Source organism: Homo sapiens, chromosome 10, assembly GCF_000001405.40.
Source record: "Homo sapiens chromosome 10, GRCh38.p14 Primary Assembly".
Classification (NCBI taxonomy): Eukaryota; Metazoa; Chordata; class Mammalia; order Primates; family Hominidae; genus Homo; species Homo sapiens.
Genome location: NC_000010.11, coordinates 99547769 through 99768816, shown reverse-complemented (window position 1 = coordinate 99768816; position 221048 = coordinate 99547769). Strand labels below are relative to the sequence as shown.

General features: G+C 42.0%; 4 protein-coding genes, 2 long non-coding RNA genes, 1 other non-coding gene and 1 pseudogene across 30 annotated transcripts, besides 14 other annotated features; 3 read left to right on the top strand and 5 right to left on the bottom strand.

Annotated features, from left to right (window-relative positions):
- Window positions 2249-2298: a silencer, noted in NCBI's record as "silent region_2698". NCBI's record gives its function as "represses an Ori minimal core promoter by ATAC-STARR-seq in GM12878 lymphoblastoid cells {active_cell/tissue: GM12878}" and the evidence as "EXISTENCE:reporter gene assay evidence [ECO:0000049][PMID:35858748]".
- Window positions 7418-7618: a silencer, noted in NCBI's record as "peak1067 fragment used in MPRA reporter construct". NCBI's record gives its function as "represses an SCP1 promoter by STARR-seq MPRAs in K562 erythroleukemia cells {active_cell/tissue: K562}" and the evidence as "EXISTENCE:reporter gene assay evidence [ECO:0000049][PMID:32103011]".
- CUTC (cutC copper transporter) lies at window positions 12683-36583 on the bottom strand. The gene is made up of 9 exons (NM_015960.3): window positions 36408-36583; window positions 32500-32571; window positions 29048-29107; window positions 25455-25664; window positions 24745-24780; window positions 21427-21560; window positions 18421-18448; window positions 14183-14288; window positions 12683-13192 (listed from the first exon to the last, which is right to left on the bottom strand). The coding sequence occupies exons 1-9, from the start codon at window positions 36466-36468 to the stop codon at window positions 13078-13080; spliced, it is 822 nt and encodes a 273-aa protein (NP_057044.2). The 5' UTR covers window positions 36469-36583; the 3' UTR covers window positions 12683-13077.
- On the top strand, window positions 36690-74524 carry COX15 (cytochrome c oxidase assembly factor COX15). Of its 12 annotated transcripts, none has more exons than NM_001320974.2 (9): window positions 36690-36857; window positions 39083-39264; window positions 41254-41376; window positions 41663-41849; window positions 44694-44861; window positions 47749-47830; window positions 50317-50471; window positions 52356-52469; window positions 72276-74524. In NM_001320974.2, the coding sequence occupies exons 1-9, from the start codon at window positions 36768-36770 to the stop codon at window positions 72339-72341; spliced, it is 1167 nt and encodes a 388-aa protein (NP_001307903.1). In that variant the 5' UTR covers window positions 36690-36767; the 3' UTR covers window positions 72342-74524. The 12 variants fall into 12 exon arrangements, 11 of the variants coding, with proteins under 11 accessions (NP_001307903.1, NP_001307905.1, NP_001358955.1 ...); NM_001320976.2 differs by lacking the exon at window positions 72276-74524 and adding an exon at window positions 54099-57949 and having other exon boundaries at window positions 41746-41849; NM_001372026.1 differs by lacking the exon at window positions 72276-74524 and adding an exon at window positions 54099-57949 and having other exon boundaries at window positions 47749-47803.
- Window positions 36769-36988: an enhancer, noted in NCBI's record as "active region_3872". NCBI's record gives its function as "activates an Ori minimal core promoter by ATAC-STARR-seq in GM12878 lymphoblastoid cells {active_cell/tissue: GM12878}" and the evidence as "EXISTENCE:reporter gene assay evidence [ECO:0000049][PMID:35858748]".
- ENTPD7 (ectonucleoside triphosphate diphosphohydrolase 7) lies at window positions 57576-109308 on the bottom strand. Of its 3 annotated transcripts, NM_001349962.2 has the most exons (14): window positions 109229-109308; window positions 108853-108955; window positions 108335-108517; window positions 107189-107371; window positions 89351-89556; window positions 88942-89092; window positions 82922-83025; window positions 80067-80123; window positions 77299-77432; window positions 72695-72861; window positions 69959-70283; window positions 67759-67844; window positions 66144-66305; window positions 57576-64365 (listed from the first exon to the last, which is right to left on the bottom strand). In NM_001349962.2, exons 3-14 carry the CDS (start codon window positions 108346-108348, stop codon window positions 64134-64136), a joined length of 1821 nt encoding a protein of 606 aa, NP_001336891.1. In that variant the 5' UTR covers window positions 108349-108517; window positions 108853-108955; window positions 109229-109308; the 3' UTR covers window positions 57576-64133. The 3 variants fall into 3 exon arrangements, with proteins under 3 accessions (NP_001336891.1, NP_065087.1, NP_001336892.1); NM_020354.5 differs by lacking the exon at window positions 108335-108517; NM_001349963.2 differs by lacking the exons at window positions 108335-108517; window positions 109229-109308 and adding an exon at window positions 109090-109188.
- Window positions 70868-71478, top strand: EBAG9P1 (EBAG9 pseudogene 1; annotated as a pseudogene).
- Window positions 109080-109299: a silencer, noted in NCBI's record as "silent region_2697". NCBI's record gives its function as "represses an Ori minimal core promoter by ATAC-STARR-seq in GM12878 lymphoblastoid cells {active_cell/tissue: GM12878}" and the evidence as "EXISTENCE:reporter gene assay evidence [ECO:0000049][PMID:35858748]".
- Window positions 109420-109629: a silencer, noted in NCBI's record as "silent region_2696". NCBI's record gives its function as "represses an Ori minimal core promoter by ATAC-STARR-seq in GM12878 lymphoblastoid cells {active_cell/tissue: GM12878}" and the evidence as "EXISTENCE:reporter gene assay evidence [ECO:0000049][PMID:35858748]".
- On the top strand, window positions 109531-158295 carry SLC25A28 (solute carrier family 25 member 28). 10 transcript variants are annotated; one of them, XM_024448223.2, is made up of 5 exons: window positions 109531-109571; window positions 114912-114992; window positions 154893-155121; window positions 156218-156274; window positions 157451-158295. In XM_024448223.2, exons 3-5 carry the CDS (start codon window positions 154899-154901, stop codon window positions 157966-157968), a joined length of 798 nt encoding a protein of 265 aa, XP_024303991.1. In that variant the 5' UTR covers window positions 109531-109571; window positions 114912-114992; window positions 154893-154898; the 3' UTR covers window positions 157969-158295. The 10 variants fall into 10 exon arrangements, with proteins under 10 accessions (XP_024303991.1, XP_024303990.1, XP_006718068.1 ...); XM_024448222.2 differs by having other exon boundaries at window positions 109531-109672; XM_047425809.1 differs by lacking the exons at window positions 109531-109571; window positions 114912-114992 and adding exons at window positions 147937-148284; window positions 153304-153364.
- LOC105378450 (uncharacterized) lies at window positions 115195-144035 on the bottom strand. 2 transcript variants are annotated; one of them, XR_007062264.1, is made up of 5 exons: window positions 143798-144035; window positions 137260-137334; window positions 116482-116642; window positions 115749-115957; window positions 115195-115562 (listed from the first exon to the last, which is right to left on the bottom strand). It is a non-coding gene; the product is annotated as an uncharacterized LOC105378450 (long non-coding RNA). The 2 variants fall into 2 exon arrangements; XR_007062265.1 differs by lacking the exon at window positions 116482-116642 and having other exon boundaries at window positions 115327-115562.
- Window positions 120651-120945: an enhancer, noted in NCBI's record as "tiled region #10719; K562 Activating non-DNase unmatched - State 24:Quies". NCBI's record gives its function as "activates a minimal TATA promoter and a strong SV40 promoter by Sharpr-MPRA in K562 cells {active_cell/tissue: K562}" and the evidence as "EXISTENCE:reporter gene assay evidence [ECO:0000049][PMID:27701403]".
- Window positions 146822-147403: an enhancer, noted in NCBI's record as "H3K27ac hESC enhancer chr10:101381171-101381752 (GRCh37/hg19 assembly coordinates)". NCBI's record gives its function as "activates a minimal SCP1, AML or CMV promoter by ChIP-STARR-seq in naive and primed H9 embryonic stem cells {active_cell/tissue: H9 hESC(naive and primed)}" and the evidence as "EXISTENCE:reporter gene assay evidence [ECO:0000049][PMID:30033119]".
- On the bottom strand, window positions 146899-147972 carry SLC25A28-DT (SLC25A28 divergent transcript). Its single transcript, NR_186534.1, has one exon. It is a non-coding gene; the product is annotated as an SLC25A28 divergent transcript (long non-coding RNA).
- Window positions 147404-147986: an enhancer, noted in NCBI's record as "H3K27ac hESC enhancer chr10:101380588-101381170 (GRCh37/hg19 assembly coordinates)". NCBI's record gives its function as "activates a minimal SCP1, AML or CMV promoter by ChIP-STARR-seq in naive H9 embryonic stem cells {active_cell/tissue: H9 hESC(naive)}" and the evidence as "EXISTENCE:reporter gene assay evidence [ECO:0000049][PMID:30033119]".
- Window positions 147638-147797: a silencer, noted in NCBI's record as "silent region_2695". NCBI's record gives its function as "represses an Ori minimal core promoter by ATAC-STARR-seq in GM12878 lymphoblastoid cells {active_cell/tissue: GM12878}" and the evidence as "EXISTENCE:reporter gene assay evidence [ECO:0000049][PMID:35858748]".
- Window positions 148528-148687: a silencer, noted in NCBI's record as "silent region_2694". NCBI's record gives its function as "represses an Ori minimal core promoter by ATAC-STARR-seq in GM12878 lymphoblastoid cells {active_cell/tissue: GM12878}" and the evidence as "EXISTENCE:reporter gene assay evidence [ECO:0000049][PMID:35858748]".
- Window positions 148528-149152: a biological region, named in NCBI's record as "H3K27ac hESC enhancer GRCh37_chr10:101379422-101380004".
- Window positions 148570-149152: an enhancer, noted in NCBI's record as "H3K27ac hESC enhancer chr10:101379422-101380004 (GRCh37/hg19 assembly coordinates)". NCBI's record gives its function as "activates a minimal SCP1, AML or CMV promoter by ChIP-STARR-seq in naive H9 embryonic stem cells {active_cell/tissue: H9 hESC(naive)}" and the evidence as "EXISTENCE:reporter gene assay evidence [ECO:0000049][PMID:30033119]".
- Window positions 158296-166936: 8641 nt separating the features above from the next.
- Window positions 166937-167037, bottom strand: LOC124902589 (small nucleolar RNA U13). Its single transcript, XR_007062422.1, has one exon. It is a non-coding gene; the product is annotated as a small nucleolar RNA U13 (small nucleolar RNA).
- Window positions 172551-173051: an enhancer, noted in NCBI's record as "H3K27ac hESC enhancer chr10:101355523-101356023 (GRCh37/hg19 assembly coordinates)". NCBI's record gives its function as "activates a minimal SCP1, AML or CMV promoter by ChIP-STARR-seq in naive and primed H9 embryonic stem cells {active_cell/tissue: H9 hESC(naive and primed)}" and the evidence as "EXISTENCE:reporter gene assay evidence [ECO:0000049][PMID:30033119]".
- Window positions 212475-212634: an enhancer, noted in NCBI's record as "active region_3871". NCBI's record gives its function as "activates an Ori minimal core promoter by ATAC-STARR-seq in GM12878 lymphoblastoid cells {active_cell/tissue: GM12878}" and the evidence as "EXISTENCE:reporter gene assay evidence [ECO:0000049][PMID:35858748]".

The following is a 221048-nucleotide window of genomic DNA, read 5'->3' as shown; positions in this document are numbered from 1 at the left end:
TGATTAACAGTCGCACCAGGAAAGCATCATTATTCAGGGGCAGCTTCAGAAAGGAAAAGAGCTAGGCAGACAAAAAAAAAAATGTCTTTATAATGATATAATTCCATATACAAACCAATTGTTCAGAAGCCCAGCTACTCCTCAGGCTAACACTTAAGAAAAACATTCTCTTCTAGGGCTCCAATGACACACCTATATAAATATTTTATACAGCTGTTTCTAATTTTTTTTTTTGAGATAGTGTTGCTCTATTGTCCAGGCTGGAGTGCAGTGGTGTGATCTCAGCTCACTGCAACCTCCAGCTCACTGCAACCTCCATCTCTAGGGCTTACGCGATTCTCCCACCTCAGCCTCCCCAGTAGCTGGGACTACAAGTGCGCACCACCATGACCAGCTAATTTTTGTATTTTTTTGTAGAGATGGGGTTTTGCCATGTTGCCCAGGCTCATCTCAAACTGCTGAGCTCAAGCGATCCACCTGCTTCAGCCTCCCAAGGAGCTGGGATTACAGGCATGAGCCACTGTGCCTGGCCTCGAATACATTTTCAGTATAGACTAGTGGCATAATGCCAATGTGGTCTGATATTTTTTAAAAAAATTCTGTGAGGAACCAGAGCAATACAATCCAAATACACAACATTGTGATTTTAAAGGATAAAATTTTTCATCTGCACAGGAATGGGTGGATTGAATATTTTCGTCACAACTCTTGGTTGTAGGGGAAAAAATATCCAATCAAACCAGTGTAGCCAGTTTACCGAAAGACGTAAACTAGAGAACAAATAAGAAATAGTATTTTGCTCCCACCTGTGTCTTCAACTGTGCCATGTGAAACTCTCTTCCCTTGTCTTTTTTTTTTTTTTTTTTTTTGAGATGAAGTCTCGCTCTGCTGCCCAAGCTGGAGTGCAGTGGTACAATCTCAGCTTGTGGCAACCTCTGCCTCCTGGGTTCAAGCGATTCTCCTGCCTCAGTCTCCCGAGGAGCTGGGATTACAGGCACGCGGCACCACGCCCAGCTAACTTTTTTTTTCTTTTTTTTTGAGACAGGGTCTCGCTCTATCATCCAGGCTGGAGTGCAGTGGCGCGATCTCGGCTCACTGCAACCTCCGCCTCCTGGGTTCAAGCGATTCTCCTGCCTCAACCTCCCGAGTAGCTGAGACTACAGGCGCGTGCCACTATGCCTGGCTAATTTTTTGTCTTTTTAGTAGAGACGGGGTTTCACTATGTTAGCCAGGATGGTCTTGATCTCCTGACCTCGTGATCCGCCTGCCTCAGCCTCCCAAAGTGCTGGGATTACAGGCGTGAGCCACACGGCTAATTTTTGTATTTTTAGTAGAGACGGGGTTTCACCATGTTGGCTAGGCTGGTCTTGAACTCCTGACCTCAGGTGATCCGCCAGCCTCGGCCTCCCAAAGTGCTGGGATTACAGGCGTGAGCCACAGCGCCCAGCCCCTTCCCTTGTCTTGACCACATCTCAAGGCAGATCCTACAGCTTTTTGGTCTCTCTCAGGTATAAAAAGGTCCAGGCTAATCTAATCTGAAACTTCTTTCTCACATCCATTTTTAAACAGCCTTATTAAGATGAAATTACATGCAATTCAACCGCTTGAAGTGTACAAGTCAATGGTTTTTAGCATATTCACAGAGTTGTGCAACCACTGCCACAACCAATTTGGGAACATTTTTATTACCCACCAAAAACATCGACAACAACAACAACAACAACAAAGCCAACATCCAATTTAAAGCTTCTCTCCTGTTCGAGAACAGCCTGGCCAGCACGGTGAAGACCCATCTCTACTAAAATCACAAAATTTGCTGGGTGTGGTGGCACGTGCCTGTAGTCCCAGCTACTCAGGAGGCTGGGGCAGGGGAATCGCTTGAACCCGGGAGGCAGAGGTGGCAGTAAGCCGAGATTGTGCCATTGCACTCCAGCCTGGGTGACAGAGTGACTTTGTCTCAAAAAAAAAAAAAAGGAAAAATAGTAGAGTAGAGATGTTCTTAAACTGCCTAAAATGTCGCTGAGGCTGCATATGCTTTATTTATATTTATTTGTTTATGTATTTATTTGTAGAGATGGGACCTTGCTATGTTTCTCAGGCTGGTCTGGAAGTCCTGGCCTCAGGAGATCCTCCCACCTTAGCCTCCCAAGTCACTGGGACTGCAGGCTCGTGCCACCATGCCTAGCACTGTTTTAGTTTTTAGATGCCATACACGTTTGTTTTTGTGGTAATTCTTAGCAAGAACTTTTTTAAAAGATGGGTCGCAGTCCTGTATGAAACCCACACAATCGTTCAGTGCTAACCGCTGGCAAGTTAGTTAACACCTCTAGACCACAACCACATGGCTGTGTAGTAGAGTGGTCACATGCATGTCGTGGACTCTGGATCTAGCTACCTGGGTGCACAGGACTTAAGTGCTCCGTCCCTCAGTTTCCCCATCTGTGAAATGGGGATGACTGAGCTAATACCACCTGCCTCACAGTTTGCAGCAGGGATTCGATGAGTGAACACTTGGACGGTGCCTGGAATAGTGCCTGGTTCCTAGGCAGCGTCCTGTGAGTGTTAAATAAAATATCTTTTCATGCTGATTTTCCTTTCTGCTTTGACATGCTGAGATTCTGTTTTAGCTGCAGGATGGTTTGAGTATGGCTTTGGTTTTCTATTAAAGCTTCTTTGATCTCTTAGCTCAACCATTTCAACAAAGCATATGGTCTCTGCTTGCAGGGGATCTTGTGTGGGTGCATTTTCTGGTGCTCTTTGATAAGGAGTGGGGTATGAACATTTGGTTTGGGCATGACAGCTTAATGACTTTCCACAATAACTTCTTATATCAAAGATTATTTCCCTTAAGCCTGGGAGTTGAAACAATATATTTTGCTAGAAAATAAATAAGCTTGGAAGGAGGAAATGAGAATTTCATTATGACTTGCGATGCTTTTGCCTTTTAAAATTTCATGACATGTGCTTTCATTAAGTAAAAATATCCCTCCTTCAAAAAAAAAAAAAAAAGCTTCTCTCCTTTATTGGCTCAGGGACCAGTTACTTCTGGGGAACAAAGTCTCATTACTTTTTATCATTTTTCCTTGTTATTCAATTCCTCCTTCCCTAATTCCAGGATTCGAGCAGGGAGGTGAGAACCTGGAGAAGGGGTACAAAAGTAATTTTGCTGGCTCAGGGACCAATGATGAATTTTTCAGTATGTGGGACTTCCAATGCAAAAACCGGAAAAGTTCCAAGCAAACAAGGATGGCTGGCCACCTTATGAACTGGTGCTGTTTGTAAATCACTCTTGCTTGATCAAAGGCTAACCATAAACGTTTTCAATGGGCCAGGTGCGGTGGCTCACGCCTGTAATCCCAGCACTTTGGGAAGCTGAGGCGGGTGGATCACGAGGTCAGGAGTTTGAGACCAGCCTGCCCAACATGGTGAAACCCCGTCTCTACTAAAAATACAAAAATTAGCTGGGTGTGGTGGCGTGCGCTTGTAATCCCAGCTACTCTGGAGACTGAGGCAGGAGAATCATTTAAACCCGGGAGGCAGAGGTTGCAGTGAGCCGAGATCACGCCACTGCACTCCAGCCTGGGCGACAGAGCAAGACTCTGTCTTGGAAAAAAAAAAAAAGAGTTTTCAATATTTCAGCTGCTTTCCAAGTGGTCCAACCTGTATTCTGTCCTTCAGCAGTATAATTTCCCACTAGTAATGTTAAGTTTGATTACTGGGTTAAGGTGAAAACAACCAGATAGTCAATTATGACATTTTCTATTTTTATGACTAGCAAGTAACCTATAGGGTGATATTTTGGCACTGTGGATATTCAGCTCCCATTCAACATTTACCAAACGGTTTTAGCATTGGTAATCTTTGACTGATTTATTTCATTTGGAGTTAGTTACAAAACTGTTTTCTAATTCTAAGAGATAAATAATGTTGCTATGAACATTCATGTACCAAGTTTTCGTGAGGACATATGTTTTCAATTCTCTGGGAGTACATACCTAGGAGTGGAATTGCTGGGTCATATGGCAACTCTGTGTTGAACATTTTGAGTAATTCCCAGACTGTTTTACCAAGGAGTGGCACCATTTTACATTCCCATCAGTGGCATATGAAGGTTACAGTTCCTTCACATTCTATCCAACACTTGATATGGTCAGACTTTTGGCTTACAGTAATCCTAGCGGGTATGAAGTGGTATCTCATTGTGGTTTTGATTTGCATTTCCCTAATGACTAATGATGTGCATTTTTTTTTTTTTTGAGATGGAGTCTTGCTCTGTTGCCCAGGCTGTAGTGCAGTGGCGCAATCTCGGCTCACTGCAAGCTCCGCCTCCCGAATGATGTGCATTTTTTCATGTACTTGTTGGTCAGTTGTATACCTTCTTTGGAGAAATGGTTATTTTCTTTTTTTTTTTTTTTTTTTGAGACAGGGTCTCGCTCTGTCGCCCGGGCTGGAATGCAGTGGCACGATCTCGGCTCACTGTAAGCTCCGCCTCCCACGTTCACGCCATTCTCCTGCCTCAGCCTCCGGAGTAGCTGGGACCACAGGCGCCCGCCACCACGCCCGGCTAATTTTTTGTATTTTTAGTAGAGACGGGGTTTCACCATGTTAGCCAGGATGGGAAATGGTTATTGTTTATTGTTGAGTTGTAAGTGTTCTTTGCATATTCTAGATACAAGACCCCATTGTATATATGATTCGCAGATTTTCTTCCATTCTGAGGGTTGTCTTTTCACTTTATTGATGCCACTTTGAAGCATAAAAGTTTCCAACTTTGATAAAATCCAATTTATCCAATTTTTTTCTTTTGTCATTCATGCTTTTGATGTTATGTCTAAGAAGGCTTTGCCTAACCCAAAGGTCACAAAGATTTACCCGTTTTCTTCTAAAAGGTTTTTTAGTTCTTAAATTTAGGTTATGACCCTTTGAGTTAATTTTTGCATTTGGTGTAAGGTAAGGGTCCAACTTTATTCTTTTGCATGTGGATATCCAGTTGTCTAAGCATCATTTGTTAAAAAGACCATTCTTTCCCCCACTGAATTGTCTTGGAATCCTAGTCAAAAATCAATGGACTATAATGTAAGTGCTTATTTCTGGACTTTCAATTGTATCCTATTGAGCTATATAATTATCTTTATGCCAGTACTACATGGCCTTGATTACCATAGCTTTGTAGTAAGTTTTGAAATCAGGAAGTATGTCATCAAATGTTGTTCTTCTTTTTCAAGATTTTCTGGCTATCCTGGGGCATTTGCGTTTCCAGATGGATTTTAGGATCAATTTGTCAACTTTTACACAAAAAGGCAGTTGGAATTCTGCTAGCAATTACATTGACTCCGTAGATCAATTGAAGAGTGTTGGAATCTTAAAAGTAGTAAGTTTACCAATCTATGAACATGGGATGTCTTTCCATTTATTTCTTCATTGTTAAGTCTTTTAAAATTTCTTTCAACAATGTTTTGTAGTTTTCAGTATACTGTCTTACACTTTTTTTTTTTTTTTTTGAGACTGAGCCTTGCTCTGTTGCCTGGGCTGGAGTGCAGTGGTGCGATCTTGGCTCACTGCAACCTCTGCCTCCCAGGTTCAAGTGATTCTCTTTTCTTAGCCTCCCAAGTAGCTGGGATTACAGGTGCCCACCACCACACCTGGCTAATTTTTGTATTTTTAATACAGACAGAGTTTCACCATGTTGGCCAGACTGGTCTGGAACTCCTGACCTCACATCATCCACCCGTCGCGGCCTCCCAGAGTGCTGGGGTTACAGGTGTGAGCCACTGCATCTGGCCTGTCTTACGCTTCTTTGATTACATTTATTCCTAAGCATTTTATCTTTTTGATGCTATTATAAACTGAACTTTTATTAACTGCATTTTAGGATTGTTTGTTGCTAGTGTAAAGCAATACAATTTATTTCATATACTGATCTTTCCGAGAGTAGGAAAACTCAAAGTGTTTTTTCTATTCTCACAACAATCAACACAGAGGACTTTTATGACCAAATGTGGGGAGTGAGGGTCTCCCTGACACACACCAAGCAAGCAATCACTTCTGCAGCAGACACCAGCTCGGTGTACTCTAATTCAATCTCAACATTATCTACCTGAAGATAGCATCAGATCCCACAGGTTGAGGGCTCAGTCCCCAAGACTGTCCCCCAACTTCCCACTCCTCACCAGCCAACTTCCAACATCAATTGCAAGCCCCAGATTATTTTGCCTGTGCTTGTCACCGACCAACTATAAATCTGAATTCCCACAACCCCCTCCTCAGGTTTGATTGATTTGTTGGAGTAGCTAACGGAACTCAGGGAAACATGTTTAATACAATAAACATGTTTATTATAGTTTTTTTTTTTTTTTTTTTTTTGATACAGAGTCACTCCATCACCCAGGCTGGAGTGCAATGGCGCGATCTCAGCTTTCTGCAACCTCCACCTCCCAGGTTCAAACTATTCTCCTATCTCAGCCTCCTGAGTGGCTGTGATTATAGGTGCGTGCCACCACACTTGGCTAATTTTTTTTACTTTTTAAATTTTTACTAGAGACGGGGTTTTGCCATGTTAGCCAGGCTGGTCTTGAACTCCTGATCTCAAGTGATCCACCCGCCTTGGCCTCCCAAAGTGCTGGGATTGCAGGCATGAGCCACCATGCCCAGCCTACAGGGGCTTTTTTTTTTCTTTTCAACTTGTACTCTTCAGGGGATACATGTGCAGATTTGTTACAAAGATATATTGCAAGACGCTGAGGTTTGGAGTATCACTAAACCCATCACCCAGGTAGTTGGCATAGTACCCAATAGGTAGTTTTTCAGCCCTTCCCTCTTTCCTTCTCTCCCCACTCTAGTAGTCCTCAGTGTCTATTGCTCCCGTCTTTGTCCATATGTAGCCAATGTTTCGCTCCCACTTATAAGTGAGAACATGGGGTATTTGGTTTTCTGTCTGCATCAGTTTGCCACAAAAAAATGCCACAAAACACATTTATCAGTAAGGAAAAAATGCCACAAAACACATTAGTAAGGAAGAGAATCGAGCATCAAGATTTAAGGCAGAAAGGGAAAAGCTAACTCTACTGTTTTGTGCAAATGCAGTCAGGTTTATTATTAGGACAGCCCTTGTCTATATAGCAGCTAACCCCTGAGCCTTCAAAGGAAAAGATAAACACCAGCTGCCAGTCTTTTGACTGTACAAGAGGGCCTGGACAATCAGAACCCTTTTTCTGGATTGGTCCAATCAATGATGTTGTGGTTAGGATATACTGGCACCAGGCTTCTTGTACAGGCTGCAGAACTGTGAGCCAAATAAAATTTCTTTTCAAGTTACAAAGCCTCAGGCATTTATAGCAACACAAATGAACTAAGGAAGACAACTGGTACCAAGGAGAGGGTGGTTGCTATAAAGATACTTGAAAATGTGGAAGTGGCTTTGGAACTGGGTAATGGGCAAAAGTTGGAAGAGTTTAGAAGGCTCAGAAGAAAACAGGAAGATAAGGGAAAGTTTGGGATTTATTAGACTGTGTGAGCGGTTGTGGCCAAAGTGCTGACAGAAATACAGACAGTAAAGGCCACGCCTTTCTAAGCAGCAAAGCGTTCAATAAGTGGTGAGGCCAGGCATGGTGGCTCATGCCTGTAATCCCAGCACTTTGGGAGGCTGAGGCAGGAGGATCATTTGAGCCCAGGAGTTTGAGACCAGCCTAGGCAACACAGTGAGTCCTCCAACTTTACATTTTTTTTTCTTTAATTAGCTGGGTGTGGTGGTATGTGCCTGTAGTTCCAGCTACTGGGAGGCTGAGGTGGGAGGATCATTTCATCCCAGGAGATCAAGGCTGCAGTGAGTCATAATCCTGCCACTGCTCCAGCCTGGGTGACAGAGCAAGACCCTGTCTCCAAAAAAAACAAAGTGTGGCTGCTTCTAACAACCTACAATCAAATATGTGAACAAAGGAATGACCTAAAGTCAGAACTTAAAAGCAGAGAATAAAAATTTAGCGAATTTGAAGCCTGGCCGTGTGGTAGAGAAGGAAAGGGCATTTTCAGGAGAGGAATCCAAGAATATTGGATTAGCCGAGTCCAATCACTTGCTAGAGAGATTAGCAATGATAAAAGGGAGCCAGGTGTCAGAACAATGAGAAAAAGGCTATGAAGCCATTTCAGAAATCTTCAAGGCTACCCCTCTTATCAAAGGCCTAGAGGCCTAGGAGGATGGAATAGTTTGAGGGACAATCCCAGGTGCTGCTGCTGTGTGGCTCCTGCCTCAGGATGCTGCTCCCTGCATCCCAGCTCTTCTGGCTCCAGCCTCTCTGGAGGATGTAGGCTATAAGCCTTGGTAACTTCCGTGTTAAGTCTGCAGGCACACAGAATGCAAGTCATGGCTTGCCAGCTTCCACTTAGATTTCAGAGGAGTATTAGAAAGCCTGAGTGCCCAGGTAAAAGCCTGCCACAGGGGCAGTCCCCACAGAGACTCTACTAAGGCAATGCAAAGCAGAAATGTGGGGTTGGAACCCCTGCAGAGTCCCCACTGGGGAACTTCCTAATGGAGTTGTGGGAACATGGCCACTGCCCTCCAGACCTTGGATGGTAGAACCATCAACAGCACGCACCCTCAGCCTGGAAAAGTCACAGGCATTCAACTCTAACCCATGAGAGCAGCTCACTTGAGCCATGCCCAGAAAAGCTGCGGGGACAGAACTGCATAAGGCTTTGGAGCCCACTCCTTACACCAGTGTGTTCAGGTTGTAGGATGTGAAGTTAAAGTAGATTTTAGAGCTTTAAGGTTTAATGTCTGTCCTGCTGGGGTTCAGATTTGCACGGGGCCTATTGCCCCCTTTCTTTGATTTCTCCTTTTTGGAACAGGAATGTTTACTCAGTGCCTGTACCACCACTGTATCTTGGAAGCAAATAATATGTTTCATTTCATAGGCTCACAGCTGTAAGGAACTTACCTTGAGTCTCAGATGAGGCTTTGGACTTTTGAATTGATGCTAGAACAAGTTAAGACTTTGGGGATGGGAAGATTATATTTTGTAATGTGAGAAGGACATGGGATTGGGGGGTCAGGGGCAGAATACTATGCTTTGGATACGGTTTGTTTGGCCCCCACCAAGTCTCATGTTGAAATCTGATCCCTAATGTTAGAGGTGGGAGCCTAATGGGAGATGCTTGGGTCAAGGCAGCATGTTCTTCATGCATGTCTTGGTGCTGTCCTATTGTCCTATTAGTTCTCACCCTATTAGTTTCCCCAGACTGATTGCTAAAAAGAGCCTGGCACCTCCTCCCCCTTCTCTTGTTTTTGTTCATGCCATGTAATCTGTACATTCTGGCTCCCCTTTGCTTTCTGCCATGAATGGAAGCTTCCTGAGGCCCTCATCAGAAGCAGATGCTGGTGCCATGCTTCTTGAACAGTGTGGAGACAGAAGTGACTTTATTTTAAATGCTAATCCACCTGGCTAACCCTGAGTCCAGGAATGCCTCCAAAATGTTTAGTTGATGTATTACTCTTTATGTAGAAACACCTATTCGTTACAAGTTTCCTCCAAAACAATCCCTGTTGGTGCAGAAATCATACGCTGCAATTCCTGTAGCCACCTATACATTCTTACCAGACCACCTATACTTTTTCCTAAGATATAATCCCTGGGTCTGGGGGGTTATGGGGCAGAGTTCTCTACCTGTCTTGCAGCCACCCAAGACCATGCTTCTGTCTGTAAATTCCCTCAATAAACCATACAATACTGACAAATTGGATTTGTCTGCCTCGTTTGTTTTCTCAACTCCTTCTGGCTTTGAATATATATGGCCCTTTCATGGAACATGTAGCTTGCAGAACTGTAAGCCAAATAAAACCTCTTTTCTTTATAAATTATCCAGCCACGGATATTCCTTTATAGCAACACAAATGGACTCAGACAGACACTTTGTCCCTTAAGTCAGAAGGACCTTGCCAATAAGGGACTGTCTTTTAAAGTTCTTTTGATATTGAACAATGCCCCTGGCCATGCAGAACCCCAAGAGTTCAACCCTGAAAGCATCAAAGTGGTCTACATGCCCCCAAACACAATGTCTCTAATTTAGCCTCGAGATCAAGGGATCATAAGGACCTTTAAGGATCATTACACATGGTCCTCTATGAAAAGGACTGTCAACACTATGGAAGAGAACCCTGATTCAACATTACGAAAATCTGAAGGTATTACATTACTGAAGATGTCACTATTGTTAACAGAAAAACCCATGAAAGCCATCAAGATAAAAACAAATTCCTGTTAGAGAAAACTGTCCAGATGTTGTGCATGACTTCACAGGATTTAACTTAAGTTTTGGGGGAGTCAAAAGTTCTATGTAAGTTTTAGACTGTATGAGGGGGTCAACACTCCTAATGCCTTCATTGTTTGGGGATTAGCTGTACTTCCCAGTGCTATGTTGTAATCTTAACTGGTATTTCTCCAAAGACAGAAGAATATATTTCCTCTTAGTTGTTGTAATAGATACAATTATCCAGGGACAGATTAACTGATTTTTGATTTACCAAGATTAAACAAAAAAGATAGTGAATGCATGTAAATTAGGATTTAAGGCTGATATAAATGAGGTTTCCTGGCAGAGAACAGAAAGACAAATAGTGATGGAGAACAGCTGGCTAGTAAAATATAAGATCAAGCATAATGCTCTGCTTAAACTGTTGGTAGGGGTATTTAGAAAAAATGGTTTGCAAAGTAATAAGCCCACGTTACATGGGCTTTTTCTACTATTTGGGGGAAAAACAGCTTATCTAAGAAACAAAACAAAAACATTACTTTAGAAAAAAATCTTTAGCTCTATTTAGAGATCTCTGCAACGTTCTTTTAATTTCTAAATTATTGCTTTTATACAATGGAATAAATACATATTCATGTTTGTTTTTCAACAGTGTCACACTCCAAAATTTTTGCAAATACTACAAAATTCTATTATTTTGAAGAGATGGCAAATAGGCAATTATAACATCTGATAATGTCAACCGAAAAGAAACCTTCTTTAAAACTTCCTTGCCATTCTCTTCAAAGTTCTCGTATCACTGAATCTCCTTTCTTTTTCCTAAAAGATCTCAGGCTATTTGAGCTCACCTGTGGTTACTTCCCAGCCCCTATTGCTCCTAGATCTCTTCTCTTCCTCCTGAGGTAACTCTATGCCCTTTTCATATAAATCGTGTAGCCTCTCTAGGCTTCTTCCAATTTTCCTCTCTCCAGCCACTGTCCTCATTATACCAAAAAAGTCCAAAGATTAATAAATATTTAATATAAATAATTCTTTGTAAGACAGGAAAAGATGTGAATACCATCCTATTTCAGTATTTGGATTTCTTAAAACATCTGCATTATTTTTGTACTTCTGGATAATGTTCATATGATGTATTCCTTAATAGGACACATTTTAAGCAAAATAAGTTCACATTAAATCCATTTTATATCACATTTTTACTGCTTTCGCTTTAACTATGACTATGCCTTTAACCATGACTTTCTCCCTTGTCAGTACCTTATCCTAGTTCAGTGTTTCTTGACTATCATGTCTAAGGAGATTTTTTGGTCACTCCTTTTCCCTAAACACTCCTCTCTCCTGAAATTTTAATACCATAAATACACTGTATATTTGTTATGGACTGTATGTATATCTTGCTTTATACATAAAGAGGGGTTTGGATCATAATCCCCAAAGACACAATCCTGAATGCTATAATCCTGAATGTTGAAATCCTGAAAGATCAAAGTCCCTAAAATCTAGGCTGGGTGTGGTGGTTCAAGCCTGTAATCCCAGCGCTTTGGGAGGCTGAGCCAGGTAGATCATGAGGCCAGGAGTTCCAGATCAGCCTGGCCAACATGGCGAAACCCCATCTCTACTAAAAATATAAAAAATTAGTAGGGCATGGTGGCACACACCTGTAATCCCAGCTACTCAGGAGGTTGAGGCAGGAGAATCACTTGAACCCGGGAGGTGGAGGTTGCAGTGAGCCAAGATTGTGCCACTGCACTCCAACCTGGATGACAGAGTGAGACTCTGTCTCAAAAATAAATAAATAATAAATAAAGGCAAGACTCTTCATATAAACATTCATTAGTACACAATCTGTGCATGTTATTCAGAGGCTTCCTGGCCAAGGGGAAGCTCTTTATGCTTCAGTTACTCTCCTAAGATAGGAACAACAGTTCTATTATCAGTGTGTTGTTTGTGTAAAATGAGATTATAAATATGAAAGTGACAGACACAGGTAGTGATGAACTTTACCATTGGGACCTGGTCATAGGAAAAATATTTCATTACTAGAATCCATCTTTCCCATCTGTGACTTCAGTAGAAAGAAACTGCTGCTTTGATAACTTTCCTAACCCCCCTCTAGTTTTTACTATAGGTCTTTGAAAATTGTCAGATGGATCTTAGAGTTAAGCCATTTCTTTCCACTTGCAGGATAAGTAACCTGTTGAATGCCAGAGTTCACATCTGTCTTCGTAAGTCTAGGAACTTTGATATTCTGTTTCCAAGTCTGGGAATTTTCACACTGCACCATTTTACTCTGTACCCTTAGCATCTTGCCCAAAGCAGCATATCCAATCAGCACATAATAAAAAGAGAAAGTGTGGAACCAAATAAGACAACACTTTTCCTTTCATACTTGTAGGCTACAGGCTGTATTTAGTGCAAGAATAAGAGACTATACTGTAATAGTGGAAATTTTTATTTTACAAATGAAAAGTCAAAATACTGCTTTGAATTGACCCTTAAGTCACACTCTGAATTCATACCATGCAGTTAAAATTTTCCCAGTTCATCAATTAATTCCACTGAAAACAGACTAAGCTTCTGTCTATGGAAGAAGCACAGACCAGCTTTAACCATGATGACAATCACTGGTAAGACTAAGCAAAGGAAGTGACTGTATCTCTGTTTCAAATTCTTTTTCTTCTTGGGCACATTCTCCATGGCCATGTGAAACTTAAAACAAAGATTGCGACTGTCCTGGCCAGAGAAGAAGGTTAAAGCTGTGTCATAGAGAATTGCAGATTATAGTTCTACCTTCATCCTGTGATATCCATGTCTCTCAGAGAGGTCTGGCTACACCAGGATGTTCTTTGCGATAGCATTCAAAGTCCTTACTTTGGTCACATCTGTTACCTTTAGGGAATATTCTGAGCAAGAAAGTGAGGCTCCCATGGCAACAGATGAATTTCTGTAACAGAAATAATAAAGGAACAGATAATTATGTTATTAAATGGGCCCTCCTACTGCCGCTTCATTTTATAGACTATTTCATGATACAAGGGTAGGTCAAGTATGCTGGACTAGTATATTCCATAATTTTCATCAATTAATTACTTGAAACATCCAGCAGCTGAATCCACTGGACAGTATACTTGATTTTATATCTGGAATTGTAAGTTCTAAGGCTCTTGCTTCCTTTTTTTTTTTTTTTTCCTTTTTAAATTACAGGCATGTATCACCACGCCCAGCTAATTTTTTTGTACTTTTAGTAGAGATGGGGTGTCACCATGTTGGCCAGACTGGTCTCGAACTCCTGACCTCAAGTGATCCACCTGCCTTGGCCTCCCAAAGCGCTGGGATTACAGGTGTGAGCCACCTCACCCAGCCAGCCATCTTGCTTCTTTTACATTGTGTTTTTCCCAATTTATAAACAGAAATATTCAACTACTATTAAATTGTAAGAGTCTTCTTAAGTATTTAAAAAACCCCATATAATACTCACAATTTCTTAATGGTAATATAATTTCAAAATAACTGAAAACAGAGAACAAATGTGAGGGAAGACTAAGTACTAAAGGTAGGAGGGAGAAAAATGACTGACTCTTCCATCCTTACACCATAGTTATTAACTTTGCTACAGGAAATCATAGGCGAATGGGCACATGTGCATATCTGACTCATTTGAAGCTCAACTGCAGAATTTGTTTACTATTAACTGGTCTAAGTTCAGCAATGCCTTTACAAGGCAAGGTTCACCTATGTTCAAAGAGCCTGTTTATTTAAGACAGGACAAGAACCATTTTAGAAATGTTTTTCAACTACAAAAACAACTACAATACTTATGTAGTAGTCACAATATTCCATTGATTAATCATGCCCCCATCCAAAGTTTTTCTATTTGGGAGAAAGTAAAAATTAATCTCATCCTTCTTATTTGAATCGAAGAATACATTTTTACCGAAACTTCATTCCCGAGTCTCTAGTAGACCGAGCAGAACAGTGGAATTCTGTAGCACCTGAACCCTCAAGGATCCTTTGTAGATTTCTGTCTGTTATACCACCTCCTGTTGCAAAGAATAAGTAACACATTAAGTAAAATAGAATTTTGCATAAAATTTAAGGAATAGTAACGACTGCTTACTTTACTTGGAATCCCCAAACTGAATTTCTCATTGATTCAAAAATTAGTCTCTCCCTACCCAGCTAGAATGAGATTAGAGAAGTGATAAAAGATATATAGGCTACAGACTCTGGGGAAGTACCATTAAGTTTATAGAACATGTATGATAGAATCTTATCTGTCCATTGGCTAATATAACAATGCTATCCCTGCTTGTCCCTCAATTAAAGCAAAATCAAATTAAAAAGAAAGGTAAGGATAGGTTTGAGGAAAAAAATCTACAAAAGCACAACCTCAGAGATGTGTCTGAAAGAGAACCTCTGTTCTGTCTCTAGCCCCAGATGTAAAGACTACACTGACTTCATTGGAAACAGGAATAATGCAAGGTATTATACAGGTTATTAGTTACGATATCAGCTTTATACTTCATTTCACAGAAGAATCTGATTCTACTTTATTAAAACTGTACCACCAAATATTTTATGACATTTGTTTTGATGAACAATCTTTTAAATATTTATATATAAAGAATCATATTCTGAACTGATACTAGTGTATCATAAATATGAAATTAGTTTATTCATCTTTATATCCTTATCTCCCTATAGGATGTACTCAATATTTTAAAACTATGTACTTTGTATCTCAAGCCATTAAAGATGCTGAAATAACCTATTTTTACACACTCTTTCAGACTCATTAACTTGTCTTTTTTTCCTTAGTAGTACAGTAATATCACTGAGCCTTAAGAAATAGAAAAAAGGCTGAGTGTGGTGGCTCCCACCTGTAATTCCAACACTTTGGGAGGCCAAGGCAGGAGTATCACTTGAGCTCAAGAGTTTGAGACCAGCCTGGGCAACATGGTGAAACCCCGTCTCTACAAAAACATACAAAAATTAGCTGGATGTGGTGGTGGGTGCCTGTAGACCCACCTATTCAAGAGGCTGAGGTAAGAGGATCACTTGAGCCTAGGAGGCAGAGGCTGCAGTAAGCTGAGACTGCACCACTGCACCATAGCCTGGGCGACACAGTGAGACCCTGTCTCAGAAAAAAAGAAAGAAATAGAAAAAATACAGGCTGAGTAGATTTAGACTGAAATCCTGGCTTTATCACTGTAGCTCTTCACAGCTATGTGATCTTAGATAAATTATTTAAATCCACTGACCTCAACTTTTTTGCCAATAAAAGAGGGATAATACTGGCTACCTCACAAGCTTATTGTAAGGATTAAGAGACAAATATATTATTTCCTTCTATTCCTTCTAACAAATAACAAAACATCTGGCCACTGAAACACATGTTGCTAAGTTATCAGCAACTTAAGTACATAGGTAATACATCTTTCCAGACTCAGACTAACACAGCTCTATGGTTAAAAAGGATCCCACAGAACTAGTTTAATATTCTTCTCTTTATAGATGAAGAAACCAGAGCCTAAATATGTTGTAGGTTTCATTATGAAAGTTCCTAGAGGGCAACTACCTCTTTATATTTCTCAATGATGAATACTTATTAGGCATTCAGAATGACTTACCTAGGAGTTTTTACTTGCTGGTACTTATTCATATGAAATTGTAATACATTTGTGTTTATAAGTCTATTCTGTGAGCTCCTCAAGTAGGATTACTTTATTTCTGTTTTCATATCTATCACACAATTAGCATAAAATATACATAATTGTCACACAATTAACATTTACCTGATAAGGTTTGTTAAAGAAATTAATCACAAATATTTTTGTATGTAACATCTTTTGACCTGAGTCAGCTTCTTGAGAACGTAGTTTCTTGTGTAGCTTTGCATCCCAAGTAATGCCTTGCACACAGCTGATAACAATTGCATATTAAACAAAGGTACTCTTAATGTCAACAATTGTCTAAGTATTACTTGTCAAAACTATATATATTTAGTGCTAAATGGAAAAGCATCACACTCAGAGTCTCTTTAACATTCCTTGATTAACCAAAAAGGACCACAATTTGACAGATAATATATACTTTCTCTCTGCTTATGTTTCAAGGGCTTGTTATAGGTCAAAGCCTTCCTAAATATCTGACAATACCCCTTATATGGCCTTTTTTTTTTTTTCTTTTGACACAGGGTCTCACTCTGTTGCCCAGGCTGCAGTGCAGTGGTGCGATCATAGCTCACTGCAGCCTTGACCTCGGGCTCAAGAAATCCTCCCACCTCAGCCTCTAGAGTAGCTGGGACGTCAGGAGCACGCCACCATGCCCAACTAATTTTTTTACGTTTTGGTAAAGATGGTGTCTTACTATATTGCCCAGGTTCACGGCCTCTTTTTAAAAGTTACTCTTTATCTAGGTGTCACTATTTTGAACGCTGGTCAGTCTTGACATCACTAGTAGTGAGATGACCAGAGACTGAATACCTTCTGATGTGATGTCATATGATGTAAGTATGCAGAATCACCCATGAAGTATTCTGACCAAAAATATTTAAGCAGAGTCTATTCAAACCTCATGATTTAACTATTAGTTTATAGGATATACAGAGGCACGAGGAACAAGCTAAACAATATCATGAGGAAATAATCTGATAAATCCAGAAAGTAGGACATTTTACAGGGTAAGTGATCCAAACTTTTATTTTATTTTGAGACGGAGTCTTGCTGTGTCACCCAGGCTGGAGTGCAGTGGTGCAATCTCAGCACACTGCAACCTCCGCCTCCTTGGTTCAAGTGATGCTCATGCCTCAGCCTCCCAAGTAGCTGGGATTACAGGCACATGCCACCATGGCCGGCTAATTTTTGTATTTTTAGTAGAGACAGGATTTCACCATGTTGGCCAGGCTGGTCTCGAACTCTTGACCTCAGGTGATCTGGCTGCCTCAGACTCCCAAAGTGCTGGGATTACAGGCGTGAGCCACTGGGCCCAGCCCAAACTTAATAATGTAACTTTTTTTTAAAGCAAGAAAAATAAAAGGAAAAACATCTATATTAAAGATATTTTAAAAGATAATAGAACTGGGCATGGCAGCGTGCAACTGTAGTCCCAGCTACTTGGGTGGCTGAGGCAGGAGGATCGCTTGAGGCTAAGAGTTCAAGTCCAGCCTGGCCAATATAGCAAGACCTCATCTCTAAAAACAAACAAACAAACAAAAGATAACCAAAAATGTAATGCTTGTTCCTTGACTGGATCCTAGTTTGAACATATCAGCTATAAAAACCATTGTGGGGACAATTGGAGAAAGTTGAGTATTAAATGTTTATTGTGATAGATGTGATAATGGAATTGTCATTATGGTAACATCCCACCCTTTTTAGAGATAAATAAAGATAAAATGCCATGATGCTTTCAATTTAACTTTAATAAAATACCTCAGGATAGAAAAAAGATGAGACAAATTTGGCAAAATGTTAAATCTAGGGAATGAGCATATGAGTATTCATTATGCTATTTTCTACTTTTTTATATGTTTGAGAAACTTAATTAAAAAAATTAAGATTGTCTTTACATTTGTCTCACTCTTCTATGTTGTATTATCTAATTCTTTAAAAACTGCTCCAACTGTTCATTTCTAGTTAGCCATTATGAACTTAACTGATCTTATGGTTATCATCAGGATCATATGATTAAATTCTGGTTACAAGAAATAATTTGGCAATCAGAGATTTTCAGGAACTGAGACAGTATTATATTTTACCCAAGGATGTTGCCTAAACCTTTGCTTAAACCCTGTTTATTAGGACATTTGTCCTAAACAAAATATGATTAGCATCAAATTTGATGTGCCTCACCAGAGATGAACATCTGAATTCATAAAGTTCTATATAATGGGAGAGCAAATATGGAGAAACCTCAATCTCTATCTGCTTCCTTATTTGCTCCTCTTTGAGCTAATGCCTATTACAATATTTTCCTTCTTATCTAAACTTTTAAATTCTAGCACAGATCTCCCAGTTTTAAACATTTTAATCAAACTATATATTCTTCTCTTTAAAGATCATGTACTAATATGTAATGTACTAATACTCTCTCTCACATTTTCCTGCCTCCTTTGCTCTTCCTCCACTATAGTTCAGTGTTATGCTAGTGAATTGATAGATAAATAAATACCTGGCATTACCACAATCCTGCCTTTTGCCTGAAAAAAGAAAAAAAAAAACAAGTGAATTTTAATATCTTTCTCTTGAATGGGATAATAAGGCAGTGAGAATAGAAACATAAGTCAGAATATATTAAATTTTAAAAATTACTATTAATGTTTAATTTTTACTAGATCTTCTCTATTTCTTTGGGATCTTGGACAAGTAAGATGTCCAGCATAGTAAATTTGTCTCTAGAAAATTATCTTTCCAAAAAGTCATTTTCCCCCCCAATAAGTGCCATTTTCTCCTTCCCCTTCACCTATTAAGATGGTATATAAGCCCCCAATTCTAAGTCATATTTCTTTGTGAACTTCTGTATGTACTTACATATATATGTACTTATGTGATAAAATCTCTTTTTACTCCTGCTAATCTGTCTTTAGTCAGTTTAATTTGCAGGCCCCCAATAACAAACCCTGAGGATAGAAGAAAAGTTTTTCCTCCCTGACATGGTGAGTAAGAGAAAGTTCCTGCTCTCATGGAGCTTACACATTCAAGAAAGACGAGACAATGCACAGGGATATTTATACAATAAAATTCCAGGTAGCAATAAGTATAACAAAGAAAAAATAAAGCAAGTGAATAAATAAAGCAAAAAATAAAGTTAACAAGAGAGTGAAAGAGGGGAGTGGCTATTTCAAATAATTTAAAAATTGTTAGGGAAATAAATGGAACAAGGATGCTTCATATTCTCAAATGGCCTGAACAAAGCATCCATAAAACAAAACATTGACTATCTAAAAAGCTGAAATCACTTCAGAATGGAAAAAAGTCATATTTGCCTGTTTCTTCCAAATCAAGGCTTTCCAAAACATAGAGAAATAATATTTTTAAAGAAATGAATTCTACCATTTCTTTTCGCCTTCCATACAAGATTATTTAGAAGTATATGCTTATCTAAGGCTATCAAAGTGATTTAATAATATAGAGCAGTCACTAAATGTCAGATTTAATAATATAGAACAATTACTAAGTGCTATAACCTGAAGAAATCCCTCACAACTATTCTAGGAGGTAGGTGCTATTATTATCCTAACTTTGCAGAAGAGCAAAGCTGAGGTTTAGGATGGCTAGGTAATGTATCCATGGTCACTATTAGTAAGGGTCAAAGCCAGGGTTTAAACACAGACCTGTCCAATCACAAAGCCTATGCTTTAACTAGTATGTTACACTACTAGGTAGTTACTTCAGTGAAGTTAATGTATGAGAATATTTGAGTAGCTCTTCCTACTAACCAATAGATTAACATACAAATAACAGACATACACACACACATACACATTTTGAAATGCAATACATTACTATGGCGGTTATATCTTATTTGCTACTCCTTACTGAGTAACCTTTTAAAACTGGAAACCTGACTCATCAACTCTTCTATTTTAAAACACTTTAGGCCTCCCCGCTGCACCATGAAAATAAATACTTTAATAAGGTTTTCAAGGCTCTGGATATCATTCTGTCCACATTCAATATTCTGGCCATTCCTCAGTGTTTTAAGTTATGCTTGCTTTTGTTTATAGCCCTTGCTTATACTATTTGTTTTGTATGGAACAATTCCACCAACATCCCCTTCACCCTCACTCCCACTGCCCCCAACTTTTACACAGATAACTCCCAAACATCCTTCAAATGAGTAAAACACTGCAGTCTGGATGTCTTTTCTTCTGGGAAGCTTCCTCTAATTATTGCCAACCTTCATTTCCCCAAATTTGGGGTTAATTCCTCTCCAATGTACTCCTATAGTACCTTTTAAAAATAGAGCTCTATTAAAATTGCCTGCTCTATTAGAAGTGCCTGTTCTGCACTAAATTGTAAGGATAGTGACTACACACAGACACTTAGCCCTTGGTTACCCCCACAGTACAAATGTCCTGCATCTAATATATATTTAATAAATGTCTGTGAAACCATTACATCCCAGAATAGCAAAGTCACATCAGATCTTTAGGAGAAATTTCTGAAAATTATTTTCATGGCTATAGAAAAGTGAAAATAAGCAGATGTCTACACAGGAACATTAGTATTATTAATAATAGCAGTAATAACAGAACCTAACATTATTAAGACCTAGTATATGCCAACCACTGTGCTAAGCCTCTAACACATCCCATCTTTAGCAATCTTCTGAGAAACTCTAAAATAAGTATTAAACTCATCTCAGTTTCACACAGGGGGAAAGAGAGGCTTAAAGACTATTAACCTGCTCAACATCACATAGCAAGTATCAAACCCGAGTCTCAAACGCTCAACTCTCTCATCTCAAAGTCTGTACTCACTAACTTATAATGCCTCTGGACTGACATCAGAAAAATACACATACTATTAATTACAAAGTCACCTTCTGAGTGCTCTACAAATGATGCTAGCTCACCAGGAAAACTCATAAAATAGAAAAATATATTTCCTCTTATATTGACAGATGAGAAGAAATAAGATTATAATTTTAGTTTTGGAATTTACCTCCAGATGATAATTTTATATGGGATCCCCTGAATATACATGGGCTGACAATGAAAAGATGTGGCTTAAAACTGCAATGCTGGCTGGGCGCAGTGCCTCATGCCTGTAATCCCAGCACTCTGGGAGGGCAAGGAAGGCAGATGGCTTGAGCCCAAGAGTTCGAGACCAGCCTGGGCAACACAGCAAGACCTTATATCTAAACTAAAAAATAAAAATAAAAAGTAAAAAAAACTGCAATGCCCATGGCAGAGAAAAGGTAAAATTTGCTGTGCTTATCCAAGTTAGATCAGATCTTTAGGCACTATCTATATGTAATTTGATCTTGAAAGCCTTGGTTATTAAAAAGGCTTGTGTGAAAGAAATAAGAATTATATACATTATTGCCTGCTTGCTTTTCCTACAGAGTAACCACAAAGTCAGTAATATATAGTCTCACAAACTGGCTAAACAGCAGAATGTCAGGAGTAACCACAACAGAGTCTTAGGGGAAAAAAAGATAAAGTCCACGTACCTGCTCAATGAGTCGCTTTATTAGGGGTAGCCCTTCTAATGCTGAACTGTCACATCCACTGGTCAACACGCGTTCAAATCCCAAGGTTAAGAGGGTCTCCAGAGCTGCCATTGGATCATGAACCATGTCAAAGGCTGAAATAAATAAAACTGATGTGAATTTTGAACAGGTATCTCTAACGCAGAGTTTCCCAAAATGTAGTATACATGCAGTGGCATGCTGGACCTAGCTTGTACTGGCTTACAAAGGCCAATTATTAAACACTCAAGAATTCTGCAAGTCAGATTGTTAATCCACTGGCAGCCTGAAATTAGTGAAGGTAGGGCCAGGTGCAGTGGCTCGTGCCTATAATCTTGGCATTTTGGGAGGCCGAGGTGGGGAGATCACTTGAGCGCAGGAGTTTGAGACCAGCCTGGGCAATGTGGCAAGACCCCATATCTACAATACAAAAATTATCTGGGCATGGTGGTGTGCACCTATAGTCCCAGCTACTCGAGAGGCTGAGATGGGAGGATCACCTGAGCCTAAGGGGTCGAGACTGCAGTGAGCCAATTGCACCATTGTGCCCTAGCCTGGACGACAGAGCAAGACTTGTCTCAAAAGAAAAATAAAAATTTAATTAATAATAATAAAAAAATTCAGTGAAGGTAGAGTATTTAAACCACAGAAATTTAAAAATGCTACAAATCAGGGCTCTTTTTTCTAGGAGCCAGTTCATCAGCACACCACAGTCTACATACCACTGTGCATAATCATTTTAATAATGGTACACATTTAAATAGTATATTTACTTAAATGCAGATAAGAAATGAAAAGTTTTCAATATAAAGTAATTATAAAAGTTTCTATTTAAAATAAATTTACTTTTTTTTAACTTTTTTTTAAGTTCAGGGGTACAAGTGCAGGTTTGTTATACAGATAAACCCGTGTCTTGGGAGTTTGTTGTGCAGATTATTTCATCACCAAGGTATTAAGCCTAGTACTCATAGTTATTTTTCCTGATCCTCTCTGTCCTCCCACCCTCCACCCTCGGAAAGGCCCCAGTGTGTGTTGTTCCCCTCTATGTGTCTATGTGTTCTCATCATTTAGCTCCCACTTATGAGTGAGAACATGTGGTATTTGGTTTTCTGTTCTTATGTTAGTTTGCTAAGGATAATGGTCTCCAGCTCCATCCATGCCTCTGCAAAGGACATGATCTTGTTCTTTTTTATGGGTGCATACTTAAGATTTTATTTAAAGAAAATGATTAAATAAAAATGTGCACAGGTAGCACTCATATATGGTAAAATTTTAAATGTGATAGGCAGGTGAGTCAAATTTGGGAAACTGTTCTAAGGCTTCAGAAATATTGGACTAGGTAGAATGAAACACTGTACTCACCAGTTCTAGAAAAAGCCTTGGCTCACATTCTCATTACTGACTAATATTTTGGATTAATCTATTAACCCCACATACTCAAGGTTCATAGCATAAGGGTAGTTGTTTTCAACAGACTATATGAAGTTTCACTTCCAACCTACTTTTTTTTGTTTGTGAGATGCAGTCTTGCTCTGTCGCCCAGGCTGGAGTGCAGTGGCACGGTCTCGGCTCACTGCAACCTCTGACTCCCTGATTCAAGTGATTCTCCTGCCTCAGCCTCCCGAGTAGCTGGGATTACAGGCATGCGCCACCACGCCCAGCTAATTTTTGTATTTTTAGTACAGACGGGGTTTCACCATGTTGGCCAGGATGGTCTCAATCTCCTAACCTTGTGATCCACCCACCTCGGTCTCCCAAAGTGGTAGGATTATAGGGGTAAGCCACTGTGCCCAGCCCCATCCTACTTTCTAAGAGATTTCTCCCCTCCTCAGAGCCCTCAAAGAGTAAAGTGGTATCAGGAAACTGAAAACAGAAAATCTACTTCTGCTTTGGTTCTCATACTGCTACATGACATTGAAGCTCTAGCCTGCAGTGGATTAGGTGGTAGTGGTCCTCTGGGACAGGCCCCTTCATTTCACCCTTTAGTGTATGTAGGCAACTAAATCTACCACAGAGGATTTCCCTATTTTGGTGGCAGCACCTTCTCACCACTAAAACTATATTATGATATCTCATTAAATACATTAGTGAGAAAAATGTGGAACCCAAAAATTCTACAAATTTTGAAAATATGAAAATATTTTTGTTAAACCTATTGGAATAAAGAACAGAACAGAAATTTGAAGTAAAAAAATTTTTTTTGACTGTAGACTTCTTTTCATGTGCAATGGCAGTGCTCTCTGAAGGCAAAATAGATACTTGTTCTTCCATTTTACCAAGGTGTAGCCTAAGAGTATAGAAATTATAACTACCTGATTTTTTGGCCAGGGGTGGTGGCTCACGCCTGTAATCCCAGCACTTTGGGAGACCAAGGCGGGTGGATCACGAGGTCAGGAGTTAAAGACCAGCCTGGCCAAGATGGTGAAACCCTGTTTCTACTAAAAATCCAAAAATTAGCTGGGCATGGTGGCAGGCGCCTGTAATCCCAGCTACTCGGGAGGCTGAGGCAGAGAACTGCTTGAACCCGGGAGGCAGAGGTTGTAGTGAGCCGGATCGTGCGACTGCACTCCAGCCTAGGCGACAGAGCGAGACTCCGTCTCAAACAAACAAACAAAAAAAATTATATCTACCTGATTTTTTACAGGAAATATTTCTTTACAAGAAAGTATCACATTAAAAAATCACTGTGGTGCAGACAAGCTATAATGAAAAATAATTTTGTATACTATTGTGGACATCTGTTCATTGACTAGATAGTCAACACTAGATTGCATCTGTTTCTCCTTTCTCCCTTCCTAATAAGACCCAATTCTTCTCCAGATACCCAACTTTCTCTCCCCTTAAGAAGTCTCTATCTGTGAAACCCCACCTCACTGCTAGCCCCAGGGATGGTTTTGCCTGGCTTAAGATAGACAGTACCTTTCATTTCACCAGCCACAACAATTTATTCTTTTGGGGTTGCACATGACCTAATACAGTCTCAGTTAAAATGAGTCTCAGGATTCTTGCTTGGAATGCTATGATAGGTACACACACTTGAAGGCAATACTTGCTCTCTCCCTCGCTCTCTTATATCCCACCACCACCTACACCCACTTTTAACAACTTTTCATAACTAAGGCTTCAAATTTTCTAGAAATTGCACATCTCTACTTTTATAACTTTTAGTCCTAGGATCTAAAAAACCAATTGGTAACCTTGGAACACTACAGAATTGTGTTCCATAAAAAGGTGGTGGCAGTTGTTGAAATTAGAAAACTAACACTGTTCAATAGAACTTTTAAAATGAAAATGACTCACCTCGGTGGAAAGTGACTGGCAGAGGGCGGCAAATAGCTATAAAAAGAAAGTCATATAACAACATGAATGAAGATGTCATCACTGATTACTATATATAGAATTCTCCATGTTAGCTGAAACTTTTTAATACTTTCTTCGCCTAACAAGACAGTAAACTGACATAATAATAAAATGGCAGCCTTACAAATTCAAAAGTCTTATCTTTCCACAAATCTCTGATTTTTATACAAAAAAATGGTCGTGGCTTATCACCAAATGAAAACCATTTAATCTGACAACTATAAGGGCAGCATTACATCTAATACTTGTCCCTCTGAGGTCATTCAATAAGTACTTTGGTTTAGTAACATAGGTAGTTTGCTTCTGTCCTCTTTGCATCTTCCAACTTGGTGGTCCATCCTCACCAACTATAATACTTTTGAAGTTCTTGGTGCAGTGGTTAAAGGAACCATGGTAAATTTCCCTTAAATTTCTATTCTATGGGAACAGTAGCGGAGCCTAATCTATAGCAATTGAGGAGAGTTAAGAAGGCTTTGCCACACATACACCCCACCCCAAACATCTAAATAACTACTATTTGAAATACTTAGGTTAGTATAAGTGTCTGTAGCTATGACCGCAAAGTCAGTTTTGTGATGTTGTTTTTCTATATTGTGAGCATAAATACAATTATCATTAGAGGCTTTTACGTCTTAGATACAAATTCTTACCCATAAGGGACATACACAGCTCTTTGTCAATGTGTCCATCTTCAGTCAATGCCCCAAAAACCAAACCATCAGCACCATAAAGCTTGGCAAGACGAATGTCAGCCTTCATCACCTCAATTTCACGATCTGAATACAAAAAATCACCTCCCCGTGGCCGAATCATCACAAAAACTGGGATCTGAACACTCTGCTTCACTACTTGAAGGACACCTACAAGAAAAGAAAGCAGATTAAAATTCAAATGTGAGCTAAAAGCCAATGATATATTATTGGTCATTTACCAGACAAAGATGGCTCTAAAAGGTAGGACAGACACTGAGAAGAAAAATGTATATATGGTAGAAGGTAAGTAATAGCAAAGGGTTAAATAGAACGATTTAGAAAACAGAAGATGCTACAATTTAAAAGCACTTGTCAGTTGACTCAACAAAAATCCTTATGACTCAGAACCCTTTTATTGGTAGGTGACATTTGAAAGTGCAATAACTACCAGGCTCGATGTTCTGCCAGTACATTATTCCCCAAGATCCAATTTCTTCTTTCTAATTCATTACAGCTCTATTTAAAACCTACTGGAGAGATGGTTAAATAGCTTCAAAGTTCATATTCCTTTAATGGGCAAAGACATTTAGCAAAACCTTTTTTTTTTTTTTTTAAACAAGATACGTGAAAGGGAGCAAAGTTCTACTTATTTGTGATTTTATGCAGAGATCTATGCATAAAAGTACCTAAATATGCCATAATAAGTGGCTAGCTCATAAACCATCAATAGTATAAGGCTGTGACAGGCCCCATCAGTTGTTTACCCAGTATGAATTTCTTTCTTTTTTCTTGCTAAAAGAACTCCAATTTTGCATAGGATAGCAGTTGTCCAATACTAAGCAATGAATCATAATTGGTGTTACAAAAACAGACTGTACTCAAATTTACAGACATGCTCTAGGGATTTTAGAATGGCCAGGAATGCCCTCTTTTCATGTGAAGATTCCAAAGGGCTGTTGTGTATACAAACTTTTTACATTAAATAATGCTATTATCAACCTCAGAGTAGCATAACTTAGGAGACCACAATTCATACACAGACTTCTGCTTTTGGCCAAGACAGGGTAACAGTGACTGGATTTACCCTCCCACCTATAATAATAATAATAATAAAAAAACAGACAAAATATATGAAACAGTGGTTTGCAAGACACTGGACATTAAGCAGTGAAGGGCAATGATCCTTGAAAATGGTAAACAATGAAGTTAGTAAGTCAATTCTGATTGACCCAATTTACTGCCTTGAGAGTTTCTAGGCCAAAGCACAGGGATGGGGGACCCACATGGAGCCAAAACAATTCCCTGAGTTAAGGAGACAAAGCTTAGAGTTCAGGAAGACTGAAGTAGCTAGAGTTTATAGGAGACAGTACAGGGAGGACAGAAAGATAACACTGGAGTAGCAAAGACTATCTCAATGGTTTAAAAAAAGGATTTTTTTTAAAAAAGATAGGCTTGGTACGGTGGCTCATGCCTGTAATCCCAGTGCTTTGGGAGGCTGAGATGGGTGGATTGCCTGAGGCAAGGAGTTCAAGACCAGTCTGGGTAAAATGGTGAGACTCCATCTCTACCAAACAAACAAACAAACAAATGTAGCTGGACATGGTGGCATATGCCTGTAATCCTAGCTACTTGAGAGGCTGAGGCAGGACAATTGCTTGAGCCCAGGAGTTTGAGGCTGTAGGGAGCTATGGTCACACCACTTCAGTCAAGCCTGGACAACAGGTGAGACCCTGTCAAAAGAAAAAAAGGAAGGAAGGAAAGCAAAGAGAGAGAAAAGGAGAAGGAAAGAAAAGAAAGGAAAGGAAGGAATGAAAGAAGAAAGGAAGACAGATAACTCTGGAGGTCTGCAGAGAACCTCCTTTAATATTCAGCTGAGTACTGACCGGTGCATGCATGCAAAGAAACTACGCAAGGCCTGGGACAGAACCAATAAAAAGGATTAGAAATAATGTGCCTGTCATTCATACCAAGCTGTGAATAATGCCTATTCCACCAGCCAGACAGGAAAATTTCAAAATTCATGGTCACAGGGTAGAGTTCACAGAAGAATCCTGACTCAGTAGTAAGGAATAATTAGCTCTGTATTAACCACTGCTCCAGACTTGCCCAGCAAATCTTAAAAGCAAGACCCAAAAGGACCAAACTGTTTTGGAACATTTGTAGGAATTCAAAAATGTCTAGTAACCAATAAAGTAAAATTCACAATGTCTTGCATCCAATAAAAAATTACAAGGCAGGAAAATAAGATATATTATTAGATGATAAATCAAATGAAACAAACCCAGAACTGATATAGATGTTAGAATTCGCAGACAAGGTCATTATAACAGCTATCATAACTTTATTCCACATGTTCAAAAAAGTTAAGAGACATCAGAGACATAAAAAGACTCAAATTTCTACAGATGAAGACTACAATGTATGAGATGAAAACATACCAGGAGAGACTAATAGCAGATTAGATAGTGCAGAAGAAAAGGTCAGTAAGCTCAAGGACAAAACAATAGCAACTATGCAAAATGAAAACACAGAAAGGAGATTTTCTTTTAAATAGAGAAGTTCATCAGTGACTTTTGGGACAATTTCAAGTAGTCTAATGTAAGAATAGCTTAAGTCTCTAAAGGAGGGAGTGGAGAACAAGCTGCAAGCTGAAAATTTTCCAAATGTGATGAGAAGTATAAATGCACAGGTCCAAGAAACATGAAAAAACTATACTCAGGTACACCATAAGAAAATTGTTCAAAACCAATAATAAAAAAATCTTAAAAGTAGGTAGAAAAAAGAGACATATTACATAGAGAAAAACAAAGATATGGATGATAGCTTTTTGTCAGAAACAATACAAGCAAGACGACAATGGAAAAACATCTTCAAAGAAAAAAAAAACCTGTCAACCTAGAATTCTATACCCAGCAAAAATACCTTTCAAAAATGAAGGAAAAAGCTATTTTAGACATATAAAAGCTGAAGGAATGAATCACTAGCATACTTTTTAACAAAAAAAGTTAAAGAAAGTACTTCAGGCAGAATGAAAATGAAACCAGACAGAAATACGGGATCTACACAAAGGAATAAAGAACACCAGAAATGGTAGTTGCATGTGGGTAAATATATGATTTTTTTCTTATTATTTAAATCTCTTATTTAACAAAAGATAATTGACTCTTCAAACAAAACTAACAATACAGCATGGAGTTTTTGATATATGTATGAGTAAAATATATGACAACAATAGCACAAAGACCAGGAGGGGATTTCAATATACTAAGGATGCCAGCATGGAAAGATTTTATAAAAGCCTAATCCTTGATGTTACTACAGAGCAGCTGAACCGGTATTAACAATTACCTACCTACCTTTCAACTTTTTGATGTGAGAAAGAAATATGTTTGATCAAATCTTTGATTTTTTTACAATCATAAACATTTCTGATACAACATCCATAACATAGTTAACATGACATTAGTAAAGGACCCCAACGAAACTGATTATCAGTTGCTTCCAGGCTCTATGAACTCCAATCAGAAAACCTGGGAAAAATGGACACTTACCCATGCTGGGTGTAGTTCCCCCCTCTGATAAACCAGAACATAATTCAATCCGATCAGCACCTGTAATATAAAAGCATTGCTCAACACATTTTTAAAAAATAAGCTGTTATTAAACAGCAACCTGTTTATATATATTTTTTCCAAATATAGAACAGTCTTAGAAATCATCTCAGAGAAATCAAATTATAAAGCTAGAGTAAAACTCTGTTTTTAACTCAGCTATACTCTGCAGCCCACATTGTGTTACTCATACTCAAATTTAAAAATTAATTAAAGTTAAGCTAGTTCTCTTAAATTTTTGTATTATAGGGTTGCCTCTCTATGTACAGGAAAGTAACATAGAATAAAGATGTTTCTTAAAACTGACTATAGTGGAATACTGAGTCTTTGTTGATAAGAAAATAACATAATATTTCCCAAAAGGGTCTTTATTATTCTAAGCTTTAAAAAACACAAAGCTACTTTTGAGTAGCTAAACCAAGATAATTTCAAGAATAAGAAAATGCTGAAACCAAAAGAATTATTAGGCTACCAAGGTCACATCAAAAGATCTCAGGAACCAGTTTGAAGAAGCTCTCACTAGCCAAAGATAGAACATTTTGTTCATCAATAAGCAGAATAACTACAATGGATTAAAACACACAAAATATATCTAAATCTACATTCATAATGACAAAACAATTCAAGGGAAGACAGAGAACAAATTCATTATTCTAAAAAGTATTATAATAAATAAGGGAAAATAAGCAAGCATTTATTCTGCCTTTCTTATACAAACCATACTTCAGCATAACCAAACAGAGGATGAGGGAAAGTTCTTTACAGAACTATTCTAGTTCATAAGTGAAAAATAAATGTCACCATTTTGCAACCCCTACTAAAATATGGGTTGCTAAATTTATTAGGTGAAAAGCTGACAGAAAACCTTAAGGATAGATTAGGCTGGCAATACCTGAACTCCCTGTTCAATCTTAATATCACAAAAACAGAAAAAAACCAACATGTTATGTCCTCCTGATGTGATGCAACAGGAAGTATATAATGTTATCTATAAATAAATTTTGTCAAAACTGAAATCTGAATCTGATTAGGCCTCTGGGCTAACTACCTTTATAGGAAATACAGTGGTCAGAGGACTATGTTAAACGATATCACACATATAATTAGCAAAATTGAGAGTATGGGATACTCTAAAAGATGAATATCACAGTTGCTTAACAAATAAATCTTAAGAAAGTAAACAAAGAATTAAAGAAAAAAGCAGGAGAAACTTACAGATTTAAAGAGACTTAAGAGGCATATAAAACAAATGAAATGTTTGGCTCTTGATTCAAAGAACTGTACACACACACACACACACACACACACACACACACACACCCTGTATGAGTCAACTGGAGAAATCTGAAAACTGGGTTATTTGACGATATTAAGAAATGATTTTTTTAAAGGTGTGTTAGTGACATTGTGGTGTTTTGTTCTTTAAAAGGGACCTTATCTTAAACAATATACATTAATAATTCCACATTATTTATGGATTTCTTATATATGTATGCATACTAGGCCTTTGAAAACAATAAAGAACTTAAACAACAAAAAAAGAGTCCTTATTTTTTTTTTTTTTGAGACGGAGTTTTGCTCTTATTGCCCAGGCTGGAGTGCAATGGCGTGATCTCGGCTCACGCAACCTCCGCCTCCCAGGTTCAAGCAATTCTCCTGCCTCAGCTTCCCGAGTAGCTGGGATTACAGGCATGCACTACCACGCCCAGCTAATTTTGTATTTTTTAGTAGAGACGGGGTTTCTCCATGTTGAGGCTGGTCTCGAACTCCCGACCTCAGGTGATCCGCCCGCCTCGGCCTCCCAAAGTGCTGGGATTACAGGTGTGAGCCACCGCGCCCGGCAAGAGTCTTTATTTTTTAGAGACACACACTGAAATATTTAAAATTAACATGATGTCTGGGATTTGCTTCAAAGTAATCTGAGGTTGGGAGAGGAAGGTAGGACTATAAATCAGGGGTCAGCAAACCATGGCATGTGGGCTATGGGCACATAGCTTGTTTTGGCTATGGCCTGCAAACTAAGAATGTTTTTGTATTCTTTTTGAAAAACAACAGCTTTATGGACATATAATTCACTAATACAATTCACCCATTTAAAAGTGTACAATTCAGTACTCTTTAGTATATACACAGAGTTTTGCAACCATCTCCACAAGTAATTTTAGAACATTTTCATCATCCCCAAAACAACCCTACACCCTTTAGCAGTCACCTACCCTTCTCATGCCTCTCAGCCCTAAGCAACTATTAATCTACTTTCTGTCTACATAAACTTACCTATTTTGGATATATATAAATGGAATCATATGTTGTATTTTCTTCCACTGGTTTCTTTCACTTAGAATAATATTTCAAGATTCATCTATATTATAGCATGTATCAGTACTTCATTCTTTTCTATTGCCAAAGTAAGAAGGATTTTTTTAACTTTTTTTTTTTTTTTAGACAAGATCTGGCTGTGTCACCCAGGCTAGAGTGCAGTGGTGTGACTGGCTCACTTCAGCCTCTGCCTCCTGGACTCAAGTGATCCTCCCACCTTAGCCTCCCAAGTAGCTGGGACTACAGGTGCTCACCACCACGCTTGGCTAATTTTTCTATTTTTTGTTGAGACAGGGTTTTGCCATGTTGCCTGGGCTGGTGTCGAACTCATGAGCTCAAGTGATCTGGCAGCCTCAGCCTCTCCAATTACTGGGATTACAGGTGTAAGCCACTGCACCCGGCTGATGTTTACATTTTCAAAAGATTTAAAAATAAAATAAGTGATAAAGATCAAATGTGTCCAGCAAGGCTGAAAATATATATACTATGCAGCTCTTCACAGAAAAAGTTTATTGACCCCTGAAATAAATGAAAAACTGGCCATGTGTTGAAAATGGGTGAAGATGAGTGATGCATACATGGGGCTTCATTATCCTATTTGCTCTACTTTTGTATATGTTTATTTTTCCATAATAAAATTTTTTTTTAATTTTTCTGAACCTGAGATGATGGAAATGTCTGTGCTTCCCATTAAAACAGGTTCAGAGTACAACAGAAACTTTGAGGGAAAAATAGATAATGTTCAAAAGTAAAAAAGATAAAATTCCTCATGATGAAGTCTCTGAAGTCATCTTTAAGTTAATGGTTTAAAAAAATTAAAATTTTGCTAAGTTCAATAAAAAATCAAGTCATTGAGTAAGTACTATTGTCGACACTTGACTTAAAATGTGACCCACTTGGGGAGAGGGAGAGACTAGATCATAATTTTCCAGTAGGGTTTCTAATTGGTTGTTTCTGAAAGCATTATGAGGGATGCTTAGAGATCACAAGGGCTTCTGAGATAAGCACACAGGATTAATTTTCAGACTCTTAAAAGGGTAGCCAACGGTCATTCACTATCTGATTTCTCTTACCTCCTCTTTCTGCATTCACAGCTGATTCCACTGAATCAACACAAACTTCCATGAGAAATCCATTTGCTGCTCCTAAAATACATGGAGAATGGTAAGAGTTCATAAAGGTTCTATCCATCCAGACCAATTTACCACAAAGGGTTTACATTCTGCTGCCAAAATGCAAATGTCCAATAACAGGTAATAGATAAGTACACTAGGGCCCATGAATGCAATAAAATATCACATTAATTATTGAATTGATGCCTATAGACTGAAATAGGTACACAGACAGATGTATAAAAAATTATACTGAGGAAAATGTCTATCGAATGCCAAATTAATCTTCCTAAAACATAGACCTCATCATCACATTCCAGCTGAGATTCTTACAATGCTTCTCAATGCCTGCAGAATATATTTAAACTTCTTTATAAGGAATATAGGTTTAAAAGCAGGACAGACTTCAAATCCATGTCCCACCAACTATTTAGTGTGAGATCCTAGATTAGTTACTTAAGTTTTCTATAAAACAAGGTAGATTTTAGTATGTACCTCAGAGTAGTGAGGATTAAATTAGATAATTCATGTAAAGTATATAGTCTCAAGAATCAAAAAGTATTAGTTATCTGGCCGGGTGTGATGGCTCATGCCTGTAATCCCAGCACTTTGGGAGGCCGAGGTGGGTGGATCACATGAGGTCAGGAATTGGAGATCAGCCTGGCCAACATGGTAAAACCCTGTCTCTACTAAAAATACAAAAATTAGCCAGGCATCGTGGCATGCGCCTGTAATCCCAGCTACTTGGGAGGCTGAGGCATGAGAATCGCTTGAACCCAGGAGGTGGAGGTTGCAGTGAGCCAAGATTGTGCTACTGCACTCCAGCCTGGGTGACAGAGTGATACTCTGTCTCATTCCTTCTTATGCTTCCAGATCTCTCCAGTCCCTACCGCTGGCTCCCCAATGCCTTCTCCTCAACCCAGAGTTCCTTCTGGCTTCATCTCTGAATAAAATTTTTCAAGGAACATTTCCATGATTTTTTCTGTCTCCCAAAGTAGAAAATTTTATGTCCCTCTTTTGAACTCATTTAACTCTTCATGAGTTATGAAACCCCAATTGTTCCTTCTTAAAATATGAATTACTTTCTACCTTTTATTATTTATGCAGATAAATATCTGATCACTTCTACTTGACTTAGAGTTCCTAAGTTTGTTTTTTTTTTTTTTTTTTTTTTTTTGATACAGAGTCTTGCTCTGTCGCCCAGGCTAGAGTGCAGTGGCATGATCTCGGCTCACTGCAACCTCCGCCTCCCAGGCTCAAGCAATTCTTGTGCCTCAGCCTCCTCAGTAGCTGGGACTACAGGTATGTGCCACAACACCTGGTTAATTTTGTATTTTTTGTAGAGATGGGGTTTCGCCATGTTGCCCATGCTGGTCTCAAACTCCTGCACTCAAGCGATCTGCCAGCCTCGGCCTCCCAAAGTGCTGGGATTATAGGCATGAGCCACCACGTCTGGCCTCCTAAGTAAGGTCTTTATGTGAGAAATCTTTATCATCACCCACACCAAGCACAGTATCTACCATGGTACACAATAATCAAATATTTACTAAAAGCTGAATAATTACAACAAAATTAATGTATTTATATTACAAAGTGTGATGTAAACAGAGTTTTGAGTTTTTTTCCGGGAGCACATAATTTAAAAAAATGAACGAAACAATGCACACTTCATGTAATGACACTTACTAGAATGTTCCTCACATACTGGTAATGGTCACTTCTGGTGGGGTGTGATTTGAAATTATTTTTATTTTCTTCTTTTTACTTTTCTTTATTGCTTTATTTTTTCTACCCAATATTGCTTTTATAATTTAAAAAAGCAATTTTTACTTTGAAAAACAAATAAAACAAAAACCTATCATCTGCTAACATCAAACTGCAATTGCCTTACTTATTTAAGACTATCAGTCCCTGTCCGGCGCGGTGGCTCACGCCTGTAATCCCAGTACTTTGGGAGGCCAAGGTGGGCGGATCTGAGGTCAGGATTTTGAGACCAGCCTGGCCAACATGGCGAAACCCCATCTCTACTAAAAGTATATAAATTAGCCGGGCGTGGTGGCGGGCGCCTGTAATCCCAGCTATTCAGGAGGCTGAGGCAGGAGAATTGCTTGAACCTGGGAGGTGGAGGTTGCAGTGAGCTGAGATCAGGCCACTGCACTCCAGCCTGGGCGACAAGAGCCAGACTCCGTCTCAAAAAAAAAAAAAAAAAAAAAATACTATCAGTCCCAAACTGTGAAAGGGTTAAGTGTCAATCTATGCTCTTAACCAACAGCTCTGCATTATTAACTCCATGAGTTTCCTGGTAGCTACCAGACCAGCTGTCAGATCAGTGGCACTGGCCGATGCTGATGCTGCCGGGGGACTATTTGCCTCACACAAGAAAGGACCCTAGGCAGGAGAAGATGGAGAGATGTATAAAAAAGGCTATGACAGAAGGCAGAGCAAGGCAGTTGTCCCAAGCAACAAAGTTATAGGATCAAAGGAGAAGCAGCAGCAGTTCTCAAAGTGTAGTAGTCCAGAGAGCTTTGGGAGCCTCTGAGACTTTTCAGAGTCTGCAGGGCTACAACCGTTTTCTTAATAATTCTAACACTTTATTTGACTTTTTCACTTTAATTCTCTCACAAGTGAGAGGCGTTTTCTTTTTTGAGGCAGAGTCTCACTCTGTCACCCAAGATGGAGTGCATTGGCGCGATCTCGGCTTACTGCAACCTCCGTGAAGAGGCGTTTTCAAGAGGCTACTTGACATGTTAGACTGAATGAAGCAGCGGGCATGAGAATCCAGCTGTCTTCCATTAAGATATACTGAAGAAACTTGCAAAAATATATTTCCACTCTTTTGCTTTTTTTGTTGTTGTTGTTTAGGAATATTTCTTTTTCAAAAAAATATTATGTCAATATGTAATGGGTTTACTATGGTTATTTTCTAATCAATATTTTAAAATTTTGTTTTAATTTTATTTTTATTTTTTTGAGACGGAGTCTCGCTCTGTCGCCCAGGGTGGAGTGCAGTGGCGCGATCTCGGCTTACTGCAACCTCCGCCTCCCGGGTTCAAGTGATTCTCCTGCCTCAGCCTCCCGAGTAACTGGTATTACAGGCGCCTGCCACCATGCCCAGCTAATTTTTGTATTTTTAGTAGAGACGGGGTTTCACCATGCTGGCCAGGCTGGTCTCGAACTCCTGAGCTCAGATGATCTGTCCCCCTCGGCCTCCCAAAAAAAAATTTGTTTTAATTTCTAATACAGTCAAAATAGATAGATGTAATCCACATAAAGAAAAAATCTTTGAGGATTCTTGATAACTTTTAGGAAGGTTCCTCTTCACGGAGGAAGAGGGACTTGCCAAATTCTCTGGCACCTGCCATGCCATGCTACCCTGGCACTCAGGAAGAACTCGGGTCTTGGAGCAGCCACAAGCTCGGCCACTTGGTAGCTGCGTGACTTTGGGGACCAAGCCCCGTCCCCGCCGTGGCAGCTACAGGTAACTGCAGGTTAGGAACTGGGCTCCGCGCTCGACAATTAACTATCCCAGCGGAGTACTGGCTGCTGGTGCGGGCGGTACTGGCATCCTCGTGTGGCGACGGAAAAAACGTGAAGCTGAAGTTAACCAACTTGCACAAGGTCGCAGGGCCGTTATGAGGGGACCCCGGGACTCGAACCTTGGCTCCACAGCTGAGCCATTCTCGCTACCTGCCCCTCGTCACGCCCTCCGTTTCCACACCTTTAACGCCTCAAAGATAGAAGGTGCCGCCCAAGGGGCTGGAAGGAGCTGAGGAAACGACTCCAGAAGAAATCACCACTGACTACGACTCCCGCCGGCCCGCCCCGGGGAGCCTTCGGCCGACCGTCCCCTCCCCCGCCACCTTCCGCACCGGCCTTCCCGGACGGTATCCGCGCTCGTTTTCGCTCAGAGGAGGCCCCCTGCCTTTTCATGCTCCACGCGTTCCTCCCTCGTGCGCCTGCAGTTTCCACTTGGAATTTGGGCTCCGGCGCGCACCAGCTAAGAAGCGCGTCAACAGCTGCGCGCGCCCGTGCGCGCGTCCCCGACACCTACGCCCCAGCAGCCCCCGCGAAAGCGGAGTCGCAACGCAGGCGCACTTCTGTTCGCTCCGGTCCCCAGAGAAGGCGGGGCTCCCGCTGCCCGACCCGGAAGTGCTTCTCTTTTCCTTGGCGGAGGAGGGAGACCACAGAGCCCTGGGTTGTGGAAGAGGTGGCTGTTCCCTGTCATCAGTATGCAGCGATTGCTCTTTCCGCCGTTGAGGGCCTTGAAGGGGAGGCAGTATCTGCCGCTCCTGGCTCCTAGGGCAGCGCCTAGAGCACAGGTACCGCACTGCAGCGGACTCCGAGTCGCGGGAGCGGGGATGGAGTGAAAGGGCCGGGATAAAGATAATGTAGAGCCCCACATCACGTTTCCGGAGCTCCTTACAGTGCACTCACAACGCATAGGTTCAGATCAGAGCCCCTAGGTTCAGATCTGGAACATTGACCTGCTGTGTGGTATTGGCCAAGTTAATTAAACTTTCTGTTCTTCAGTTTCCTTATCTGTAAAATGGGGATAACAATACCTACTTTAAGGTTTGTTATGAGGATTACATTCTTTAATATACATCAGGCCTTTAGCACATGGTAAAAGCTGAGTAATTTTTACCCATATAGTTTATTTTTGCTTAAAAAGTTCCAAGTAGTCAGATGAGGAAGTATTACTGCATCCTACAGAGAAGGAAATTGAGGCTTAAAGTTACTTTTCTAAAGGTGACTCAGTTAATCAGAAATAGGAAACCGAGCATGGATCTTTGGACTCACAGGGATATAGTAAGAAGAGGGCATGCATTTGCTTAACTAGTAATTATTGAGTGGTTATTATATATTAGGAACTGGAAAAAGAAAGATAAATATTACAAGACTCCTGCCCTGGAGGAAGTCAGTTTATTCATTTGCGAAATCCTTATCATGGTCTCATTATATAAAGGAACAGTGTTAGAAACAAAGCTAGCAGAAGGGAGAGAGCAAGACTGACCGGACACTGCCACCCCAAAGCTCATAGTTTAGTGGGAGATACAAACAGATGAACCTGAAGGTAGAGTGATGTGCTGCATAACAACATTTTGGTCAACAACAGGCCACAGATACAGTCATGGTCCCATAAGATTATAATGGAGCTGCCTTTCCAAGTGTACCTTTTTTTTAAAAAAAAATCTTTTTCTCTAAATTTCTTTTTTAGAGACAGCGTTTTACTTTGTCACCCAGGCTGGAGTGCTGTGGCATGATTATAACTCACTGCAGCCTCCAGCTTGGAAATCCTGGCCTCAAGCATCCTCTTACCTCAGTCACTTAAGTAGCTAAGACTACAAGTGTGTGCCACTGTGCCTAATTTTTGAAAAAATAGAGATAGGGGGTCTCGCTACATTGCCCAGGCTGGTCTCGAACTACTGGCCTCAAGTGATCCTCTCACCTTGGCCTCCCAAAGCCTTGGGATTATAGGCTTGAGCCGTTGCACCTGGCCCCATTTTTAAATCTTTTATACCATATTTTTACTGTAATTTTTCTATGTTTAGATAAACAAATACCATTGTGTTACAGTATTCGGTACATAATATGCCATACAGATTTATAGCCTAAGAGCAATAAGTCATACCATATAGCTCAGGGGTGTAGTAGGCGATACCATCTAGATTTCTGTAAGTACTTTTTTTTTTGAGAGATGGAGTCTCACTTCATCGCCTAGGCTGGAGTGCAGTGGTGAGACCTTGGCTCACTGCAACCTCTGCCTCCCAGGTTCAAGTGATCCTGCCACCTCAGCCTCTCAAATAGCTGGGATTACAAGCATACACCACCATGCCCAGCTAATTTTTGTATTTTTGGTAAAGATGGGGTTTCACCATTTTGGCCAGGCTGGTCTTGAATTCCTGACCCAAGTGATCTCCCTGCCTCTGCCTCCCAAAGTGCTGGGATTACAGGTGTGAATCACTACACCCAGCCTTTAGATTTGTGTAAGTACATTCTATGAGGTTCACACAATGATGAAATTGCTTAAGAATGCATTTCACAGAACATGTGCCCCTGTTGTTAAGTGATGCTTGACTGTACATTACAGTGTATTAAGGGCTTTCCAGTGTGCTGTGGGAGTGACCTATTGCAGACCTTGAAGAGCCTGGGAATACATCCCAGAGGAGGTGACATGTAAGCGGAGATCTGCAGTAGGTATTATTAATCAGGGGAAAGGAAGTGTACAAGCCAGAGAGAAATGTTGAAAGACCTAGAGGTGAAAGAAAATATTCCATATCTGTAAGTAGAGTGAAGTCTGAGGGAAGTATTCAGAGATGAGAAGATTCATGTAGTTGGGGATAGGTTTGAGTGAGGCTAGATTTGAAAACCAATTGGAAAACCAGTTGGAAGGCTGATGCAGTAATCCAGATAAGAGATGATGACTTAACAAGACATGGCTGTGGGGATGCTATGGTACTTCGCGCTAATCAGAATGGGGTTGAGTGTGGGTAGCAGCCATTCCCTGTTTCTCCAGTTGTAATTTGTCTATCTTGATCTTTAGTGTGATTGCATCAGGCGCCCTTTGAGGCCAGGGCAATACAGCACCATCTCTGAAGTAGCTTTGCAATCTGGAAGGGGTACAGTGTCCCTTCCCTCAAAGGCTGCTGAGCGGGTGGTGGGCCGATGGCTCCTGGTCTGCAGTGGAACAGTGGCTGGAGCAGTTATTCTTGGTGGAGTAACTAGGTAAGTAATTTGCTCGTAGTGAGTCAGGTATTTGGATCATCAGTAGAAGCACAGGTTGACTGAGGAGAAAGGATTTTTTTTTTTTTTTTTTTTGAGACAGAGTCTTGCTCTGTTGGCCAGGCTGGAGTGCAGTGGTGTGATCTCGGCTGACTGCAACCTCCGTCTCCTGAGTTCAAGCGATTCTCCTGCCTCAGCCTCCCAAGTAGCTGGGACTAGGCGCGTGCCACCATATCTGGCTAATTTTTTGTATTTTTAGTAGAGACAGGGTTTCACCATGTTGGCCAGGCTGATCCAAACTCCTCACCTCAGGTGATCTGCCCACCTCGGCCTCCCAAAGTGCCAGGATTACAGGCATGAGCCACCATGCCCAGCTGGAGAAAGGAATTTTACAGAGCATCTAGTCTAGCTCCCTCATTGTATAGATGGAGAAACCGAGGCCTTAAAGAAGGAACATGTCTGATGGCTTGCCCTGCCATAGAACAGTTGAGTGTTTTATTAGTAGGAGCCTTCTATAAAGACTGGTTTATGTCTTAACTGGTACCTGTGCATTGTTTATGTATCTTTTCTCTTTCAATCAGAGTCCAAGTTTGTCTCAAAACTTTTTTTACAGTTTGTTTGAATTAAACCCAAAGAAGTTCTGTACATCACAATTGGTTCATGTTTCTTAGGTTTGTTTAAATCTATCAAGAGACTATAGATTTAGACACTCCTCCCTTTCCCCCTCTTCTAGTTGCTGAGGAAACTCTAGTCATTTGTCCTATGGTTATGCACAGTTTAGATTTTGCTGACTGCATAACTGTGTGATATTTAACATGTTCCTTTGTCCCGTCTATTTCCTGTGAATGAGTAGTTGGTTGATCAGATTCAAATTAGGGATGAGGGAGCAAAATACTTCAGTAGGTGAATAGAACATTCGTGAATATCTGGTGTCTATTATAGATGTTAACAGCCATTAATTACCATTGCCTAGATCCATTATTTCATTAGCGTAGCAAAATTATAATATTTTATTAGCTCAACTCTAAAAAGCTTTCCCTCATCATCAGTTTGGATATCCCAAGGTATAGTTTGTATAGGAAAGGCAGGATACATACTTGATTCTTCTTTCCCTTTATTTACCAATTTTCAAAATAATAAATTGGTCCCCCAAATCCTCCAAAGGCAACAAATAAAGGATTTGAATTTTTAAGGCTCATTATGAGATCATAGGTTCAAACACACTCGATAATGTTTCGGTCCGTTGTGATGATGGTGTTAGTGATTTGCTCAGATTGTCCCATCTTTAGTCAGTGGGCATCTCCTGAAATTGGCTCTAGTGACTTTTTGGCAGGGCCCTAATTACCTTTGATAGTTTCCTTACTTTCTAGTATGACAAGATGTTCCGAGCTCATCTTGTGCATTTCTTGCCTCAGGCCTAAAATCAGGCTTTTACTCTAGGAATCCTAATTCCTTTTGGTAAAAAAGTTTCTAGTTTTAATCAAATGTGTCTTCCTCAAATTCTCTTCACATTCCACGTCCCTTATTTCAAAATACCTTATGTGTTATATAGGTTGTTATGAGCAAGTGAAACAAATTTGAATTTTATTGTCTTTAAATTCACCCAAGAATCTAAACCTGTATACATGTAACAGGTCTCTTTTCCCTGGGTAAGGAATGTTGGTTATGCATTTAGAACACATTTCTTTGGCTGTAGGGGTTGATTTTACCTGTTGAGGAATGCTAGTGAAAGGAAGAATTGGGAAAAAAAAAAGAATTGGGGAGAGTTGAATAAAAGGATTGAGAGAATATAAGGGTAAATAAATTTGTACCTGATGGCAGCTGTTTCTGACAAAATTCCAAGCAGTAACAGAGAAATGTCTCAAAAGAGGAAACAAGGAAACAATGTGTTTACCTTTAACAAGGTTAAGTTCAGATCCACTTGTTGCTATAAACCTTTTGTGAGTAATCCAGCCTCACGCATACACCCCAAAATTTCTTTCCTATCCTAAGGTTGACAGAGTCTGGCCTCTCGATGGTAGATTGGCATTTAATAAAGGAGATGAAGCCACCTACAAGCCAAGAGGAATGGGAAGCAGAATTCCAAAGATACCAGCAATTTCCAGAATTTAAAATGTAAGTATTAGAGAAAATTAGGTAAACATCCCAGTAGGCCCATTTGATCTTTTGGACTTAAACCCTTCAGAATGGTTAGATTATTTCATGAACTTCGGTTCAGTTATGTTTAGTCAGCTTGTCTTCTAAGCCCCCAAATCCAAAGTCATCCTGAGGTCGTTGATGAGGAAGAGGGCAGACCTACCAAGTTGCAGGACTGAGAAAGAAAGGTTTTGCATTCCGTAAGAAAATAAAAATCAGAAGGATGTTTCCTCCTCCTCCTTTTTTGACTTTCCATTTCACCCAGCTTGAATCATGATATGACACTGACAGAATTCAAGTTCATCTGGTACATGGAGTACTCACACCGAATGTGGGGTCGCCTTGTAGGCCTTGTGTACATCCTGCCTGCTGCCTACTTTTGGAGAAAGGGCTGGCTCAGCCGTGGCATGAAAGGACGTGTTCTTGCCCTCTGTGGCCTCGTCTGCTTCCAGGTAAGATTTATTCAAGGTTGAGAAACCAGAAATGCTCCCAGGAGCTTCCTAGTTGGCATTGTTTTTTTTTTTTTTTTTTTGAGACGGAGTCTCGCTGTGTCGCCCAGGCTGGAGTGCAGTGGCGCGTGATCTCGGCTCACTGCAAGCTCCGCCTCCCAGGTTCATACCATTCTCCTGCCTCAGCCTCTCGGTAGCTGGGACTGCAGGCACCTGCCACTATGCCTGGCTAATTTTTTGTATTTTTAGTAGAGACGGGGTTTCACCATGTTAGCCAGGATGGTCTCGATCTCCTGACCTCGTGATCTGCCTGCCTTGGCCTCCCAAAGTGCTGGGATTACAGGTGTGAGCCACTGCGCCCGGCCCCTAGTTGGCATTCTTTTTAAGGAAATAATCTCTGAGGCACTTTAATAGAATAGGTAAGAGCATGCATTTTAGTGTCACAGGCCTAGCTTCAAGCCCCAGCTCTGACACTTAGGGTAAATTACCTAACCTCTGAAAGCTATGATTTCTTTACCTGTAAATGGGGATAATAACAGTGCCACCATGTACAGTCGTGTAAATATTAAATGAGATAATCCATATTTAAAGTACTTAGCTTAGTGCCTGGAATCAGTAAAGCACTCAGTAGTATATTTTCATGTGCTGCAAGATGTAGTTTGTTTCCCATCATGGGTGTCTCCCTAGGTTCTTGTCTCTCCTCTTTTTCTAACTTGTCTGCTATAGGAAAGAGGGATCCCTGTGCTAGAATGCCACAGAAGCATACAGGAAAATTCCAAAAGAGAGAAACACTTTGTGGGATGAAGGATTGTAGAATACCCATGTAGCTGAGAGATATTCAGATATAAATGGCAATTAAAATCACGTAAGTTGAGCGCCTCTTAAGGAAAGACTCCCACAGTTAACAGGTTAGTACTGCTAGAATGATGAAAAAAAAAAAGTTGGGTGAAACTGAGCAACAAATTAAAAGAGAAGACACATAGGAGTATTTGGGTCAAGGTTTAGAGATCCTAAAGGAGATTATCAGGGCATCAAAGAAACATCAAAATTTAATCAGGAGGAAGCTAATTGGTTAATTTAACTCAGAAGTGGTAAGAAAATGAGTCAGTTAGAAGGGATTAAGGCCGGGTGCAGTGGCTCACACCTGTAATCCCAACACTTTCGGAAGCCAAGGTGGGGGATCAGGAGTTCCAGACCAGCCTGGCCAACATGGTAAAACCCTGTCTCTACCTAAAATACCAAAATTAGCTGGGCATGCTGGCGTGGGCCTGTAGTCCCAGCTATTTCGGAGGCTGAGGCAGAAGAATTGATTGAACCGGGGAGGCGGAGGTTGCAGCGAGCTGAGAGGTTGCACCACTGCACTCCAGCCTGGGCAACAGAGCAAGACTCTGGCTCAAAAAAAATAAATAAAGAAAGAAGGGATTAAGGAGGGAGATGAGAGAGAAGAAATAGAGGCAGCAGAAACAATAATCAAAGTCTAATAGTAACCAGAGAAAGGCATGTAGAACAAAATGAAAGTTAACATTTTAGAATTAGAAAAACAAGCCAACACTGAAAACACTATTAGGGAGGCAGAAATTAAAGATGTCAGATAAGGTATGGGAGAAGAAAGTGGGCTAGTGAATCAACTGTGTACGTCTTCATCTTTCAATGTCTCTTGCAGATGAAATCAAGGTAATTAGAATATCCAGGGTAATCTTGAAAGGGGAGAGAAATGCCCAAAAAGATTTCCTGAAGAGTATATATTTAGAAGTGGCAGAGTCCACCTCTTTGACCTGATTCTACTGGCAAGTGGGAGTGAAAGGGCTGTCTTATTTCATATGATTGGAACTAACAATTGTTTGGTTAATTGAAAAAGCCAGTTAAAGCAGAGAATCATAGAATATGATACATAACATAAACTTTTAAACTTAAATCTGTACGTTCATTACCAACTTTTACAAAATCAAGGCCTTTTCTTTGACTATGCGTCCCCAGATTGGCATTCAACTGCAGGTTTCTTATATCCCCATAAACTGTGGTTTTGCTTAAAGCGGAGTGGGAACTTAGATATTTGCAAAGCGATCTGCATGCAAAACCTTATTGATTTTTATGATTTTCCCCTGAAACTTTTATAATTGTCTTATTCCAACCTAACTTGACAGTAGATGTTTTTAAGCATTTACCTTTATTAAGTTTCTCCAAAACATTCAATCTAGTTTTATGAGATATATCCATGGACCTTTTTTTTTTTTTAAAGCTCATCAGCTACTGTTAGTGTTAGTGTATTTTATGCATGGCCCAAGACAATTCTTCCAGTGTGGCCCAGGGAAGCCAAAAGATCAGACACTTCTGATCTAAATAGTAGTTAAGTATTAATGGTGATATGTGAAGAACTGTGGATAAATCATGAATCTTGGGACACTGCGTATTGGGGAGGGTATGGAAAGAGGAGGGGTGGGGTAGAGAGTACTCCTGATAGCTCATTTCCTCAGTAAAGTTGAACAGATCAGGCCGGGTGTGGTGGCTTACGCCTGTAATACCAGCACTTTGGTAGGCTGAGGTGGGCGGATCACGAGGTCAAGAGATTGACACCATCTGGCCAACATGGTGAAACCCCATCTCTACTAAAAATACAAAAATTAGCCAGGCGTGGTGATGCGCAACTGTAGTCCCAGCCACTTGGGAGGCTGAGGCAGGAGAATCACTTGAACCTGGGAGGCGGAGATTGCAGTGAGCCAAGATCCCGCCACTGCACTCCAGCCTGGTGACAGAGTGAGACTCTGTCTCAAAAAAACAACAAAAAAAAGAAAGTTGAACAGATCATTTTAACCTTGTTTTGTTTGCTTCATCTCTTGGGGGTTCTAGGGTCTGTTGGGATGGTATATGGTGAAAAGTGGACTAGAAGAAAAATCAGACTCCCATGACATCCCTCGGGTCAGTCAGTACCGCCTTGCTGCCCACCTGGGATCAGCCCTGGTTCTTTATTGTGCCAGCTTGTGGACCTCACTGTCACTGCTACTCCCTCCGCACAAGGTAAGAGTTGTGTGCAAATATCTGTGTTCAAGACCCCGCTTTTGGTTCTTTTGGATATATATCTAGAAGTAGAATTGCTGGATCATATAGGAGTTGAATATTTTGCCAACATTTTCTATTGGCAAAGGTGAAACAAATTGAAAAATAGAGTGGGAGGGAGTACCAACAACAAGAAATATCCCAGTCGCTTTACCTCTGACTCCTAGAAGGGATGGTGGATGGCAAAGTGAGAAAGATCAGAACAGAGGTGTTTCTGAACTTCTGGTGTGGACAAGAGCTATATTGTTCGTTAAATGGGGACCTGCCAGTTAAGTCTAATAGTAAACCTTAGTGATTTTGTCTGAAGTATTTTTCTGTCTGCTGATTAAAGCAAAGTACTAGTTTTTCATTTTATGCTTTGATTTAAAAGCAAGGTATAACATTTTTTTGAGGCCTTCATTAATAATAGAGGTTCCAAGACACCACACCCTTATAGGACATTTTTTTCCCTAGAATTTTTTTTTAAATGAGTCTTGGCCAGGCGCGGTGGCTCACGCCTGTAATCCCAGCACTTTGGGAGGCAGAGGCAGGCAGATCACCTGAGGTTGGGAGTTTGAGACCAGCCTGACCAACCTGGAGAAACCCCATCTCTACTAAAAATATAAAATTAGCCAGCCATGGTGGCACATGCCTGTAATCCCAGCTACTCGAGAGGCTGAGGCAGGAGAATTGCTTGAATCCGGGAGGCAGAGGTTGCAGTGAGCTGAGATGGCACCATTGCAGTCTAGCCTGGGCAACAAGAGCGAAATTCCATCTCCAAAAAAAAAAAAAGAGTCTTATATTAGGTATTGAAATCATGGGTTGACCTGAGTAAGCTGTTCCTGGAGAAAAGTTTGAGATGACAGCAGGACTCTTAAGTCGAATCATCCATTAGGTACTTGGAGCTAGTAGCTAGATCCCAGTAAGGACTGGACGTGTTGTCTTGGCAGTCATTCCCACAGAGAAGCCAAATTGGGTTGAAATATTGATACAGTAGACAACCACTGAATAATTCCACATCTGAAAAATAAGGAATTATTTGAAAGTCTCCTGACTTTCAAAGCCAAACTTCATTTATTTACTTATGTATTTATTTATTTATTTGAGATGGAGTCTTGCTCTGTTGCCCAGGCTGGAGTGCAGTGGTGTGACCTTGGCTCACTGCAACCTCCACCTCCCGGGTTCAAGCAATTCTTCAGCCTCAGCCTCCCGAGTAGCTGGGACTACAGGCGCACACCACCATGCTCGGCTAATTTTCTGTATTTTTAGTAGAGACAGGGTTTCACCATGTTGGCCAGGCTGCTCTTAAACTCCTGACCTCAGGTGATCCACCCGCCTCGGCCTCCCAAAGTTCTGGGATTACAGGTGTGAGCCACCGTGCCCATCAAAGCCAAACTTCTAAAATGAATTCATTTTAATTCAGACTTCTAAAATGAATTCATCTTAATGAATTCATTTTGCCTGCATCTATAGCTGCTGCTTCCTGACAATCTATTCCTTCTTTTCAGTCCCTGTAATTATCTTCCTCACCCAACCCAATACATACACACTCACACATTTACCCACACTTACACATAAACCCACACACTCTTGCTACTGAAATTGTACTCTTAAAGGTTACTGATGACTTTATCAATTGTTTTTCTCTGTTAGTTTAGATTCACCTAATTACAAAAAGGATTTGAGATGCTACCCAATGAGCCATATAGTGCTATGCTGTCCAACACAGTAGCTACTAGCTACATATGGCTATTTAAATTTTAACTAATTAAGGCTGGGCACGGTGGCTCACACCTGTAATCCCAGCACTTTGGGAGGCTGAGGCGGGTGGATCATTTGAGGTCAGGAGTTTGAGACCAGCCTGGCCAACATAGTGAAACCCCCATCTCTACTAAAAGTTAAAAAATTAGCTGGGCAATAGTGGCGCGCACCTGTAATCCCAGCTACTTGGGAGGCTGAGGCAGGAGAATCGCTTGAGCCTGGGAGGTGGAGGTTGCAGTGAGCCAAGATTGTGCCACTGCACTCCAGTCTGGGCGACAAAGTGAGAAAAAAAATTTTTTTAATTAAATAAAATTTATTTACATAAGCTTTTTGTTTATTTAAACTTTATATTTAAATAAAATTAATTTTTTATTTAATTTTCAGTCATACTAGCCACATGTTTCAAGCTCTCCTTAGGTAGATGATAGAACTTTTCCATCACAGAAAGTTCTATTGGACAGTGCTGATATACTGTCCTATAATATGTTAGTAATGATACCTAACTTTTCATATAGTAGAGTGTAAGCCATTTGAGGGTGGCATAGTCACCTGTTTATAAAGTTCTTATTCATATTTGATGATTCACTTATTAGTATTAGAAGTTGGTAATAAGAATAAAAACAAATTTTGATTTTATCAAAAACACTAAATGGAGGAATCTCTAAGCACTTTATGCAATTTTGATTCTGACTATATTTGCTAAACACTAATATCACACACATGAAAATCCAGTCCTGATCTTAAGCTACATCCTTTCAACCGTGATGAAGCATTGTTTCCTGAATAATGGAAATCATTCAGTTTTTGAACAGATGCGTAATGAGTACCTATGTGCCAATCACTAGGCTAAGATTGCTCTAGTAAAAAAGATGGCAGTTCCTGCCTTCACAAAACTTATGGGGTAGAAGGGAAAACAGATAGTAATCTATAATTATAATAAAATACAGTACATGTTGGAACAGAATATCTGCCAGGAGTACTTAACCTAGTCTAGGGGTCAGAGAAGATCTGATCTTAATTTGTCACTTGGGTTTGGCCTTAGAGATCTTTGCTGCCTCTCATTGTTCCTGCAACACAGTTTAACTGAATGATTTTTTTTCATATTTAGTTGCCTGAAACCCACCAACTCCTACAGTTGAGACGATTTGCTCATGGAACAGCAGGTCTGGTGTTCCTTACGGCCCTCTCAGGTAGGACTCAGCTCATCAAAGATGACCTGTTTGCATTGCACTCTAAGCTGGGACCTCTTGCCTAATGCTTTGCCCCTTCCTCCTGCATCTTTATATTTCCTTTTCACATCTGTTTCTCTCATTCCCCCATCTTCACCCTGTTTCCTGTTCCTTTCTCTCTTCCAAAAATTCTACTTTACTGTCAATTGAACAAAAATATTGAACATCTACCTAGATCCAGATGGCCTAGGTTCAAATCCTGGCTTCACTACCTGTGAACTATATGACCTTTGCAAGCTCTGTAACCTCTCTGGGCCTTAGAGACCTTATCTATAAAATGGAGATTACGACAACAGTATGACTGCTAAATGTGAAATGTGTAGCATCGTTGTTGGCATGTAGCAAAGGCTACATAAGTGTTAGCTGTTACTATATATAAACATTGTTATCATCACATTACATCAACATGGGTCAGAGAAAAGGCTTGCCCTCAGAGATGGTTGCAGGTGGAGAGTTCATTGGCACAGAGAGACCAACACAGGATTTTTTCATTCTTTTTTTTGAGACTGAGTCTCACTCTGTTGCCCAGGCTGGAGTGCAGTGGCATGATCTCAGCTCACTGCAACCTCTGCCTCCCTAAATCCAAGCGATTCTCGTGCCTCAGCCTCCCGAGTAGCTAAGACTACAGGTGCACACCACCACGCCCAGCTGATTTTTGTATTTTTAGTAGAGATGGGGTTTCACCATGTTGGCCAGGCTGGCCTCGAACTTCTGACCTCAGGTGATCCACCCGCCTTAGCCTCCCAAAGTGCTGGGATTACAGGCATGAGCTACCATGCCTGGCCGTTTTCATTCTTTAACCCACACTTCCACCACTGCTGCTCTCATTCTAGAACTGCACTATCCAGTAGAGGAGCCTGTAGCCTCATGTGGATATTTAAACTTAAATTAATTAAGGTTAAATAAAATTTAAAATTTAGTTCTTCAGTCACACTAGCAACATTTCAGATGCTCCACAGGCACATGTGGCTAGGGGCTAGTATATTGGTTGGCACAAATATAGAATACTTCCACTCTCACAGAAAGTTCTATTGATAGTACTGCTCTGGACTAAAAATAATATTGATTCAAACCAATGAGCCACTCAACACTTTTATTTTTGGCATAAGAGCATGAATTTTTACTTCATAAGGGACATTTAAAAAAAATATGGAGTGGGTTGGGCATGGTGGCTCACACCTGTAATTCCAGCACTTTGGGATGCTGAGGCAGGTAGATTGCTTGAGCCAGGGAGTTCAAGACCAGCCTGGGCAACATGGTGAAACCTCGTCTCTACAAAAAATACAAAAATTAGCCATGTGTGGTGGTATTCACCTGTAGTCTCAGCTACTCAGGGGGCTGAGGCGGGAGGATTGCTTGAGCCCAGGAGGTCGAGGCTGCAGTGAGCGGAGATTGCGCTGCTGCACTCCAGCCTGGGTGACAGAGCAAGACCCTGACTCAAAAAAAGAAAAAAAGGCCAGGCATGGTGGCTTATGCCTGTAATCCCAGCACTTTGGGAGGCCGAGGCAGGCGGATCACCTGAGGTTGGGAGTTCGAGACCAGCCTGGTCAACGTGGTGAAACCTCGTCTCTACCAAAGGGCGCACCTATAGTCCCAGCTACTCGGGAGGCTGAGGCAGAAGAATTGCATGAACCCTGGAGGCAGAGGTTGCAGTGAGCCGAGATCATGCCACTGCACTCCAGCCTGGGGGACAGAGCCAGACTGCGTCTCAAAAAAAAAAAGAAAGAAAAAAGCGAGTGTGACCCAAACATTTCTGGATTTTCTTTGATAATAAATAATGGATCAGACATCCATTAATTCATGAATACCCTCTTTATTTGTTTATCCAGGATTTAGTTTATAAGTTTTGGGATTTTTCTCACTTCCGTATTCAGTCAACAAACATTTATTGAGCATTTGGGGAAGACAGATAACGCACAATAGAAACATAATGTGCTAGATGATATTTAGTGCCATGAAGAAAAATAAATTAGGGTCAGGAGACAGAAAGTGGGCTAGGATCATCAAGCGAAATCTCTTTGGTAAGGTGACATCTGAGTGGAAGCTGAGGAAATAAGGGAGTCAGTCATGCAGACATCTGTGGGAGAGCATTTCTAAAATAAATCAGTAGCACTCAGTGGCGGGGTGAGGAGGGCATCAAAATCACTAAGGGAATTTTTCTAAGCTAATAAGCCTCTCCCCCTCCCCCCACACCACAGCCTCTACTCCACTTCTCTAGAGGAAGCAGAATCTTGGGGTGGGAGCAGGTAAGGATGCAGAGATTTGAAGTTTCCTTGGTGATTGTGATGTATCTTCTCTGTTGGAGAACTCCTGTTGCAGATATGTCTATTATTCTCTGACTGTTCCCTTAGTTTAACTCTGGGATAACAGACTTTTTCTATATCAGAACTAGTATTTGGTCTCTTCTTCCTCTCATTTTAATAAATACCATTTACCTTGGAATACAGGGGCTTTTGTGGCAGGGCTAGATGCTGGGCTTGTTTATAACTCCTTTCCCAAAATGGGAGAATCCTGGATCCCGGAGGACCTCTTTACCTTCTCCCCCATCCTGAGGAATGTTTTTGAGAATCCCACCATGGTGCAGTTTGATCACCGGATTCTGGTAAGTGTAGTTGGTGGTTACCTGCCAGAGAGCACAGGAGCCTATCATAGGCTTTGGGGTGTCAGTGAAGCACTGATGGCAACACTGAGAGGGTAGAGCAGGAACTATATTTCCTGCTCTCTTTGGAAGAAATTTTAGGACCATTTCTCTAATCTAATGTCTTTGTCCTCATTATTCACCCCTGTCCCCCTACCCCAACCCCAGCCAAATTCTAGCTTTCAGGACGTTGCCAGCTTCTTAAAAGTTCAAATGTGCCTTTTACCACTTGGCAAGTGATAACCTCCCTCAATTCTGCACGTACCTAGAAAGTCATTTCAGCAGAAATGTGGTTGAGTAGAGAAGCGAATGCGGAGACCATAGCTGCTAAGCACGTAGCTCTCGGAGCTAAACCAGAAGCTCAAGGAGCCAGGAGCTTCACCAGTACTTTTCATTCTATTTAAGCGAATATGTTTTGAGGGTCTGCTATGGGCCATTCAAAGATTGGCTTGGAGGCCTGTGTGTGATGAATTGGAGCGGGGAAAGATGAGCAGTAAGGAGACTGTGAGAAGCATAGTGCTGCTGCGTAATGCCAGGGAGAGTGATGGAGATGGGGCCTACATGGTGGGAGTGGGACTTGAGAAGAATGATGCATTTGAGAGAGAATTTAAAGGAATAGAGAGGCTGGGCATGGTGGCTCACACCTATAATCCTAGCACTTTGGGAGGCTGAGGCGAGAGGATTGTTTGAGCAGGAGTTTGAGGCTGCAGTAAGCTGTGATCACGTTACTGCATTCTAGCCTGGGAGACAGAGTGAGAGCCTGTCTCTTAAAAAATTAAATTTAATTTAAAAATAAGAGCACTGGGCGCAATGGCTCATGCCTGTAATCCCAGCACTTTGGGAGGCTAAGGCAAGAGGATCGCTTGAGCCCAAGAGTTCAAGACCAGCCTGGGCAACACAGGGAGACCTCATCTCTACGATAAATAAATAAATAAAGGAAAAGAGTTAATAAGATTGGCTGTCAGGAATAAAGGTGAAGAAAGATCAAGTGAAATCCCAAAGTTTCTTCTACAGCATGCTTGAAACATGACCTACAGGGATGGGACCCTCAGAATGAGTGTGGAGCTAGAGGTGGGAGGATGTCATCAGATGGAGGTATGTTGAGTGTGAGATGAGAGCAGCACGTCCAGAGAGAGGGGGCCAGAGGGCTCAGCTGTCCAACGGGGGCTGGGCTGAGGCATGTTACCTGGTGTGGGCTGAGTCCCCACCTGCGCACAGTATTTTAGCATAAGTAAAGCCTGGTTGAAATTGTCATTGTGGACAGCACTGAAAAGGAAATGAAGTGAAATAAATGTAGAAATATGATAGAAAACATTCTCCCTGATACCGTGGAAGAGGAAGGAGACCATTATTGCCAGTCCTGGACCCTTGTTCTGAAGAGATAGGAATGAAAATGAGACTTTAGGTCTTTTTTAGCACCAGCTGGCAGCACCAGCACTTTCTCCACTCACAGCCCAGGAAAATAATAACCCTCATGTGCTGGGGTCAGCCCTGCTTTAAGAATATAGGATTAGAGATATGGTTAGGGATAAGGATGCAAAGAATTAAAAATGAGGGGGACACCCACATTGGAAGGTGGATGAGATCACTGGGAGTGAGGGTGTATAAAGTACATACAGAATCTTAGGTGGAGCCTGGGTGATACCGACGTTTAAGTGGCAAGCAGAAGAGGATGGTGGAAGAGACAGCCTGTGGAGGAGTGATCAGGCTGGGACTGCAGGGAGGTTCTCTGTGACTGGTACAGGAAAGTACTTCATGGTTGCTGAGTGGTTCTAGAGGAGATACATGTAAGGTGAGTTAGAAACCTGGCACTTCTATCTAATGTGATAGACTCTTTCTTCCCTGCAGGGAATCACTTCAGTCACTGCCATTACAGTGCTCTACTTCCTCTCTCGGAGAATTCCCCTTCCTAGAAGGACCAAGATGGCAGCAGTGACTCTGCTGGCTTTGGCGTATACACAGGTATAAACCACTTCTTTTTGTTCTGACAGTATCCCCAATACAAAGTTAAAAAAGGGGCCGGGCACAGTGGCTCATGGCTGTAATCCCAGCACTTTGGGAGGCCTAGGTGGGCAGATCACTTGAGCCAGGAATTCAAGACTAGCCTGGGCAACATGGCAAAACCCCATCTCTACAAAAAAAATACAAAAATTAGATGGGCATGTTGGTGTGTGCCTGTAGTCCAAACTACTTGGGAGGCTGAGATGGGAGGATCACCTGAGCCAGGGAGGTTGAGGCTGCAGTGAGTCAAGATCGCACCGCTGCACCCCAGCCTAGACAACAGAGTGAGACCCTGTCTGTTTAAAAAAAAAAAAAAAAAAAAGGAAAGGTGACAGACTAGGAGAAAATATTTTCCATATTTATAATAAATTAAAAGATTAATAACCGGAAAATAAGTAAAGGACATCAATACACAATTACCACAAAAACAATGATTAATGGCCAGTAAACATGAAAAGCTGTTCAGCTTCACTTATAATCAGAGAGGAGCAAATTTAAAAAATAAGTACCATTTTGTGCCTATCAAATTGGAAAAAAGTGAAAAAAAAGATAATCAGGTATTGCCATGGGCATAGGAAAATGGATACTTTCAAATATTCCTGGTGAGAGCATGAGTCAGTACAGTTTTTTCCAGAAGGCAATTTGGCAATATCTTTTTTTTTTTTTTTTAGAGATGGAGTCTCACTCTGTCACCCAGGCTGGCAATATCTTTTAAAAGTTAAATGGGTAATTCTTTGGCCCAGCAAATGAACTTATTAGTGTCAGTCCTAGAAACAGTCCAATGCAACAAAGACCTTTTGTATGAGAAAATTCATCATAGAATTGTGATAGTGAAAAATTGGAAACAACCTAAATAGTTAAAAAACTATGGGCCGGGCACAGTGGCTCACGCCTGTAATCCCAGCACTTTGGGAGGCCGAGGTGGGCGGATTACCTGAGGTCAGGAGTTCAAGACCAGCCTGGCCAACATGATGAAACTCTGTCTCTACTAAAAAATACAAAAATTAGCCAGGCGGGGTGGCACACGCCTGTAATCCCAGCTACTTGGGAGGCTGAGGCAGGAGAATTGCTTGAGCCCTGGAAGTGGAGGTTGCAGTGAGCCAAGATCATGCCATTGCACTCCAGCCTGGCAGACAGAGTGAAACTCTGTCTCAAAACAAAACAAAACAAAAAAAACTATGGTATATCCATACTGTGCGATACTGCACAGCAGTTTAATAAGATCTCAATACATAGTGTATATTGCTAAGTGAAAAAAAGCAAGTGACAGAACAATATGTTTTTTAAAAGCACAAAACTATATATTTATTTCTCTATAAACATACTAAAGTACAAGTATGCAGAAACTGGTAACAGTGACTACTCTGGGGAACTGGGATGGATTGAAGAATAAGGGGAATTTTAGGTTTATCAATTTTGTTCGAATTTCTTTCATTGTAAGCATATTTGCTTGTGAAATTAAAAATGTGTGTATTTTAAGTGCTCTGATAGGAGGATGTGGAGGTTTGTGTGTGGTTATCCACGCCTGGCCATTTTCAATGTGAACTTTGGGTTACTGCCTTTCCTATTGCCTTCTTTCCTTTGTGACAGGTGGGCTTGGGCATCAGCACGCTGCTGATGTATGTCCCAACTCCTCTGGCCGCCACTCACCAGTCAGGCTCCTTGGCTTTGCTCACTGGTGCTCTTTGGCTGATGAATGAACTCCGAAGAGTCCCAAAATGATTCTTAGAGGACCAGCCTCCTGGGACTGTGACTGCTTTTGAGAGCTCTTCAGAGATCATAAGAACTTGGGCTTTTCTACGAGATGACCTTGACATACCAAGTGGTTTCCAAATGGTCAACTTACTTAAAAATCTTTTCCTGTTTTGAGATAGTCACTGGATCAAGAATGCATTAAGTGTGGTTACCCTAAATGTTCCCTTTTAAATCTGCTTTTCATGTTGAAAATCAGTTTTAATGTAGAGAAAGAAATGTCTGCCATTTGCTGCTTAACAGGCTTTGTGTCAGGTTTTTCAGTGTTGGCAAGCTCTTGGTTCTACGTGGATGATTTCTACGTGGATGTTCTCCTGAGTCCTTAATTCTGCCTAAATAGAATTTCTTTATGATCTTAACTTCACTTCCATTAGGTGAAGATTGAAAGGATAGGATTGACATACCCAAAGTAGCCAGCTGGTCTTCAGCAAAAAAAAAAAAGCTAATGTCTTCTAATATCCTGATTTTCAGAAATGGGGAAATTGCAGATTTTGACAAGCTTAATGTGTATATGTAGCAAAATGGTTTTTAAGTACTTGGAAAAGGAGGTAATCGCCAAATAGTTCCATTTTTTTTTTTTTTTTTGAGACAGAGTTTCACTCTTGTTGCCCAGGCTGGAGTACAATGGCGTGATCTCAGCTCACTCTGCAACCTCCACTTCCCAGGTTCAAGCGATTCTCATGCCTCAGCCTCCCGAGTAGCTGGGACTACAGGCACAAGTCACCATGCCTGGCTAATTTTGTATTTTTAGTAGAGAAGGGGTTTCACCACATTGGCCGGGCTGGTCTTGAACTCCTGACCTCAGGTAATCCGCCCATCTCGGCTTCCCAAAGTGCTGAGATTACAGGCATGGGCCACCACGCCCAGCTAGTTCCTCTTTTGATAAGGCTGTTAACATTACAAGGTCAGAGAGAGGAATGGAATCGACAGTATAAATTGGTTCCTGAGAGGGTTTCCTAACAGCTTTGTAATAAGAAAAATATGGCCTTGATGGTGTAGTGCATGGACATCTACCCAGATAAACAAATTGTTGACTGCTGAATTAATGTGATTTTGGTCTCTATTGATATTTCATAGGGCCCTGTCTTATTCAACTTTACTTTTAAAATCAGTGATTTGGATGAAGGCATCAGAAACATCTGATTTGAGGATGGAGCAACCCAATATTGCTAATATAATAGATGACAGTGGCAACTGAAAACAGTCCCAGAATGACCCCATCGAGATGAAATTAAACAGATTAGAAATGTAACATACTCATTTAAATTAAATAAGTTGTATAAGTTTGGGCTGAAGAAACCTGGCCTTATATCATTTCATATAAAAAAGACGGGATTTTAGTTGTCCTCAGGTTCAATATGAACCAAGTAGTATTCATGTTGTTATTATATGATAACAGAAAAATTAGTGGTACTTCAGGTTTTATCAGTAGAAGTGTCACAGCCATAGTCAAAATACCCCTAACATACTGCATTTCACTCTGGGTACCAAATTTAAGCAAGATATTGATGGCCACTAAGTGTGTATCCAGAAGAAGAGATCAGAATGATGAGTCCAGAACCCCTGTCACACAGGGAATAGGTGAAGGAACTAGGGATATTTAACTGGAGCAGAGAACATCTGGAGAGAGAGCAAGATTCCTGTCCTTGAGAAGTTGAAGCCGTCTCATGCAGAAGAGGGAATGAGCTTCCATTATGCTGCAGAGCTGGCAGCAATGGATGAAAGTTGCAGGAAGTTAGTTTTAGTTCTGTAGAAGGCAAGAGTAGGGTAGACCAAATCAAATGCTCACTGGGGTCAGGCTGATGGAGACAGTAACACTGGCGAGCAGGTGCCCCAGCTCGGACTATACTGCTGAGTTCTGGTCTGTTGCTGCCACTCTACAGGTCCAGGGTTGTTAGATCTTCTGGGTTTTTGTTTTGCTTTTTGAAATAAGGAAAATAAGCTTATCTTAAGTTTATTTTTCCTTGGATATACCTAGATTCCATACAGTGACAATACAAATACAAAGGAAGAACATCTGGATTTCATCCTTGACCTCATTTACAAAGCAAAAAGAGATGCTGGATTCAGATATAAATGTTTAATTTTGCAGTGTTTAAGTCAGCAAATCTTCTGTTTTTTAAAAATAAGCCACATATCTAGATTTTTCTGTGAAAGCTCTCAATTAAGTGTTGGGAACTAATTTCAAGATTTTAAAAAATGTTATGCAGGCTTAACGTGTCTGAGAGCCATAAATGACCTAACGTTTCCCGTTAGTCTCTGAACTAGGTGATCTCAGTTCTCTTTCAACTCCAGTACTCTGTAAGTTTCTGTGACCTGTAGTGTACCATTCTCAGGTGGTGATATGGTTTGGATGTTTTGTCCCCTCCAAATCTCATGTTCAAAGTGTGACATTCAGTGTTAGAGGTGGGCCTAGTAGGAGGTATTTGGGTCATGGGGGCGGATCCCTTATGTATGACTTTGTGCCATCCCCATAGTAATGAGTGAGTTCTCACTCTGGTTGTTTATGCAAGAGCTGGTTGTTTAAAAGAGCCTGGAACTTCCTCCTCTCTCGCTTGCTCTCTCTCACCATGTGACACACTGGCTCCCCTTCACCTTCTGCCATGATTGTAAGCTTCGTGAGGCCCTCACCAGAAGCAGATGCCAGCGCCATGCTTCCTATACAGTTCTATGCAGAACAGTGAGCCAAATAAACCTCTTTTCTTTCTAAAAATTGTCAGTATTTCCTTATAGCAATGCAAGCCGACTAACACAGGTGATTCTTAGCAAAACAGTTTGTCAATTTTTCATAAATGCTGGACCCTGGCTGGGCTTATGCTATTGCCTAGAAGAGATTCCCAACTTCTCTCTTATTTGAATCTTAGAAAAATCCCAAAGCCCAAGCCTCATCTAAGACCAATTAAGTCACAATCCCTGGAGGAAGTAAAAGGCATATTTTTAAAGTTCCCCAGGTGATTCCAATGTGCAGACAAGTCTAGGGACCACTGGCTTAGGTCCTAATAGCCTAGTTACCTTAGAAAGTTCTGACTAGCTTATTCCCATTCCCTTCTAATTTCCACCCCACCTTATCATTTGATCTGCTATGTTGCTCCTATTAGTATGTTAGTAGGATATGGTCTCTTCTGGATAGAATCCTTCAAAGAAAGGGAACTGTAGTTCCTGAGGCAGGTTCCCACACCATCCTCTCCTGATCCTCAAACCCAGGTTGTCCTTAGTTAGTAACTGAGTCAGCAGAGGGCAGTATGACCCAACCCAAAGAACCATATATTAATGCTTCTACAGTTGCCTCCAAGGAAGTAGCAACTCATGAGTAAGTTAAGGTTTCAGATGTTTTACTTCATTTTTCTTTTATTACAGATGATGAGTACATTTGGAAAAACAACTGGTTGCATTTAGCTATATAACTGTATTATATCTATGAGCTTCTGGTGAATGATTATCTTAGGGTTTTTTTTGTATTTATGTTATTCCCAGCACTCCCAGACACATATCAAATATTGAATTAGTGAATGCATGAATGGAAAATGGATAATTACAGATTGATGTTCCAAATACCTTTTTCCAAAAAAACAAGTCATCACATACCTATAGGATTAAATAGATTTCCCTTAATATTTTCAAAGGTCTCTCTGCACTTACGTCCATTGTTTTTAAAACATGAAGGAAATTAAAACACATGGCTTTCTTAATCAGTCAACCTAGAATTTTTTGTCTGTAACTTAGACTGACAAATACTATCTATTGTAGCAGGGGTAATGACTAGCAACTCCCTAAAGCAATGTTGGTTGCAGAGATCAACACTGATAATCATGATTTTAGGATAACCAGTTTATCTACAGCTACCCTTGTGGTCCTGGGATGAATGGTGGGTTATATATCAGCATATGTAACACATATACCCATGTCCCTGCATAAGGGAGAATGCATCACCTCTCTAACATGCATCACACATTTTCCTCAACACTGACCTAAAATGTTTGTCAGTGAGAATTTTAAGAATTCAAAATTCAACAAAATTATTGTTTAATGTGAAGCAGTAGAAAAAACAGAGTCTTAACAACTCCCCAAAGCAATGTAATACAGGCAGCCTTTGGTTTTTTAAAGTGTAGATCATAATAAAAAGATGTCTTTCACTACACTCCGCAGAGGCCATTGATCAAGGTAGAAATAAAGGGGGAGTACATGGCATGTACTTCAGGACTTCAACTAAAGGGTAATTGTGGAATGAGAATTTCAAATACAACATAGTAACTGAAACACTAGAAACCAAAGTATGTGTCTGGGATCCCTGCTTGCAGAAAAACATTTATGAAGCTAGTAAGGGGCGTCTTCACCAGCAGCAGGCCAAATGCCGGCAAGTGCTCTGTAGGAGGGGCCACTTAGGAAAGTACCAGGGCTGCCTTGGAGTGGAGAAGGAGGAGTGGCCACCAGAGGGTATACAAGTGGTTGCCCTTTAAAAGAAGAGGCTCAGGAGCAGACATGTCTTTATGCTAGCCTGAAGTCATGCATGTGTGGCTATACATAGCCTGTGATTCAGAAGACTTTTCAACTTTGGTTTTCATAAAAATGGCAAGCAATGATGGATTACATTTTAAAAGTGAAAGCCCTTGTAGTATGAGTAATGATTCAGTTTTACTAATAAAAGGATCTCCGTATTGCTCAGATTTTCAGAGAAACAAAATGGTCAACTGGTGTGTTATTCCTTCCTCGTCCCTCTGATAACGGTACTGACAAACTGGAAAATAATGAAATATTAGAGCAAAAGAGAAATGTGTAATAACACAAGAGAAGTCTATTAGGATATAAGGAAGATAAGTAGACAGAGCAGGCTTAAAATGAAGCTTGAACAAGCCATCTGCAGAAACAGAAAACAGGGTAGATGGGACACCCAAACAGGGTGCCACAGCTTTCCAACTTAGATCCAGGTTATGAGAGAATGAGCCAAGAACACAACCTAAAAGTTTTCAATTTGAGGTATATTCACTGTTGCTATTCTATAGTATTAATCAAAATATTATTGACTAATAATCCTGTTATTATTAATCACAACTTTTGGTTTTGAGTCTTAGTTTTTTAACAGCAATATTTTTTGTAACACCAGGAAAATCCTCACAAGTTATTGCCCCAGGGGCTGGAATCTGGAGCTAGCGTCCCTAAGAGACTAATATGGGAGAATTTGAAACATCTGCTATTTCTACCATAATTCTTATTCCCAATCAACATTACACCACATACCACAGCAAAAAGGACAATTAGATACTAGTTTTGAATTAATTTGAAAAGTTTAAAGACAACAAAAAGAAACAGCCCTCTGTTTCTGTAACAGAGTCTGGAAACTGCCCAAGAATTACAACGAAGTTCTTTAATGAGGTAGATGTAATAGGCATTTATACCTTCATCTAGGCTGTAGTCATCTAATGAATTGCTTGGATGTTGTAGTAAAGGAAATTGTATAAAATTGTTTTAAAAAGATGTATAAAATTTAAAAGTACGAAAAGAAATACAGGAACAAGAATAGATGTAGTGAAAACTTGGCACTATTTCTGACAAAGTATTTTTTTCAAAGTTTATTCCTAAATGTGAGCAAAGCAGTCATAAATGAATGTCAGAAGCAGTTGTAAAGATGGGGCATGGTTAGTTGTGGCCAGCTGTTTTATAAAAAATAGATTCTGTTTATACTTGCAGAAAGATTCTGTTAATGAGCATTTCATTGTAGCTGACAAAGTAGTTGGGCTAGGAGGCCAGTCACTATGACTTTGCACATATTACAACTGCTCTAGGCCTCAGTTTTATCACCCATATAAATCAAGGGGGTTGACCAGAAGCTTTAAAACTCTTCTGAAATTTATTATGATTACTATTAGAAACTCTGTTCCCACCAACCTTATCATCAGGGGTTATGGATAAAATAGGAGGCTCTTTTGGGCAGCCTGGTCTTCTAAACCAAAGGACAAAATGCTCTTCCCAAAATCATATGATTTTTCTACCTTGTCTTCTGCCTTTAGTTTCTAATCTTGTCTAGCCTCTTTGTTTGATAGATGAGAACCGAACCAGAGATGGTAAGTGACTGGCCTGGGGTACCAGAGCTAGTAAATGACAAAGCCAGAACTAGAATCCAGGTCTGCTATTCGTTAAGCCTACTGTTCTTTCCCTTAAGTGATACCACTCACTTGTCTTTCATCCCTGACAAAAAACAAAACATAAAACTGTGAGAAGCATCTGTTTAGATGATATCAGTGAGAAGTATAAATTATTTCAAAAATATAAATATGGATGTGATAATAAATGTTAATGCCTAAAAACACTAGCTTAGCAAGTGCATGGCAGACATTTTTCAGCAATCACTGGATATGATCTTGAAGTTAAAGGAATCTCTTAGGATGAGGAGGGGGTGGGGCAGGATACTTTGGAAGACATTTGGAGAATAAATAGAAGATTGGTGGAAAGTGATGAAAATTTCCCAGACCAGAATAGACACTGTGGACTACTAGAGCAGGGAGGGAGAGAGGAGGGCATGGATTAAAGAACTATCTGTTAGGTACTATGCTCACCACCTGGTGATGGGATCTGTACCCCAAACCTCAGCATCACTCAATATACTCATGTAACAAACCTGCACTTGTACCCCCTGAATTTGTTCCTTGGTGTGGGAACAAAAGTTTCCCAGATTAAGGAAATTCAAGGAGCTAAAGTACAGAGAGAAAAAATGGTATAATTTGGCTTAGAGTTAACTGCAACTTAAGTGAATGAAATGCCACATAAATGGGTATTTTACATATTTTTCATTATGTTCTATGACAAGAATTTTGGGGAAAGTGATGGATTGTGCTATCACAAGACTAAAAAGCATCACTACAAGCCACGGACTCCTATTTTGATGTTTGTGACCTGTCTCAGTAATAACAAGAGTCCTAAAACAGTTCAGGTTCATTGTCTCTGTTAACAAGAGTGGTTGGTAAGATTCAAAGGAACCAGTGGAATGTGAATTTTATGACACCATAATTATCTTCATGGGAGAACCACCAAAGTGCAGAAATGCAAATAGAAGAGAAATCTTTAAAAACCAAAGGGTATGGCAAGATAGATTTCTGCTCCTAGAAGCAAATTATTTTATTATAAGGAAGAAATATATTTAAGTAATTGGCTCTCAGCAAGGAGTAAGTGGCTTTTGTTTCTAGCTAATAAGATTTCATTTAAAATCTATTAATTGGGAGAAGAGAATAAACAAAGGAGCCCATACCAATAATAAATATTCAGTTCTTCTGAGGGATATGACAAAATTTTCCTTCAGTACTGTGGAACTCCTGGAGACCTTGCTCATGGTAATAAAGACAAGCCTAGATACCATAATATTAAAGTAATGAACAGGAAATAACACATTAAACACTCCAAGACAAAATAAGAATAAGAAATACATATATATTGAAAAAGTGATAAATGTAGGTATCCTGAGATTCTCAACTATAAAAAGAACAGTAATAGCAATTTGAATAATACACATAAAATCCTTAAGAGTGTCTGCTACATAACAAAGGCATAACAAATAATGGCTATTATTACAGCCAGGATGAAGAATACTAATAAGAGCTTTCAAACTGGACCAACCACTACTTCCGTGTTTCAAGTTCATTTTTAGCACATGAACATGATCACTGTTAGCCAGTGAAGTAGCTTCTGACTAGATCATTGATTAGATCTCACAAAAAACCAAAAATAGTATATGGAAACCAAGATGAGAGCAAAAGAAAACGTTACCTGAGTAGGCAGCTAAAACATATTTTGACATTATTTTTAAGCAGCATTCATAAGGTTCACGGAGCACAGATAATAAAAGAAAAAGCAATGTAGAAGTCTTAAAAACCAAAGGAAATTGCTATGAAAGAAACCCTAATGAAAGGTAAGAGATTTCCAAAGGAAACAGAGGGCAGGTGCAGTAGCTCATGCTTGTAATCCCAGCACTTTGGGAGGCTGAGGTGGGAGGATTGCTTGAGCCCAAGAGTTTGAGACCAGCCTGGACAACACAGACTCCATCTCTAAAAAAATAAAATAAAAAATTAGCTGAGTGTGGTGGCGCACACCTGTAGTCCCAGCTACTCTGGAGTCTGAGTTGGGAGGACTGTTTGAGCCCAGGAGGTTGAGGCTGCGGTGAGCCATGATGTTGCACAACTGCACTCCAGCCTGGGTGACAGCGTGAGGCCCTGTCTCCAAGAAAAAAAAAAAGGAACAGAGTCTTTGCATGCTTAATCCATGTTTATCTAATTTTAAAACAATACAAGACTGGTCATCTTTTTATCTACCAACCAAGGGTCAGTATACTTATTTTTATCTTAGTTTATTTCTAGGATGATCTTAATTTCTTTTTCCCTGTTTTATGAAGCATTTAGTTCCTTTCTGTTCCCAGTATGAAATTTATTTTTGAAGAATTCTACTTTTGTTTTCTTTAAAGCCAGGGACTTTTTCCCCTATTAATCTAATCCCAAAAATCAAAGGTGACGAAAAGAAAAGAAAATGCTCCCAGCCGTGGGAGCATATTCGTGGAAAGGACATTCAAGGCTACATGTAGGAAAGGGTAAAATATAAGAAAGATTCCATGCGGACCCTGATGAAGAGAAATCCTCATGCAATTTAATGGCTAAATGTGGAGGAGAAGCAAAGCTCTGGAAGGGTAGTGGGTGAAGATGTAATTATTATGGCTTTTCCTCTCGCTTCATTAATGGAAGTGCTGTTTGTGACTCAGCAGTCTCTTAATAGAGGTTCTGAAAGTTGCCAGATGGCTTATTAACAGATTGATCTATTCCAAATTTGCTCCCTTTCAGACATTCCAAGAGTCATAAATTGAGAAACTTCTATTTCTCAGAAATAATTAATAAGAACTTTGATTTTATTGCCTTTGCCCACTCTCCTGATTCTGTTCCCCTTTTCTTTAAAAACAACCCAAATACATTCCCCATACTACATACTGATTTTAGCAGTGAAATGAAAGAACTCTCTTTATATCTTCCTGTGTAAGGGCTCACAAAAACAGGCCCAGGGAACAGTGACCTAAAATCAGACAAATCCAGGTTCCCAGTCCCCATCACAGTTTCTCCATCCTACTAACACACTTAAGGCTCAAAAAGCAAAATTAATGCCCAAACAGCCTGTGAGGCACATAAAAATGGAAAAATTTTCTATCCTCATCATACCAGGCATCAGATAAGATACTAAAATCTTCCACAGACCATTCATTTAGAAGGGGTTCTAACCTTTAAAATCATGTACTAACATCATCAACACTACGACAGGGATCTTGGATCACACCCATGATGGCTTCTTTGTCAAGGAAGCAAGGAAGTTATATCATTTTGGTGCCTGGAAATTCCTATGTGGTCGATTGAACTGCAAAGATCTTGGATCCCTGTTAAAGGTTGTGGATCTCCACATAAATGATATCTCTGTTACAGAGAAAGAAGGGGCTGCTGCACTTGCTAGAATGTCTCTGGCTTTGTATCAGATGCTACAAATTTCATTTCAACCAGGCTTCCAGTGTGCCAAATGCCAAACTTCATGCTTTAGCAAGGGAAGAAAAGGTGAGATTCTAGGAACACACCAGACCTCTCAGAAGGAGTCGAAGCCTGCTTCACTTGGACAAAGCTTGGTCCCCCGTATTAGCACCAATCTCCTGTCATTTAGTTCCTCACAGATTAAATTATAGCTTCTCTCAGAGAAGACCTGGGTACGGAGAAGGAATTACGGTAGAAAGTAAAGTAGAAATTCCAAGGGCAAATATCCACAAGGTCAGACATCACAGCATCTGAGGCTATATAAGAAAGTGGAGGAATTCAATGAGCAGCAACTCGGGGGTGCTCAAGCTTCTCTAGTCCTGGTCCAGCCTCACGGCCCCACCTGTACTCCCATCATGGGCACCACCTCTTCAAGCCACAGCAAGTCCAATGGAGCTGAGGCTCGTGTTTGTCGGTGGTGAATTCGGCGTAGCCGCAGAAGGTATAGGAAGATGGCCAGTAGCACCACCAGGATACAGGCAAAGAAGAGATAGTGGTTGTATACAAAGGAGAGACGGAACCAGCTACCATGGGCTTGTCGGACACCTTCCTGCCGAAGATCCCTAGGGAAGAATTAAGAATTTGTAGGTGGAAAAAACTGTTAAGTTTCAAAGGGAGACATTTACTGATTTGAAAGGCCCAGTAGTGTTATCACATTTATTCCATCCACATAAACATTTTATGACACCAGCTCCACAGAGCAGGCAAAGCTGAAGAACATCCCCCGCCCCAGGAGCCCTTCTGTGTCTTCCTTCCCACGGCCCCCAGAAGGGACCTCCAGGCTTACACCCTCCAGAATCTAAGCCAAGATGGGAAGGCCTTTGAAATTGAATCCCAAAAAATGAACAGAAAGGCTAGATTGATCACCTGTAACATAAGTCTTAAAATATGGCTTATAAATACAGTACTAATGAGAATAGGGTATCCCCTGAATCCAATAAAGAAATCAGAGTGTGTGTGTCTAAATCCTTTTTTTAAAGTTGCTATGCAGCCAAGTGCAGTGGCACATGCTTGTAATCAAAGCACTTTGGGAGGCCAGGCCAGGAGAATTGCTTGAAGCCAGGAGTTCAAAACCAGCCTGGTCAACATAACAAGACCCCATCTCTGCAAAAGAAAAATCAAAAAATTAGCTGGGCATGGTGGCGAGCACCTGTATTCCCAGCTACTCAGAAGGCTGAGGCAGGAGAATCACTTGAGCCCAGGAGTTCAAGGTTGCAGTGAGCTATGAACACGGCACTGCCACCACACTCAGCCTGGGCAACAGAGCAAGACCCTGTCTCAAAAAAATAATAAAAAATAAAGGTACTATGTTTCCTTAGGATCTAGGATATATCTAAATAAAGCTGTTACCTGATCAACTGTATTACAGTCAGATAAAAATAAGGCGATATGAAAACCAAGTGTAATGGTCCACCTGGCTAGAACAGAAGCCACTCTTCAGCAGTCCAGATCCAGATCTAGTTTTGTCTGGTTTGACCTGCAGTGTTCTTCTAGAATGCGAATCTCTAAACTGAAAGACTTCATAAAAAATATGGATTTCTGACTTTTCTGGACAGATGAGAACTGGCAAATGCTGGGACAGTGCTTGTGTGTGACAGTAACCAGCCCATTAACTGGGATACATGCTCCAGTTGTGGGCAACCCCCACCTAGCCCACTTCCCTCACTTCTGTCGCCTGCCTGGCTGCTGACGGTATTGAGTTTAGAGGAACAGACATCAAAGATACAAAATTCATCTGAGTTTATCTGAAATAGTCCAGGGTACAGGTACCTAAAAATTGTCCCAAATATCTGACAGTACATAAAAGTAAGGTATCAGGCTACCAGAGTTTGATGAAAGTAGCCCCACTAAAAACATCTCACGTCCTTTATTCTAATTCTGACCCACCAAAAAGCCTTCTAAGTCAATGACACAATGTCTGGAGTGCCTCTGTATGTTATGAAAGATTGCTCTAGACATCCTACCCCTGTTCTTTAGTCAGATGTGTTTTCCAGGGTAACCCAAGAATGACATTTTAGCTTGTCAGTATCTTGGAAGTGATTAGTAAGAGCTCAGTCCTAAAGACTGGTTTGTTGTGAGTAAACAAATAAAGCTGGATTTCTGAAACAGCAAAGCTGAGACTCCAGACCAGTAATGCTCAACCTTCTTTCTGTTCGAGCATGCCTGGTAGTAACAGTGGCTCACATGGAAGTAAAGGAGTTTGTTTTTGTGAGGGGGTAGAGAGGAAGGTCACTTAAGACCTATTCTAAGCTGGTTAAAAAAAAAAAGAAAGAAACCGATTCTGAGGCATCAACTGATATCCTCTGAGCTCAAGATACCAGATTGGTCAGTCTTACTTTACCTGAGTGGTAAGAATCGTGTTTTATATAGAATGGCTCCCAGCGTCCACTGAACCTCTCGGTCATACACCAGCTGGGCTGTCCGCAGGTTTGGGTAGTCATAGGGAAAGTGGAATCCTTCATGTAAGACTTGGTACATCCAAGCCGATTTAAAACACTGATATCTGTGTGACAAAAATAATTAAATTTTAAAAAAAGAGAAAAGAATTCTAATACTTTCCTTTGCAATAAGCCACTCCGTATTCCCACAAGTTATTAAAAGACCTACCTCCTCCCGCTTCACCTTCCTCACCTCTAAGTGGGTTATTTCTAAGTCAGCCTACTTATCTTGTGTTTACCACAAAGGCAATAATGATACTGTGGCTGTGTTTTTCTTTTTCTTTTTTTTAAGAGTCCCTATCTTCAGAGAGCATATTAAAATATCTACAAATGTAATTATAGGATGTTTGGGATTAGCTTCAAAACAACCCAGTTGAAGTAAGAGGGGGATTGTGGATGGGAAAACAGATAAAAACAAGATGGGCCAGGAGCTGATAAATGTTAGTAGGAAAGCAGGGTGACAGGTACACAGGAGTTGATTACACTATTCTAGTTTTGTTTATGTTAAAACAATTTTTGTTTTTTTTTGAGACAGAGTCTCACTCTGTCACCCACGCTGGAGTGCAGTGGCGCGATCTCAGCTCACTACAACCTCCACCTCCTGGGTTCAAGCAATTCTCCCTGCCTCAGCCTCCCGAGTAGCTGGGATTACAGGCACCTGCCACCAAACCCTGCTAATTTTTGTATTTTTAGTGGAGACAGGGTTTCGCCATGTTAGCCAGGCTGGTCTTGAACTCCTGAACTCAGGTGATCCACCCACCTCAGCCTCCCAAAGCACTAGGATTACAGGTGTGAGCCACCATGCCCGGCAATTTTAAACAATTTTTAACTAAAACATTTAAAAATGAAAGGACCAATGAACCATACTGGCAAAATGTTATTTGTTGAAGCTGTGTGATAGTTACATGAGGGTTTATGTTGCTATTCTCTCTACTTTTCTATATGTTTGATATTATCTATAATACAAAGTTAAAAAAAAAATCACTTTTGGCCGGGCCCGGTGGCTCATACCTGTAATCCTAGCACTCTGGGAGGGCGAGGCAGGCGGATCACTTGAGCTCAGGAGTTCAAGACCAGCCTGGCAACATTGCGAAACCCCGTCTCTACAAAAAAATACAAAAATTGGCCAGGCATGGTGGCACGTGCCTATAGTCCCAGCTACTTGGGGGGCTGAGGCAGGAGAATCGCTGGAACCCAGGAGGCGGAGGTTGCAGTGAGCTAAGATCATGCCACTGCACTCCAGCCTGGGCAACAAAGTGAGACTCTGTCTCAAAAAAAAAAAAAAATCACTTTTGTTGTCAAATCACTTGTTGAGAACTCTGTTTGGTAACCACTGATTTCTTCTGGCTTTGCTATAATAGGCTCACTATTTTGGCCCCTATCCCTGAGAAAATCAAGTCTGGAATAATCAAATGCTCCCTCAACATGAAATCTAATCTGCATTATTGCTCACTCTCCATTATAATCTGCCATCTAGATTTTAAGTCCACATCTAAGGAGGAAAGGGAAGTAACTTACTTGAGTCGATGCTCATCTGCATGTGATGAAAAGAGGCCATTCTTGAATCTCTGAGTTAGTACCGACCAAGCCATGCCACAGTAATCCTGGATCAACCACAGAGAAATAGTGCAACATGAATTTGGAGGCAAACTCTCTACCTTCCCCACAGTCACAGCTGTTCCATTTCTAAAGTTACTTGTGGGCTACCAGCTGACAAAGGAAAACAGAAATGGTGTGTTCATTCACTAAACACTGCGTCATACCCCTGTTTATTCCCGTCATCCCATGTCTAGCACCAAGCCAGCTTGATGTGGCTTCTGAGCCTCTTAGGCTTCAGAGGGGCTGAGGTTAGGACTAACAAATAGCAACGTCAAAAGACAAAGATAGTTTCATTCTACTCCACATAGGACTGACATGAGCAGGGAGAGCAGATGGAAGAGGATGGTTAGAAACCTGTCATTGGCCTCCCTCGGTGTTGTAATTCTCACCAAAATAATCATTCCTTTTGGTTTGTATGTCTGCTATGTGCCAGGTGCTGTTCTAGATGCCAGGGAATCATGCAGTAAATAAAACAGACAAAAATTCCTGTCCTCAGGAAGCTTACATTCTAGTGGTAGGAGACAGACAATAAACACACACACACACACACACACACACACACATACACACACACACACACACACGGTACGTTGGATAACATAAATGCTCAGGGAAAAATAAAGCAGGAAAGGGCAACAGGTAATATGGGGAGCGTTGTCATTTTGGATAGAGTGGTCCCAGAAGGTGGCTCTGGGAAGATAACGTTTGAGTCAAAGTTAAAAAGGTAAGGGAAAAAAATCGCTTTTACCTGGAAAAGATAATATGTTAAGCCCAATAACTTGAGCCTTTTGGTGTTCAAGGGAATAGAATTTGAAGAAGTTTTGAGATAAGAGAAAGAGTCAGGCCATGGATAGTTAGGGAGCTCTGGGCTCCAGAAAAACAGGGAGCGTGAAGGTCGTCCTGGAGGCTGGAGAGAAAGGAGCAAATACAAACCAGGTGTCCCACAGTATTTCTTAAGGACTGTCTTTTGGGAACAGAACAGTACAGATACTGCAGATATTATTTTGCTGGAAGCCTTACACTAAGAGAACCCTAGAGAATTGTAAGAAAGAAAGAGAAAGGTAGGCAGGGAAGAAGGAGGGAAGGGAGGGAGGGAGGGAAATATGAGGAGAGGCTGGGTACGGTGACTCACGCCTGTAATCTCAGCACTTTGGGGGGCCAAGGCGGGCAGATCACCTGAGGCCAGGAGTTCCAAACCAGCCTGGCCAACATGGCAAAACCCCATCTCTATTAAAAATAATAAAAATTAGCCAGGCATGGTGGTGGGCATCTGTAATCCCAGCTACTCGGGAGGCTGAGGCAGGAGAATCACTTGAACCCGGAAGGCAGAGGTTGCAGTGAGCTGAGATCATGCCAATGCACTCCAGCCTGGGCTACAGAGCGAGACCCCATCTCAAGAAAAAAAGAAATATGAGGACAGATTCTCCCATTCGTTTCTCTGATGAAAAAGATAGAGACACGCAACAATTCAAAGAGATGGCCCTAAATAAAGCAGAAAATGATAGAAAGCTGGCTAAACTTTCATCTGTCCAGGTACCAATGATTTAAACTTATATGATGCTTAAGTCCTATATATGCTCAGAGTGAATTTTTACTCCTCTATTTTAAATCTAAACAAACTTCCACCATCATTGCTTTTTACAACATCTAATATTCCCAGGGACCCCATACCACTCTGCCTCTTAATACCTCAACCCAAAAGAAAGATGGGCTTGCCCCTCTGGGTGATATCATCTCCAAAAGCACATTACAACAGAAAATAGCTAGCAAGAGGAAAAATACTGGAGGTGACATTTCTTGGGCATAAACATTAAACAAGACTATTGGAAAGTTGGAAGAAAAACCATTAGCCAACACAAAAATTTTATGCCTGGGTAATAATTTGGGTGGTATGACATCCATGGAAAATAAATTTAGTTAATTAGAAGGCAGTACAGCATAGCTAGATCCTTAAGTTCTCTGTCCACTTCCTCATCTGTAAAATGAGTGTTCAAAGGGCTCCTGCAAAGAACAAGTGAGATTCTGTATGCAAAGCCCTTTGCACAGCACCTGGCACAGAGTGAGGCATTCAATAAATGGCTGCTGCCAGCATAAGCCATGTTTATCATTAATAATTTACCTGAGCAGCCTTGGCAAATGTTGGCCCATGGTAGCGGCCACCAATGCGCAACACATCCTCTGTACAATAAAAAAACTCAGAGAAGCCGTAGAACTCGCTGTTGTTGAAGTCAATAGGCGATTGATATATGCCATTGAGTGAGGCCTGGCTGGTGTTGGAGCGAGCCAGCAGGGGGCTCAGCATTGCCCCACAAGACACCCAGTCTCCTCTTCCTCGGACATGTAAGACTTGGCTGTTCCTCTCCACCACATCTGTGAGTCCCACTGGCAGGCAGGGATCCAGAAATGGATTGTCGGGACTCAGACCTGTCTTCTGACCAAGCAATCTGCCACAATGACAAAAACAAACAAACAAACAAACACGTCATGCCTGTATTCAACCTAGTCTAAGAAACACAATGTGCATCAGAAATATCTTACTACTGGTTTTCATGATATCTCTAGAAACGAGGATGGAGTGCAATTTCATCACATAAACATTTAACTTCAGCAAGTTAAATTTAGAAAAAAAAGAGAGGAATATGGTGATCAATTCTGTTCGACATTTTAGTCAACATGTGTATTTCCTAGTCTGTAGTGAAATTGGAGATGTGAATCTGCTGTTCTCCATCTGGTCTTCATTCCCACGTACCTCCTAAAAGTGCAAGGACCTTATCGTGCGGAGTGTGGTTCTAATGTTTAAAAATACAACTGGTAGGGGGTGAGGTGGGAAGGACTGTGGGGAGAGATTCCTGAAGAGCAGACCACGGCAGTGGCCCATGTGCAATGGCTGGCAATGGTGATGGAGCCCATGCCTGCCTCTGAATGAGCAGTGCTGGAACAGAACAGGCACAGCACCAGCTCCAGGAAGCCACCTGCAGAGCCTGGAGCCTCTGAGTGGGGAGAAGACTGGAAAGCTTTGATTCCCACCATGGCCGTAACACAGGTCCAGTTATTTTGAGTTTATACTTGCCTAGCAACCATATTCTCATTCCTCAAAATGATGAGTATGAAGATCTGTCCAAGGACAGAAATTAAGTTGGGGTCCAAGTAACTTTGCCAATTGCAGTTAATTATTCATCAGTTCCTAAACAGACAGATGTTGAAGAGTGGACTTCTTAGAATGAGGATGCGCCCACAGGTGTAAAGACCGAGGGTGAGAATGGAATGAGGCAGTACAACAGAACACTTTACAACAACTGGAACCGACTATTTTAAGGATGTGACACCAACTGTAAGGAAAACTCAGAAAATTGTTATTGAGAAGAGACAATGATCATTTTGCCATCTCAGGAAATAGGTTAATAGACTGGCAGCTACACAAGATATGCCTTTTACTCATCAGTCACCTGATGTAGGTGACTTAGCTACTTGGCAAGAAAATACCAACGCATGGGAAGAAGATGCAGTCTGGCAAGAAGTAGTTTGGAGGCAGCAGAAAACAGCAGACAGAAAAGAAAGGAGTAGAACAAAAGAAGAAAATGGAAAAGGAAGCACAGCAGCTAATGAAGAAGGAAAACCAAAACTGGTGTGAAACTTTCAAAACAAATGATCTTCAAACATCATGGTGCCTGCAGGAGACATCTGAGCACCTCAACCCAAGCAATGTTTGTATAGATTTAGGAGTACTTTCAGAATACAAACACACCACTTGATTTTAATGCATTAGTCAATCATCCAGGGCACCAGGATTCTCCCAAAGCACCTTGAACTCCTAGAGACTAAGACTTACAAAAACAAAATAGACTTATGGGACAATATTTTCTTCAACATGCCGTAAATATAAGATAATTGATTGCTGTGGATAAATTATTACAAACGGGGTATACCAGTACTTCTTCAAGCTAGTGTTCGTAGCTAAATGGTTAAGTATACGTAGGTAAGTGTGTTGTTTGCTTAGTATCAGCCCTGCCCTTTCATCTGTGGTCCTTCTCTCCGTGACTGGGTTTCTCACCCTTCTGGTTACCTAGGCTAGACCCTCAGCACTGCTGGCCATCCTCCCTGCCCTACCTACGCCACCACAATCAATCACCCAATTACTTAAACTGGTTTCATTCCAAAATTTTGTGTAAATTTAATGATGGAAAAGAACTCTGCTTTCTCTTATGCTTTCCTTCAGTGTGCTTAATGATAAAATAAATAATTTTACAGACTTAAAAAACAAAAAAGAAACAAGAAATCCCACCACTGTTTGTACATTAAGGTCTAACTACTTCATCTGGTACTCAAATGAAGAATCTGTGATCTGTCCAATGCTAAAGGAAAAACTGACTATTATGAATTTGATGAGAGACCATTTTAAAAGTTAATTTTAACTATGCTTGCTTTTTATCTTTTAGACATACTACAGAACTGAACTCTCACAAAAGATGCAACTGCACTGTAATTCAACAAACATGTCTTGAACACTTCCATGCAGAAGGAACTGCTAGCAGCTACACTATATATTGTACATTTTAAACTGGCAATTTAATTCATCTCCCTTTTCCCATGATGTTAGGTCTGAATATGGGAAACAGCAAGAGATCACAATAAGCTACTGTACTTTATGAGTCCTAATAACAAAGATCAGAATGCACCCTCACCCAGAGTGGGACTGCTAATAGAGGTCTTTAAGAGATGCTACCCCATTGGCAGGGGTAGTCAGAAAGAAGGAGGAAGCAGGGACTTATCTGTCTTAGGAGGATGTGAGTATTTCTCCCTAATATCTGCAGCCTGACATTATATTTCAGAAACTCAGATCCCATATCAAATGTACCTGTTTTTGTTAAGAGTTTCATTCAGAACAAGGTCTTCGTAGCGCTGCCGGGCAAAGTTGCCTCCGAAACCCAGAAAAGTTGTGACATAAACCCTGTACACGTGTTCAGTGTGTTGCACATCACAGCCCAGGTTGAACTCAGCCAGCAGGATCTTGGCAGCTTCTTCCTATAATACAATACCAAGAGAAAAAGGGAATTTTAGTTTTGGTTGCCTTCTAGAAAGCTATGACATTGCTAATACACGAGGCTTCATTTCTATGACTACTCTTTAAAACATCTTAAGCATTCTTTCATCCTCATAGCATTATTTTAAACAAAGACACAAAATGACAAGACTGCACTAAAAGGTACAAATTAGACACTAAATTAAGAACTAAATATGAAATTAGAAACCCAAAACACTATCTGTAGTTATATAGGAGGTAGAATTACTACAGATATCATTTTCTCACATGTATTTTTCTGTATTTTCCAATTCCCTCAATGGGAATGTGTTATTTTAATAGGAAAACATCCTTTAATAAAAATAAATTTAAGGAACTCTGTGGATCATCATAAGATCTATTCTGTGGCCTTTTCTTTTTCTTTTCTTTTTTTTTTTGAGACAGAGTCTCACTGTGTCACCAGGCTGGAGTGCAGTGGCATGCTCTCGGCTCACTGCAACCTCCGCCTCCCGGGTTCAAGCAATTCTGCTGCCTCAGCCTCCTGAGTAGTTGGGACTACAGGCACGTGCCACCATGCCCAGCTAATTTTTGTATTTTTAGTGGAGACGGGTTTCACCATGTTGGCCAGGATGTTCTCGATCTCTTGACCTCATGATCAGCCCTTCTCAGCCTCCCAAAGTGCTGGGATTACAGGTGTGAGCCACTGTGCCCGGTTCTGTGGCCTTTTCTAACATTATCCAAGAAGCCCTAAGGTTCCTTATGACAGGTTTGGGGATTGGGAAAGTTCAATTTTATTGTACCGCCAATGAAAAGGTGCTATATTTTTTTCTTGAACCTCAAGGGCAGAGGCTGAATTAATCATATTCCTCAGCTCATTCCACATTATCATGGCAAAGCCTCTCTTTTGCTTTATTTATTTATTCTCTTTTATCTTCATACTTAATCTCATTCCATTCTCTGCCATGGGCAACCATTCTAATGTGTTATGTATAATTTTTGTATATATGTATTATTATAAAATGAGGATTCTTGTTTTGAATGTATTTCTTTTTAATTTGTGAAAAATACCATTGTGCCCTGCAATTTCACTCCAAGGTACATACCAAGAGATCCAAAAACTGGGGTGGGCATGGTGGCTCATGCCTATAATCCCAGCACTTTGGGAGGCCAAGGAGGGTGGATCACTTGAGGCCAGGAGTTCGAGACCAGCCTGGCCAACATGGTGAAACTCCGTCTCTACTAAAAATACAAAAATTAGCCAGGCATGGTGGTGGGTGCCTGTAATCCCAGCTACTCAGGAGGCTGAGGCAGGAGAATCGCTTGAACCTGGGAGGCAGAGGTTGCAGTGAGCCGAGATCGTGCCATGGCACTCCAGCCTGAGTGACAAGAGTGAAACCCCATCTCAAAAAAAAAAAAAAACAAAAAAACTTATGTACATAGAAAAATGTGTATATGAATGTTCACAGCAGCACTGTGCATAATAGCCAAAAAGGGAAAACCACTGAAATGTTCATCAGCTGATAAATGGATAAACAAAATACAGCATGGTTGGTCATACAATGGAATGCTGTTTAGCCATTAAAAAGGAATGAAATACCCATACCACGAGATGGCTGAACCTTGAAAACATTTTGCTAAATAAAAGAAGCCAGACATAAAACACCACATATTGTATGATTTCATTTATACAAAATGTCCGGAATAGGCAAATCCACTGGAGAGAGAAAGTAGATGAATAGTTGTCAGGGGTAGGGAGAGGAGAGAATGAGGAGTGACTGCTAATGGGAAATGAGTGGGGAGTGAATATGGGGTTTCTTTTTGGGGCGATGAAATGTTCTGGAATTCAATAGTGGTGGCTGCACAACTTTGTGAATGTACATAACTTTGTGAGTTGTACAAAAAAATATATTAGGCATTCAGGATTATTTAAAATGTTTTAAATGCCATTGTCTCACAGTTTCTTTCATTTTTACCAAGCACTAAGATTCATCTTGAAGAGCCATTATATTGCTATGTGTAGTTACTATTTTTTTTTTTTTTGAGATGGGGTCTCACTCTGTCACCCAGGCTGGAATGCAGTGGTGCGATCTTGGCTCACTGCAACTTCTGCCTCCCAGGTTCAAGCGATTCTCCTGCCTCAGCCTCCTGAGTAGCAGGGTTAGAGGTGCCTGCCCACCCTGCCCAGCTAATTTTTGTATTTTTAGTAGAGACGGGGTTTCACCATGTTGGCCAGACTGGTCCTAAACTCCTGACCTCAGGTGATCCACCCGCCTTGGCTTCCCAAAGTGCTGGGATTACAGGCGTCAGCCACCGTGCCCGGCCTGCTATATGTAAATCTAATTTGTTGCTTGCAAGTATGCATTCCGTACCAGTGTTGCTTTCCATAACCATGTTCCTTTCTAAATCTGCACACACACAAAAGTCATTTCTTTAAGACTTGAAGCCCCAGTCCCGCTTGTCACCTATTTCTTAGTATCAGATCCATGCCTTCGTTTTACCTGTTAAATACATACTAACGAATATAGACTAAAAAGTATCACAACCTAGTTAGTCCCCCACATTTCCAACCCCAGCATGAAATTCTCTGCTGACTGCTAAACTCACATTTCCAACAGTCCTGTGGATATTCTGACATATATGTTCCTTGGGTATCTTAAACTCAATATATCCAAAATTGAAGTCATTAGTTTTACAACTTCTGAACTAGAAGACCAGATAGACGCTCTCATCCAGATCTCTCAGGACAATACTGTTTGCTTAATATCACCCCTGCCCTTACCCCTGTTGCTCTTCTCTCAGTTACTGGGTTCCTCAGTCTTCTGGTTATCTAGGATAGATCCTCAGCACTGCTGGCCATCCTCCCACCCTACTCACACTACCACAATCAATCGCTCAATTACATTGGGTTTTCACTCCAAACTATCCCCTGAAATCTGTCCCCTCCCTTTCATTTCCACTTACTTTGTCTAACTCAGCCCTTTATTACTTCTCACTCAAGGTTCCGTGACCTATATTCTTTCTCCTACTGACACAAAAATTTTTTCACTACAAAAAGATCAGATCACAGTCACACAACTGACATCATCACAAAATTCAGAGCTGAGAAGGACCTTCACAGTTTAATTATTTTATAAATGAAACTGAGGCCCATGTGACTGCCTTACTCAAAAACTTTTGGTGGTTTTCCACTATCTATGGAAATAAAAGCCAGTCCCCTTATGATAGCACTCAATACTGCTCATGATTTAGCTCCATCTTATCTTCCCAGTCTTAACTACTAGCACACCTGAAAATCCTATACTGCAAAAGGCTATTCGTCATTCCCTGGACATTCTGGCCTCTGTGCTGCTTTTTCTGTGCCTTTGTATATAGTGTTCCCTCCATGCAGGTGGCCTTCCCTCAGCCTCCACTCTGCAAAAAAAAAAAAGCCTACTCTCATCCAAGGCCCAGGTAAATACTTTACCTTCCATGAAGCAAGAATGGCTCCCATTCAACTTTGCAAGCTAAGTTGGCTGCCAGTCCCCATATTGCCACAGCTCTCTGTTTAAACCAGATGTTCTCAATGATGGGCAATTTCCACCCTGCCCCACACATCTGGTAATGTCTGGAGACACTTTTGATTGTCACAACTGGAAGGGGGAGGGTTGTTACTGACATCTGGTATAGGCAAGAGATATCATATGATGCATGGGATAACCCCTGATGACAAAGAATTATCTGACCCAAAATGTCAAGAGTGCCAACGATGAGAAGCCCTGGTTTAGATCAAGTTAAGCACTGCTACAGTCTCCCTGATATCACAAGCTGTCTCCACTGACAGATAAATTATAAGTTTTTAGGGACAGTGTAACTCACATGTCTATTCCTTGTACATAATATTGTCTATTCCTTGCACATAATGGGTGTACATAATAGGTGTACATAATGGCTGTACAAAAAGTGTCTGTGTAGGATGAAACTTCTCCCTCAAAATACATTCTTTACATTCTAGTGGGGTAAGGATTATTAGAAGGCCCAGAATGGAATCATCAGTAAGGGGAAAGGGAATAACATTTATTGAACAATAGATATGTATCAAATACTGTGCTCCAGAATGTAAATGCATTATCATGTTTATCCTCAGCAATGGCAGGAGATACCTAGTATAGTTATAATTGTTAAAATGTATTGAACACTTATGCTGGACAGTTTGCTAAATGCTTTACAAACATGGTATTATTTCATCCTCATAACTTTATGAGGTAGATACTATTATTATTCCTTTTTCACACAGGAGGAAGCTGAGGCTCAGAGAGGTAACCTACTCAAGATAACGCAAGCTAGCAAGTATCTGAACAAATATTTAGAGCCAGGTAGGTTGGTCTAAGTCCAAAGACAGTGTCCTTCCTTCTCAAATACTAGCATTCCTAGCAACTAAATTTCCCTAAAAGGTAAAGTACCTGCTTTGCAGGAAGGACAGAGGTTGAGGTAGGAACTTCATAAGCAATTTGGAGAGAGGCTCCTCCCATATCCAGTATCCCTACTGTCCTTCTCCGTCCTGCTGCCAATTCCTGGGTAGCCTCAGCATCTGATTCTGAAATAAATAAGAGAACAAAAAGGCCCTAGTAATTAAAAAATAAAATTAAGTCAAACCCCCAAAACAGCAATCCCTTGAAAATTTGAAAGCAGGCAGGTGCCATGGCTCACACCTGTAATCCCAAAACACTGGGAGGCCAAGGTGGGAGGATTATGTGAGCCGAGGAGTTCAAGACCAGCCTAGGCAACATAGTGAGACACTCTCATAAAAAAAAAAAATTTTTTTTAATTAGCTGGGCATGGTGGTGCACACCTGTAGTCCCAGCTACTCAGGAGGCTGAGGCCAGAGGATCATTTGTGCCCAAGAGTTTGAGGCTGCAGTGAGCTATTATCGCACCACTAAACTCTAGCCTCAGTGACAGAGAACCTGTCTCAAAATAAAAAAAAGAAAGCAAACAAGTATACTAACTGAATCAACTATATATTACACAAAGAATAATTCTTGTGAATTACTTAAACATGACATTTTGACTACGTATCCCTAGTAGGATATAGCCTAAGGACAAAAGAAACAAATATCTTAAGCTACATCGCAGTAGTCTTGTTAACAATATTGTTGGTTTTATTATTTAAAAATTATGAAGGGAGACTGAGGCAGGCAGATCACAAGGTCAGGAGTTCGAGACCAGCCTGACCAACATGGTGAAACCCTGTCTCTACTAAAACACAAAAATTAGCCGGGCATGGTGCTGCACACCTGTAATCCCAACTACTCAGGGGGCTGAGGCAGGAGAATCGCTTGAACCCGACAGGCGGAGGTTGTAGTGAGCCGAGATTGCACCACTGCACTCCAGCCTGGGTGACAGAGCAAGACTGTCTCAAAAAAAAAAAAAAAATTATGAAACATATTGTGGAATAAAACAAATAAATGTTTATGTCAATATCTTTAGGAACAAAGATTCAGCATAACAGAACAAAAAGGATATAGGTATAAAAATCAAATAAATTAATAGCACCCTATAATCTTACATATGAGTCAGAAATATGACTATGAACTCATTTATTTTTCTCTTTCTAAAAAATACATATTTCCTAGCTGTGTTCACTGAAAGGCCTAGAAGCAATGATATCCCAGGAGTAATGACCACCTGTGGTATCTGGACCAATAATCTCTAAATACCATCTTTTACTAAAAGAAACCAGGGCTCTTTTAAAAACAGGCCAATGCCAGGTCTAGGGTAGAAAGTATACAAGATGACCCTGGAATACATTGCTGTACCAGATAGCAAGGGGAATATAAAAGAGTATTGGGGTCATATTAAAAGGATACAGCAGCCAACCTAAAGATGCTCCTTAAAATACTAATAATGTGATGGGCTCTAATGCATCTAATATATTAAAATCCATGAGTTCATAATAATAATTAAAACTTTTTTTTCACTGGTTACCTTTGGAAGTTGCTAGACACCAACTCATTATTCAGAAATGTGATAAATAAAAAGAATCAAGGATTTATTCTGTCTTTCCCATAAGAACTATATGTCAGGGTAACCAAAGAGTTGATCAAGAAAAGTTCATTACATAAAAATTCTAGCTGTTAAATGCAGAAGGAATGACAGAATTAGAAATATCACCATTTTGCAATCTCTAATGAAAAACATGTCCAAGCAATGATCACAATTGGCTATTACCACAATTCCATGAAAGGCAGATAAGGAATTTTAATACTAAGTTAGATCAGGCTGATAATACTTGAACTCTCAATACCTGATCAGTCTGAGCATGACAAAAAGTGAGTCAACCAGACATTACAAAACTCCTGATGTGAGTAGTGGAAAACACACAGCGCCTTCTATGATTTAGTCTTGCAGATGGAATTGAATCTGAGTCTAATCAAACATCTATATCTGACCTCCAGTTTAAAGGACATATGAGGGGATAAGAAACATGTTAAAGAAAACATGTTAACCCCACAAAGATGCAGTCAATCAAATCTAGCATGTGGCAAATTCTTTCTACCAGGTGATCCAATTTTTTCTTGCTTTTAAAGGCAGGGGAGTGAGGTGGTAAGGTTAACAATTATAGATTAAAAGAGACTAAAGAGACATATTAATCAAATGCAATGCATGACCCTTGTTCAGATTCTGATTTGAACAAGCCCACTACGAATAAACATTCTTGAGAAAATCAGGAAAATCTATACCTGGATAGGGTATTAGATACGTATTGTATGATATTAGAAATTGTTAATTCTATTAAATTTAAAAATGGCATTATGGATATATTTTTTGTTCATTTTGAAACCCCTTATCTGTTGTAGATACATACTGACATACATGAAAATAAAAATTACATGTCTGGGGTTTGCTTTTTAAAACATTCAATGAGAAAAAAAAACCTTTAATACATGGGGGGATATGGGGGAGAAATGGCAAAACATTAGTAAATATTGAGCCTGGGTAATGGGTCCATGGAGGTTCATTTTATTATTCTACTTTTGTGAATGTTTGAAACTTTCCATATTAAAAAGTTAAAAAGAAATCAAAGAAAGCAAATTAGGACTGGAAAATGAAGCATCTTATGTTTGAAAAAAGAAAAACAACTCAAAATTTGCATTTACATGCTACTGATAGGTTATAACTTAAATCTTCAGCCCTTAGGTAAACTGTCATAAAAAGACAATATTACTCACCATCCTCGTGGTCGAATCTTCCCAAAACAAAGTTGATTCCAATCCATGCATAAACCCCTAAGTAAGAAACAGAAAAGCCCTCACTTAATTCTCTACTGCTATGCCATGTATACACCTCTCCCTTAGGGCTTCTCTTTCCTCTTTTTCTTGGAAAAAGTAATCATAGTATTTTATTCCATACTCTCAATGTAGGAATTTCAAATCTTTCATCTTGTGATTTTTTTCCCTTTTAAAATTATTTGCATCTTCTAAATTTCCTCAATGAATAGAAATTAATTGTATAACAAATGTCTAAGAAGTATAAATCATCTGAATGTCACGAAGATATCGAAAAAAAAGAAAAAATGTAAATTTTGGAGTTCTAGTTCTGGGCAATCTTGTCTCCCCACTGAATACAAATATAAACTCTAGATAGAATGCATGGAGCAGCTTTCTGGAAACTCTGAAAGTAAATGATAATGAGCACACCGGGAAAGAGACCAGGGTTTAAACTACCACCAAGCCAGTAGTGAGTGTCCCATTTTTTCCCCCTCAGATATTACCTGGTCTAGACTTAAGAGCAGCTTGAAACATGAAAGTAAACACCAGGTGTGAACAGAGGAACTTCAACTCATTTTCTGGTCCAAAGAACAGAAAAAGGAATGCCAAAAGTTCAGAGAAAATAAGGGAAATCTCCTGCTTTTTTTTTCTTTCTTATTTTGTTCTCTCTAACCTTAGGCAACAGAGGTAGAATTTGAGCAGGTACCTAAAACTCTGAGGGCTTTGAATTCTTTTCTCTGACCAGAGAAGCTGTAGCTTCAAGACTGTGAAACAAATCCTATTGTTTATTTAGGCTCCCTCTGTCCTCCTACCGCTTGGCCCTGGATGCAGATGCAGTCATGAGAAGTGCATGGCAGAGAGTGGGCAAATTAAAGCCCTGGTATTCTGACAGGAGGATCATGAAAGGGAGCTCCAAGGAACCAGAAAGTGGCAGAGGGATCACAGACAGTAGGGAGCAAAGTTGTGTATGAACCCCTGGGCTCACCTCCAAGCTACAAATACATGGATCTGACCCTAAACAATATCCAAACAGCTCTGAGAGCTGAACTACAGGCTAGGCCACTGCCCAGGTTCCAGATTAGCCACTGGCTGATACACAGGACAAATCCAAATAGCAGTGGCCAAGGCTTTGAAAAATGAATGAATAGGCTGGGCACGGTGGCTCACACCTGTAATTCCAGCACTTTGGGAGGCTGAGGTGGGTGGATCACGAGGTCAGGAGATCAAGACCATCCTGGTTAACACAGTGAAACTCCGTCTCTACTAAAAATACAAAAAATTAGCCAGGCGTGGTGGCACACGCCTATAGTCCCAGCTACTCGGGAGGCTGAGGCAGGAGAGTCGCTTGAACCAGGGAGCGGAGGTTGCAGTGGGCCGAGACCACGACACTGCACTCCAGTCTGGATGACAGAGCGAGACTCTGTCTCAAAAAAAAAAAAAAAAAAAAAAAAAGAAAGAAAGAAAGAAAGAAAAGAAAAATGAACTAATAGAATCACGGGCCGGCCGCAGTGGCTTGCGCCTGTTATCCTAGCACTTTGGGAGGCTGAGGCAGGCGGATCACGAGGTCAGGAGTTTGAGACCAGCCTGACCAACATGGTGAAACCCTGTCTCTACTAAAAATACAAAATTAGCCAGGCATGGTAGTGCATGCCTGTAATCCAAGCTACTTGGGAGGCTGAGGCAGGAGAATCGCTTGAACCCAGGAGGTGGAGATTGCAGTAAGCAGAGATCACACCATTGCACTCAGTGTTGGTAACAAGAGTGCAACTCTGTCTCAAAAAAAAAAAAAAAAAAAGATTCACAGCCTACAGAAAGCAGCTCAGAACTTGAGATCAACTGCCTCCTAAAACAAAAAAAAAAAGTTCTCTTTGATTTAAACAGGACCCAGAGTCTCATAATGTAATATTCAAAATGTCCAGGATGGAATATAAAAATACTTGGCATACAAAGAACCAGGAAAATCTCAACTCACAAGAGAAAAGACAATCAAAAGATGCCAACTCTGAGATGACACATATATTGGAATTATCAAAGATATTAGAGCAACCATATAACCAAGAAATATGGGCAGTCCTACAATGAATGGAAAGATAGAAGGTCTCAGCAAAGAAACAGAAAAGAAAAGAAATAGAATATTAAGAAGATCAAAATAGAAATTTTACAACTGAAAAATGCAATACTGAAATTTTAAAAGGTAAATCTTTTCCCATGTATATGTCTGCAATTAGAAGACATATAAATCTCCTTCTCGTTTATAAGAAATGGAAATATAATTCATCAAACTGGCCAATTTGGCTGCATGAGAACACATATTCACTCTAAAAGTACAAACCCAATAGTGTGAGATTCCAGGGAATTATCAATACTGCATAGTAATTGCAATGAAGGCATAACAAAACAAAAGTAACTCATTCTGATCATCCCTTGGAATTAAAGTTTCTCCTTACTTTAATAATTTACCTTACATTTGACTTTGACAAACTCAATACAACTCCTAGAACTATATATGTTTTCAAAAGTACAGTTAGCTAACCAAATATCCAACTGAAATCATTAAATACTAATACATTCTTATAAACATATTGCTTAGTACTAAGTTAAAAAGAGATATACATTTTTGACTTCCAGAACCAGCATTCTAAACAGATGCCAATGCAAAATATGCAAATAATCAAATCAACTATGTAGCAGAATCAAGAAAATTATTGGCAGAAAAATTAAAATCCGATATATAGAATAATTCTAAACACCCGTTAGAGAGGCTGTGCCATGGTTGGCTTAGAGGTTAACCAGCTGCACCCCTTAAGGCCCAGTACCTTCCTGCTTCCCAGAGATCACTTCTGCTTGAGACTGTGAAAAGAGGAAGTCAAACTCCAGTGGTAAATCTTTCACTAGGTCAGCCAAGATAGCCAACTGCTTCCTGCAAGAAAGAACAAAAAATCCCAAAGTTAGTCACTAAACTCTCTTCTCATAAACTGCCTCAACTTGTCCTTCTACTTAGCCTTGTCATGACCTCACTGTTCACCTACCTCATCTACTTGTCCAGCCCTGCTTCTTTTTGGTACCGCCTTTGATTTTAAAAGTTTAAACTGCCTCCAGGTATAGCCTCCTACCTAAAAGGCAACATGGTAATAGTAATACTTTCCCCTTATATGATGTTATTATTCAAAGAGTGTTAAAAGATGAGGCTATGAGACTACGGTTCTATGACTCTCACAGGCTGAGTACAAACAAGCCACAGGAAACTGCAGCCAAGTTGCATAAACTATAAAATTGATGTAATTACATTATTCCTCACTACTGTAAAACAAAGATGTTAAATTAAGGAACACAATCTCATCCTCAAATCTTACACAACATAGAAACAATGCTTCACATTACCACACAAGATGTACTGTTGGTTCCACAAGTTTTAATGTAATCCTTTACATAAGCTAACAATTAACTTTTTTTTGAGACGGAGTTTCACTCTTGTTGCCCAGGCTGGAGTGCAATGGCATGATCTCGGCTCACTGCAACCTCTGCCTCCCAGGTTCAAGTGATTCTCCTGCCTCAGCCTCCCAAGTAGCTGGGATTACAGGCATGGATCACCACACCCGGCTAATTTTGTATTTTTAGTAGAGACGGGGTTGCACCATGTTAGTCAGGCTGGTCTCGAACTCCTGACCTCAGGTGATTCACCTGCCTCGGCCTCCCAAAGTGCTGGGATTACAGGTGTGAGTCACCTTGCCCAGCCACAATTAACTTTTTAATCTCCTTTTCCATATTTCAAGGGTTGATTTTTTTTTCATTGTGAAAATCTTACCATTTGAAAACCCTAGATCAGGATCAAAATCCAGAGGACATAACAACATTTCCAATTTGGGGAAAACACTTGAAACTTTGTATCTATAGGGTTGTCTTTCCTCTAACATTTTAAGCATGTAATCAATATTATCAAGCAAAGGAAAGCAAAGAAACAAAGCTAGAAGTAATAATATGCATCTAGAGAAAATGTTAGTTAAAATAAGACAAGTTATCTTGGATTAAAAAATATTCAATACAAAAATATTCTGCTGGCTCAGACAGTTGTCAGTACTACTTGATGAAGAATGTTGTTAGCACTTCAAAGTGAAGATCTATATTTGAAGTAATAATCTTCCAGTATAATGTCAAGTATAGTTTCTTAAAAAAAGTTCATTGTTATACATATTAAATTCTTGCAATAAGAATTTCAAATGGGGACCAAGAAGGGGTATTCTTCTGTCCCTATTGGATATGCTTCTAAACTCCTCAAAGAGAGGGTTCGTTGGTTTTGGCAATGATATGGAAGAATGGGCAACAACATATGTTGCTGTTAGTTATGCAAATTACTAGTACAGGCTGGGTGCAGTGGCTCATGCCTATAATCCCAGCACTTTGGGAGGGTGAGGCACATGGATAACCTGAGGTCAGGAGTTTGAGACCAGTCTGGCCAATATGGTGAAACCCCATCTCTACCAAAAATACAAAAATTAGCCAGGCATGGTGACAGACACCTGTAATCCCACTCGGGAGGCTGAGGCAGGAGAATCGCTTGAACCCGGGAGGTGGAGGTTGCAGTGAGCCGAGATCATGCCACTGCACTCCAGCCTGGGCGATAGAGGGAGACTCCATCTCCAATAAATAAATAAATAAATTACTAGTACAACCTTTCTAAAGGGCAATCCAGGACCATGCTTCAAAATGTTTCAATGTGTTTAACCTTTGATCCAGCTGTTATACTTTTAGAAATTAATTCCAAGGAAATCATCAAACAATAAAATAAAGAAGAGAAATACTGCAGCATTATTTATAACAATGAAAATTATTTATAACAATGAAAAACTGGAAATACCATACCATAGGGATTGGTTAAATAACTTATGGCACAGCCATGCAATGTAATACTATACAGATGTTAAAAGAAATGAAGTCTACTTATATCTACATGTATAGACATGAAAAGATAAGAGATGTCCAATACATTTTACAAAACAGTATGTATAATGTGATTCCATTTATGCTAAAAAAACAAAAACCCAAATCATTCTTCATGTATACATAGTGACAGGATAAAGCTTTCATCTTCTAAAATTCAATATTGTTTATTTATTTAAAATGCTTTTAAAATGGCGAAATGTTGATAATTGTTAAAGCTGGGTAGTGGGTAAATGGGGATTTACTGCACTGTTCTCTTTACTTTTATACACAAGTGAAATTTCCTAAAATAAAAATTATTATTTTATTAAACACCACCTTGTATTATGGTGTAATTTTTAAGGGATTTTTTTTAACTGCAAAATAAAAGGGAGGTAGAAAAAATTCTGTTAGTCCAGGCCTTTGGCAAAGAAATAAAACCAAATGCTAATAAATTCAAAATATAGTCTAAATGGTTCAACCCTATTTTGAATCTGCTTACAAATGCTAATAAATTAGCAAACCTTTAATCATACAAAACAGGTTCTTATACTGATAGTCACATTTATGCCAACAACTCGCTTGGACTTAGAGGCAGCAATGATTTTATAAGCCTAGAACAGATGTATGCATTATTTAGAGAGGTGACCAGAAAACAAGTTGAAAGAGAAAAAAAAAAGGCAAATTTCTTTAAAAATTCTTTAGATACAATAAATATTAATATTCAGAGTTTCCACATTGACAACTAACATCTTAGACAAAAAGGGTGGAGCTACACAGTGGGTTTTGTTTGGATGGAAACTTCTTTGACAGAGGTAATACCGAACAGTGCCAGGAGGTGAGGCAACAATCTCCTTTCCTCCAAACACACTAAAGGTAGCCAAACTACCAAGTGGGTTCCTCTGCCCAGCTCAGCTGGTCAATTCTGCCTTTTTAACCTCCAGGTCAGCTTTTTCTCTGGCCTCCCTCCCCTTTCCTTGGCCTTTTATAGACTTTGTGATGTGGCACCTGCTCTTGTGTCATCTATATTCTTCCCAGGGTTTCTAAAATTTTTGAACAATATGAATATCACCTATGTCAAATAAAAATTCTTAATTGCATGCACAGTATGATTGCAACTTTGTGGAAATTACATATATGTGAACAGAAAGGAGGGAATACAACAAAACGAAACAGTTTTGATAGGGTAGCAGGGTTGTAAGTTGTATTGTATTGTTTTGTTCATTTTTAAGATTTCCCTTAAGGAGTTAAGGCTGCAGTTACAATATTTAAAGTTTGGTTTTAAAGATAAGTAAAAACAAAACAAAAAATTTTTTAAAGACTGAAATGTATGGGGCAATAAGGAACTAAAAAACCTCTCATGTTGACAAATGGCTATATAAATAATCTGCTTCTCAACAGTAAACCAGTCAGTAAACCAGTAACTGTGAAAAAAAGTCCACTGAAAGAAGCATTGCTGCTATATGTTATGTTGTCTACATGTCTGACATAAGCCTTGGAGCCCTACATGTATGGCTGAGGTTTTTGTTGTTTGCTGTTGATTTAAGGAAAGAAAGCCAACTATAAAATTTAAACGTTGTAAAAAAAAAAAAAAACTGCTGTTGACCAAAGGAAAATATTTAAGCTAATAAGGAAATACCTGATGCCTATGAGACCATGAACATTCCAGGAGGATGAATTCTAAAGTTAAGGTTGGCAATGGTCTCATTGATATGACACCAAAAGGCACAGGCAACCAAAAATAAACAAGTAAGACTATATCAAACTAAAAATTTCTGTACAGTAAAGGAAAAAATTAACAGAGTAAAAAGGCAAGCTACAGAATGGGAAAAAATATTTGCGAACTATACCTTGGTAAGGGGTTTATCTTTAAAATATTTTAGAAACTCCTACAACTCAACAGCAAAAATCCTATTAACCCAATGTAAAAATGGGCTAAAGACTTGAATAGACATTTCTCCATTCACAGAAATGGCCAACAGGCATATGAAAAGTTGCTCAACATCCCTAGTCATCAGGGAAATGCAAATCAAAACCCCGATGACATATCACCTCACACTTGTCAGGATGGCTGTTATCCAAAAAACAAAAGACAACAAGTGTTGGCAGGGCTGTGGAGAAATTGGAAACTCTGCATACTGCTGGTGGGAATATAAAATGGTGCAGCAGCTCTGCAAAACAGTATGGAGGTTCCTCAAAAAATTAAAAATATAGGCCGGGTACGGTGGCTCACGCCTGTAATTCAGCACTTTGGGAGGCCAAGACGTGCAGACTGCTTGAGCCCAGGACTTCAAGAACAGCCTGAGCAACATGGCAAGACCCCATCTCTACAAAAAAAAATACAAAAAATTAGCCAGGCATGGTGGCACATGCCTGTGGTCCCAGATACTTGGGAGGCTGAGGTGGGAGAATCACCTGAGCCTGTGAGGTGGAAGTTGCAGTGAGCCGAGATCATGCCATTGCACTCCAGCTTGGGCAACAGAGCGAGACCCTGTCTCAGTAAATAAATAAATAAATAAATAAATAATCAAACTGTCATATGATCCAGCAATCCTACTTCTGGCTAATTATTCCAAAGATTTAAAATCAGGATCTCAAAGAGATATGAGCCCTCCCATGTTCACTGAAGCATTATTTACAATAACCAAGATGTGGAAACAACCTAAATGTTCACTGACAGATGAATATGTAAAGAAAACATGGTACATACACACAGTGGAATACTATTTAGACTTTTTTAAATAAAAAAGGGCATTCTGCAATATGTGACAAGGTGGATGAACACTAACGACAATATGCTAAGGGAAATAAATAGGCACAAAATTTCAGTTAAGCAAGATGAATAAGCACTGAAGATCCACTGTACAACACTGTACACACAGTCAACAATAACGTATTGTATACTTAAAAATTTGTTGGGCCAGACATGGTAGCTGACGCTTGAAATCCCAGCGCTCTGGGAGGCTGAGGCAAGCGGATCACTTGAGCCCAGGAGTTCTAAACCAGCCTGGGCAACATGGTGAAACCTGGCTCCACAAAAATTAGCTGGGTGTGATGGTGCCCACCTGTAGTCCCAGCTACTTAGGAGGCTGAGGTGGGAGGATCACTTGGGCCTGGGGGGCAGAGGTTGAAGTGAGCTGTGATCACACCACTGCCCTCCAGCCTGGGCAACAGAGCAGACCCTGTCTCTAAAAAAAAAGAAAAAAATCTGGTTAGAGGGTAGCTCTCATGTTGTATGCTTACCACAATAAAATAAAAATCATTAAAAAAAAAGTCAGGGAGCTCATTCTTCCCCCGGCCTACGTAAGTATGGACGGATCAAGGTGGTACCAAAGGAGAGAAATCACAAACAAGGAGTCTGGCCTAAATACAGCCTTCTCTTCCTCTTCCTCTAATGCAGGAAGAGGGATCAGGTGGCAAGGTGTCAGGCTGAATTGCAAAGGTCAAGTGGAAATGATGTGACTGGCTGGGGCTGAGAAAACAGGCCTAAGGCAATGGAGACTGAGCTTTGCAGTAGCAGCAAGAAGAGGGACTCCCCCAGTTATTGCCAGGGTTCTAGGCAGAGTTACAGAAAAGGTAGTGTTCCTACCAGAGCTCTCTGACTAGTCCCTAAGTATCCAGGTCATCAGGTGACCCTCTTCCTAATTTATTCTGTAATTATGTTCTCTATGTGCCCGATGATCCAAATCTATTACCATCACCACTACTCCCAACCCTCAATCCAAACTAAGAATCACTATAGTCATCCCAGATAGATACTGATCCCAAAGCAGCAAATGACAAGAAGTTGGGAATGAATGATTGTGTCATAATTGGGTTTAGGGGTATAGACCAGGGAACCACAGAGGACAGTGCATGAAACTGGCCTTTCATCTCTTGTGCCACCGTTTTCCTGTGTTTCCTGTACCCTGCATCTCACCTCTCAGGGAGAAGCCTCATGCCTGCTGTGCAGAGGATGTAAAGAGGGGTCTCCTTGTGCTTCTTCACAGGCACATGAGCAGCAGCAAAGCTCAGCAGAGGACGAAGGTAATCACTGGCATGTTCTGGAGTGTCTGCCATTGCAGAGATTCCTTAAGTTAAAACAAACAAACAGACAAAACTTTCTTTAAAAAGCGGCTCACATAAGACTCAGGAAACTGATACCCTATAAAGTTCTCCTCAAGGTCCTAAACATTTATTTATTTGAGAGGTAGGGGGTGACAATGAAAGAGATATCCCTCCCATTACCCAGACTCTCAAGAAGAAAGGGGTAGCTTGCTTTCTGCTTCTTTTGTCTCCTCTTTCATGCCTTAAAAGAGACTGACAACAAAATATATTCTGATTAGTACCTGGCTTGATTTTTTTAACCACTGGTTGGCTGTTGCGGTCTCTCATCTGTTTGATGTCCAGCAAGTCATGGGGGTTCCCATTATGTCTTGGCCAGAAATAAACAAAAATCCGGGAACCACTGCTGCCACAGTCAACAACAAGTCCATAATTCAGATTTGGGTCTTCAGTGTCAGTAGCTTCAAGCTCCCCTACTCGAGCCAAATACCTAAGTCAGGCAAAAAGAGAAATCAGTGCTAAGCAGTCAGGTCCATGAAAGGCGCCCTCACTTACTTCATTTGTTCATGAATCTTCATTAAGTGCCTACATGTGCTAAGCACATGGGACTACCAGTCCTAACCAATGAGTGAAGCAATATTGACAGATTTACTGATGTGCTTGAGACAATAGCTGGTTCACTTGCCTAGAAGCCACTGAAATTAGATGACTAAAAGATGTCCCCACGTGTGGGGGCAGCTCTGAAACTGGCTAAGGTAGCAATCTTTTTTCAAGCATTAGAGCTTGTAGCCCTGAATAAATAATTGGTTTTTTGTTATATGCTATTAAGTTTTGGGGTAGCTTGTTAACGCACACTAGATAACTGAGACAATCTTAATCACTTCTTTTCTATCTTTCTGTATAGATGCATCCAGAATATTGTGGAATGATTTCTCATTTAATGAGTTTCTGGGAGGTGATTTTTTTTTTTTTTTGAGACGGAGTCTTATTCTGTCACCCAGACTGGAGCGCAGTGGCACGATCTCAGCTCACTGCAACCTCTGCCTCCCAAATTCAACCAATTCTCCTGCCTCAGCCTCCCAAAGTGCTGGGATTACAGGCATGAGCCACTGCACCTCGCCTGGGTGGTGATATTTTTGATTGGGCTTTTTGGTTTTGCTTTTTGTTTTGTATTTATATTGCTAGAATTGCATTAAAAATGTAATTCATAAAAACAATAATTATTCTTTTCTACAATATTTTATATATATACATATATCTTTTTTTTTCTTTTTTCTTTTTTTGAGATGGAGTCTCGCTCTGTCTCCTAGGCTAGAGTGCAGTGGCATGATCTCAGCTCACTGCACGCTTCGCCTCCCAGGTTCATGCCATTCTCCTGCCTCAGCCTCCCAAGTAGCTGGGACTACAGGCACCCGCCACCACGCCTGGCTAATTTTTTGTATTTTTAGTAGAGACGGGGTTTCACCGTGTTAGCCAGGATGGTCTCGATCTCCTGACCTCGTGATCCGCCTGCCTCAGCCTCCCAAAGTGCTGGGATTACAGACGTGAGCCACCGCGCCTGGCCTAAATATTTTATAAACATAAAAAGAATGATAATAAAATATGTATAGGGTATAAAGAATAACAATAAAACAAATGCCTGTGTACCTACCACCAAGTTTAAAAAATAAATTATATTTTTAAAAAATAATAATAATAATTCTTGGCCCCTAGGACATTAGTATTTTGTGTTGGAATTTTTTCAGATTCTCATTCCAAGATATCTGGCTGGCTGACATCAGGAAGATGAAACAAGTAAAGGTGTTCCATGAAACATAGCAAGGTTTGAATCTCAGCTCTATTGCTTTCTATGCTGTGTGACCTTAGGCAAGTTAATAAACTTCTCTCAGACTGTTTCCTCATCTGTAAAACAAGGAGAGTGAAGGGTATCTACACTCACAGAGATCATACACATAGCAGAACTGTGCTGCCGCTGTTAACAGAATAATCATTGGGAAAGTAAATAGTAGAAGACTCTGAGGAAAAAGGCTTAAAAGTTCAGAAAATAAAGAAGACTAAGAGTTGATTAAAATACTTCTGAGCACTTGGCTGGGCGCAGTGGCTCACGCCTGTTATGCCAGCACTTTGGGAGGCTGAGGTGGGCAGATCACCTGAGATCAGGAATTCGAGACCAGCCTGGCCAACATGGTGAAACCCCATTTCTACTAAAAATACAAAAATTAGCCAGGCATGGTGGTGGGAGCCTGTAATCCCAGCTACTCAGGAGGCTGAGGCAGGAGAATCGCTTGAACCTGGGAGGCGGAGGTTTCGGTGAGCTGAGATCGTGCCACTGCACTCTAGCCTGGGTGACAGAGCGAGACTCCATCTCAAAAAAAAAAAAAAAAAAAAAAAGCTATCTGCCCTGCTCATCCAACATTGTCTTTAAAGCCAACTCCTAGATCTCCAAGGCTCTTACACAGAACCCCTCAGAACCAGCTTTTGTGATGTCTGAAGCTAACAGAATTTGGAAAGCCTTCTTTTAAAAACAAGATTCAGCATTACAAATAGAAAAAAAGCCCATGTAAGTGAGGGGCTTTAAGGTATAGGGATCATTAGCTTCACAATAAAACCACCCCCAATCAGAACAACAAACCACGCATCACGCTCCTGAAACCAATCTAGCCAGTGTTTATTGGTGATTTCACATCGTTAGACAAAACCACACTATTCCTTATTTGGGCAGAAAAGCAAACTTGATAAAAAGAAGTGCATGTAGAAATAATTCTGAAATAAAAAAGTAGAGTACCTTTCCTATATTACAATGCAAAATGCATTTTTTTAAAAAAGAGAACAGGGAACTGAGCTTCAATATAATGTAAATTATTACTGAGAGTAGGGGTAGGTAGAACTTTTTTTCTGGATCTGAAATGGTAGTGAGTTGAGGGAAATGAAGCAGATGGTAAAAATCTGTTACATAACAGAAAGTTTCTAATGCTAAAGATTCCATTTCACCACATATCTTCCCATAAATCAAATCACTGGGCTGAACTGGGCTAGAATCCACCAATCAACTAGCAACAGCTCACTTCTATCATATGAGAGCTGGGCAAAAGTCTGGGTTCAAGTCACAGAACTCTTGCAAATACTGACCTCACAAAAGGCCAAAGATAAAAAAGAAATAGGCAAGATAATCCACCCCCATTCCAAAGTGACTTTTCATTTCCAATCATAGCAATCTTTCTATTTCACATGCTTCACAGAATCTTCCTGCTTCCCTTCTCTGAAAACCACCCACTCTGCTTGTCTCTTGCAAGATTCTGGATCCCATCCCCTTCTGCATAATGAATAACTTTTCTCTAGTGCGCTGGTTCTCAAATTTGGGGGCCTTAGGACTCCTTTATAATCTTAAAACTTATTGAACCCCAAAGAGCTTTCATAGACATAGGTTGTATCTATCTATATTTACTATATTAGAAAATAAAACATAAAAATGTTAAGTATTTCATTTAAATAAAATAAACTCATTACATATAAATATATTTTTATAAAAATAAGCATATCTCCTAAAACAAAAAAATAGAAGAGTGGCATTGTTTTATAATTTTGCAAATATCTTTAGTAGCCAAACTAACAGAAGACCCTAGATTCTCGCATTTACTTCCGTATTCAATCTGTTACAATATATCAAAACAATACTGAAAAATTTCAATTTTCAATTTTCACACAAATTGAAGCATTTGTGTGAAAATCTAGCCTCACACAGACACACTGTTGGAAACAGGAGGAGTATTAAACAGCCCTTTCAGATCATTCTGAATACTCTTCTTTGATACTATACTAAAACTCAACAAGTAGCGTTTCTTAAAGATTAGTCACGATTGGGCGCAGTGGCTCATGCCTGTAATCGCAGCACTTTGGGAGGCCGAGGTGGGTGGATCATGAGGTCAGGAGGTAAAGACCATCCTGGCTAACATGGTGAAACCCCGTCTCTACTAAAAATACAAAAAATGAGCCAGGCGTGGTGGCGGGCGCCTGTAGTCCCAGCTACTCGGGAGGCTGAGGCAGGAGAATCACTTGAACCTGGGAGGCAGAGGTTGCAGTGAGCCGAGATCGCACCACTGCACTCCAGCCTGGTTAACAGAGCGAGACTCCATCTCAAAAAAAAAAAAAAAAATTAGTTGCAATTGGAATCTAAACCCCACCCCACCCCACCCCCCTAAAAAAAGATGAGTTGCAATTGGAATCTAAAACCCTATCTAAAAACTTTTCATACTCTGTTACATTAAAATCCATTAAAAAACATGGGTTTAACATGCACTTTGAATGGCTGTTATCCAAGCATGATTTCATAACATCATCTATTGGAAAATAATTGGTTCACTGAGTTATGCAAATCTTCCTAACACTGATACATTTCATTCTACAATCCTTAAAAAAAAAAACACACATTCATTAATATCACTACCAATCTTACTCAAAAAGTCTTTTAAGTATTGGGAAGCTATCCAATTTCACAGTGGCAGATACAGTTTTCCAAAATACTAATTTTCACTTGGAAGTTCAAATTTTAACATTGGCAATAAATACTGAAAACTGTTTTTCATGAAGTGACAGGTTTATTTCACTCATTTTCAAGGAAATGTCTATAAAATACACAAGTCTGAAACCTTAGTTTTTCTGGCAGTCATTCTTTTAACTAAAAATAGTGTTCCATGATAAAAGCAGCTGGGTTTACCTCATAATTCAAAAAACTGCCCAAGTGCTTTTACTCTAGACAACTTCAGCATATAGCAGAAGTGCTTAATACCTATTTCCCCTTTCATCACATAGAATATTGAAAAGATATTCATAAGTGGAACTGAATCTTTTCTTCCAATGCAATTGTGTGGCAATGAAGAATATAGTAACTACTAGTACAATGTGGTGCCTCTATCTTGATTTGCACTAAGGCATTATTAGCGGTTTTACCTGCCATTGCTTTTGCACCATCAAAGCAAGTATCAATCAACTCAGTGAAAAAGGTAAAAAACATGACAACAGTCAAGAGATGGAAGCGACCCAAATGTCCATCAACAGATAAATGGATCTACAAAATGTTGTATATACATACAATGATATATTATTCCGCCTTAAAAAGGAGGAAATCCTGTCACATGTTACAACACAGATGAATCTTCAGGATATTACGCTAAGTAAGTAAGCCAGGCACAAAAAGACAAATACTGTATGATTCCACCTATATGAGGTATCTAAAGTAGAAACAGAAAATTTAATGGTAGTTACCAGCAGCTCGCTGGAAAGAGAGAGAAAAGGAGAGTTCATTAATGGATACAGAGTTATGATCTGCAAGATGAAAAAATTCTGGAGATCTGTGTCACAACAATGTAAATATACTTAATACTACTGACTGTACACTTAAAAATGGTAAATTGTATATGTTTGAACCATAGTTTTAAAAGGCAAAATAACATTTTAGTACTATTATAAAAAATAGTTTCACCCTCACAGACTCCCAAAAGTGTCTCAGAGACCCTCCAAAGGCCACTAAACACTCTTGAGAACCACTGTTCTAATACAGCCTTCCTTTTCTCTTTAACATCCATCTGCTTCTCTACCTACTCCTTCCCCTCTCCTGTCTCCTTGGACATGGCTTCTCAGTTCTTAAAAAGCCTCTACCCAACAATGCTGACTGGTAGTACCCAGAATGATTTGAAAAGGCCTCTTCCTTCTGTTCTAAAATGTGGACGTCAATATTCCCTGTTTATATTTCAGTATGAGCCCCTAAGATTTCTTTCATATTTGCTTGCTCTACCTGTTTAGACCATAAGTTTCTCAAGAACATGTACCTTATCTATACTACCTTGATATTGTCACAGAGTTTCTCATGTTTCTCTGCCCAAAAGATGTATCAAATAGTATTGATTGGTTTGGTCCTAGAGCTCACAAAATGGAGCTGTTGGTCTGTTAACTCCTCCGTGTCTTTGTACAGCTCTATTCAAAATCAACTGGTCTCTTTCTTAGAAAGTTTTAATTGCTTTCCAAATAAAGTATCTTGTTATCCTCTCTGATTCCTGCCAAAATAAGGAACTTTACAGCTCCAGTTTTGGTGCAACTCAACTTTTCTTTCTCTTCCTTTCGAAGTCTCCATGTGTGCTTTGGCTAAAATGTCAGCTGACCTTTGATCACTAAAGAGGAAGATAGGCCTAAATGGCATTTATGCAGTGGAAAGTCTCCATTTTTCTCATTGTGCATACAAACTAGTAACTAAAGAACAGTTTTCCCCTCTGGGCAGTAGCCATATTACCTTTTCCTGGAACTCTGACCTCTTATGACCTAATCAGGTTTCTTACACTTTCAACCAACTAGAAGCCTTCCTCTATTTAGGCTCCTAAAATGAATGGATCACCAGACCTTTCATGCATTTTTTCATATATAGTTTCTTTTTTTTTTGTCATATATAATTTGTAGCCATGGCCTTAGCCATCATGGCCAATTATTTGCATTGCTGGACCCTCCTGTTTTGCCGATGCCACACTAGCCAATCTCTAAAGAGGACCAAAAGCCCAAGAGAAAAGTCTCAAAAGCCTTGGCATCCCTCACATCCACCTTCCCTAAAGAGGTCTGATTCACTGTCACACATACTCACCCCAATACCATACCCACACACACACCTCCTCTGTTTAAGAAACATGATTTCCTTCTAGTCACTGCTGAGTCAATGAAAAGAAAGTTACCCACAAATATATCACCCAGGGTGGAATTGGAAGACAATGGCTTTTCACTGCCATTATCCTGAAAGCATTAACAGCGTTAGAGCTGTAACTAAGCAAACCATTACCTAGCTTACAAAATCAAAACTAATTATACCACTTTAGAGTTCAAACAGAGCTCAGTGATGGGCCAAAAGTCAATTGAAGTAGCCCCCATGAGTATGGGGCTACTAATTCTTTGCTGAATGTCATCATACTCTTCAACTCTCTTCAAAGCTCAGAACCAAATATAATGATATTACAGTTAAAGTAGCTGTGCATGACTGATGATAGTAATACATACCCAGAAAAGTATATTGTAAGATTACTGCTTGCCTCCTAACAAGATTAATCAGAGCAGTCAGGAACATCTATAATTTAAAGTCCTGCTCAAAACACCATTAAGATCAAATAAATGGGCTGGGTGTGGTGGCTCATGGCTATAAGCCAGCACTTTGGGAGGCCAAGGTAGGTGGCTTGCTTGAGCTCAGGAGTTCAAGACCAGCCTGAGCAACATGGCGAAACCCCATCTCTACAAAGAATATAAAAATTAGTCGGGTGTGGTGGTGCTTGCCTTTGGTCTCAGCTGCTTGGGGGACTGAGGTGAGAGGATTGCTTAAGCCTGGGAGGTTGAGGCTGCAGTGAGCTATGATCACGCCACTGCACTCCAGCTTGAGTGACAAAGTGAGACCCTGTTTCCAAAAAAAAAAAAAAAGATCAAGTAACTGAATAAATGTGGGACAGACACAGTGGCTCATGCCTGTAATCCCAGCACTTTGGGAGGCCAAGGTGGAAGGACTGCTTGAGGTCAGGTGTTCAAGGCCAACCTGGGCAACATAGTGAGACCCCTGTCTCTAAAAATAAAAAAAGAAATTTAGCCAGGCACGGTGGCATGCACCTATAATCTCAGCTATTAGGAAGGCTGAGGCAGGAGGATGGCTTGAGTCACTCTATAAATAATAAAATAAACGTGAATAAATGCTTTCAATTTCACCATCAAAAATCTCTGAACTGTTCTATTGCACATAAGAACCTAATCATTTCATCTGTATATGCTAAAGAGCATTCTAACCAAAAGCAATGCTTCTCTTTGACTTGCTTTAATTAAACAGAATTGAAACACCTATGGAAGGCCAGTACCAAGCCAATTGCTGACACAGAACCTCTCATTCAGTTATTTCCAGATGGTAAAGGAACATGAAGGCACCACCTTTCAATAGCTACAAAAGACATTCTTCAGACAATAGTTCAACCAGACAAAATTTTACCCACTAATGAAGATAACAGTGAGGCTACCAAAAAGTGAACAATATTAAACATGAATGTGAAAAAGGAAAGGTATTAAACAGAACATTTAAGAACAGTTTACCACAGTGTCTTGTACACTATGTATACATGCTAGAAGTTCCTCTTACACAGTCACGCACTGCATAATGACGTTTCAGTCAACAGCAAACCACATGTACAACAGTGGTCCCATAAGATTATAATGGAACTGAAAAAATTCCTATTACTTAATGATGTCTTGATGATCCTGATCCTGTGCAGGCTTAGGCTAATGTGTGTGTTTCTGTTTTCATTTCTAACAAATAAGTTTTAAAAGGAAAAAAAACTTTAAGTTTTTAAAAATAGAAGAAAACTTATAGAATAAGAATACTATAAGGAAAATATTTCCCTATAGCTTTACAATATGTTTGTGTTTTAAGTTGTGTTAGTCCAAAACAGTCAAAAAGTTTTTAAAAATTTCAAAGCTTAGAAAGTGGAAAAGTTACAGTAAGTTAAGGTTAATTTATTATTGAAGAAAGAAAAAAATTTTTAAATAATTTTTAAATAAATTTAGTGTAGCCTAAATGTACAGTGTTTATAAATTCTACAGTAATGTCCGAGGCCTTCACACTCACCACTCACTCACTCTGAGAAACTTCCAGTTCTGTGAGCTCCATTGATGGTAAGTGCCCTATACAGGTGTACAATTTATTTTATTATTATTATTATTATTATTTTTGAGACAGGGTCTTGCTCTGTTGCCCAGGATGGAGTGCAGCGGAGCAATTACGACTCACTGAAGCCTTGGCCTCCTGGGCTCAAGTGATCCTCCCGCCTCCGCCACCCAAGTAGCTGGGGCTACAGGCATGGACCACCACACCCAGCTAATTTCTAAATTTTCTGTAGAGATGAGGTTTCACCATGTTATTACCTAGGCTGGTCTGGAACTCCTGGGCTCAAGAGATCTGCCCACTTCAGCCTCCCAAAGTACTGGGACTGCAGGCATGAGCCACCATACCAGACCCAATTTATCTTTGATACCATATTTTCACTGGACCTTTTCTATTTTTATATATGTTTAGATACACAAATACTTACCATTGTGTTGCAGTTGCCTATAGTATTCAGTGCAGCAACATGTGTACAGGCTTGTAGGCTAGGAGCGTATACACCACACAGCCTCAGTGTGTAGTAGGCTGTACCATCTAGGTTTGTGTAAGTATTCTATGATGTTTACACAATGATGAAATCACTTAATGATGCATTTATTAGAACATATCCCAATCATTATATAACACACGACTGTATGAAAAATTAATAAATTTTAACAATTACCCAGCATCCACAGCAGAAATTAAAACATGGTACACTTAGCACTGTCAACAGAACTCTGTGAAATGATGAAAATGTTCTCTATCTGCACTGTCCCATATATCCACATGTGGCCACTGAGCATTTGAAATGTGCCCAGTCCAAGTGAGGAACTGAATTTTGTTTCATTTAATCTTAATTAATTTAAATTTAATTAGCCACTTGTGGGTAGTGACTACCCTATTTGATACCACAGTGTAGACACTCGATAATTGTTGAATAAGTAAACAGATAAATGAATAAATGGATATAAGATATGTATTGAGTCTGAAGAAAATATTGGAGCATGTCTTATGTGGCACATGCCAGAAAAATAGTTGATTAAAACACACATCTCGGCCGGGCGCAGTGACTCACGCCTGTAATCCCAGCACTTTGGGAGGCCGAGGCGGGTGGATCATGAGGTCAGGAGATCAAGACCATCCTGGCTAACACGGTGAAACCCCGTCTCTACTAAAAATACAAAAAATTAGCTGGGCCTGGTGGCGGGTGCCTGTAGTCCCAGCTACTTGGGAGGCTGAGGCAGGAGAATGGCGTGAACCCGGGAGGCGGAGCTTGCAGTGAGCCGAGATCGCACCACTGCACTCCAGCCTGGACGACAGAGCAAGACTCTGTCTCAAAAAAAAAAAAAAAAAAAAAAAAAAACCACACATCTAACACAAGTATTATTCTCAAAAACAGCTCTGCTGTGCATGTGTAGGGTCAGGGGATATGTGGTAAATCTCTGCACCTTCAGCTCAAATGAGCTGTAAAACTAAAATGGCTCTAAAAAAAGTGTATTAAAAAAAACACAGTTTTGGATTCTATCCTTACTGACACCCCATCTCTCTAAATTTACTTTTTTTGTATCAAATAAATTCTAGTTTTGATGCAAACTTCCTACTCTCTCTTTCCAGAAGCAATATGGATACATGTTCACAATAAAGAAAAAAAATGTAAGTCTTTAGTTCTGGAACTACTGAGAGAAAACCCCCTGACAGGCTTCTAAAGTCCTGGTTAATATCCCCTGAAAAGTGATATGTTAAATTCCACCAATGCCTATAAAAAGTTCACATTGAAATATCTGTTTTCAATGCAAAAGTAATTAAAATATTTTAAACATTAACTGCTTTCATATATATTAAAATACAAAGATGCAATGTGCAAGAGAGACTATCATTTCTAATTAAAGCAATGCCTTATTTGTCAAGACCATAAAACAATGAATGGGCCTAGGACAGTGGCTCACATCTGTAATCCCAGCACTTTGCGAGGCCAAGGCAGGTGGATTGCTTGAGCCTAGGAGTTCATGACTACGCTTGGCAACATAGGGAGACACTGTCTCTACAAAAAAAAAAAAAAAAGATATATAAAATAAAATAAAGAATGCATGTAGTGTTCCTCTAGGCACATTTTCCTGATCAAAGGTTTGCAAACTTGCTCCCATGAAGACACGTGTAAGTGGGTTCCTGGAAGACAGCACACTTTCTGAGGGACACCACAAAGTACGGATATAATTTCACTGTGTGAATTAGGAACAATTTAAGTAGAAAAAATATGTCTATATATGAATATAATATAAAAAAATCACAACTACAGGCGCTTGTGTTAAAACTTTTTTAAGCTGTTAAATTAAGGTAGCAAGTGTTTCTACCAATTCCTAGTTACTTGCTTAATCATTTCATCAAAATTTTAAATAGAGATTATAACGCCCATTATCTTCAGTGTATATTTTCAGGCAGAGAAGAGAATTGGAAAACAGAAAAATCAAGATTATTTCAAATAATAGATTGACATTTGATTAGTCAATCAATGCACCTGACATTCCTAGATGCTCTACTCTTCTTATGCAAATGACAAGACTAAAAGACAGCTATTTTTATTCTCACTTTATATATAAAGAATATGAAATTCCAGGATATTAAGAAACCTGCCCAAGATTACCCAACTAGCAAATGATGGGCTGATTAACTCTAATATTAACATTCTTTCCCTTACCTCACAATACCTCCTTAAGTAAATGTAACCAAATCTTAAAGCAGTTTTTCTCAACCCAGGTGGTATATTAGATTCACCTTGAGAAGAGTCCCAATTATTTGCATTTTTCTAAAGGTCCCCAAGTGATTTAGATACACAAAGGTTGAAAACCTCTGATTTAAAATTATCATTAATGGCCAGGCATGGTGGCTCACGCCTGTAATCCCAGCACTTTGAGAGGCTGAGGTGGGTGGATCACATGAGGCCAGGAGTTTGAGACCAGCTTGGCAAACATGGTGAAACCCTGTCTCTACTAAAAATACAAAAATTAGCCGGGCATGGTGGTGCGCACCTGTAATCCCAGCTACTCGGGAGGCTAAGGCATGAGAATCGCTTGAACCTGGGAGGTGGAGGTTGAAGTGAGCTGAGATCATGCCACTGCACTCCAGCCTGGGCAACAGAGTGAGACTCTGTCTCAAAAAAAAAAAAAAAAAAAAAAAGATTATCATTTCATTAACATAAATTTTTAGACTATGTAATAAAACAGTTTTAACAACATATGTAGAACTGTTTACCACTATAGAAACTGTCTGTAGAAATTTTGAGTTATTGAGTCTATCTTTATTAAATTTCCTCTCTCCTGCTTCACTGTCAAGATGCCAGATATAACTGATTATTGTCATAATGTGCCCACATCTAACAACACACCCCACCCACCATTCCAATTTGCTGTTATCTACTGTGTTCTGAGACAAGTGAGAACCATGCAAATGAGAACAGTGTGTAAAATAAAAGCTAACAGGCTTTATGTGAGAGCCTATCTTATCAGTAAAGTACAGGTGCTTTTAGCACATGAACTTAGTGATATCAAATTTGGTTGCTCAAGAACTTCTTCTGTTTAATTTCTGATTCTTAGCTTTGTTCCTAATTCTTAACCTTGTACATAGTTCCTGATTCTTCACTCCTGATTCTATACAACCGTACCTAAACTATTATCTCACTGGGAAATAATTTTTCCTTTATGCCTGCCTCTCTAACTAGATTACGAACTCCTTGAGTTCAGGGGCTATGTTTAGTCATCTTTGTACTCCAGTGCTATCATAGAGTCATCGACACAGCAAACCCTCAATAAATGTTTGCCTCTTAAATGACTCATGGAGGCTGCCCTGAGTGAAGTTTAATGATAAATGGTCATTTGTGGCAATATATACAGAACCTTTCATTAAGTAACAATGAGCTCTGAGCCACAGCATTCCAGGGTGTTAGGACTTTGGTGAGGTCGCCACAGTGGCACAGTCTATGTGTTCCTCAGCTCTATTGCTAACTTGTTTCAATTAATTCAACCTACCAAGTATTTATTGGCTCTGACCACTTGGGATACAGTGATAGACAAGAATTATCAGATCACTCTGCCACCCACATACATTTAAATGCTTTTACCTCTCTCCATCCTCTTGCAACCACAACCATCTCTCTATTGAGGTACAGTCATTGACTTACAATGGTACAACTTATGATTTTTCAGCTTTATGATGGTGCAAAAGTGATGCACATTCAGTAGAAAGTATACCGTGAGTATCCACACAACCATTCTGTTTTTCACTTTCAGTACAGTATTCAATAAATTACATGAGATATTCAATACTTTATTATAAAATATGCCTTCTGTTAGGTGGTTTTGCACAACAGTAGGCTAATGTAAATGTTCTGAGCACCTTTAAAGTAGGCTAGGCTAAGCTATGACATTTGTTAGGTTAGGTGTATTAAATGCATTTTCAACTTATGATATTTCAATTTACATAACCCATCATAAGTCAAGGAGCATCTCTAGTTCAATTACTCTTCCTGCTTTCTTTTTCATTCCTCTCCAATTCTTTTTCCACAATCCCACCAAAGTGAGCTTTCTTTAAGAAGCAGTTCTGGCTGGGCACGATGGCTCATGCCTGTAACCCCAGCACTTTGAGAGGCCGAGGCAGGTGGACTACTTGAGGCCAGGGATTCGAGACCAGCCTGGCCAACATGGTGAAACCCCGTCTCTACTAAAAAATACAAAAACTAGCTGGGCATGGTGCCACATGCCTGTAATCCCAGCTACTTGGGAGGCTGAGGCAGGAGAATTGCTTGAACCTGGGAGGCGGAGGTTGTAGTGAGCCGAGATAGCGCCACTGCACTCCGGCCTGGGTGACAGAGTGAGACTCTGTTTCAAAAAAAAAAAAAATTAAAAAGCAGTTCCAACCTTTTCACTCTTCAAAACCTTTCAAAGCCTTCCTTCTGCCCTGAGGGTAATGCCTAAACCCTCTAAAATAGCTTAACAGACTCAGCTTGATCTAGCTCTCCAGCCATACAGCTCACCATTCACTCCCTAATTGTCTTTAGCCATATTAACTAACCTACATGGAAGTCCATAATTAGACCATGTCGTCTTCAAGTGAGAAACTATGCGCAGGTCTGTCAAGAAAATTCCATAAGCATTAAACAAACTCAAATTATGGATTTAGGTCTCCAAATTTAGTACATTTCTTAAGGGCAGTTGTTGATTACTATAATCATCCAAACAGTGTTTCCTCTTCTGGAAAGGAAAAGAAAGTCGAGGCTGGCATGGTACTCATGCCTGCAATCCCAACACTCTGGGAGGCCAAAGCAGGAGGATCGCTTGAGCCCAGGTGTTCAAGACCAGCCTGGGCAACATAGTGAGACCTCCATCTCTATTTCAGTAACGTTTAAAAAGAAAAAAAAAAAAGAAAAGCAAGCCAAAAATACAAATGAATTGGGCTGCTAGAAGAAGGCAAGGCTGAAAACATAAGCTTCTTGAGAAAATGTACCAAAGTCTCTGTATCTGGTGTCTGATGCCTATTATCGTCTGCACATAGTGGCTGCTCAAATTTTTGTTGAATGAATGAATGAATGATGAATGAATGAATGAATGACCAAAGTGAATGGGAAATGAGAAAATCTGGGGACAGAATCCAGAAATAAAAAGGAGGGTAGGCATGTGTCCCAATTCTGACCAAAAAAGATTCCAGGAAATGGTTGTTAGAGGTTTCTGGCAAGGCTCTTCTCCATTCTTAGAAGAGAGTCATGGAAAGCCTTTCTGTCTCCTACGGGACATAAGTGAATATATATGCTGCCCTGGTTGCTACTGTCTGCTGTTTTTCTTCTCTTTTTTTTTTTTTCTTTGAGACAGGGTCTCACTCTGTCCCCCAGGCTGGAGTACAATGGCGTGATCCCAGCTCACTGCATTCTCTACCTCCCCAGGCTCCAGTGATCCTCCCACTTCAGCCTCCTGGGAAGCAAGGACTACAGGTGCATGCTACCATGCCTGGCTAATTTTTATATTTTTTTGTAGAGACAGAGTTTCACCATGTTGCACAGGTTGGTCTCGAACTCTTGAGCTCGTGCAATCCACCTGCCTCCGCCTCCCAAAGTGCTGAGATTACAGGCGTGAGCCACCATGCCCGGCAGTCTGCTGTTTTTCAACCATTAAGTAAACTGACACTGTGGACAACAGACAGGAGAGACAGAGCCTCTCATCCTGTCAGCCAGTGTTGAACTTGTAGTCCTTCTACCCCTGGACTTCCAGGTATGTGAGCATTCTTATTGTTTAAGTCAATGTGGGCTGTTATTTGCAGCCCAAAGCCTCTTAACTAATACATATCTGAGAAGCAATAAAAAGAAAATTTAGGCCAGGCATGGTGGCTCACGCCTGTAATTCCAGCACTTTGGGAGGCCAACGTGGGTAGACCACAAGGTCAGGAGATCGAGACCATCCTGGCTAACACAGTGAAACCCCATCTCTATTAAAAATACAAAAAATTAGCCAGGCATGGTGGCATGTGCCTGCAGTCCCAGCTACTCAGGAGGCTGAGGCAGGAGAATCACTTGAACCCGGGAGGCAGAGGATGCAGTGAGCTGAGACAGCGCCACTGCACTCCAGCCTGGGCAACAGAGCAAGACTCTGTCTCAAAAAAAAAAAAAAAAAGAAAATGTAAATATTTTAAAAATGAGGCCAGGCACAGTGGCTCACATCTGTAATCCCAGCATTTTGAGATGCCAAGGCAGGAGGATTGCTTGAACCCAGGAATTGAAGGTTATAGTGAGCTATGATCGCACCACTGTACTCCAGCCTGGGTGACAGAGTGAGACTCTGTCTCTAAAGAAAAAAATTTTTTAATAAGAAAATCATGTTGAAGATAATGAACATAACATGCCATTATTTAATTTTGTAGCTTCATCAAAAACTAATCTCAAAAAAATAGCAAAATGAATCACTGCTATAAAGAAATATAGACCTTCTGTGCAACTGGTATAGCTAAAAGTATATAAAATAATTCAGATGTACTATCTGTGAAAAAAGATGTCAAACTTTCACTGGATAGAACAGTAGATTAAACACTACAGAAAAAAATACTAACAAATTTGAAAGCAGCAAAAAAATATACGAATGAAACACAGAGAGAAAAAAGACTGGAAAAAAAATGAACATCAGTGAGCTGTGGGAAAACATCACATAGTTCAATATACATGTTACTGGAGTCCCCAGAGGAAAAGCAGGGGAGAACAACAACAACAAAAATCTGAAGAAGTAATGGACAAAATGTTTCCAAATTTGATTAAAACTACAAATCCATAGATCCAAGAATCAACAAATCACAAGCACAAGAATCAGGTAAGCAGGGCACGGTGACCCATGCCAGTAATCCCAGCACTTTGGGAGGCCGAGGCAGGAGGATAGGTTGAGCTCAGCAGTTTGAGACCAGCTTGAGCAACACTGCGAGACCTCACTTCTACTAAAAATCAAAAAAATTAGCCAGGTATGATGGCATATGCCTGTAGTCCCAGTTACTCGGGAGGCTGAGGCAGGAAGATAGCTTGAGCCCAGGAGATTGAGGCTGCAGCGGGCTATGATTGCACCATTGCACTCCAACCTGGGAGATGCGCGAGATAGTCTCAAAAAAAAAAAAAAACAAATAAAATCATGTAGAAAACAACATCAAAGCACATCACAATCAAATTGCTTAAAACCAGTGATAAACAGAAAATTCTAAAAGTATTCAGAGGAAAAAGATACATTCTATACAGAGAGAACAAAGATTAAAAGGACAGCAGACATCTCAGAAAGAATGCAAGCCAAAAGACAGTGAAGCATCATCTTTAAAGTAATGAAAGGAAAAAAAATGATCAACCTAGAGTTCTATACCCAATGAACATTTCTTTCAAAAGGAAAGCAAAATAGGGACTTTTTCAGTCATATAAAAGTTGAAAGAATTTATCACCGCATACTTGCTCTACTAGAAATGCTAGAGAATGTTCTTGAGGTAAAAGCAAATATGGAAATATGGATCCAGATGGAAATATGGATCTACACAAAGGAATGAAGCAGACCAGAAATGGTAAATATAGACAAAAGTGACTCCATCTTGGATGTTAATCTGCCACATTGACTTCTGACTAGCCTCAGTCCCGTAAATGCCTCTTGATTCCTGCTTTATTTACTACTGTAAGAACATGTCAACCTTGGTGTTGGCACACAAATGACAGGATATGGCACATGCAGCATTCTTACCTGTTCTGGAGGGCTGTCTTTAATTGTCTTGCACAGGGTGCATATACCATCTCCCTGTACTATATAAGCCCTGGGTCTGGGGAGTAACAGTATGGAGATCTATCTGTCTTGCAGCTACCCAGGGCCACGCTTCTGTCTGCAAATTCCCTCAATAAATCAATGAATACCAACGAACAATTTGCCTGCCTCCTCCTTTGGTTTCTCCGTCCCTTCAGCATTCAAGGGTCACTTTGCTTATATGACCCTTTCAGGCAACAATATGGTTAAATACATAAGCCTTTTTTTCTTATATTGAAAATCTCTTCAAAAGACAATTGACTAACACAAAAATAATAACAATATATTGTGGAGCTTATAACATGTAGAAATAAAATACATGACAGTAGCAGAAAGACCAAGGGGAAGGGAGGAATGAAAGTATACTGTTGTTAGGTTCTTGTTCTAGATGTGAAGAGGAGTAATATTACTTGAAGGAAGATTGTGATAATTAAAGATGACACTATAAACTTTAAAGTAACCACTAAAAAAAGAAGAAGTTATATCTAATAAGCCAACATGAGAGATAAAATGGAAACATAAAAACTGTGCTCAACTGAAAAGAAGAGGGAAAAAGAGGAAAAAGAACAAGAACAAATGTGACAAATGAAAAACACATAGCAAGATTAAAACTAAACATACTAAATAATCAGATTAAATATAAATGGCCCGAACACCCCAATTAACTGCAGAGATAGTCAGATTGGATAAAAAAACAAGACCCAACCAAACACTGACTACAAGAAGCCCACTTATATAAAGACACCAATAGGCTAAAACTAAAACTATAGAAGAAATATCTGTCATGCTAATGTTAATCAAAAGAAAGTTGGAGTAGCTATATTAATACCAGACTAGTAGATTTCAGAGCAAAGTATATAATCAAGGATAAAGAAAATCATTTAATAATGATAAAGGGGTCCATTCATAAAGGTATAATACAGTCCTAAACATTTATACACACAATAAGTTTCAGCCCACCAAAACAAGAAAACACAAAGATGCCTTTCATGCAGTATCAGTATTCCTGTACCAAACTGCATATTGCCAAAATAGGGCTTAAAATCTTCTTTATGTAATAAATGGCATGCAATTTTACTAATAAAAGTACAGTATCACCCAAAAGGGTCAAAGTCAGTAGTGTGTTAAACAGCTTATGAAAATATTTATGACTTGAGTGCCAAAATCTAAAGCTGACTCACCTTTCGTATTGCCTATCTCGTGGTAATGAAGCACTCCAATGTCGAAAGTCTATGATTAACATAAGTAAAAGGAGACAGGATATGAAGAAGAGTCCCAGGAATGCCACCCGCTGACGGAGAAATGGACTCACTGTGGGCACAGTGAAGTACCAGGAGGCTGGGCAGAGGTAGGAAAAACTGATCCTGAAATTAGACAAACATTAGTAAGTCTGAAACATTTCTACAACTGAGTGCTTAAATATCGTTTTAAAATTGGATAAAACCCTCCTAATAAAGGCAAAAATCCATGCCAACAGAAGTCTAAATGTTCTTGTCATCTCTAATTTTAGAAGAAGCTCATGGTGCTTCTACTATATATATCAGAAAAGCCTTATCTGCCCTTTTTCCAAACTGCACTTTGAGTGCAATTCAAAGACTTAATCTCATGTTAGTGAAAAGATCACCAGTCTCCCTGGGCAACCTCATAACATTGGAGAATCAGAGCAACTACAGTATTCCCAACCAAGAATTCTGTCAAGAAACAGGATGGTCAGAAAATTTATTTAACTGATTTTAAAAATGTTTTACCAGATTATACAAGCACATAGTAAAAGACAAATCAGTTTAAAAGGATATATTGTATAGTGAAAAGTGATTCTTGCCCTGACCCCACAATCTCTCAGAGGCAAACATTACTACCCAGTTGCTGTGTAATTTTTTTTTTTTTTGAGATGGAGTCTTGCTCTGTTGCCCAGGCTGGAGTGTAGTAGCGCAATCTCAGCTCACTGCAACCTCCACCTCCTGGGTTCAAGCGATTCTTCTCCCTCAGCCTCCCCAGTAGCTGGGATTACAGGTGACTGCCACCACACCCGGCTAATTTTCGTATTTTTAGTAGAGACCGGGTTTCTACTTGGCCAGGCTGGTCCTGAACTCCTGACCTCAGGTGATCTGCCTGCCTTGGCCTCCCAAAGTGCTGGGATTACAGGCGTGAGCTACTGCACCTGGCCGTTGCTGTGTATCTTTCCAGGGATATTCTACGGATACACAAGCATAAATATACACCAATATATTTACAGTAATATATCTCTGTGTGTGTGTGTGTGTGTGTGTGTGTGTGTGTGTGCGTATCCATTCCCTCGGTTTTACACAAATGGTAGTCCACCATACCTGCTGTTCTGCATCTTTCCCCCACTTTATTTTATAACTTTCCCTTATTGGTGCATGTAGATCCACATTAATATTTTTTAAAAGCTTCAGGTTATTATAATGTATGGATAAGTGTATTCATCTGTGAAGTTCACTTTGTATATTGATTCAAAAGGACCTCGGTCTGTCTGCTTTTAAAGTTCACTGCAAACAAAAAACAAAAAAACTTCTTTGTTTAACCTCCTCAAGTGGCACCTAGCCTTGCTCAGATGCGAATCTGAATCAATGTTACAACCTTGCACTTTACAGAGCTGAGCAAGCCGACTCACTCTACCACTCCTGGTCTATGGGCTAGAAACTATTATTTATCAGCCCTCGAAATAATACAACTTTGATCGTCTCTGCATCCAACTAACCAGAATACAAAGTCCAAGTGCAGCTCCAGGGCAAACCTCACTTGGGACAGCCTCCCAGGGCCCCCCAACCTGCCTGCCATCCTCTGCCGTGCTCCCAGCCGGAGGGAAAGTGTGCAGCCTTACCTAGCCATGGGTTCCCTTCGGTGGTCTCAACGCCTGTCACCTTCTTTTTCTTTTGCCCTGAGAAGGTGGCCTCCTTGTCCCAGGCATCTCCTACGTCTGCAGCCTAGAAAGATTTGATTTCAGGCTTCTGTCCGACTGAGCCCACGAGACAAACCTGCACGGGAATTCCACGGCTCCCACCTCCTCCCCAGGCTCCCGCTCCGTCTGCTCTGGTTCCTCAGGCCCAGGGGACCCTACCCGGGCATCCTGGGAGCGGGGCGTTCTCGTGGGCCAGCTCTGTCCTCTAGGAACCGGTCGTCCCCAGGTGGCGGGGTGTGGGTCCCGCTTCCTCTCCCCGTCCCTCCGGGTCCCACAGCCCTCTCGCGCCCACACTCACGGGATCAAGCGGCCCGCCGGTTCCTTCGGCACCTCTCGGTTCAGTCCCGAGCTGCTCCCCGCGGCCCCTTGCCCAGCCGGAAGGAGGGCCCGGCCGGCGGCGGCGCCACGTCCCCAAGGAAACCGCAGGGAGCCAATGACTGACAGAAGACTCACGGAGGGGCCGGCTCTCCACGAGCCGAACCGGGGGCGAACCAGCTCGGTCAGCAGCACGTCCGTCCGCCAGGGTGGCCAATCCCCTAGAGCGCTCGGCCTCTGATGCCCGCCCCGGGACTTTGAGCCGCGCCCAATCGGAAAGGCGTCGTACCGAGGCTCCGCCTGCAGGGCCCGCGGAGAGCTCACAGGTGAGTGGCGCTGGGCGGCCCTGTGCCCGCTTCCCTCCCTGGGGCGCGAACTCTCGGCTGGTTGCTTTCTCCACGGCCGCTCCTGGGACAGAGTAGCTCCGGTAGGTGGGTTCAGGGTGTTCGCGACCGAAGCGCATCCCTTGCCCATAACCTATTGTTGGTTTTGTGCCCACTGACCCTCCCTACCAGAATGGCAGTTCTCTCACCTTAAACCTTCCCTATCACCTCCCAAACTGATGCCCCGACCTCACTGTCTTGCCCCGTGAGAAAACAGAAATCGAAGACAATGACGTTTACACCAAAGTGCTTATGTCCATTCATTCATTCATTGAATGTCTGCTTATGCCAGTCATCATGAATTTCTGTGTCGCCGCCCTCCTTGACCTTACAGTAACACAAAGGAAACGACGCGCGCGCGTGGGTGTGTGTGTGTTTCTTTCTTGCTTACACCAGCCGTTATCTCATTTCCAGGAGGACGGCATAAAGTCCAAGCTCTTTCCAACGTGGCACATCCATTGCGCCCCACGATCCGCCCTACCGCCGTCCTCTGCCGCTACTTGCCTTCCTTACCACGCTCCAGCAACGCGTCCTGTTTTGCTCATTCTGCCCCTCCACCTGCCTTGAATAACCGTCCCAGCCTCTTAGCCAAATCACCTCCTACTCATCCCTTACCACCCATCTTAAGGGTCGCCTTCCCCTAAAAGCCCTACTTGACCTACTACACCTTTTTTATACATGCCTATTGTTTCACTTAGCACGTTGAATTACTATTATACGTATATGTCTGTCTGTCTGTCCCACTAGACAGAATATCCTTGAAGGCAGGGACTATTTGCTTCCACATATTCCCAATACTGGCCACTGCCTGGCAGATAAAACACAACTAATGTATAATTAATAAGCAAATGAATGAATGGGGGGGATCGGGGAGGAAGACCACCCAAATGCTTTATTTATTCAAAGCTTACTATGACAAGGGAGTCAGTCACCATCACTTGCATTTGGCCGACTCAAAGCCTGTCAGGACATTAGGAAAACTACTTACTTACTTAATTACCTACAGGGTCTCACTCTGTTGTCATCCAGGCTGGAGTGCAGTGGTGCGATCGTGGTTCACTGCAGCCTCGACCTCCTGAGCAAGCGATCCTCCCACCTCAACCTCCTGAGTAGCTGGCTCTACAGGCACGTGCCACCATGCCCAGCTTATTTTTTTTTAATTCTTTGTAGAGATGGAGTCTCACTATGTTGTCCAGGCTGGTCTTGAACTCCTGGGCTCAAGCAGTCTTCCTGTCTCAGCCTCCCAAAGTGCTGGGATTACAGGGATGAGCAGCTGCACCTGGCCAGGAAAGCTTAGTAGTGAACAAAAAGGGAAGGTTTCATGTATACTCTGACTTGAGGGTATTAGCATGGGAAAGCTGGAGGTGGGCTAACAAAAGTAGTGTCTCTTAGGTGATTGGTTTGGGGTAGGTAGCATATTTGGCTGTCTTTAGTGGGTTCTGAGTTGAAGAAAGGAGGCGGCAAAAAACAGGGAAACTGAGTCATTGACCAAGTCCTGATTATTCTCGGCTGGTTGCTGTAGAGGTTGTGGGTCAGAGTTCTAATTGTCATATAAGATCTAGCCATTGTCCAGTTTCTATATTCAGTTCTCATGACTATTGTTTTTTTGGCTCCACTACTCTCCTAACCTTGTTGAACTTCCTAATTTGCCTTTCTTCTTCAATTCTCAGTTCTCAGTTTTTTTTTCTCTGTCCCTCAATCCCCACTCTGCTTCAAGTGTTATATTTTATCTGGACCCCCAGAAACCACATTGAATAGAATAGTTGCATAAAGTTGGGATTAACCACAACATTATACAGATACCAGTTATTTTTATTATTTCAGAACCCAGTTCAGTTCCTAGAACAAAATAGATATGGAAAGAACTAAAATAATGTTTTGGAGTAATTTTTAAAAATTTCTTGAATTTACCTTCTGTGAGTTCTAAGTCTAATCTCTATACATATATATTTCAAACTTTAGTGTTCCACAAAATAGGTGTTTTTGAGTGGAAGTATAATTCCTATTTTTAAAATAGTACTTAATTCCTATGGTTTATGAACTATATTAACTTATAATTCAAAAGTTCATTGAAACATCCTCTAATTTACATTTCATAACTACATCATAAAACAGAAAAGACCTACATTTTAATCCCAACATTTTTTCATTATATTTTCTTTGTAAAACTTTCTTTGTCAGTCTGGTTTGGACAATACTTCCTTCAATAAATCCATATGCCCTCAAGCATTTGTCAAGCATAATTCTTTACAAAAACCAGCAATGCTTATCTGGTTAACAGCTCATAGGGCTGAGTTCCGAGGTTTCCAGTCAGCAGGGCAAATTAAAAAGCACTGAGAGTATTTCTCTATTTCATTTGCTGTAACTCAACATGTTGCAACAAGTTATAGAAACCTATGTTTCAAAACAGGTTTTTAACTGCTCTTTAAAGGCTTGCCTTACAATTACATTTGCAATTTTTCTCCAGATGTGCTTGATGCCCAGCCCTGAGCAAAATCAGCCCAACAGGTCCCATATTAGGTGCTAGTTGTTTGCTTTGCTTCATTTCCCCTTGTGGATTCTCCTTCCCTCCACACTCCATCCCACCCTACCCTCTAAAGGAATTTGGAGGAGTGTCATGTGGTCTACACTCTCCCTTCCAAGTTTACCCATCTCTCTTCACCTGTCTTTCAGGCACCCCATTGTCCCAAATAAACTCATTATCTCTCCACTCTCATCATATCCACCCAAACCTCCTCCATCCATATTCTCCATCTTGACAAAATACCCTGTGATTCACCAGAGCAGGAACCTGTATGGGAGTCATCCTAGAATATCTTCCTTCTAACTTTCTTTCTCCCTTTCCATCCAATGAGTCACTAGGGGTGCTTAATTCAACTGCCTAAAATCCTCTCCAAGATCTTCTAATGAAGCCTTCCAACTGGTGGCCCTGCCCCCAGACCCATGCCCCTCCTGAGTGCCCCTTGATTCTGTTACCATTGGGAAACCTCATCATGCTACTTCCTGATCTAAAATCCTTCACTAGTTCCTTATTTTTTTTTAGCCCATCTTGTGGTCCCATAGTAGTTTCTTATTCTGACGAGATATAGTCCAAATTCCTAAGCATGGTGTGGCAGATCCCACTGACAGCCTATTCCAGAAGTACCTTCTTCCAGAAGTTCCTTATTATTTTTTTAGCCCATCCTGTGATCCCATAGTAGTTTCTTATTCCAATGAGATATGGTCCAAATTCCTTAGCATGGCGTGGGAGATCCCGCTGATAGCCTATTCTAGAAGTAGGCTCTCTCTTCTACCTTGTTAGCTTGACAAGTAACCACACTGAATATGCTTGGCCATGTGCTTGAAGGGTGCTAGGCTCCAACCTCAGTCCCAGGAGATAAATTGTGATTGTCTAAGTCAATCATGGTGGGCCCATACCCTCACAAAATATTGGTTTAAATGGGCATATGGTACAATTTTAGCTAATAATATGAAAGGGAAGTCAGCTGTTGAGAAGAATGCCCAGGGAGGAGGGAAGACATTTCTAGGGAAAGTTTTCTTCATCTTAAAAAGAGATACATTCATACCAAAATTATTGAAAGAAAAAAACGATACAGGTATAAGTCAATGAAAACTTTTCATAATGGGGCTGGGCGTGGTGGCATGCAGCTGTAATCCCAGTTACTTAGAAAGCTGAGGTAGGAGGATCCCTTGAGGCCAGGAGTTCAAGGTGTTTTTGAGTGGAAGTATAATTCCTACCTATTTTTTAAATAGTACTTAATTCATATGGTTTTTAAACTATATTAACTTATAATTCAAAAGTTCATTGAAACATCCTCTAATTTACATTTCATAACTACATCTCAAAACAGAAAAGAAACTACCTTTTTTTTTGAGAAGGGGTCTTGCTTTGTCCCCCAGGCTGGAATGCAGTGGTGTTATCTTGGCTCACTGCCACCTCTGCCTCCTGGGTTCAAGTGATTCTCCTGCCTCAGCCTCCTGAGTAGCTGGGATTACAGGCGCACACCGCCATACTCCGATAAGATCTACATTTTAATCCCAACATTTTAAAATTCTATTTTCTTTGTAAAATTTTGTCAGTCTTGTTTGGACAATACTTCCTTCAATAAATCCGTATGCCCTCAAGCATTTGTCAAGCATGATTCTTTGCAAAAACCTGCAGTGCTTATCTGATTAACAGCTCATAAGGCTGAGTTCTAAGGTTTCCAGTCAGCAGGGCGAGTTAAAAAGCATTGAGACTATTTCTCCATTTCATTTGCTGTAACTCAACATGTTGAAACAAATTCTAGAAACCCGTATTTCAAAACAAGTTTTTAACTGCTCTTTAAAGGCTTGCCTTACAATTATATTTGCAGTTTCCTCTGGATGCATGTTATGATTGTGCCTATCAGTAGCCACCGCACTCCAGCCTGGGCAATATAGCAAGAGCCCATTTCTTTTTTAAAAAAATTTATATAATGACCGAAAAAGAAGAGAAGGCCCCCTTTCTACTTCCAGGTGTGATCTTTTTGTTGTTGTTGTTGTTGTTGTTATTGAGATGGGTCTCACTCTGTTACTCAGGCTGGAGTGTGGTGGTGCAATCTCGGCTGACTGCAACCTCTGCCTCCCAGGCTCAAGCAATCCTCCTGCCTCCTGAGTAACTGGGACTACAGGCACACGTCACCACACCTGGCTAGTTTTTTGTATTTTTGGTAGAGACGGGGTTTTACCATGTTGCCCAGGCTGTCCAGGTGTAATCTTAAGGACATGATGCTTGGAGCTGCTGTAACCATCTTATAATCATGGGGGTACAAGACTGGGGATAACAGAATAGAAATACAGAAGCAAACTGGGTTCTTGATAACATCATCAAGCTGCTAAATTAAGATATTGGAGCAGTCTTACCTTGGGCTTATTATTTGAAATACTAAATTCCTTATTGTTCTTATTTTTAAGTCAGTGAATCAGAGATTTATGTTGTCTGTAGTCTCCTGATATGTGTGGCTTTCAATGTCTGATATTATCTAGCCCCCAACAGCTTCCAAGCTCACTAATAGATGTTGTCACCCAGAACCCTTACATATTTAAAGTTCTCAGAATTGATTATAACTTTTCTCACCTCTGAGCTTTTTTACTTGCTTTTACTCTGCATAACTAACTTTCATTCACTTCTCTACCAAATGAACTCCTACATATCCTTAAAAACTCAGCTCAAATGTTACCTCCTCCATAAGCCCCCAAGTCAGCTTACATGCTTCTTATTTTTTGCTCTTATAGTACTTTGCCTATATCTACTTCTATTAGGGCAAGCTGGCAGCTGTCTGACTGGACCTGATGCCACTGGGCCTGGTAGGAAGACAGAATATCTGTTTTGGACCTTAACAGGTATGTTTGGTCCAAAAAGATGGAATCCCTTGGGCTTAATCTAGATGGGAGATGTTTAGACCAAGAAGACTTAAATTACTCTGCAAAGTGAAATACAGTAATTTTGAGCATTCCCTCTAGAGACTGGGTTTGGGGAGCTCTGGCAAGGAAAAAAGAAAAAGAGATGAAAAAAGCGGAAGGATCAAGGCAAGATGGCAGATAAGACGGAAGAAAACGGCCCATGAGAGACTCTCTGTATTACTTATCTGTTGCTACATAGCAAATTACTCCAAAACTTTGCAGCTTAAAATAGCAATAAGCATTATTATCTCTCACAATTTCTGTGGGTCAGGAGTTTGGTTGCCCCTCAACTAAGGATCTTCTCATGAGGTTGCAAACAAGATGTCAGCTGGGGTTATAGGCGGCTAAAGTCTTAGCTGGAACTAGGAGATATCTTTCCAAGATGGCATGCATGGCTGGCAAGTTGATGCTGGCTATTGGTGGGAGGCCCCAGTTTCTTTTCACATGGTTCTTTCCCAGGGCTGCTTGAGTACCTTCATTACATGGTAGCTGGCTTCCCCCAGGGTGATCCTAAAGAGAACGAGCCAGGTAGAAACTTTATCCTTTGTATGACCTAGCCTCAGAAGTCAAATATCTTCACTTCTGCCACACATTATTTGTTGAAAGTGAGTCACTAACTCCTAGTCCACATTCAAGGGGAGGGGAATTCGGCTCCACCTTTTGAATAAAGAAGTATCAACTAATTTGTAGACATACTTTTAAATTACCGCAGTCCTTAAAATGAGTTTGGTCAGGGAACTTTTGGATATTCATAATGACATCATCAATGTTCAATTTTGAGTTTTGTGCTATGTTATAATCCTCTTCGGGACCCCAAACCTTCAGTTAAAGTCTGATAACACCACAGCTTTGTGTTCAGGTACTGTGAGGAATGAAGACATAGCAGAGCAGGGAGATGACAGCATCTGCAGAAAGTAAATTAACAAGTAGGATGATTGAAAATTTGAAAAATGCAGAAAATCAGTACCACAGGTCATTCAGAGAAGTAAAAGGCCCCTCCTCAGAGAGACCAGGGTGAGGTAGGCTGGGGTGGGGGTACAGTATGGCAAATTCTAAAAGCCCGTAGTACTTGAACAGAGGCATTGTGAGAAGGGAACGTAACCCCTTCTCTTGGTATCCATCCCAATTTTACTTGAGTGTGGACACCCTCCTCATGTGTAGCATGTCATTTGAGGATTCTGACTCCACTCCTGGCCCTAGGAATGGCACATGCAAGCCAGGCCTGAGGTATTGGGCAAAATCTCATCCCTTGGTCATAGCTACTGTTTCAGGAGTGGGCACATGGCCTAATTCTAGATAAAGAGACATGCTTTCTGGGACAAAAAAAAAGGGGCATTTGCTTTTCTTAAAGAGCATATGAGAGAACATTTCTCAACCACTTTCCTCTGTGTTCTCAGGCCCCCCTGCTTTCTCTTACCAGGACCCCTACCTTTCACCTTGTTCCCTTCCACCTCTCCAATCAGTCCCTATCTGGGTAAGGGGTCTTCCCTTAATTTCCAGGGGGTGGAACCCAGTGTTTACATTCTCTTCTGTCTCTGCCTCCACCCCATGCAGGACTTTGCGGAATCAGAAAAGAACCTGCTGTTGTACCTGGAAAAACAAAAGGAAGCTCTTTATGTACACACATGATAAGAACGCAGAGAAATATTAATGAGTAAAAACTGACAGTGACAAAAAAAATCTAACATCACTTATAAAAACTAACTTGAAATAGATCATAGTCCTGGATGTAAGAGCTAAAACGATAAAACTTATAAAAGAAAATAGAGAAGAAAATCTTGGTAGCCTTGAAATTTCTTAGATTCAACAGCAAAAGCAAGATACACACTCACACACCAAAAGAAAACCTTAATAAATTGGTCTCCATTGAAACTAAGAACTAGGCCAGGCATGATGGCTCATGCCTGTAATCTCAGCTCTTTGGGAGGCTGAGGTGGGAGGAGTTCACGGCCAGCCTGAGCAACACAGTCAGACTCTATCTTTAAAAAAAGTTTAAAAATAAAAATATATGCCAGGCATGGTGGCATGGACCTCTCATCCGAGTTACTCAGGAGGCTGAGGTGAGAGGATCATGTGAGCCCGGGAGTTCAAGGCTGCAGTGAGCTATGAATGTGCCACTGCACTCCAGCCTGGGTGACAGAGTGAGACCCTACCTCAAAAAAAAAAAAAAGAAAAGAAAAAGGCAACTAAGATCTACTCCTCTTCAAAACACACTACTAAGAGAATGAAAAGATAAGCCACACAGTGGGTTATCCTTCTGTGGGAGAAAATATTTGCAAATCACATATCTGATAAAGGGCTTGTATCTAGAATATGAAAAGAATTCTCAAAATTAAATAATGAGAAAGCAAACAACCCAGGTGTAAATAGACGAAAGATTTGTGCACTTCACCAAATAAGATATACAGATGGCAAATAAGCAATCTGTTCAAAAGATGTTCAAAATCATTAGTCATTAGAGCAATGCAAATTAAAACTACAATGAGAAGATGGCTGACTAGACACAGGTAGTATGTGCCTCCTTCATGGAGAGGAACCAGAAGAGTAAGTAGATATATTTTAAAGAGATTGTCTAGTAGAGAATGCTAGGACTCACCAGAGAAGTGATGGGAAGCACCAGAAGTAAATAAGGAGAGGGTTTGGGGACTGACTGAGAGCCCCAAGAGGCTCCTGGATGCTGGGAAACAATAAGAGAGAAATCCCTAGGGCTCCACACTCCAAAAAGAGCTTTTATGATCTTGGCTGTGCAAGAAAACCCCAACTAGCTTAGGACCTCAGGCCTGATATATGGAGCTGCCTAAAATTGCACAGATATATTGCTCCAGAAAAGAAATCCACATGGAATCCTACAGGCATCTGAGACTACAGCAGCCTCAGCCAGGCATTATTTTGATAGTCTAGATACCGGGGATCTACAGACATGGCTGCAGCTGTTGCCCTGCTCCAAAAAGGGAGAGGGGAGACCAAGTGCTCTCACACACCCCTGGGAGAGTCCCTACCACCCTTCTGTGGGCTGCCGTTGAGACTGAGACATGAACCCAGCCAAGGAGGATCAGGGAAACCAGGCTTTCCTATACGTATCTAAGACAATACCACTGCCCTGCAGTGGGCTGCTGTGTGACTGAGATGTGAGCGGATTGCATTTCCCCACAGCTTCTTGCTCACACTGCTTGCCTGGAACGTGCCCTACCCTCTCTGGTCCCAGGCCCAAGGCACCATTTTGAGAGTTTAATGTTGGGCTACATCCTGCCCTTAGGCTGAGTTCAGACTGATGCAGCTGCACCTGCTGCCCATCCAAGAACAGACAGGGAAACCAGGCTCTCCTACACATACATAGAACAATTGCCACTGCCCTGTGAGAGTTCAAAACCAGCCTGGACAACATAGTAAGACCCAATTTCTACAGAAAATTTTTAAAAATTTGCTGGGCATCGTGATGTGCACCTATAGTCCCAGTTACCCAGGAGGCTGAAGCAGAAGGATTGCTTGAGCCCAGGAGGTTGAGGCTGTGGTGAGCTGTGATCGCACCACTGCACTCCAGCCTGGGTGACAGAATGAAACCCTGTCTGAAAAAGAGAGAAAGAAATTAAGATGGAAATTTTAAAAAATTTTAAAATGAATGAAAATGAAAGCACAACATATCAAAACCTGTGGGATACAGCAAAAGCAATCCTAAGAGGGAAGTTTATAGCATTAAATATATATATCCAAAAAGTAGAAAGATTACAAAATAATGACTTAATGTCACATCTCAAGGAACTAGAACAAGAACAAACCAAACCCAAAGTTAGCAGAAGAAAAGATATAATGACGATTAGATCATAACTAAATGAAATAGGGACCAAAAAAAATCAATGAATGAAAAGTTGCTTCTTTGAAAATGTAAGCAAAATTGATAAGCCACTAGCTAGATCAAGAAAGAAGGGATCCCAATAAACAAGTGGATATGAAAAATGAGACATTAAAATGATACCACAGAAATACAAAAGATCATCAGAGACTATTATGAACAACTGTATGCCCAGAAACTAGAATACCTAGAAGAAGTGGGTAAATTTCTGGAAACATACAATCTTCTGAGATCCAACTAGGAAGAAACAGAACTCCTGAACAGACAGAACAATAATGAGTAGCGAGATTGAATCAGTAATAAAAAATCTCTCAACAACAACAAAAAAAGCCCAGAACCATATGGATTCACAGCCAAATTCTACCAAATATACAAAGAAGAACTATTGCTAATTCTTCTGAAGCTATTTCAGAAAATAGAGGAAGAGGGAAGTCTCCTTAACTCATTCTACAAGGCCAGTATCATCCTGATACCAAAGCAAGACAAGGACATGACAAAAAGTGAAAACTATAGACCAGTATCCCTGATGAACATTGATGCAAAAATCCTTAACAAAATATTAGCAAATCAAATTCAACAGCATATCAAAAAGATAATACACCATGATCAGGTAGGATTTATCCCAGGAATGCAAGGATGTTTCAATGTATGCAAATCAATAAATGTGATACATCACATAAACAGAATTAAGGACAAAAACCTATATGATCATTTCAATACAGACAAAGCATTCAATAAAATTCAGCATCCCTTCATGATAAAAATCCTCAATAAACTAGGCATAGAAGAAACATACCTTAACATAATAAGGTCATATATGACAAACCCACAGCCAACATCACACTTAGTGGAGAAAAATTAAAAGCATTTCCTCTAACTGGAACGATACAAGGATGCCCACTTTCAGTACTCTTATTCAACTTAGTACTGGAAGTCTTCACCAGGCCAATCAGACAAGAGAAAAAAATAAAAGGCATCCAAATTGGAAAAGAGGAAGTCAAATTATTCCTGTTTGCTGATGATATGATCTTCTATCTAGAAAACCCTTTGGGGTTTTTTGGCTCCTCCAAAAAAGCTTTTAGATTTGATAAATGAATGCAGTAGTTTCAGGATACAAAATTAATGTACAGAAATCAGTAGTGTTTCTATACAACAATAACAATCTAGCTGATGACCAAATCAAAAAGGCAATCCTATTTACAATAGCTACAAAAAAAAAAAAAAAAAACCTAGGAATATATTTAACCAAGGAAGTGAAAGATCTTTATAAGGAGAACTACAAAACATTGATGAAAGAAATAGTAGATTATGCAAATGGAAAAACATCCCATGCTTATGGATTGGAAGAATCAATATTGTTAAAATGACCATAGTCCCCAAAGTAATCTACAGATTCAATGCAATCCCTATCGAATTACCAATGTCATTTTTCCCAGAATTATAAAAAAATCCTAAAATTCATATGTAACCAAAAAAGGGCCTGAATAGCCAGAGCAATCCTAAGCAAAAAGAACAAAGCTCGAGGCATCCATTACTCACTTTGAATTATACTACAAGGCTATAGTCACCAAAGTAGTGTAGTACTGGTATAAGTATATACACATACATCAATGGAATAGGCTGGGCATGGTGGTGCATGCCTGTAATTCCAGCACTTTGGAAGACAGAGGGTGGATTACTTGAGGCCAGAAGTTGGAGACCAGCCTGGTCAACATGGTGAAACCTCATCTCTACTACAAAAAAAAAAAATCAGCTGGGCATGGTGGTGCACACCTGTAATCCCAGCTATTTGCAAGGCTGAGGCATGAGAATTGCTTGAGGCTGGGAGGCTGGGGCTACAGTGAGCCGATGTCACTCCACTGCACTCCAGCCTGGTGACAAAGTGAGACTTTCTGAAAAAAAAAAAATCAATGGAATAGAATAAAGAACCCAGAAATAAAGCCACATACCTATAACAAACTGACCTTTGACAAGCTCAACAAAAATAAACACTGGGGAAAGGACACCCTATTCAACAAATGGTGCTAGGAAAATTGGATGGCCATATGCAAAAGAATGAAACTAGACCCATACCTCTCGCCATAAACAAAAATTAAATCAAGATGGATTAAAGACCTAAATGTAATGCCTGAACTATAAACATCTTCAAAGAAAATCTGGGAAAAACTCTTCTGGACATTGACCTAGGCAAAGAATTTATGACCAAGTCCTCAAAAGCAAACATAGCAAGAACAAAAATAGACAAATGGGACTTGATTAAACAAAAAACCTTCTGCAAAGCAAAAGAACAGAGTAAACAGACAATTTACAGAATGGGAGAAAATATTTGCAAATTATGCATACAACAGAGGACTAATATCCAGAATCTGCAAGGAACTCAAAGAACTCAACAAGAAAAAAGCAAATAATCCCATTAAAAATTGGGCAAAGGACATGAACAGACATTTTTCAAAAGAAAACATACAAGTGGCCAAAGAATATAAGAAAAAGTGTTCAACATCACTAATCATCAGAGAAATGCAACTGAAAACCACAATGAGATACCATCTTACACCAGTCAGAATGGCTATTACTAAAAAGTCAAAACAACAAATGTTGGCAAGGATGTGGAAAAAGGGGAACAATTATACTTTGTTGGTAGGCATGTAAATTAGTACAACCTTTATGGAAAACAGTATGGAGATTTCTTAAAGAACTAAAGATAGAAGTACCATTCGATCCAACAATCCCACCAATGCGTATATATCCAAATGGAAAAAAATGATTATATCAAAAAGATATCTGCATTAATGTCTTTATTGCAGACTATTCACAATAACAAAGATGAAATCAAACTGTGTCCATCAGCAGAAGGTTGGATTAAGAAAATGTATTTTATATATAGCATGGAATACTACTCAGCCATAAGAAAGAATAAAATCATATCTTTCCCAGCAACACTGGTGGAACTTGAAGCCACTATCCTAAGTGAAATAACTCAGAAAGTCAAATACAGCATGTTCTCACTTATAAGTGGGAGCTAAACAAAGGGTACCTATGGATATACAGTGTGGACTATTAGACACTGGAGACTACAGAAGGTGGGAGGGTAGGAGGAGGGTTAGGGTTAGAAAATTACCTGTTGGGTACAATATTCACTATTTGGGTGATGGGTACACTAAAAGTGCAGACTTTACCACTATGCAATATATGCATGTAAGAAATCTGCACTTGTCTCTTCTGGGGAGGTTCCAAGATGGTCGAATAGGAACAGCTCTAGTCTACAGCTCCCAGCGTGAGTGACGCAGAAGACTGGTGATTTCTGCATTTCCAACTGAGGTACTGGGTTCATCTCACTGGAGCCTGTCAGACAGTGGGTGCAGCCCATGGAGCGTGAGCCAAAGAAGGGTGGAGCATCACCTCACCTGGGAAGCACAAGGGGTTGGGGAATTCCCTTTCCTAGCCAAGGGAAGCCGTGACAGATGGTACCTGGAAAATTGGGACACTCCCACCCTAATACTGCGCTTTTCCAATGGTCTTAGCAAAGGGCACACCAGGAGATTATATCCCACACATGGCTTAGAGGGTCCCACGCCCACAGAGCCTTGCTCACTGCTAGCACAGCAGTCTGAGATCGAACTGCAAGGTGGCAGTGAGGCTGGGGGAGGGGCGTCCGCCATTGCTGAGGCTTGAGTAGGTAAACAAAGTGGCTGGGAAGCTCGAATGGGCTGGAGCCAACCACATCTCAAGGAGGCCTTCCTGCCTCTGTAGACTCCACCTCTGGGGGCAGGCCATAGCTGAACATAGCTGCAGAAACTTCTACAGACTTAAACGTCCCTGTCTGACAGATTTGAAGAGAGTAGTGGTTCTCCCAGCATGGAGTTTGAGATCTGAGAATGGACAGACTGCCTCCTCAAGTGGGTCCCTGACCTCCAAGTAGCCTAACTGGGAGGCACCTCCCAGTAGGGGCCGACTGACACCTCATATGGCTGGGTGCCCCTCTGAGATGAAGCTTCCAGAGGAAGGATCAGGCAGCAACATTTGCCATTCTGCAATATTTGCTGTTCTGCAGCCTCTGCTGGTGATACCCAGGCAAACAGAGTCTGGAGTGGACCTCCAGCAAACTTTTAACAAACCCACAGCTGAAGGTCCTGACTGTTAGAAGGAAAACTAACAAACAGAAAGGACATCCACACCAAAACCCCATCTGTACGTCACCATCATCAAAAACCAAAGGTCGATAAAACCACAAAGATGGAGAGAAACCAGAGCAGAAAAGCTGAAAACTCTAAAAATCAGAGCACCTCTTCTCCTCCAAAGGAAAGCAGCTCCTCGCCAGCAATGGAACAAAGCTGGACGGAGAATGACTTTGACGAGTTGAGAGAAGAAGGCTTTGGACGATCGGTAATAACAAACTTCTCTAAGCTAAAGGAGAATGTTCGAACCCACCGCAAAGTAGCCAAAAACCTTGAAAAAAGATTAGATGAATGGCTAACTAGAATAAACAGCATAGAGAAGACCTTAAATGACCTGATGGAGCTGAAAACCACGGCATGAAAACTGTGACAAATGCACAATCTTCAGTAGCTGATTCGATCAAGTGGAAGAAAGGGTATCAGTGATTGAAGATCCAATGAATGAAATGAAGCAAGAAGATAAGTTTAGAGAAAAAAGAGTAAAAAGCCACTAACAAAGCCTCCAAGAAATATGGGACTATGTGAAAAGACCAAATCTACATCTGATTGGTGTACCTGAAAGTGATGGGGAGAATGGAACCAAGTTGGAAAACACTCTTCAGGATATTATCCAGGAGAACTTCCCCAACCTAGCAAGGCAGGCCAACATTCAAATTCAGGAAATACAGAGAACACCGCAAAGATACTCCTCAAGAAGAGCAACTCCAAGACACATAATTGTCAGATTCACCAAAGTAGAAATGAAGGAAAAAATGTTAAGGGCAGCCAGAGAGAAAGGTCGGGTTACCCACAAAGGCAAGCCCATCAAACTAACAGCGGATCTCTCACAGAAACTCTACAAGCCAGAAGAGAGTGGGGGCCAATATTCAACATTCTTAAAGAAAAGAATTTTCAACCCAGAATTTCATATCCAGCCAAACTAAGCTACATACATGAAGGAGAAATAAAATCCTTTACAGACAAGGAAATGCTGAGAGATTTTGTCACCACCAGGCCTGCCTTACAAGAGCTCCTGAAGGCAGCACTAAACATGGAAAGGAACAACTGGTACCAGCCACTGCAAAAACATGCCAAATTGTAAAGACCATTGATGCTAGGAAGAAACTGCATCAACTAACGAGCAAAATAACCAGCTAACATCATAATGACAGGATCAAATTCACACATAACAATATTAACCTTAAATGTAAATGGGCTAAACGCTCCAATTAAAAGACACAGGCTGGCAAATTGCATAAGGAGTCAGTGTGCTGTATTCAAGAAACCCATCTCACGGGCAGAGACACACAGGCTCAAAATAAAGGGATGGAGGAAGATCTATCAAGCAAATGGAAAACGAAAAAAAGCAGGGGTTGCAATCCTAGTCTCTGATAAAACAGACTTCAAACCAACAAAGATCAAAAGAGACAAAGAAGGCCATTACATAATGGTAAAGGGATCAATTCAACAAGAAGAGCTAACTATCCTAAATATATATGCACCCAATACGGGAGCACCCAGAGTCATAAAGCAAGTCCTTAGAGACCTACAAAGAGACTTAGACTCCCACACAATAATAATGGGAGACTTTAACACCTCACTGTCAACATTAGACAGATCAACGAGACAGAAAGTTAACAAGGATATCCAGGAATTGAACTCAGCTCTGCACCAAGCAGACCTAATAGACATCTACAGAGCTCTCCACTCCAAATCAACAGAATATACATTCTTCTCAGCACCACATCGCACTTATTCCAAAATTGACCATATAGTTGGAAGTAAAGCACTCCTTGGCAAATGTAAAAGAACAGAAATTATAACAAACTGTCTCTCAGACCACAGTGCAATCAAACTAGAACTCAGGATTTAGAAACTCACTCAAAACCACTCAACTACATGGAAACTGAACAACCTGCTCCTGAATGACTACTGGGTACATAATGAAATGAAGGCAGAAATAAAGATGTTCTTTGAAACCAATGAGAACAAAGACACAACATACCAGAATCTCTGGGACACATTTAAAGCAGTGTGTAGAGGGAAATTTATAGCATTAAATGCCCACAAGAGAAAGCAGGAAAGATCTAAAATTCATACCCTAACATCACAATTAAAAGAACTAGAGAAGCAAGAGCAAACACATTCAAAAGCTAGCAGAAGGCAAGAAATAACTAAGATCAGAGCAGAACTGAAGGAGATAGAGACACAAAAAACCCTTCAAAAATTAATGAATCCAGGAGCTGGTTTTTTGAAAAGATCAACAAAATTGATAGACCGCTAGCAAGACTAATAAAGAAGAAAAGAGAGAAGAATCAAATAGACGCGATGAAAAATGATAAAGGGGATATCACCACCGATCCCACAGAAATACAAACTACCATCAGAGAATACTATAAACACCTCTAAGGAAATAAACTAGAAAATCTAGAAGAAATGGATAAATTCCTGGACACATATAGCCTCCCAAGACTAAACCAGCAAGAAGTTGAATCCCTGAATAGATTGGTAACAGGCTCTGAAATTGAGGCAATAATTAATAGCCTACCAACCAAAAAAAGTCCAGGACCAGACGGATTCACAGCTGAATTCTAGCAGAGGTACAAAGAGGAGCTGGTACCATTCCTTCTGAAACTATTCCAATCAATAGAAAAAGAGGGAATCCTCCCTGACTCATTTTATGAGGCCAGCATCATCCTGATACCAAAGCCTGGCAGAGACACAACAAAAAAAGAGAATTTTAGACTAATATCCCTGGTGAACATCGATGCAAAAATCCTCAATAAAATACTGGCAAACCGAATCCAGCAACACATCAAAAAGCTTATCCACCATGATCAAGTTGGCTTCATCCCTAGGATGCAAGGCTGGTTGGACATATGCAAATTAATAAACATAATCCAGCATATAAACAGAACCAAAGACAAAAACCACATGATTATCTCAATAGATGCAGCAAAGGCCTTTGACAAAATTCAACAGCCCTTCATGCTAAAAACTCTCAATAAACTAGGTATTGATGGGACATGTCTCAAAATAATAAGAGCTATTTTTGACAGACCCACAGCCAATATCATACTGAATGGGCAAAAACTGGAAGCATGCCCTTTGAAAACTGGCACGAGACAGGGATGCCCTCTCTCACCACTCCTATTCAACACAGTGTTGGAAGTTCTGGCCAGGGCAATCAGGCAGGAGAAAAATAAAGGGTATTCAATTAGGAAAAGAGGAAGTCAAATTGTCCCTGTTTGCGGATGACATGATTGTATATTTAGAAAACCCCATCGTCTCATCCCAAAACCTCCTTAAGCTGATAAGCAACTTCAGCAAAGTGTCAGGATACAAAATCAATGTGCAAAAATCACAAGCATTCTTATACACCAATAACAGACAAGCAGAGAGCCAAATCATGAGTGAACTACCATACACAATTGCTTCAAAGAGAATAAAATACCTAGGAATCCAACTTACAAGGGATGTGAAGGACCTCTTCAAGGAGAACTACAAACCACTGCTCAATGAAATAAAAGAGGACACAAACAAATGGAAGAACATTCCATGCTCATGGATAGGAAGAATCAATATTGCTAAAATGGCCATACTGCCCAAGGTAATTTATAGATTCAATGCCATCCCCATCAAGCTACCAACGACTTTCTTCACAGAATTGGAAAAAACTACTTTAAAGTTCATATGGAACCAAAAAAGAGCCCACATTGCCAAGTCAATCCTAAGCCAAAAGAACAAAGCTGGAGGCATCATGCTACCTGACTTCAAACTATACTACAAGGCTACAGTAACCAAAACAGCATGGTACTGGTACCAAAACAGAGATATAGACTAATGGAACAGAACAGAGCCCTCAGAAATAATACCACACATCTACAACCATCTGATCTTTGACAAACCTGACAAAAACAAGAAATGGGGAAAGGATTCCCTATTTAATAAATGGTGCTGGGAAAACTGGCTAGCCATATGGAGAAAGCTGAAACTGGATCCCTTCCTTACAACTTATACAAAAATTAATTCAATATGGATTAAAGACTTAAATGTTAGATCTAAAACCATAAAAACCCTAGAAGAAAACCTAGGCATACCATTCAGGACATAGGCATGGGCAAGGACTTCATGACTAAAACACCAAAAGTAATGGCAACAAAAGCCAAAATAGACAAATGGGATCTAATTAAACTAAAGAGCTTCTGCACAGCAAAAGAAACTACCATCAGAGTGAACAGGCAGCCTACAGAATGGGAGAAAATTGTTACAATCTACCCATCTGACAAAGGGCTAATATCCAGAATCAACAAAGAATTTAAACAAATTTACAAGAAAAAAATCAAACAACCCCATCAAAAAGTGGGCGAAGGATATGAACAGACACTTCTCAAAAGAAGACATTTATGCAGCCAACAGACACATGAAAAAATGCTCATCACTACTGGCCATCAGAGAAATGCAAATCAAAACCACAATGAGATATCATCTCACACCAGTTAGAATGGTGATCATTAAAAAGTCAGGAAACAATAGATGCTGGAGAGGATGTGGAGAAATAGGAACACTTTTACACTGTTGGTGGGACTGTAAACTAGTTCAACCATTGTGGAAGATAGTGTGGCGATTCCTCAAGGATCTAGAACTAGAAATACCATCTGACCCAGCCATCCCATTACTGGGTATATACCCAAAGGATTATAAATCATGCTGCTATAAAGACACATGCACACATATGTTTATTGCAGCACTACTCACAATAGCAAAGATTTGGAACCAACCCAAATGTCCACCAATGATAGACTGGATTAAGAAAATGTGGCTCATATACACCATGGAATACTATGCAGCCATAAAAAATGATGAATTCATGTCCTTTGTAGGGACATGGATGAAGCTGGAAACTATCATTCTGAGCAAACTATCACAAGGACAGAAAACCAAACACCACATGTTCTCACTCATAGGTGGGACTTGAACAATGAGAACACTTGGACACAGGATGGGGAACATCACACACCGGGGCCTGTCATGAGGTGGCGGGAGCGGGGAGGGATAGCATTAAGAGATATACCTAATGTAAATGACAAGTTAATGGGTGCAGCACACCAACATGGCACATGTATACATATGTAACAAACCTACACGTTGTGCACATGTACCCTAGAACTTAAAGTATAATAAAAAAAAGAAGAAATCTGCACTTGTATCCCGTAAATATATAAACATTAAAACAAAATTTTAAGAGTAAAAAATAAAACCACAATGAGATAGTACATATCCTCTAGAATGGATATAATCAAAAGACGTACAATAATTTGCTTAGAATGTGGTACCATGTGCTACCATGTCATGAAGACACTTAAGCATCTCTCTGGAGATGCCCACATGGGGAGAAACTGAGGCCTCCTGCCAATAGCCATAATCAACTTGCCAGCTGTGTGAGTGAGCCACTGTGGAAGTGCATTCTCTATCCCCAGTCAATCTTTCAGGTATCTGTAGCCTTAGCCAATTATATCAAATGCCACATCCAAGGAAACTTATAATTAATATTTATTGTTTTAAGCTACTAAGTTTTGTGGTAATTTGTTATGCGGTGATGGATAACTAATATAAAACAATATAGGATTAGAAAATAATAATGTCTACATTGGCTGGCACATAGTGAGCCGCTCATAAATGCTGGCTGTCAGTTACCATTGTTGTATAACACATGCATGTCTTTTTTCACCAGAGATTTCAAGTTTCTTGAAAAGCAGGACTATAGCTTCCTAGCTTTTTTGTTTTTTTCTTTTTTTGTACTCTTTGCCCCTCCTTATCCTTCTCAGTCCCTTAACATACTGCTGGGTACACACATAACTGAAGCCTGATAAGTAAGTCATGAAGTAAGTGAATTAAATCCAAAGGATAAGTGATTTAACTTTGTCGCTATGAGAATAACTTTCCATTTCCTAAAATATGGGATTATCTCTTTTGATGCAGTTGATGTAAATGCCTAGGCTGTGTGTGTGTGTGTGTGTGTGTGTGTGTGTGTGTGTACCCATGGTGCTGGCCCAGTCCTTGGAATAAGATCAGTGCCAAGAAGGTAGCCTGGGGCGGAGTAGGGGGATGGGGGGGCAGGGAGTCAATGAGATTTCATGAAGCAATGAGGTTGAGTAAGAGTTATTACCTAGTGGATCAAGCTTGGTCCTCTCCAGGGAATTTTTTTTTAGGTTGAGTTTAAAATTGGGCATTCCTTGAAATTGAGAAAATGGGATTTATTTTATTTTTTAAAAAATTTTCCATAGGTTATTGGGGTACAGGTGGTATTTGGTTACATATGTTCTTTTGTGGTGATCTGTGAGATTTTGGTGCACCCATCACCCATGCAATATACACTGCACCCTATTTGTAGTCTTTTATCCCTCGCCCCCCTCCCACCCTCATCCCCAAGTCCCCAAAATCTATTGTATCATTCTTATGGCTTTGCATCCTCACAGCTTAGCTCCCACATATCGGTGAGAAGATACAATGTTTGGTTTTCCATTCCTGAGTTACCCTCACTTAGAATAATGGTCTCCAATCTCATCCAGGTGGATGCAAATGCCATTGGTTCACTCCTTTTTATGGCTGAGTAGTATTCCCTCATATATATATTATTGAGAAATATATATATATTTATATATGTTGAGAAATATATATATATCACAGTTTCTTTATCCACTCATTGATTGATGGGCATTTGGGTTGGTTCTACGATTTTGCATTTGCAAATTGTGCTGTTATAAACATGTGTGTGCAAGTATCTTTTTCATACAATGACTTATTTTCCTCTGAGTAGATACCCAATAGTGGGATTGCTGGATCAAGGGGTAGTTCTACTTTTAGTTCTTTAAGGAATCTCCACACTGTTTTCCATAGTGGCTGTACTAGTTTACGTTCCCATCAAGCAGTGTAGAAGTGTTCCCTGATCACTGCATCCATGCCAACATCTACTGTTTTTTAATTTTTTGATTATGGCCATTCATGCAGGAGTAAGGTGGTATCACATTGTGGTTTTGATTTGCATTTCCCTGATCATTAGTGATGTTGAGCATTTTTTCATATGTTTGTTGGCCATTTGTATATCTTCTTCTGAGAATTGTCTATTCATGTCCTTAGCCCACTTTTTGATAAGATTGTTTTTTTCTTAGTGATTTGTTTGAGTTCATTGTAGATTCTGGATATTAGTCCTTTGTCAGATGTATAGATTGTGAATATTTTCTCCCACTCTGTGGGTTGCTGTTTACTCTGCTGAATGTTCCTTTTGCTGTGCAAAAGCTCTTCAGTTTAATTAAGTCTCAGGTAATTATCTTTGTTTTTCTTGTATTTGCTTTACTGTTCTTTGTCATGAAATCCTTGCCTAAGCCAATGTCTAGAAGGGTTTGTCCAATGTTATCTTCTATAATTTTATAGTTTCAGGTCTTAGATTAAATTCTTAATCCATGTTGAGTTGATTTTTGTATAAGGTGAGAGATGAGGATCCAGTTTCATTCTCCTACATGTGGCTAGCCAATTATTACCATTTGTGGAAAAGGGTATCATTTCCCCCACTTTATGTTTTTGTTTGCTTTATCGAAGATCAGTTGGCTGTTAAGTATTTGGGATTATTTCTGGGTTCTCTATTCTTTTCCATTGCTCTGTATGCCATTCTGTACCAGTACTGTGCTATTTTGGTGACTATGGCCTTTTAATATAGTTTGAAATCAGGTAGTGTGATGCCTCCAGATTTGTTCTTTATGCTTAGTCTTGCTTTGGCTATGCGGGCTCTTTTTGGTTCCATATGAATTTTAGAATTGCTTTTTCTAATTCTGCGAAGAATGATGACGGTATTTTGATGGGGATTGCATTGAATTTGTGGATTGCTTTTGGCAGTATGGTCATTTTCACAATATTGATTCTACCCATCCATGAGCATGGGATGTGTTTCCATTTGTTTGTGTCATCTATGATTTATTTCAGCAGTGTTTTGTAGTTTTCCTTGTAGAGGTCTTTCGCCTCCTTAGTTAGGTGTATTCCTAAGTTTTTTTGTTTGTTTGTTTTTGTTTTTGCAGCAACTGTAAAAAGAGTTGAGTTCCTGATTTGATTCTCCACTTGGTCGCTGTTGGTGTATAGGAGAGCTACTGATTTGTGTACATTAATCTTGTATCCAGAAACTTTGCTGAATTCTTTTATCGGTTCTAGGAGCTTTCTGGAGGAGTCTTTAGGGTTTTCAAGGTAAACGATCATATTGTCAGCAAACAGTGACAGTTTGATTTCCTCTTTACCTATTTGAATGTCCTTTCTTTCTCTTGTCTGATTGCTCTGGCTGGGACTTCCATTACTATGTTGAAGAGGAGTGGTGAGAGTGGGCAACCTTGTCTTGCTCCAGTTCTCAGAGGGAATGCTTTCAACTTTTCCCCATTCAGTATAATGTTGGCTGTGGGTTTGTCATAGATGGCTTTTATTACATTGAGGTATGTCCCATGTATGCTGATTTTGCTGAGAGTTTTAATCATAAAGGGAGGCTGGATTTTGTCAAATGCCTTTTCTGCATCTATTGAGATGATCATGTGGTTTGTTTTTAATTCTGTTTATGTGGTATATCACATTTATTGACTTGTGTATGTTAAACCATCTCTGCATCCCTGGTATGAAACCCACTTGCTCGTGGTGTATTATCTTTTTGATATGTTGTTGGATTCAATTAGCTAGTATTTTGTTAATGATTTTAGCATCTATGTTCATCAGGGATATTGGGCTGTTGTTTTCTTTTTTGGTTACATCCTTTCCTGGTTTTAGTATTAGGGTGATGCTGGCTTCATAGAATGAATTAGGGAGGGTTCTCTCTTTCTCTATCTTGTGGAATAGCGTCAAAAGGATTGGTACCAATTCTTCTCTGAATGCCTGATAGAATTCTGCTGTGAATCCCTCTGGTCCTAGACTTTTTTGTTGTCGGTAATTTTTAAATTACCGTTTCAATCTCACTGCTTGTAACTGATCTGTTCAGGGTACCTAATTATTCCTGACTTAAGCTAGGGGTTATATTTTTCCAGGTATTTATCCATCTTTTCTACATTTTCTAGTTTATGTGCATAAAGGTGTTCATAGTAGCCTTGAATGATCTTTTGTATTTCAGCAGTGTCAGTATTGGATATTTCCTTTCTTCTGCTGGGTTTGCATTTGGTTTGTTCTTGTTTCTCCAGTTCCTTGAGATGTGACCTTAGAATGTCAGTTTGTGCTGTTTCAGCCTTTTTGATGTAGGCATTTAGGGCTATGAACTTTCCTCTTAGCACCACCTTTGCTGTATCCCAGACGTTTCGATAGGTTGTGTCATTGTTGTCATTGAGTTTGAAGAATTTTTAAATTTCCATTCGTTTTTGACCCAATGCTCATTCGGGAGCAGGTTATTTAATTTCCATATATTTGCATGGTTTTGAAGGTTCCTTTTGGAGTTGATTTCCAGTTTTATTCCACTGTAATCTGAGAGAGTGATTGATATAATTTCAATTTTCTTAAATTTATTGAGGCTTGTTTTATGGCCTATCATATGGTCTATCTTACAGAAAGTTCCATGTGCTGTTGAATAGAATGTGTATTCTGAGGTTGCTGGATGAAATGTTCTGTATATATCTGTTAAGTCCATTTGTTCCAAGGTATAGTTTAAATCCATTGTTTCTTTGTTGACTTTCTGTCTCTTGATGACCTGTCTAGTGCCGTCAGTGGAGTATTGAAGTTCCCACTATTATTGTGCTGGTGTCTATCTCATTTATTAGGTCTATTAGTAATCGCTTTATAAATTTGGGAGCTCTGGTGTCAGGTGCATATATGTTTACGATTGTGATATTTTCCTGTTGGACAAGGCCTTTTACCATTATACAGTCTCCCTCTTTGTCTCTTTTAACCACTGTTGCTTTAAAGTTTGTTTTGTCTGATATAAGAATAGCTGCCCCTACTTGTTTTTGGTGTTCATTCGCATGAAATGCCTTTTTCCACCCCTTTACTTTAAGTTTATGTGAGTCCTTATGTGTTAGGTGAGTCTCCTGAAGGCAGCAGATAGTTGGTTGGTGAGCTCTTTTTTTTTTTGAGATGGAATCATGCTCTGTTGCCTAGGCTGGAGTGTAGTGGCATGATCTCTGCTCACTGCAACCTCCACCTCCCAGGTTCAGGTGATTCTCCTGCCTCAGCCTCCCAAGTAGCTGGAACTACAGGTGTGTGCTACCACACCAGGCTAATTTTTGTATTTAGTAGAGACAGGGTTTCACCACGTTAGCCAGGATGGTCTCAATCTCCTGACCTCGTGATCCACCCGCCTCGGCCTCCTAAAGTGCTGGGATTACAGGTGTGAGCCATCGTGCCCAGCAGTTGGTGAGTTCTTATCCATTCGGCAGCTCTGTATCTTTTAAGTGGAGCATTTAGGCCATTTACATTCAATGTTAGTATTGAGATGTGAGGTAACGTTGCATTCATTGTGCTATTTGTGGTCTGTGTACCTTGGTTTTTTTGTTTTTGGCTTTGCCTTTTAACTAATATTTTTGTTTCATAGGTCCTGTGTGATTTATGCTTTAAAGAGATTTTGTTTTGATGTGTTTCCAGGATTTGTTTCAAGATTTAGAACTCTGTTTAGCAGTTCTTGTAATGGTGACTTCGTAGTGGCTAATTCTCTCAGCATTTATTTGTCTGAAAAAGGCTGTATCTTTCCTTCATATATGATGCTTAGTCTTGCTGGATACAAAATTTTTTGGCTGATAATTGTTTTGTTTGAGGAGGCTGATGATAGGGCCCCAAACCCTTCTAGCATGTAGGGTTTCTGTTGAGAAATCTGCTGTTAATCTGATGGGTTTTCCTTTATAGGTTACCTGGTGCTTTTGTCTCACAGCTCTTAAGATTCTTTCCTTCATCTTAACTTTAGATGACCTGATGACAATGTTGCCTAGGCAAGGATCCTTTTGTGATGAATCTCCCAGGTTTTCTTTGTGCTTCTTGTATTTGGATGTCTAGGTCTCTACCAAAGCCAGGAAAGTTTTCATCAATCATTTCCCCAAATATGTTTTCCAAACTTTTAGATTTCTCATCTTCCTCAGCAACACTGATTGTTCTTAGTTTGGTCATTTAATAGAATCCCAGACTTCTTGGAGGTTTTGTTCATATTTTCTTAATCTTTTTTCTTTGTCTTTGTTTGATTGGGTTAATTCAAAGACCTTGTCTTTGAGTTCTGAATTTCTTTCTTCTACTTGTTCAATTCTATTGCTGAGACTTTCCAGAACATTTTACATTTCTATAAGTGTGTTCGATATTTCCTGAAATTTCTATTGCTTTTTTTTATGCTATTTCCTCGAATATTTCTCCCTTTACTTCTTGTATCATTTTTTGGATTTCCTTGCACTGGGCTTCACCTTTCTCTGGTGCCTCCCTAATTAGCTTAATAACTAACCTCCTGAATTCTTTTTCAGGTAAATCAGGGATTTCTTCTTGGTTTGGATCCATTGCTGGTGAGCTAGTGTGATTTTTTGAGGGTGTAAAAGAGCCTTGTTTTGTCATATTACCAGACTTGGTTTTCTGGTTCCTTCCATTTGGGTAGGCTCTGCCAGAGGGAAGGTCTAGGGCTGAAGGCTGTTGTTCAAATTCTTTTGTCACACAGGGCATTCCCTTGATGTAGTACTCTCCCCCTTTCCTATGGATCTGGCTTTCTGTGAGCCAAGCTGCAATGATTGTTATCTCTTTTCTGGGTCTAGCTGCCCAGCAAGTCTACCCAGCCCCAGGCTGGTACTGGGAGTTATCACAGAGTCCTGTGATGTGAACTGTCTATTGGTCTCTCAGCCATGGATACCAGCACCTGTTCCAGTGCAGGTGGCAGGGGGGTGAAATGGACTCTGTGAGGATTCTTAGCTTTGGTGGTTTAGTGCTTTATTTTTGGGCTGGTTTGCCTCCTGCTGGGAGGTGGTGCTTTCCAGAGAGCATCAGCTGTGGTAGTATGGAGAAGAATCTGCGGCGAGTGGTGCCCTAGAACTCCCAAGTTTATGCCCTTTGTCTTCAGCTACTAGGGTGGATAGGGAAGGCTCATAGGTCTGCCTAGGCTTTTTTTTTTTTTTCTTAAGACAGAGTCTCCCTCTGTCGCCCAGGCTGGAGTGCAATGGCATGCGATCTCAGTTCATTCTCCTGCCTCAGCTTCCCAAGTAGCTGTGATTACAGGCATGCACCAGCACACCCAGCTAATTTTTTGTATTTGTAGTAGACATGGGGTTTTGCCATGTTGGCCAGGCTGGTCTCGAACTCCTGACCTCAGGTGATCCACCTGCCTCAGCCTCCCAAAGTGCTGGGATTACAAATGTGAGCCACCGCGCCTGGCCTGCCTAGGCTTTTATATGCTAGTTTGTAATGAGTAAGTTGTGAAGGCAAGAAAGGCTAAGTAATACAGAGAAAAGTGCTGGTTGATTAAAAGAAGGCAATGAAGAAATCAGCATTGGATAAGGCAGAAGACCAGGTATGAGTGTTGGGAATGTGCCTGTAATAAAAATGTAGTAAGAAATTGGAATAGGACCTGGAGAACAGCCAGGAAAATCACGCACACAGATAACTTGGGGATTCAAGGCTTATGGGGTTGAGGCCAACTTTTTTTTTTTAAATGAAAATGTTGTGTCCATGTTTGCTGCCTTCATAACTGGCTAGTTACTTTGATAATGCATCCCATATGTATAAAGTATACAATACCACAGAGCACTAAAAATACATCACATCTACTTCCATAAACAACTCAAAATTTATCCTGTGCTGATAGCTTATCGTTTTTGTATGTCAAAGATGATAGACCCTTATGTTATTTGATAACATTCAAGGAAAGCTTTGTAATTCTAGCTGTTTCACTTAAGAATTTGGTCTACTATTTATGATACAAAGTCAATGCAACAACTAAGGTCACATATGACCTAGTCCCAAAGTAAGGATGTTATTGTAGGAAGAAAAGGAAGCTAATTTGTGAGATACCCAAAATTTGGTGCTGTAGTTTAGCAACAAGTTGATTGTCTAAACAAGCAAAAGTTCCTTGCTCACAGTTGACCTGAAAAAAAGAAGTAGAAAGAATAAAAGCAAAGGACAGTAACTATGATAATTTTGGTTTCTTGCTTGGGAGTTAGGTGATGTGATGCCATTGATTTCTATGATGGTGGATGGACAGATATAAAGGAAAAAATAAGTAATCATTATAATAATAGTAATAATCCACATTTGTTGAGGTCTAACTATAGTATATAGTATGCCTGGTACTAAACTAAACTAAGCATTTAGCATTCTTTTTGTAATTTAATCCTTAAACAATCCAGTGAAGTACAGTTGTCCCTCAGTATCCATGGGGGACTGGTTCTAGGACACACACCCACCCCCTGCCAGCCTCCACAGATACCAAAATCTGCAGATGCTCAAGTCACTAATGTAAAGTGGCATAGTATTTGCAAATAACCTACACACATCCTCTCAGCTACTTTAAATAATCTTTAGATTACTTATAATACCTAATACAATGTAAATGTTATGTAGTCATTATACTTTATTGCTTAAAAAATAACATACTGGGCCAGGCGCGGTGGCTCACGCCTGTAATCCCAGCACTTTGGGAGGCCGAGGCGGGTGGATCATGAGGTCAGGAGATCGAGACCATCCTGGCTAACAAGGTGAAACCCCGTCTCTACTAAAAATACAAAAAATTAGCCGGGCGCGGTGGCGGGCGCCTGTAGTCCCAGCTACTGGGGAGGCTGAGGCAGGAGAATGGCGTGAACCCGGGAGGCGGAGCTTGCAGTGAGCCGAGATTGCGCCACTGCAGTCCGCAGTCCGGCCTGGGCGACAGAGCGAGACTCCGTCTCAAAAAAAAAAAAAAAATAAAAAAAAAAAATAACATACTGAGCGTGTTCAGTACAGATGCATTTTTTCCCATTATTTTCTCTCCCAGTTGGTTGAATCCACGAATGCAGAACCCATGGATACAGAGGGCATTCTATGCGGCCTATTAGAGTATTATTACTGCTTTACAGATGAGGAAAGTGAAGCTTAGGTCAAGTAAGGGAACTTCAGCTACCCTGGGCTATCCTTCCCATTCTCATTTTCTGGTGAGGAGTCATGACCAAAGCAAAGATGGGATGAGTCAAGAGATGAGGCTTTCTGTTTATACTTTTTAAAAATCATTTTTACTAACTCTGTTTTGTTAGTTTATTACCTTGATCTGGAGAAGCAGCAGACTGTGTATTTAAGAGTTTACACTCTGAAGTCAGGCAGATCAGAGCAAGGATTTCTGAGAAAGAAAAATAAATAAAAATTTAAAATAAGATATAATATAAAATTAAATAAAATAGACGAAGTCAGGAGACCAGTGTTTGAAAGCTGGTTTCACCACTAACCAGCTGTGTTACCTTGAGGAAGCTATGTTTCTTACAGCTCATTTCCTTATCTATAAAATATGAATAATAGCCCAGCTTCTAGGGTTGCTGCCCTCAATCTTTTTTCACAGAAACCAGTGACCTTTTCAAAATGCAAAATTGACCATGTTGCCCAACTTCAACTTAGAATTCCACAATGGAATCCCATTGTTCTTAAAATATAAACCAATCCCTTGAAACATGACTTTCAAAGCCTCTCAAGGACTGCTCCTTACTTACTTCCTAGGACTCAGACATGCTTCATCTGGCCTCACAAACACTGTTCTTGTCCTGTGACCACAGGACTCCTGCTATTATGTTTTCTTTGTCCAGAAAATTACTCCTTCCCTTACTCCTTCCACTACCTCCCTTACTCCTTCCACTATCCCTCCATCTGATGTAACCTAATTAACTCTTCTTATCTTTAAAATATTACTTCAAATGTCATTTCCCTTGTGCGACATAACCCCCTAGGCTAAGTTAGGTCCCCTTAACATATGATTTTAGTATATCATGTGCCTTTCCTTCATCTCACACATCCCAGTTGTAATTTTACATTCATGAATCTTTGGTTAATGCCTGTCTTCCCCAGAAGACTTTAAGCTCCACCAGAGAAGAGACCATGCGTGGATTTATGCATCTTTTATCCCTAGGACTTCGTTTAAGGCCTGGCACATATTGAGAGAATAAATGAATTGGCTAGCACTATTAAGCTTTGCTGCCCCCTGCTGAGTCATGGCTTTTAGCCTATTAAACTAGCACCAATTGGATGTTCAGAACTAGTGTGGTGATATCATAGCAATATTTTTCAAAATGTGGTCCAGGGACCACCTGTGTCAGAATGACCTGCTTATAAAATGCAGATTCTCATGCCTCACTCTGAAGATGATTTTTAGGCCTATGTTAGGGTCAAAAAGTTTGCATGGGCCAGGCATGGTGGCTCATGCCTGTAATCCCAGCACTTTGGGAGGCTTAGGTGGGTGGATCACTTGAGGTCAGGAGTTCGAGACCAGCCTCGCCAACGTGGTGAAACCCCGCGTCTACCAAAAATATTTTTAAAAAATTTGCCGGGGGTGGTGGTGCGCATCGTTAATCCCAGCTACTCAGGAGGCAGAGGCAGGAGAATTGCTTGAACCCAGGAGGCAGAGTTTGAGTGAGCTGAGATCTGTACCACCGCACTCCAGCCAGGGGTATAGAATGGGACTCCGTCTCAAAGAGAAAAGAAAAAGTTTGCATCCAAGCTCCCCTGGATGATTTGAGAGCCACTGGTATGAAAGGAAGGAAAGAAAGGAAAGAAGTGGAAGAAACTGCTTTACAGTCTCACTACCCTTTTTTTCCCTCTTCTTTTTTGAGATGGGGGTTTCCCTATGGTGCCCAGGCTGGTCTTGAACTCCTAGGCTCAAGCGATCCACCCACCTTGGCCTCCCAAAGGGTTGGGATTACAGGCGTGAGCCACTGTGCCGGGCCAAATTAACCATTTTAAAGTGGACTATTCAGTGGCATTTAGTACATTCACAATGTTGTACAACCACTACATCTACCTAGTTCTGACTCATTTCATCACCCTGATAGGAAACCCCATCCCCATTAAGCAGTTACTCTCATTCTCCCCTGCCTGCTGCATCTGGTAACCACCAATCTGTGTTCTGTCTCTATAGAGCTATCTATTCTGGATATTTCATATAAGTGGAATAATATGTGACCTTTTGCATTTGGCTTCTTTCAAGATTCATTCACATTATAGCATGTATCAGTTCTTTGTTTCTTTCTATGGTTGAATTATATTCATTGCATGTATACACAATCTATTTATCCATTATTTGTCTGATGGACATTTGGACTGTTTCCACCTTTTGCCTAGTGTGAAAAGTGCTGCTGTGAACATGCACGTACTTGCTTGAGTACCTGTGTTCCATTCTTTTGGAAATTGTCTTAGTCTTGTGTTGCTATAAAGGAATACCTGAGGTTGGGTAATTTATAAAGAAAAGAGGTTTTTTGGCTCATAGTTGTGCAGGTTATACAAGAAGCAGGGAACCAGCATCTCCCCAGCTTCTGAGGAGGGCCTCAGGCTGCTTCTGCAGAGATAATATGACAAGAGATGAGGCAAGGGGCATGGGGCAGGAGGTGCCAGGCTCTTTTTAACAACCAACTCTCACTGAAACTAATAGAATGAGAATTCACTCACCTGTCCCCCACAGAGGGCATTAATCTATTCATGAGGGATCTATTCCCATGACTCAAATACCTCCCAGTAGGCCCACCTGGAACACTGGAGATCAAATTTCATCATGAGATTTGGAGGGGACAGACATCCAAATTATAGCAGTCATATACCTAGGAGTGGAATTGCTGGGTCATATAGTAATTCTATGTTTAACTTTTTGAGGAACTGCCAAACTGTTTTCCATAGTGGCTGAATGATTTTACATTCTCACCAGCAATGTATGAGGGTTCCAATTTCCTCAGTGGTTGTTATTTTCTTGCTAATGGTTGTTATTTTCAACAATGATTGTGGTGGGTTTTTTTGTTTTGTTTTTGAGTCAGAATTTTGCTCTTTTTGCCCAGGCTAGAGTGCAATGGCGTGATCTCAGCTCACTGCAACCTCTGCCTCCCGGGTTCAAACGATTCTTCTGCCTCAGCCTCCTGAGTAGCTGGGATTATAGGCATGTGCCACCACACCCGGCTAATTAATTTTTAGTAGGGACAGGGTTTCTCCATGTTGGCCAGGCTGGTCTTGAACTCCTGACCTCAGGTGATCCACCCACCTTAGCCTCCCAAAGTGCTGGGATTGTAGGCGTGAGCCACTGCAACCGCCCAATGATTGTGTTTTTTCTTATAGCCATCTGCATAGGTATGAAGTGGCATAGCCAATAATCTTTTGACAAAGGAAAATGAAAACGTTTTTACTGCAAGCCTGAATAAACATTCAAGAAAATATAAAAGACAAATTTGTTTTTGACATATTTTCCTTTTACTTGATGGCATAATGTTGATCTGTGAAAACATGTAAACATGTACTTTCCCCATACTTCTCCTAGAAGTAATGCAAAATATAAAATTGAAACTCAAGTCGAGACATGAGTAAATGAGGAGTATTACTCAGCTTTTTCTTGTTTCTGACCAGAGAGGGATCATTGCCCTTTATTACTTCCCAGCATAAAAATAAAAATTGTAAGTCTTACATATCATAGTCCCAAGAGAGATAGGCCACAAACCTTGCCATAAATGTGCCACTTAAATGAAATAAGGCTCTCTCACCTTTAATATTTAATTATGCTCTCTTTACTTTGCTCTCAGGAGAATCTCCCTCCAGAAGCAATGTATTCTTTGATAATAGTCAGAGATTGGTATCGGTGATGTAAATAAAAAACTCACTGCTCTGTTCTCACTTATTTGTGGGATCAAAAATCAAAACAATTGAACTCATGGACATAGAGAGTAGAAGGATGGTTACCAGAGGCTGGGAAGGGTGGCGGGAACTTGCGGGAGGTGGGTAAGAATTGTTAATAGGTCCAAAAAAGAATTGAAAGAATGAATAAGACCTACTGTTTGATAGCAAAATAGGGTGACTATAGTTAATAATAACTTAATTGTACATTTTAAAATAACTTAAAAGTGGGCAGGGTACGGTAGCTCATGCCTGTAATCCCATCACTTTGGGAGGCTGAAGTGGGAGATCACTTGAGCTCAGGAGTTTGAGACTAGTCTGGGCAACATAATGAGACCTTGTCTCTACTAAAATTCAAAAAAATTAGCCGGATGTATTAGTGCTTAACTATAGTCCCAGCTACTTGGGGGACAGAAGCAGGAGGATCGCTTGAGCCAGGGGGGTTGAAGCTGCAGTGAGCCATGATCACGCTACTGCACTCTAGCCTGGGTGACGGAGCAGTATCTTGTCTCAAAAAAAAAAAAAACAAGATGAATAAATAAACAAATACATAAATAAAGAGTGTAATTGGATTGTTTATAGCTCAAAGGATAAATGCTTGAGGGGATGGATACCCCATTCTCCATGATGTGATTATTTCACATTGCAGGCCTATATTAAAACATCTCAGATACCCTATAAATATACACCTACTATGTATCCAAAAAAAGACTTTTTTTTTATTTTTATTTTGAGATTGTCTCGGTCTGTCGCCTAGGCTGGAGTGCGGTGGCATGATCTTGGCTCACTGCAACCTCTGCCTCCCTGGTTCAAGCCATTCTCATGCCTCAGCCTCCCAAGTAGCTGGGATTACAGGCATGCACCACCATGCCCGGCTAATTTTTGCATTTTTAGTACAGACAGTGTTTCACTATGTTGGCCAGGCTGGTCTCGAACTCCTGGCCTTAAGTGATCTGCCTGCTGTGGCCTCCCAAAGTGCTGGGAGGTGTGAGCCACCATATCTGGCCATAAAATTAATTATTTTTTTAAAAAAATACAAAGGGCAGGGTTAAAGAATGAAAGTGACTCATCAGACAGACAAAAGTGGAATAAGGAATCTGGGGAAGAAGGACTAACGGTGGGACTGAAAACTGCCCTCTACTTATATTTTCCTCAATAAATGAGAATTACAAATTAAAAAAAAAAAAACACTGCTCCACTGTACCATATTTATGTACACAGAATATCCCACATGGGCTGAAATTTCCATTCTTAAAGCCATGTTTTGCCCTTAACAGGAATATATGTAAGTCAGGGAAAGACATGAAGTCTACTGTTATATCTTGATTGAAGGCTTTGCCAGCACAAGGATTGTTTGACAACCTGGGTGTTTTTATGCACCCAGCGAATAAATGATAATAAGATGAGAAGTGAGTCAGGTCACACTTTTCTTTTGTAAGATAAAAGGACAGATTGAGAAAGGGGAGAAAGGAAAGAAGAATTGTTTCAACGGCTTTTTCAGGAAGAGGAATTTTAGGAAAGAATTAATCCAGATGAGGAGTAGCAAATTAATTCCCTTGAAACAATGTTTCCTAAATAACCCTTGGAAAGTCTTCCTGTACACAGTCTCCAGTTTGAAAACTAATGAGATAAATAATGATATCTCCTGATCCTTTCAGTCCTCACTGCTTACCCCATCTCTGAATTCCTGTAGCTCTTATGTTCTGTTTCTTCACCATTTAGGAATCAGTTTCTTTTTAAGTGGCTGTAAGGTTAGCAGTCTTATTTTCATGTGTGGCTGCTGGAATCAATCTCATTTTATACTACACTCATATCACATGCCCAGGTATGATGGCAGTTCAGAGAAGGGGGTAGTGTAAGCCGGACGCAGCAGTAGGACCTGTTTTGAACCTTCAATAATGAGAAATTTGATAAGAACAAAGGGGGAAATGCATTCTAAGGAAGAGCAGCTTCTCTAGGATATAAATTCACCTGCTGTAACAAAGATTCCCATTAACAGCAATTGCTTAACAAGCTTTCTCATGTCTGAGCACAAGTGGTCTGAGGTGATAGGATGCCTCATGGTGTTAAGGACACAGGTTTCTTCTAACTTTTGCTCTGCCACCAGCTAAAGTACAGGCCTTGTCCTCATGGCCAAAAATAATTATCTTCTGGGTCTGTGTTCTGACGAGAAGGGAGAAAATGAGCAAGAGGAGAACATATCCTTTTCTTTTAAAGGTACAACCCAGGTGTTTCAAACATCACTTTCCCTCACATCCCACTAACTAGAACTTAGTCACACCTCCAATGTTGATTGCCAGGGAAGCTGGGGAAAAATATATGGGCTTTAGCTGGGAAGCCACATGCCCAAATTGAAACTTGAGGTTTCTATTACTAAAGAAAAAAAATGAGTGGTCTCATAGAGAGATGTAGAAAATTACAAGACAGACGGGAGAATGTGAAAAAACAATTGTACTGGGAATGAGAGGTGAAGCCAGCTGGGCTTCTGGGTCAGGTGGGGACTTGGAGAACTTTTCTGTCTAGCTAGAGGATTGTAAACACAACAATCTGCGCTCTGTGTCTAGCTAAAGGATTGTAAACACACCAATCAGCACTCTGTAAAATGGACCAATCAATGCTCTGTAAAATGGACCAATCAGCAGGATGTGGGGGAACAGGGCCAAATAAGGGAATAAAAGCTGGCCACCCTAGCCAGCAGCAGCAACCTGCTCAGGTCCCCTTCCATGCTGTGGAAGCTTTGTTCTTTCACTCTTCAGAATAAATCTTGCTGGTGCTCACTCTTTGGGTCGGCAATATCTTTATGAGCTATAACACCCACTGCAAAGGTCTGCGGCTTCAATCATGAAGTCAGCGAGACCACGAACCCACTGGAAGGAAGAAACTCTGGATACATCTGAACATCTGAAGGAACAAACTCCAGACACGCCATCTTTAAGAACTGTAACACTCACCGCGAGTGTCCGCGGCTTCATTCTTGAAGTCAGCAAGACCAAGAATCCACCAGAAGGAATAAATTCCAGACACTGGAATACAAGAAAACATGACTATAGTACCTGAGGAGTTGCAGGTGCAGGAAACTGCTGAGGGTTTGTGAAGAATATCACCAATAAAGTTCCTTGCCTACTTTTTTTTCTTTGAGATAGGGTCTCACTCTATCACCCAGACTGGAGTGCAGTGGCCCAATCTTGGCTCACTGCAACCTCTGCATCCCGGGTTCAAGTGATTCTCCCACCTCAGCCTCCTGAGTAGCTGGGATTACAGGCACACGCCACCACGCCTGGCTAATTTTTGTATTTTTAGTAGAGACAGGGTTTCACCATGTTGGCCAGGCTGATCTCAAACTCCTGACCTCAAGTGATCTACCTGCCTCGGTCTCCCAAAGTGCTGGGATTACAAGCATGAGCCACCGTGCCTGGCCTGCTTACTTTTATAATTTTTTAGGCAGGTTTAGTGCTGGTGAGATGTACGACAGTGTGTATGGGTTTGTGTGCAGGTTAGGTGCTTACTATTCAAAGTGTGGTCCAAGGTCTAGCAGCATCAGCATCACTTGAGAGCTTGTCAAAAATGCAGAATCTAGGTAGGCGTGGTGGCTCACACCTGTAATCTCAGCACTTTGGGAAGCTGAGACAAGAGGATTGCTTGAGCCTAGGAGTTCTAAGACCATTTTGGGCAAGATAGCAAGACCCTGTCTCTACAAAAGAAAGAGAGAGAGAGAAAGAAAAAGAAAGAGAGAAAAAAGAAAGAAGAAAGAAAAAGAAAGAAAGAAACAAAGAAAGAAGGAAGGAAGAAAAAAAGGAAGGAAGGAGAAAGGAAGAAAGAAAGAAAAAGAGAAGACAGGAAGGAAGGAAAAAAGGAAGGAAGGAGAAAGGAAGAAAGAAAGAGAAGAAAGGAAGGAAGAAAGAGAAGGAAGGAAGGGAGGGAGGAGGGAGGGAGAGAGGGAAGGAAGAATCTTAGGCCCCAACCAGACCTACAGAACTGCAGTCTGCATTTTAACAAATTCTTCAGGTAACATCATTTATCATCACAGAAGTACTGGGCTAGTTTATGCTATGGTGTGGAATAATCCTAAAAGCTCTGTGTCTTGAAACAACTAAGATTTATTTCTCACTGATGCTGAAGTCTGTCTGGGAGCAAGCAGGTAACAAGTAGGGAACTCTGCTTCATGTCATTCTCACCAGGGCCCCAGGCTGACAGAGTCTCCACCATTTGAACAATCACTAGTCATGTGGCAGAGGAGGAAATGTGTGACTCTTGTGCTTCCCTCGTATTTCACTGGCCAAAGCAAATCCCAGGGCCATGCCTATCTTCAAGGAGGTGGAAAAAACATCCTACTGTGTACCTGGAAGGAGGAGAATCAAAATACTGCTGAAGCTAGGGGATCCTCGAGGCAGGCAGGCCTTTCAAGGGGTTATGACAATACAGATGTAATCAGATTCAGGGAAAGTATATCAATACGAAGGAAAAGGAGAGCATAAACAGAAGAAACAGTTCAGAATGATGATGATTCTGAATGGGCAGTCAAGGAAGACTCCAGCTTTAGAGTCTCATCTATTGGGCAAATAATGAAGACTTTCATGGAAAACGAACATTTTGGAGGAATGGGTTGGGGTGGGGAGTGGAAAGGCTGAGCTTGGAATGGACACGCTGAGTCAGAAATCAAGGTGGATATTCACCCCTTGTTTATCTTTCCAACTTCGTGTTGTATTCCCTCCCCACTCACTCACCATGCTCCAGCCACACTGGCCTTCTTTCTGTTCCTCATGCACCAACCTTGTTCTCACCTTAGGGTTGTCGTACCTACTGTTCCTTCTGCTGGCATGCCCTTCTCCAAGTCTGTCATGACTGGCTCCTGCCTATCATTCAGAACTCACCATACATGTCGTCTCCTCAGAAAGGCCTTCCTTGGCCATACAAATGTAGCCACCCAGTCACACTATATCATACCACCCTATTTCAAAGGTCAGCATAGCATCCAGAGCTGACATTTTTTGTGTGTATTTTTCTCTGTCCCACCTCCCCACCCTCATCATTAAAAAGCTCCATGAGAACATGGACTATGTCTGTCCTGTATCCCCAGCTTCAAGTACACAGTTGGTACACAATAAACATTACTGAATGTTCCCATGGAAATTTCAGTTAAAAGTATGCAATAAGGGAAATAAAGATAGGGTTCCAATGAGGACAACTGGTTTGGAATGGCAAAGTTCTCTAAGGTATTAAAGATGACCAAGAAGCATTAAACGTTTAGGGATGTTCCACTTCAATGGCTAGAGAAGTGTAAGCGACTGAGATGTCTAAAAGGTAGAGTGGTTTCTGAAGCTAGTAAAAAGTGCCAATGTGGTGTGGCGGCAAGTGTTATCTCTGTTAAGAAAAACGGGAATAGGAAAAAGACCGATGGATTTGGAAAGGTCATTTATGACCAATGAATAAAAGAGTGAAAAATGTAAAGAGCTTAAGGAGAGAAAGGACATAGAGGTGGATAGGTCATTAGTGGAGTAATCTGGCAGTAAAGGGAATTAGTACTCTAGCAGGATTGAATGGGTTTTTGTGAGACCTATTCATTTCTCAAGCTAAATATGCTAGAGAAAAGGAGAGACTGAACATGCTGTGGGGGAGAAGTTCCTTTTAAAAAAATTTTTTTGAGACAAAGTCTTGCTTTGTCACCCAGGCTGGAGTGTAGTGGCATGAACACGGCTCACTGCAGCTTCGACCTCCCTGGCGCAAGCAATCCTCCCCCAAGTAGCTGAGACTACAGGTGCACACCACCATACCCAGCTAATTTTTGAATTTTTGTACTTTTTTGTATTTATTATTTTGTAGAGACGGGGTTTTGCCATGTTGTCCAGGCTGGTCTCGAACTCCTGAGCTCAATAAATCGTCCCACCTCGGCCTTCACAGTGTTGGGGTCACAGGCATGAGCCACTGCGCCGGCCAGGGAGAGGTTAACCAGGTTAATGGACCCCTAGGGTGTCCACATGGCACCTTCAGGGACTCTGAAACGCAGAAATGATATGCAAAATTTTGAGTGCACACAGGGGATGGGAGGTGGAAGTAGGAGAAGAGAATTCGTAGTTTTATTATTTTCCAAACGGTCGCGACCTAAAGGTTAATAACAACTGCTGAAGAGAGTAGAAAAAGTTTTTAAAAAGGAAGCCCAGAGAAGAGCTAAACTTTAGAAAGAAAAAAGGAAAACATCTTTCCTATCCAAGGAAAACCTATGAACAGATGGAGAAGTCCACAGTTGCATCATCTGGGTAAAACAGAGAAGACAGAGCTGGAAACCGCGGGCAGCTTGTGCCAACACGCTCGGGGAAGGCAAATGGAAGAAGACGCCCGTGCTCCCTAGAGCAGGAGGTCCTAAGGCCGGGAATCGCTGGCCTTGCCTCTCAGGACCCGGGCTGACCCGAGGGAGGGAGAAGCCCTCATCGCCAGGCGGGGGACCCATCAGCGCGCCGGCTCAGGGACAAAATACTGATGCTTCAGACTCGGCCAGGCCGTGCGTCCGAGCTTCCCCACAGCCGCCGCACTTCCCTGCTGCCTTTGGGATGCGGCCTCCAGCCCCGCCTCGCCACCGGCCGTCATCTGTGAATCATCCCGCCCATTTCGACATCTTCCTCCCCCGCCTTCGGCTCTTGGCCTGGCGCAGAGCCCAGTGACAGCCGGGGCCCGGGGAACCTCATTCATTCAACACTTGTTGGGTTTACTCTGCGAATGTGGATGCGAGGCTCAGTGCCGGGCGCTGGGGCCTGAGGAGCACCGAGTCCGGCCAGAGGGCCCAATACTCCAGACCCGACCAGAGTCTAGCGGGCCGCCGCGGTCCCCCCTGGAGGTGAGGCGGTTCCCAGCCCGCATGTCGCAACGGCTTCCCGGACAGGCTGCGGGTCGCGCCAGCCAGGGATGACCGGCCCAGGCCGGCCCCGCCTCACGCCCGCGACGAGATCCCGCGGGAACACGGCTCTCCGGGGCCAGGGCCGCCCGCTCTCCAGCCACGCGTCTCAGAATTTGAGGAGCGCACGGGAGCGCGGGTCGTAACGGCGCCCGTCAGCAGTTTGACGTTGAAGGCCTGTCGCCGCCCCGCCCCCGACGCGATCCCGCGCACAGGGACCGCAGCTCTGCAGGCGCTAGTGAGGGGCCCGAAGTCGGCCCCTAGAGTCCCTGGGCGCGTCGCTCTTTCTGTAGCCAATCGGGGACCGACGTGGTGCGGGCCAATGGCCGCGGTCAAAGTATCAAGAGTGGTTGAGCCTATCAAAGTTCAGCCTTAAGTTTCTCCCGCCCTTCTAAAAGTCAGAGGCGGGTTGATCGCACATGTCGGCCAATCAGTGACCAATAAACAAGAAGCTTCTAAGATCAAAGGGGAAAAGGTGGGATGTAGGCGCTAGCAACGCCTCAGGGCGGAGGAATGACAGGCGACTTCGCTAATACTACCGGCTGATTTTTCGTACGTAAGGAAAGGGGTGGGTCTAACTTGGCGTCTCCACCAATGGTTGCTTGGGGGGCGTGTCCGCGGGGCCAAGCGGGAGCCGGAGGCCCCGGGCTCTCTGGGCCGCGCCTGAGGCGGACACTACGGGGCCGGGGGGCGGCGGCGGCAGTGGTGGCAGCGGCGGCGGGGGTGGGCGCCGCAGCTGGCCCGGGTGGATGGAGTTGGAGGGGCGGGGTGCTGGCGGTGTGGCGGGGGGGCCGGCGGCAGGGCCCGGGCGGAGCCCCGGGGAGTCGGCGCTGCTGGACGGGTGGCTGCAGCGGGGCGTGGGCCGGGGGGCCGGCGGCGGGGAGGCCGGGGCCTGCAGGCCCCCGGTACGACAAGATCCGGACTCCGGCCCGGACTACGAGGCGCTGCCGGCTGGAGCCACTGTCACCACGCACATGGTGGCAGGCGCCGTGGCAGGGATCCTGGAGCACTGCGTGATGTACCCCATCGACTGCGTCAAGGTGAGACCTGCACCCGGCTTCGAACCCGACCTGGGGCTGACCCGACCCCTGGGTCTTGTCCGGAGCCAGGATCCCGGCTGAGAGCCGGAGCCGACATGGGTTCCTTCCTGGCTCCTGCCACTACCACATGATTCGAACCGACACTCCATTCAAGCAAGGTCCCAGCTGGGAGTTGATCCCAGTCAGGAACCAGGACCTATTTCTAACCGTCAGTGAAATCTGAATCGGGACTCAGGATCGAAAATCTGTCAGCCAAAGCCCTGGACCCCACCTGGGACTAAACAGGAATAGGGTGGGATGGGGTATCCCGAAGCTCAGGTAAGTGCTACTAACTCGATTAAGGTGAAGCCAACTGGCGTGAACCAGACCCTGAAATGGATCTAACGGCTTGAGATGTTTTCTGGGCTAGTGCTTTTACAAACTCCTTGCTGTATCTTCCCTTACTGACGGGGCAGGAACCCGAATCTGGGATCTCTCAGCTAGATAAAGGACTTACATGTTAAATCTTAACACATGAGTGATTGGAAATCATTGTGCAGTGAGAATGCAGAATTCCAGACTGGAAGTAATGTGGGAAAGATCGTATTCAGGAATAGGTTTCAGTTTCTCTGTGAAGCAAGCATGATACCCCACCTATTTCCTGAACATGAAAATTGAGCTGGGATTAGGACTGTATGTTCAGGGAGCACATCAGCCTCCAAACAAGAGAGATGAAACTGATAGCATATTTCTTTGGCCACCTGAAGTTGGCAAAAAGGGAGAAGTTGCCTAGAAAGGAAGTGTGACGGTATTAGAAAGTAGATGTAAGTATGAAGAAAATGGAAAGAGATCAACAAGAGGACACGATTCTTGTGAAAGTAAAACTAATTGCATTCACAACCAAGCAGGATGATTTATGTGTACTGAAGTCAGGTCCTTCTGAAGAAAGCTGGGTGAAGAAAGAAACAGATTATTGTTCTTTACAGTTCTTATTCTTGTACATTAGTAAAGGTGCCAGCCATTAAAGGTGAGGACTGAATTGAGGGAGAGGTAAACTAGAGGGGACTGTTGATATGACAAAGACCGATGCCTCCTTTACATGTGAAGGGTAATAGTCAAACAGTGACCTGGCAGCTTTTTGATGTATGTTTTCTCTTCAAATCAGGAAAGTGTTATGTATTCAAAAGGAGGAGAGAATCAACTTGGGAAAGGCAAAGTAGATCCCTTTTACTTCCCTTTGGTTCCAGTACTGTTTCATGTTTTTCATTAGAATGTGGATAAGGAAATGGGGGGAGCGCTCATTAAGCTTTGTGAATGACAGCAAACTGGCAGGAGTATTTTAACACAAGGTAACTCCTAACAAGGGCCATATCCATTGAAAACGGGGTAAATGCACTTGACTAAAATGGACATTAGAATGTTAAATGTCCTTGTCAATTGGGAGAAATAGAAATAAACTGTAAAATCCATGAGAGAGAAGTAACAACATTGAAATGTAAAACAAGTATAAATAAAAAAGATGCACACATTATATGTATAGACTCTAGGTTGAATGACTTGTGAGTTAATAATGCCGTATATCCAAAAGTTAATATAATCTAGCTGCAGAGTAACCTCCCTAGACTTAGACTGTGAGTAGAGTGCAGGGTTTAGGATGCTGTTTTTCTGGATGAGTATTGAATGGAAAACAGATCAATGAAAACAGTGAAAATTATGTAATGGCTTGAAAAATACAGTGTAATAATTTGTCTTAGAAATATTACTGTAACTTATCAATTTAACCACTGTTCCATTATAACAGAACGGGAGGTTATCTCCTTACTCCATATATTTACATAGTGCTATTGTTGCTATAAACATTTTATAAATCCCTGTTAAAAATGCTTCTAGAATATTTGGGTGCATGTCCTTAAGGGAGGCAAATCTTTGCCCTGTGACAAGATGGAATTGATTTTGCAAGAACAAAGACTATTCAGAATCAAATATGGTGAATAAAGTGGGAGGTCAAAATGGGTAATACTGCTTGGCATCAAAATAAGGTGGGACTGGAAAGCAAGGAGACTGCTTTACTTCTGAGGCCTATAAACCCGTTGAGGAAACACCTCTGAAAGAGAAGTTCCAGAAAGGTTTTGCATAACCACAGCTTTGCTGGAATAAGTCAATTGTAGCCTTCCAAGGTAACTATTTTGAAGAACAGTTCTTACTCATTTACATAAACTTTGGAATTTTTGTTTTTTAAAAATTAGTCATACAACATAGCAGTTATGCCTGAAAGCCCTCTATTAAGGAAATAATGATTTGAGAAAAAAATGCTCAGGAGTTGTCAACAATACGAAAGCTTATTTTAGAAGGCTCATTTTCACTTGCACTTAATGCTGGGATTTAAATGACTTAGAGGGAAGAACTAGGTGAGGCCAGTATGATTTAGTGTCAGTGAGTATGTTAAACACTTTTGTGCAGGCATGAAAGTAAAATTCAAATCTCTTCCTTCAGAAAAGACTTCCCAGTTTGCTTGTCCCCAGCAGCTATCCTTCTTCTTTTAATAAGTGGATGAGTGGGGAGGAAAAGCAGCCCAGTCTTTAAGACTGGAGGCAGATATCCATGTTGTTGGAGCCTAAAGGGCAACCACAATGTTTGCAAATGAAAGCTGACATTGCCTTTTGACATGCAGGCCTGTCCATCCTCAGCTACTTATCAGGGTCAAGTTGACTTTAAATATCCTTGAGAGGGACCATGAGAAGTCAGTGTAGCCTTGCTGGATCATGGTTATTCAACCAGCTATTTCCATGGCTATAATGGAGAGGCTTGGGAGCCCAGATAAATCCCAGTTTCCTTTTCTGGGCCTCAAAGGCAAGCGCCAGACTTTATCTATGGGGACATTCTGCAACCCAAAACAGTCAGAACCCTTCTCAAAATCCTCTGGCGAAGTACCCACCTATCATCAAGCTGCTGTTGTTGGCTCTGAAGTGGTAAAGCAAATATCCACTTATATAATAAAGAGGGGAAGAGCAGAGGGAGATAAATCTCCAATTTCCAGATGTAAATGGTATCTATACATATTCACCTGTGAAAGATTAGGAAATGGAAACATTAGCTTATTTGATTTTCTTGCATCTAGTAATAAGTATTCAGTGATCTTGTGTGCCAAGCACTATCTGAAGTACCTTACATACATTTATTCATTTAATCTGTGAAGCAACTTCATGAAGTAGAAACCATTTTCATTATTTTACAGTTGAAAGGAGGCTTAGGGAAGTTATATAACTTGTCCAAGGTCACACAGTTTAAGTAGCACAGTTATGATTTGAACTCAGTGTATCAGACTCTCAAGCCTTCCATATAGCTTCCCAAAAGCAGATTACAAGAACCAGGCAAGGCACAGAATTTCACAGTAAAGCTTGTCCCTGAACATATGACCTTCAGATTAATAGTGGGACATGTAAATCATTATAGCCACAGAGAAACTTTAAAAGGAAAACAAAAAATACAAAATTAACCCTGATTTATTGGTGGCTAAGGACAGTTAGTTGCCCATGTATATTTGTGAAATGACTTATACAGGAGGCAATGCTACCATGATCTGTAAATTCTTAGATATGAACAAATATAGAATCATTTTGAATACAATAAAAATCTTTGTATTTCTAGCATCTTATAAATTACCAATGGCTTTTACATATCTTATCTCTTTTAATCCCCACAACAGCCCTGTGAGCCAGTCATTCTTGGCCTCATGTTATAGATGACAATTTTGAAGCTTAAAGAGGTTAAGTGACATACCCAAGATCACACAACTAGCAAAGCTGAGGCTCAGACTCAGGCTTTTTGACTCAAATGTGGCTTGTCTTTTACCAAACCACTTACCTCTCTACTGGGTTGTTTGGCTTTTCTCCAAAGCCAGGTAGAAGTTTTTCACATTGAGGTTTTTCAGAAATTCTTACTTAGATATTTCATCTTTCTGTAAAAGGCAGATTTATTGGCCCACAAATTTGGGGAGCCATATTCATTTTTATATTTGGCATAGCTTATGCCCAGGTCCTCTCCATAAGGGTGTACTTTTATCGAGTTAGAATTGTTGAGTTAGATTTAGATGTGTATATAGAATGTTCAAAGTAGCTTCCCACAGTCCGGTTTTCTCTTGGGGGTGAGGAGTTCCAGGCCTCCGAAGCCAAACCGTTCAGAATTGGTAGCCAAATACACCATTGACTGCAGCAGAGCAATGCAATTGCTGAACATTCCCCTTATACAAGATCAGTTTTGAATAAATGCATGGAAACACGATAAGCTAAGAGGCTCAATTTATCTTTGCTTATTAGTAGCTCTAGCCAGCATATGACCCGTAGTCTCTATGAACAACTCTTCTGATGGATTTTATATGCCTTGTGTGATGTGAAAGATGAGTAAACAAACCCTTTATTGGAAATACATGAGGTTTTGTGGGGGGAAGTAGGAAAGAATGTGTCAAATTGTGATAAGTGATACTGTGTAGAGTATTTCTGATTGAACATCCAGTAACTAACCTTTTAAGCTTCCGGTTTTTTGTTGGTAGCAGGCAGGAGAAAATAACCAGAGGAATGTGGATTGCTTGCAGCTAACCGGGACCTGTTCATCTGGTTAGTTTCTTTTCTCCCATGCTCTTGAGGAAAGGTATTACTCTTGGATTCCAGTTGGCCAAGAGGAAGGTTCAAGCTTTTTTTTTTTTTTTTTTTGAGATGGAGTTTTGCTCTTGTTGCCCAGGCTGCCGTGCAGTGGCTCAAACCAGCGAAGGCTCACTACAACCTCCGCCTCACAGGTTCAAGCGATTCTCCTGCCTCCTGAGTAGCTGGGATTACAGGTGCACACCACCATGCCCGGCTAATTTTTTTGTATTTTTAATAGAGACGGGGTTTCACCATGTTGGCTAGGCTGGTCTCGAACTCCTGACCTCAGGTGATCTGCTCGCCTTGGCCTCTCAAAGTGCTGGGATTACAGACGTGAGCCACCGTGCCTGGCCGAAGGTTCAAGCTTTTAAATCCAAATAGAATCTAGTGATTAGATTGATGCAGAAATTTAAACTGTACTTGGGCATCACTTGCTTCCATTGGCTCACCAGTGATTGTAGCTGATACAGTTATGTGACAAAAGATTCATTCATTTAGCAAACAAATCAGAGGTGCTTATTGTGTGTCAGGCACCAGACATTGATTTTTCTTTTTAGACATTGATTTTATATTAACTATTAGTTTCCATGTTACTTTACCTTGAATTGGGTCAGTAGATGAGAAATTTTCCTGGGGAGACACACTCTTCAGAAAAGGTCTAATTTAGGGAGGTGTTTTGAATAAGATTAATTTCCCAAATTTCAACAAAACTTTGTCCAAGAACATCATACAAAGTGTCTACCCTACGCTTTTATTCCAATCATCAAATCCTTTAGAGAGATTCCAAGGATTATGTTTCACTGAGACTGATTTTATTTGCTAATGCCAATTTTGGGATTCAATCAGTTTAAATTAGAAATCTGGAAGGGCCCTTCAGGATTGGAGACTAGATTGGTTTCTAGCTAGACACTCCCACCTTTGCAGTTTCAGGGTAAACTTTCTTTCCCAAGAAATAAAAGCATGTATTAAGAATGCTGCTTCTGCCAAGACTCTGTGTAGACCCAGCCACCATTGCCAGATAGTCTGAAAAAGTATAAAAAAATTAGCCGCCCCTCAGTGTGTGGTCATGAAGCAGGGCCAGGGGCACTCTTTAGGTATACAGCATAAAGTATGTCATAGATAGTAAATACTGGAGTTTAGAATCCATTTGTAAAGAACTGTCAGCTTGAGTGTATTAAGGCACAAAAGCAACTTCTGAAACACAGGCTTGATATTTGTTGCTGGGGCTCTGAATCATTTTGGAGTACCAGGACACTTAGCAATAGGTGGGATTATTTTTTCAGGGAAAATAATGGTGTTCCATTCTTAGGGTCATAGATGACTAGAAAAAGAAAGGTCCAAGGCTTAGAAGAAAGATCAGCTATAGATTGGAAATAAGCTGAAAGCCAGATATCCCTCTCACAGATTGGCACAGCTCCATGTAGAAGGTCTGCCCAGTGTGTTGAGGTGGGGCGAGAAGTTGGCATTGCTGACATTGCGCTTCTCCTTGCTGTAATTTCAGACCCGGATGCAGAGTCTACAGCCTGACCCAGCTGCCCGCTATCGCAATGTGTTGGAGGCCCTCTGGAGGATTATAAGAACGGAGGGCCTATGGAGGCCCATGAGGGGGCTGAACGTCACAGCAACAGGCGCAGGGCCTGCCCACGCCCTTTATTTTGCCTGCTACGAAAAGTTAAAAAAGACATTGAGTGATGTAATCCACCCTGGGGGCAATAGCCATATTGCCAATGGTATTGAGCCTTCCTGTGCTGGTTCCCCCACTTTCCCAACTCTTTGGGCTTTGCTGCTGTCAGTGCTTTCCAGTCTCAGCATGGTTTGGAGCTGAAGCTTTGGGCTGGGATAGGCCAGATTATAAGGGAGGGACTTCCAAACCTGATGTTCTCAGACAACGGGCCGCTTCAACCCTGCCTTTTCCTTTGGGGCACCTCAACAAAGGGTTACAGTATCCTCCCTTACCTACCAGCTTGACTTGTTCCTCTCATCTCCCTGGCATCAACTTCTAATGCCCTGGTAATGTGGAGACACACTGAACTACCCCCAGTCTATGTTTGACAGTTGGGTGGTGTCCTGCTCCTTAGGGCAGGATTGGAGGCGACCCAGCCAGCCACCCAAGGAAGATACTAATGAAGCCCCTGCTTTTTGCCTCACCTTTTCAGGATCCCAACTCACCAGAGGCAGTTTGTGTTGAGAACATGACAAAGCCTCATGACAAAATGAATGGGGGTGGGGCCAAGGAACTGCATGAAGAAACCAGAAGGTTGTGTGGAAGTAAGAGAAAGGATAGCAGCCTAGGGCTTTAGGACCGGCTGGAAACCAAGTTGAGTGTGGAGAGGATGAGGGGTAGAGTAGTTCAGGACCTGAACGAAAGATCTTTGTAGACAAATGTTAGGCTCTGCAAATGGGTTCTGCGGCAGGACTGAGGTGGGATTCTGTGGTGAGGTTCTGTGAGATCTGACCACCTGGCCCCCGTATCTCCCTCCACTGGTGGCAGGTGATGTGCTGGCATCCCTAGGCAGCAGTGTATCTGCTTCCTGTCTGGGGTGTGAGCTGCATTTATTCTCAGAATGATCTTTATTGATAAGACTTGAGCTGGCCTTCCTATCATGGATGTGGAATACATTAGTGACCTTACAAAGTTGGTGGGAACAGATACTTTACCTTCTTAAACAGGAGTTTAGGAGCAGTGGGTCCCCATCTTTTGGACTAGCTCTTAACGTTACTTTTCCCCGCTGTAGTGTAGCACAGCCACTCCCCTTCACTGGGGGACCTCAATGAGTTGGTCAGCTCTCTTGGCCTTACATGTGGCAGTTGTTTTCTTGTTTGCAGGTGCGGCCGGGTGTGTGGCAACATTACTTCATGATGCAGCCATGAACCCTGCGGAAGGTAATGATTCCTCAACCTATCACTCTGTGGGCAGCTGCACCTGTATTTCTTTACAGTTTGCAGAAGAAAGCACATCAGTTTTGGTGGGAAATTCTGTTACCTTGTTTTACCACTAGAGGGTGCTCCCTCCATGTTTTTGGTACCTAACGAGGCACCCTCTTGGACAGGAAGCAGATTCACTGGGATTTTACTAATCCCTGGGGCTTCCCTAGAAAAAGATGTCTCCATGTGGCCTGTTTTTGGGCTTTCCTGGGAGCCTCCTTTGTCGTAGATTTGATCTGTCCTGAAAGTTTAGCAGATTCATTTTTCTTCAAAGAGGTGAAGATGGATTCTGACTTTTTTTTTCCCCCTTATGATTTGCAGGAATTGACACTTAAATATATTGCCTTTCTTATTGGAATGAAGCTAGTTGGGATAGGAATGAAAGGTTAAATCATAGAACTCAGTCCCTGCATTTCTGCTGGGATCTTGGCTTTTCAGTCGGAGGAAAATTCTCCAAAAACATTCTCCATGTGAGGATGAGCAAATATGAAGGGATAGCATTGTTGCCACGTTCATTTTCTGTCTGGGCAAGGCCATGGGGTGGAAAGAGCCAAAGCTAAGCTGAAGCTCCACAGAGCTCACACCATGTTATCTACTTGAGGGAGTGGGAGGTGTTTGAAGACTAAAGCCAACTCTTTTTGGCTAAGAATCTTTTCTTTGGTAGAACTTCTGTCTCCTCCCCTCTAGGAGGATCACCATCTCACATTTTAAAAGTTAGGTGCTCTTTGTATGCGAGGATTGGGATTGTTAGGGGCCTGTGTTCGTGATGATCACTATCATGGAGTCATTTCTTGTTGGGAATTGTTAGAGGGTAAGATCAGAGATAGGTACTTAGTTCAAGAAGACTCTCTGAAGCTCCCAAACTGTAGATATGTCCTGTGTGCGAACTGGCTGGCTTTACAGAAGTCCTGATGGAAGTGGGTTTATTGTTTTTTGACTCGTTACCAACCCTCTGCTTACTCCTTCCCCTCAAAAAAGGGAAGCTGACTTCTCAGGTTAGCCAGCAGCTCACTCATACTTTTTTCTCTCTCTATTCCATTGGCTGATCTGCTGACTTGGGGCTCTGAATCTGGATACTCTCCATCACCGGTTGGCTGCTGTCACCATTTCCTTCCTCGTTGATGGCACTACTAGTGGTCAAGCAGAGGATGCAGATGTACAACTCACCATACCACCGGGTGACAGACTGTGTACGGGCAGTGTGGCAAAATGAAGGGGCCGGGGCCTTTTACCGCAGCTACACCACCCAGCTGACCATGAACGTTCCTTTCCAAGCCATTCACTTCATGACCTATGAATTCCTGCAGGAGCACTTTAACCCCCAGAGACGGTACAACCCAAGCTCCCACGTCCTCTCTGGAGCTTGCGCAGGAGCTGTAGCTGCCGCAGCCACAACCCCACTGGACGTTTGCAAAACACTGCTCAACACCCAGGAGTCCTTGGCTTTGAACTCACACATTACAGGACATATCACAGGCATGGCTAGTGCCTTCAGGACGGTATATCAAGTAGGTGGGGTGACCGCCTATTTCCGAGGGGTGCAGGCCAGAGTAATTTACCAGATCCCCTCCACAGCCATCGCATGGTCTGTGTATGAGTTCTTCAAATACCTAATCACTAAAAGGCAAGAAGAGTGGAGGGCTGGCAAGTGAAGTAGCACTGAACGAAGCCAGGGGTTCAGATGACACTGCTGCATCCTGGTCACATTCTCTGTCTCCTGGAATGCTCCCACCTCAAGTGGAGTTAGAAGGAAGGTAGAGGGGCTCTCCCCCAGGATTTTGGTGTTTTGACTAACACCAGTTCCTGCCAACCTCTGTTGCCACCACCTTTCCTTCCAGGCCCTAAGCACGTGCAGCAAAGCACACCACAGCACCTTTGATAACCTCTCTCCATCCTGGGCCTGATGACCTGCTCTAGACTGTTATAGAGGGATAAGCAGCTCATTCCCCTGGTTCCTAATAAAAAGCCTTTAAATTAAATGGTTTCATTGGGTTTGTCTTGCTAAAGGGGAAGTGAAATGCTGTTAACTGTTCTTGACTTTCCTTTAAGCATAAATCAAGGGACCCAAAGGAAAGGTTTATTGAGTATGTCTGTAGTTTTCTGCTGATTTTCATGACAATTTAAGACATTAGTGGTAGGCCCCAAGCAATCTCCCTGATGGCTAGAACAACAAGCCCTTGACAGATCCCAACCAATCAGATGCTCCAGATCCCCACTGTCTTCCCTAGGGCGGTAGCGCAGCACAGAAGGGGCAGATCTCTGCTCTAATTCGCAGCTCTGCCTGCAGCAGTGCTTTACAGTGTGGCACTTGGTTTTCCATTTTAGTTGTGAAACTCAAATTATTCAGTGAAGCTGCAAGTCCTGAAGATTACATGGTAAATAATACATTTCATTTTATTTTAAGGCTTTCACAGAGTACTTGAGCATGTGTGATCTCATTTGAACCTCACAAAATCTCTGAAGTAGGCAGTGCAGGTGTCATTTGTATTTCACAAGCAAGAAAGCTCAGAGGCTGTGACTAGTCCAAAGTCTCACAGTCAGTGCAGAAGTGGGACCCCAGCCCAAGTGTTTTGACCTCACGAATGAATCTAAGCGTGGCTTCCTACAGATGGGAAATGAGTGGAGGGCATCTCACATCTACTGCCATCTACTGAGGAAGCTCCCTGCCTGATGACCAGTTAGGCTCTGCTTGGAGACTTTTCAGAGATGGGGCTTTCCCTGTGCTTGGTGGGTCAGTGTGTTCCTTTTTTTTTTTTTTTTTTTTTTTTTTTTTTTTATATATCACCAGTTATTAGCAAGTTCTTCAGTACATAGAAATGTACCCCTCTGAGTCTTCCACCTATCCTTGTTAGGTCATCTGTCATTCATTCATTAACTATTGAGTGTCTCTGTGGCAAGCACTGGTGTTGGAAATACAATGATAGATAAAAACAATCCCAGCCCTCAAGGAGCTTACTGTCTGGAGAGGAAGATACATGGAAACAGGCAATTACAAAACAAAATGACAGGAGAGAAGATAGAATAAACCTAGGATACTCAGAAGACAGAAGGATACCCAGCGTAGCCTTGGGTGACCAGGGTAGACATTTGGAGGAAGTAACATCTGAGGTGACACCTGGAAGGCAAATGAGCTAACTTGGTGAAGAGGGGAGGGGTTATGTTCTAGGCAAAGACCTGGAGGTAAGAGAATTAAAAAGTATTTGGGATTTGGTGTGCAAGTGGTTTGGTAGGACTGAAACAATCTGGGCAAGACATGCAGCCTGAGAGCCAAGCAGACACTGGGTCTTCAAAGCGATGCTATGGAGTTTAGATTTATCCTGAAGGCCATGCAAAAGCATTACGGAGTTTTAAGCAGAGGTGTGGTGTGATCAGATTTACAATTTAAACAGATCACTTAGGCTCTCTGGAGAAAGGATTAGAGGAGCAAGACTGGACAGGCAGGCCAACTGGTTAGGAGGCTGCTGTGGTAATCCAGGCAAGTGCATGGTGGTCTGAAGCAGGACTGTGGCATGGAGCCGGGAGCCATGTTAGGGTTGTAGAAGCAATAGGATTCGGTCACAGAGTAGATCTCGTCCTCCTCCCATCTGACAGCCCTTCAATATCTATGGAGAATCATGTCTGAATGCACTTGAAAAAAAACTGTCGAGAAACCAGCAGGGTCTCCTAAGCTTTATTTAAGTAGGCTATGCTGCCCCTCTGATTTAGCGTGGAGAGGAGAGATTAATAGTGCTAAGCGGTGGTTGCTGAGTAAAAAGAGTGTGATGATATCATTGTAAAGGTCATTTCAGAGGGTTTGCTAGTAAAAATGTAATTGAGTAGCTGCCTCCCATATGGACTGAGCAAGAGAGCAAAGGGATGGCTGTCAGGACCTAGTCTCTGCGGTCGGCTTTACAGAGCTGTCTGGCATGGTATCTGACACACAGTAGGCACAATGGCAATAAGGCTTATTTTTCAAGAATGGATTGCGGGGTAATTTCTTAAAGATTGGTAGCGGCTAGAGACCACCTCAGCTCTAATGCTGTTCACAAATAATGAGAAAAGAATACAAAAGTGATCTTCCAGCCTCCAGTTGTGCTGTAGCTACTGGAGGACATTTAGTTTGGAATCTGGACAGGACACTAGGTTCTGCAGGTCTCTTGGCCCAGTCACTAGAGGTCAAAGGGGAGATAGAGGCAGAATAATGTGACAGGTTGAACATTAGCAATGCCAGTGACTGGATACCTGGGTCATTTCCAAGGGGCTCAGCAGACCCAGGAGAACTGTGGGTGTTTGGGGGCATCCCCAGGTCCAGAGCCTCTGTGGAGAGCCAGGTAGTTCATGTGACACCTGGAGAATCCAGTACCAAGCCATCATCAAGTGGCCAATTCCTGCACAGTGCTATGTGTCAGGGAAAATGAGAAAATAAGTCACAATTTGGCCAGAGGAAAATGTTCTTCATTGGAGAGCTGAGACCAACATGAGTGAAACAAACTTTTAATAACACAAGACACTATATAGACATGTACTGGATTATACAGAAATTAACAATGAGATTTAGAGACAGGAAAGATAAGTGTAGGCAGAGTAAACAGAGAAGAAGGTGGCTTTGATGAATAGAATTAAAAAATACTTTCGTAAAAGCCAATAAATGTTGAATCATGCTAATTTCATAAAATTTAGAAAGCACAGATAAAAAGAAAATACTTCGAATCCCATTACCCAGAGAACTTGACCTTCTAACAGACAGAGCTTTGCAGCAATGACACGGATAGCATTGCACAGCAGCGAGCTCTAAAATACAGGAGCTGGGGCTGGTCAGCCCTGCCAGGGATGCTATACAGTGAAGTCGAACTCCTGGAGGGTTGCAAAGCAAGATGACCTCTAAGAAGCCTCCTAGATCTAGATGTTCTCAGGGCCAGCCTCAGCCCCACTATCCGGTAACCTGCGTCCTGGTCTCCAGGCCGGATATCTTCAATGCCTGTCAGGAGATGGTGCCAGACTGTCTCACCACTCTGAACTTTCTCTCTCCACCAACCTATCTATCCTCCTTTTGATCATTCAGATTCTACCTACCCATAGCAATGTTTCTGATATTATAAAGGTGCCACAGGGGGCCGGGCATGGTGGCTCGAGCCTGTAATCCCAGCACTTTGAGAGGCCAAGGCAGGCAGATCACTTGAGCCCAGGAGTTCGAGACCAGCCTGGCCAATATAGTGAAACCCCATTTCTACTAAAAATACAAAAATTAGCCAGGGTGGTGGCATGCACCTGTAGTCCCAGCTACTCGGGAGGCTGAGGCACAAGAATCACTTGAACCTAGGAGGCAAAGGTTGTAGTGAGCCAAGATGGTGCCACTGCACTCCAGCCTGGGTGACAGATCAAGACTCTGTCTCAAAAAAAAAAAAAAAAAAGTGCCACAGGGGACTTATTGAATAAGCTATTGATATTATTGAACATTCATACAATGAAATGTGGCATGCCATTTATACTGAGATGATGGAAGAAAATTTAATGATGCGGAAAGATAGACACTGTATTCTGTTATGTGAAAGAAATTGGTTATAGTGAGATCTCATTTTTGAAAATTACAAAAAAATTATACATAGAAAAAATACTTAATGATATATACATCAACCTACTGGATGTGCAGTATTTTGTTATTTCCTGGAATCTTAGACTGGTAAGTGGAGAACAAGTTCTGTTGGAGTCACACACAGTATTCCCTTTATTGCCACCACCGCCACCACCACCTCTGCCACCCTAAGTAGAATGGAAAATGTTTACACTTCGAGGCACTTAAATCTTTCTGTAATTTCCACCTGTGATAGTACCTTCTGCTTGCTGGGGCAGCACAGAATCAGACTAATCCTTCTCTCTGACAGCCCTTCAAAAATATTAAGACAGCTGTCATATCACCCTGGGAGGGGTCAGAGCATGGAGATCCTGAAAGCTAGGCAAAAGAGTTTAGACTTGCCTTGGCAGCTAATGAGGAGCTCTTGTGGTTCTTGAGCAGGTGGTTGCTGAGTAAAAATCTGAAGTAATATCTCAGGACAATTCAACCAGCAGCCCAGATACAGGAGACCCTGGAACAGGGAGAGCCTGAGCTAGAGACAGGGACTCTAGCAGAGGGGCTACTGTCATCATTTAAACAAAGATGAACCTGAGAAAAATTGTTACAAGATGAAAAGCACCTGACGATGGTTTAGACATTCATGTGGGAACTTACCTGTAGGTTGTCTTGCACTTATCTGACTGTTTTGTCTCTCTAGATTAAAATCCAGAATCTTGTATTTCTGGAATCACCCTCTGTCTGCACTGCACATAATGGATGCACGATAACTACTTGCTTCCCATGGTCAGACACCAAGACTTGTCTGGAACATGATGGTACTGGGGTTAGAAATGAGCCATTTCATTTCACAAACATAGATTGAGCAGATGGGGGCACTGGAGTAGAGGCTAGGCCTATGTGATGGTCAGTTTTATGCATCAGTAGGGCAAAGCTACAGTCCTCAGTTATTTAAACACTAATTTAGGTGTTGTTGTCACCTAGGTGATGATGCAACTCAAGCAGAAATTATGGTGCCTAAACAAAGGCAGTGATGGGAAGGAGAGGAAGAGACAAAGTGGAGGGATATTTAGGAAGCTGATCAACTGCACTTGGCCATCAGATGTACTCGGGGTTACAGAGAAGGAGGATTCTTGGATGGCTTGCAAATTTTAAAAGGAAAACCAGTTTTTTGGATAGGCATAAGAAATATAATTATGAACATGTATTTGGGGCCTGAGTAGATTTTCAGGATCTGCAATATGGATATAGAAATATACAGTATAGAGGTTACAGCTTAGCCATAGAGGGGATGGAGAAAGTTAGCATTTAAAGTAAGTACTCTTTTTTAACCTCTTTAAAAAACAACACACATAAAATGCACAGCTGGATGAAATTTCACATATATTTGCTCTTGCGTAACTACCACGCTGACACACAACAGTTCCAAAACCACAGAAGACTCCTTTGTGTCCCCTCATAGTTAATATCATCCCTCAAAGGTAACCAATATTCTGATTTCTGTCATTATAGCTTAGTCTTGCTTGTTCCTGAACTTTGTAAACATTAATTCATACAGTATATATTCTTTTGTGTCTGGCTCAACATTATGTCTGTAAGATTCATCTATGTGTGTGAATATAGCAATTTGTTCTTTTCCATTGCTGTGTAGTTTGAGTATTTATGCATTTTATGTATGCATTCTCTCATTGACTAATACACAACCCAAACATATTTGGGTTATATATTTGTCATGGTTCTCCAGAGAAACAGAACCAATTATATATGTTATATATAACCAATTATATGCATGTATGAGAGAGAAAGAGGAGGGATTTTTTTTTTTTTTTTTTGAAGAAATTGACTCACATGGTTGTGGGGGCTGGCAAGTCCAAAAGTCCTGCTGTTCTGTAGAGCAGGAGGCTGGAAACTCAGGCAGAGTTTCTATGTCATAGTCTTAAGGCAGAATTCCTTCTTCTCTGGGAAACCTCAGTTTTTGCTTTTAAGGCCTTCAACAGATTGGATGCGGCCATTATGGATAATTCCTTTTACCTAAAGTTAGTTGATTGTAAATGTTAATCACCTCTATAAAATATTTCACAATAACATCCAGACTAATATTTGACCAAACAACTAGGCACCATTGCCTAGCCAAGTATACATAAAATTAACCATCACAGGTTGCTTCCAGTGTTCCACTATTTCCAGTTTTTACTGCTATAAACATTCTTGTACCTGTCCTTTAGCGGAAAGAAGCACTCTTTTCCATTGGTTAAATATGAAAGCAAACTTGCTGGGTGACAGGGATATATGTGTTTAGCCTTGGAAGACATTACCGAAGTTCCAAAGAGGTCGTAGCAATTTGAATTCCCTCCAGCAATGTATGAGAGTTCCAGCTTAGCGGCCAGGTGCAGTGGCTCACGCCTGTAATCCCAGCATTTTGGGAGGCCGAGGCGGGCAGATCACGAGGTCAGGAGATCGAGACCATCCTGGCTAACATGGTGAAACCCCGTCTCTACTAAAAATACAAAAAAAAAAAAAAAAATTAGCCGGGCGTGGTGGTGGGTGCCTGTAGTCCCAGCTACTCGGGAGGCTGAGGCAGGAGAATGGCGTGAACCTAGGAGGCGGAGCTTGCAGTCAGCAGAGATCGAGCCACTGCACTCCAGCCTGGGCGACAGAGCAAGACTCCATCTCAAAAAAAAGAAAAAAAAAAAAAAAGAGTTCCAGCTTAGCTGGGCATGGTAGGATTGTGCCTGTAATCCCAGCGCTTTGTGAGGCTGAGGTGGGCGGATCACCTGAGGTCAGAAGTTTGAGACCAGCCTGGCCAACATAGTGAAACCCCTTCTCTACTAAAATATGAAAATTAGCCGGGCATGGTGGCACATGCCTGTAGTCCCAGCTACTCAGGATGCTGAGGCATGAGAATCTCTTGACCCCAGGAGGTTGCATTAAGCCAAGGTCGCACCACTGCACACCATGCCACCACTGCATGACAGAGCGAGACTCTGTCTCCAAAAAAAAAGGGCTCCAGCTTAGAGCAAATACTCTTTTTATCTACTTTTTAATTTTTATATAATTTCACACTTTTACAGAAAAGTTGCAAAAACAGTATATTCTTTACCAGATTCACTAATTGCTATAATTTTGCCCCATTTGATCTATTGTCTTTCTATCAATCCATATATGTGCATACACATATTTTTTCTGAACTATTTATGCCCCCTTTATCCATAAATATGTCAGTATTTCCTAAGAACAAGAATTTTCTCGGCCAGGCGTGGTGGCTCACGCCTGTAATCCCAGCACTTTGGGAGGCCGAGGCGGCCGGATCACGAGGTCAGGAGATCGAGACCATTCTGGTTAACGCGGTGAAACCTATCTCTACTAAAAATACAAAACAATCAGCCGGGCGTGGTGGCGGGCGCCTGTAGTCCCAGCTACTCGCGAGACTGAGGTAGGAGAATGGCGTGAACCCGGGAGGTGGAGCTTGCAGTGAGCTGAGATCGCGCCACTGCACTCCATCCAGCGTTGGTGACAGAGCGAGACTCCGTCTCAAAAAAAAAAAAAAAAAAAAAAAAAAAAAAAAAAAAAAAAAAGAATTTTCTCTTACATAACCCCAACACATTTATGGAAATCAGGGAATTTGTAACATTGATACAAAATGCTTATCTGAGCTATAGTTTATATTTAAATTTCACCAATTGCTCCAATAATGTCCTTCATAGCTGGTTTTTTTCTGATCCAGCATCCAATTCAGGATCACACATTGCATTTACTGTTCATATCTCTTTAATCTTCTTTCATCTAGATCAGGTTCTCAGCCTTCCCTTATCTTTCATGAACTTGCTTTTTTGTTTGTTTTTAGATTACAGGCCAGTTGTTATGTAGAATGCCCTTCAGTTTGGTTTGTTTGATGCTACCTCATAATTAGATTAAGGTTATAGTTTTGGCAGGTGTACCATAGAAATGATATGGAGTCCTTTTCAAGGCAGTGAGGTCAGTGCATCCCTTTATTGGTATTGTTAACTGTGATTAAATGGTTATGGTTGTGTTCATCAGAGGAACTCACCATGGAGTTACTAATTTTCCCTTTGTAATCAATAAGTTATTTTCATGGGGGTGCTCTGAATCTATGTACATATCCTCTTCTTTATCAAACTTCTATCCACTAGTTTTAGCATCCATTGATAATTCCTGTCTAAATCATGGTTGCACAAAGATGATATTCTGATGTTATCATTTCTGCTATAAGAGAGAGCTATCCCTTCTCTTTTATTTATTTATATTCGTATGAGCTCATAGATTATTTTATTCTATGGCTATTCTATAGTGATATTACCACTGTAATATTGTGCTGTAATACCACTGTGATGATAATAAATAATTACCATTATTTATGCTGATGTTCGAATACTCCCAGATTTGGCCAATGGGGGTCCCTTCTGATTCCTGTGTTCTTTTTCTATATCTCCATTTTTTAAAAAGCACTTCCTTGCTTTCTGGCACAACACGATATTCTAAGCTTATCTTGTACTTTCCCCCTCTCAGTCCTAGAATTAGTCATTTCTCCAAGGAGCCCTAGTTTTTTTTTTTTTTTTTTTTTTTTAGTACGAAATGGTATTTAGAAACCAAGATCCAAGTGCCAGGTATACTCAATGCTACTGTAGTGTCTACTTCTAGGCCCTTTAGCCCACAGAGCTAAGAAATATACATATTTTATCTTAATTTCTACATCTGTACACACAGACACACACACACACACACAAAATCATGGATTCATATAGATACCTCCAGTTCCAACTCAACACCACAAAATTCATTTTAGTCCTCCCTTTCTCCATATTTATAACTCTCCTCTCCAACAGCAAGAACTAGCTTCCAATATCCTCAGTACATTTACTCATTTGTGCAACTCTACAGCACACAAAAGGTATTTCAGAATTGCTCACCCATATCACTACAGAAAAAACTCCTTCTAACTAGAATTAAATATTTGTTGGGCTTGTTTATTTGGTTTTTATCCTCCCTTCAGCATCGCAATATTATTTGTTTAAAATAGAGTTATTTAAAATGAGTTAAGTTCATTCCTTTTTTTTCACGTCAGGTAACATGCTGATGTCTTAAGGTTTGAAGGAGGCACATCTCACATGTGTGTGAAAACCCAAATCATCATGTTCACGGGCTACAAAAGGATGCATTTGTTTCTATTTGTATTCCATTCTAAGTTTCTTCCCCCTTCTCATCCTTGTTGACTTTTTTTTTAGTGGAGCTTGTGGATTTTGTGGATGGGCTTTACCGGGTCTATAAACCCCTCGGAGTTTTATGCAAAATATTGAATATGTCTGCCTTTGGAGCAAGGGTAGAGAATCCATAAGATTCTTAAAATGATCTTTAACCTCAAAATTTAGGAGCACAATAGAGAAGAGCAGGAATCCAGGGACCCTCTAAGAGGCTTCCCACTAGTGGGGTAGGAAGTTCTGCCAGACTGTGAGACTCTCAGGACAGACAGGATCTTCTTTATCTTATATGTCCACTGCTGAGCATGCACATAAATGCAGAGGGAACAGAAACCAAAGGAAAATGGAAGAGAAATGTGGGAGCAAATCTGTACCTTGAAGCAAACTCAGGATTGCTCTTTCTTTCTAAGCATTTCCCCACCAGTGACATCAGCTCAGACGTCTTAGATTCTGGTCCTCCCAGGGCATGCCTAGAACCACACCATGGTGGGGGTGGGGACACAGCCTGGGCATCTGTCTATAGGCATACATAGAAAAATAAACTAGGCCAGGCGCGGTGGCTCACGCCTGTAATCCCAGCATTTTGGGAGGCCGAGGCAGGTGGATCACAAGGTCAGGAGTTCAAGACAAGCTTGGCCAAGATGGTGAAATCCTGTCTCTACTAAAAATGCAAAAAAAGTAGCTGGGCATAGTGGCGGGTGCCTGTAATCCCAGCTACTGAGGATGCTGAGGCAGAGAACTGCTTGAACCTCGGAGGCGGAGGTTGCAGTGAGCCAAGATCACACTGCCACACTCCAGCTAGGGCACAGAGCAAGACTCCATCTCAAAAAAAAAAAAGAAAAGAAAAATAAACTAGGCTGGGCACGTGGTGGCTCACACCTGTAATCCCAGCACTTTGGGAGGCCGAGGCGGGCGGATCACCTGAGGTGGGGAGTTCGAGACCAGCCTGACCAATGTGGTGAAACCCTGTCCCTACTAAAAATACAAAAATTATCCAGGCGTGGTGGCACACACCTGTAATCCCAGCTACTCGGGAGGCTGAGGCAGGAGAATCGCTTGAACCCAGGAGGCAGAGGTTGCAGTGAGCCGAGATTGCGCCACTGCACTCCAGGCTGGGTGACAGAGCAAGACTCTGTCTCAAAAAAAAAAAAAAAGAGGAAGAAAGAAAGACAGAAAAAGAAAAAGAAACTAGAAGAAAAACCCCAGTTCATTGCAAAGATAACTGACCCAATGCTCTGATTTACTCCCTGCACAGGTTTCTTTTGGCTGCAAGGCCCCTGCCAAATTGGAGAACAAGAGCAATTATACCTGAATAGAAAAGCCGTGAGTCATGAAGAATTAGTCCCCTGCAGGCACTAACTGAAAGCTTTCCCTGGGTATGGTGGGAGGTAGGGACCCCCACTGACATCTAAAGCAAGATTTTTCATTGAAGGGTGGCACTGCTCCTTGGGGAGCTTCTGCTGCTAGAGAGGGGCCTAGGAAGGCAAACAATAAGGTGAGGGACACTTGGTCAAGGAATATTCTCCCTGGATTGCCTCCTTTAAACAGTATATTCCACTAGGCACAGGTGAAGACAGAAGAAGATGCAGTCCCTGCCACAGGGCTGAAAGAACGTTTAGAAAATCAAGCGTCAGCAAAAGCCAAATTGTACAACACAAACCGAGCCCACACTAGCTGAGTGATCTGTGGGGTGGGGTAAATCAGAGGAAGCTCCCAGAGGAAGGGGTATGAATTTTGAAGAAGAGTTGAGCCTGAAAAAAGAAGAGAGGTGAGACAAGGGCACTCCATCTGGCAGTCATGGCTCAAGGAAGAAGCGGAGGTATGGAGGAGAGGCGGCTTGATCCTGAGAGCAGAAAAGGGAGGTCTTGCTTCAAAGACCAAATTGGAGGGGACTGGAGTCCTGTGCCTGTAAGAGGCATTGTTCTTCAGGAGGAAGAGATCGTGTGTGGGGCTGACTTGAGGAGTAAGGAGGATGGCAAGAAGTTACTGAGGTCCCCTGGGACCAGGGATGGAAAAATTTACCTGGCTGGACAGGTGACTGTGGGATCGTGTATTAATCCTATCTGCTAGCAGATGAATAAAAGATGAAAATAAGAATTGACACTTTATAATACTCTGTGCACTTATATTGCATTTTCACGTGTAGCATTTTTACAAGCAACAATTGAATTATAATTCTTGCACATCTATTATGTGCTGATCATTGCAGGTAGCTGCTCAGGTGAGCCTCACAACCACTCTCTGCGGGAAACATAAAGGAAGTCATGTACTATCACTTGATATCATGTGCTCTAAATTTGCTCAAATGTTGAGTCTCATGAGAACCCTATGAGTCAGATGTGGCAGGAATTATTATTCCTGTTTTATAGATGAGAAAACTGATGTTGAGAAAGGTTAAGGCACTTGCTCCCAGTCATATAGCCAAGGACTGTCAGCCGGCCCTTTTTGACTCATACTAAGATCTTAATAGCTTACTTCCACTTTGACTTCATGTGCACAGTGTTAACAGTGACCTCCATGTTTTTGTAATGCCATTTTGGCCTAGGTCTGCTGCCCACTTGAGCTAAACACTCTCAATTCCTGGCATTGATTTACCAAAGTTTAGTAATTCAGCTTGTTGAGGGTCTCAAGGTCACCATTATTTCTTCATGCCAGGGCTGGGTCTCAGGAAAGCAAACAAAATGCTGACGGTCACTTGGAATCTGAGCAAGCAAGGAGGCTATCCCCGGGGAGACAGCTTCCTCAGCCCTGTCTGCCACATACTCCTGCCAGCCGCTGGGAATCCACTTCCACTGCCCAGCCGCCTCCAGCCATCAGCCTACTGTCAGAATCCAAGCACCAAGCGCTTCTTTCCCTTTTCCGCAAATCCTCCCTTATCCAGGATGATGAGCTGCTTCTTTCCATTTTTCCAACCCACACAATTACATTGCCAAGATGGTCCTTGCAGGTCTCATCTCCAGGACGTGAGAACTTAAGGCTAAATCCTGAGATTCCTGCTTTATCTTCTGCCTAGCTCACCTTATTCTAAGACTGCTTTCCACAAATCTCAGAGGTGGCTACAACACAGTGCCAGGGGCAGGGTGGGGTGAGTGAAAGGCCCATACATGGCTCCAGAGGAGGCTAGTGGGAGCAGGAAGACATCCAAAGATATGTGGGGGAGTGAATGCTACTTCTTAGCTTCCAGTGAAGATCAGACACTGTAACTGTTCATATCATGTTAATGGTTTGACAAGGTTTCTACCTAAGAACAGGACATCAAAACAGGCTCTGGAGCAAGGGATCAGATTAGGAACTTGAGTCAATGTCGTGTCTCACAGGTGTTCTCAGACAGATGACTATATCCTTCCCTGGGTACTTGCAGGGTAAGCACATCCCCTCGAAATAGCAGCAGCTCTAAACATGAAATTCTTCCTGGAGGATTTTCTTACTCTTGAGTTCTATTCTACCAAATTTTTTGAGCACTTACTGTCAGGCATTCAGAATGTGAGCAATGACAATAATTTACCTACACTTTTGCACTTACAGTATGCTGGGCCCAGTTGATTCTCAAAACAGTTCTGGGAATTAGCTATAAAAATGCCCCCATCTTACAGATGAGGAAGCTCAGGCTCAGAAAGGCAAAAAAAAAACCATGCCTGAACTCACACAGCAAGAACATGACAGAACAAGCGTTCCAACGCAGGATTCCAAAGGTAGTGTGGCTCGCCAGTGCCCCTCAGGGTCCCTAAGAAGTGAGAAGCAGTCCTGCCTGCAGGAGCCCAGTCCCAGGGGTGAGACTGATTTGTAAAGAGATCATGAGACGTAAGTGCTGTAATAGAGGCATGAGGAAAGTTGTTTCCATTCTCTTTCTGCCTGTTCCTGGAGTGGTGCTCACGGGAGGGGACCCAGGACCTTTGGAAATGTAAAGTGTAATACTTAGGTTTTTGTAATTGGTCACTTCTTTGCTAGCTGTCAGAGGTTCAGGAGGCCAGTGAGGAGTGGCCGGCTTGGAGGGTCCTTGTGTTTACATGACAGCCCAGGGCTGTCATATCCATTGTCTCGTGTGATCCTACCCTGCTGCACTTGCTGTTCCCTCTGCAAGGAACGCTCTTCCCCAGATACCACCTGGCTCACTCTCTCTTTATCTTTTATTTATTTTACTTTTAGATAGATGTATTTTTTGAGACAGGGTCTCGCTCCGTTGCCCAGGCTGGAGTGCAGTGACACAATCTTGGCTCACTGCAACCTCCATCTCCTGGGTTCAAGCAGTTCTCATGCCTCAGCCTCCTGACTAGCTGGGACTACAGGTGCACACTACCATGTCCGGCTAATTTTTACATTTTTTGTAGAGACAGGGTTTCGCCATGTTGGGCAGGCTGGTCTCAAACTCCTGACCTCGAGTGATCCACCTGCCTCCCAAAGTGCTGAGATTACAGGCATGAGCCACTGCAACTGGCCTGTTTATACATTTTTTGTTTGTTTGTTTGTTTTGTTTTGTTTTGTTTTGAGACAGAGTCTCGCTCTGTCGCCCAGGCTGGAGTGCAGTGGTCTGATCTGGGCTCACTGCAGCCTCCGCCTGCTGGGTTCAAGCAATTCTCCTGCCTCAGCCTCCTGAGTAGCTGGGATTATAGGTGTGCACCACCACACCTGGCTAATTTTTGTATTTTTAGTAGAGACAGGTTTTCACCATGTTGGTCAGGATGGTCTCAAACTCCTGACCTCATGATCCACCTGCCTTGGCCTCCCAAAGTGCTGGGATTATAGGCATGAGCCACCGTGCCCGGCCTATACATATGTTTTTGAGAAAGGGTGTTGCTTTGTCACCTAGGCTGCAGCACAATGACGCAATCACAGCTCACTGCAGCTTCGACTGCCCTGGCTCAAGTGATCCTCCTACCTCAGCCTCCCAAGTAGCTGTGACTACAGGTGCAAACATCATGCCCAGCTAATTTTTTAAAAATGGTTTTGTAGAAATGAGGTCTCCCTTATGTTGCCCAGGCTGGTCTCAAGCTCCTGGACTTAAGTGATCCTCCTGCCTTGGTCTCCCAAAGTGCTGGGATTACAGGCGTGAGCTACTGAGCTTGGCCTGGCTCACTCGCTCACTTCTTCCTGGTCTTGGTTTCAGTCTCACCTCCCCAAAGAGATCTTCCCCAAATTCCTTATCTAAAATAGCCTCCCCTACCACTCTATCCCTTTCATTCCGCTTTATTTCTCTTATTGCACTTACCGCTGTCTGAAGTTTTTTATATGTTTGTTTATCATCCGTCTCCCCCAAATGAGGACTGGGACTTTTTCTGTTCTCCAGCACCAAGAACAAGACCTGGAACACAATAGGTACTTAATAAGTAATTTGTTGAGCAAGTAAACCAATTTAAGCCTTAAAACAATGCTGCAAGGTAGGTGTCATTAAAATTGTGAAGCTCATGGCCATCTGGTAAGGAAGGAAGCAGGCCTAGAGGAGTCATGTGGCAGGTCCAGGTCCCACAGTGCACACCCATCAGCCCGGGTACATGCCCGGGTCCCCCTCTTTCCCACCAGTCTCTTTGCCCAACACTATTCCTCTCCTCCCATGACTCAAATACTCCATAGTTCTGTGGTCCAGAGACTGTTAGTTCATTGTAGAAAGGAAAGAAACCCAACAATACCCGGGAGAGCCATTTATAATCCCTGGGCAGGGCAGGGTCGTGTCCTCTGAGGAGCATGACACAGCATCAGTGTCACCAGCTCTTCCAGGACCTCCCTGCCAGTTGCTGCCTGGTGTCCAGTTGCAGTGCAGTGGGCTGAGCTCAGATCACCCTCCAGGTGGAAAGAGCAGCTCAACCTCATGCTTTGCAATGAATACCTGCTTCCCCCTACCCCTTCAGGCCTTTCATGAGGATTCCTGGAACAGCATGCCAGAACGCCTGTCTCATAGGCTAATGCAGCGTGAAAGAAATCATCTTACCCTGTGGGGGCAGCAGGCTGCTCCCAGCTCTGCAAAGACTGAGTACTGGGTAAAGACCCCCTTCTGGGTTCCTTCCCACATAAGCGTTCGGGGTTGTGCTTGGCAGAGGCCACACAGAGGAAATAGCAAGGAAGGGGACATGAGTACAGGACTGTAGAGGTGTGTGTGTGTTGAGGGAAGGCTCAGAGCTCACTCATTCACTCAAACAAGCTAACAAACATGGGGTCTCAGAATGGAAAGAAATATCAAAGCAGTTGGGAGATGTGGGCTTGTGTCAAAGTCCACCTCTTATAAAAGGTGTGGTGTGACTTAGGGAAGTTACTTCCTTTGTTAAATGGGGATAATAAAATAACACCTACTCAGCTGGTTAAAGAATCAAATCCGGGCTGGGTGTGGTGGCTCACACCTGTGATCCTCCTGGGAGGCCAAGGTGGGTGAATCACTTGAGGCCAGGGATTTGAGACCAGCCTGGCCAACATGCTGAAACCCTGTTTCTACCAAAAATACAAAAATTAGCCAGGCATAGTGGTGCATGGCTGCAGTCCCAGCTACTCGGGAGGCTGAGGCAGGAGAATCGCTTGAACCTGGGAAGCGGAGATTGCAGTGAGCTGCAATTTTGCCACTGCACTCCAGACTCCAGCCTGGGTGACAGAGCAAGGCTCTGTCTCAAAAAAAAAAAAAAAGGAATAATGACACATAGAAATTATAATGAATATAATCAACATGTAAAAAGCTAAAGAAGAAAATAAAAATCTATAATTCTACTATGTATAATCACTGTTATTATTTTGTATATCTTCTTTCTTTTCTTTTTTTTTTGAGATGGAGTCGCACTTTTTCGCTGGAGTGCAGTGGCACAATCTTGGTTCACTGCAACCTTCACTTCCCAGGTTCAAGTGATTCTCCTGCCTCAGCCTCCCGAGTAGCTGGGATTATAGGCATGCACCACTGCGCCCAGCTAATATTTTTATTTTTTTTGAGATGGGGTTTAACTATGTTGGTCAGGCTGGTCTCGAACTCCTGACCTCATGATCTGCCCGACTCAGCCTCCCAAAGTGCTGGGATTACAGGCGTGAGCCACCGTACCTGGCCCCTGTATATCCTCTTTCATAATTTATCCAAAGCACATGTATGCAAATATATATTATATATGCATGTGCCCCCTCACCATAAGGCTGGATTGCATGGACTGTACCTCGAGGGCTTCTAATAATTTTTATCATTAATATCATTAGAGTAGTAACCTCAGTCTTCACTGGAACTTTATCATTGCTCTGGAAAAGTAAGAAGTTTTGGAAACTTATTGTTAATAACTCCTCTGTCCCTTAGTTTAAGAAATATGTAGTTATCCGCCACATGGCACACTGGGAAAAAGGAGATCGGCGCTCTTTTCCTGTGTTTGCCAATAAAGAGCAGCGAATACTCTGGCAAGAAGCCTCCACATCTCAGGTTCCGCATCTGTGAAACGAGGTAATAGCCTACACCTTGAGGCTCAGATGAGCTCATGCATGGGACAGCGTCTAGAAAAAGCACCAATCACCCACAGATGATAGGAAATACCGTCGTATCCACCTCCATATAGGTAGGAACAGCCAGGGATTAATCCCATCCCATTTAGCAGGTTCTAACAACCTAAGGCAAAGGCTACCCTGAGAGAGTCCGCTAGTTTCTAAGATGCTAACGTACAATTCCCCTTGCCTTCAGCACTTAGTCATGAGTCATTCCCATCTAAACCAGAGCTAAAATGGCCCCCAAAGTGGTTTACTGTTATTTCAAGAGTTAGGGAAAATGGTATAACTCCCAGATCAAAAGTCTCATCCCTGAGGAGTCAGAGCCACAGCCTCTCTGGGCCATCCGCTCCTGTGTTCTCAGCGTGAGCTCTGGCTTCTTCTGCAGCTGGGTCAAGAAGAAGCTTGTTGTCTGGGCACAGTAGCTCATGTCTGTAATCCCAGTACTTTAGGAGGCCGGCACAAGTGCATCACTTGAGCTGAGGAGTTCCAGACTAGCCTGGGCAACATAAAATACCAAAAATACATAAAAATAGCCAGGCATGGTAGCACATGCCTGTCATCCCAGCTACTCAGGAGGCTGAGGTGGGAGGATCACTTGGGCCCCAGAGTTCGAGACTGCAGTGAGCTGTGATCATGCATGCCACTGCACTCTAGCCTGAGCAACAGAGCAAGACCCTGTTATCAAAAAAAAAAAAAAAAAGAAAAGAAAAAAGAAAAAGAAAAAAAGAGGCTTATTAAACATGAAGATTCCCAGGGCCCCAGCACGGGGTCAAAGTCCAAAAGGGGTGGGGCTCAGGAATGTGCACAATTAGTAGCCGCATCCAAGGGATTCTGATTCACTCAGAAAGCCTGAGAACTTCAGATCCCGTCCAACCTCTCATTTACAACAGGGAAAGTGAGGCTCAAGGTTACAAAGCCATGAGCGGCCAAGTCAGAGACACAGAACCAGAACTCAGTTTCTTTCTCAAACTCTCTCCTTTCTTTCTGTATCCTTTTATCTCCTCACCTGCCTTTTCTCCTTCCTCCATCCCTTCCTTCCTTTCTTTCTCTTTATCTTCAGAACATAGACTTTTTTTCTTACCACAATACAGTCAGCACAGAGGTTCCAGTTTGTTGGACAGTTCTGATCCACATGGTTATAATTCAGATTTCTTATTTGTATTAAAATATATTCTAGTTTTTTTCTTTTAAAGCCATAACTATTAAAAATCAGCAAGGCTGGGTGCGGTGGCTCACGCCTGTAATCCCAGCACTTTGGGAGGCAGAGACAGGTGGATCACCTGAGGTCAGGAGTTCACGACCAGCCTGGCCAACATGGTGAAACCCCATCTCTACTAAAAATACACAAAATTAGCTGCGCGTGGTGGCGGGCGCCTGTAATCCCACCTACTCGGGAGACTGAGGCAGGAGAATCGCTTGAACCCTGGAGGCGGAGCTTGCAGTGAGCCGAGATCGCGCCACTGCACTCCAGCCTGGACAACAAGAGCAAAACTCCGTCTCAAAAAAAAAAAAAAAAAAAAAGAGTCAGCAATGAGGAAAGATGATTTGAAATATAATAATGAGAAGTCATAATTTTTTCATATACCGGCTGAAGCTAAGACATGTCAAGAGAGAAACAGGTCAGAATGTGAGGGTTCATCGAAAGGAATTTTATTTATTTTATTATTATATATATTTATATATTAATAATATATTAATATATATATTATTTTTGGGAAAGGGTCTTTGTCACCAAGGCTTGAATGTAGTGGCGCGATCTCAGCTCACTGCAACCTCTGCCTCCTGGATTCAAGCGATTTTTTTGCCTCAGCCTCCAGAGTAGCTGGGACTACAGGCATGTACTACCACACCTGGCTATTTTCTTGTATTTTTTGTAGAGATGGGGTTTTACCATGTTGGCCAGGCTGGTCTTGAACTCCTGACCTTAAGTGATCTGCCCGCCTCAGCCTCCCAAAGTGCTGGGATTACAGGCATGAGCCACCCTATCTGGCTGGAAAGGAATTTTATTCATTTATTCATGCATACAGGCATTCATTTATCCATCAAACTATCACCAAACATCTAGCAGCTGTGGTGCTGTGAATACAACAGCACCTACGCCAGGGCCCTACCTTTGACTAAAGTCACAGCATCACTGTGGCTGAAAAGAATGAAACCATGAGTTAGTAAGGAAGAGCTGGGGCCACAGGGGCTGGCAGCAGCCCCAAGGGAAAGAGAACATGGCCCAGCTCCACCATGTTAGCCCATCTGATGGTCACCCTCAGTCTCATCTTCCCTGACATTTGGGTCTGAGGTCCAGATGTCACATCATGTTTCTGTTTGCAGACTGGGCATGTCCTTGCTTCAAAAGTAAAATCCAGGGTGGAGAAAGACAAGACTTTTCTTCCCTCCCAGAGCCTCATTCCCCAGCATGCTGGGAATACCAGGGAGTTGATACAAGGTATCCCTCAACAGCCTGCAGGCTGAGTAGGCCATGCAGAGCCAATAAATGTCATCTCTCTGGTCTTTAATAAGGTTTTCAATGGGTTCCCACTTAAGTAGTCTTTGAGAAACTTAAAAAATCTGACTGAGCTGGGTGTGGTGGCTCATGCCTGTAATCCCAGCACTTTGGGAGCTGGAGGCGGGCAGATCACAAGGTCAGGAGTTTGAGACCAGCCTGGCCAACATGGTGAAACCCCATCTCTACTGAAAATACAAAAAATTAGCCAGGTGTGGTGGCGGGCGCCTGTAATCCCAGCTACTCAGGAGGCTGAGGCAGGAGAATCACTTGAACCCAGGAGGCGGAGGTTTCAGTGAGCTGAGACCACACCACTGCACTCCAGCCTGGGCAACGGAGCAAGACTCCATTAAAAAAAAAAAGAAAAGAAAAGAAGAGAACAATCCGGCTGAGTGTGAAAGTTTTATTAAGCAGGAAGTTGTGAACATTGGTGGTGCCATTTAGCACCCCAAAATCATTGTTGGCATTAATTTGCTTTGCTCTAGGTGGTCTTCTAGCTATCCTCATCTCTTTTCTCATCTCAATGACCTTTTAGAATCATATACTGTCCTTCAAAGGGACTTATACAGCTTTGAGCAGGGTTGTAAACTGGTACTTGCATAAAAACTGGGGTCAAGGGAGGTAAAACAAAATGAGTTAAGAAAACAAAGGCCACTTTATGTTCAAACTTAAATGTCTAAAACATAAAACTATTCTTAAATACACGCTAGTTGAGTATGTGGAGAATAAAACTTCCTTTTGAAAACAAACTTTGTCGTCTACGCTCAGTTCATTTGTACACCACAGTCAAGGTGTGGTCTTGGCAAAGGGACCTGCACTGCTAGGCCAGATTAAGGAGCAGGAATTGCCCGGTGGGTTCACAGTGGGGAAAAGTCTTGGTGGCTGCAGCAACGGCATGAAGTGGCTGAGGCCAAGAACACTGCTCAGGGTTCTGCCTCTGTCCTCGGACAGTCAGCTCCAGAAGCTCACAACTATCCACCGCAAGAGGCAGAAAACAGAATTGAGAAAATAATAGCTCTCCGTATTTACAGCCCCTGTTTGCTGTGTGTCTTTTAAGTGCAGAACACTGTGTTAAGAGATTTTCATCATCCTCTCACTTGATTTCCCCCAAATTATGCGAGGGATGTGTGATCATTCCCTACTTCAAAGATAATCTTGCCATGGTCATCCAGCTAAGGTGGGATTAAACTCAGCCCTCTCCCAACAAGCTCCAAAGCCTAAATCTTTTTCTTTTAAACCTCATCATCGAGAAGATAAATAGTAAGTACCTGTGCTGGTGATGGCATGAGCATGTCTCATGGTTTCCTACATTTATTCTCATTTTTTTTTTTTTTTTTGAGATAGGGTCTTGCTCTCTTGCCCATGCAATGGTGCAATCGTGGCTCACTACAGCCTTGGCCTCTCGGGCTCAGTCAATCCTCCTGCCTCAGCTTCCTGAGTAGCTGGGACTATAGGCATGTGCCACCACAACTGGCTATTCTTTTTTATTTTTCACAGGGATAAGGTTTTGTCATGTTGCCCAGGCTGGTCTTAAACTCCTTGGCTCCAGCGATCCTCTCACCTTGGCTTCCCAAACTGCTGGGATTACAAGTGTGAGCCACTATGCCTGGTCTTATTAGTATATTTTGTCATTGAAAAATTATTTACTTTTTAAAATATACAAGTAGTGCATGTTTAATACATTCTTATAAATGTAAAATAATTCAGAGTGAATAGAATGAAAAGTAAGAATTCTCCTTGACATTCCCTATAATTGCAAGTATACATGTAATGTAAAGTATATTGGAGAAAAAAAAATTTTTTTTTTTTGAGACAGAGTCTCACTCTGTTGTCCAGGCAGCAGAGCAGTGGTGTGATCTCGACTCACTCCAACCTCCATCTCCCGGGTTCAAGCGATCCTCCTGCCTCAGCCTCCTGAGTAGCTGGGACTACAGGTGTATGCCACCATGCCTAATTTTTTTGTATTTTGGATAGAAATGGGGTTTCATCATATTGCCCAGGCTGGTCTTGAACTCCTGACCTCAAGCGATCTGTGGCCTGGAGGAAAAAAAATTTTTTTTTTGGGGATGGAGTCTCAATCTTTCGCCCAGGCTGGAGTGAAGTGGTGCGATCACAGCTCACTGTAGCCTCGAACTCTCAACCTCAAGTGATCCTCACATCTCAGCCTCCCAAGTAGCTGGGACTACAGGTGTGTGCCACCAGGCCCAGCTAATTTTTGTATTTTTTCTAGAGTCAGGGTTTCTCTATGTTGCCCAGGCTACTCTCGAACTCCTGAGCTCAAGCAATCCTACCCACCTCAGCCTCCCAAAGTGCTGGGATTATAGGCATGAGCCACTGCACCTGGCCTATCAAAATAATTTTTAAAAGGAGAAAAGTCCCTACAGTCTAATGAAACAATGGGGAGTAATTTAGAATATTACTTTTTGGTCTTGTTCCTGCACGGGTGTCTGTTGTGTGATAATACACCAGATGCATTTTGCAACCTGCTTTTCTCCAATTATGTTGTGAGCCCTTTTCACGTCATCTGTCTGGTCTTCTTACCCCTCTGAGTTAATGGCTGGGTAATGGAGTTAATCGAGATCCAGAGTTTGCTTAATCTTTCCCCTTTTGCTGAACTTTCTTTTTTTTTTAACTTTTCTTTTTGAGACTGAGTCTTGCTCTGTTGCCGAGGCTGGAGTGCAGTGGTGCGAACTTGACTCACTGCAACCTCTGTCTGCCGGGTTCAAGTAATTCTCCCGCCTCGGCCCCCCAAGTAGCTGGGACTACAGGCATGCACCACCATGCCTGGCTAATGCTTGCATTTTTAGCAGAGACCGGGTTTCACCATCTTGGCCAGGCTGGTCTCGAACTACTGACTTCAGGTGATCTGCCCACCTTGGCCTCCCAAAGTCCTGGGATTACAGGTGTGAGCCACCACGCCCCCCTTTTGCTGACATTGAGATTGTTTCTGGTTATTTGCTATTATCAAGTCTGTTGTGATTAAGTTCTCCATGCATTTTATTTCCTTTCCCTGGTTTGGATTATTTCCCTAGCATTCCCACAAGTGGAATTACTGGGTCAAAGGGTGTGAACATTCTTAAGGCTCTTGATCCACAGTTGTCAGACTGTTTTACAAAAAGATTGAACCAATTTTCATTATTTGGAAGCTTGCTACTTTCATGTGAAAAATTCTGGGGAAAGATTTTGTTTAAGGCTTCTTCTGCAGCTGCTGCTTAGCTGAAATCATTGCATTTTACTTTTGCTGTTTCACAAGGCCCCTTTCAAAGTCTGTTCACAATGTCTCACCATCTGATTACTGGGTGGAAGATTTATATTGGTCTCCCTGTCTCCAGGCTCTTCCTGCCTTCAATCTGTTTTGCACCCGGCAGCCAGATGAATTCCTCTGGAAACATCACTTGCCTCATGTCTCTGCCCTGCTCAGAAACTCATAGTGGCTATTTCTTCCAGAATCAAGTCCAAACTCCTCTACTAGGCCTTAAAGATCCTCCGTAATAGGCTCACCCGCTTTCCAATTCAATCTCACCTCCTGCCGCCCTCAACAGAAACCTTCAGCGACTTCCCTCTTAGTCCCCACATTATGCCCCATCTGTGTTCTCTTTTGCTTATTTTTTTCATCCACCTGGAAAGCTCCCCCTTCCTTTCTAGTTAGTCCAAATATTCTGCTTTCAGGGTGGTTCAGTCCCACCCAGTCAGTGTGAGAATTCTGCAAACAGTAGCCAGGGAAAACAGAAAAAGACTTGGAATCGGAAATGCAGAGAGAGGGGAAAACAAAGGAGAGAAAGCAGAGGGGGTTGCCATGCATGTCACCAGGGCCAGGAGGACGTGGGTGCACCATAGTAAGGGCCCGGATGGACTGGTGACAGAGATCAGAACCAAGGCAAAGTTCTTTGTTATTGATGGCATTTAGTCTGCTTCTAATGGCGAAAAGAGGGGATCTGTGAGACAGTAGGATTGTGGGCCAGGGCTGACAAAATAATGAGGAAAATAATAATTATAGTATATTAGTTGTGATTAGCTTCACTTTGAGAAACTAAGACCTGAAAAAGAATGGCTTAAATATGAGAAAAAAATTATATTTTATGAAAAGAAATCCTCAGGAAATTCAGGGCTGGAATGGCAGCTTCCTGTTCATCAAGGACCAAGCTCTTTAGCTGTCTGCAATGCCATCCGCAGGTTGTGGTCCCCCTCCTCATGCTCCAAAAGAGCAGTTGGGGCACCAGACATCACTTCCAGAGTCCAGACCAATAATAGGCAGAGGGATGATAGAGTGTCTCCTACATTTAGGGAGACTTCCTGGAAGTCCTGTGCAACATTTTTGCTCAGGACTCAGTGGCTTCATCAGGCAGCTGCACCTAGATGCAAGGAAGTTTCTACATCCAAAATAAGAATCAGTGTTCTATTACTTAAAGAAAAAAGAGAATAGATTTGGGGGTATGTGTCTACCAGCCTGCTATCATTGATTGAGGTTCTGCGGTAATTCATTTATACCTATTATCTCTTTTAATTTTTATACCAATTCTACAAGCTGGTACACATAGGAAAGGAGAGAGCTAGACTCTAAGTCCAGAGCCTGGACTCTTTTTTCTTTTTACACTTCATGAAAAATTATTTTTCATGATACAAAACACAAAATCGATAAATGTCTTTTTGTTGACAACACACACACACACACACACAAAGTTCACCTTTCTGAGACTGTGTTACACTTAGATATCATGCCATGTGGAACTCATTCAGGTCCCTCTTTTAATATATGTTCAGTTATATTTTTTGCTATACGGTAGGTTTTATCTGTGAGGAATATATTCCACTTTCTCTGTAGGTTGTAAACAGAAGTAGTTCTCAATAAATAATATTGAAGTGAGGGTCTAAAGGGAAAAAATATCAATTTATTTTTAATGAGAATATCTAAGGTCAAACAGTTTTCACAAGTGAGAGGTTAATTAAGAGTTGTGAATATGAAAGAGGGTGAGAAAGATGAAGTTCTTCATTCCTCAATTTGTGCTTTGTATTGTTACTCCAGTTTTTCTATAAAACAAATGAATTTTAAAAGTGCCACATTCAGGCTAGATGTAGTGGCTCATGCCTATAATCCCAGTGCTTTGGGAGGTTGAGGCAGGAGGATTGTTTGAGACCAGCCTGGGCAACACAGCGAGACTCCATTTCTTCCAAAAATTGAAAAAAGAAATTAGCCAGGCATGGTGGTGTGCACCTGCACTTCTAGCTGCTTGGGAGGCTGAGGCAGGAGGATCACTTGAGCCCAGGAGCTTGAGGCTGCAGTGAGCTCTGATTGTGCCGCTGCACTCCAGCTTGGGTGACAGAGTGAGACCTTGTCTCTTAATTTAAAAAAATTTGCCACATAGAGAGGTTGGGTAGGTTTGGTAATGCTAATTGTGACTGGTGTCTAATGCTAGGAAGTATGCACTCTTGGTGGAGCTGGATGCATATCATAACCACAGTCAGAGAGGTAGGGTGAGGGTGAGGCAGGATGATGGGAGCAGAAGGTATATTTGGTTAAAAAAGGAGAGCTGCTTAGAAAGGGGGTTTTGGACTAATGTGGATTGCAGACAGTGAAGGAAGTCTAGGGCAGAGACTAGTTTAGAAAATACAGTGGGCATGGAAAAGGGATGTGGGTCGCCAATTGGAGTGGAAGGATTTGCAGATAAGGCAGTTTCAGCTTTGGACCACTGGGGTGCCCTCAGTACCTTCCAAGACCAAATTTTACCCAAGGACAGCTGCTAAAGAATGATCAGGCCACAGTAACCGCCAACATCTTGCCATGTGCCCTGCCTTCTGTGACTGCGTGAGCCTGAGCCATCAGCATGCTGCAGGGAAGGAGTTTCTGTACTCTGGAATAATGACCAAGGTTGGGTGCTGCAGAGGGAGGGAATCTGGAAAAGACACAGGGAAAGACTAGTTCCTAGAAGGTGAGCACCCAAGGGCAAGCCACGTTAGTTTTGCTCCATGCCGTATTTCCATGCCAAGTACCATGTCTGGTCCATGGTTCCCTTCACCCTCACTCTATGAAGGTATGTTGAAGAATGAATGAAAGACTGTGGCCCCAAGGTCACAAGCAGATAAGTATTCATAAGCACCTTCCTGCTGGCCCTTTAAGATAACCAGTTGAGAATGTCAGGAAACATAGTATGGGCAGCAGCCCTGGACTATTCTCTGCCTATTTTACAAGGGCAACAGGGCCAAAGCCAGGGACTGGTTATGGCAGTGTGGTGTGTCCCTTGTGTAGGAGGTGTAGGATCTGGGGACTTAAATGGCAAAGACAAAGAAGTCATAGGGATTGAATAAGGGGAGGACTTTGTCCTTTCTGTGTCTCTCTTTGCCCTCTTCTCATCATTTGGGAGCCCTTACTATGTAAAGGGGCTTGTCCTAAAGAGCTATACATGCATTGTTGCATTAACCTCCTAATAGGCCTTTATCATTCCCATTTTTCAGGTGAAGAAACTGGAACTGAAAAAGGTTAAGGGGCCAGGCACAGGGGTTCATGCCTGTAATCCCAGCACTTTGGGAAGCTGAGGTGGGTGGATCTCTTGTGGTCAGGAGTTCAAGACTAGCCTGGCCAACATGGCAAAACCCCGTCTCTACTAAAATACACACACACACACACACACACACACACACACACACACACAAATTAGCTAGGCATGGTAGTGGGCGCCTGTAATCCCAGCTACTCGGGAGGCTGAGGCAGGAGAATGGCTTGAAAACCTGGAGGCGGAGGTTGCAGTGAGCTGAGATTGCACCATTGCACTCCAGCCTGGGCGACAGAGTGAGACCAGCCTGGCCAAGACGGTGAAACCCGGTCTCTGCTAAAAATGCAAACATTAGCCAGGGATGTCTCAAAAAAAACCAAAGAGGTTAAGGAACCCGCGCAAGGTGTGACAGCTCTGAAGTGGGAAAGCAGGATGTGAGCCCAGCTCTCCCAACCCTAAGCCCCCTCTTAACTACTCTACTCCCACCTCTATCTGCTCTAAGCTGTTTCTCCTGTTCTCACTCACTCGGTCACAAAACATATTTTGTTTTTCTATCTACCTAATATTTTATTTTGAAATAATTTCAGATGAACAGAAAGTTTGTAAAAATAGTAAGAAAAATCCCCATATACCCCCTCATCCACATTCCCCACATGTTGGCATTTTACTGCTGGGAGTAAATATTGATTACATTTCCTGATTACATTTTTATATTCCCTTGGACTTAAATTTTCATTTGTTTTTCACCCACCACAGCGCTTTGCCGAGGGCAAGGAGAAGTGGCGTGGCCCTGGCTGGTGGGCTGCAAGCTCCACTCACCACGCGGGAACCCCGAGCTCCCGACACAGCTGCGCCAATTGCCAGCATTCCCCCAAAGCACAAGAGGGTCATCCAGTAACTCGCCTCACGGGAAGTCTTCTGAGGAATGTCCCAGACACCAGGCCTTACGAGATTCATTAGTTACAAAAGACGTCCAAACAAGGGAAACATTAGCCACGGTAGGCCCTCAGAATAACTCCACCTCTTCCTCTCTTGTGCTGTCAACTCAGGGCAGAAAGACTCACTGTGACCCTACTGTGTGTCAGGTGCTGGAGGAAATGGTAATATTATCAATGATGCTGCCTCTATCAGAAAAACGAGGTGGCTGACTAGAAAAGATAAGAGTGTTGGTAGGAATTTCCCCACCAATAGTCAATCAGGGACCCTCATGTGGGGAAAGCACCTCACAAGTATTTTGGAAACAAAAATTGGGAGAGAGGGAGGGAGGGAGGGAGGGAGGGAGGCAGGAGAAGACGGGACAAGTTCTCGCATGAAAACAAGGCAATCCAGCTCTGTTTCCTGCCTCGTGATGGTGGTCTTTGGAAGGGGTGGGGTAGGGCTCCGGGGGAAGGAGGCCCTGTTAGGTGTGGCCCGGAAAGCAAGGAGCAGAACACTGCAGTGCTAAGGGCGGAACCCAACCGTAACACAGGGAGAGCCCTAGTTCAGCCCCCAAGCAAATCTACAGACTGTGCAGAGAATAAGCAGGGATTTGGCTAATGCTTTGGGGACAATATTTGCATTCACAGCAGAGGAGAGAGCCGATGGAAGTTGAGGAAGAGGTTCTGCACCTCCAGGATCAGTCATTGTGCCTGAAAGTCTTCCCGATCCTCTTTCCTTGCAGTGTTGTCTGTGCCTCCCTCTTGCCCAGTTTCAGCCTATAGACTTTCACTCACCTGAAAAGCCCCAGTGGAGACCTGCGGAGGCTCTCAAGTTGGACAGATCTGGATTCAGGTCCACAACTCTGCTATTAACTAGCCGGGTGACCGCTTAGCCTCTCCCAGCTTCAGTTCCTCATCACTTTCATGAGTTTGAGGCAATGATTAAAGGGGGTTATGCGTGGAAAGTGCCGTGTGTGGCTCCAGGCAGGTGGTCCTCCTCTTGACTTCTCAGGCCGTGTTTCCCTCCACCTGCCTGCCCTGGAGCGCTGATACACTGGCAACCAGTGTGCTGCTCTCTCCTCCCCCATCTTTTCCACGTGATGGTGAAGACAGCTCTCAACCAAGGAGCCCGAAGATCTGGGCTTGACTCCTTGTTCTGCCACTAAAGAACATTGTGACCTCGGACAAGTCATTTGCCCTCTCTGAGCTCCAGGTCTCCCACTTGCAAAATGGAAATTATACCTACCTTAAATGAGAAACCATAGGAAAGTGCTTTGTGTTAAAGCACTTTATGAGAGTCAGCTGATGTTTTGCAACCCTTCCCACCTCCTCTACCCATTCCTCTCCTTCACCCTCCTCCCACCAAACCCAACTAAGGTGGAGAGAGCACTGCTCAGGGAGTTAGGAGCTCTGAGCTCGGGTCCCAGCCCCATCATCAATTCTGGGTCCTTAGGCAAATCGTAATCTGCCCAGAGCCTCAGTTTCCTCCTGAATAAATTAAAGTGTTTGAACAGAATATCTTTCGTGGCCTCTTCTACTGTGAGGTTCCACACAGGCATTGTTGAAGGGGTCAGGACTTTATTTTCCAACAGGAATACGGTTGAGCTTTGAAGACGTCACTGCCTCTGTTCTCAGATACGCTCTTGCTGCGTTCTATTAATATGGCTGGGATCATGCACTTCTCAGTCATGTGTGAGCCTGAGGGTGTCTCCAATACTCGGTTTAGGATAATTAGTCTTTTTGACCCTTAGCAGGGGAAATGTCTCCAGTTGGGGGGAAATGAAGTTGTCAAACATAGTCCTTAAGAAGAGGAAGATTTATAGGAGATCACATACAAAAACTCAGGAATTAAACAAACAAACAGGGAAAGAGCACTTAAAAGCTCAGACCAAACAATATATATCGCACGCTATGTTTAGCAGGTCAACCAGTGGCCCTCGGTCTCCCCAAGCACCACCCAGGCATAACAAGCCTGGACAATTGTTCATCTTCCAAGAAGCCCTTCCCAGAAACCATAGGGTTGCAGGAAGGTAAAGCCCATGATTTCATCAAGGGAAAGAAACAGCAGCAGCCAGTCCATTCCCTTGGAGACTATTTTATTTTTCTAACTTGTTTTTCTGTAGCCCAAGATTTGGGCCCTGCTCTCTCTTTTATGCTCATGGCACCCCTGTTTCCTGACTATCCCAGTGACACTGCTCCTCCTCATATCCCTCCAGCACCACTCCCCCACTTGGTCCTTTTGCAGGGTCCCAATAAAATACAGAACAATCAGTTAAATTTTTCTTTTCGGCCGGGTGCAGTGGCTCACGCCTGTAATCCCAGCACTTTGGGAGGCCGAGGTGGGCGGATCACCTGAGGTTGGGAGTTCGAGACCAGCCTGACCAACATGGAGAAACCCCATCTCTACCAAAAATACAAAATTAGGCGAGCGTGGTGCACATGCCCGTAATCCCAGCTACTAGGGAGGATGAGGCAGGAGAATCACTTGAACCCAGGAAGCGGAGGTTGTGGTGAGCCGAGATCGCGCCATTGCACTCCAGCCTGGGCAACAAGAGTGAAACTCCATCTCAAAAAAAAAAAATTTTTTTTCTTTCTTTCTCTCTCTCTCTCTCCCCCTCCCTCTCTCTCTCTCTGTCTCTCTTTCTTTTTTTTGAGACAGGGTCTCGTTCTGTTACCCAGGCTGGAGCGCAGTGGCATAATCATAGCTCACTGTAGCCTCAGCCTCCTGGGCTCAAGCAATCTTCCCACTTCCTCAAGTGGCTGGGACTACAGGGCTCACTACCAGTCCCAGCTAATTTTTTTGGTATTTTTTGTAGAGACAGGGTTTCGCCATGTTACGTAGGTTGATCAGTTAAATTTGAATGTCAACTAAACCACAAATCTTTTTTAGTATAAATATATCCCATGCAATATGTGGGATATACTTGTACTAAAAAATATTAATGGTTTAGCTGAAATTTAAATATAACTGAGCATTCTTTATTTTTATTTGCTAAATCCAGCAACCTTGTTTCAGGGCCTTTTTTTTTTTTTTGAGACAGAGTCTTGCTTTGTCGCCCAGGTTGGAGTACAGTGGCGCACTCTTGGCTCACTGCAACCTCCGCCTCCCAGGTTTAAGTGATTCTCCTGCCTCAGTCTCCCGAGTAGCTGGGACTACAGGCACACGCCACCACACCCGGCTAATTTTGTATTTTTAGTAGAGATGGGATTTCACCATATTGGCCAGGCTGGTCTCAAACTCCTGACCTCGTGATCTGCCTGCCTCGGCCTCCCAAGTTTCAGGGCATTTTTACTTGCTGCTATCTCTGCCCAGAAAACACCATGCCCACTTCCTCCCTTGGCCAGCTCCTTGTCACTCAGGCTCCACTCAAGCAACTCCTCTTCAGAGAGACAATCAATCACCACCACTTCCCAGCTTAAAGTAACCATCCCTCCCCAGAGTGCCTCTCTAGCACATCCCCTTGTCTTACTTTCTCACTCTGAAATGAGTTTGCTATCTTGCTTACTGTCTGTTTCCTGCAGCTAGAATGACAGACCATGCTGTGCTTTTCCCTGATCACTCTCCATCACCTGTGTATACCTGGCACACACCAGTTATTTAATAAATTGGTTGAATGAATGAATGGAATGTATGTTTTACAGCGGTGCTTCACAAAGTATAATAAAAACCCTAGAGATTTTGTTCAATTTTATTAAAATTCAGATTCTGATTCTGTGGGTTGGGCCTGGGCCCGAGATTTGCATTTCTGACCAGCTCCCGGTGCTGCTGATTCTGCTGGTCTATGGACCACACTTTGAGAGGCAATAGAATTCTCCACGATGAGGCAGAGCTTGCAGTGAGCTGAGATAGCGCCATTGCACTCTGGCCTGGGCAACAAGAGCAAAACTCTGTCTCAAAAAACAAACAAACAAACAAACAAAAAACAGATGCCCAGGACTCACTCTCAACCTCAAATGAAATCAGAATCTCCGGGTTTGGGTCTTAGAGCATTGGTTGTTATTGTTGCTGTTTTAAGCTCTCCTAGGTTATCCTAAAGTACATCCAGAATTGAGGTTCCTGCCTTAGAGTTTTCAGAGCAGCAATACTCTCTTTTGTTTATTCAATCCTTACCACAACCTGGACAGCAGATAAGACAAGTGTGACTAAATAGCATCAATCCCATTTTGCTGAGGGTAAGTGAGGTTCATGAAGTAGTGAAGGAATTTGCCACAGGCTATACAGACAGTAATTGAAGGAGCCAGGATTCCACACAGCCCCTGTGTTTCCCCATCTGTGCCTCAAGTCCTTTGTGAAAAGAGGCAAATCTGTCCTCTACTCAGTCCGGCAAGGCCATCCTCTCTCCACAGCTGCCTCTGGCTTCCATCTGCCTCTGATGCTCCCTTTCCCAGGCCCTTGTCTGGCCTCATCATTCCCTGGGAAGGAGAGATGAGTAGAATTCTCACCCCGTTTTCACCACTGATCAATAAAAGAACTCGCCTCTCTCTAGCAGACAGAAAGGAAATCCAAGTTTGAGTGAAGAGGGTAGCTCACCATGGAACTCAGCACTCCCAGGGTGGGGCCTCCCGGTGGAACCGGACAGCTCTTTCCAGCCACCCTTGCCCTCAGGGCACGGACTGAGGGGTATTAGTGAGAGAAGGCAACAGTGACAAGATGGTGACCCAGGAGAGCCTCCACAAACATTGACAGGCCTTGCGGGGGCTTCCCAGGGCGTGGTCTGGATACCACTAGTGATTTTAGGTGATTTGGGGGAAATTTTTTAAATGTTTAATATATATGTATTTATTTTAATGTGTCTTAAGAAACATGTAGCTCATTAAATTTGTAATTACACGGATATTACTGACATAATGTTCCTGTCAAAATTAACTGACAATAAAAAAAAAGAAAGGAAAGCCATTTAAAGCAAAATATTAAAGAAATAACAGTACAAGCGAGACTTTGATATGGCAAACATGGTGAGGATGGCCTGGGTGTGCCCCTGTGGGCGCGATGGGAATGGATGGACAGTGTGATTTGTACAGAAGGTCGGGGTGAAAGGGAAGGCTTACGTGAGAGTATTTTTGTCCGAAGCAACTCTTTAAATAAAAATTACTGCTGCTGTAAGAAATCCATTATCTTGGAATAATGGCCAGGAATGAGGTAGCACAGCCTCATCCTCCCCAGGCCTACAGTAAGGTCCGGCTGAGGAAAGAGACTAGCAGCTTCTCCAACCCTTTCAAGCCCAACAAGCCAGAGCCTCAGCTCCTGTTACAAACTTTCCCCATATCTCAGGGCAGGTCCTAGAGGAGGTCAAAGAGCCTGGCTCCAGCTGTCCAGGGACAGGACTTCCTCAGTCTCACCAGCCCCTGCTCCTGCCCAGAGCACAGGTGGACTTCGCTCAGAGTGGTAACTGCCTAAAAAGACACACGGGGATCTATGGGGCAAACCCCATGTACACTCACTTTACACCTGTCATTTGAGACTCAGAACTCCCTGGGGAATGGATGATCTGAGAACCTGGGATGGAGGAAGGATGTGTGGACAGTATAATGGGCTGGCAGCCCCTCTCTGAGAATGAAATGGGGTTGCATCCAGTTGTTAGTTATGAGAGTTGCTATCTCTAAAGTGTCCCAAGAGAACACCCCTAATCCATTCAAGGTGATCTGGGGGCACCACGGGGAGGGGAGGAGTTGGTGCTTCACTTCAGGGAGACCTGAATCGATCATGAATGTAACTGCAGAAGCTTAAACTGATTATATTGTATGGGGCTCTAGTGAAAGAAAGTGCTTAGAACTGGGACAGTGCATATGAGGCAGCCGTGAAGGTGTACTCAGGGAGGCGGTTTGGCATTGTGTCTTCAGCGTGACATGGGGGACAAATGCCCATGTTACTGGTGGAGGGTGTCCAGGTTCTTGGGGTCTTGAACAAAGAATTGGACAAAACGCACAAACAAAGCGAGGAAGGAATGAAGGGCTTTATTGAAAATGAAATTACACTGCACAGGGTGGGAGCGGGCCAAGCGTGGGGGCTCAAGGGCCCCGTTACAGAATTTTTGGGAGTTTAAATACCTTCTAGAGGATTGCATCGTTTACTTGGTGTACGCCCTATGTGCATGAAGAGGATGAAGTAAATTTACAAAGTCATGTACTCGGCGTACGCCCTATGGAGAGGATATTTCCTATCATAGCTGAAGTGTGAATTGTTCTTATGTTCCCTGCCTCCAGACCCTATTTTCCTGCCTCACCCAGATCTACAATTTGGAGATGAGCTTTGGAGGCAGTAACAACCACAATCACAATCATAACATCAATAACTAACATTAATTGAATACTGAGTACCAGGCACCGTTTTAAAAGCATTTAATCCTGGCTGGCATGGTGGCTCACACCTGTAATGCCAGCAATTTGGGAGGCCAAGGCGAGAAGATCTCTTGAACCCACGAGTTTGAGAACAGCCTGGGCAACATAGTGAGACCTTGTCTTTACTAAAAATAAAAAATTAGCTAGTTGCAGTGTTGCACGCCTGTGGTCCCAGTTACCTGGGGGACTGAGGCAGGACAATCGCTTAAGCCCAGGAGTTCGAGGCTACAGTGAGCCACGATAGCACCACTGCATTCTAGCCTGGGTGACAGAGCAAGAACCTGTCTCAAAAAAAAAAGCGTTTAATCCTTAAAACGACCCTAGGAGGTAGGCACTAATATTACCCTCATTCTACAGATGAGGAAATGGAGGCAGGGAGAGGTTAAGTGGCTGACCCAAAGCCACGTTTGGACAGGGCAAATGGAGTTATCTGGGATTCACCGCTGCATGAATTGTCATGAAGACCATTCAAATGAAACCCACACTTAAGCTCATGGTCATCAAGCTGTCCCCAAAGGCAATGCTGGTTACCAGTCAGCCAAATGGGGTTCAAATCTTGGCTCTGTCCCAATTAAGGTTCTTAATTGCTTTATGCCCCAGTCCCTCGTCTTTAAAATGGGGATAAGAACACCTGCCCTGCATGAGTATGAAGATGAAATGAGAGGATGTACTCAAAGCACATAGCAGAGTGTGTGGCATGTGGGAAGCCTCAAGGTTACTCATGGCTACTAATCACTTAGTCTCCCCTGCAGGTAAGTCTTGGGAAGCCTGATAACAACAATGGCCCTTGCCCCTGCTTCCTGAGGGCTTCCCAAGGGCTGCGCAGCTTTGAGTTCATCCTTTCATCTGCAAGGCAGGCAGTGTTACCATCCTAATTCAAAACACTTGAATTATGGTTTATGCATTTGTTTCTTGTGAATTTAACCATATTTCCCCAGAGGCAAATCTCTTCCAGGTTTAGAAACCAAACAGCACCTCCAAGCCTGCAAAGCTGAAGCCCAGTTCCCCAAGGGTCCATGGGAGTGCCCAGCTGGCTCCCCCAGACACCAGCCACCTGACACACGAAGCCACCTGTATAGGCTGCCACAGGATATATCTGGGACACCCTGAAGCTGCTAATCCTAACGTCAACACTGTGTTTTTCCTTGAAGGATTTCCTTTCCTTTAACAAAATTGGTATTGAATAATAGTAACTAACCGTTAACACTGATGCCTGTTTCATGTGTGGCCTTCTAGGTATTTTCATATGTATAGATACATACTTTTATAAAAGCAAAATGGGATTCTATTTTATGTACTGTTCTTGCTTGCTTTTTTCTTTTCTCTTCTTTTCTTTTATTTATTTATTTATTTATTTTTTAGAGACAAGATCTGCTCGGTCGCCTAGGCTGGAGTGCAATGGCACAGTCACGGCTCACTGCAGCTTCGGCTCCTCTCTCAAGCAATCCTTCTGGTTCATCTTTTTTTTTTTTTTTTTTTTTTTTTTTTGAGACAGAGTCTTGCTCTGTCGCCCAGGCTGGAGTGCAGTGGCGCGATCTCGGCTCACTGCAAGCTCCGCCTCCCGGGTTCACGTCATTCTCCTGCCTCAGCCTCCAAAGTAGCTGGGTCTACAGGCGCCCGCCACCAAGCCCGACTAATTTTTTTGTATTTTTAGTAGAGACGAGGTTTCACCATGTAAGCCAGGATGGTCTCGATCTCCTGACCTCGTGATCCGCCCGCCTTGTCCTCCCAAAGTGCTGGGATTACAGGCTTGAGCCACTGCGCCCGGCTGGTTCATCTTCCCAAGTAGCTGGGATACAGATGCACACCACCACATGCAGTGAATTTTTTGTTTTTCAAGATGGAGTCTTGCTCTGTCACCAGGCTGGAGTGCAGTGGCGCGATCTCGGCTCACTGCAACCTCTGCCTCCCGGGTTCAAGCGATTCTTCTGCCTCAGCCTCCCGAGTAGCTGGGATTGCAGGCGCCTGCCACCACACCTGGCTAATTTTTGTATTTTTAGTAGAGACGGGGTTTCACCATGTTGGCCAGGCTGGTCACAAACTCCTGACCTCAGGTGATCCGCCTGCCTCGGCCTCCCAAAGTGCTGGGATTACAGGCGTGAGCCACTGCACCCTGCTGTGAATTTTTTTTTTTTTATGTTTTTTAGAGATGGGGTCTCTCTATGTTGCCCAGGCTGGTCTTGAGCTCCTGGGCTCAAGCAATTCTCCCACCTCAGCCTCCCAAAGTGCTGGGATTACAGGCATGATGTTCTTGCTTTCTCACTTAACAAATAATATAACTCTTTCCATGTCAGAATATATGGCTTTATATCATTTTTTAAAAGGCTGCATAGAATGCAGAATGATTTTTTCTTAACTGGTAATGGAGATTGAGTATTTTTCCTTTTTACTCACTTGTACTTTGTGATTCCTCAACAATAGAGATATATTAGGCTAGACGAGGTAGCTCTTGCCTGTAATCCCAGCACTTTAGGAGGCTGAGGTGGGACTATCACTTGAGCCCAGGAGGTTAAGGTTGCCATGAGCCATGATTGTGCCACTGAACTCCAGCCTGGACGACGGAGCAAGACCCTGTCTCAAAAAAAAAAAAAAAAAAAAAAGAAGAAGAAGAAAAAGTAGAAAAAAGATATATTACCTATGTGAAAAATGGATCATAAATGATTTTTTAAACTGGTATTGAAAGGGTAATGTAATAACACTGTAAAAGTAAACACAGCATTTCATTTTTGTTAATAACTTTCCCATTCTTGTTCAGATATAAAAACTAGAACAGATATTTGTACCTGGTTAAAACCATGCTTAAATCCTCCTTTATTGCATTGTGTCTGAAACATTTGTCCGTGTTTCCACAGAGTTCTCTTAAAGGTTTGTCGAAAGGAGTGGAAGGCATGGGGTAGGGGAGGGAGCTAGGCTAGTCCACGGGCCGGTTTCTAGAACAGAGCTCTAGGGACAGACCTCTTAGCAGTCTGGTGGAGCCCCTGGACCCCTTAAATGGATAAATAATGCATTTATCCATTTTAAATGCATAAAATATGAAGAATTACAAAAGAAACTAGTTACCTTGAAATACAGTTATCAAAATACAAATATGTAGTATAGCAAAAAATGTATATACTTCTTTGTGCATTAAGTAACAAGGTTCTAGCAGTGGATCTAATTTCTATTTTAAACTCAAAGTAGTGACTTTTCTTTTTTTTCTTTTTTTGAGGCGGAGTTTCGCTCTTGTTGCCCAGGCTGGAGTGCAATGTGCCATCTCGGCTCACTGCAACTCCCGCCTCCGAGGTTCAAGTGATTCTCCTGCCTCAGCCTCTAGAGTAGCTGGGATTACAGCATGCACCACCATACCCGGCTAATTTTGTATGTTTAGTAGAGATAGGGTTTCACCTTGTTGGTCAGGCTGGTCTCGACCTCCCAACCTCAGGTGATCTGCCTACTTTGGCCTCCCAAATTGCTGGGATTACAGGCGCGAGCCACCACGCCCGGCAGTAGTGACAAGTTATGGTACCTACAACACAATAATGTGATTTGAAAATACCTGTGATTTCTTTTAGTGACAAGTCTCAAGTTCATTCATACAACGATGGTCCATTGCATACATTGGTAACTGAAGCAAATGCTACGTTTCATTTGCAGTTAGTGAAGATGTCATTTTTGTCTCCACCCAAGTTCATAGACCTCCTGAATTCTATGTAGGTCAGTGGGTTCTAAGTCAACAGAGTCCCACTCTAGAGAATTTCTACATGTATTATCCTGGGAAAGGTGAAGGGAGAAAATTATCTCCAAATCTCTTTCCCCCTTTCATTTTTTTAAAAATCCCTTCTACCCAAACCATTAGCTTCTCCTTCAGCTTCCATGATTATGGGATCATTCAGAATTAATTTTGGGGTTTCTCCCAACTCTAGCCATCTTCCCAGCCCCCAACCACTTCTACCACCTGGTCATTCTCTGCACATACATAGAAAGAAGTTCATCTTGCCAACTTCCAACTTAGCATGCTTCATATTTGCACTAGATTTAACATGCACACCCCTCCTTCCTTCCTGATAGTTATGAAGTCGCTGAACAAGTCCAGTCAGTTCTAAACGAAGGAAGCTGGATAATCCGCCTACTTATTGGAGGCTGCCTAATCCAAATAGATGTTTTTCATCAGCGAAGGTATTTTCCAGGACTCTGCAAATCCAGAGGATCAGTCTTCTTCCTTCACACAAGCATTGGCCCTGGATTCATTTCTGAAATCACCGGCACCAATCAGGCTCTGGTTCTTGGCCCAGGCATCAGAAATGTGAAATTGTACTCATTTCCTTCCACCAATAATTATAAGCATATTGCATTTGTGTGGCAACTTATGCTTCTCAGAATTAATGTTCACATACAAAATACAGTTATCCCAGAGTCAGGATGTGGATACAGAGCTCCAATGTGTGTTTCATGATGCCATGACTCATTTTTTACTATTTCCATTACAACACAGGATTCCTTAAATGTAGCAAACTTATGTTCCCTTTAGCTAAACATAAAAATTTCATCCTCTCCTTTAATATTGTTTGAATATTTACAATACTTAAAATATTGTGGCTAAAACCAAATTGGATCAGTGGGGATTTAAAGAAAACTCTCCATTTGATTTTTTTTTTTTTTTAGACCGAGTCTCTCTGTGTTGCCCAGGCTGGAGTTCAGTGGTGCGATCTCGGCTCACTGCAACCTCCGCTTACTGGGTTCAGGCAATTCTCCTCTCTCAGCCTCCCCAGTATCTGGGATTACAGATGCACGCCACCACGCCTGGCTAATTTTTTGTATTTTTAGTAGAGACGGGGTTTCACCATTTGGCCAGGCTGGTCTCGAACTCTTGACCTCAAGTGATCCGCCCGCCTCAGCCTCCCAAAGTGCTGGGATTACAGGCATGAGCCACCCCACCCGGCCAATTGATTTTTAATAATGACATATATTTAACTTCAATCATACAATATCCTGTAGTGATCAAGTTGTGCCAATTTGCTGGGACTGTCCCCATTTTAAAACTTAAAATCCTGCATTCCACAAACTCCTCAGTCCCAGAAAACTGTCAGTCCTAGGCAAACCCTCAGTCCTGGGTAAAGCGGGATGGTTGGACATACTAGATGTCAATGTGAGCTTCCAGTTGGATTCATTGACACAATTTTTAAAAATCCTGCTTAGGATCAAAGACAGAACACAAGGTGGGTTGATTTCTTTCTCTTTTTTTCTTTTTGAGACGGAGTCTTGCTCTGTCGCCCAGGCTGGAGTGCAGTGGCACGATCTCGGCTCACTGCAAGCTCCACCTCCCGGGCTCACGCCATTCTCCTGCCTCAGCCTCCCGAGTAGCTGGGACTACAGGTGCCCACCACAATGCCCAGCTAATTTTTTTTGTATTTTTAGTAGAGACAGGGTTCCACCATGTTAGCCAGGATGGTCTCGATCTCCTGACCTTGTGATCCACCTGCCTCGGCCTCCCAAAGTGCTGGGATTACAGGCGTGAGCCAGCGCGCCCGGCCAACGTGGGTTGATTTCTTTGCCACATCTGTGCTGCCCCACGGAGATTTGGATCCTCCCCTGTCACATTTAGCCAGACACCATAATAAAATCAAATACTTATTATTTTTCTAAATGATTTTAAAAATTAAAAACATAAATTGAATATATTTTTCTTTTTTGAGGTAGCTTGGGGTCCTAACCATTATTTCCAATGGAATTACTATGGAAAAATATGTTTAAGTGCTAAAAAGTTGTAAGCAATAGAAACCAACTCACCCTAACTTAAGCATAAATGGAATTTCTCAGAAAAATATGGAGTAGCTCACAGAATCCAAGGAAAATTTGAAGAAGCAAGCTTTGAAATACATAAGAACCAGGAGAGCTCCTGGAACCTAAGTAGCAGGAATTAACTTTATCTGTAAAAGTCCAGATAGTAAATATTTTAGGTTTTATACAACAGACAATCTCTCTCATAACTACTCAATTTTGTCACTGTAGCACAAAAGCAGCCATAGAGCATACATAAACAAATGATTGTGACTGTGTTCTGATAAAACTTTATTTACAAAAAGAGCCAGAGGGCCAGAGTTTATCCACGGCTATAGTTCAACAACTTCACTTTAGGGTATTTCCTTTGGCATGGATTTGCTCTATTTTCAATCCTCACATTACTTGGCTCAATTCAGACTCAAGGGAGAGAGCATTTGTGTGTGTGTGTGTGTGTGTGTGTGTGTGTGATTTTTAAAAAATATCTTAAATGTTTTTTAAAATTTCTGTGGGTACATAGTAGGTATATATATTTATGGGGTATTTGTTTTTTTGTTTGTTTGTTTGCTTGTTTGTTTGGTTTTGAGGCCGAGTCTCACTCTGTCACCCAGGCTGGAGTGCAATGGTATGATCTCGGCTCACTGCAACCTCTGCCTGCCAGTTTCAAGCGAACTTCCCACCTCAGCCTCCTGAGTAGCTGGGATTACAAGCATGCACCACCAAACCCAGCTAATTTTTGTATTTTTAGTAGAGATGGGGTTTCACCATGTTGGCCAGGCTGGTCTCAAACTCCTGACCTCATGTGATCCACACCCCTTGGCCTCCCAAAGTGCTGGAATTACAGGCGTGAGCCACGGAGCCTGGCCACATGTGATATTTTGGTACAAGCATGCAATGCATAAAAATCACATCATGAAAAATGAGGTATCCATCCCCTCAAGCATTTATCTTTTGTGTTACAAACAATTCAATTATATCCTTTTAGTTATTTTAAAATGTACCAATAAATTATTATTGACTACAGTCACCCTGTTATGCTATCAAATAGGCCTTATTCATTCTTTCTTACTATTTTTTGTACCCATTAACCATCCCCACCTCCCCCCCAGCACCCCATTACCCTTCCCAACCTCTGGTAACCTTCCTTCTACTCTCTATCTCCATGGTCAACTGTTTTGATTTTTAGATCCCACAAATAAGTGAGAATATGTGATGTTTGTTTTTTTTGTGCCTGGCTTTATTTCACTTAATACAATAATTTCTGGTGGGGGCGGTGGCCCACGCCTGTAATCCCAGCACTTTGGGAGGCTGAGATGGGCAGATCACCTGAGGTCAAGAGACCAGCCTGGCCAACATGTTGAAATCCGTCTCTACTAAAAATACAAAAATTAGCCGGACGCGGTGGCGCGAGCCTGTTGTCCCAGCCACTCTGGATGCTGAGGCTGGAAAATCACTTGAACCTGGGAGACAGAGGTTGCAGCGAGCCGAGATCCAGCCACTGCACTCCAGCTCTCTCACTCCAGCGACCGAGCGAGACTTTGTCTCAAAAAACAAAACAAAACAAAAACAAAAACGTAATAATTTCCAGTTCTATCCATGTTGTTGCAAATGACTGAATCTCATTCTTTTTTATGGCTGAGTAGTACTCCATTGCGTATAAATACCACATATTCCTTATCCATTCATCTGCTGATGGACACTTAGGTTGTTTCCAATCTTAGCTGTTGTGAACAGTGCTGCAGCAAACCTGGGAGTGCAGATATACCGATTTCCTTTGTTTTGGGTATATACCCAGCAGTGGATTGCTGGATCACATGGTAGCTGTATTTTTAGTTTTTAAAGGAACCTCCAAACTGTTCTCCATAGTGGTTGTACGAGTTTACATTCCCACCATCAAGGGAGAGAGCGTCTGATTGGCAGAAAGAACTTGGGTCGCTCAATGACTTTTTGGCCAGGGGAGGGTGGGATCCCATGACTGGCCAGATTTTCTCTAATCTAGGATTTGCTTTCCCAAACCAAAATCAAGGACAGTCACCAGAAGAGGGAATGGATGCAGGTGAAGCTGAAACAGAGATGTTTACCACATCATCTTCTGACTTTCTTCCTCATCTTGTTAGTTTCTGTCTACCACTTTATTCTCTAGGGAAGAAGTCAAAGAAACCAGCTGGTACTAGCATCAGAATGCAGTGCTCTTTCAACTGAGACTAAGTGAGCTTTGTATGCCAGGACCCAATTTCTCCTGGTTTGGTGACTATTGACCTGTAAAGAATGTTAGCCAAATGATTAAGACTATCCTAAAATTTAGTCTTTTATTTTACAGAGGAGAAGAAATGGAGGGCTGGAGACAATATGGGGTCCCTGTATTGCCACCTACAAGGTGGCAAGTGGTGGTCCAGAGGTTAGGATTCGGTGCTGTTACTGCCACAGCCCTGTCCCGGTCAGGGAAGCCTTTCTTTGGCTCTGCCCAGCAACCTGCCCGGCACCTTCACACCTTCCCTTTTGGCCAACAGGCTCGCTTGCTTCTCCGGCGCCTCAGCCACAACCCCAGCAGCCTCCACATGTGGCTCTAACACTACATGTCTCTGGGAGTGACATGCACTCCCTGAAGTTATGCAGGAAGGCCCTGGGAGAAGTGGCTGACTTGGGGTTACAGAGTTAATTCATGAAAAGAATGGGATGAGAACTTTGATTTCTAAGTTTCAGACCAGGCCTCTCTCCGTTGCATCATTAAATTAAACCTAATTAAGCCCAAGGCTTGACTTCTCCAACACAAATAATTCTCCCTCCTCTCTCCTCCAACCAGCCAGGACCTGGCACTTTTGTCCTTGTGGATTCAGAGTCTGCTACATACCTTGGCAGAGTAGGCACTGCTTCAGTGGTAGGATTTGAGACTTGTATAACACGCTACCTCCCCAGCGATACGTCCTCAACTAGGCTTTTACAGTGCCTAAAGTTAGAATGATTCATGAGTGAGGAAGACGATTACTCTTTTACATTACAGCAAGTGAGTCCTGGGGAGACTGCTCTGTGTGTGTGTATGTGTGTGTGTGTGTGTGTGTGTGTGTTTAACTCTAGAAGCAAAGTATTTCAGTCTCCAATGTCATGGAGTCACTCTGCCTTGTTTGTTTTTTTGTATAGCCCTATTTTGACCCCCAGCCCCACTCCTCCTCTCCCAACCCCCGCACCTCCCCCCAACTTCTTGGGCATGGGGCGCTTTGATCTTGGCTCAGGTGGAAACCAGAGGAAATCCTAGATTAGGCTCTGATGGCCAAAGAATGTCTTCCTTTCGGGGGGAGGGGCACAAAATTGGAATGAGATAAGAGCATGGATTTTAAGTTTTTGAAAAAACTTACATTTTGTGATATTTCTGTAAAAGTTGAGTTAATCGATGTAGGAACTGAGTAGTATGATTTTGATAGAGGAAAACAAACACAGATTCTTTCTTTTTTTTCCCCCAAGACGGAGTTTTGCTCTTGTTGCCCAGGCTGGAGTGCAATAGTGCGATCTCAGTTCACTGCAACCTCCACCTCCCAGGTTCAAGTGATTCTCCTGCCTCAGCTTCTCAAGTAGCTGGGATTACAGGCATGCGTCACCACGCCCGGCTAATTTTGTATTTTTAGTAGAGATGGGGTTTCTCCATCTTTGTTAGGCTGGTCTCGAACTCCCGACCTCAGGTGATCTGCCTGCCTCGGCCTCCCAAAGTGCTGAGATTTGAGGTGTGAGCCACCACGTCAGGCCACAAACACAGATTCTTAACCATTGCACATGACAATAGGGTTTAGGGTGACTAAACATCTTGATTTGCTCAGGACTTGGGATTTTCAGTGATAAAATGGAGAAAGTCTGGGAAAATGGGGATCAGCTGGTCACCCTAGGGGTAAATCATAATGACAATAATTTACTATGTGTTAGGCAGTGTTTTAAGCATTTTACATTCATTTACTTCCTAACCAACTCAATGAGAGAGGTTCTAGATTTATTTCTGTTTTATAAATGAGGAACCTGAGGATCAGATAAGACAATCCACCCAAGCTCACACAGTCCTGGAGATTAGAGGTGAGATTGCAACCCAGGTCAGTCTGACACCCCAATCCATGTTCTTAAACATCATGATAATCTTTTTCCTTGAAATACATATGAAAGTAAACATATACTGGGACTGGCCTCTCAAGGATTCTTGTATTGAATTGGGTAACTCTGGACAAGCCATATCTATGACCGCTCCCCAAACTGGAAAGAGGTTTAGAAAATTCTTTATTATTATTTATATACACATCACACATAATCATTCTTAAAAATAAAATAGAATGTTCAGAAATAGACACAAATACAAGTAGGAATTTTACTATTTGATAAAAAGAGAACTTCAAATAAGTGGGGGAAAGGTGAATTATTCAATAAATATTACTGGGACATGTAGGTAGTCATCTGGGAAAAAAATAAAACTGGATGCCTATTTATACTTTACAATAAAATAAATTCCAAATGGAGCAAAGGTTTATTTCTGAGAATGTAACTACAACTGGTTAATACTAGAAGGAAGCATGGGAGTGGAGAAGATCTTTCTGAGAATGATACAAAATTCAGAAGCCATTAAAAACTGATAAATTCAACTACATTAAAAAATAATCTGCATGGCAAAACCAACAAAGTTAAAAGGACGAAACAGGCCAGACTCGGTGGCTCACGCCTGTAATCCCAGCACTTTGGGAGGCCAAGCCTGGTGGATCACGAGGTCGAGTTCAAGACCAGCCTGGCCAAGATGGTCGAAACCCCATCTCTACTAAAAATACAAAAATTAGCTGGGTGTGGTGGTAGGTACATGTAATCCCAGCTACTCGGTAGGCTGAGGCAGATAACTGCTTGAACCCAGGAGGCGGAGGTTGCAGTGAGCAGAGATCGTGCCACTGCACTCCAGCCTGGACATCAGAGTGAGACTCCATCTCAAAAAAAAAAAAAAAAAAAAAAGATAAAACAAACTGGGGGAAATATTTTCAAAACTCCCAAACCAAGAACTAATTTCCTCAATAGATTAAGCATTTACACAAATCATAAGAAAAAGACTAATAAAAAATCTAACAACACAACAAAGGAATAACAGTCTTTGTGAACAGTCAATTCACAGAAGAGGCTGACTCTTAGCCATTTGAAAAGATGTCCAGCTCCACTGATAATAAAAGAAATGAAAATTAAGACTATAAGGCTGGGTGTGGTGCCTTGTGCCTGTAATCCCAGCACTTTGGGAGGACATGATGGGAGGATTGCTTGACCTAAGGATTTTGGGACCATCCTGGACAACAGTGAGACCTTGTCTCTACAAAAAGTAAAACACCTAACTGGGCATGGTGGTGTGCACCTGTAGTCCCAGCTACTTGGGAGGCTGAGGCGAAAGGATCACTTGAGCCTGGGAGATCAAGGCTGCAATGAGCCATGATCATGCCATTGTACTCCACCCTGGGTGACAGAGTGAGAACCCATCTAAAAAAAGAAAAAAGAAAAGAAAAGAAAGAGAAACAAACAAAGAAAATTAAGACTACAATAGATCAGTGTCCCATCCATTAGATTGGCAAAGATAAAAAAAGTTGATAACTCTATATTGGTGGGGGTGTAAATTGGTACGATTTCTTTAGAGAGTAATTGACAATATCTATCACAATGTAAAACAAATTATAATCTTTGACTTGACACTCCCACAGAAACACTCAGGCATGTAGAAAAATGATCTGCAACAACTTTTGTTGCAGCATTTTTGGTAATTGGAAGCAATCTATACATCCATCAAAAGGAACTGGTTATGTCTATAACCAGTAGAGTGGAGTATAGTAGAGTGGAGTATTATGCAGCCATGGGAAAGAATAAGGAGACACCGTCTGCAGGGGTAGGGAATTATCTCCAAGATATATTGTTAAGAAAACAAAATACAAAACAATGTGTAATGTATGATACCATTTGTATGTGTGTGTCCTGAAGGAAGGTGCTCTAGAGGCTGAGGTGGGAGGATCACTTGAGTCTGGGAGGTTGAAGCTACAGTGAGCTATGATTGTGCCTTTGCACTCCAGCCTGGGTGATAGAGCAATTCCCTGTCTCAAAAAAAAAGAAAAAAGATACACAAACTAGTACCTACAGGGAAGAGAGCTAGAGACTTATGTTTGTATCTTTTAAAATTTGTAATATGTTAATGCCCTACTCTAATCAAACAATTGATAAACAAATAAATAGAAAATTTAAATGTAAGCAAGACGCAGGATTGGCATAGTGGATGTGGAACCTATACACTTGCAAAGGGCCCTGCTCTGGGCTTAATGCTTTGATGTTGCCATCTTGAAATTCTTAATGACTTTTGAACAAGGCATCCTTCACTTTCATCTTGCATTGGATCCTGTAAATTATTTAGCCAGTTCTGGTGAGACCCTTGGTTTACAGGTGCTGTCCTGATTTAAAAGGAGACACTTCTGGAGCTCAAACACATTTTCATTTTCCTTTTTTTTTTTTTTTTTGAGACAGAGTCTCGCTCTTGTCCCCCAGGCTGGAGTGCAGTGGTGCGATCTCGGCTTACTGCAACCTCTACCTCCTGGGTTCAAGTGATTCTCCTGCCTCAGCCTCCTGAGTAGCTGGGATTACAGGCACCTGCCACCATGCCCGGCTAATTTTGTATTTTAATAGAGATGGGGTTTCACCATGTTGGCCAGGCTGGTCTCGAACTCCTGACCTCAGGTGATCCGCCCACCTCAGCCTCCCAAAGTGCTAGGATTACAGGCGTGAGCCACCGCGCCTGGCCCACATTTTCATTTTCTTGTGTCCATTAATGACTACAATTAAAAAATAAGTAAGTAAATATTTGCAATTGCAGTGCAAGCAAGCAAAATCATCTCTATTTGCCTCATCAGTAAAAGCCACACATTTGCTGGCAGGAATATCAAATGATGAGTTGTACCCCGCCCACACTGCAACAGCTACTTATAACTCTCCAAAAACTACCTGACATTTCAGCTTTCTGTGAAAGGAAGCTCTGCACAATAAAAATCTTATGTGGTAACTGGGTGCAGTGGCTCAAGCCTGTAATCCCAGCACTTTGGGAGGCCAAGGTGGGCAGATCACCTGAGGTCAGGAGTTCCAGACCAGCCTGGGCAACATGATGAAACCCCATCTGTACTAAAAAAAAAAAAATACAAAAATTAGCCAGGTGTGGTAGTGTGCACATGTAATCTCAGCTATTTGGGTGGCTGAGGCACGAGAACAGCTTAAACCTGGGAAGCGGAGGTTGCTGTGAGCCGAGATTGTGCCACTGCACTCCAGCCTGGGCAACAGAGGGAGACTGTCTCAAAAAAAAAAAAAAAAAACCCACAAAATTTTATGTGGTTTCTGCCTGCCTGCTAATTAGACTAAACAAAATCCCATTCCCATTAAAACATATGTGCATGAGATATTTTGCTTTTTGGAACGTTGTTATGATAACTTTGGGAGGCAAACACACACAGCAGCCCTAGCTCCTTCCTAGCTGGCCAAGGTTGCCTTGGTCTGCCCATCTCAAGTTCAAATAGTTTTTTCAATCTGGGCAGTTGCAGCTAACGATGCTTATCCTCAACTGAATAGATTGCAAATATATTTTATTATATAACTAAAATAAGTGCTCAAAATACCACAGCAAAGTGAACCAAAGTCAACACTCAAAGGATAAGGAGGTAAGAAAGATATAGCTTACACAACAGTGACGCACATTTCTTGTGCATTTCTCAGCTGTAAAAGTGTAAAACACTTCCTGCTTCACAAAACCATGCCATGGATTACGTGAGATAATGGCTGTGAGCATGCTTTGTACACTGCTAATTTCTAAGGTGGCATCATCTGTATTATCATGTGAGGATATTAATTTGAGTGGGTATTTGTGTTTATACTACTGGTGCTGTCCTGAATGGACAGGAACAGTCACATTTAGAAAAAACAAACAAACACCTTTTTTTCTAAGTTACAAAAGTAATATAGGGCCTCACATTGTAAAATAAACAAACAGCCCAGAAAGACACAGGGTGAAAAATGAAAGTCCCCTTTCACCTTCTGCTACAAATCCTACTCCTCTATTAACATAGTGTGAATTCTTCCAGAAGGTTTTTTTTAAAAACAAAAAACATATGGATAATTTAAAGTAAAACCATTAGAACACTATGAGATGCCTCACTACCCCCTGCACCTGCTCCCCCCATAAACCTTAAGGAATGTCATTGTTTCTCATGGGATAAGATCCTTACCACTGAACCCTTTGCAGAAGCTGCAGAAGCAGAGATGCCTCTAACTCCTAATCCTGCTTCATTAAATTAGTTAACCAATGCCATCTGCTTACCAGCCATTGAGAATATTAACAAGAAGTCATTTTAATTGATTTTTTTAAAGACAGGGTCTTGCTCTGTCACCTAGGCTGGAGTATGGTGGCATGTTCATGGCTCACTGCAGCCTTAAATTCCTGGGCTCAAGTGATCCTCCTGCCTCAGCGTCCAAAGTAGCTGTGATATTGTCCGGCTGTCCCCCCACCCAAAATCTCATCCTGAATTGTAATCCCCATAATCCCCATGTGTCAAGGGAGAGACCAGGTGGAAGTAATTGAATCATGGGGATGTTTTTCCCCATGCTGTTCTCGTGACAATGAGTTCTCATGAGATCTGATGGTTTTGCAAGGGGCTCTTTCCCCTGCTTCGCTCCGCACTTCTTCCTGCTGCCTTGTAAAGAAGGTGCCTTGCTTCCTCTTTGCCTTCTGCCATGATTGTAAAGTTCCTGAGGCCTCCCCAGCCATGCTGAAATGCAAGTCAATTAAACCTCTTTCCTTTATAAATTACCCGGTCTTGGGCAGTTCTTTATAGTAGTATGAAAATGGACTAATACACTGGGATTACAGACATGAGCCACTGTGACCAGCTAATTTTTTAATTTTTTGTAATGATGGGGTCTCACTATGTTGCCCAGGCTGGAAGCAGTCATTTAAAAAAAATTGAGGTCTGGCATGATGGCTCACACCTGTAAACCCACCATTTTGGGAGGCTAAGGCAGGAGGATTGCTTGAGCCCAGGAGTTTGAGACAAGCCTGAGTAACATTTTTTGTAGAGACAAGGGTCTCTACAAAAAAATAAAAACATTAGCTGGGCATGGTGGCATGTGCCTGTAGTCCCAGCTACTTGGGAGGCTGAGGTGGGAGATCCCTTCAGCCTAGGAAGTTGAGGCTACAGTGAACTGTGATCATGCCACTGCATGCCAGCCTGGGTGAGAGAGCAAGACCTGTCTCAAAAAAAAAAAAAAAAAAGTAGACACTGCCATTGGTGTAATTCTAGATGGATTACTGGTTATACTGTTAAAGCATAAAGTCTCAGGGAGCAGACAGTATATAACCCTAATCACTAAAGGAAGGAGTAATCTCAAGTCACCTGCTATATTTTTAAAAAGCACTTTACATGTTTCACTTCTTCAATCTTCACAAAGACCCCACTAGGTAGGTAGCACTGTCAGTCCTACTTCAGAGATGAAGGATAAGAGGCGCAGAGAGGCTCAGTGGCTTGTCACACACTGGAAGTGGCAGTCAGTCCTTTAAAACCCACGTGGTAGATGCTCCCCAAGCAGTCTGTGGAAAATATAAACAGCTCCCATCACAGAAGCCTAATGTTCCTCCAAGACCACCTGCATCAAAATCCCCAGGGACTTAAAACTGCAGACTCCTGGGCCTTATCACAAACCTGTGGAATCAGTAGTGTAGGACTCAGGAATCTACACTTGATTTTTTTTTTTTTTTTTGCTTTGTATATTGTGGTAAAATACACACAACATAAAAATTTCCCATTTTAATTATTTCCTAGGTGCAATTCAGTGGCATTAAGTACATTCACATTGTGGCAAAGACATTATCACCATCTATTGCCAGAATGTTTTCATCTTCCCAAACTAAAACTCTGTACTGTTAAGCAATAACTACTCATTGCCCTGCCTCCCAGCCTTTGGGAATCATTATCCTACTTTCCTTCTTTATGAATTTGCCTCAAATTCATAGGTACCTCAAAAAGTAGAACCATGGGCCTGGCACAGTGGCTTATGCTGCAATCCCAACATTTTGGGAGCTGAGGTGGGAAGATTATTTGAGGCCAGGAGTTTAAGACCAATCTGGGCAACACAGCAAGACCCCCTTTTCCTACCTCCCCCGAAAAATTATCTCGGCATGGTGGCATGTGCCTATAGTCCTAGCTACCTTGGAGGCTGAGGCAGGAGGATCACTTGAGCCCAGGAGTTAGAGGCTGCAGTAAGCCACAATCATGCACTACACTCCAGCCTGAATGACAGAGCAAGATCTTATCTCTAAAAAAAAATAAATAAAAACAAAAATTTAAAAATAAAAAAGTAGAATCATACAATATTTGTCCTTTTGAGTCTGGCTGATTTCACCTAGAATAATATTTTCAGGGTTCATTCATGTTGTAGCACGTATTGGAATTCCATTCCTTTTTAAGGCTTAATAATATTCCATTGTATGCATATACCAGATTCTGCTTATCTATCCAGCTGTTGGTAGACATTGAGTTGCTTCTACCTTTTGGCTATTGTAAATAATGCTGCTATGAACACAGATATACAAATATCTGTTCGAGTCCCTCCTTTCAATGCTTTTGGGTATATACCTAGAAATGGAATTGCTAGATCATATGGTAATTATATGTTTAATTGTTTGAGGAAACACCATACTGCTTTCCTCAGTGGCTGCATTGTTTTACATTCCCACCAGCAATGCACAAGAGTTCAATTTCTCTATATCCTCACCAATACTTGTTATTTTCTGTTTTTTTAAAAATATATAATAGCCATCCTGATGAGTATGAAGTGGCAGAATCTGCTCTTTTGACGTGAACTCCCATATTATTCTTATTTATACTAAAATTTGAGAATTGTTGCTCTTTAGAGGTCTTATCAGCAGGAAGAGAAGCAGTGGGGAGCCTTCTCAGTCTGAGAACCAAAGCAAAGGATTTGGCTACAAGTATCATCCATAGAAGATTGAGAAAGTTCGACATACATCCCACACCCCCACATGAAAAGCTTTTTAAAAAAAGGAATGGTCTTAAACCACCAACCTTTTGGTCTTAAACCACCAAAGTCAATGGTCTTAAATCTACCATTTAAGAAGTTGGTAGATTGAGAAAGTGTAACAAGGAGACTGTTTCTGATCTTGGGAGCCGCTCTGAGTTGGGTCAAAGCAAGGAAAACGGTCCTTCGAACCAAAGAGTTCTCCACAGCAGCCTGGTCAATACTTTGAAACAACAAACAGCATTTATCCGCACAGTGCACAAAGGAAAAAAAAAAATGTTCCTTTCTGGAAATATCTGGCTAAGTTTAGTGAAGCTCTGCTACTACAAGAGAGGTGAACTGATACCACCAGTTAAGACAGAGAGAAGGGAAGGAGGCAAGTAAGAGGAGGTCCATAAAAGGGTGGAACTGTGAGCCTGTGACTGTGGGTTTCCCTCCACCTGCAAGCTTCCCTAACACTTAGGTTTGGTGGGAAAATGTACTGGTAAGAAACTGGGGAAATGGTACCCAGGCATTCCAGTGATGAAAGTGCGCCCCCTAGTGGTTGTTCTCTACAATGTTCAAGTCATTAAGGATTCCCAGAAAAAGCGAGGGAATAGGCTGGTGGAGGGGTCAGTGCTCAGCCCTTACTAATTCATGACAGTTGGCTGGAATGCGGAGAATTTTGAAAATATTCCGATCAACTCTATTTCTCGTGGTAATCTGGATGTTGGCAGTACTTTCACTCATGAAGAGTGAGAGCTGCACTTCTGTAATGCTTACATATCATACTGTGTTCCTCCGTACAACACTGACAGTTAGGTTTTATTATCGTTGGTGTTATTATTACTATTCTCATTTAATGGGTGATGGAACGGTGGCTTAGAGAGATTAAGTGACTTTTCCAAGGCCACGGGCTCTTAAACCATAGTTCCTCTCAATGTGTAAGCACATAATTACATAATGGAAAAGAAATAGTAAGATTTTTGGAAAGAAAATCCACACCACCTTACTTGAGTTCTCTGCTGTGGCAAGCGGGAAGCAGAGATATATATTAGAAAATAACTGTGGGGCCGGCGTGGTGGCTCACGCCAGTAATCCCACTACTTTGGGAGGCTATGGTGGGAGGATCCCTTGAGGCCAGGAGTACAAGACCAGCCTGGGGACACAGTGAGACCCTGACTGTACAAAAATGAAAATAAATCAATTAGCTAGGCATAGTGGAGCACATCTGTTGTCCCAGCTACTCGGGAGGCTGAGGTGAGAGGATCACTTGGGCTCAGGAATTCAAGGCTGCGGTGAGCCATGATTGGTCCACTACTGCACTCCAGCTTTGATGACAAAGTGAGACCCTGTCTCAAAAAAAAAAAAAAAAAAAAAAAAAAAAAAGGAAGAAAAAGTAGATTTATGGTTGCCAGGAGGCTGAGGAAAGGGTGAATGGGGAGTAACTGCTAAAGAATATGGGGTTTCTTTTTGGAGTGATGGAAATATTCTGGGCCGGGCGCACGCTTATGCCTGTAATCCCAACATTTTGGGAGGCCAAAGTGGGCAGATTGCTTGAGCTCAGGAGTTCAAGACCAGCCTGGTCAAAAGAGCAAAACCTCATCTCTACAAAAAATTAGCTGGGTGTGATGGTGCATGCCTGTGGTCCCAGCTACTTGGGATGCTGAGTTGGGAGGATCACCTGAGCATGGCAGGCAGAGGTTGTAGTGAGCTGAGATCACGCCACTGCACTCAGCCTGGGTGACAGAGTGTGACCCTGTCTTAAAAAAAAAAAAAGTTAAAAAAAGAAAATATTCTGGAATTACATAGTAGTAATGATTGCACAAATCTATAAATATACTAGCAATCACTGAATTTTACACAATTTAAAAGGGTGAAGATTATGGTATGTGAACTGTATCTCGAAGATGTTTAAAGACAAAAAAAGAGCTTCATAAATAATTGTATTTAAGTTACACCTCAATAAAGATAATAATAAAAGGGGAGAAGGCTTCACCAGCTTCCTCCTTGACTTTGGAAAGTTGGTCAGAAACACTTGTTTGCCTGGAGGATGGGACAAATTCCTACAAAGCCAGAGTCTCAGCTTCCAAAGCCTCCAGTGGGGAGACCTGCAGGGACTGGGGAGAGCCCAAGTGACATCTCAAGACCTCAGACACCCTCGGTCCTTCCTAAGGGAGCACAAATAGGGACACATGAATCCATCCTAACACACCTGGAGGGCTGTCATGGGACAGAGGGACTGGGCTTCTGAGTGACTCCAGTGAGCAGAAATAGGACCCGTGGAGGAAATGACAAGACAACACAGTCTGGTCAATAAGAAGAAAGAGTCCTGAGGGACTGGAGCGGTCCAGATGTGGTGTGGGTCACGCCCTGTGTGAGTGCCCAACCTGGGCTGCACTCAAGCCAGGCCGCAGAACCACATCTGGGACCTTGTATATTGATGTAGTCTCCTGGCAGGGGACTGGGTGTTCCAACACAGAGATCCTCAGAGACAATATAAAGGATGAAGGAGGAAACAAGAAGAAACTGGTGAGAAGGGAGAGTCCAGAGAGGGTGCTGGCAGAATCCATGAGAGAGACATCTCCGTGGGCATCCTCTCAGTGTGAAGGCGGCTGTTTCTTAGCAGATGAGCCTTCAGATGAAGCCGGCATAGCTGTCAGCAGAGCTAGACTATAGACAAACCCTGAGGAAACATTATTCAAATTTATGTTTATTTATTTATGTATTTATTTATTTTAAACGGAGTCTTGCTCTGTCACCCAGGCCGGAGTCCAGTGGCACGATCTTGGCTCACAGCAACCTCCACCTCCCAGGTTTAAGCGATTCTTGTGCCTCAGCCTCCTGAGTAGCTGGGATTACACGCACCCACAACCATGTCCAGCTAATTTTTGTATTATTAGCAGAGACGGGGTTTCGCCACGTTGGCCAGACTGGTTTCGAACTCCTGACCTCAGGTGATCTGCTTGCCTCAGCCTCCCAAAGTGCTGGAATTACAGGTGTTAGCCACTGTGCCCAGCCTCAAATTTAAACCCTCAAATACTCTCAGGCAGTAGTAGGTAGTGATTAAGCTAAAGGGTCTGGGGTTTTGCCAGTCCTGGGTTCAAATACTGACCCACTGCTTAAAGGCTGTGTGATCCTGGGTAATGCTTTAAGATTTCTGAGCCTCCTTTTCCCTGGTTAAAAAAAAAAAAAAAGGAGGCTGGGTGTGGTGGCTCACGCCTGTAATCCAGCACTTTGGGAGGCCATGGCGGACAGATCACTTGAGGTCAGGAGTTTGAGACCAGCTTGGCCAACATGGTGAAACCCAATTTCTACTAAAAATACAAAAATTAGCTGGGCGTGGTGGCAGGCACCTGTAGTCCCATCTATTTGGGAGGCTGAGGCAAGAGAATTGCTTGAATTCGGGAGGCAGAGGTTGCAGTGAGCTGAGATTGTGCCACTGCACTCCAGCCTGGGCACCTCAGTCCATCAAAAAAAAAAAAAAAAAAAAAAAAAAAGAAAGAAATAATAACAGGACTTACCTCACAGATTTGTTCTGAGGATTAAACCAAGTAATGTAAATAAAGCACTTTAGCCTATCATATATTAATAGTAGCTATTTCCAATTGAGCTAAACACATTTAATTATGTCGAAACTATTAGGTTTTTTTGGTAGATATAGGTAGCTGGCAAACATTATGGGTTGCTGAAAGCTATCTACTCCTCCTACAACTTCACATCACACAAGTTTTGAGTCAAATTCTGCCACATTTTGTAGACAAAAGACACACTTTTATCAGCCAATTCACACAAAAATAATCTGTTTTGAAAGCTGATTACAGCTCTGTCCTTCTGCGTGCTCCAAACATGCCCTGCATGAAAGGTCTGCTTGAGGGGGACTCCATAATCTGGAGGCAGGATTAGGTTAACCTAAGGCTTTGGGCAACTTGATTCCCTTGGCCTCATGGCTGGACTTGGGAACATTTCAGAATCTAGCCTCAGGTACCACCCAGAAAGGTGAAATAGATAGGGCCCAGCAGATTCTTTTTTCTTATCATGAAAGGGCAGAGAGTGACTGCAAACTATTCCAGCCAACTTGCATATCTTGGATACCACTGAGTCATGGGGCTTTTTCTTTCTTTTTTTTTTTTTGATGGAGTCTCGCTGTGTCGCCCAGGCTGGAGTACAGTGGCGCAATCTCAGCTCACTGTAACCTCTGCCTCCCAGGTTCAAGCGATTCTCCTGCCTTAGCCTCCCAAGTAGCTGTGACTATTGGTGCGTGCCACCACGGCCGGCAAACTTTTTGTATTTTTAGTGGAGACAGGGTTTCACTGTATTAGCCAGGATGGTCTCGATCTCCTGACCTCGTGATCTGCCCGCCTCGGCCTCCCAAAGTGCTGGATTACAGGCATGAGCCACCGTGCCAAGCCTGTTTGTTTTTGAGATAGGGCCTCGCTCTATCACCCGGGCTGTAGTGCAGTGTCAAGACCACATCTCACTGCAGCCTTGACTTCCTGGGCTCATGTGATTCTCCCACTCCAGCCTCCCAAGTAGCTGGGACCACAAGTATACACCACCATGCCCAGCTAATTTTTAAATTTTTGTAAAGACAGGGTCTCACTATGTTGCCCAGGCTGGTCTCAAACTCCTGGGCTCAAGCAATCCTCTCACCTTGGCTTTCCAAAGTGCTGGGATTACAGGTGTGAGCCACTGTGCCCGGTCTGGATACCATTGATTTTTAATGCTTAGCACTCATTTCTAACTGGGCTTATTAACACACATCTTTTCCCCAGTGAATCCCCATCCAATATATTTATTATGCTCATTACAATGCTGTGGTGCTAATGGGAGACAACAAAAGGCCATGTAGTAGCAGTGAATGTTTGACTAAATGCTAGCTGATCACTTCCGTATTATGTACAACCTCAGATTAAAGGGCTGACCTCCTCTAGAGCACAGTTTAAGTGAACATATATTTGCTATTATACTGTAGACCACAGACATCTGAGAGCTGACTGCATTTCTCCAGTGCTTCATACTTCTGAAATAGAAACTTGCTTTTAGTTTAGAGCAAAACACCTAGATTCAGAGTCCATTAACATTACAGAAAGCCTCCTATGAGCCAGGCAATTTTTTAAATCCTTCAGCTCATTTACATCTCACCACAGCCCTTTGAGGTGCAGAGTATGACTCACTTTATCGATGAGGAAACTGTGGTTCAGAGAGGTTAAGTTACTTGTCCGAAGCGGTCAGATATTAGGCAGAGGAACAAGGAAAAAAAAAAAAAGAATAAGAATCTCTCTGTAAAAGCAATATCTCACTTTAGGTGAGCATCAAAAAGGAGACTAAGTGTGGTCACCGAGCCTGCCTCCCATTTCCTGCAGAGAGCCTGCCCTTAGTAAGGAAGGCATTTTTCTTCTCGTGTCATTTCAGTGCATCTAATTTACCTCCATTTGGGCATTAATTTCATGCTTTCGATTGACTGCAGAGAAGTATTCTCTTTTCTTGCGGTCCGGCTGAGGATCTCCAGGCCTGTTCATGCTGCCTGGGCCATGCCCAGTCCCAGACCACCCCCATCTAGAGTTACAGCGAGCTGAGGGCTAGGGTTACTGCACTTAACACTGAAAGGCCCCCTCATTTCAGCCTTTTAGAGCCAGGAGGCTCATCGCTCATCACTCATCACTTGCCAGTTGGCCGTTGTATTTAGGGCTTGCTTTGTTTCTGCAAGTGCTGAAAACAAGCACTGGGTGAGGGGCCATCGAGAATGGAACAGGCTGAGCAGGACTGGAGGATGAGTGACAGGGGAATTAGGAGAGGCGACATTCCCAGGGTGTTGGGCTCGTGGACACGCGTGAGGGTTTCCACGGTTGACACTGTGCTTGTGACGAAGGACCGCCATGCACTGTTCCCAAATGGGATGACTGAGGGCCTACTACGTGCAAAGCATTTTTAAATGGGAACTTCAACACAGACCCTGTCTTTGAGGAGAGGCTTATAGGAAAAGGATAGGGTAGGTTTCCCCCAAATTTACCCCCAACACACACAATCAATCTGTTCCTCCTCCTCTCCCCTTCACATATCTCCAGTCTCCATGAAAGATAATTGCCCAAAGATGTAGAATATTTGGCAAAAAGAAGGTGAAGAAAAAAGAATGAGAATCTCTCTGTAAATGTGTCATTTCACTTTATGCGAGGAACAAAAATGAGAACAAGTGTGGCCACTAAGCCTGCCTCCCATCTGCAGAAAGCCTGCCCTTAGAAAGAAGATTCATTTATCCTCTCATGTCACTTACCTTCTCACCTAGTCCAGGAATCAGGAAGTCATCCTGGAGTCTCCCCTCTCCTGCACCTCTTACATCTGATCAACTATCACATCCTCCAAATATTATCTCCCCTTCTTTCCCATTTCTATGACCCTGGTTTAGTATTTCCTTGTCTCTTGCTGGGACTATTGCAATAGCTCCCCATGAGTTTCCCTGATCCAGGATCAGCCTCTTAGCCCACCCGCTCTCCACTGCAGCCAGAGTGATCTCTCTAAAGCGCACAGCTAATCACAGTGGAAATCTGCCCGCAGCTTTCCCATCACCCACAACATAAAGCCCAAGCTCCCTATTCATTCCGTCTCTCTTTCAGTAAGTATTTGATGAGCACATTCTGTGTCCTAGGATCAAGTATACTATGCCAGGATCCAGAATACAGGAGTGAAGGAAATCGACATAGTCTTTGTCCTCAGGAAGTTTTCAGTCTAGTGAGGGAAACAAGACAAGTAAATAAGGAAACATAATATCAAGTTGTGACACAAGCTGCCAAGTAAAGGAACTGGGGGCTAGGATAAAGAATAACCATGAGTATCAGAATCACAGATAGCTATGAGAGAGAGAGGAGAGATAGAGAGAGAGAGGAGAGAGAAAGAGAGGAGGATGAATAATAGTGGGCACCTACTTATGACCAGACACTCAGGGGGCATCTATGAGAACTGAAGAAGGAGTAGGAGGTGGCTGGAGGAAGAATGGGCACAGCACAAAGGAGCTTGATGCATTTGAGAAGCAGAAGGCAGTCGTGTGGCTGCACAGTGATGAGCCGCCGGGAGGCAGGGAGAGTGTGGGGTGGGGAGAGACAGGGTTGGACCGTGCCTTGTAGGCCACGAGGAAGCATCTGGATTGCATTGTAAGGACACAGGAAAGTCACTGAAGGCTTTTAAGCAGGTAAGTCATGCAATCTGACTTACATTCTTAGCACATCACTTTGGTGACTGCCTGAAGATTGGCTCAGAGGGACACAAGAGAAGTCACATTATGTGGTGAATTGAGTCCCCCAAAATTCATGTGTTAAAGTCCAAATGCCCAATACCTCAAAATGTGACTGTATTAGGAGACAGAGTCTTTAAAGTGGCAATTAAGTCAAAGTGAGGTCATTAGGGTGAGTCCTGACTCAATAGGACTGGTGTCCTCATAAGAAGAGGGGATCGGGACACAGACACACACACAGGGAAGACCACGTGAAGACAGGGAGAAGAAGACCGCCATCTACAAAGGAAGGAGAGAGGTGTCGGAAGAAACCAACCCTGCTGACACTTTCACCTTCGACATCTAGTCTCCAGATTTGTGAGAAAGTCGATTTCTGTTGTTCAAGCCACCCAGACGGTGGCACTCTGTTACAGCAGCCCTGGCAAACGAACACCAGAGGGCTGTCCAGTTAAGGGCCCATAGCCAGGCATGGTGACTCACGCCTGTAATCCCAGTACTTCGGGAGGCTGAGGCAGGTGGATCACGAGGTCAGGAGTCTGAGACCAGCCTGGTAGTGAAACCCCGTCTCTACTAAAAATACAAAAATTAGCGGGGCATGGTGGTGCGTGCCTGTAGTCCCAGCTACTTGGAAGGCTGAGGCAGGAGAATCACTTGAACCCAGGAGGTGGAGGCTGTGGTGAGCCAAGATCACACCACTGCACTAGGCAACAGAGTGAGACTCCATATCAAAAAAAAAAAAAAAAAAAAAAGAGCCTACTGAAGGGGCTGGGCTGGGGGAAAGATGAGGGTGGCTCTTTCTGGAGGAGAGAAAGAGGAGATGGACTTCAGCAAGAGCATAAAGTTCGATCTACAGAACTCTGCGATGGGCTAAGGTGAGGAGGATGGAAGGACTGAGGAAGATGCCCAGGTTTCTAACCTGTGCTAAGAGATGATGGTGGGGCCCTTCACTGAGGTGGGAGAGACGAGGGAGAAATAGGAGTGGGAAGGGAAGGGAGACACCTGATCACAACCTCCGTGGATTTCCATGTTTTCTATGACAACTGAGATAACTTCGGCTGCCCCCCAAAATAAATAAATTAACCCAACATAAGGGTTTTTTTTTAAATTAATAGACTTTATTTTGGGGAATATTTTTAGATTCACCAAAAATTAAGCAGAAAGTATGAGAATTCTCTTTTTTAAATCTTACATTTTTATTTTTATTTTTATTTTTGAGAAAGGGTCTCAGCTCTGTCACCTAGGCTGGAATGCCATGGCACAGTCACAGCTCACTGCAGCCTCACCCTCCCAGGCTCAAGTGATCCTCCCCGCTCAGCCTCTTGAGTAGCTGGGACTACAGGGGTGTGCCACCATATCTGGCTAATTTTTTCATTTTTGTAGAGATGGGGGTCCCACTAGGATGCCCAGGCTGGCCTCGAACTCCTGGGCTCAAACAATACACCCACATCAGCTTCCCAAATGCTGGGATCACAGACGTCAGCCACTGCACTCAGCCAAGAATTCTCATATGCCCTTCTCCTCTGCATGATTTCTCTTATCATTCCAACATAAATTTTTTAAAATTATTTTTAATTGGCAAATAAAAATAGTGTGTATTTATGTTGTACAACATGATATTTTCATGTGTACACAATGTGCAATAGCTGAATCAAGCTAATTAACAATCTATTACCTCCCATACTTATCATTTATTTGTAGTGAAAACACTTAAAATCCACCCTCTTAGCAATTTTTAAGTATACAATACATTGTTAATAACTGTCATCATCATGTTGTACAACAGGTCTCTTGAATTTATTCCTCTTGTTTAACTGAAATTTTGTAACTTTGTCTGCCACCTCTCCTCCCATCCCCATTCCCGGTAACCACTGTTGTACTCTCAGCTTCTGAGTTCAACTTTTTAAGATTTCACATACAAGTGAGATCATACAGTGGTTGTGTTTCTGTCCAACATAAGTTTTAAAGCCAAAGGAAATTGTTGTTAGAGTCAAAACAAAACCTATGCATTTCTGCCTGTTTCTCCTCAACGTAGAGAGATGGTGTCCATGTGGGGAAGCTTGGTAGTGATGTAGCAAGTGAGGACAACTGGCCCCTACTTCCCCCTCCAACCCCCCTCCTCTAATTTCCTACCTCCCCTTTTACAGAACTAGTTTTACTTTCCTTCATTCTGCCTGGCAAATGCCTTGCTATTTATGCCTCAAGGCTTGACTCAAATGTCATCTCCCTGAAGTCTGTCCTGACTCCTCCTATTGGGCCAATAATACCCTGTGCAGCCCCCAGGTTTTCACCTCCCATCGCAGAGGGAGGGAGATGTTCTTCCCGAGTCTGTCCTCGCCCCCACCCCACCATGACACTTAACTCACTGGAGGGTGGGGAGCCTGGCTTATTCCTAGTGCTCAGCACAATGCTTGGCTGTAGTAAATACCCATGAATATTTTTTGAACTGAACAGAAAGTGATGGGTGCCACTAAAAAAGAAAAAAAAAAAGGCAGGAAGAAAGACCAAAATGCTCTGGGAATTTAGGACTTCAGAAACTCAAAGTCAGTCGGCAAGACTGCCTACTAACTGCAGATCACAGCCTCCCCGGGAAGAGGAGTCATGTGGCTTATTGCAGGAGAAGGTACTTAGAGAAGGCTGAAAGCTGCTAGCAACAGGAGCAGCTGTTTGTGGTGAGCTGTTGTCTAACATGTCAGTGAGCGAGGCCCTGGGTATGTGCCAAGTGCTGAAGGGAAAACAGATCATCATCTGTGTGGATGGCCCAAATCCCTGACCCTCCATTAGCATGACCTATTGTGTGCGAATGTAATTTGACACGTAATCTGTAGACTTTTGGGTTGAATTTGATTTTGTCAACCTGGTAAATGAGTGTTGGTTCAATGATCTATCTTCTCCCTGGAGGTAGTAAATTTCATTTAAGAGGTGACTGGGTCTTATTAAGCTGTGTGAATTCTTGTAGCTCCTACAGAAGAGGATATTACATATCCCTTGTCATATATTTGTTGTGTTCGACAAATAGGTTCTGCTGGAGGTTTTGCCATGAACTGGCTGTGTGACTTTGGAGAAATCATGTAACTTCTCTAGACCTGCAGGGGGTGGGTAAGGTGCAGGGAGAGCCTGGAAACAAAGCAAAGAGCCTTGAAAATTTCCTTCCACATTCTGTGATCTGAAATCTTCCTTGCTGCTGGTATCCTGAAGAGGATTGATGCTCACCAGACGAGGGCCTCCCTGCGGGCTTCCTTCCTTTCTATAGGCATGCACCACGGTTTATTGTACAAACCGTGGTGGGGGAGATTTCCTTACAAAAATCACTGATGCACAGAAAAGAGCACTTATAGTTTATATACAAATAGAAGAGCCAGTTAATATGCTGCTATTTTTATTGGAGAAGCATGACTGGTTCAAGTTGTCTAATTTTAAAACATAAATAATAGAATGTATAAAGCTATTGAATATTCTTTCATTCCATTTTTATTATTTTTTGGGACGGAGTTTCACTCTTGTTGCCCAGGCTAGAGTGCAATGTCGAGATCTCGGCTCACTGCAACCTCCACCTCCCAGGTTCAAGCGATTCTCCTGCCTCAACCTCCTGAGCAGATGGGATTAATGGCATGCGCCACCACGCCCGGCTAATTTTTTGTATTTAGTAGAGATGGGGTTTCACCATGTTGGTCAGGCTGGTCTCGAACTCCTGACCTCAGGTGATCCACCCGCCTTGGCCTCTCAAAGTGCTGGGATCACAGATGTGTGCCACTGCTTTAATTCCATATTATAAAGTCAGTGAGTTGGAGGAGAGTGGCACCAGCGAGCTGCACATAATAAAAAAAATTAAAATTAGGCTGGGTGTGGCAGCTCATGCCTGTAATCCCAGCACTTTTGGGGGCCAAGGTGGGTGGATCACTTGAGGCCAGGAGTTTGTGACCAGCCTTGCCAATATGGCAAAACCCCGTCTTTACTAAAAATACAAAAATTAGCCCGGTGTGGTGGTGCACGCCTGTAATCCCAGCTACTTGGAAGGCTGAGGCAGGAGAATCGCTTGAACCCAGGAGGCAGAGGTTGCAGTGAGCTGAGATCGTGCCACTCACTCCAGCCTGGGCGACAGAGCGAGACTCCATCTCAATAAATAAATAAATAAAATAAAGTCAGTTAGTGGACAAAAGGAGAGGGAGGGAAGAAAGAGGGAATGGAAAAGGAGAGAGGAATGACAAGCAGAGGATTTCAGAGGAATACAGATACATAGAAAGAAAAGGGGGTGAAGCGAAGAGAGGGAGGAGAGACAGGGAGAGGAAAATAGGGGAGCAGAGACAAGTGGAAAGAGAAAGAGATTAGTATCAGGGAGACAGAAAACAACAGAGTCTAAAATGCCCGGACAAGGTTGGGCATGGTGGCTCACGCCTGTAGTCCCAGCACTTTGGGAGGCCGAGACAGGAGAATTGCCTGAGCACAGGACTTCAAGACCAGCCTGGGCAACACGGTGAAACCCTGTCTTCACAAAAGATACAAAAATTAGTTGGACATGGTGGTACATGCCTGTAGTCCCAGCTGCTCGGGAGACTGAGGGTGGGAGGATGGCTTAAGCCTAGGAGGTGTAGGTAGCAGTGAGCCGAGATCGTGCCGTTGCACCCCAGTCCAGACAACAGAGTGAGAACCTGTCTTAAAACAAACAAATAAAAATAAAATGCCCTGCCAGGCCCTGCTACCCACAGTACTGTCATTTTCCATCAGAGGGTCATTTATTCTCACTTGCCCTCAAAGTGCAAGTCTGAAATTCATCATTGTCCACAATCACAGTATAGGATGACGGTCAGCTAAGGGAGGAATTCTTCTTTAGGCTCTAGGGCCAGTGACAAGAGCACTGTTTGCCCCATGCCTGAGGAAATCAAGCAACCCCAGTCACAGGGCTGGGAATTTCCTCCCCCAGAGGCCACATCACCTATTTATGGCTGACTTTTTCCTAATGTAATGATTTAGTGTCCTTTAAATGTGATCAGCATATCCATTTGATTATTCAGGGAATAGAGAGAGGGATAAACAGAAGCTGATGGCATCAAAACCATGATGTTTAGCTGTGTGGTTATTCACTGAATGAGAACACCTGCCCCAAGAGAAATCCATTTCCATCCACCAAGCTGAGCACCTGGCAAAAGCCATACCCACTCAGAGGAAATGATGTCTTTTTCTAATTGACCCAAAGGCACTGGTGGTCCTAAGTAAGCCAGCATCCAATCAGAGCGGTGAGCTTATTTATCTGAAGGAACACTGAGATGGTGGACAGCCCTGGAGGCTTGGTCTGCACGTAGGCTCTAGTGCCCCGAGTCGACATTGGAAGAGGAAGGAGAGCTACTTTCAACCTCACCCCATTTTACACTGGCTCTCGGGCTTGATCCTCATCACATCCCTATAGGTAGGCGAGGCAAGAAGATTTTCATTCCCTTTTCAGATTAGGATGCTACTGCTCTGAGAGATTAAGAGACTGGCTCAAGGTCACATAAAATAAGTACATTTTGGAACTCATAACAATACCAGGCATAGGTGTGTATCAATGAACAAAGGGCCATGGAAGCTAAGAACAGACATCTGTTCTCTGGACTCTGAGTCAGATGCTTTCGCTGACTCCTTGAAAAGGAATTTGGGGCTATCACCAAGTCCCTCTCTTATCCGATTTTGGTCATTGTCAGGAATGTGTGGGTCTTCCTTAAAGGACCAGCAGGAGTGGGGGGCCCAGAGAACCCAAGACTTCCCTCAAGGAACAGCCCAGGAAGGAAGCCTAGGAGACTTGTACCTTTCTGTAGCCTTAGTCTGTGTGGCCTCTGGTCCCTGGCAACATCAGAAGGTACTGACAGGTCCCTCAGAGACAGTGCCAGGAGGAGTTGTGCATCCCATGGTCATCACTAGAGGGCAGAGGCAGGGCACTTGACTGCTTCTCACCACTCAGGAGATGCTAAACTAACAGGATCATTGATAGAGCCAAAGTATGGGTGCAGTTCTTAGCAGAGACATCACCAAGAGCAGCTATTGAGGAGGAAATGGACATCCACTTGAAGCGGCCAACAATTGGTCAATGTGTCTCAAAGAGTTTTCTGGAGAAGGCAAACAGATCAGCTTTATCTCCAGCTCTGATACTAGCTGCGTGATCTTGTACAAGTTGCTTAACCTCTCTGAACCCCTCAGTTTTCTCTCATCTGTAAAATGGAGCAACTATTATTTGGGCCTTCCATGTCCTTAACTAGCCAGTCATCTAGTGGACAATGTAGGTGCCTCTCTAACACATTCAGTCTGAGCA

Coding starts and splice junctions, on each gene's coding strand:
- CUTC (NM_015960.3), bottom strand. CDS start 36,468: ATGAAAAGGCAGGGGGCCTCCTCTGAGCGAAAACGAGCGCGGATACCG. Junction 18,449..21,426: donor TAAAGCGACTCATTGAGCAG/GTACGTGGACTT, acceptor TTCTTTTTTCAG/GCAAAAGGCAGGATTGTGGT. Junction 13,193..14,182: donor GACTCGGGAATGAAGTTTCG/GTAAAAATGTAT, acceptor TTTCTGTTACAG/AAATTCATCTGTTGCCATGG.
- COX15 (NM_001372024.1), top strand. CDS start 36,768: ATGCAGCGATTGCTCTTTCCGCCGTTGAGGGCCTTGAAGGGGAGGCAG. Junction 41,377..41,662: donor CAATTTCCAGAATTTAAAAT/GTAAGTATTAGA, acceptor CATTTCACCCAG/CTTGAATCATGATATGACAC. Junction 41,850..44,693: donor GTGGCCTCGTCTGCTTCCAG/GTAAGATTTATT, acceptor TGGGGGTTCTAG/GGTCTGTTGGGATGGTATAT.
- ENTPD7 (NM_001349962.2), bottom strand. Junction 89,093..89,350: donor GGTTAAAAAAATCAAGCCAG/GTACTAATCAGA, acceptor TTTTAACTTAAG/GAATCTCTGCAATGGCAGAC. Junction 67,845..69,958: donor CATTTGCCAAGGCTGCTCAG/GTAAATTATTAA, acceptor TGGTTGATCCAG/GATTACTGTGGCATGGCTTG.
- SLC25A28 (NM_031212.4), top strand. CDS start 148,482: ATGGAGTTGGAGGGGCGGGGTGCTGGCGGTGTGGCGGGGGGGCCGGCG. Junction 155,122..156,217: donor CAATAGCCATATTGCCAATG/GTATTGAGCCTT, acceptor TCTTGTTTGCAG/GTGCGGCCGGGTGTGTGGCA. Junction 156,275..157,450: donor AGCCATGAACCCTGCGGAAG/GTAATGATTCCT, acceptor TGGCACTACTAG/TGGTCAAGCAGAGGATGCAG.